At 38.3% G+C, this 288,358-nt stretch overlaps 7 protein-coding genes and 1 long non-coding RNA gene across 21 annotated transcripts in view; 6 read left to right on the top strand and 2 right to left on the bottom strand.

Moving 5' to 3' along the window:
* Nucleotides 1-140,405, bottom strand: part of TJP1 (tight junction protein 1) — a 166,848-nt gene extending 26,443 nt beyond the window's left edge. For 3 of the 7 annotated variants that reach the window (XM_075045429.1, XM_075045430.1, XM_075045428.1), the window contains exons 1-10: nucleotides 140,239-140,405; nucleotides 130,882-131,014; nucleotides 18,557-18,613; nucleotides 12,164-12,288; nucleotides 11,844-11,946; nucleotides 10,122-10,401; nucleotides 9,406-9,509; nucleotides 8,470-8,638; nucleotides 7,964-8,108; nucleotides 1,575-1,711 (exon numbers count right to left, since the gene is read on the bottom strand). In XM_075045429.1, coding sequence (XP_074901530.1) covers nucleotides 1,575-1,711; nucleotides 7,964-8,108; nucleotides 8,470-8,638; nucleotides 9,406-9,509; nucleotides 10,122-10,401; nucleotides 11,844-11,946; nucleotides 12,164-12,288; nucleotides 18,557-18,613; nucleotides 130,882-131,014; nucleotides 140,239-140,405 — 1,420 coding nt within the window. Of the gene's footprint in view, nucleotides 1-1,574; nucleotides 1,712-7,963; nucleotides 8,109-8,469; nucleotides 8,639-9,405; nucleotides 9,510-10,121; nucleotides 10,402-11,843; nucleotides 11,947-12,163; nucleotides 12,289-18,556; nucleotides 18,614-48,566; nucleotides 49,076-130,881; nucleotides 131,015-140,238 lie in introns of those variants that run through there. The other 4 variants (XM_075045434.1, XM_075045431.1, XM_075045433.1 and 1 more) reach the window with 2 other exon arrangements.
* A 3,408-nt stretch (nucleotides 140,406-143,813) lies between these two features.
* On the top strand, nucleotides 143,814-158,515 carry LOC142038524 (uncharacterized). The gene is made up of 3 exons (XR_012652588.1): nucleotides 143,814-143,864; nucleotides 145,967-146,072; nucleotides 158,396-158,515. It is a non-coding gene; the product is annotated as an uncharacterized LOC142038524 (long non-coding RNA).
* Nucleotides 158,516-179,369: 20,854 nt separating this feature from the next.
* TARS3 (threonyl-tRNA synthetase 3) lies at nucleotides 179,370-195,778 on the top strand. The gene is made up of 19 exons (XM_075045426.1): nucleotides 179,370-179,737; nucleotides 180,316-180,408; nucleotides 181,204-181,394; nucleotides 181,947-182,070; nucleotides 183,190-183,311; nucleotides 184,126-184,243; nucleotides 184,879-184,943; nucleotides 185,642-185,720; nucleotides 186,925-187,071; nucleotides 189,099-189,197; nucleotides 189,533-189,699; nucleotides 190,239-190,401; nucleotides 191,310-191,447; nucleotides 191,893-191,970; nucleotides 192,070-192,170; nucleotides 193,357-193,461; nucleotides 194,261-194,333; nucleotides 195,066-195,180; nucleotides 195,305-195,778. Exons 1-19 carry the CDS (start codon nucleotides 179,447-179,449, stop codon nucleotides 195,451-195,453), a joined length of 2,418 nt encoding a protein of 805 aa, XP_074901527.1. The 5' UTR covers nucleotides 179,370-179,446; the 3' UTR covers nucleotides 195,454-195,778.
* A 1,594-nt stretch (nucleotides 195,779-197,372) lies between these two features.
* Nucleotides 197,373-202,846, top strand: TM2D3 (TM2 domain containing 3). 2 transcript variants are annotated; one of them, XM_075045424.1, is made up of 6 exons: nucleotides 197,373-197,506; nucleotides 198,622-198,720; nucleotides 199,595-199,752; nucleotides 200,320-200,494; nucleotides 201,121-201,196; nucleotides 202,493-202,846. In XM_075045424.1, exons 1-6 carry the CDS (start codon nucleotides 197,419-197,421, stop codon nucleotides 202,656-202,658), a joined length of 762 nt encoding a protein of 253 aa, XP_074901525.1. In that variant the 5' UTR covers nucleotides 197,373-197,418; the 3' UTR covers nucleotides 202,659-202,846. The 2 variants fall into 2 exon arrangements, with proteins under 2 accessions (XP_074901525.1, XP_074901526.1); XM_075045425.1 differs by having other exon boundaries at nucleotides 197,377-197,506; nucleotides 198,625-198,720.
* A 923-nt stretch (nucleotides 202,847-203,769) lies between these two features.
* Nucleotides 203,770-213,082, top strand: MAPDA (N6-Methyl-AMP deaminase). Of its 2 annotated transcripts, none has more exons than XM_075045422.1 (10): nucleotides 203,770-203,873; nucleotides 205,152-205,282; nucleotides 205,815-205,875; nucleotides 206,658-206,745; nucleotides 207,327-207,408; nucleotides 208,186-208,312; nucleotides 209,021-209,101; nucleotides 210,066-210,204; nucleotides 210,705-210,805; nucleotides 212,155-213,082. In XM_075045422.1, exons 1-10 carry the CDS (start codon nucleotides 203,820-203,822, stop codon nucleotides 212,344-212,346), a joined length of 1,056 nt encoding a protein of 351 aa, XP_074901523.1. In that variant the 5' UTR covers nucleotides 203,770-203,819; the 3' UTR covers nucleotides 212,347-213,082. The 2 variants fall into 2 exon arrangements, with proteins under 2 accessions (XP_074901523.1, XP_074901524.1); XM_075045423.1 differs by lacking the exon at nucleotides 203,770-203,873 and adding an exon at nucleotides 204,448-204,470.
* Nucleotides 213,083-213,304: 222 nt separating this feature from the next.
* LOC142039135 (uncharacterized) lies at nucleotides 213,305-220,498 on the top strand. The gene is made up of 2 exons (XM_075045421.1): nucleotides 213,305-217,712; nucleotides 220,485-220,498. The coding sequence occupies exon 1, from the start codon at nucleotides 215,392-215,394 to the stop codon at nucleotides 217,297-217,299; it is 1,908 nt and encodes a 635-aa protein (XP_074901522.1). The 5' UTR covers nucleotides 213,305-215,391; the 3' UTR covers nucleotides 217,300-217,712; nucleotides 220,485-220,498.
* A 2,288-nt stretch (nucleotides 220,499-222,786) lies between these two features.
* On the bottom strand, nucleotides 222,787-233,764 carry LARP6 (La ribonucleoprotein 6, translational regulator). 3 transcript variants are annotated; one of them, XM_075045420.1, is made up of 3 exons: nucleotides 233,635-233,764; nucleotides 225,943-226,135; nucleotides 222,787-224,802 (listed from the first exon to the last, which is right to left on the bottom strand). In XM_075045420.1, exons 2-3 carry the CDS (start codon nucleotides 225,982-225,984, stop codon nucleotides 223,717-223,719), a joined length of 1,128 nt encoding a protein of 375 aa, XP_074901521.1. In that variant the 5' UTR covers nucleotides 225,985-226,135; nucleotides 233,635-233,764; the 3' UTR covers nucleotides 222,787-223,716. The 3 variants fall into 3 exon arrangements, with proteins under 3 accessions (XP_074901521.1, XP_074901519.1, XP_074901520.1); XM_075045418.1 differs by lacking the exon at nucleotides 233,635-233,764 and adding an exon at nucleotides 230,874-233,539; XM_075045419.1 differs by lacking the exon at nucleotides 233,635-233,764 and adding an exon at nucleotides 226,244-227,584.
* Nucleotides 233,765-233,807: 43 nt separating this feature from the next.
* LRRC49 (leucine rich repeat containing 49) lies at nucleotides 233,808-286,703 on the top strand. Of its 4 annotated transcripts, XM_075045414.1 has the most exons (17): nucleotides 233,808-233,946; nucleotides 234,824-234,886; nucleotides 235,447-235,534; nucleotides 236,246-236,443; nucleotides 237,997-238,096; nucleotides 239,123-239,326; nucleotides 240,931-240,997; nucleotides 250,747-250,890; nucleotides 254,928-254,989; nucleotides 261,497-261,644; nucleotides 269,213-269,296; nucleotides 274,156-274,307; nucleotides 277,165-277,402; nucleotides 278,511-278,696; nucleotides 282,618-282,727; nucleotides 283,402-283,552; nucleotides 285,575-286,703. In XM_075045414.1, exons 1-17 carry the CDS (start codon nucleotides 233,893-233,895, stop codon nucleotides 285,779-285,781), a joined length of 2,256 nt encoding a protein of 751 aa, XP_074901515.1. In that variant the 5' UTR covers nucleotides 233,808-233,892; the 3' UTR covers nucleotides 285,782-286,703. The 4 variants fall into 4 exon arrangements, with proteins under 4 accessions (XP_074901515.1, XP_074901516.1, XP_074901517.1 ...); XM_075045415.1 differs by lacking the exon at nucleotides 250,747-250,890 and having other exon boundaries at nucleotides 285,575-286,702; XM_075045416.1 differs by lacking the exons at nucleotides 250,747-250,890; nucleotides 254,928-254,989; nucleotides 261,497-261,644 and having other exon boundaries at nucleotides 285,575-286,701.
* The last annotated feature ends 1,655 nt before the right edge of the window (nucleotides 286,704-288,358 follow it).

Here is a 288,358-nt window from a genome sequence, read left to right as displayed (position 1 = left end):
ATACAGTAACATAGCACTTTCCTTTAAGTCTTTAATGACCCTTTCCTAGCCTAAGCCTCCGATGATTCCTCTGAACCAATACTCTGCTTCCACCCTCCTTTGACACAATAAACAGTGACAGTCATCTTGCCCTTAGTCTAAGCAGTAAACTGTCACACAATCCACCAACTACTTTTCTAACCACATTTTCATTACATTCTTTGAAAGACTGTCGTTTCCCTAGAGCTTTCTGTGATGCTGCTAAAGGATTATGCCCTTTATTGCACCTTTTTACCTCAAACTATGTATTATGGCAAGTTAATTTTATCTGCAGAAACAAATTATAAGTATTATCTTTATGTATTGGCCTACATCTCCTCCCACCCAAACTAATGGTTCCATGCTTCTTCCCATTCACCTAAGAACAGAACATTTTTTCTTCCCCAGTAACCAACAAAATCCCCACAGCACTTCCTACCTGCTTGCCAGTCCCTCAAACCAATTATTAGTACATTACTTTGGATTAAGAACCATCTCAAGGGTCTCCTATCCTGGCTGGCTTTGTATTATGCCAATTATTAATCTTCAGTATCTTACAGAAATACTGAATTCATCTTTCTAATCTCACTACTACATCCTTTCTCTATCTTGGCAAATATAAACATACTTCATTTGCATCTTTACGTAACACCACTGCAAAAGGTCACTTCCTATGGCAAACTTTCCAGTAATGGCTGCTGCATCAGAAAACCTACTGCTCTCATTTTCAAGATCTTTCGGAGTCTATCAACATCATAACTCTTCTCAGAGCTGCTGAATACTACATGCGGAAGCATCACTGCTCATCCATTAATTCTTCAAATTTTTTCAAGTTTGAATGTGCTTTTTCTTATTCTACCCAGCCTTTCAAGAACAGCTCCCTCTAAACTATCTGCACAGCTCCTCTTTCTCCACTTATAATTTCACTAAGGCACCTCATTCTGTAAACAAAAATCTTGTAAATCAGCATGCTCAGAACAGTGTCCTGCCACTGTATTATCTTACTTTTTTCTTTTTTACACCACCTGGCTTTTATCTGCTGCCATTTAGCTTATCCTTCCCTTTTTGTAAAAAAAGGAATGAGATTTTGTTTTGGTTTTATTAGTTGTACTGTACTTGTTAAAATGCCCTCTTGGTCCATGACTGTAGTTAGTAAGTGCTACAGTAACAAAGCATTTCAGTGTTTTCAGTTGTGTCTTGGAAACAGCAGTTCTAAACAGGTTTAACTACATCCTTCTTTAAATATAGTCTGCTACAGTAACCCATAAGACCCAGTCTACTGCTTAATTCTCAAGAAAGAGATGATGGATTTTAACCTTGCTCGAGAGATCAGGACAAAACTCTTGACAATCGTCACCTATAAATACAGCTCTAAACACTGTAGTTTGACCCCTATATAATGGGTAGACCCCACAATTTAGGTTTTCAGGACCAAAATTCTAAGATACAAATGGACTTATGGTTACAAAGACTGTCCGTATATGCAATAGCATAAAGTCTTTACTGGTCATGCATTCTCAACAACATGCATAATTAATACATTTTAATGTTTTTACCTGGGAGTGGTGGAGTTTGTTTTTCAGTTCTTTCGACTGCTACCTCTTCCATAGTTTTAGAAATATCATCTGTGTTCTTTACAGGTGTAGAGACAGCTCCTGGTTTAGTTACTCTCTCATCTTCTCTGCTTCGAAGACTATATTAGAAAAAAAAGATTCCACTGTGCATATAGAATTGTTTCTATGACCTCAGTCTACTAAGACTAAAGAATAAATCTTTTAATTCATGAAGTTCACACTTGGTGGATAAGGAATTACCAATTACTATTTAACAAGATTTTGTTCTTAAGACTATCACATTATTAATGATTTTTACCATTTCTAAATCTGAGCATTTTGTCCCTAACTTCACATTAATAAAGGACTTCTCTACATATGACTATTTAGAAGGAGGAATGACATAGTTAAACAGACTGCTCTGCTTCAAGCACCGAAGTCATACACATGTGCTATATATTAAAAGCTATAGAAGAAATTGAGAAGCAAAGGGAAGAAGGGGAAAAGAGCAGTTACGATGGTCTTTTTCTCACCCCTCCCTGTAGAAATCATGGCTCTTTAGACTTAACTCATAGGCTTTGCTGTGATCAAGCTAATTTATCTGCTCCTTTGTATGGCAGCTGCCCTGGAACACAAGTGCTGCCAGTGTGGCTCTTGGTAGGTCTTTGCAGAGCTAAAATGTAGAATGCAAACATGCCCCTGATTTCTCAGTCTTCACAGAGGATGAGGCCTTCAATCCACAGCTATTAGAGGAGTGCTTCTCTCACACTCAGTCATCCATGTATTTTAATAAAAAGACAACTTGCTGCTTCTTACGCATTTCCTATACATGCTTATAGTGTAAAACAAAGGCATATATGACAAGAAAAAATCCTCTCATGTTCTTTAAATGATGACAGCAACTAAAACTAAAAAGAACATAATTTCTATTCTTTCAGCTCAAAAGATCAGGTATTTTTGTATTGTTACATCGACATACAGCTACCAGCTGTGCCACAGCAGAACTGAACAGTACATATGCTGTATGTTGAAGTGTTAACTGTTACACTGCTATCTGTTGAACAGTAAATAATTTACTAGTGTAGGAACAGATGAACATTAATAATCAGCTGGAAAACAAAAGTAGATCAATATGCCAAAGAGACAGTCTTAATTCCAGAGCATATACATTCTTAAAAAAGTCATGAGATGCTCAAAAGTACCTATCTAGTTCCTGAGAGTTGGCAAATAAACAAAGATATAAAAAGTATTTGAGAGAAGACACACACAAACAAACCACAGCTTTTTATACGGTATTAAAGTTAATTGCCAAGGAGGGGAAAAAAGGTACTTCCTCAAAGATAACAACGGCTTGGTCAGTAGGTGCAAGCCCATCTCCTCTCATACAGGAAAAGGTTTTTCACTACCAACAGCTAGATGGTGCTACTAAGCAATAATGAGTATCACTTTCCACAGAGCACAAATGTATCCAAAAAAATCCATTATACAAAGACTGTTTATTTTAATCAGAACCGATACGCCAAGAGCTGGAAATATGACTTAGGAAAACAGATGCCAGCAAATCTACTCATCCAAGATGTGTGAGAAAGAAGAAATAGTAAACATCTAAATACAAGCAGAATGTGCTTTCCTGAAGCAAAGTGAAGTTTGAAACATCAGAAACAAAGCTTAGCTATTCAGCCAAGACACACTAAGACTTCTCAGTACTTTCTTCTGCCATTTATAAAACTGTGTCTGAAGGCAGCTAAAAAAACCAGAATACACAAAAATGCTGCAATCATTAGAACAATCCGGGAACACACAGGCACCCTTGCACTGTAAACAACCATCTTGTTTTAAGTAGTTAGTAAAAATAAGTACAGCAGCCTAATTTTAAAAATCCTTTTTTGTGCCTTTTTATTCAGATAAACCTCTTGGGGGGTGGTGGGGGTGGTGGCGGTGTGCTTCCAGAGTTGATTAAAATGATGCTAAAACCATTACATCTAGCAAAATGAAAAGTAAGCATTTATCCTTCTACTTCGTTCCTAAACTTGACCGACAAAAATTTTCTTACTTCTCTTTCAGATTTCCAGCATATTTTTATTTGTACATAAAATTAAGTGTATAAGCTGAAAGCTTATGTATTTTACTTCCAGCACTAGACTAAAATATGACTGGACTCCTCATTCCCCTGTAAATAGTTCCTGGCTCTTTAAAAACAGACACATACATTTAGCTGTTTAAATGCATGTTATGTGTCTTATAAACAAAAAAAGTCCTGCAGTAGTGTAAGCTACAACTAATATCCCTCCCCATCTAAAGATTTTTGGGTAAAGAGCAGTAGTTAAAGAGCTATTACAGTAAATTTCCCCAAGAACCATCTCTACCTGTTTCCAAGCATCTCCTAACACTCAACAGAAACATTATTCCAAAACAGTAGTATCTCTGTTTTGCTTTAAAAATAAGGCCAAAAATACTGCAATTACTACACAAGGACAAAGTTCATTTTACATTTCCTCTCCACATAGTCCAAACCCACTATAATTTTATGCTGCTTTTATACTCACATATATCAAAAAACAGAGCATAAATATGAAAGAAAACAGCTCTCAAGAACAGTAACTAAAATACAGACACTGAGAGCACAGCACAAAATAGTCAGGTAAATCTCTGAAGCAATATGCTTCCAGACTGGGCTAATGCTATGCATGTTGGCAAATACACCCTGCCAACTAAAATGTTTGCAAAAGGTCAGTTCTATTCTAGATAAGACAACAAAGTTTAAATGCGGAAAAAGCTGATAGAAAAACAACTGTGATAGAACAAAATGGAAAAAAATCAGAACAGCAGGAGAGTATAATTTTTCTTGATTTAGCTTAATTTGTCCAGTAAGCACCGAGTATTTCAAATTGCAAGATGATACAGGAAGCAACTTGATACTGTCACTGTTTCTAGGTGATGGAAACTTGTTAAAAAGTGACAGCTGTGCTTCCCAAGAGACAAAAGTGTTGTTGACTGTGTGCACCGTGACACCACTGTTTAACATCTGTGCTCTGTCAGGGCCCCCTCTACCCAACTTCCTCCCTGCCCCACCTCCCACCTTTTAAAGTGTACCTAGCAGAAGCATTTTTAAATAACCTTCACAAGATGCAGTCAGCTACACACTAGTGCCATCAACAGTGGCTATTACTTCAGCACAAAAAAAGATGGTCTGCAACACACACTTAGAATGTTTGTTTGCACAGAAAAAGTTTTGAAAAATATGAACATGTAGGCTCTTTCCAAATGTGTTTTTAGCATACCTCAAACTGTTCAGCATGAGAAGACAGTAAGAGCCAAGAAGCTCCTTCCTACGTACATTCAAAATAGCATTTGTTTTTGTCCTATATTCCAGTTTTTCAACTTGATTTGAAAACGGACAGAACAAATCTCTTGTGCAATATATAAATTGACAGCTGTATTACAGAAATCAACCTTATCCTTCCAGAAATAATGATGACCTCTACAGGGATTTCTTCAAGCTACCACATCTTTCTTGCTGATGCTGAAGCATTAAACATATCAGAAAACATTTTTTACTATTCTAGTACCCAGGTGAGGAAGGCAGCATAAGAGAAAATTCCCAAGTGGGAGTTCTTTCAATTGGTAAAGGGCAGCCCAGAGATGTAATCTGGCAGGCTTGCCAGTACCTGGCTGTAAACGCCACTTTTCAGGATGGGTCACACCAAAAGCTTATCTAGCTCAACGACTTGTTACTGCCAGCAGTAAGGCCAGATAGGTAAGAATGAGTATATATGATCCTTCCTCCCAAGTACTGCCCAACGTAGGGTGCAGAGACCCCTTTTGCTCATTCCAGCTTTTTAAGTACAGCTCTTAACAGATGATACAAAGTTGCCTTATGTTATCTTCATTCTATATTTAAGATGCATTCATCCTCTGCCTAAACAGTTGTTGTTCTGCACATCTTGAAAATTATATGCATCTTTTAAATCTATACTTAACCTTTAAAACATGATCTGCTCAGACAGCTCCTCATCAAAACCAGGACATATATATATATCTTATACACTTAGTACCTAATTCGATATCAGCTGGCTATAAAATTTCCAAGTCTCTAGCACTGTATCTGGAGATTTGTAAGATTAATTCTCTGTATTCTTTTCAAAACTGACTATGGATAATTTGCCATCCTCCACAAGTGAAAAAACGCATACAAGCGTAATGAGTCCTTTTTATTAGTAAATTAAGAAGAGCGTGTTCTAGAATCTGAGTTTTATAAAGACTGCTCAAGAGACATCTGTGAACTTCCTCTGGACTAAAGAAAACTACTTTGACAGACTGTTCAAATAGCAATTGTTATGGAAATTCTATATCCAGGAAAACTGCAAGCACAGTGGTGTACATACCAGTATGGAATACTGAAAGACAGACAACACTGAAGACCCTGCCAGAACTCAAAGCAATACAGAAGCAAGTCTGTTGGCAGATTTCTGTACTCTAGCGCACACCTAAGAGTGTCAAGTCTGTAGTTAAGCTTGTATGAAAGGACTAAGAGGATTCCCCTGGAATTTCTCTCCTCATTAACATACAAACACTTGGCAGAACAGAGTCTAAATAAAGACTCATTGTTTTCAATACATTTTTAATGTCCTCTTTAAGCTCAGTTTGAGGACTTTTTGCACCTTTTCTTCCTCAGCTTGTTGCTCTCAAGCGTTTTTTCTTCCCTGTCCACATTTTCCACCAACTTTTAAAAAATGAAGCAGTTGCAATTAATTTGATCTTACAGCAGACTTGAACAAATAACCTCTACAAAGAGAAGTTGATTTTAATATGTTTTTCTTCATGTGGCTCAGGGCCCAGATCTTCTGATCTTGAAAGGGACATATCCAACAGGAAGTCAATCCATGCCAAGGTAGCTCTTGTTCATGAAGTAGATAAAGCAGATGCATTCAGAGTTAAGATAACTTCAAAGTTCCTTCTCAGGAAGGATTTAATTCTTCTGACAGTGTAGTCCATAGGGAGGAAGTGACCATCGATCTAAACCACTGTAATAGGACAGGAAAGCACTAACACTAGGGTCAGTCAGTCATAGTTTCAGTTTTGATGGATTTTATTTTGTTGTTGTTCCTCCTTCCACAAGACCTTTTCACACTGCATTAGAAACGCATACCAAGAAATGAAGGTTTTAAATCTGACAGAGACCTCACAACCTTCACAATCAAATCCCTGCATCTGGGACCCTGCTTTTTTTCCCCAATAATATGGAGTTCCTACTTGAAAACAAACTTTGATGCCTTGTGGTCCCTCCAAACAATATATACATGGAAAAGAAGCAAAAATGTCTGTAATCCATAACCCGAACCAGATATACATGCAGGTAAGATCTACCTTGCAATTTTATTAGTCCTTAAAAGACTAAAAATCTTGAAGGTATAGTGTTATTTTCCCCTTGGGCAAATAAAATGTTATTAATAACCAATCAGGCATATCTTAGTTTTATGGAACAGCCAGCTGCAATTTGTTTTGCAGAATTTTCACAGCATCTGAAAAGCTTCAAATACAGGCTCTGAACTTGGAATTTGCAACAGATCAATTCTAACTTCTGTTCCATCATCTCTGAGCACTCAGCAGATAAACTTTTCTCTTTAAAATATTTAGTAGAATCTGAAATCCTACACTGTATTTCTATTTCAATAGATTAAAATGTCCAACAAACTGTGGAAATGCAAAACATGACAAATTTATATTATTCAAGGCTAAGGTTTCACATAGCAGAAGAAAAAAATCTAAACCATACAGTAGATCACTCCTCTGTGAATTCACATCAAAGTAGACTTACCTACTTCAGAATTATCATGAATGTCCCATTACCAAGTTGGAATATTAAATTTACATTCCAAAAGCTAAATCTGCTGTGCAATACACCTTACTTTGTAGGAATTAAATGTATTCAGAAACATAAGATAACATTTAAAGAAGGCTAGTGAGTAAAATGAAAAGCCTATGCCTAAATAAAGCAAGATTTCAACAAGTTTACCCAGGTCAGACATTCAATAGGAGCTGTGCTACTAGTCATCTCAAATATCCTTGCACCTAACTGCTTTCTAAAACCAAAATATAATTACATATGCTTCAATAACATATATCACTATCAAACTTACATTGTCATTCATACAACCATGCTCTAAGATTATGTTTAAAAAAGGGATAACACTGAAGTTAAACGTTCAATTTCTCCTGAAGTCTAAGAAAATTTGGATCACTATCAGCTGCATCTCTTGAGAGAAAGAATGCTGTATTACTACTACCATAGTTCTGCATCACATTTGTCACACTGTATAAATCCAAGCACTCCTACAACTTATACGTCACATTAAATAGTTGATTTAAAAATAATACAATGCTGCCATCACCTGCCGTTGCTGGGCTGCTGTGGAGAATGTCTGGAATGGTCTGAAGGCTCTGACCTCTGGTCAGGAGATCGTGAACGACTGCGGCGGGGCCTGTCATGTGATCGGTTGGAATGATCTGATGCCAGCGACTGAATTTCTGAAATGTCTGTTAAATAAAAGTTGTTTTTTCATGAAATGATTGTAATTAAAATGGTGGCATGACCTGCTCAAATGGAAATAAGCTTTTGCAGAGAATTTTTATGAAGATGTTAAATCCATGTTTATTATTTCAAAACAAGTAAACTTAATATTCCTGAAAGAACAATTACAAGAATAGGAACTATATCTTTTTCTCTCTTTTTTTGAACGTGTGGATTTCAATCACATTCAAACAAGAATTTACCCACATGACAATCGTACTCCTAACTCTTCTCCTCCCCACCCTCTCATCCCACTTTGGTATTCCACATCTTCATAACACAGGGAATTCTTCTCTCCCTTTGGAAGTCAAGTTTATTTATACTCACCATCTCTTTCTGAAGCATTAGCAGAATGAATACTGTCAGAAAGATCAGGGACATTCAACAGCGTAGCTCGTTCATCTCGCTGAACAACCATCTTCAGCTTGCCTTTTGACCTTTCTATTAGTGTTTTTGCATCTGCTAATGACATATTTTCTGTCACTGTGCCATTTATCTGGAACAAAGTGAAAAAGAGCAGATATAAACTTACTGAAAAAAAACAATGAATCTCCAATAAAGATAGTGGTTTTCTGTCTAGATGATATTTAGAAATAGCTAGAGATATTTATCAAATTACCACAATACAATGGAAGACTATTGGGCACATCCAAACTATAACATAATATAGAAATTTTTTTTTTAATCTTTCAAAGACAAAGCCTCTACCACTAATACAAAAATTTTAAAATATTAGTTATGTTTTTCGAACCAGCACTGCTGAGTAAGGAATGGTGTATTTTCTGCACCAAGACATTTACAGCAATATCTTGAAATAGAAATTGTTAGTATGAATTAAAAATCCCTGGGTTTATTGATCTCTACCAAAAAAAAACCAAACCAACAATCAAAACTTAAACTGAAGGAAAGTTCTAGTGTTGCTCAATACCACAATTCCACAACATTATACTGTATAACTAAGCACGTAGAGCCAAAGTCTCATAAATTCCCAAATATTTTCTATTACACATTTACAGTGGGCATTATTTGTCTGATTAAGGCCTGGTGAGTAATACCAAAAAAAACCAAAAAGGCTTTATAATTTTCCTTTCCTTAGAGAGGTTGATTTATACTTAAATTTATTGATCTTTGAAATTATTTAATAAAAAAATGATACATCATCTACTAAAAATAATTACGCTATTAAGAGATAGCTAATTCTAAGAACAGTTACATCAATGAGTTTTCCCTTTGAACAACCACCACCACCACCATTTACTATACCTTCAGTACAACATCTCCTTCCTGAATATTGCCATCTCTTGCTGCCAGGCTATCCTGGGATATTTCTTTCACAAATATGTGGCTTGCCAACCGTAGACCATACTCTTTATATAAATAGCAATAAAAGAAAAAAGAAAACTGATGAAGCTACAGTAAAAGAAAAAAAAAAAGAAAAGAAAAAAAGGAGGGAGGCATCTGAAGATTTACAACACTGCTTTACAATACATTTACACTGGAAACACAGAGAGGAGAGTGAACTTGGCACATGAAGGGCTGTAGTGGAATTACACTATGGATTTACCATTATATCAATCTCTTCCAATTTTGCCTGTAGTAATAGCTGTTGTTCAATACCTTAATTTAGATGCTACCTACAATTTTCCCTGTTTCAAACAAGACAGACACTGAAGACTCAACTAAAGTATATGGAAGGTATGCAGCCACTGACTACCAGATGTCAGGTGCGCAGTTGGTATTTGTTTACACTATACAATAATTCACCCTTATTTAAGCACGTGTATTTTGGAGTATGAAAAATACCACCAGAAATACAATAGCAGTTTTTAAGTTTTTAGCTAGCTACTGGTAAAATGGGGTAGGAAACTGTTAACAGCACTGTTCATACAGTCCATGAAGCCCTTAACACAACACTGACTGAAGCAGTCGACCTTTAAAAACTAGCAAAAGTCTTAGCAAGAAAGTTACATACTAGTTACCTTCATTCTTCCTCGATTTCACCAGTGTTACTTTGGTAGGTTTTGCAGGCTGACTGGAAGTAACCGACCTTCTGTCTGATCTCGGTGATAAACTTCTCTCTCTGCTAGCACTTCGATCTCTTACCCAGCTCTTCTCATGCCTTCTGTTGGCACTTGGACCACCACGGCTGCTTCTTGGATCACGTATCTCTTCATCATAGCTATCATCCTCATTTTCAGACACTGGTTCAGGTTCTGGTCGAGCCACTGGAATCTGAATTTTCTTCATCCTTCGGATAGTCTACAATCGAACACTAGATATCAGCCTCTGGCTGTGTAATGCTAATGGTATTACTAAATGTCAGAAGCCAAGCTAATCCCAAAAGTCAAAAGAAAACACACAGATGTATTAGTGAATGCTCTAAATTATTGCATCCTCATTATAAAATTCTATCCAACTAATACAGGAGACTCATCAATACATATTACTAGAAACCCATTTCTGAGGTGAGGGGTATGTTTGTTTTTACAGTTTTTAGTCCTTTTTTGCTTCTGCAAAAGTGGCAAAGGGATAACAACAGCCTCTGTGGCATAATGCAATATTCTGTCTTCACAGAGCTGCATATTTGAATGCCCTCTCTCTTTGCTTAAACTGACAAATCAGCTACTGGCACTGCTAAAAACTTTTTGCTAACATGTAATCTACTGTATGCTCAGTACGTTATTGACAGTAATTCTCCTCGACTATAAAGCTTCCCAATCTTCCAAAGCAATGTTTATGCAAGCCACAGAGGAAGGGGAACATTCCCACTGAAAGTTCAAAGTTGGTTTGCACTAAAGTAGTCAGCTGTTTCCAGAATAAGACCCAACTCTGTTTAGAGGTTTATTTGCTATGTTACAGAACTGAACCAAGTTAATACCATAAAGTTTTCCTTAATTGCTTTTCCCCATATAAATCTACACACTAAACACTTAAAATACTGAAAGCCCTGCACAGCTCGCCACATATTTTGTGTAAGCTTTAAAGAATTGCTGAATCTACAAATGCAAAACACAACACAATTTTTTGCAACTGTAGTAAAGCAGATGAGAACTCAAAATTGTCAGCACAAAAGCTTTTCTACAAGCCCTAAAAGTCTGTTTTCCTGAATTAAAAAATTGTTAAACATTGTGCATTTGTGGTCTGTTTTTTGTAACATAAAAAAAATCTCAAACTTCTACCAAAGGCCTGATTACTACCCTTTAGTGATGACCTGTTTTGTTTTGCAAAGTTCAAAAGCCAACCACTTTGAATAACCCTACAAAATTATAGGAATCAAGGTAATTATACTTTATTTTGCCAAACTGCTTGCTGAGCTTAAAAAGAACTATGTTAGTGCCTGAACAGTGGGTAAAGTCCTTTAGCATACACCAGCCTTTGAAAAGCTTGACAAAAATGCACTCAAAGCAAAGAAATATTAAACAAAGCTGAGAATTGAGCTTTTAGCAAACTGAGAACCGTACCATAAAGAAAAGGAGTCTGAAGTATCCAGTGCCACACTACCCAAACATCACCACTCACATTTAAAAAAAATTTTCAGCGACCCACATGATAAACATGTCACTATCATCACTTAAACCTGAAGCATCACACAGGTATTATTCAAGTACCTTGCATCATGCATGTATTTCATAGCAGACATTACACCACTTCACTTTTGCTCTATAACTACGAACTTAAGTTAGCTTAAAATCTTCACTTACAATTTTGGCATTCTTCCCACTTTTCCTCAGCTGCTGAACAGCAAACGCATGCTCGACATTATCCATTGAAACTCCATTAACCATTGCAACACGGTCATTTTCTCTAAATGAAAAGCATCACAATGCACAGTGTAAATACTTTAGGCCAAGGGGAAAATACTGGGGAATGAGTGTCCCTGAACAAACTACCAGTATTACAAACCTACTACACAAACAGTTACAGACAGCTATCTCGAGAGTAAAACAATTAAGAGGTTAAGCTTCCACTGACAAAAATGAATGCCCCCAAAATCAGAATTCAGGTATAGTTTGGCACTTACTGTAGCAGTCCTTCTGCTGGGCCTCCTTTCAGCACATCAGAAATAACTATAGATGTCTCACCACTCTGAAAGTGAGGATTATCTCTTCCTCCAGATATTGCAATACCAAATCCAAATCCAGGGGCCTATAATGTAACAAGAGAAATATTTTTACTCTCTAATATTTACATGGTCACAACTCACATTCCTGTGTCAAACACAAAAAGATCTTACAAGATGAATACAACTTTTTGTAAGAAAGAAGTATTATTGAACCGTGCAATGCTATGCAATCCAAGAAGAGGAAAGAGATTAAAAATAAATTAAAAAAAACACTTTTATTAGGCAGAGAGTTTCAGACTAACTACCCAATCTCTCCCAAGAGCAAAATATTAGAGTTCCCACTTGCATTTTTGTGTCCTGGGCCTCAGTCGGTCATCAGTAAGACCTCAACCTTCAGTAAGCACAACATACCACACCACTGTGTTGAGATACTGATTCAAACCCTTATCACTTCCTGCAGTACTTTCTTTGAGATTTCACATTATGGTATTTACCCAGCTTGACCTCACTTAGCTCAGGAACTGACAGGATCGTAGCACACAGTAGTATGACTGCAGGCTCAGTTCTTAGGAATAATACCAAGATCACTTGTACCATTAAATACATCAAAACCTTGTCAGCACTTGCAAATCATCTGCATCTTAACAAAAGTAATTTGCTTCAATCTTTTCCCTCTAGGGTGACCTGCCACTACAGCAAGGTCAATGCCTCTAAAAAGTTATTCCTCTTATTTTAAGATACAACAATGCTGCTTACATTTCTGCCTGGAAGCAGTGAGGGTGGGAAATAAACTTTCTAAATATAACTGATTTGCAAAACTATCTAGCTCTTCTATCATTGCCCAGAAAACATTGTCAGAAGGGTGTTACTGTCTAAATGCTTTATTTTGCCTAATAATTTACTTTGAAATTTTTGACTATGCAAAACACAGTCACTGGATGGAAAAGATCAGGTTTCAGTCAATTCCTCCTCTCCATTTCACACAGCATACGCTCCACACTGGCAGACTTATCCCTTTCTTTTTCAGACTTTTCGCCAAACATGACCCAGCTTTAGCAATGGGTTTCATAACCTTACAGTGACAGCAGAAGCAACATGGCAGTCTGCATCTGGCTGTAAGACATATGATGTTCAGCTTTTTGGACAGTAATTACTGCTCAAAAAACCTGTTTCCTATTTCCCCCCAAAACAGAGATCATAAAAAGATGGTCCAGATTTAGCCTGTAAGCAGTGAATAGGACCATGCAGTATTAAAAACAAAGATTTGGAGATTCACTCTTCAGAAATTGACTTCAACAGTTAACAAATACTGTTGCCAGGTATGAAGATAAGTTGGTCTAACACGTGTGGGGTAGTGGGGACAGGTACACCTTACCGCTTTTACATTCATTTTAATTCATTAAAAGGAAAACTGGACATCTTTTCAAGATATGTTCCAGCCAAAAATACATTTCAACCAGAAATCATAGCTGGGAATCAAGAATTACTAAGTGAAACCCTGTGCCACACAGGAGGACAGTCTAAAAGATCATAATGGCTACTTATGACCAGAGCTGAGGTTTTCTTTCCATTTTATTTTTCAAATAGTTGACAAAGAGAATACGTAATAGCCTGTGAAAATATGTAACAAAACCCCCCTTCAAAATAGTAATATTTCCCCCTTCTCATGCCACTGCTTCATCTTTCGGTTTTCCATTACTCTAACAAACAGAATTCAGTTTGCACTATATTTGGGTGGGGAAGGAAAGGGAGAAGGGAGATAACATAGACATTTATGTCAAACTTCATTTCAATGTTCTCTATCTTTCCTTACACCATAAAACAAAAAAATTCCCATAGCTCTCCACTCATGAAGAGAAACAGTCATCAGGCTAACGCCAGCAGAGATGCAGAAACTCACTGTAAACCTAATCTTGCTGCTTGCCTTTATTTTTTTTTAGAGTAGATTTGCAAACCAAATCACCAATATTAGGACGACTAGTTTCATACTTCAATGTTGTTCTTTTCAAGAAGCCCTGAAACAATGCAGTCTCACATGCAGACAGCAGTGAAACAAGACCAGAATAAAGGCTAATAACATAAATCAAAGTCTTAAGAAATACTCCAAATTAGAAAGTTCAAATCAAACCCTAAATCTTTTTGAAAATTTAAGAGCTCAAATAAGAAACCTTCCAGTAAACCTCAGCCTACTACTATTCATTTTATCCTGCTGCCTACCATCATCTTAAGAGATAAATGATAAACTGAATTACCCTCAGAAAACTGAACCTAGCTCCTAGGCATGTCTGGAAATACTAAGAAGTTGATCACTACAGGTTATACAAGATATAAACACATATCTTAAGTAAAACTGCATTTAAAAAAAAAAAGAAATCTGCCCCATCACAAATTCACCTGTCAGATGTTGTAGTGACAACAGAAGAACAAACAAACTGTACTATTTTGCTCTCCCACAGTAAGGCAGCATGGGAGAAGCAGGAAGGTACACACATACCTGATTTCTGTTCTTTGGGGGAAGGAGACACATCTAACACAGACACACACAACTTGAGCTCCAAGTATGAAAAAACACACAAAATATATGAAGTGCATGGTTCCTCCTTAAAGTCCTTCACACTTAAGTATATAAATCCAGAAGATCTCCCAATAAAAGATAAAACTGTCGCTACTTGATAAGCTTTAACTGAAGTTGAGACTAGCTCAATATCTTAAGAGCTAAGCAGCAGTCCAGGAAGTTGGAAAGATAGTAAAGAAAGGGAACAAAACATCTTGGTTAGAAGTTCAAGCCTCTCCTCCCCAAAAATAGCTTTTAATAAGTCTTTTGACAATAGTGCTGGAATTCACTAACTACTGTGTTAAATCACAGCACAGTCAGACTGCTTATATGCTCTGTTCCAGATTCTCTAAGCAGACAGATTAAAAAAAAAAAATCTCATGTTTGAACCATATCAAAGTGTCTGAACTGACACATGTATACTGCAACTACTGGGATTAAGCATACTCTGTCCCTAATTTGTAATGACATCTCTGGAAAGTAAAGGTCATCAGAAGAAACTCTTCAAAAGAAGTGAGCAAAGCTGCATTCTTCAACAAGAGCTTCCTGTGTAAAGCACTCCCTTCTCTTTTGTAAGGCTCATGTTCCGAAGTTTATATGCCATACTATCCCCTTTTTAAAGGGCCATTACAGGATCAAAACATGTTCAAAAACCAAAACATTTATCTTTTTAAGGCATGTAACAACACTTCTGAACTGCCATTAATTGGTTTATAAATCAGTAACTGCCCCCTGTAACAATACAGACATATTTTTTAAATGTTTAATACTCAGACACTGACATGTAAAAAAAACTAATCAGGAGACTATACAGATAGAATACCTTATATATAAGATACAAGAATATCTTATATATAGTACGTGCTAATGTGGCCTTTTTTTTTTTTCTTCAGAAAGAAATTGCATACAAATAATATCTACTTTCCTAAAATTTTATGATTACTACCAAAACTGCTTTGTTTTTACAGTGTTGGCTACCTTTATGGAGCCCAAGAAGAGTTAAAGGAATCCTACTCTGCCACACACAGGAGCAATGGAGTTATAGTAGAGAACAGCACAGACTTAAAACGAAGTAAAATTGTCAGTGGTGGAATTACCAACAGGACAAAAATGAGTCTCAAAACAGGAAGAAAAGTAGTCAATAATATTCTACATATCTTTGTTAACACACACACATGCCACCTACCAAACAACTTGCATTTCCTCACTATTTTTAAGGCTACTCATTAAAATAGATGTTAGTGGTCCTTACTCATTAACTAGTTTTGATCAAATACCATTAATAAAAACCAATTAAAATGGAAAAAGAAACCATGGTTACATAGTTTCTTTGGGGCACTTGGAGGGACAACAGATCTGCTTGCCATTAAGCAAGTACTTGTGAAGAGACAAGAATTGATCTAGACTGACACCAACTCTGGATTTCTCTGCCTCTCCCAGGGGGACTTACTAAGGTTTTAGACAAATTTGTTCTGGATCAGATTCTTCCAATGACTTGTCCAGCCTCATTTCTGAAGGCAAATACTGACAGAATGTACAATAAAAGTTAGGTTAATCAAGAGCTTCACAGGCATACCAATAAAGAGGAAGCCAGTAACACGAAGCCTGACTTGCATGTACCCCATAGAAATTCAGCACATGTCATTAATTCCATCATTCGCAGCCAGCTTACTGCCCTCAGCTAAGCCATTGAGAAAGCAAATTCAGTTCTTCAAAATGTTTTTTGTGTGGCTGACAGTAGATGGTCTCTAATAGTTTTGTAGCTCAGCCAAGTGAAGCAGATAAACCTCACACAGAAAATACTCCACAACCACTCAGAGTGGCATTTGGAGTCTATTCCAATTCTATTAACTTCTAGATATCTTTGAGGATAACTGAGATTTTGGATGCATTTCACTTACTCTGACTAAACTGAAGTAACCTCATTTACTTGATAAACTAACACCACAAGAACGTCACAAGTAAAAAGCAAAATCAAAAACCCCACAAGCAAATATGCAGTCGCTCTCCTAAATCCTCTTCTCAGTGCTAAGGATAAATTCTCAGTACCAGTTTGCTTAACGTTAGCATAAGAGTTTTGGTTTTGTTATCTGGCAGATTGAAAACATTGTTTGTTTTTAATTAGCTAAATTAATGCTATCAGAGTTATTAATAGTACATGCCATCACCCTTCAACATCCAAATGAGAGATACATACTCAGCTAACGAAACTGTTAAACCAGTACAGTTGGCAGAAGTTTGGCACATTAAAAAAAAATCATAATCAAAATTATAATCAAATCACACTTTCACTTCTATACTGCACAAGGACTTCTGACTATGCTGCAAGCACAACCAGAAGACATGATTTCTAGTTCCTACCTATTATTTCAAAATTTGTTCAAGTTAACATCATACTGCATTACTCCTTTGTGCACTGACTGAACTCCTCATTTTCAGGTTTCACTGCTACTGGAGCTACTGCTCCAATTAACCAGAAAAATAGCCCCTTCAAGTAAGCTAAACTATCAAGTCTACTAGCAAACCTTGTATTACTATAGCATTTTTTGGTTGCTTTTGAATATACGACAGTACTGATTTAATCAGTCATATGAAAAAACAAAAGTTTTAAGTTTACACAGGTTCCAGGGATGACTGGACAGCTTCAAGAAGAAAACATAAAGAGCAATTACATATAGAAATAATACTTCTTGCTCACGAACTCATTGACCTAAAAATTGTTGGAAGCTTGAAGAGCAGCCTAGTTTAAGTATCACTACACATTTTTGGTTTTACTTATACTTTTCTTTCAACATGTGGTTGGAGTTAGAGACAGGGCACTTTGCTAGACAGCCTTCTGCTCAAAGTGAGCATAACTGCTCTCTTCTTAAGAGAGCAGGTACTAAAACGGTTATTTTGAATCAACAACATTACACTCATTAGATTCAACAGATAATAGGTTTGTACAGATAATTAATATTTTATCTGACCAGCTGATCCATGCATACACATTTTTAGTCAAAGGTCCATTCATCTCATCAATGCTACTATTCTAAAATGCCTTGATTCTATGCTGAAGAATAGAAGGCAAATGATGTAGCTTGCTCCCTTGAGAAAACACTAGTGCATCTCCCTTTTGCTGGAATGAATATAGCTATTTGGGCCATGATTCCATGGTCGCTTTAAAGTTCAGCTGCTGCCAAAAATGGCATCCCACCTTGTTCTGACTCTCCCTAAGCAACTCATTCCTTATTGCCTCTTTTGTACAGCTTCACACCAGAAATCAATTTAAGAGTAACTCAAATAAGATAGGAGTCAAGCTAAATGTAAAAGTTGTCTTTCTGGTCACTGATTACTAGTATGCATTCCTCTGCATAAGGTGCACATTCTCATCACCCAAAAATCACTATTTTCGGCCACTAATTTCAGAAAGTGGCAAGCAAATACTGCACTTTTGAACACATTTATTTATACTTAACTACATTGTTTTATGCCCCTGCAAATCAAGTTTTAAAATATTTAAGTATAGTTACAGCACAATCATTAATGAACACTTAGACCTCTAACTACTTTCAGTTACATACAGAAGTAATCTAAAGCTTTGTTTCTTGCATGGTTATTTGTAGGTAGGCTTATCTCTGAAACCCAACAAACAAATAGAGCTACTATCAAATGGAGCTTTTACAACACTTCTAAATTTAAACAAAGGAATATGAGTTTCCTTTTCTTTTACTTCCTGACATCTGGCTTTTTCCTATTGTTTTCAAAAGCTACCAGTATCCTGGGTTAGGCACACACAACCAATTGTATTAACTTACCCTGTGAAGAGTCACTGTGTGTTGTTCCCATATAGCTGTTTCTTCCATTGTTGTGCTCTAAGGAGAAAAAACCCAAAGATTAGTACAGCTATTGACAGTGAAGTCTAAATGACTATACAAAACCACAACTAGAAACTTACACTCACAAGTAACATTAATATTCATATTGAATAGCTACAGAGAAGTAGGGCTGGCTCGTTTGTTACACATTTCCTGTCTTTATATGTCACATCTGAACTTCCTGAGCTCCTAGGGAAGGGGGTGTCAGGGGGATGAACAGGCAAAATAGATTTCTAATTGTTGTATATTTCAGAACTTGAAGTTACAAAGAAGTTTAAAGGCAAGGACTACAAGAAGCATTTGTGATGTAGGCTCTTCTTGGTTGCTCATCAAGTGTACGGTAAATGAAGCTGGCCCAAGGTCCACTTTCAGTTTTCCATTGTAATCAGTTGTATTTATATTCTAACTTATATACTTCATACTTCTGCAAACATTGTCCTTTTGCTTGTTCTAACCATATGCAGATTAGCACTAATTCATGAATGACCAGCTATAGATTACAGTACTTGTGCTACTGTATTATGCATACAGGTCACATTTAACCAACTCCACAGTTCACTGTAAGCTAATTTCTTTGGTGAACAGTAGCACTGCAGAAATAAACAAGGTCCTCTCTAAGGGAACTAGATTAAACAGTAACATTATGACAATATTTACATACCTGCATTTCTGCTTAGAAGAGCAGACACTTACACTACTTAATGTGCCGTGACAAGCAAACATTTGGAAGGGGGAAGATGGCATGAGGGAGGAAAAGTGAGCAGAGCAAACGGCTTGAAAACAGGCAGAAAGGCAGCTGGAAATACACAGCTAACAGTGTGAAGTCTCCTGCTATCCTGCTGCTGCTACATTTTCTACCTTTCCAGAGGGAGCGCCCAGTGTTTTGCTCCACACCCTCCCCTCTCATACGTAAGCAATCCACCAACTAAGGATAAGGAACAGAATCAGAACACAAAAATCTCTGCAATATGGGAGTGTTGGTTTGAAAGTCTACTTTACTCTTTGTTTCAGTTACAGTAACTCAGCCACTACAACAAAAAGTACCCCTAACTTTTAATCCAGTCCTGTATAATACAATACAGAAAAAGAGTAGGAGTGCTTACTCTCACAATCAATACCTCTGAAAACTTTGTCCAATTTCATAACAGAATTTGCAGCTAGGTTTAAAAAGTGAGTTCTCACAACCGCAAAAAGCCATGGGGTTTTTTTCCTCCATGTTTTGTGCTCTAATTTAAACGGTTAGGATATGCTGTGTTACTGCTCATTTCTCTTTCAGGGTTCACTTCTCCTGAAAGTGTTGGTGCAACTTGATTGGGATATATTTCATTCCAACAGCTTTTTTTCCTTCCATTCAGTACCAAATGTTACTCCTTTGCATTATAAATTGATTCAACTCTACCTCAGAATTGAACTATTTCTCTCCAGCTTTTTAAAAGCAGACCAAATATATATTAAACCAGTAACGATTTTCACACACAAAGCCATCTTTGAAACAGAACAGAACAGTTTGCTTGCTAAACAGTTAATGAATACTGATTTTCTTCCCTATTTCTGATGCTCTCATTCTGTCTTACTTTTGGCAGGAGTTTCTCAGGCAAAACATCTCGTCAACAAGTGAAGAATTATCTCTGCAAGCAAACTTCTAGAAGAAAAACCTCTAAGTAGCTCCTGTTCAGAAAAAGGTGCAACAGGAATCCAATAAAGGACTGCAAAAGTCTCAATTCACATTGTAATTGAAATAGGCTACCTCATTTCTATCTGCAATTATCAACAAAGTGGTTAACCTGACCAGCTCATTTACCACATTTGTCCTGGCAATGCCATGCAGGTACCACACTTCATCAGAAGTCAGAGGCACTTTAACACAGCAGTTTGAGCTACTTGGCTAACGAGGTACCAGATTGCAATGGCTCTGAGTTCTTAATGTCTTACTGTCAGAGCTCAGTACACAGGGCATGGTGCAAACACACCAACTGGTTCTGGATATGGGAAAGACTGATAAAATCCAGTTTAACCAGCTAAGCACTGTTCCCAGTGGATCTGGGAGAACTGGCAATCCCAGAGCTAAGCAATGACTAAGAAAAATGGAAATTACCTATGTAACATGCTTCTGAGAACTGATTCTGTAGCAGCTCAGTCTTTCCACTTCCTTTGCTTGTTCTTCTCCATTTTCTCACTCACACTATCTCCTCCACTCATGTATTGCTATCACCTCCCCTTGATTTTACTAATACATTCATTTCAAATTCACAAGACTTGGAAACATCAAATATCCATTACTTAGATAGCAAACCAAGTAATATGTTATTTTCATTCTTTCTGCGTGCCCAAACAGTCCGATCAAGAACAGTGAAAACGGTTCAAAGGCAGCCTGAGGTGAGTTGTTGGCATTGACGCAAACTGCTTATGTGAGTTAGTTTCTCATCTGTAAAGAATTGCATTCACTCACAAAAGACTGAGAATTTTGATGAAGACCTGTGAAGGTACTCACCCTGCTAAGCACTGACAACTGAGGCAGAAGTACTAGCTTGTGCTACCATCAGCTGAGCTCCCTGTTGTGACACTGCTCTCAGACCATACTCAAAGTGTTCTGTTTTTCATGCAGCATTTGAATTTCAGGAATCTTGTAAGGACTTAATTCCCAAGTCTCTAGAAATGGCAAACACTGCTTCTAATTAAGGGGTGGGATGGGGCAGGGGGGGAAGACAGCATAGGTCTGCATTAATGGTGCCAGCCCTTCTGACTGCTGGTCCCAAGCTTGGTACCCCAAATAATGTCATCCACCAGGGATTTAGGGGAAATCCAAGGTGACTCAGCAGGAACTGAGAAATACATAGAGCCTAACACCCCAGAAACTGAGATTATATGAAAATACAAAGATGCTACAGTCTAGGGTTAGAGTAACTTAATAGAGACCATTAAGTACCTTTGAAATGCAAGTGGACAACTGACAGCATTTGAACTTTGCAAACTCCAGATACTATGTCTATGTTACCTATGGTTCTCTACATGTATTAAGAATAAAAAGAACAGAAGAGACTTACGGTATCATGACTTCAGTGTTGGAAAAATGATTTGTTTTACGCTTATGCTTTATTAAAATGAAGAGTTTTCTTAAGCTCATCTTAAACACCCTTATGCAGACAACTAGTAGCATTCCCAGCTCTGTATATGTCAAGTGGATGTATTTGTGGGTTGGGTTTTTTAAATTATTATTTAAAGGATAAATTCATACATGAAGTTGCAATTCATCAACATGGAAGTAATGCAACTTATCATTTGCTCAGATTCTTGGAAGTATCAAATCTTGTTCAACTTTTTCATCTTTGAAATTGCCCTGAGATAGAAACATATTAAGGTAAACATCTTTCCAGAAAGCTCTCTTTGTTGGCTACAAGGGTCCTTCAAACAACAACAAACATTTTTTTGTTCCCCTTCGCAGCCTTTGAGAAGCAGAGAAGAAATGTGGTGAGGTTTTCATTTGTCTTTTTGAAAAACATGCCTTTTCTCATACAACTCCTACCTTCACACATGCATCTGGGCACATGTGCACATGCGTAACACTGAATTTCCCCAAGGATTAATTTTGTACTTATGCATCAAGGTTTCTCCTTCAAGCATTGTGAAGGGAAAAAAAAAAGCCTTTCTGGCTACCAGTTTGAGCAATGCGATCATGTTTGCAAATAGCATTGCTCCATTTACCTCTACTGCAGTTGGAAAAGCTGTTAGCAGCAGCAGCAGCACTGGAGCCACCCATGGGCTAGAGAAGACAGTTCAAGTTTGTGTTTGGAAAGATTCAAACAACAGCCACAGAAATTAGTATTTTGTACCTAAAATAACGCAAGGCTACTGAGGTAAAGTTTCTTGCAGGATAACACTTCTTTAGACTTCTATACCTAGAGGAAGAGCTCAGACTAAGGCCAAAGCTCCTATGTATTCTTGAAATCAAAGCCAGAATAGTTTCCCAATATTTCTTTGTAAGTCTAGGGGGACTTTAATAGAGGAATTATCTATCTTAACCTGAACTGCTTTTCATAAGAAGTGTGTCAAGAATGACAAGTTAGATTTTAAGCAATTATTTGCTGCACTATGATCAAATTTTGACACGAGGTCAAAGGAGTTTTAAATCACCTTATTTCTTAGTAAAATTCAACAGTAACTTCCTATAAATAAACAGTAAGTGTTAAATATCTACTGTTATAGATTTCCACACTTTCTCACTAAGCACAATGAGATGATTATATTTTCAGAGAAAATCATATTTAGGTATCAACCTTAGAACACACAGATTTTCCTCTGACCAACACAAGAGTAACCTACCATGGGAAGCAATAAAGCACTTCTACTATCTTTACAAACGTGGTTTTGTGGATCAGCATTGACAGCTGTCCTGCAGACAATAAATGAAGCAACTACTTCTGCCACCTCAGGGGGCATATTGTTTCTATTCTCTGCGAAACACAATAGAGAGGAAAGCTATCTGTGACAGATCCAAGTCCCTGCTCTGACCCTTTCAGCCACAGCAAGCAACTACAAGAAATTGAATGACCAAATCACACTCAACCATATAAAGAACACTATCTTTGCTTCAAGCTTGCAGCCTCACATTGTACATTTGTGTACACCTTACTTCCAAGAAAATGCTGATGTCTAAAAACATTCCTAATTGTCCTGATAAAATCGTAACAACCTTGAGAAATAGTTTTCTTATTCAAGACATGAAAAAAGAGAAAAGAAAGAATAATTGCTAAGGGGCTGTATCAAAAGACAGAAATAAATTTATATGTCGAGACAGTCTCTTCAGAAGGACACAGGAGACATTTATACACTTTATCTATCTTGCTGTATTTCTATTTGGCTTCTGAAATTAATTCTCAATATTTCTTGGGGAAGTCCACTTCAGCAGTAGGATGCTACTGAACTTTGAAGTTTTAAAGGTTAAATGCAGTATCAGTACATCTTGATTGCACTTGTGGGAACAAGAATTAAAAATGTTTATCATTAACAATTAGCATTCACAACTGCAGGAATTTCTGCAGGTTTGCTGGGTATCTATCTAGGGTGTGAAAAAAAATTAAAAAAATCCAAGTCAATACCCACAACAAACAGCTTCCTGACAAAGTTCAGAAAAGAAAACTGAATTTTCCTCAGCCAGCTCAGAGCAGGGAATGAAAAGGTCACTTCCTTACACAGTGCATCTTTCAGCATTCAGTTGGAGCAGTGTGTTGTTTCCAACACTGACCAGGAAGACTTCCTATAGACACTCACCGTTGTTCTTGCCTAGTTAAACTACAGCAACCTTAAATTCCAGCAGATTCCCTCCAATTGTCTTATCACAAAAGCCTTCAGTTGACAAAAAAAATCCAAACCAAAACAAAAAAACCAATTGATTTTTTTTAAACAGTTGTTCCACTGCAATCAGCACAATGAGGACAGAAGAGGACAGAATCCTATTATCAGACTGATTTTACCAACTGAAATGAGAGCTGTCTTACAGTCTTTATACAACATACGCAATGCACCACATCTACTCTACAGAGTACCTTGGAGATATTTGAGCTATTTCAAATACTGGAAGCCAACTACTAGAGCAAACGCAGCCAAAGAGGAGGGTATTCCGAGGCAGGATAAACACAGCAAACTGCACACTGCTAAAGCTGGCTGTTTGCACTCAGAACTGTGGTATCTCTGTACTAGACTGCAAGCAGCCTGTATCCTTGTTTGTCACTTCATCATCACTCTTTGCAAGAAGGAAAGACTGCTTCCCTGAATCTATTTTTGAGAAAAGACTCAAGAGATCAGAAAGAGCAGCTCAGGGACCACTGCAGAGACAAACAACATGCACCTGATGCTATTTGATTATCTCCTTTACAAAGTAATGCCAATGCTAAGTGGAGAAGAAAACACCCACTAGAGCATTCTCTTTTGCGATCTGTATAAAAATTCTTATTTATCACTGAAGCTGAGAAGCCACTTTAGTCTCACCTTCTGTCTGAATGTACATTCATGGAAGCGACATCGACCATTTATTTTGGAAACAGAAAGACTAACCTTATTCTTTCAAGCAGATGTGCTAAACACCTAGAAGTAAAGCAGTGCGCATCGCAGGTTTTTTTTCCCCTGCCTATTTCATATATTGCATGGGTCCCAAGCTCTAGTCAAGAGTTCCACTCCTCCCCAACACTTGTCTACATTCAACAGACCACCTCATGAAAAGCCTGTACCAAGACAGACACCATTATTAAAGCTGGTCTTCAGATGACAATGTACAATCCACGTGTTAAAAAAAAAAAAAAAAAGAAAAGACGACATACAGAATTTTCAACACTGCATGTTAAAAAAAATGAACTTGATTTTACTTATATCAATCTAGAAGTACAAAGTCTCTACTACAATAGTACTACCTACTGCCTGGACAACAGAAGTTATCTTTACATTATGAGTAGCAACCTTGAGAAGTAAAACTAGGACTAAACTTAATTTATATATATATTTTTAATAATAGCTAGGCTGTTTCACCGTTCTGCGCCATTCTCCCTATGCTTCCACAACGACATGCTGCTGCATGGGATACTATCTTACTAAATACAATTTCCACCTCTCCCTACTCTAAAATTCCTAAGATTACTTGCTGTATTTTGAACATGTAGATACTGCATATATCTAAAAATGTCACTTCTGCTAGTTTTCCTGATGAATTTTTGAGCAAGACATTTTTGCTCAGACATTTTTGCTCTGACTTCTGGCCACTATTCTCTCCAAACTAAAAAAAAAAAAAAAAAAAGCTCACTATTTAACTCGTCCCATGTAATACCCAACTTCTTCTTTAGCATGACTCACTTTTCCAGAATGGCCTCTCAAGTCCAAGCCTCATAAATCACCATTAGCTCTCCAGGGTCATAAAACCTTTTTGTTGTTGTTGCTGCTGCTCAATACAAAAAACTGTAGACACTCCTTCCAAAAAAGCCCTAAACAGTATGCAGAGATTTGGGAGTATATTGCATTTTAGTGAAATAATCAAATACTGGATTATAGATCCAGTTAAATCTGAGAATTTATATAAGTGTTTATGATACAGGCCTATTGAATACCATTATCCCTGAATGGCAGAAGGCTGACACTCAGGAACAAGAAGGCAAAACAAACCAGAATGTAAAATGCAAATGCAGATACATCTCAAATGATTATAGGTGAAGTTACTTCAGATGAAGACTACTGCTCAAACACCCTCCTAACAGTATCAGCCAGCAGCTAAGCAAAACTTACTAGCTTCATGATCTCTACTGCATGGGAAAACTGTGCTTTAGAACTTGGGATCCTTGTCTGTTTCACTTCTTTCCATTTTGCTTTCCAGCTGGCAGCAAAGTCATGTAGGATCACAAACTCCAAAGCACTGGCAAGGAGCACTTCACAGATCACGACTCCAGGCCAGTATGCTAGCAAAACTGAACCAAAATCACAACAGAACAGAAAGGCTAAAAACCAAAGTGGTAAGCCATGTTTCTCTCTCCCCCAAGTGATGTTGCCAAGGGGAAGCACAGATAACTTGCAGTTTGCTTTTGGTTTTATTTTAAATCATTTCTCTACCATGCAGACCTAGGTCAGTATTATTAGGACAAAGATAACAAAATTAGAGTATAGTTTTAATATGTAATTGAAAGTATTTATCTTCTCTTCATTTAAATATCAACTTTAGCTCAAATCTTTTTTTTTTTCCAAATCATTTCAAAACCAAGATCTTCAAGAAACTCACTGTGATACTTTAATTCTTTAAATCTCAGGAGGCAACTTGAAAAGCACTTTTAGCACAAGTACCTGCTTAAGCAGCGCACACTGCCCTCCTACTAGTTTCCATCTTCAAAAATACCCCTCTCCCTAAAATTACACTTGTGTAAGTGGTACGCTTATGTATGTGGTCATTTCTACCTGTTTGTTCATCTCAACTCCACCGACTGCAACTGCCAGTGGCACAGTTTGTAAGTCAGCCCTGTTAACATAAAAGCTCAAACTACAGCCTCACATCAAAGTAAAATAAGCTACATTGAAGTATACAAGTGAAGTTCATTAAGTGTACACAGCTGTGACCAGTTTCACAGCAACTGAGAACTTGGAATGCGAAATTCCAATCAGATACTACCTGCTTGGTTGGTTTGTTTTGAAACCACAGGGGTGGTCAAATGGTGGTGCAGGCCGCCCAGGAAGGCTGTGGAACCTCCGTCCTTGGAGGTGTTCAGGACTCAACTGGACAAGATCCTGGGCGACCTGCTGTAGCTGACCCTGCTTTAAGCATGGGACTGGACTAGATGATCTCCAGAGCACCCTTCTGACCTTGCTGTTCAGCAAGTATTCTGTAAACCAGATTTAGTGAGAACTGCTTTGAGCAGAGAGTTGGACTAGCTGATCTCTAGAGTCCCTTACAACTTTAATTACCCTGAGATTCTATGTAAGTCACATTTCCAACACATTCCTGAAACCAAATCCAATCATCCAACTGCAGACACAGCCTCCATCCCAGCTCTTATATGCAGCTCAGTGTTACTGCTTTATCACTCAGTTAAGAACATTAGTTGAAGTTCTTCTAGTTATGTTTTTTCCCCTTGGGGGAGGAGGTGAAGAGCACAGTATCAGTACCACAGAAAACAAAATCATACTGTATTAGTTTTATACAAGAAACCTAAATCAGGCTTACGTACCTGACCATTGTTTTTTAATTAAAAAATACAAAGCCAAAACGAACACAAGGATAAGATACGGCCACCAAAAAATTACCAACGTGAAGTTCGACATCAGAGTAGCAAGCAAAGTATTCAAGCACCTCACTTTAAGCCAGAATGCCTCTTACCTTGCTTCTAATCAAGAAAATCATAGCCTAGTTACCAAGCACTGCATCACATCAATTTTAGATATTTGTACTCTGAAGATCTCTCAAATGAGAGCCTCAGGATAGGCAACAGTATCCCACTAAGACAGGGCAGGGTTGTTTTTCCCATGATACTACTCAAAGCTTTCAAAATATCAATCAGACAATATACACATTTAAGAGCCTTGCACAACAGTTCAAGTTACAGACGCAAAATTACGGCCTTGCCATCTTCCAGCTTGACAATAAAACAACAGGACACACAGGTTAATTTCTCCTTAAAATGTTTGGGGTTTTTTTGTTTGTTTTGTTTCTGCTTTTTAAAGCCTACACAGCGACAACAAAACAATACATTTTATGGTTAATTTACCAAATTCTTCTGAAATTAAAGATTTGAAATGCAGGTACTCCCAACAAACACACACTGCCTTTTGCCTGGTACAAGCAGTTGACAACAACTTTTGTAGTTGCCAAATTCCACAGGGGTTTCTTCCTTGATATTTTCCTCCCTAAATCTCGGTGTGAAGAAATATATCACTTTGTGTAGTAAGATTTTTTTTTCTTCTTTTTAAAGGTACAAAATTTCTTCCTCTGAATCTCAGCCAGCCACTCTTAGAAAGAAATTTTGGGTTAAGTGTCCTTCACTACCCTGAACAACCACACACAGAGATGGCATCTCTCCCCACCCGATTTGGGTAACTGTCAGTTAAGAAGAGTCAATTTTAGTCACATGTCTGCTAGAGCATCTGCAGAACACATTACAACTCTAAGTTCACATTAACTTTACACATTCGAAAGTAAGTTAGAAGCCAAGGATGCAGAAATGCAGAAGTTTAAAGAGGAGGAGATGGTGAATAATGTTAAATATTACAGCTCTTTGAAAAAGAGTAACTTCTTTAGTTAGAAAGATGTTAGTGACTTTGGGATAAGGAGTCAACACTAACAAATAGTTTGGTTTAAGAAGTGCGTAACAGGGACCACAACTGGTTTGGTTTGGGTTTGTTTTTTTCTTTTTTTATTAAGTGCAGTGCTTGTAAGTTGAGAGAGGAAGGAAAAAAAAAAGAGTACAAGAAGTCAATGGGAGAGAAGGAATGAGAATTAGAGCAGCACTGCAATACCCTGCTGGTCAGAGGCAGACATGAGATTTAGATGAGAGGACAAGGTAACAAACACCACAGTAGTGATCAATGTTAATGCGTCTGAAAGGCTTATTCAGCTATCAGCAAGGAAAACATTCCTGAACTTTATCAGGCAAGTATGGGAAGTGGAAACCACATCATTTTTCCTCAGCAAAAAGGACTATCCCCATCGTATTAACAATGCCTAGTTTTGTATTACTTCACCATAAAATGCAGTACTCATTTACCTAGCTTTCCAAAACATGGACCTTGAATAAGGGAAGAGGCATCTGTTTAAGCAAGCACAATCTAGTAGGCTTTGACACTTTATTTCACAACAGTTGTCTCCCAGTCTCCCTATTTATATGCACAACATGAGTTTGCTCCAGGATTTTCTTCCTGAAAAACTTCTTTTCTAAAGCTAACACATTGGCTATTAACTAAGCGATGAAGAAAAAAAAAATTAGCATGCTACAATTGTCCTTAAATCTAACTACAAAACCAAGTAATATAGCACTGACAGAACTCAAACCCAGGTAATGTTATAAGACGTAGAATGAAAAAAACCAAACAAACTTATTAAGAAATATTAGTAAATACTACCAGTATTTAAATTCTGAACAATATAATGCAGGAGAAGAGAGGAGATGAATACTTTCCTTTTTTATAACAAGACGTTACATTGCATTCAGTAGCCTGCAGACCTACAGATGAACTCCACATCCCAAGGAGCATATTCCTACAGCTCATTTAACAGCTTCATTTTCATCAGTCCTTCACACTGTTTTGTTTAGTGTCTATGTAACAGAAATTGATTAAAATTATCCACTACTAATAAGAAAAACTGAAGTGATTGTGAAAGCTCAGTTTCAAGTGTGGTAGAAAGGGGTGAATGGGGTCTAAGAAAAAGGATGGGTTATTTCTGTAATTGCATGACCCAACTGAGCAGGTGTCCAACAGTGTTGCAGAGGCAAGGCTAAAGAAGCCAGAGGACTTCAAGCAAACTCTCCTGTCAGAATGAGCGTAATAGTTAAAACAGCACCTTCAGTCTGCTGCTTGGCAATACAAAGGGTTAAGGAGCAGCAAAAGCCTAAACTTAAGGCTACTCTCAACCTCAGGGCAGAGTATCTCCTTTATTTGCAAAACTACTCTGAATTGAATTAAGGAATCAGTCTGGCATAGGCGATTGCTTTCTTAAGGTGGAAAAGAAGCAGGCAAGAAGAGAAACTAACAAAAAAAATAGAAGTCTTTTCTGGTTGATTATTCATTGACTATGAATTTAGAAACATCACTCATCTAACAATATACATGCAGTCACTTTCAGAACCCTAGCTGCTTTAGTGGGTAACAAACAATTGCTTATTCACAGCCAGTTATAGAGTGGGATTTTTTTTTTTTTTTAAAGCTTAATCCTGGCTATACTGTTAGATATTTGAAAGATGTGGATGTTTCTTTTCAGAAGTCATAAGAAGATTCATTGTTACTAAAGTAAGACTTATAAACATGTTTTATGGAAAACACGCACATATTTTTCTACCTTCCAGTTTATTATCCCTTCCCTTTTTCTCAGTTATCTGATTCCTTCTGTTCAGGAGCCATGGCCACTAACAAGCACTAGAGAAAATAACAGCAGCTCCAGAAGAATCAGCAATAGAGGAAGAACCAGCAAGATGCATCCACACTTTTCTTTCCTTTTCCTTAAAAGGACATGCAGCAGCAACAGGGACACCCCTGCCACCCAAACCAAGCCAGAAACATCTTTTTCCTCCCATCATAACTCCTCACCTTCTTAAAAAGCATCAATGAAACCAACTCCACTGGGGAGCCAAGACTGGACAAGGCAATAAAAGCAGGCCTAAGATACCACCCAGCACCAACAGCCACCCTGATTACAATCCTCCTCTTTGATTTCCCACTGGTAGTAATCCCACCATAGCCTTTCACTATACCAGTGGTTCACAACTTTCTCCAATTTGCAGACCTCTTAAGAAAAGTTGGATGCAATTCACCATATATTAAGTTAAGAGCAGCAAGTCTTTTTTAAAACAGCGTGTTCTGTTTTTTTGGGTTTTGGATTTTCTCTTTTTTAGACTGCAGCCCTACTCCCGCTCCAAATAACTATGAATTCCCATAAATCCCAGGCTGAGGAATTACCACAGTCATTTCTCACTCACTGACTCAAGTGAAAACACCCAGTCTCTTTCCCTTCCCTTCCCTTCCAAAGCCAGGGGAGAAGATATTGGCTACCGTCACTAGAACAAAATCACAGAGTAATTATGAGACAAGAGGCTTTGCATAGGCTTCAAATTAAACTCTGTAGGTATTCAGATTTACATAACCATCATGCCTTTTCCCAGCCCACCCTACAGACATACAGCTAGGATTTTTTTTCCTTCCTGTTTGCACATCAAAGCAGGGGAAGGGACAAGGGAATTAACATGCTCAAGAGCATTAATTGTTCACCAGAACTTCCTAGCAGCATGTTGCCTTTATGCATACAAAGCAAAACTGCGAGCTTCAAAATCTATAAAATGCCCTCTTCTCACGACAAGCCATTTGGTAGACTTTCAATTATTTGGACCATTTTAAGTGAACTAAACCTGAATTTTATGTAAAACTCGGCATGCAAATTTAGAAAGCATTTTAAGTAATGACTTACCAAAAGTTACAATCTTTCAGATCAAATAGCTTTAAGGCCTTCCATCTCCAGTTTAAACTTCACCTTTTACTTCCCCAATTGAGCATTTAAGGTGATAAAAAAGCCAAAGTATAACTAAAAGCACAGTTCCAAAGGAAAAAAGCCACACCCAGAAAGCCAGAGGTTAACCTTAAAAACAGTCACAAAGCTACTTCTGTATTTACATCAGCAATCAAAAATAAACTCATTTAAGTAGAACAAAATGCCTCACCAGCAGCTTTAACCGCGACACTAACCTCTCTTCCCACAATTTCAAATGTATCAAGGATACAGGATTATACTCTTGACCAAAACTGCATCGTGTCCATTCATCACTACTCTGGAATGCACATTCCCAAACAGCAGAGAAAACTATGCAGGCAGAAATGATCAGGGCCATTTTAAAATATGCATTGTGCTTCTACCAGAACTGCATCTTCTAACTACCTGGAACTATGTTTAAAACCGGAGTCTTTGCAAGGGCAAACTTCTCCCTTTTTGAAAGTTGTTCCAATTGTACTTTAACTTAAAAACTGCAAGCATCAAAACTATCACCTGACACTCCAGTTTGCAAACTGAAATTTCACTCAAGCTTACACAACATTTACCTCACCCCTTTATTACTCCAGCACTCCTTGCGGTACAGAAGGTAGCTTCATTGAACTTCTACATTCCGAATATAATATATTCTAAGAAAATAACAAAAGGTTACAGACCAGGGGAAATAACTAGTGTAGAAGTTTAAGTCTTCCCCCATCTGTTACCTTGTCTCTTTAAGCTTCACATTCTAAAACAAGTTAAGGCTTTAACTGACAAAGGAGAACACATTCACTTGAAGAGTGCTGAAGTTCAAGAAGAAGCAGGGAAGAAAGCTAACAGACATCCCACTTCACTGCATTTTTCCCCTCTGTGTAAGTTTGTTTGCATTGCTGCATATCAGCTCCAATCCGTTCCACAAGAAAAAAGTAATCAACAGCAGAAGCGCTTCCACACTCTTGCCCTACTTGAGCCAGCTCCTTGACTCTAGAGAGGGAAGGTGTACATCAACACATAACGTCATTTAATTTCACAACTAAACTTAAGTTCTTTCAAGAGCAGAACTTCACACCGGTTTTGGTTTTTGTACCACACTCTTGCTTGCCCTTGGATGTTCCTCACCACCAGCAGCCCAAACATCAGGTGTGTTACTGATATCTGCAAGTCAAAGACCCAGAAGGTCCTTTTTGCAACAACACATGGTCTTTTCTGGGCCTTGGATAAACCAGCAACGTAGTCTTAGGATTGCTGCATGACCTTTAATATTTTTTTTTTTTTTTAAAGAGCTTTTTAAGTTGTTACAAGGCAATACAGAAAAAATGTACTTAAAAGCTCTTTTCCGACTCCACCTCTGCTTTACATCTTGCAACTACACAGCAAACTAAGGACATATTTTAGCTACCCAATCCTGACAAACACATCGTAAATTGAACGCATTAAGGTTCCATGAGCATGCACCTACCATCTCATGATACTGGTGCCATTTTTCCTTGACAGTCCACTGTCAGCTTAGGAGTCAGTGCTCCCAAGCCATACTTACTCTCAAAAGATCAAAGACAACACATGCATTATCATATCAATAGTGCAGATTATTGATGCATATACTTAATATACAATGGCACTGCAACACTTCACACAAGTGCCAAGTTTCTGCAGGGTTTAACTTCTTCCTCCAAACTGGAGCAAAGGCTGCTGCAAAGCATTAGGTACAGCACAGCTTAATATCATTATTTCAAATAATTGGAAGTCCTGCATACCTACATAGTACACATCATTGCATCAGTACAATTAAATACAAATGTTAGTATTATTTTGAAATAATTTTCAAAAGCAGTATTTTAGATCTACTTATGTTTTCTTTATTTTTGGCATACAATACAACCACATTTTCAAGATTGTTTTTTCCTACTGCTACTAGAGCTGGGTACACGTTTTTTCCAAGATGAAATCTGAGCTTCTCATGTAAGCAAGTGATAAGCATCGAAACACACACAATCGCAGTATCTGAAGTTTGCACTTGGAAGTCTGCCTAAACAAGGCTGATAGAATGGTACTGCTGACTGAATTACAAAGCATTTTTGCTTTTTAATGGTCTCACTTTGCATTTGTTCCATAACACATTTAAGGGCCTCTTCCCTCCCCCCCCCCAAATTAGTCAACTCCAGCACAAGTTAAAAGAACGTTTAGCATAAGCCATTTATATCAGTTCAAGAAAAAGCATCCAACATGACCAAAGTAGTGCTCATAATTAAATGAGCTTCAGCTACCTTCAAAGACTTGTTTTCAAAATTGGGAAGAGGAAGAACAAAGTTTGCATGCCCTAGAAGCACTCACCAGAAAAAAAAAAAAATTACTGAGGTATTAAAGAAAGCTACAAATACAACCCAGTAAACACAGGCAGCAGTTTGACACACATCAAGAATGTCTGACAAGGAAAATCTAGACATACCAGCACTGTAAGTTACACTGAAAGCTTTCTGTTGGCAAGTTGAACAGCAAGAGAATGTCATCGCATTTTTAGGAGGATTGTCATTAAACTACCGGCAGTCTCCCTATCTGTACAGGCCTGAAGAACTACCTTCATTCTCAGCTATGTATGAAGTATGAAGCTATCAGCTTAAGTACCTAATACAGAGACACAACACAAATTATTTTCTATAGCAGTTAGTTTGATACCTTTTATAAACACACAAACAAGAAGAGTTAATTATGTTCAAGTACGTTATTCTGATTTTGCAGAGATAAGACTCATGAAGTGAAGAATCCCAAACTAATCACTGCATAAAGACACGTCCTTAAAGTAATAGTGGACGTCATGGCTTCGACTCAACTTTGAAATCGGCATCAACTATGCAATAAGTAACACAAGCAGAGACACTACACCCTTAGAAGATAAGACTTATGAGAAGCTGATCATTCTCCCTAGGTAATTATCATTTCATAAAGAATAATCCTTGATTGCTAGCCAAGCTACGGTGAAGATGATGACAAGCACGTAGAGTATTTCAGAAGAGGAACTCTGAAAACAAGGACTAAAAATAAAAGTCTATACATAACTACTCAGACATGCTACCCATCAAACCCACCTCTTAGCAAGTATTTCCCATCTGTGCTTAATGGGCAGATGTCTTTTTCATTTACTCAGCACATTTTTTGAAATGAAAAAGCATGAATGACATTCTAGCTGTTTATCCAACCAGCTGGAGAAGAAACTGGATAAGCTCTTGGTTAACAGCTGAAATGCCTGTATAATTTTGGCCTATGACCTGTTTATCCTAGGTTACAGCTACAGTTCATTCAACTGTTGCCCTAAAAAACTATCAAGTTACATGTCTGCAAGAACTAGACGCTGGGGATGGTGGGGGGAGAAGGAAGCAACTGAATCACCTACAAACCTGCAAAATCAGCTAGCCTTTTTTTTTTTTTTTTTGAAAGGAACATCTTTCCTAAATGAGTAAAAAAACCTCAAGAGTTTAGCTTCAGTACATCAGACAAATCTGTTTGATGAGTCAGTTCAATGGAAACCACTATCAGAAGGCCATGGTTTGCAGAGAAACCATTTAATCCAGAGTATTCTTTGGAAAAAATCCTGAAGACTAAATAGGTGAGGATAAAAAACAGTGAAAAAGTTGGTCAGAAAGATGAGAAACGAAACAGTACTTCCAGCAAAGACAGTTATAGTTCAGTCTTTTTTCAATAAAACCAGAATTGAACAGCAAAAGAAAACTTACTGTAAAAAACAGTGCTTTCAAAGCTTGACTGATTGAATATTTGTACCTTCATAGTCATGCAAGTTCTAATAATTTATAAGAGAAAATTAAGTGCAGTGACACTATCTACTAAATTTGTACTTCTTATATCAATGTATTGATTTAGTTGCATCTTTTTCCGCTAATTTTTGTAGGTTCACCTTCAGAAGTCATTCCTTTTGAAATTTAATCCTCTAAAAGATACTGTAATGTTATCAACAGGTATAGTAATGCATCTTTTTTGCCTCACTGCGCCATTTCAGTTGATCCAGATTAACAAATGTTGAACTGAGCCATGGAAAATATTTTTCCTCTATGGAAGTGAAGCTGCAACTACAAAAAGATAATTTGAATATATACAAAGAACAAACTTTCTTGCCCTATCAATCACTACAAAGAGCGCAGACTTTTTTTACCCAGAAGAGTAGGAAAATACTCACTATGGAATTACACTGTTCAGTCAGTCGCCTGCCATAAATTCATTACTCATTCCATTCTCTTCACTGCATTGCTATAGCAGGAAAAAATATATTGCATCCTTTTACAACTTCAAATTTATATTTTGGTGCACTGTCACTGTATACTATTTGGCTACACAGCAAAAAGCAATTTTAAATACACCAGCCACTTATCCCTGAATAGGCACTACTGTTTCAAGAGATTTTAGGCACAGGCTGTGAGTATTTTGCAATTACTGGAAATGCAGTAAACACAGGTGAACACCCGTAGTCATACTCCCCCCAAACAAGGAGACAGTGATGCCATGCTGCACAGCAGAAACTCAGTCTTAGAATTATAGGGAACTTCATACATGATACACATACACAATATCAATCAAATGATACTACTTTGTTTTCTACCTCTCAGGAGAATAGAACAGAGACGCTTAATTTTTGATCCAAACACACTGAAATCAAACAGGCTTAGAATTTGAGGTACAAGTAATCAACACGTACCCCAGAGTCAAAGGTTAAATTGTGAATTGGTGAACTTTGCCCTTCATAGGTAATGGGCTATTATACTTCTTATTGCACAGGCTTACTTGGATTAGACGTCCACTTCCCACAAACATCCAGCGCCTTACTTTCAGTGAGAATATGGATTCTCTGTTAAGTGTCTTCGGAAAGCAAAACACAGTTTATCCTTGTAACATTCTAGTCAGGCTACTGGAATTAAAGATTTTATGCTTTCGGACTTACTTTTCCTCTTCCTATGACCCTTGCAAGTCAGGCACTACCTGATCTAACAACTATTAATAAAATTAAAGAGATTAAAAAAGTCAAGTCAGTTTAATTTTTATTAATGTTCTAGCCCTGCTTCTACTGAAGAAGGTACTGGCATTATAGTTCCCATGTATGATGCCCATTAAGCATCACATACTCAAAAGAAACATTTACTTACCAGCTTCTTCCTACTCTTTGCAACCAATTCAGGAAAAATCATTAGATCTCCAACTTCTATACGACATATGCTACATTTCAGGAAACTACTGTCCACTGTATTGGTCATCATCAATAAAAGACCATTGTTTCTTAATCCCTTCTCTCCCCTGCTTTGCCCAGCCACGCACACCCTTTCTCCCCCCCTAATCCACCCACTCTTTAAAGCCACCACATCAACTTTTCAAGGCTGCTTATTTGCAACAGCTCTGAATAAGCCACACAAACCAAATCTCTCGCACACTATTTCTGAAGTGAAAATTAACACAAATACAATTTAAATGGAGACAGGTCAACAATTGGGCCCAGATAAGAACTGTGTGTGTAGTCAGCAGGGGAGAAGTGTTGTTATAGAAAATGGGGGCTAAAAGCATGGAATGAGAGCCAGCTTTGTTCACAGTCAGTAGCCTAAGTGCCTATCAGTCAGCAAAAGCATTTTTAAAACAGCTGCATCAAAGCTTTCTGCAAGTTAGTCAGCATGTGACAGGCCAGCACATTACAACAGTGCCACAGCAATCTCTGCATAATAGGAGTGCTCAGAGTGACCTGAAAGGTCAGTGTTTTCAAGCATTCCAGTAATCTGTAAATTGCCTTGGCTTATCGCTTGGAAGCAACATAATTACATTGCTTGAAGAGCTAGGACAGTAAAGACAGATTTTAGGTATTATGTTTTGGTCAGCCACATACTAACCTCCACACTGTAAGTATATCCAGGAAATATGGACTAATGTACAAATAAAGGAACATTAAAACATGGAAAAATTTGCTTTTCTGATAGAGGGCAAACTATTTACTAAGTTTTGTAACACTATCTACAGTATTTTATCAAGTATAAATATCTTTGAGGGGTTTTTTTATTTCTCTAACAAGAGTTCCAAAATATTGTTTTCTATAAAACTAGTTTTAAATACATAAGTTTTTAAATACAGAAGGACTGAAACTACTGAGCAAATCAAAAGATCCTGTTGTGGAAGCTAAGAGGTAGAGCAAGCAAAATCTAGTTTCATACTAAGCATCCAGTTCCGTTTGAAAAACGGTACTTTCTGTAAGAGATAAGAGAATTTATTACTGCCAGCTACAAACATCCCAAGCAGTTTACTTGGAGCAAAGCAAGGCCAGTCACTGACTTTATTCCAAGAATTTTCTAGAAATAGAAAAGAAAAATTGGATCCCTCAGTCTATCTACCTCACAAGATTAAAAAAATAGTATTTAGTTGCCAACAGCCTCATCAGGATCGTAGCAAGATTCAAACTATTTCAACTCATTATTTGATTCATGTGCTTATCTCCTGTCATAGACCACAGCATGCAGCACAGCAACCTCATCACAAGGCTCATTGAACAGGTATCTGTATTTGCAGCTCTACATAGTTTACTTCACCCTGTCCTGTGTAGCCCTTTTGCTGCACAGAAGACGACTGTCTGCTTACTCTACAAATCTTTTTCTACTACTTCACTCTAGGTGACTTCAAGCATTCTTCATTCACACAGAAGGGAGTAAAACAAAGGACAAATACAAAACTGTAAAAATTCTCCATTTTAATTCAACCGTAGAGAAGAAGGGAAAAAGCCCATAAATTTCTCCGACTGCTTGCTTTTGTTTAAAGTGTTTTTATTATCAGTAACCAAAGGCATGTTTGATTTTTTTTTTTTAAGGGAGATAGTCAATGTAATCAGAAGTTCAGGCTAGCAAAATGCATGCTGCAGAAACATCACATTCAAGTTTAAAGACACCCCCCACCTGTTTGTATTTTAAACTAAGATGCTAGCACACTTTGAAGTACAGAACATAAATCTCACATTGTTGTCAACCAAACTAAGTTTACAGCCAAAAAGATAGTCCTAGCATTACAAATAATCCAACTGACTTAAAAGATATCGTCATAATGCTGGAAGGGGAAAAAAAAAAAGCGCAACACCACTGGTCATTCTGAAGGAGCAATGATCTCGGCAACTCTCTATCATTGGCTTCTTACTATTGTTTACACAACTTCCCAAAATAAAGAGGCATTTACCAATTGCAGATAAACCAACAAGTAAGAAAACCTTTTAAGTTAGCATTGGTTTATTTCAAATGAATCATCTCTGACTTTATACACCCTCAAAGGCAAAGAGTTATTCAAAACTAAAAATCCAAACATACGCTTAATGTATATTTCAACTTCCAACCCCCAAACTCCTCTTAACAGGCAGGACAGGCAGCTATGCAATCAGACAAAAATTATGAAATTTCATTTGCAACAACGCCATGCATTGATTACATAATCTTGTATTTCAGATAGAAAATGTAATGGGGAAAAACCCACTTGAAAAAGGACAGAATGGGTTCCTGGGAATAAATAGTGCACCAGCAGAGAAACTGCACTAACAGAGACATATTTCTGGGATCACTGACTCCCCTCTCCCAAGAGGAACTGCAGTTTGTGATTGGCTAGACAGCCACCTCCGAACTTTTATTTTCTTGGGCTGGGAACAGGGGGAACTGACATTAATTTTCAATCCTATCTGCAGCTCTTCTCAGCATGCAACAGCCCCCACCTCAGATCCTCCCCAATATCATGAGGGCAGAATCCCCAGGACATTTGAGAAAGCTGACAAATATGGACAAAGAAAAATCATATTCTTAACATTAAAAATACTGCCAGTGTTCACAGACCATTTGGGGGGGTGGGAGTGGTTGCACCTTTAGACTGCTGGGGTGGTATTCCCTCTCAGCTGGAAAAGCATACTGTGAAAGTAAGTAATTCTCAACTAGCCCCCTTCCTTAAATAGACCGTTTTAGCTGGAGAAGAGGAGAACTTTCCATAAGCCAGAACACGCAGTACAAGAATGGGTAAGCAGTAGGTGCATTTCAGCACATTTTCTTTACAGCTTCTCATTATTTCTCATCTAAGTTTGCATTCTTACAGGTTTTGAAATATATCCAGCTTGCTATGGAAGGTCTAATTATCTAGAATTCTGTATAGAATCCTAGAGTCCTTCAAACTGTCCTTTATTTGCTTTAGCATTTAGAAGAGCTTTTGTAATTTTCTTTTCCTCTCCCCACTGCCTTCAGCTCTCTTACGGAAAGCAGGAATAAGCAAATGAGCTCACGTGACAGCTACAAGAAACAATACTCCTGCAACTTGAGCAAAACATCCACATTTTTATTATGGCTCTTTCAGAGGTTCAGTCTGATACTATTATTTTTTTTTTTTTTAATGGTCATCTTTAAAAACAACGATACAGTTAGTCTTGATGAGACAATTCTGTGAGTAAGGCTTAGTCATACAACACAAGGTTTCACAATAATTATTTGGACAGTCCAGACACCTCAGCTTTTGTGCTAAGGTTTTTGTTTCTTTGCTGGGGAGGGCAGAGGCAAGAAAAAAAGAGGAAGAATAGGTAGTTGACTCAGGATTAAAGATTGTCTGCTTGCCTTTAGCTCCCTCTTTCCTTTCGTTCTCCTCTCCCTCAAACACCACCTAGTATTTTCCTCCTTGTTTTCTTTCTGCAGTTCTCTTCCTCCCATCATAGCTTTCACTTTTGGCTTAGCCAACAGAAGCTTGCACAAAAATCCAGGAAAGGTAGGCAAATACAATTACAACACAACCAAAGACAGATCTTTGGCCTCCCCCTGGTGAAAGTTCATTTGAGAAAGCAGATGCCAACCTTTCATTCAGAAGATGATGGAATTCAAACAACTCAAAGTACTGCACAGACCTAGCTATTCCAGCTTCTCCCTCTTAATTCTTAAAAGGCAATACTCTCTTGCAGTAGCTTGGAACATGTCTACTATTTATTAATTTCTGAATCCTCCTTGCTTGTAAAGACCAACTTCATCTGATGCACTCTTGGCAACTTGGCAGGAGAACACACTGATGCAGACATTTTCAGTTTCAGAGATGTCTAAGAAATACTGAGTGGCAAAGACAATATTCCGCCAAGGCACATAATATCAGAAGAACAGGAGGTGTGGGGCAACAACACACCCAACAACAACTTTGCAGTGATACAGCGCCTCTGCCATTGACATTTCATGGCCCACTTACCACCTTACAGATAAGCGATAGTTATTTTTCAGCCTAACCGGTACTACTGCACCTAGGTAATGTAAAATACAGGGGTCAGCAGCTGCAAGATGAATATAATAGACTAAATAATCAGAGTTGCATACTGACAGGGTATTCAAACAGTTTTACTGATAGATCCTCTAACTTGGAACTCAGCAGTTTCCTGGACAGCTCTAAGGAGCATTTACCATCTAACTACCAACAATAAACAAACTACAAAAAACTATGTGAGCAAGATTGGAAAAAATAAGCTGGCATACTACAGAGCGCTTCTACACCATTCTACCCAATTCAGATGAAACATGTTCTTGGTTCAAGCCATTAATACACTTTTTATAAACTTGTAGACCTTTCTTGTATTCCCTAGCTAAAGGCTCCCTGTTTTAGGAGCATTAATCCAGTCTACACTATCCATAGGGGGCAAAACCCAAACAAAATGCAAGTCCATTTAGTTCTCTCATATGAGATTACCCTCCAGGAATTTCCATTCCTACACAGCTGGGTTATTAACAGAGGACTTTATCCTGGATGCGGTGGCAAATCACTTTCCACAACTTAATTCCAATTTTGAAGGAAACACAAGTTCTTTTGTCAGAAAGCCATGCCTTCAAGATCTTAATACCCACTGGAAATATTATTTTAGGGAGTCCAGATTTACAGGAAAAGCCTGTACCTTTTCTACATAACACTATGCTGGAAAACTACTTCACGTGGAGGCATTTATGGGCAAAGGAGTATTTTTCCGAATAACATGTAGGAACAATGCTGGGTCACGTGAGATATTTAAACAAGCATCCTGTGCTGAGACGGTTAACATGATCTGGCCTTCACCCAGATTTAATTGTGGGGGAGCCAGTCATCTAAAATGAACATGAATTACACATTTATTATGAGTCTTGGAATTTGTTCAGATAAACAATACTTGGCGTGTTTAGCCCCAGGTACTATCCTGATCCTGTATTAGTTACAACTGACTAATTATTTGATACCGCATTGTCAAGTAGCACCTTTTAAAGTTACTTTTCCTAGACTTTTACAGTTACAGTAATTCCAATTGTTACTTTCTACTAGAAACAACGAATCTTCAGATGGCATAATTTAAGCCCATTATATTTTCAATGAAGCTGAAAGCAACTGTGTAAATACTTCCCTCTTGCCTTTTTTATTTATTAAGACTTGTAAATTTGGGGTTTTTTTAAAAATCATTTTATAGCAACGTGTGCCAGGTCAGTCCTTTCGCAAACTCATGTCACCACTGCTCATAATTTAAGTAATACAAAAACTGACATCATTGTTCAAATTCCACAATCTGTCCTGTTTCATTACGCTACTACTTCTAGTTATAATTTAACGTTATTATTTCCTTTTAATTAACTCTATTTAAAAAATTGAGCAGTGTCTCTTCAGCCACAAGTTACTTGTTCATGATTTTTTTATTATCCAACTTCATAATTAATATAACCAAGTCATTAATGCTGCAGCAATAGCGACACTGTTGTAGCAGTTGTGGTCTAAAGAAAGATAATCAACAAGATTTATAGGAAAGGGCAACGGTTGTTCTTCCAGCCACACCAACTCTTCTTAAAGAGCTAGGTCCAAAAGCTTGACCATATGCTCTGAAATGTATTAACAAGTCTAAAAGACACTATCTCTTTCTCTATGCATCTTGCTTATTCTATGTCCCATCTGGACACATCATAAGAAACAGTCACCAGCCTACAGTGTAAATAGCTTAAACAGGGCCATTTAATATTTGCAAGAAAAATTTAAGGCTGGACACATAAATGGGGGCCATCTGTCAAAACGACTGCTGACCCAATGGGGTAGAGGGGTAGACATTGTTACTGGACCCCATTCAAACTGGGTAAGAAACAGCCTGTACAATCCCAAAGGATCATGAGTTGAAAACTAATTACTGCCTGGTTTAGGAGGGGTGGGGGGAATATTTTGTAATGAAGTTTCTAAGAAAGAACTCAAATGTAAAAAGCAGTAGTGAGGAAGACAGAAGACAGCTCTTCAGTGCAGTACTTACTGGGAAAAGGCTTGGAACTACAAATCAAAGAAACTGCCTACTTTTGCTCAATTTCTATTTTTAGCATATCAGTACTTTGCATATGTGGGGGTGGGGAGACTAAAACAGTATCAAAGCAGTACCAAGTTCTGTTATTGCTTCCTCTGCTATGAAAAACTAACAAAACACCTTATGATGAGTTATGCAGACCAAAAAGCGTCATAGTCCGCTTGCCCACATCTCATAAGAACATGAACTTCTCCAACTCAACATTCCCTACTGCTATCGTCTTACTGAATTTAGGCTGCCCTCCCCCACCACAAAAGGGTAGAACATCTGTTTATAATGGATTAGGAAACGAGAATCCTATTAGAGATTACCAAATACCCTTGAGAAAATAAATACTATTTTAACATAAAGCCAATATTTAAATTTTGAGCACCTACAACATATTTGATTTTTCCAAGTGCCTAAATAAATCCTGATGTGCAAAGGCAGGAAACAACTCTAAAGAGCTACTGAAGATTCTACAGAGTTAGGAACAGCAAATGTGAGCAAAGTGTCCAGTCCTGCACACACTAGGGCAGTTCTCCAACCCTGCAGTAGCCCATCTACATAGCTCAAACAGTCCACAGGGCTTGTGGCTTAAGGAATTATCTAAGGATATACCACAGCAGGAAAATCTCATGGATAACCAAGCAGATACCATTGTCCTTGGACCTGTGGCCTCAGCTGCGCTTGTTACTCTGCAGGGTCCAAGGGACCCACGCTGGACCTTACAGCATTCAGATGAACATGTTCCTCCGTCTTCTCGGATCCTTCACTGAAGCACATCACAGCCCCTCAAAACAAGGGCAAGCCTACTATTTATGAGGTTAGAGCACATATTTAAATAATCTGTCCCTAAAATAGCATGATTGTAAGACAAGACAATGTTTTCATTTCAGGACTTTTTGGAGTCAGCATAAATACACTGCACAGAATCATGGAATTCATTTTAAGACTCCCCTACGGCTGTTTGCTTAATCAGTACATTCAGCGAAGAAGTCATTAGCAATGTATTTGCCTGAGAAAACACTGAGCATAGTTTCATATTAATTTTTGTTGCATTTATACTATGATAACCAGGAAAAATTGGGGGATATAAATGACCAATGTGTTCCTTAACCAGAGGGTAGTTTGCTGTACAGATTACGCAACTTCAGACATCCTATAAACTTAACAATAAGCATTTGCTTCAAACACTATCCCTTACCTCAAGTAGACACTTAGACTTTGACACAAAGTTAATAAAGCAAACATTGGGACTATTAATTTTGACACAGACACAAATACAGCTTTACTCTCCCCATGCTGCAACTGTAATCTGATTTCGATATACATAAGACATCACCTTTCCTCTAGTTACAGAGGATAGGAGAACAAAACAGAAGAAAGGATCCTATTTCATACTGCAAGCTTGTTGGCATGACCTGCAACAAAATGGGTGAACAGTTGGGTCCTTGGTCAGAACTTCACTGACTTTGATACAAAGTTTTTGGATGAGTGCTTTGACCTGCCACAGACAACTCTTCCGCATAGCATTTCAAGTAACGAAACCAAAGTATTTAGCACAATTCACAGCTTGAATAGTTCACTAGGTACAGGTCTGTTTTCAACTCAGTATCTTATGCTGAGGACTTTTTAATCAAGTATTTTCATGAGTCCTTATACTGTAAAGTTTTGACCACGACAGTACACTGTACTCTTCACTTCAAGCACCAATTCAAAATATGTTTTGATCCTTTTTTTTTAGGCAGAAGCCCAATATGTATTCTCATAGCTTTTAAGTAGTAGTACAACATGTACGTTAAAATACCTATGACATCCAATAACCCATTTCTAGATGGTTTCCTTGAAACAAAGATTAGCTAGCTGGTCACTGATAAGGTCTTCCTGATTTTCCACTCCATAAAGGTGGAACCAGCTCCCAGGCACCATCAGATTTCAAGTTCTGTTTACATTACAGTAATCTTTGTGCTGCATGTTGAATGAGAAGCAAACACCAGAATACACTTCATAATGACCTACAGAGTGTGGAGCTCATGGCTGTTCTCACATTACAATAAAATTCACACTGAAAAATACACCTGAACTATCATTTGATAGCTGAAGTTGCCTATAGTCGTAACTGGAACAGTCAAAGAATTTAAGAAAATTCAAATCCAAAATATAAGTTACATAGATATTTCTTTTTTGAAAACAAAACATTAAAATAAGTATTTCCTAGAGTCCAAATAAAACTTACAGGACACTATCAAAATTAAATGCAGTCATTTTACAGGATCTTTTTTTCTAAGTAGAAGGTAGGTTCTGATGTTAAACCAAATCTTCAGCTTATTTCCACACTTGGTGTTATTTCCCCATATGCATTTTCTATGTACTTATTTCTTCTTTGTTGTTATAGTTGAAGAATCTCACCAGCAACCTGAGAATTGATCGAACGTTACAGCATTCATACAGACTTAAAACGGAAAACCAAAATACTGTTCCAAACTTCGTGCTCTCATAGATTACAGCACATTAAAAAAAACACTGCAAAAGCTTGCGCATATATCCTCTACAGGAAACAAATACATTGTGTGTTTGTCTCGAAGTAGGATTTGGGGTAGAACGCTAACCCACATTTATGAAAACTATAGGTCAATCCCTCTAGCAGAGGAAACCAAAGAGTACTTGCAATCAGCAAGTCTTGAACTGTTAACGTGATCAAGTTCTCAACTTCTGATTGAAGTGGTAGATAATACAATACATGCCTGGAGCTAGGAAGACAGAACAACCAAAATCCAGTTAATTACAGGACTGAGGTGAAAGACTGGGAAATATTCTTTGTGCACGTATTTAAAACTAGAACAAAGTCTCAAGACCTCAGGTTCGGCATTCAAAAAGGCTGTAGGATTCAGGAAGTCCTGTCCCCACATTTACTACTTAAAAGCATTTGTATTTTTTTTAACCAATGTGGACTATATTTGAACTCAGCTTAAAGGTGGAAAGCCTTACAGCTCATTACCAATACCCTGACACACTCATTCCCACAGCATTGATTAGTATTGTTCAAAAAGACATCAGAAGAGATTAGGCCCCTTACGTTTTGTAATCACAGCCACCACTAGATTAGACCACAAGCAACATTTCATTTCTCTCACTGTTTCCTACTGCATACTACCAACAGCTACAGCAAGCATTTAAAACCTTAATAAAAACACATTCTTTTACAGTATAGCAGGGATAAAGTTAAGAAACTGAAACTCAAGGGCAGTGGAAGGTAGCATAAACAACGTTGATAATAGGGCATAACACAATCAATCACACCAGCCAAGATTCCCACATGTACAAATAAGAACTATTCAGCTAATCAAAAAATTTTTTTTTGTTCTCTTGTGGTCAAGTGTGCCAAGATAAATGTGGACACGGACACAAGGCCCACAAGGCTAAAAGGTACATTAAGTAACAATTAAGAGAAAACCATTCACAGAGGTTTTTTAAATGTATTACAACCGCAAAAATGAGAAACCAGATACCATGTCCGACGGGGTGATGAAGGAAACAAGATCTGAAACTTGAACACAGAAGTCCTCCAATATTCTAGTATTTCTAAAATATTTATAATCCCCCCACCTACAACTATTAAAACTATATGCACAGTAGCCTAGGAACTAATGGCTGAAGTAGAAGTAACGCTACCCATCTATTGAAAGCATTTCTGTTTTGACAAGGAAATTCGTATGAACTGTATGCATAAGATTCTAAAGACAATTCTGTGATCAAGATCAAAAAGGTAAGAAATAACTTTGATAAAAGACTATTACAGACTGTAAGAACTTACACTAAAGTTACAGGACTCAGTAATTTTTTTTTTTCCCTGAGAAAGAGATACGCTATTTCAAATACATGATTTCTATAAAATCTGAAAGTGTACCAGTGAAGAGTTAATCCCGAGGGAGACTATATTTTGCAACATTCTTAATTTAACATACCTTTCAGTATAATTAATTTGGGTGATATTGTATACATCCTCAAAGGGCCAATTTAATATGACCACGATCTGGAAGAAGTTTCAAATAACTCCTATGGTAACATACAACTTCCAATTTTACACCAGTCGGCACCCCAGTCTACAGTCAAAATAAATAAAGCTTCAGTATTTAAAAAAATAAAATTCCTTTTTAAGACAGTGCCTGCACTTGTGGAAGGCAGTATTTTTCCACAGCCTCACAAAATAGCTGTATTTTAGGAGAGTATTTTGAAATGTTAGTGGGAACCTTGCACCCTGATTTTATACAAGAGAAAATCTGCAAAATTTGAGCTGATGCAATTTCTCACAATTCCTCATGTGGCAGGATTCTAACACAACACTATTCTTTTTGGGAGCAAAGACAACATTTATCCTTCAGGACCTGTTTGTTGTTAATATAAATGCATCTGAACAGGGTGGGGAAAACATACGCTTTATCTGTCTCTGTAGCTGGGCAATATCACCTGTTTGAAATATCACCCAAAATAAATTACTTCCACAATCGTATGCATTTATTGTTGAAACACATGCACATAAGTTAAAATGTAATAAAAGATCTCTGAAAGCATACTTAGAAAGGGGCATGCAACTCAGTAGATGGACAATGGCATTTAAGTTTTTTAAATTGCACTCTGGAAACTCAAGTTGCCTCGAATATACCCTGAAAGTAAAATTAAGACTTCGGAGTCGATAAAATCACCACAGCTAACAACACCTAACAACTAGTAAGTTTACCAGTATGTCAGTATTTTAAGTACTGCGATAAGGTGTGTATTTTGCTTCAGCCTGCAGAATATCACTTCTGAGTAAGTACATACCAGCAAGTGACATCAGACCGAAACCACATAGTTTCACTCGCGAGCAAACACCACTAAGCCACGCTACAGCAACACCAGCTAACACACGATGGGAACTTGCCACGCTGATGCCAAGGCAGCTGCCTACTCAGGAGTCACAGCTAAAAATTAGTTGGAAATTTAAATTCGAACTAGTTTCAAAGCAAGCCTTTAATTTTGCACGAAGGAAAAATAACCTGTTGAGCGTTCCTAACTCCACCTCTTTCCCTGGGGGACGTTCAGCATTACTCACCGCCGCGGCAGTCCTAGGGGAGGTCAGAGTACACACCCCACAACGTGCACCTGCACCATAAACACCTACGGATCAGGTGGAGGACCGGCACAAGTTTCTGAGGGATTACTGCCGCCCCAAATCTGTTTACCGTATGTCAGCAACAATCATCCCCGACTGATTCAGCGGCTACAGAAAAATCCTGCAGTACTGGACCCTCCCGGTTAAACCTTTCCTAATTGCTACCCGACTCCTCAGCCTGGAACAAAAGGGCACGGCCTGCCCCAGCGCGCAGGCAGCGCCCGCCCAACCGCCTCTGCCCCGCAGCCGGCGAGAGCAAGCTCCGGCCGCCACCGGGGGCTTCTCCCGGGGGGGCCGGGTAGGGCCCGGCTCGTGGGAGCGCGCCCGGGGTCGGCGCGGAGGCGGACGCGGACCCGGACCCGTCCCGCCTCCGGGGCCCGGCGCCCGCGGCGCTCCCCGCCCGCCAGCCGGGTGGTGCCGCCGCACGTCCAACAGGTAGGCGGGCGGGCGGGGAGCGCCGCAGCGACCCCAGGCCGGGGCGGAGGGGGGCGGCGGGGTGGGCTGCGGGCCACCTGCGCGCTCGCTCGGCGCGGCCGGCAGGCGGGAGGCTCGCCGGGCGCCCAGGGAAGGCGGCTGGGAGGCCCCGGCCCGGCCCGGCCCGCCTCGCCCACCCCCCCTCAGGCCGAGCGGCCCCCGCGCTGCCTGCGCGCCCGGGGCGGGCGAGGGAAGCGGCGGGCGCCGGGACGCAGGCTCGCCGGCGCGGCAAGCGGCTGCAAGACGGCGCCGCCGCCGAAACCGCGCCGAGGGGACGGCGGGGATTAGAGCGGGGAGGGAGCGGCGCCGCCGCCCCGGGGCCGAGCCTTACCTTAGTGGAAGCCGCCGCGGCCCTGGCAGACATTTTGTTTCCTTCTCTCCCCCGGAGTCGGGCGAGCGCGTACGCGCCTGCAACTACTCAGGCCGGGGGAGAGAAACTCCCCGCCGCCGCCGCCCGCGCCTCACGCAGCTGCCCGAATAAACATCCCAGGGCGCGGGGGGGAGGAGGAAGAGGAGGGCGGCGGGGAAGGGGCGGGGACGGGGGGAGGAGGGAGGGAGGAAGAAAGAAAGAGGAAGGGGAGCGGAGGCTCAAGTTTGGTAAAAGTCCGGTCTCCCTCCGGCGGCCAGCGGCGCCTAGCACCGCGCCGCCGGGGGCCGGGACCGGCCGGGACCCGCCGAGCCCGCCCGCGGTGCCGCCGCCGGGGCGTGGAAGGCGGGAGCGGCCCCCCCTGCCCGCCGCCCGTCCGTCCCCTCAGCGGCCGCGCCGCGCGCCTCCCCTTCGCCCGGCCGCCGCGTGCCTTTCCCCCCGCGCAGCCACTGACATGTCTGACTGCCGGCACGGCCCATCCCGCCCGCAGGAGAGGGGGGAGTAGGGGGGAAGCCCCGCCCCGCCGCCACCCCCCCCCCAGCGCCGCCGGTCCCGGGCCCCGCGAACGGCGGCGGAGCGGCTGCGGCGGAGCGGCCGCCCCCCGCCCCGCCGCCCTCACCGCACGGCGCGGGGGCGTCCGCGGGCCTCGCCCGCCGCCGGGCTCCCCCGCGCGATGGTCGGGGCGGCGGGCACCGGCGGCGGGGGCCGAGCGGCAGCCGGCCCACCGCAGCCTATGGGAGCGCGGGGGCCGGTTTGAAACGCGGGGAGCGGAGCGGAGCGGGCCGGCGCCCGCCAACAGCCCGGCAGCGCCGAGCGGCGGGGCACCCGCTGGTGGGAGGCGGCCGGTGCCCTCGTCCGTCCCTTTGCAGGCGCCGGGGCGGCTCCGCCGGGAACGGCTGAGCAGGGCTTATCTTCCCGCTCTCCTCTGCGCTGGGCCCTGCCGACGCGGCGGGCGGGCGGACGGACGAATTCTCGCAGCCCTGTAACGGACGGCAGAACTGGGATGTCCATCAGTGAGGGCTCGAACCTGCTTTCGTGTTTGTCTATTGTTTGAAGCGGCGGGACATTAGTTTTCAAGTTCCTAATTGTACATTTTGTTCTTGAGATAAAAGCAATAAAGACACAAAGAGAAAACAACTCGGGAGATTTGATTTGGTTTAAGGTGGTGACTGCATAGCCTTAGCATTTCCTATAGCGCCATGAACTGCTGCCCGTGGCTTTGAAAAATAAACTCTTTCAAGTATTTTAGGCCAAGGGCTTTTAGTGGCTTCTACGAAGTAAGTGTTTATTTCGGCGCTAAGAGAAGCACTGCAAACCTTTTCTCTCCTTCCATTTAGGAAAAAGGCTTTTTAAAGATGTTATCTTACTTTTGGGAGGTGGGTGCCTAACCCGTGCAGGATGAGGCTCGCTCTGAAAATGGAGCTGGAGCTGTGACTCGAGCACGCTCTGGCTTTACCGCGACGGGACGGCTCACGCCACAGAAAGCCGAGCGCGTGCTCCCAAGTTTTGTAGGGCCAAGTCCTAAGTTAATCAAACCACTTCCAAAAGACTCGCCCACTGAAGTGCTTCAGTGAAAAGAGGGCACGCTCTGGGTGTTAGCCACACTGCTATGGTTTATTATGTTGATTACTTTACTCTTTAGATATTAGACTAGAGCAAAAGTTCCATGAATAATCAGATACATCAGCTTCCAGTGAAAGGACAGGAGGTGAGAAAAAATTCCAGACCAAAATTGGAGTATTTAGCACTCGCTTTGCAAACATTTCACGAGGCATAGATGACAGTAAAAGGCATGGTACTGGGGCCGTAACTTTCTGCAGTTGTGCTTTTTATGTGCTACCAGCTGCTTTTGTGCTCCACGCAATCTTCAGAAGTACTTAAATTCTCAAAAAGCGACAATAATTCAACGATCCAAATCAGTCCTCTACAAAGGAACGCCCTACCCAAAGCTCCCGTATGAGTTTTACATTTGTTCTCCTTTGAAAATAAACAAATTCATGTTCCAGGAAATAGCTGAAGCAAATTCCCAAGGCAGCAGTCCGAAATCGGGGGGGAAGAGCCAACTCCTCCACCATGGCGCGGAGAACGCGGCACTGCGGGGCAGAGTAAGCCCACGAGGACCTTCTCCCTCAGAGCAAACAGTGCCAGCCCTCTTCCTAGTACACGCCAGGGCAGCTTCAAAGCTCCAGTAACCTCTAGATTTAGTCAGCGCCATCCCTGACTTTCTGGCACCTGACTGCTCCCAGAGTACCCGAGTACCGTGGCTTGGCTCCCCTTTTCCCGCAGAGGCGCAGCGGCTGTGCTGAGTTTGGGAGGGGCTCATCCCCACGGGAGTTCTCCTGCGTTGCGGTACGGCCTTCTGCCAAAGCTCCTCTGCCGGCCCCTGCCATGAAAACATTTCTGCAGATTTTTTTATTTGTTAATTGCTAGACGTAACTAAGCCTTAGATATATTTTTCTAATCTATCTACACATGCAGAAGGCGGAATGTGACTTTTTTTAATGCCCGCATGCTTCATTGCCAGAGTCTACTGGTATTCACCAGAGAAGGCAGGAAGGAAAAGGCTGAGATCACAACAGGAAGGTGGGGGAAGATTTCAAGGTGTGGAGACGCACAAGAAGAAACTCCGGGGAGGGTGACCTGATAAAGAGTAGGGTAAAATAATCCCTCCCTTTCATCTGCCCCCCCTTGTATAAGAATAGTTCTGGGAAGGGTAGGCAATGCCTGCAGGCTGGGGGGGGGAGGATAGGCTGGGAACAAAGATGAAAGACCACAGAACAAGATGAAGCATATGGCAGGGGAATGAAAGAGGATGGCAGGGATGCAAACACAGAGAGGTGGAGATGGATCCCTAAAATAAGGGAGAAGGACCATGGGAAAGAAAAGTAGTTATTCGGGTTATTGGGAGAAAGATGGGGAACAAATAAAAAGGTTCAAGAAAAATACTAAGCAAAGAAAGTTCCAGCAAAGATGGACGTGCCATTTTTGTATCATCTTACACTGGATGAGAAAATGCCATCAATCCATACACTGAATTTGACAAGGAAGGAGACTATTTAACAAGGAAGGACTTCTATCTAGGGGTTTGAAACATCTGGCAGTGGATATAAAATGATCACAGATGATCTCTTGCCAGTCTGGGAGAGGACATACATAACTCTTGTAGCCCACAGAGACTAATGGGACTAGTTTGTTTCCTTCTTTCTTTCTTTCCTTCCTTCTCTCCATCTTTTTCCTTTTTTCCTGTTTTTTTCTTTGTTCCTTCCTTTCCTTCCCTCCTTCCCCACCTCCCTTCTCCTTCCTTCCAACAGTTATTTAAAACTCCATCTCTACTCTTGATATGAATTAGAAGAGCTAGAAATGCCATCTTATTCTATTAGCATTGGTAAAACGCACATATTTGTTGGTAGATACAAATTATTTTAATGAATGGTTTTGCTTGGTTTTAAACAAAGCAATAGCAGAAACCTGTTCCTGTCCTTTCAAATTCTTCCTTCGGGAGAACTTCTTCATCTCTTCATTAATAAATTGCTCACAAGCAAAGCTACCATCAACAGTACTGAGAATGCCAAATCAAATGTTGGTCAAATGTTGGCCGAATCAACTGAAAATAATTATATTAAGTGAAAGAAACCCTGAATGATACTTTTTTTTTTATTCTTAATAAAGTTTTAAAAAATTAATTTCTGAAATGAGTAAGTTATATTTTTTTTAAGACTGTCGGGATTCCAGTGTATTCATGTATTCCCTTCAAAAAGGCTTTAAGGAAACAGCAAATGTCTATGTATATACATACACATATTGATATATCGTGAGAGATATATACGTGTCAGTGTTTATGCATATATATGCCCTATATATATAGTACATTCAGTCAGATACAGATATATACCAAGCCCCATCTGTTAGCTGAAGGATCAGAATTTTAAATCATATTCCTCATACTGCCCTTTTAGGTCCTGAAAACAGGATGGCTTCCTCATGTTAAGAGAGAAAATTGTCTTAAAAGTCAACAGCTGAAGAAAAGCAAGTGCTTTACTCCTCCTGTAAATAAGTGCTACTGAGAGATGTCTAAAAGAATTATTATTCTATTTTCTTGGTAGGAAACCTATGGATAAAACTACTATTTAATCAGTATAGTTCAAACAATAACCCTAAATTGATTCAAAGGACACAGAAGGACAATCAGATGTGTGAATCCTTCTTTCTAACTGAAGGCACGTGTACCTATTACGCTGCAAGTACAGGAAGTCTATTCTCTACTTTGTGTTGACTTAACTTTTTAAGAAATGTTTTGACCACTTAAAGATGGGGAAGAAGGAAACTGCAGAACCACAGCCACTACTGAGACAACTTCCTGTGGGTTTTGTGGTGCGTGTGGCTCAGAAAGAGAACAATTCATGTAAGATCTTTCAGAGATATCAGATGGTTTTGCTGCCCTATGAGGTAGTCCTGGGATAGTTAGCTATAAATGTGCCTATATATTATCAACGATGTCAAGCAGTTTAGTCGATACTGTATGTTCTGTATTTGTAATGGCCACCTGATTTCAGCATTTCAGTAATGAAGAAAAAAGGGGAAGAGAAAATCAGAACTCACCATGTAAACCACAAGAGAAGAACGTCTCTGTTTCCACCTCAAGAAATAAGAAAGTGGTTTAAAGAAAGCTGTGGGAAATTCATGTCCTTAAAATTACACAGAATTTCAGTGTCTTGCTGAATCAAGTCCCTAGGGAAAAAATTAATGTAGTAATGATGTCTAGTAATGATACTTATCTTCCTCCCACTTCCACACAGTTAAAGCTTGCTTCCTGTACCTACTTCCTCCTTTAAAGGCTGTGTACCACTGTAGGTGCCTCTTCTACAAACACTGCAGATAATTGCTCAATGTTCAGTGAACAGAGTCTTCCAGGAACTGATTGCCTCTTACATATTGGAGCTGTTAGACAAAGACAAAATCCCAAACATCTGTACTTTATCTGTCATTAATAGGTTAAACCATACACCTCAAGTAGGCACCAGAGGCTGAATATGCCCTGAATGGGAATAAACCCAACCTGTTTTGCCAGTCAGCCTGTCTTAAACTCCTGCTGTTCTAAACTCATTGTTATTTCTTGTTTAACACCTTAAAGAAAAAAGTATTAGGTTTAACACAGTGCAAGGTTTTTCTGTTCAGTCAGAATATCACTTCAATTTTTAAGCAAACAGCAAGTGTACAAACAGAATTAAAAGTAGGTTGCAGTAGCAAAGCAAGATTATTTGCAGCCTTAAAATACTTAAAGAATTTATCACAATAGAGCTGAGGAGTAGTCTCTTTCGTTATTGTTTTGGGATAGCCTCATAAAAAAGACAACTCTTGTCTCCTTGGTTTGGACCAGGTCTTAGAGAATCACTGTTATCTGTATAATTCTGTGTAGTGACAAAATCTGAGACCACCGTTGAAGAAAATGTTATCCGTGAGTTTTAATCTTGGTTCACAACAGCAGAGCTAATTTATTACAGAAACATTATGTAAAACTATTCTACTTCCCATCTCGGACAGATGTTTTGTGGATGGGACTGTGTATTTAAATGCACTGCAGCTGATCAAGGCTGATTTTATTAAATGCTTCACTATAAGTAGCCACTGGATGTCCAAATGTCAGATATTCTGAATTGTTCTACTTTCTCCAGGTTTATTTGGTAGAGAGGGGACAGTAAAAATAATCAGACAGCTGTGGAACTTAAGCAGGTGTACATTCACTGCTAATGTGGTTCCAGTCTGATAAACAGTTACACCACAGACAAGCACCACACATGCTCCACTGATCTAGAATTCTTGTTTTTATTATTTTGCTTTCAGAGAGCATGACTAGCAGTTCATTCTTAAAAATGCTTGTCCAGACAACAAGCAACATGTACCAAAGATTAACTGCACAGGTAACTTTGATAAGTAAAAGTGAAGAATGAACACACATCAGGATAAAGATCTTCGTTACTTACAAACTGTAAGTGTTCTGGAAAGGCAGCCCAGGGACAGCTTAATAAAATTGATTGATTTAATTACCTTGCTGGCAAACAACTTTGCATTCAAAACCAGAAGTTCTCCAGGAACCCTTGCACAGTGACAAAACTGTTCTCTGAAACCCAAACAGAAATCCCCATGTATAAGGACAAATCAAGCTGGGAAGGAAAGGGGGTTGCAGAAGTGTGGTTTTCCAACCCAGATAATTTGGAAATGTGAGATCACTTCTCCAGTTTCTTAAGCATAAGTATCGCAGTTGCAATGAGTACCACAGGAAATTATCGTGACTTATTTTTGTTAATGAGGAGGGCATGCATATAGAACATGAAACTGTGTACTGAAAATCATTATATTCAAGACAAAAACACATACTGAAAATCGTTATACTGCTAACAAAGTTTATAGAGAATACTGCAAAAGCGTGAGCTCATTTGCTTCTTAATTCTTCATATAAGACAGACTTTCTTGCATAATTGCAAAAATGTAGAAACTTAAAATACTGGAATTTATAAACTGTAATCCATTTTTATTACCACTCAGCTTTTGACTTTTAGAATCTCAAGATTTATTTTTATCCTCTAGCCTTTCTTATTACAACTGGTACAAGACTCCATTTATTCTTTTAAAATTCATATGCACAAGTCCGTCAAGTCAAGGGACTAACAGTGTACTTAGAAGTAGGAAGACCAGATTACACCCAGTAATTCCAGTGTAATCTTTACCTTAGTTGGTAGCTCTGTCCTAGTAGCACCTGCTTTGTAAGAATGACTTGAGTAAGGTTTAGAGGAGGTAAGTAAGGGGATTAAGCTCCTGATGGTCACGCCCATAGGGTTATGAACCCTTTCCACCTTAGTATTTGCTTTTGTTTCTACCTCCAGATATTAAAAACAACTAAAAGAAAAGCACTTTAAAAAGATGGCTGTTTGTGTCAGTGGAAGAAACTCAAGTTATCTTATTTGTACACCCTGCAGCTTTCTGAACTATATATTATTAGATGATTATATTGCACAGTGGTGTCACCACTGGTCTGCGATGGTTTTTGGGGGGGGCTCCCTTTCAAAACCGTTAACATTCAAAAATATATTAAGCCTGAGACATGAATGTGTCAAATCTTGTTTTGCTACAAAATACTACAGTAGAACACAATTTTACGAGTTTTAACTCCATGTTTCAATAATTCAGCCTCCACCCTCAACAGATCTTACTTAAGACAAATTTATTGAGCATCACATACTTCCCATCTTAAAGTTAAGAGTGCTTTTCAGTCACTTTTATTCTGTAGCAACTAAGGAGACATCTGGTTATCCATGATATTACATATTCTATTCTAGCTGTGTCTGCAATCAATAGCAAAATTTAGCTCCCAGGGACAACATGCGGTTTTGCAGTATGCCCTGGTGGAGTATTTCATCTGTAACTGTTACAATGTAGTTAATACTAATCTTTTTAATTACATAAATAAAACCCATTACAAGTTTTTAAAATAAGTTTAAAAGTTTTCATTTTATGTAACAGTTTCACAATCACAATATACAAGAGAGGATAATAGAATAGGAAGTGCTTAATGTGGGAGGATATTGCATTATTTCCTGACTGTTGTTGTCAGGAAAGAAAAAACATGTCACAGGTTAGCTTTCGGGCTTTGGTATGTCACAGCACATGAAATCTGTGCACAATACACACTAACGTGATGGAAGCCCTACATTCCTCTAATGTTACTTGACCGCTCGTTTCTGCTCTTGCACCGTGCCACCACCTCCATAGCTGCATCAAGCTAACTCTGTATGGGGATAACTAAACTGAGAGTGGTTAAAAATTATCCTTGTAGCACAGAGGCAGGAATAAGAGGCCAAAGATGGGGACTTTTTAAGCTGGGTTTACTGGTGAAGATAACATGATTATGTATCTACGCTTACATGGCATTCACCTACACTTCAAGCACGTAGATCTCCTCAGTTGCAGATTTCCAAACTCGTGGACAAAAGGTAAAGTACAGAGGTAAGAGGTACAAAGGTAAGGCACCCATACCTCATCTGAACTAAGATTGCTTGCTTTACTCCTTGGATAATCACATTACATTTTTCAAGTGGTCCTGTAAGATATGCCACCATGCGTGTGCAAGAAATCCTTAGATGCACATTTTTTTAGTTTGGAGTTTTATATAGTATTGGCTGTATAGAGACTCAGTGAAGCCAGTTGTCACTGAATCGCTCAGAAGTCCTCAGGAAACATGCATGCTTTTTATACTTGGTCCCATTAACTGCAACCTGTAATACATTTTAGTTCAAGATTTACAGAGTAATATTGGATATGTTTAACACAGTAAACAAGAGGTTCAAAAACATGTGCAGTACTAAATGATAATTTTTTTATGAGTCATCACACTTCTTATACTGATACAGAGTCCAAACTTCACTTATTTCTCTCAGTCGATTAGATTCAGTCCAGCTCTCTAGGCATTTATACTGCAAACAGATCTGTAAACTGATTCATGATTGCCAAACCAGAAGTTCTTCAGAAACATTCACAGGTGACATCTGTCTCCAGGAAGGGGGGGGGGGCTTGATTCTGATCTTAGCTGAGTGCTGCTGATAACAACTGGTTGTGCATTTGCCTACTCAGAAAACATTAGCATTTGAGAAGATAAACGTACGTGACTAAGGATGTATCTTTACTTAAACTCCAACTTTAAGTCTGAGAAATATGCAGTCAGAAATTTTCCTGACTCTGCTGCATTACAAGAGAAACCTTCCTTGTTGTATAGGACCACATGCCACAACTTACATTATAGTGATGCCAAGAGGCTCTAATCAGAATGATGCTTTAATCTAGCTAAACATATACAGACAGGACAGAAAGATTCAAAGCAAAAATATTTACAGTGTAAAGCTAAGAGGGCAGACGCTGTATTTACCACACTTGGATGAGAGTTTCTCACATCTACATTTCTACATTTTCAGTAGCATAGGCTTCACAGAAAAGTGTGCATTATATCAATTTCATTAGCTAAATTTTTTCTTTACACACCTGTCAGTTTAATCCAGTGTGCAAGCTGAAAAACTGTAACTGCCATATCTTTTTTCAAATGTGTGAGATTTTAATACTTGTGAAAAGTGCTAAAACAAGAGCCTAGGGACTGAAATGGTTCTTGTTTTCAGACCAGGTAAAGCAAGGAGAAGCATTAAAGCAAGCTTCCCTGCGAAGACCAGTCAGTGTGGCTGTTTTCAGTCCCTTGATCCCTTTGCCTGAAAGCTTGTCCTTTATTTTCAATGCTATGCTTTGGTCTAATAAAAGATACAGCTTCTCCCCATAAATCTTGCTCCCTAACTAGCAAGTCTTTCTGAAAGCACTTTCAAAACTGGAGAAGTCAATTTTTTGCCAAGCATGAGAACTTTCGTGAGCCATATAACTCTTACTTCTTGTCTTGTTTTAAGATGAGTAAATATTATAATTGACAACAAGATGCTTGATACTGAAGCGATTTATACAGCTTCTTATGATAAATCTAACAAGTGTTTTGAAGAAGGTCTTCCACAGATACTTTATTTAGACTTATTTTCCCATACTTTCCAAAAGCTTCTCATTAGAAGGGGCAGCCCTCAAAACAGACTTTTTTTTTGTCTCCCGAAGACCCGACTGTAAATACAGAGGTTGAAATAAGCCCTATGACTATTGCTTGGCTATGTGTCATATTGACATTTCTCAGAACATCAAATACCTGCACTGCTGCTTTTTAGACATGCGCTGATTTCATATTACTTCTAAATGCTTCTATCATGGTAGCCATACTCTATTTTCACAACTGGGCATCTCTTTGTTTTCTGAATAATATATGCCAAGACCATGCAAAAAACAGAGCAAGCCTAGCCACTAAGTCACCACAGAAAGCATCCAAAAACATATTACTAGAAGAAACACCTTTTTTATACACTTTTCTTCCAGTACAGACTAGTTTTTTCTTTCCAGCCTACTTCTTTCCATTTCTGTAACTGTGTCAGGGCTCTGGCTGCACTAATAGGCCTTAATGGACCTGCCAAATTGATTATGAAGATAATTAATTGTTTCTCTTTAAAAGCCCTGTAATCTGGAGGCAGCAACAAGGGTTGACAGAGATTTACACAGCAGAGGGGAGAAGGGGAGGTGGAGGCCTTTTTCCCCATGAACACCAGAGTAGTTGCCGTAACTCACATGAACCCTCCTCTCTCTGTTCCCCAGCCAGAGCTGCATCATGAGCAGTTAACCCACTCATTATTCTTGGCACAGAAATACATTAGAGGGGTAATCACTGAACGCTTAGATCATTTGGGAAAATCAGTGAAATAATCTCTACCTACATAAGCATATTCAACAAGGATTACAAATCATGTACAATGTTTATTATATCTGCAAAGGCACAGGATAATATAGCAGTTGTTGCCCTCGTTATATTAAAAACAACAAATAAATTCTGAGCTTTGCAGAATCTTTGCTCATATATCTGCAGGGTCAGCTTTACCCATGCATGGTCATGAAAGGCCCAGAGACAAGGGTGTGAACAGCAATGCCTCCCTCCGGCAGCACAAGCCCCATCTTGTACAATCTGCTAGTGAGAGGCAGAAGAGCAATAAGGTGAATACGTCTTCAGAACATGCCATTGTGTTAGTACTTGATGATGCCACAATGCAAGTAATGAGATCTTATCAAAACGTGATTTAATGTCACGACTCAAGCTGGATGGTGAGCATGTGACCGTTGTTACTTGAATTACGAGTTTTGAAATTAAAATTTCATTATGTATCACATTTAATTTAAAAATTAGTATTTTGTGTCTAGGTGAACAGATTAGATTGTGTAACTGAAGGCTATCTACATCATAGCCTTTTTCATGCCACTGCAAAAATCATTCCAGTGGTCTCAAGGATAAGTTGACTGAGGTCTCCCAAACGTATGTGTTATATATGCAGATAAACAACTTCTTGGTTTTTAAAAACAATTATTTTCTGTCTTCCTGCTTGTCCTGAAAGGGCAAACACAGAGCTTACATGACCCTCCTCCAACTCCCCTTCCAAAAACCATGTCATGCCTCAACAGCAAGGATGGCCAGCGCTCCACCAGTACACTACTGCGTGGCAGTCGGGGACAGAGAAAGGAACTGCCCCAGTGAGGAGTACACCTGGGTACAATCTGCCCAGGTTGTACAATCAGTATGAATACAATCAGTATTCATATTATTCTTTAGACAGTATGAAAAACAGTATCCTACAGCCCCAGCATGTTCTCTGTTTTTAAAGAGGCGGTTCTTGTATTTGAAACCAAAATGAATTCAGCCAACATAAGCACTCCTTCATTAAAAGGCTTGTTGAATCTAAAGAAACAGAGATGCTTTAAAAAGTCACGCACCTGAAGTTGTTTGGGAGCAACTTCTTCGTTTATTCAGTGCGGGCAGTGAGCCGTGGGCTGCACACCCTTACACAAGCAGTCCCGCTGCTGCGCTGTCGGGGGGAGTCAGCTGAGAGACAGAGGGTGACGGTTCTGGTGTTCGCCCACCTTCTGCCTTGACCGGGGAAAAGGCAGCCTTCACCTCCGGCCAAGGACTCCGCCAACACCCTCCCAGCAGAGCCGGTCCCAGAGAGGACTCCGTGAGTCAGTGCGCTGCTTCTGGAGGCACCTTCACCACGCACCCGCTCTGACCTGCTCCACTCCCTTCGCCGTGCTCCATCTGCCCACCACAGCCCTCTTGCCCCGGGCAGGGCTTCTGCCGTGGAAACCTTCTCCAGGCTCCAGAGGAGCCCGACTTCCCTGCATTGCTAATATTTTTAGAAATGACCCTGTTGCTGCAATGCATTACGAGTGAAACAAATGCACCATTATATAACATTATTACAATTATATTGCCGTCTTTGCCTCGGAGAGACAGAAGCACGGCAGCTACTCAAGATTCTGCCACGTTAAGGGGCAGAAGACGGACCGCAGCCGGACACCGAGTGCATTGTATCTTGCATAAAAACAGAGGTGTAACAGAGCACTTGGACTGAGGATATCCCCTTATCCCATCAAAAAGTTATGCATATATAAATCTTGAATGACTTGCAGCATGAAAACAAATTGCTAGGCCGCCAGCTGAGATTTCAACTCGTTTTGAGCCTCTAATTACGCCCGAACAGCTCTTGAAAACACAGAAATCTGTTTCTGACTGCATAGCAAAGCATGGAATGGGCAAGACAAATATTGTAGTAACCTTCATAAGCAATCTGACAGTTACCGTGGAAACCCTCCTCTGCCCTTTCTCCTCTCTGGGGAAGTCGGTACTGATTATGAAAACATATTTAATGATACAATGCTCCAGAAATTGACCATTTTTTTTTTCTATTTTTAACATTTATTTCAATATTTTAAACAAATATTTAATTTGTGATGTTATCTTTCCATTTCCATTCTCTGCTATATGGAAGAAGTATTTAATAGACATACTTTGATGTAAGCACAGATTCTCAGACAGATAATTTTCTTCTGAACAAACTTGTTTCTGTAAATATAAATGCAATGCAAACGTAACTGGCACAGTCCTGTCTGTGGTAACAGCTGTGATTAAATCATACCTGCTTCTATTGTCAGGGATGTTTATTAACCTCCACTTTGCAACGAAAGGGCAAACAACTATGACTACACCCATATTTTAGCAGCGGCAGGATACAGATGTTAAATTCTGGACTGTATTAGCCTCACATCCCTCCAGCTCTGTAAATGGCCTCAAAGCCAGTCTTTTTCATTTTTCTTCTCTAGTTTTGCGGTTTCTTTATTAGGGATCATTTACTAGGCTCTTCATTTTTACTATGTTACATACCTGAAGAAAAAAAAGTGTAAAATACATAGCACGAAGCCTACTGCTTTTCAACATTCCTTTTCCAAGCATTTTCTGGGACCTCTTCAGAAGAAAGTACTCATTGTTGACAGAGAATTCTCTTGTATGACCTTAGTATTGTCACCTCTCCCTCACGGAGGAGGACCACTGAGACATAAACAGCACAAACACCTGGGTTTTACCACCCAGCTGCCACAGGCATGCTCGGTGGTGACCTTGGCTTAGTCACTTCACTTCTCTGTACATCAGTAAAACATCAATGGGGGCTATATGGCCAAATTAATAACTTGAAGCAGCTTTTTATGTGCTTTAGAAATTAACTGGTGGTACATAAGTACACAGTACTGCTGTAAAATTGTAATTGAAAAAGACAAAATTAAGCCAAATATTGGTAGCCATTCTTAAAAACTCATGCAATGTGCACATTCAGCCATTAATATTTTCATTTCATTTTTTCTCTCCTGACTATCTTACAAGTGCCTGTTACTTCAGCAAGGTAGCTTATTATAGCTTACTATGTACTGGCAAAGTATGGGAATTTGACAGATTGTTCTTAACAGAAAAGGCCACCTGTTGTCACTTTCTTCTACAGCATGACGTTTTTGCAGATGCAGACAGCCGGGGCTCTTTTGAAAGCTACATTACACTGCAAAGTGCAAACTTAATTTTAATTTCTTATCTTTTAATTTCTTCTGTCATCTCAATTTCCCCTTCAGCATTACAGCTGTGTAACCTCTACCCTTGGAGGTTTTCAAGATCAGACTGGCTACAGCCCTGAACAACCTGATCTGGCCTCAGACCTGACCCTGCTTTGAGAGGAGGTGGGAGCCCTCGTTAGGTCCCTTCTAACCCGAATTATTCCACAATCCTATGATTACTGCTTCTCCCTAGTGAAAATTAGAATTTCTCAGGGTTTTCACCTCTGTATTAGCTTGTTTTTACAATGGAATATTACTTTGATGTTCTGAACGTTTTCAACCTCCCTAACTAGCTTCCTGAAGTATTTTCCACCTCCAGAGGAGGTCACTTTTTCAAGCTTCTTAAGTAATAGCAGTGAGCTTTATTATACCTTTTCCCCCCCTTTCTACTGCCTGACAGGAGACATTACTGCCATTTAGCAAACAGTATGCTTTTACTTTTTTTGTTCCTTATTCCTTTCTCAGAGAGATACTATAAAAGTTATAAAAAGCAGGCCAGCTCTGCACGCACCTATATGAGAATTTCTCCTGTCTTTAAAAACTAATGTGAAAACAAAATAATTTACATACAAAACTTAGTAAAATGACTGCTGGAGTCAGGAACCAAAAGAGAAAAGCTAGAAAATTATCAACTACTACACAGTTGTTTTTACTTCCACCTTATCTATACTTAAATTTTTCAGCAAATTTCTGTTGTTATTTTATCTCCTTTAAGCAGCATTCAATAAGCAAACATAAATAATTTCAGTGTTTTTGCTTTTATGGATTAAGATCTGTAATGCTAGACCAAAATATCTTTTTTTTTTTTCCCCCCTTGCAAATATAAGCTGGTATAAATGGCTCCAGTGAGTAATTTTCCTTAAGGGCCACTACGTAAGTCTGGCATATTTTCTGACTATCCACATTACTGAAGGTTGCTTACAGCTTTGAGCAAAACTGTGAGAGTACTGCCGTCCTCATGATCAGGCATCCAAGGAGACAACTCTTTTTGATAAGTTACAGAAAAAAGGACTCTCTGTTTGCACGAACACTTGTACACTTCTCAGTTTCTTGCCAAAGCCTGTCCACACTTAAAGCTCCTGGTGGATTCCAGATATGCAAGCACAGCAATCCACCCATGATCAGTGAGTCACTGTTGCATGATTATCCCATGATTAAACCACTCTTGCTTCCTTTTGCTGTGGCCACTGCACATTGGAGCCTTTCCAAATAAGTCCACATCCTCCTGCTCAGAGATCTGTCGGTCTCTTCAGTACACCATGTTTGAGATTGTAGTAGCAAGGACGGTAGAACTGAGCACTACTGGAAGGCAATAAATCACGATGCCAAACTTAATAATTTCTATGATTATCTGTTCATCCTCTTACCCAGTTCATCCAGGACAATCAGCACCATTTTCCAGTTGTGACAAGCCACGTGGAGGAATCACTGTTAAGCCATTTTGGTGTCATGATAATGACTACAAAGAAGCCACTGCACATGTCAAAGATACAATGACTAGGGAATACAGGAGAATCAGCAAAAAGGTGATGCTAAAATGAGGGGCTGGAAGGTGGGAAATGGTTGTTTTGGGGACTGGAACATACCCAGATCTACTTTCATCTGTGTAAACTTAATCCACAGATCAAACTGAATTCAGTACAGTAATAAAAGTGGCAACAACAAAATACAGGCACAAGATGAGTTTTCTGGAAGAAGACTCAAACAACTGAAATAATCACATAAACAGTCTCTAAAACTCAGCCCCCTGTAGTGCTATGAAATAGCGGGCAGCAGAGAGGACTGACACGCACAGCAGTATTCCAGCTCTGCCTCGGAACCCCAGTTAACGGAGTCGGCCACAACTGTCTTTTGTTCCTTGTAAGATATCTGTGGCTCTTTGTTACATCCCACAAGATTTTTGTGCCTTAAAGACAAAAGCTCATCAGCCAGAGAGAGTTTTCCTCTACTGTTTTATGGAATGTTTCTGCTCTCTTTCATATGGTACCAAGAGGTATTTTCTCTGTGTATTGTGCACTGGTATCTACTATAACCTAGGCAGTGCAATAAGACGTCTGTTTCCTGAGAGTGTATTTTATTTTTTCTTTAGATGCTTGCAAAATGGTAGTGTCCTTAAAAGAACAACCCTATCATGCAGAGAACTGAAGGAAAACTCTAATTTAACTAAAGAGCCCTAAAGCTGCCTCAGTTCAGACTTGTTCCCAAGAGAACATTGCTGGGAGCCAACTACCGCCGCTTCCTTCTTTGCTTTCTGTTGCTGGCAAGACTGAATCTATTTTTTACTGACATGCCACTTATAATATGCTGTGAAATGCAGACAAAACGCAAAGAGAAATTGCAGGCTATCTTGATAAACATTTGACATCAGTTTCCAAAGCTTAGAAATAGTTTTGTGATGCTTTGAACTCAAGTAATGCAGGGATGATAATACAGCAGTCTAGCATTTTTGTGGTTTAGTTACACAGAAACATCAGGTGTGAGATGAACAGCTACCCTACAGGAAAGAGCCTGTTCTAGCATCTTTACATTCAGACTACTGTACATAGTGGCTCTTGATCAGCAGTTTGGCTGTGCTACTGACTTTCTGTGTAACTGCTCAGGTCACTTAATTTGCTCAGTTTGATCACCTATAAAGTAAAAATAAAATAGCTAAGTACCATTGTAAACCACTTCAAGATCTAGTGATGGATACATTATATAAATGCGATTTATTACAGTAAACATTTCTTTCCTACATTCACAATTTTCTTATCTGTCTCCAAACAGAATTTGAAATGTCTTGATAATACTTCATTGACATCCTTTACTTTGCAACTTTGATTTTAAACACGGCTGTCCTCCTTTGCTCAATCTACTTTCAGCCTTGTTCTCTCCAATGTTTCTCCTGATCCCCAGACAGGATTTGCTCTCTCATTTGTGCTGCTTCAGCAATCTCGAACTCTTGACTGCCTTTAACCTACTGAATCACTTCCTAACTTCACGTGATGCCTATAAACTTGCTCTTCACCTGAACCTGGAGATAAGCATTTCAATCACATTTCTCCACTCTAGCAAACTCACATGCTGGAATGAATTTTGCAAGATAGTAATTTTTGCTGCATTTCAAATCCAGCTTTTCTTTCACCATCTCTGTCATTTTCCTTTTGTCTTGCTAGGTAACTGCCTGCACTTACTTTGATAGAGTTTATACCCCTTTCTTTCTGTTTCTTTTTGTAAATAGTTTTGAGCAACAACAAAAATAATGTTATCTAAGGATGCAGGTACATTTATAAAATGTCACAAAACCACATTTTTGGCAATAATCCCAGAGCAAAACAAAGATATTTTGGGAAGGCCTCCATTTAAAAATAAATTCTATTCTATACCAGGGGTCCCTGTGCTTTTTCAGAGGAATGGGTTCTGTCATTCCTTACACACAGCTACTAGCACCTTACACACAGTAAGAACCTCATCAAAACCAGTTAAGAGTCACAGAGTTACAACACTGCCCTGTATCTACGTATCTTTCTTCATATTGCTCTGAGTGAGGCCTCCCGTCTGTTGCCAACATCCCTCTTCCCAGTTTGCAGTAGCACAGTAACCACAGTAATTACCTGAATGGAAAAAATTATCAGGATGCTATTTACTTCATTTTCAGTTGTCTTTTAAAGGAGTTAACAGCTGGACATAAAGGTAAGAGGCAGCAGCTGTTTTTTTCATGAAATGTAATAACAAGGAGAACATTACAGTAGCTCTGTGGAAGAATCAGTGGAGTTTGTTCACCAACTGCAGGAGTAGAATCAAAGAATTTCAAAGCTGTCCTTCCATTCCAGTCCTCTGCTGACCAGGTGACGCTGAATAACTAAAATTAAGTTTTTATCTGTCTGTATTTCTTTGGACAGATACTGCGCTTCATTTCTTCTGGAAGGTGCAGCCCAGGGGAAGGCAAAAATGTCTTTAAGTCATATCTGTATTGCCTGAATGCTGTCCACGCCTAGGGTTACGGCAGTTCCTTGTGTAAATTAGCAGAATGCTACAAGCATACTTCATCATGTCCTCAGTGGACCTCCTACAATGGGAGCTGGAGTGGGAAAAACACGGGCCTCCTAACATCAAGCATATCATGGGAATTCTCTCCTGGACTCGCAAGTCCTCCGAAATTCTCCATGTCACTGCAGCACACAGCAGGATGGGAGGAAACCAGACTCCCAGTTGAGGTAAGTGAAAAATAGAATCAACCCTTACCCCTCAATAAGACAATGTATTTCTTTGACTGACTGACTGTCAGAAGCAAGAAGGGCTACAAAAATTACACTCGTAACCTGAAAAATAAAACTCTCTGTAAGCTAAACCTGCACGGAGGCCAAGGCACTGGAAAAGTGCCGGAGGACCAGGCTGGCAACAGGGCACTGTATTGTGAATGCCAGGCTTCCACATCCTTCTGCATGTCTGCTGCTTGTGACAATGCTGTGGTCTTAGAAAAAATTCAGCTGCTGCCCAGTCCATTGTTCGGGACTGCTCTGTTATTTTGCTTAGAATAATACTAATTTTTTTAATGTTTCTACACCTGAAACAGCTCATACAAAATACTGATCTGGTACTGTACAGATACTTTCAGACATACACAGGAGACACTCTTAAAATCTATTTGTATCATCAGCCTCCATCATTTTATAGCCAAACAGTGCTGTTCTTCAGACTCAGTGCCATGTGGAATGAATGGATGCTGTATGTCGTATTACAGTGTTTCCAGATTTCCATTCTGCAGATGGTCATGGCATTTTTCGCGTGACTCCTACTGTTACACCAGAACCACATAAGTCATTTATAAGTAACTGATATGTCACAGCACCTTACAGCGCACTGTGCAGTATTCAAAGCTGAACAGACAATACAAAAGAAACATTAGTATGTCTCCTTGTTTTAATTTTATATAAAGCATATATGCATCCAGAAAAAACAGAAAAGTAGAACAAATATTGATGTGGTAGCTAGCACGTGAAAATGTCAGAACTTCCATTCAATATGACAATCTAAAATGCAACAGAATTACGAAGGACATGGCCACAGAAAATAAAAGGTTATTTTGTGGTGTGGTCCAGGCTCTGAAAATACTGTTAACCATTGATCTGACTTCACTTGTATGATTGGCAATTACTTTTGTTACTGGAGAAAGAGGAGTCTAGTTGATGAGAATGACCCTTCTGTCTTTGTTTTCCATTGTCTTTCTCCTTCCATTGGGCTAAATAGATATACACTTTATTTCTGTCTTTTCTTATGATAAGATGTAATAAAATAACTTTTTAAAAAATTAATAACAGGAGACATGGGTTGAAAAATACCTAGGAATACAAAGAAAATTGTATGGCTTCTGATGCTAAGAGAATATGGGGTGAAGAACCAGTCCTACCAGCTTTTAACCTCGAAGTATTCAACGTGTTATGCAGAATTCTCCACAACAAAAAATAACAAAACAGAAAAAAAAAGTTCCCACTGGTACCACAACTAAGCATTCAGGACACATGAATACCTGTTTTCTTTACATATTTTCTGTTTGCTTCCAAACATATTTCATTTCAATACAAAGCTTCATAATTAATTCTTTTTCTTTAGACTCCTAAGAAGGAAATTCAGGGGCTAATGTTTCAGGTGTCGGTATCCTAGGCATAAAAAGAGACAACTGCAGTGCCCCCTACTCTTTCCAGCTACAGCTGCTTGTGTAGCCTGGGTCAATCTCTGTAGCAGCAATAGCGTACTTCCATCTGAGAAGAAACTTATTAAAACATTTTTCTGAGCAACCATATCAAAACTGCTTCAGAGTGCAGGTGGAACAGACAGAACAACTACAACACAGAAACTGAATGCGAGTTTCCGACACCACTAAGACAGTAAGTGATCATCAAATTATAATTCAAATCCAAATTGGCAATATGTTCCCTTTAACAAGTCTGACACATCTCCACTGTGCCTTGGTACAAGAGCAACAGTCAGACATCAGAATATTTGATCTTGTTCTGGAAATGTGCTGGCATGCGAGTGCCAAACAATTCCAATTTGGCCAGAGCCTGGGCTCTGTGAACAAGGTGGGCAGTTTCAGAGTGGAACACAATCCCTGATGAGGCCAGTTCAAGGGAATCACTTAATAGTTGGAATGTCTTCGTTGCAACACAGCTTTCCTTTTGTGAAGCTAGTATCAAAGTATCAACAATTTTTTACTAATGTAAAAGAAGTGCTTGTTAACCAAATAAGGATCACTAAAAAGGGATAGATTTCTTGTCCTGCACATGAGCGATAAACTAAAAAGATTTGCTTTTACATTAGTCCAGTGATGCAGATCTTGCTTACAGAGCCCTGGGCATATAAAAATAAATTCACAGCTACAGTATAGGTTTAGTGTCAACACATCAGTGATCGTGGGGAAAGTGGATTTAAACTACCCATTTTGTCCCTGAAGTTTAGTCTCCAGCAGCATTCAGAAACAGATCAGCACAACTTAAATTAACTACATCGGTAAGAACCTTAACGGAGTTTCACAGGATCCGACAGAGTACAAACTCAAGAGAACAGACCTGAGCTGAAGTCTTGCTTTATCCTTTCCACCTCTGTGATGTAAACCTCAGCCAGAGCCTGGTGATGAAGGTAGCCGTGCCGCTTTTATGTCAATATGCTGGTTGGGGAATCTCTATGTAACTCGTTAAGCCAGTTCTGAGGTTGCAGTTGCCACCAAAGCACCCTGAATTAGCCAGTCCAATCGACTACAGCAACTGGATTATGCTGCTGAATATTACAAAAGGCTTTCCTTTTTTTTTTAATCCTGCTTATCAGTGAGGTCAATTAAGAATACAGCACTTCTGAACATTAATACAGGTAACAAAGTACAGATCTCTAGTAGCTCTGGCAGGTGGACTCGATGTCTTTAAAGAAAATTTGACATTGGTTTAAATGATGGAGACAGTTTGTAAAGAAACATGAAGAAGAGGGGAACATTCCTTTTTTATTATGTGAACTCCCACATGTGATGTCATGAAGAATTTGTGTGGGAACTTATTTACAAAACTGGGACTTACTGTCATTACACAGTGCTGAAGCAGAAAAAAAAAATTACCATGCTATAAGTCAAATGTCACAGCAGAATTTAATATGCTGGAATTCTTGGAAAGTGTTCTAATGCTTTCAGCTCAAATGGCGTACGCTGCTTTTTATAGCAAGGAATTTTAATTATTATTAGTTTCTGGCAATCCCCATAGTCTGCTGGCATTTTCTAACCCACAGAGATTAAAACCTGTAGAGAAACAGAAGGTGGTAGGAAAGGGAAGAATGCCTAATTGAAGTACTCAACATCTATTTATCCATGACTTACTAATGTAGATATGTGAGCAGCAGTTCAAGATCAAGACATTATTCCCATTTTCTCCCCAGATGTGCCATTATTAATCAAATGAATTCTCATAACAGCAAAAATAGGCCAGAAAGAAGTGGGGAAGTGACTGGATCACATAAAGAATGGCAGTGTAGTAGGCGGACTGAGGGAAGAGTAGCAAAACAGTTTGCCTAGAGAACAGAAAGAAATCCTGGAAAGGTGGTTGTTCCACCAAATCGTAGTACCAGGGGCCCATGGCACTTACATCTAAATTAGTCTTGGTGGATTTATGGGTAAACAAGATCCCGTTCTGCAGCGCTTTCAGTATGAAGACATGTTGACACTGCTGGGTTTCCAGTCTCTACCTCACTTCTTCCTCTTTTTACTTTTCTATCCATACGTTACCTCACAAGGCAAGTACAGCCTCAGTTCACCAGGTCTTGGGCTGTATTCACCGCAGCTGCCCCTCAGCTCTCTGCACTGACATGTCATTGTGGCTGCCACATAGCCATGAATGAAGAACATCGGGCTCAGACAATCCGGGGGCAATCCCACAGCTTCCTATTCCTCTGTCCTATGAGGCACGTCCTACACCCTTCCACCGAGATGCTGAATGGCATTTCACATCCTCCTGCCTACTGTTCAATCTTTTTCTCACGCTGCTCCAGACTTCAGCATGTACTTTCTGGCTTCAGACTGTTGACTAACTCTTTCTCAGCCACACTGAGGGTGTGACTCAGATTTGCTGCTAGTGGCAAGAACACACTCACATTTTGATGAATATCTGGAAGGAATACTTCAGACACTATAATTTTGACCATGGCAGCAAGGGAATTATTATAGCACCAACTAAGGCCAGCTTGTTCACTGTATGTATACAGCACTGAATTGTAGCAGAGGTGTGTATCAAAGGCATGAAGCAATGTTACCACAAGGCTCCATGCCTTCACCTGATGACTTGTTTGCTCTGAGCACAGAAGCCGGTTTCCCCAGTGATGCTCTTCACCAGAAGCCTTTTTTATTGGGGGAACAGAGGAAAGAGAATTTTGGGAAAGTTCCTGTGATGCGACAGTGACAGCAGCGTTTCTGTCCCAAGCAAACCCCGAGCAACAAATTGTCCCTCTGAACATTCAGGGAAAATATTCCGAAGACCTGTTCAGCACCAGATTGACAGGATGCCCTGTGCTCCCTTTCCTCACTCCAAACCACACTTCAAATATGAAAGAAAAAAAGGAGATGATGCTAGAAACTAATTAGCACTTCTTATTATATTTGTTATTGCTGATACAAGTTTTAGTATAAAGAGACAGCAATTTCCTGCTAGGTGGCTAAATTCACAGCTAGGAAGAATCCTGGTTCCCCTGCACTTTGGCATTTAATGAATTGTAGCAATGCAGTATTGTCTGTTAAGAAAAGGATTTGCTCAGTAGCCTTCTCCCCTTTACAGAGTACTCTCTGCACCTCCTCTGTTTCTACTTTTATGCTTTTCACAGTTTCCCTAAGAGGGAATACATTTGCATGAGAGAAATACCAACAGTTTCGCAGTATAGCAAATCCTTTAAGATTGGTAATATGTTACACACTATATGAATTGTATGCTATTCTGTTATATGCTGTATGAATAATAAGGCATGACACAACTTACAAAACTACTGTATTCAGAGATTTACATCTTATAAGTTTTATATAAAAGTAAAACTTTGATTTTTTTATGGAAGCTTCTTCAATGATTAACATTTATCAACGTCCAACAGTCAAAAGCTATCAGATGTCAGTGTTGTCCCTGTTAATCCTTCTCCCCTGGGAAATGTCTCAAGGATCTGTAGGCTGCTGTGCTAAGCTCCCCTTCGGCACACAGAATTCATCCAGATATCTGCAATGACAAAATTCCTACTAGATCATTTTTGTTCTTCTGTGAGGGACTAAACTCCTTGCCACTGAAGAGATCACTTTGTAGTTAGTAGTCAAACAAGCACTCATAACAACCTCTTATCAGTATTTCTCTAGGCCCTCCCCTACTTTCCCAAGTCTCCCTATAAACTTAATGCTTGAAATTTAGTTATACAACTGGAATTTTAGCTGACTGATTAGGTTAGATGATAAGGGAAACATTGGTCTTGCACATTGTTGTTTCTGCCACTTACTTTACTGTACTGCCATCACAGTACTTAAAATTTTCTTTGTAAAGGCTAAAGAATCTGCCTTCTGGACACAGAACAGCATCTCATTTACTCAGAAACAGTAAAATTGTCTCTTATGTGCTCTTTATCCTAGAAACAATCATGAAACCCAAGACGGTAACATATGGACTGTTATCAGGGCAATCACCTTGTCCTTCTCTAGCCTCGCTAGGCCAGGGCTATGTAGAACTCCACATCCATTTAAAGTTATTAAACTTTAATAATAAAGAAAACATGCCTGGATGTTCTCAGCTGTAAACTTTCTATTTGTCACCTGCTACTTCCAGGCAGATAAACTCACAGATGGGAGAGACTGCAGATCAGAAATTATAAACCTTGCAAGCACTGAGGTACAGAAATAGCATAGCAGAAATTCATTGTCTGCATTTCCCCCAGGCCTCAATAATGGCTAATTATTTTTTTTCTTTGCAGGCACTTCAACATCTGAAGGGCCACCCATTGTGCCCAGGAGCGCAAGCATAGTCGCTTTGCTGCAGAAAAAAGCAGAAGTGAGCAATCAGTCACATTAACTGAAGAAACGCAGAAGTGGGGTACCTAATTCAAAGAGCTACTACAAGTGTGGGAAGGACAGGAGCCGCGAGACTTCATATTCTTGAAACGATGGAAACTGAATACAGAATTTCTACAGATCACACGCAATGGGGAGCATCGCCAAGTCCCTGCGGGCACCAGTGACAGGCCAGCACCTGCACAGACACTGGGCATTCCCAGGGGCGGCTCGCTGGGCGACGTCCCCCGGGCGAGCATCTGCCAAGCCAGGCCCTGGCGTGGTAACTTTTACCAGCACAAGGGCATGTGCAGAGACAACGGCCCCCTCCTCCCCGAGGAATGCTGCCAGCCCCTGCCTGCTCCTCCCAGCTCCTCATCACCACCACCACCACCTCCGGCCATTCAGGACCGACATTGTTCCGTGTTCCCCCGGAGATGGAGAATGTGAGCAAGTGCAGAAGGCACATAAGCACCTGGCACGCGATCTGTACAAAACACTGCACCAAAATACTGCAAGAAAAGGCAGAAGGGCAAGAAAAATAAAAGGAGCAGACACTACTCCATTTAAGATGCCTGATTAAAAAAAAAAAAGAACTGACAGGTTGTGGGTTTCATTATATTTCAGTTTTAATTCCTTGTTGGCAGTAGCTAGTCTCATTTCATTGCCTTTAATTTCTCCTTGGGTCTATCTGCATGTTTAATACAGGTCTTCGTGCATGCTCAGGACTTGTTCACTTAATTGAGTGAAACTAGAAGCCACAGTTATGCCAAAAGGTTTTATTAGGATATTAAAGAATAATCAGCAATCTTTCCCCAACCTCTCCCCAGTTAGATTGCACAAAGATTTAGCTGATGTTTTATTTAAGGGCAGACATAATACACTGCCTATTGCAGTTCTTAAAATTAGTCAGACATGAGAACCTCTGCAAGTATAGGGCCTCCTCACTCAAGAAAATAAAGCAAAGCAGTTTGAAAACCTGTAACATCAGTACCACCGCTACAATGTACCCCAAGAAATTCCAGTCCACAAAGCTGTGCTTGTATTTACGACCTCTCCCGATGGGTCTACGTCACATACATGAAAAGCAGGAGAACGTAATACTCCTTGCCAACTGTGATCCTGTGCCAGTATTACACATTGGGGTATTTTTCACTTGTGTAAACTAGCTAAGAAATCCAGTTGTGTTCTCAGTCCATCCTAACTGCAATCCCTGTTTTCTAGGTATGTTGATACTATGCTCTATGATACATTTTTTAGTCACAGGTACACTACTTGCAACCCTGCTTCCAAATTATTGTGAAGGTAGAGCTCTCTCCTTCAGCCTTCTAAAAATGGACTTAACCCCCATTTAGCGGCTGAATAATTACTGGCTCCATGTTGTCTGGGGGCTGGCTTCAGGAGCAGGAAAAATTTGGCAGGATGCTCCACTGTCAGTTTTGGCTTTCCTCTTTGCACTTTCTCCCTTAAATCTACATATTCCTAATTGTTTTCCCTTTTCTTTTCCAATCCTTATTATACTTCATAGTCACCCGCTTCTTGCGTTATGCTCCCCTACTCTGAAATTCTCTTACCCAGTTAGCTTTAACTAATTTTAGGACTCAGCTTGCCTTGTGTTGCAGTCACTTAAGCAGAACAAAGAGCAAATTTAAGCAAGGAACTGAACTCTGAGGATGAGAAGCAGGATGGAGAAGGCCTGTGCTGATTTAGAAAAGGCAGTTTGGAAATCAGGAACAGAAAGCTCAGTTCGTATGTATCTAAATGACTTGAGCCTGGACTAGGGCATTTGATAATGGTGGCATCTTGCTCATGCTGCTCTGAACAGACTAACTGTGCAGTCCCTGTAGACCAAATCCCTGCTTTCAACAGAGCAAAGCAGCAAAGAGCTTCTAGCTTTAACAGTGGGCAAGACAATACACAAACCTCTCCACCACACTTTCCCTGATCAGCTCCCAACTTCACTGGAGGCTACCATTTTTAATTCCTTACACTTGAGTTAATTCCATGATTAAAAAGGGAAAACCAGGTGTCCTTGGCTATAGCTCAGCATTCCACCCGTACAAAAGTTCAAAAACAGTTGCAGAACAACGTTCAGACACAGACCAACAAAAAATTTCTAACATAGATTTACCAGACTGGAAATGTAGTTAAACCATGTGTGAACATTACTGCTCTCTATCAGACTTCAAGAACAGTTCACAGAGCCTAGAAATCATTTGTGTGTGGTCTTGTGTCCTGGTTTTGGCTAGGATAGAGTTAATGTTCTTAGTAGCTAGTACAGTGTGGTTTGGATTTAGCGTGAGAATAACCTTGTTGCTAAGTAGCACTTGTCCCAAGTGAAGGATTTTTCAGTTTCCCATGCTCTGCCAGCAAGCAGGTATACAAGAAGCTGGGAGGGAGCATAGCCAGGACAGCTGACCTAAACTAACCAGAGGGATATTCCACACCATAGAACATCATGCTCAGTATAAACTGGGGGAGTTGGCCAGGAGGGGCGGATCACTGCTCGGGCATCCGTCAGTAGGTGGTGAGCAATTGCACTGTGCATCACTTGTCTCTTCTTGGGTTTTATTTCTCTCTCTTTTTTTTTTGTTTATATTCCTTCTCATTACTATTATTATTATTATATTTATTATTGTCATTATTATATTTTATTTACTTTCATTATTAAACCATTCTTATGTCAACTCACGAGTTTTACTTCTTTTTTTCCATTCTCTCTCCCTTCCCACTGGGAGCGGGGAGGAGTGAGCGAGTGGCTGGGTGGTGCCTAGTTGCTGGCTGGGGTTAAACCGTGACATCTTGAAATTAAACACTGCCTTCAGTCACCTTCACCATGCAGAATTTTCCTCTGTTCACACACAGACACATTTCTCAAAGGATGCTTCTGGAGAAGTTTTTGCTCTAATATCTGATGTCATTTCGAATACAGTTCGCCTTTACGATGACCTTTTTTTTTTTACACTACACTTCAAAGACACCCACCTAGTTGGGATATATCGATGGTTTGTGTACATGCCTGGCGTGAACTCGTATCTGAAAGCAGTAAAACTTTATCATTCTGCTGAAATGTTTCCGACCTGTCCTCTGCCTGCCAAAATATAACCCTTGAATGCAGACTCCATATGACTTGCCCCTCAACTGTAGATCCTGTCAACTTGCATTATCCATGGTAACAATAATATTTAAGAAATACCCTCTAGCAAAAAGCTTACACTGTTTTTTTAGCTTGAGCAGAATAAATAGCAGATATCAACAGTACCACAAACATATCTTAATTCTGATAAACACCTCAAAGTAGAATATTGTTTTTATAATTCCTTAAACCTATTAATAGTTTACATCACATCCTTTACATTCATCTAAAAATCATATTTTTAATATTAAAATAATCTTGTGCTTAGTAGCAGCAAGTTGTAGGAAGAAAATTAATGGAAATAAAAAAGGTAAACAGTACTGAAGGGCTATTTCTTCTGTCATCAAAGTACAGTTAATATTTTTTTATTTCATCTTAAATAAATACATCTTAAAACTGTCACTGCCAACTTTCAATTTACTAAGGAAAATCTGCACACAAATCTCTATAACCGAAATTAAAAAGTGATTCATATGTTTTAATGACAAAGAGAACAAATTGCAACCTGGAAGGACACTGGAAATACACAATGTTAATTGATTATCACACCAAACTGATCTTTCCAGATGAAGTATAAGCAAGATCTGACAAATGTATCTCCTAACAGCCTCCAGTGAAATGATGACAACATGACTACATTGCTTCCTCTTACAAGCTCGTTTACAATATGCTTTGCTGATGATATTTAAACAATAGCAAGTGCCAAATGGGATTGGCAATGCTGATCATACTAATCAGTCATCTTGTTCAAAATAAGAAAGTGTCTGTTCATTATTTTTCTAGGTTTCCTAAGAAAACAAACTTGTTTTATCATCTTCTCTATCTGCTATCTCTGCCAGTAGACATGCTGAAGAATACCAAGGACAGGGTGGCTGTGAATAGTTAACAATTCAGAGGCTATCTTTATGGGGAAAGATATGGCAGTAAGAGGTGTAGGGCATCAGGCACCAACAGAAAATCACAGATCAGTATTTCTGCTGCTCAAGGAGAAGCTTTTTTTCAGCTGTCAAATTTTGGAGAATATTTTGTTTTTCTACACTCTTCTAGGGCCAATACTCCCCCCCCCCCCCCCCCCAATATATTTTTCAGCTCTTTTCCAAAACTGAGACAAATTGAAGTAAACACCTACACACAAATGCAAACAAAACTGAAGGAGCGAAGAATTGTCCTATTCAGGAACCCTACTACAGGTTTCACTTGTTTCTGCTGCAAAGGATATAATCCAGTTCTAATACTGAAAGAGATGTAGAATGAGAACTGATATTTTAACTGGCAGCAGAGGAAAATTACTTTATCTGCATACAGATAATGTGGAATCAATTTTGTACCATATAGCGTCAAATGACAGGCAAAGTTCCTCATCGAAAGTCTGACATCACTACCTTTAAAGTAAAATCCAGCTTCAGATGGGAGCACATGTACTTTGGAAAGTCAACATTAAGTTTACTTGTATGCTAGCCAAAATAGGTCCCCATACACAATCTGTTCTAACTAAAGCTAGAACTAATTTCTGCCTGACTATGTGCGTGGGTCCCTTGCTGGGCCAGGCAGCAAGAGCCATACGCTTGTGATCCACACCCTTAAATACCTCTCCAGAGCACCAGCCAGGAAAGTACAGCACACAGCCACTATAAACACTGTATTTCATATCATTTGGAAGCAGCACAAGCTCACTTGCCTCCCATATTCTTGCACGGGGCCATGAATTTCCTGGCATGCTCTAATATATAACATTCTCCACAGAGTGGTCCATGACATCCAAACAAACAAATTTTACTGCAAATAAGGAACAGTGGTATGAAACATATTCAATATATACACTAAAAATCCAGGAGGTATCATTTATAGGCATTCTTATGTTGTTACAGGCTCCAAAGATACATAAAATATCTTGCATTCATAGACTTGACATGAAAAAGGCAAGAACGTGGTATCTTGCCTGAAACTCTGCTAATGGCAACACATAGTTGCTCTAGTTTAAAAATATTCCTTCTAAGTACTCTTTTGAAAAACTATAAATAGTCTGAAAAAAAAAAGTGAATTTAATGTCTCTATTAATTGAATAAATAAGAGTAATTCAACATTAGGTGTGGTCTTAACGTTACAAATTTCAAAGACTATTAGGAAAAGAGAAGATTGAGGACAAAACCTTGCATGAAACATGCATACTTTTTTGTGATAGAGCTGAAGGAGTGAATATCCTCTTGCTAATAAATCATTACCACCAGCAGATGCAGACAGTGCATAAATCAGCACTGTTCAACTGTGAAGATTTCTGGATTATGTATCAGAGTTTTCAACAATTGGCCTACATAACTCAGCCAGTACACAGTTAAGGAAAAATCCTCTTGTCAGATAATTCAGTTGGACCTGTTCCTGCTGCTACTGAAGCCAATAGGAGTGTTGCCCTAGAATTCAGTAAGAGCAGGACAGGATCCAAAGTTGTGGTGTGATGAGTTTTACTGTTTATATTAGTGCTATAACTATCACTCTCCAACTAGAGATGATGCTATTGATGGTAATGAGACTTATCAACACCAATTCCATTTGCAGCTTGGCCTTAATCCGAGGTGTCTACAGCAGTGAAGTCAATTACATTCAGGCAAATTAAGGAATCAATTCACTAATCAGATTTTAACTTTTATTACCATCAAAAAGTTTCCATCAATGCAACTTTTGTTCTAATACGGTTGTAGAAATTTACTCTCTAAGGTAATCTTTTAAATATCATATATATAGATACACACATTCACGGAAATTCCTCTTGAAAATGTTCACTTCCTTCTGGTTCCAGCCTGCCACATAGATTCAGAAGAAAGCTGTTTCTAAATTAGCTCAAAATCATTACCATGACTCGATAGTGACACAGTGTATTAAACGGGTTTTGACAGGAGGTAATATTCTATCACCACTTTCCAGTTTCCCCTGGTAAACTTTACCAGTTTTCCCTGGTTTCCCATGCCAGTTCCCAGCAGACCGTCCTCTCTAACTAAAAGGACATACAGTTTCCAAAACAAAGCTATGTTTTTATGCCGCATAATAAACAAACTTTTAAACTGTATGCAAACAACATTTAGATAAACTGTCAATAAATTGTGGACTCAAACTCGCAGGGACTACATAAGTCACTGTTAAAAAGGATTTGCGTTCTAATTAGCAACTGGACTTGTGCATCTTGTCTCCAGCAGAGACCACGGCTGCTTGGAGCACAGGGTAGTGCTTCATGGATCTGGACAGACTGTTCCTCCCTTGATTAGACCAAGGAGTTTCTGCATATGACTGTGGGATGGATCTGACTCTTGAACTGCGGCCGAAATGCCACACCTTGACTCCCATACAAAACACTTTTTTTGGCTGACTTTAAGGAACGCCAGGACAGACATCTTTGTACGTTTTGATGTGTATAAATCTTAGCTTGCCACAGAATCTGGGCTTGCAATAATGAAACGCACACTCTGTTTTTGCCTTACACAGAAAGTGAAGAGTTATTTTTGATTGTGTTAGAAAATATTAAGCATAACAAAGTTAGGCATTTTATAGGACTCCTACTCACCTCCTCAGTACCACATGTATCTTTCTCTTTATTTCACTTCTTGGCAGACCATCCTCTCCAGCTAAGAGGACATACTGTGTCTAAAACAAAACTGTCTTTGTACACCACATAACAAACTCACTTCTGAATTCCTATGAAAATCATGGAGTTGACAGCTTAGGGTTTAAATGATGGATTTTTATAACGTTATGTAATTATTGCCACAAAATGAAACATTCATTCTGGGTAAAATTCACAGAAACATTAAATCAGTTAACATGTATCTATACACTGAAAGCCTTCAGGACACACATATATGTTAAAGATCATCATACTCTCTTCAGTTCCAACTCCACCCCTTTGGCATTAATTGAAAAGGAAGGTGAGATCTTTCTTAGTAAGTAAACTGGGGATTCCCTACTGATTGAGAAACACTGAGGTGGTGAAAAACTAACATATTTGGCTCCATGCCACCACACCGTGGCTTAGCAAATATGGAAAGCAGCAGCCACAGGAGGCAACACATGTTCTAGCACCACGTATGACTCTCCTGCACTACTGATGCACAAATAAGCATCTAGGTTGTAACTTTTACTCTCTATTTCTCTTGATTTCCATATTTTTCATGCTTTGTATTTAATTAGTGAATAAAAATTGTTCTGTGGTCATAACATCACTGTGTCTTGCTGATTATGCAGTCTCAAAACAGAACACATAAAAAGGCTTACAAATATACAAATAAAGTTCACTGCTTTCTAGAACTGTGTTTTAGCTGCTTTTCCTGCTAAAAACCCAGGAAATGTCGCTAAAACAAATGACTGATTAAGAAACAGCTAGTTCTTCTGCACAGTCACTTTCTGCAACAAATTAGAAACTTTCCCATAAGAGGATTTGTTCTCACATAGTTCTTAAGACACGTCCTTAACCTGTCCAAGAGCCCATTTTTGTTTATCTGTGTTTATTTACTCCGCTCCAGGAACAGAAGAGAGGTAAGCATTTTTCACAAAAATACCTGCCAAGGGGAACCATGGTCTGCTGATATCAAATATACATCAAACACTTCCTCAGCACTTCTTAACAGCTGATTTCATCTCCCCTTCCCCAAAAGGCCACTCTTTCCAAGGTTTTCTATGCACAGAGAACGTCTCATTCAAAGGACAGACACTCAATTTTTGTGTGTAATTTTGTTATTGAGTACTTCTCCTGGTTTCAGCTGGGACAGAGTTAATTTTCCTTCTAGTAGCTGGTATAATGTTACGTTTTGGATTTACTATGAGAAGTTGTTGCTAAGTAGTGCTTATACCAAAACAAGTACTTTTCAGCTTCTCATGCCCAGCCAGCAAGAAGGCTGGAAGGGCACAAAAAGTTGGGAGGGGACACAGCCAGGACAGCTGACCCAAAGTGGCCAAAGGGATATTCCATACTGTGTGATGTCATGCCCGGTATATAAACTGGGGGGAGTTGGGCTGGGGGGATCCCTGCTCGAGAACTAACTGAGCATCAGTTGGCAAGTGGTGAGCAACTGCATTGTGCATCACTTGTTTTGTATATTCTAATCATTTTATTATCATTATTGTCATTTTATTAATGTTGTTATTATAATGATTTTCTTCCTTTCTGTCCTATTAAACTGTTCTTATCTCAACCCATGAATTTTACTGGTTTTTTTCCGATTCTCTCCCCCATCCCACTGGGTGGGGGGGAAGTGAGCAAGCAGCTGCATGGTGCTTAGTTGCTGGCTGGGATTAAACCACGGCAGCACTAAATATGAAAAATGTTTGGAGGATTTCGATCCAAGACTCTAGGAGTGAGTTCAAACTAGCCTGTGACAGTATCTTCATGTACAGATGTTAAGTTACAGTTTTACCTTAGACTAAGTCTGTCTGATATCCAGCCATACCTGGTTTTTAGCATCTTCAATTTCCACTTGGTATCTCTAGGCTAAATAAATTTTTGATATCAGTATTGAAAGGAAGTCAGCATTACTTTTTACTATGAACCTCAGAAACTTCTGTGAGAGGCGCAGGCTGCTAATACAGTTACAAAGGTTCGCCCCGAAGAAGTTCTCCAGGGACTGCAGGTGAGTGACAGTTCTGTATACGATTATATAAGCTTCGAAAACTGAGTACAGCACTGCCTGCAAAACCTACCTTCTGATAAGGACCAGAGCTCTTCAACTCTCTTCAGTTCCACATTATTTTGCCTTTTATGTCCAATCACTAGCAAGAGACCATTTCTACAATAAATATTAATCACCATATAATGTTAATTTCATTTCCCTTAGTAATAATTTTACACTGATACAACTGTTTATATTTTCCAAGCACTTGAAAAACATTAATTATGATGTTAAATTACAGTGTTTGTGGAAATATATCAATTAAAGTCAGTGACAAAATGCTCTAAAGAAATTGAAAAGCACGTTAAATGGAAGAGTCTGAAACACATGAAGACAACAGTTCCTTGTATGCTGAAAATGTTCTATCCCTCTCTGACTGTTTAATTCCAAATGTCACGATTTAACAAAAAAGAAATGTGTGAGACTTGCAGTCACACTGCATAAAATAAGTTTACATAAGTTGGAACTTTCTCTTTAGTAATCAAGCACTTTCTTAATTCCATGGGGTTGGACTGAAATCTCACTGATTATTAGCATTTCCCATGAATATACTAAAATAGCTACATACGTATCTATATACTTGCACAGATGCCTGAAGGGTCACTGCAGATGTTACTTGAGCAGGCTTCAGAGGAATGCTACACAGGCCCATGTACAGGTTCAATGTTATTCTTGACTTCCAGCAGCCCCACAGTCCAATATGAAAGAATGCAAGCATTTAAAAAGATATTGCATAAAGTTACAATTCCTTAAATTCTCTTGTGATGCTACAAAGAAACCTGCTTAGTGTATGTGACTGATTAACTCATCAGTAACGTAAGATAACTGTAATGGGTGAGATGTAACTGTATAATAATGTGTCATGGTTTAAGCCCAGCCGGCAACAAAGCACCACGAGGCCGCTTGCTCATTCCTTCGCCCCCGCCCCCTCCCCTGTGGAATGGGGAAGAGAAAATACAAAGAAAAGCTCGTGGGTCAACACAAGGACTGGGAGGGATCACTCACCAGCTATGGTCACAGGCAAAAAATACTCAACTTGGGGAAAAAAAACCCAAAATCAATTTAATTTACTACCAATCAAATCAAAACAGGATACTGAGAAGTAAAACCAAATCTTAAAACACCTTCTCCCCACCCCTCCCTCCTTCCCAGGCTCAACTCCACTCCCAGTTTTCTCTACTTCCTCCCCCCGGTGGCACAGGGGGGACGGGGAATGAGGGTTTCAGTCAGTTCATCACACGTTGTCTCTGCTGCTCCTTCCTCCTCAGGGGCAGGACTCCTCACACTCTTCCCCTGCTCCAGCATGGGGTCCCTCCCACAGGAGACAGTCCTCCACGAACTTCTCCAATGTGGGTCCTTCCCACGGGCTGCAGTTCTTCATGAACTGCTCCAGCGTGGGTCCCTTCCACAGCATGCAGTCCTTCAGGCGCAGACTGCTCCAGTGTGGGCTTTCCCATGGAGTCACGGCCATCATTGGGGGCATCCACCTGCTCCAACGTGGGGTCCTCCATGAGCTGCAGGTGGAGATCTGCTCCACCATGGACCTCCATGGGCTGCAGGGGGACAGCCTGCCTCACCATGGTCCTCCCCATGGGCTGCAGGGGAATCTCTGCTCCGGTGCCTGGAGCACCTCCTCCCCCTCCTTCTCCGCTGACCTTGGGGTCTGCAGGGTTGTTTCTCTCACATTCCACTCCCCTCTCCACTGCAGGTTCCCCTTCTTAAATATGTTATCCCCAAGGCGTGACCACCATCACTGATGGGCTCAGTCTTGACCAGCAGTGGGTCCGACTTGGAGTCAGGGAAGCTTCCCTGCTACCAAAACTCCACCACACAAACCCAAACCATAATGTCAGAATATGGAAATATAATGTAACTGAAGTCTGGTTAACTTAAATGGGATAGCTAGGCATTAATTCTATTCAGAGACCATTTAATGTGAATTGCTGGAAGAACAAGCACGAAGCCACGTCAGGGCCCCCAGACAGGAGTATTTTGTACATATCCAAAAGACTACTATTAACTCGGAGGATCCTACAATCTGTCTTATTTTGCCAGCTGGAAAGCATAAATAAAAAGAGAAGCATAAAACTCCTTCAGTCGGAGAGAAATAGGGAGTGCCAGTTTTCAGAGGCTGCCTGGGGAACAGCTAAGAGAGAAGCTCTGCAGAGGAATCTGAAGAAGCTGGACATACCAGACTAACACCTAAGTGAAACGGCATTTTCCCTTCTACAGATTGATATCCAGATCCTCCTCCCTTTTGCTTTTCCTTATACAAATTAAAAAACAAGTCCATTTTGTCCCCATGCACACGTGTGTAAATTACTGCATAGAGCATGTAAAACACAACACATTTTACAATTACCATCTTATTCTGCCATCAAAGGGGAGGGCCATCACTGCAGTTACTCAAACAGACCTATCCCTCATGCGACACTTGGACCAATAAGCTATTTGCATTTATACTACTGAAACATCTAATAATGCAATAAGCATCAAGCTTGCCCCAAACAGCCTACCATCGAAATAGGAAGGAAAAGAAAAAAATTAGATAGAGATCAAACCATTGGGACAAGCTGCACAGAAGGTGACAAAATCAGAAATAAAAAATTGGGTCTTTTACTCTTAACGCCTTCACCTAGGTTATACTTCCTCACATTTAGATGATCTTCCTTTAAAGCCTGATACCATACAGCAAAGACAGAATTAGCTTTCAACAAAGCTATTCCATCTCAAACAGGGCCACTGCTTGGCTTGAAGCTATGCTACTCAATGGTCTTTAAATATGGAATGAGTTGCATGCCCTAACTAGAAATAGAAGCAGAAGAAATCTAATGAAAATGTGAAATATTCATCAGGGAAATGTAGAAAAGCTATCATAGCAGTTTCTTTAAATGGCTTTGTGAATTTTATTCTTAAAGATCAATGAAATTAGTTACTTAGTAAACTTACAACCGATATAAAAATAGCCAGTAGAGAAATCAGAAACCCACTTTTAAAAAGAATCATTTTACAAGGTTTTTTTCAGTACTAATGACTTCCAAGGCCTTAGAATTTCTTCTGCTTTCCTTCTCATTGGTGATCATTAGCACTAACTGCAGCAGCAGAATTGCCCCAGAATCATATTACTAGGAGCTGATATAGATCCTAAAGTTTGTCCAAAGGTGCTAGCAAGGCCTACACACAATGCATTAAAAATTCTTCAATTCAATGCATCACCTGTGGCAAGGTAAAAGGTAGCAATGTGCTAAGATGACAACTATATTGACACTCTACTATTTGGGAATTAATTCATTACAGTCCTGAAATCCTCATTTTTGCAGTTTCATGGATTTGGCTGTCAGAGCTCAGTGTTACTTTCACCTGGAGTAAGCAGGAAAAGAATAAGGATGTAGGTGAAACTGATGATGCAGAGGAATATCATCCTACTAACAAAAAAAGGTTGCTGCCTTTATTCTATGTAACACTGTTCAAAATCTTTGCTACAATATAGTATCAACCTTTATAGAAGAAAAAGAGGATGTATGATTTCTGAAGCATGGGATCATTGACTTTGCTAACAGGAAGATACACAAATTTAGTTCATGGTTTGGTATTTTTCAGTTTAAACAGCAAGAGGGGACATGCTTGAAAAGAATGGGAGCTAAACTACTGAAAAAGATGAACTCTCTGGTAAACTCAACTTAGTTACAGGGTCAGTTTAGGGGCATTCCCTGTAATTTCATCTTTCATTTCTCTCAGATAAACAAGGCTAATTACTTCTCTCCTTCGGGATAAATTGAGGGAATGATGGTACTTAATTTAAAGCTACTGTTTCATCTTAATAGTCCCTTGGTATGAAGAGACTTAAAAATTGTTATTATCTAGACTGTTAGTAAGCCAAAGGCTTCCTCAGACTTTTAACAGCAGCAATCATTGATTCTCTTGTCATAATTCAAAAGCCAAACCAGAGGTGACTAGTTTAAATTTAATACTCCCAGTGGAATAACCTCTTTCATCTATGCTATGATCTGAGTAGCTCTGCTATTACAAGCTACTCAAAGTAGTCTTTGTAAGTGAGAGTGCTTTATAAACGTCAGGTTTAACTGAATCCTGAACTGACACCATTTGTTTTTCTAGTTGTTGAGGTTTTTTCAAGCTCAATTGAAAGTACTATAAAGCATATTAAAAAAATACAAAATAACATTTTTATTTTCCTATGTATTTAAACATATATGTATAGCAAGAAAAACTTTATAGAAGATTGACAACAAAAGACTGTCATAGTATTGTATGAAAAATATGCAATACACTTTAAGTAAAGGAACAGTAAAAAGTTTGCATCTCTTTCCATGGTCTTCACATCCTTCCCTTATGTGAACACCTCCTCAATCTACCTATCAATCAGACCTCTTTAAACACTGAAACAGCAGCTCTCATCTCTGATTTGGCAAAAATGTCAGCCTCTCTTAAGGCTCCTGAAGTTTTCACATCAGCATTTTCATACCTTCTTCATTCTTGAAAAGAGCTCTCTCCAACAAAACTCTTAACTTTGTCTACAAAAACCATTAGACAGAAGGTGTGTTGAGAGCATTCCTCTCATACTGACCAATGCTGTCTCCTGGTTTCCCCGTGCTGCCCCTTCTATACCATCACCTGCCTCTCATCTTTTATTTAAGTTGTAGGATCTCTGAGCAGAAACCATCTTATTATTCTGCATTTGTGGAGTCCTGCACAGTAATAACACCTGTCTAAATAACAGCATGATCAAAATCCTACTGCCTCTTGCAGATATTTAGAATTAAAATACAGCCTCTCTTTCAATTCTCCTATATTTTTAGGGATTTCGTTGCAATATCTTATTGTATAAATACCATTATTCTAAACTGAAAATTAATTTAACTGCATGTGTTACAAATACAGCCAGGCTGCAGGAAACGATTCTCTCTTCTCTTTGCTCAGAAGTCTGGATGAATGATCTTACACAGCTGTAAGAGCTCCCCACCTTAACCTTGACCTTGGCTGGCGAGCCAGCTCACTGCAAAGTTAATTAGGTTACGTGCATATAAAGGACATCCTTTCCTAGGTGCACAGTAACAAGCTCAGCGAAATAAAGAAAACAACTCTCCTGCAAACACTCAGAAGTCAGATTCTACATGCTCAAAGATCAGGCAGGTCAAAGACAATTTCTTATGCACTTTCATTGGAAAGGATTATTTGCAAGCGATATTTCAGTTTATGATTTCATTTAAGTATTGCTCAAATAAGAGAATGCATAATCCCCTCAAACCAAGTAAACAAACCCCCAAAGTCTTGCTTAGCCTTTCCAAAACATACATTTTAGGCAACAAAATGAACAGAATATTTCAGCCCAAATGGATAGGTTTGGAAGTAATATAAACTTGAGTTCTAATTAATGCAGCTTTAACCAGGTCCACGATAACCTGCACACATTAACACTTTTATCTGCACCCAAGCAATACTAAAGGAGGTATATATTACCAATTTTTAAAAGCCATGAATTAAAGAATACTGTCTGAACTTTTTAGAAACTATGTCCCCGCAGTATTTTTCATAGACTTGTCAGAACTTATATAAGTAATTGAGTAAATACCTTAAAACCTGATTCTGAACTAAATTGTGTAGTTTGTGTGACTTAAAAAACTATTCACTCATTTTATTTGCATATATAATGAGGAACTTGAAGTCCCCTAACCAAATGCCAGATAATTTAAATATGTATTGAAAACATACTAAGGTTACACCAGTGCTTGCGTGTCTTTTCTATTTATAGTTAAGTATAAAAGAGTCATATGCACAATCTGAAAAAACAGCAATGTTGATAAATCCCTGGTTGTGTGTACCAGAAGAATAGCTCTTGGTCTGGTTTGGCATTTAAAGTCTGACTCCTTTTCACACGCCCCAAACCCCACACACATTCTACTGCTAATACTCAACACAATAGCACTAATACCATCTGATTAGAACATGCTTCAATAGCATAATTCTCCAAAGAGAATGAATATCCTATAAGTTAAATGATGACACTAGGTTATATGAAATTCTAATTAGCTCAGCAGAAAAGAAGAAAGGCTTTAGAGATATGAAACTGTCAAAGCAGAGCGTTCAAAAAATGGTACGATTTCCTCTTCGTTTTTTAATCTCATTTTCAAAATAGCTTCCTAAACTAGCATTTGCAAATACATCTGTTTCTGCACACAAAAAGGCTAATTCCATACTGAAACGCTTGCTCACCTGATGATGAAATGAATGCCTATCAGTCTCACAACCACCAGGACTTAGGTTCTAGTTTTTAGCCTTCTTACCATTTGGTCCTTGGAGGTTAAATCAGTGCCAATACTATTATACTACGTTTAAATGGCTTTTCAACAAAGACCAAAGCTATTTTTCACTCAGTGAAGTTATGTGAACCTTCAGAAGACATTAACTCGTGTTTGTTAATAAAAGCTTTGTCTAGGGCCTACTGTTTTGTAATAACGTCTTCTGTTTGCACCCTCTACCATTTTACAAAGTGCATTTCTTTCTTTTGAGCACACAACTCTCCTGATGTGTGCAATTTCCTGTTCATTGTAAGAAATTGCTTCCAAGTCTGAAAAATACTTTGGGTTTGATTGTGCCTGTAGATCCAGAGGCAGGACAACACTGGCTGAATGGAACAGTCCTCTGTTGTCTCCTTTGTCTCTCTCTCTCTCTCTCTCTCTCTCTCTCTCTAGTTCTGCAGCCTGGGCAGTAAACTGAGACTGGAGAAGATGGATGGAAGGGCTGTCTAACATGTACTTTGCAGCCCTGTGGAATTTACCTGGAAATTACAGTATCATTTATGACTGTACTACCTATTCAAACTAGCTTTACAACAGGTACTAGGAAAAGAATAAAACTCTCCTTTCACAAAGACCTGCTGGAGAAGTGAATTTATAGCTTTATTATGAAAGATGATGTGCATGTTGTAGATGACTGTATAATGGACATGAAAAGAAATGTTGTGCAGAAATGGAGTCTAAACACTCACTTGGACCCACTGGTCACCCACCTTCGGGAGATGAAGCTTTTGAACTGAATCTTGTGAATTGAACAGGCAATTCCCTGGCTGCACCTCTTTCTCCCTCTCAGCACAGTCGAGCTGCTAAAAAGCACAGCACTTGCAGAACAGAAGCTGGACTTACTTCATGTATTTTGCTCTTGCAACGAAGAGTTTTAAAAGCAGCAGAAATTTTTCAAAAAAATGGTAACCTGAAGCCACTTCTATTACAATTGTTCTCACAGAAACTGCCAGCAACAAATTAGAGGAAGTCAAGGCAAAAGAAGGGGCACGCAAGAATCTCTGGCCGCAACTGATTCTGCTACTTCTTTGTTTAATCATAATTCCAAGTGGCGGAAGTGGGTGCAGCAGGAAAAGCAAATAACAAGAAGCTGAATGATAGATTAAAGTCCTTTTTAATTTGGACTTAAAGATTGACCATACTACCATGGAAAATGCTGCTGCACTTCCCATTAATTTCGATGCAAATTTTCCAGGCATATGGTTAGGAAAATTATTATTTTTAGAATACAAAACAGGTATACCTACGGCAGCCTTGCCATTTTTTGTTGTGACAGAGTTCTGTTTTCCATCTGTCAGAGACAATAATTTTCTGTACAGTCACACCCCAAACTGAGGAGAAAGGAATGAAAAGGAACAGAAAGGAAAACGAAAAAAAGGGAAAGGGAAGAAAAATCACCTGCAATTACTATTACGTTTCTTCAGGTCCAGTGCTACAGCACAACTGCAAAATGACTAACAGGAAATAGACAATGAAACAGTACCTGTATGTTTAAAGAAGCTTTCAGATGTTTTTAAAATTAAAGTATCAAAGAAAAAACCATGCTCCTCTCTCCATTGTTATCTACACAGTCACTTGAGATACAACGTATCAAAAAGCATTTCTATGCTGAGTTTAGGGAAGTCAGGATGAGTTGGGTAATTCTGCAAAATGGATAAAGAACCAGCATCTTTCTGATGATGTCATTGGCAATGTAAAATTCATAACTCAGTCCACCTTCTCACCAGGCCTCAGTCAAAGTACGTTCATGTTGGTGTAAATCAAAAATGACTCCACTGATGCCAACAGAATTAAAGCAATCTAAAATCATCATGAGGTCTTCCATCGCTATATTCTTGTGTCATGAGTCAGCATACTGTCAAGACTGCATAATAAAAATCACAAATTAATTTGTACGCTCACCATTTAACTCTCAGAGAGAAAATGCTTCCATCTACTCTGGGTTGGAAGGCTTCATGTGAATTGTACCACTGGCTAGACCACACAGCAGGCCCAAGCTGAGTAGATGCTGCGCTCCTGTCCTCTAAAGTGCAGGAGCTTCATGGAGCACTGCTACAGAACAGGACTCTTCTGCCTGCTCAGCAGAAGGAAAGCACCGTCTAAAAATTAACTCTCCTCTCATTTGCATGTGACTCCCGTGAATATCATGAGTACACCAAGTGCAACCTCATTTTTAAATAGAGGTGCTACACTGTGTCTCTGCAGAATCCTGGACTAAAATCTCTAGAAAATAAAACACATTCTTTCAACATGAATGTACAGATTGATCAGCCTGACTGAATTTTGAGGAGCTATATGACTGAAATAGATCACTTTCCCTACACAAGGATGATGATGACAGCGAGGTTTAAATTTAGCCCTAGCAGAAGTTACCAATGGAATTGTATCAGCACTAATATGGGTGTAACCTGCTTTCAGTCAGAGCACAACTTCATTTTAAATGGATTGTTACCTAGTAATTGTGGAAATAAATCTCAGTGGAAAGCATATGAAAATCAAGCTACAATCGCCACATGCTTTCCCCCCAGTATTCATGTTCTTTACTTGCTGTCATTTATAAATCAACGTACAAAGGCAAACTAAGTTTAATTTGATCAATGATACTCCCTCTATAAGCTTTGCATTGGAAAGTACTGCATAGCAGTGAGAATCAGGGTGAGAACACTTTGAAAGAGAACAGTTGAAAAAGAGAGATTGTTGCTACCATAGAGAAAACTGTAGAAAAAGCCACACAGAGTAACAGTGAGTTCACACACTCCCAAAGCTGCTGATCAGTGAAACTGTCAAACCCAGCTTTTGTTCATGTAAACAGAGGAAGACTGTTCCTATAACAAACTTGCCCCAATGTGCCCTGCAGGGATTCATGTTGCAATTCTTTATCAATTCCTGTCAGGCATTATTCTGCCAGCTTGTAATCCTATAGTAGAAGTCTGCATAAAGAAATGTTCGGGAAAGAAAAAGTGCAACAGCTCATCTTTCTTCATGCCATACATGCCAAAGCACTGAGAAAGCATTTTGCAGATACATAGATGATAATATAATAGAATCTAAATTTTTTTTTTTTTTTTTTTAATTTGCTGACTGCAATATATACAAGAGTCTGGATTTGGAACCTTTCTGAAGGTGGTTTGAACAGCTTCTGGGTGACTTCTCAGTTACTGTGTGGCACTACAGCAATAACCAAAGAAGTTAGGAGCACTCTGGAGGAAACTTTGAGGGACAGTCAGTATGGTTTTGAACATAGACCGGGGCTCAAGATATGTAGGAGAGTTATACTTCTTGTTTTCCCAAGAAGCATGTTTGTTATTTAGGTACTAAGGATCAGCTTGCCATAGCAGATGCAACTATATACTAAAAAATGCACATTTATTCTCTCATGCATTTCAATTACTTGGAAAGTAAACACTCTTGCTTTCACATGCACATGTGCATCCACACAGCTTTGCATTTCTAAACACAGCCTGAGCCCACTCTGCTATGAGAAACACCATGTGGCCTGGGAGAAAGAGGATGAAAGAGAATTGTCAAAGTCAGTCCACCTCCAGAGAAAACTCTCTGCACCATTAACCTTACAGCAATGGCAGGTTATTTTTATATTAAGTTCATTGAAGGAATTAGAGTGAAAAGTATGCATTTCCTGTTCATACGTTTAGAACAGTTCAAGTCAGGATTTTTTTTCTCCTCTAAGGTCATTCAAGTACAGCATCTACCCAGAAAGGAATCTCAGCTCTGGCTGTCCTAATCAAACCTCTACCAGAAATTCCAAAAGACAGTTTGCAATGACAGCGCTTACAGTTATATATTCCATTGCATTATATAGACACGTTTACTTTGACAGAAGCAACGATCAAGATTTCTAACGCTATTCATCTTCAAACGCGTATCAAAACTTAAATCTCTAAAAACAAGTATTTTGCTTGTCTTTTAGTCTATTACAGTACATACAATGCAGAGATACAATTAGCGAGAATATCCAAACACTGGAAACAAACTTTGCGCTAGGCAAGTTGCAAGCTGTAAGTCTCCATATCCACCTTACATGTGTAGCAAGAGGTTGACATGTGAATCAATTAGTGTCTGGCAACTCCATTTAGTCCTACACATGTGCCATCATCTCATCCTGTAAATGTCATCTGCAAACTGTTTTTTCTCCCACCAGGCCCTGTGCAGAGAAATTACTACTAAGATTGCAGGAAACCTTGTACAGCATTTAACCTCAAGAGAATTTGGAGGAAGGGGCAAAGCAGTAATTTTATAGTACTTACACAGAAAATGGAAAGTGAGTGTAGCAACTGAGCATTTCTGAAAATGTTGGCCTATGGCAAAGCCACCACAGGCTTTAGATCTTCATGGTTCAGAAAGCCATATGTCTGTGAATGTGGGATTATGCCATGAAGAAAGAGGAGAAGGAGAGGACCCCATCTAAGTTTTCCACTACTTGTGGGCTGATACTTAAACTAACAATAAAAATATTTGTGCATGACAGACAAAAATGATGGATGGATTAATTATTTCCAAACATGTGAATTGATATTTGTTACCCAGAATGAAAACAAATAAAGGAGTCTAAAGCTTTTTTCACTTTGTTCAATGAACTGGAAGGGTTAGATCCATCTCTTCCTTTTACAACATTGAGTATTTGCTTGTTTTTATGTAAGTGGAAAGACAGTTATATTAAAATATCTTTCCCACCCAAGTTCAAGCCACAATATCTGAATGTTTGCCAATTTTTTTGGCATATCACTAGAAAATAGTACTGCGCTATTTTCCAGGATTGGTCTGCCACTCCTATGTACTTTTCTCTGTTCAAATATTTTCTCAGAACTTCTTTTGTTACAGTATCTTTACCTTTTTCAGAGTGGGGAAAGTTTATTCTGCAGACAACTAACTCAGGCTATGTTTAACTGCACAATTTATTTCCCAAGTATAAATGCTGCTGCTATTGTTTACAGTTGAAGACATAAATAATGCAAAAAAATGCTACTAAGTATGCACAAAGTTTGATCCCCTATGCCCAAAAGATTTTAAATTTTCATAAATCAAAGCAAATATATTTTTGCAATCAGAGCTGTTGGAAAAGTAGTGGTTTTTTTTCTTTTAAACTGCCCAGGATGAGCTTGCCTATCTGTTTGTATAAAAGGTCACCAGGTAGAAGGTGCCGGTATTATTAGAAATGCTCATAGTAATGATCTCCTAAGTCAGTTTTTCCCCCAAGTCAACATAGGATAGCGGACTAAGGTACTGTTTTCAATCAGATAAAGAATAAAATGTCTTGAAAATGCATGAAAAATGGTCATGAAAAAGCAGTGCATACATGTCTGTGTGTCCATGCATGCAATGTTAAGAGTGTCAGCAGCCCGGTCATTTTTAAAAAAATGAATAGCTATCCTATGCTTAACATTTTCCTGAAGTCGTAAGTGCTCTATACAGTTGTCCTGCACCATTAAACAGTGACAATGTTGCAGCCTAGAGGTAGCTTCTTTTCAGTGATGGGTGAAGCGATTTTTGTGGTTTTTTTCTTTGTATAATTCATAAGTTAGCATGACCAGAGTTTTGAATTGCAAAAGTAGGCCATCTGTCACCATGGGGAAGCAATGGGGGAGAATGCAGTGTGCTTCTGACAGCTGTGGGCTTGTGGTCACTAGAAAGGTGCCTACTTGATTTTCTCTCCACTTCAGCATTCCAGACATTTGGCTCTGTCATCTTCCAAATTTCTTCTACTGAATATAACCTTCTTCCTCATATCTAGCCATATTCTTTCCCAGCTTGGCCACTAGATCCTTCGAGTTACTGGGACCCACCTGAGCACATCAAGCCCCCTCCCAGCCATTTTTGTCTAGTACATAACACAGTATCTCAAGTTACACAACCACTGGGAGCTGGGTTAATCTACTTCTGTAAAAGGATGGATTCTGAATTTGCTGCTAACATAGGCAAAGACGGGCCGATCTGCAGTCTCACAACAGAAAACAAGTACAAAGACACGAAGGAAAGCATTGCATGGGGCAATTGGACACATCTGCCCAGGTGAAATGAAATAGAATTAGGCAGATTTATTTAAGTGAGTCCTTACCACAGGGATATCCTGCTACTTAGGTTAGTTCTCACTGAGATTTCTCAGTGCAATCAACAGAACTAGCAATGCAGATTTTATTAAGAACACAGATGTATCTTTTTAGTCTCTTTTGAAGTTTGTGTCTTATTACTGCAAACCACTTTCTGGCTCTGCAAATGCAGTAGGAAATCATGAATACATCTTCTTTTCTTCCTCTAGGACATTCATGTTCATGTTTGTTTACAGTTCGGAAGTACTGCTACATTCATCGGCGGTGGCACAATATTATACCACTGTGAGCCTCAACAGACTCCAGCCCAGGAAACAGTTGCTTCCTCAGCTGATGTGGCAGCTCCGTTTGTAACCACGGTCAATAACACGGACTACTAATCTGGTTTCTAGAACAATCCAGAATGTGGTTATGGTTTACTAGAGTCAGCTGCATAGGATTTGCTTCAGAATTTGCACAAAATTGCTGTGTCCTCTGGCACAGAAACACACCACAGAGCCTGCATTTCAAAGTGCCGCTGGAAATCACAGAGGGGCTCATTCACGGCGCTGGCAGAACCACAGCAGGACAAAAGGATGGGAAACGGGGCCACCCGTGACAGACCACTGACGTGCCGCACTGTGGATCCACCCTGGTTCTTACTAAGGCACAGCGGAGCAGGCAGCGGAACGCCCTGCAGAGATGGCCAGGCCACGAAGCAGGGGTCAGATATGAGGAGGGGCTTCTAGGTACTCCCCTCACCAATGGGCTGGACGTCTGTCATGAGGGCATTCATCAAACCTCACGCTGGCCTGAGTGTGAGGATTCGTTTCAGCTCGGGGATCTTGGGTATTGCAGTTTCCAAGACTCTGTATCCTTGGGCACCGCTTCACCCTTACTATTTAAATTGAGAGATATGTAATACTCCAGAAACAACTACGTATCAGGCAACTATCTCCTACACCAGCACTTCAAGTACATCACTTGAAAGTCCACTGAACTTCTATTTTTTTATATTCCACCTTTTTCTAGGAAGTGTTTTTGCTTATCATGATCTTTTTTTCATCAATAACAAAATAAACACCTTCATTCACTAGCAACAAATTTCTCCCATTGCTCCAACTCAACAGTGAAACAAACCTTAAGATGTCAGTGAGCTTCCCCCCCTGACATGCATAAACGAAGATATTTCTATTATTATATTCCACTAGCTACATAGTTTATTTGCTACTATTATCAATGCTTTTAATGTTATCATGTAAGATACTGTCTCCATTTCTGTAGGATTTTTGGCCCCTTAGAAGAACACTTGAGATAGGAACCAGAAATAGCTGGTATTAAAGAACACACAACAAAAACTGGAAAATTCTCTCAACACTGAGAAAATTAGCAGAGCATGTTAAGAAACTTCTTGATGATGCTTCTTATTTTCCAAAATAATTATATACCTCCCCCAGGGGAATCCTAATTGCTCTGCCTACACTAAACTAAAAGCCCTTTTACCTTAAATAGAACATGACTGAGGAAAGCACACTATCCCAGAGAGACACAGTATTTCCATGTACTCTTAATGCAGTTATTCACTAAGAGCGTCACCCAGCTTCTCAACCTGTGACATCTAATGATGTTCTCCCTCTCCTCAAAATATTCTAGGCTGAAAGTTCAAATACAAACATCCTATAATCTTGTTTACTGTAAAAGTAAAACAGTAGGAGATAAAAAAATGCTTTAATGTCACTTTTAGGAAAAGATTTCTGTTCCTTGCTTGAAATGCCTGCTTGCTGCTATGGTAACAAGGAATATTTCTAGAATATAACCAGACAGGGAATTCATGATACTCACATCATTCACGTGAGGGAGTTCAACTCACATATTTCAGTCCAGTATACTCAAAAAACCAGCAACCAAAGATAAGCTTGCCCTACACATCTTACCTATACATCTGCTTGGATTCTGAACATACAGGAATGCGGCTAACCCATGTAGATTGGTCCTGAGGAATTAAAATGCGTTTAGCTGTTACCAAAAGCTTACTGCAGGAACTCAAGGCACTTATTGTAGGTCGCACTGAAGATTCTCAATCAGTCTAAATCAATGCATATGTTTTGATGTAGGGAGACCCTCACCAGGATACACGAGCTGAGTAACTAGTCCTTCTGGTACCAAACTACCATGACAAAAACTGAACATTCAGGATAACTACAGAGTCCAGCTCATAAGCAACACCTTTCTGTATGTAACAGCCTGTTAAGTGTCTTCAGCAAAACACTGATTTCAGACATTATTGTAAGTCAATAATTAAAAATTATTGGATATGGTCATAATTTGCCTTAAGATGCAACATTTGGGTTTTTTTTAATAATATTGAAAACATGTATGTAGGAGATTTAATTAGCTTACCATACAGATTCATAGTTCACGTACTTTTATCTCATCAACTGCATCAATATTTAAACAATTTTATTTATATTCTAAACATCTCCAAGTTTAAAAATAGCTTTTCTGTTTTAGGGAAAAATATGAATGCACAAATGAAAAATTATTTTAACCTGAATGCTGAAGAAATATTCTTTTTCCCTATCAAGTACTGACTAGCTACATGTTTATCACCCACAGTAAACCAACAGACCAGAACAGTTCTTTCAGTCAATGAACCATAAAGTGAAAAGTCTAAATAGAACTTGCTGGTTTAGCCTGTAAGTCTGACCACAGAAAATGACATTTAAATAATCAGAGAATCGGAGGCTGTAAAAGACATCAAGAGATCATCCAGCCCAGTAGGGCTTGATTGACAGCCTGAAGGACAATTCATCCAGGCCAAAGTCCATTCCTTTTTCCCAAGAAGTCATCAGGAGCAAGCTGTGAATCATAGGAATTGTTATGGGGGTGCTGCCCTGTCTTTGCTGGGGTCCCACATCCCCTACCGCATCGCAGCAGATGATCTGGCAAGACTGCACAGTAAAAATCAGGTAAGGCCGTAGAACAAAATCCAGTCCTTATCTCATTGAAATGTTCTGTATGATTTAGCCCATTCTCTCCCAGCAAGTCAAGATAAATATAACAATCTCCTACAGGTGTTTTTCAGACTTGTTTGAAAAAAATCTCCAAAACACAGTCTGTGCGTGTGTACCTCAGCACAAATCACAGTTCATGACTTCGCTTAAATGTGATAGGAAGGGGACTGAAGACAAAATGATGGATTGATGGATTTTGCAATGACTTTTGTCTGTCACTTTTGCTGCAAACAAAGCACTTTATATCTCTGATCCTCGGGAACAATGGTTGCTGTTTATGTTTCAACAACTTTTTACCTATTTAAAAACTGATGTTTATTCTTTTCTTCCGTTTTCTAGGTTTAGCAAACTCCATTCGGCAAATTTTTCTAAACATACCGTACTTGCTGCTTTCTTCTGTACGCTAAGTTATCTGTTTTCTTCCTAAGGGCAGAGCCAAAAAGCGAATAAATTACTCCTGGCCTCAGAGAAGGTCTCGCTAATACATCTGATATTGACAATCCTATGAATGTATTTCAGAACAATGTTTGCTTTTTTTTTTTTGAAACAGCATCACAGTGTTGACACACTCGGTTTGCGGCCCTCCACAATTCCCCATTCATCCTTTGCATTATTGCTGCCAACCAGTTAGTCCTCGTTTTATGTTCTGCATCTGATTTCTTCTTCATTCGCTTTTGAATTTACTGAATTAGGTCTTACTGATCTCAGACCATTTCTTCAATTAATCAAGATCATTCCAAATTCCAACCTGCTCCTCAAAGGATTTAGAAGCAGTTTCAGGTTGTTATCATCCAGATGTTTCATAAGCATACTCTCTGCTCCCTCATAAAAAGTATGCATGAAAACTATCCTTGTAGGGATGGCAGAATGAACACCTGCTGAACCCTATCTGACAACAAACCACTGGCATCAGTATACTGAGCATGTTGCTTTGAACAGTTTTACAGGGGATTGCTATTTTTACCTCATTAGATTGCTAAACAGAATGTTATATGGAGTTGTGTTCAAAGCCTTGCTACAGTCAGATATACAACGCTACTTTCACTTTCTCTCATCTACCAGGCTACTTAACTACTGAAAAAGAGGAAGGAACTTGGCTTGATGTAATTTGTACACCACAAAGGTACATTCAATGTTTTTACCACCTTACTATCCTTGAGATTCTACAAACTGGTTGTCAAACAATTTGGTCTAGTATCTTGCTGATATTAGTGAAGCTCCTTTGTCTGCGATTCCTTAGCTCTTCTTTTTCTCCTGTTTAAAGACATATACTATATTATGTGCATCTCCAGACCACTGGGACCTCTCCCCCTCGTCCTCCATGGGTTTTCAAAGCTAACTGCTAATGCTTCAGAGATTGCTTCAGCTACTTCCATAAGTAGTCTAGGATAAATTCCATCAAGAACTGCCAACTTGAATATATCCAACTTATCTAAACATAGTTTAACTCATTCCCCTCCTGTTCTGAACTATGTTTCATCCTTTGCTAAAATCCTGCAGCCCTCTCTGCATGTTATCTGTGCTCGTGGTGATGACTAAAGCAAAATTAAAATCCATACAATAACTGAAACGTCTACCTTTTACCTTTTAAATATAAGTCTTAAAATAAATATTCAAGAATTCCAAGCAGAATGATTAACTCCCCTGTTTTCTCCCCAAGTATCTATGTTTATAACTTCCAAATACTGACAGGTATGGAGATTTCCATGGTTAAATAATCTCATTTACATGGTGATATATCATGTACTTAACATTAATACAGCATGTCTACCATTCAACACCATTTCTACAAATGAATCAAAAAAGAAACAGTATCCTGTCACTGTTTTTTAATTTTTTTAACTATGTACTATTTAATGAGTTTTAATTTGGGATATTATATACTGTACATTTATCTTGCTAAAGCACAGTGTAATAAAAGACAATACGTTTTCAACTATTTTGCCGAATCAGTGGATATAGTGATTCCCTTCCCCATTGTAGCACTTCTCTGTAGCAAGCAGCACACATGAACATCTTTCCTTTGGCAAGCTCTTATTTTTTCAAAAGAGAACTGCACTTTACAGGTGTTTATTCTGAATTGCTAAAGCAGTACTTTGGCAGATAAGGCATCTAATTTAGATTAAACATAAAAAATGCTAAGGGCAAATTTCAATTTGTACACACTTTGCCTGTTTTGGTCCCGATACATAATAGAGAAAAGTGTTTGTCTCAGAACATGATTTCTCATTTTAACCACATTTTTGTTGATATTTTGAGCAGCCATACATGCCCTTTGAAATGAATGCAGGAATTAATGCTTTTCAATCACGTTTACTGTTTGTCTGCGAACTACGTACAAGCATGAGGTCCCAGGGCCTAACTACGCTTAGAATTCTGAACAAATAAAAACCCTCTGGAATTGCTTTAGTGCTCCTACTAAATGTAATATGCCATTAACCTAAAAAAATATTTATGAACATTTCTTCCTTTCTGCACTTAATTCAACTTTTACTTGTCAAACTATAAAACCCATGGTAAAGCAAAAAAAAAAATCATATAAAGACTTGAGTTACTCAAGTGTTCCAAATTTTTCTTTCTACCTATTGAAAGAACCACTGAAGGTGTTTGCATACTGAGACGATAAATAATGGCTACAAGCCACGTGGAAGTTTATTGTGTTCCTTCCCCTCCTTTTGCAGATCCCCCTGGAACCAGCAAAAAGATAAAAATGGATAGAGAGAATGAAAGCCAATATGAAAAAAGTCCTATGCATTTATACAGGTTATGTGAATTTAAATAAAATCTATTGTGTATTTTTTTCATATATCTTGATTTCAAGGCAGATTGACAGAATGTATACACCTGAATCTGAACTTACCTCTAACTTGATTTGAGGAATGGAATGAACTGGCCAAAACTTCTCTAATGGAGAAACGTAACAATCTGCCTCTTCTCCAGAGTCAGCTGTGGTTTCTCTTTTGCTTTCTCTCTCTCTCTCTCTCTCTGAGTTTGCATGAATGACTTCTCAGCCAACTTTCTGCTGATTTCTAATGTCACAGGCAATGGAGTGATCACCTGGGAACTGTGGTCATGATGCAGTGTCAGCATTTTAGTGCAAGCCTCCGGTGTGCTGAGCCAGCAGGACCCAGCTGTCCCTTATCACTGCAATGTCTGTTTGCCTTCAGCTAACATGCTGTGCATCCAGATGTGTCAAAATGTCTCTCAAAGCAAATCCTGTACTTATACAAGGGAGAACTCTGGACAAGCATCTTTCAAGAGTATTTCATGTTTTATTTATCAAAATGTTGGTTTAGAAATCATTTACCATCATGCAGGACTCAGAAGTAGTAGTGGAAGGATGCATCCATCTATCTGCTGCCTCTCCACAAATGAAGTAGCCAAAATGAAAATGCCAAAATGTCATCAATACTCTCATTCTGTGGCAGATGGACTATTACTTACTGGCAGCATATATGCTGATGATCTGTAAGGACGTGGAGAGTTACAAAATTCTCTTTTTTTTCCTGCTGCTTCCAGCAGTGAAATTGCATTAGAACAAATCTGAAATATATTTAATAATTTCATGATATGACCTTCTCTGTTGAAATTTAAGTCTATATTACTGAATAATGAATGAGAAATCCTGAAAATACAAAGAGATTATGCATTCTCCAGAGATGTGTCTTTAAGAAGCTGAGATAGATGCTAGGCACAAGAAGAGTCAAAACATACGAAGATGGCATACGTGACAAATTCTGTATCAAATTTATGATTCCACACAACTTTATTGAAGAGACATTAAGCAAGGGAGAGTTCTAAAGGGAGAGGAGTTTTTTCTTCGGCAATTACAGTGCACTAAGTAAAAGATACGTGTCAAAACCAAATTTGCTTCACATTGTGTTTAATTTTGAAGCTTTCCTACCACTATTGGTATGCTGGGCAGTAATAAATGGAATGTGAAATGTGACCTGGAAATATCCCACATACTTCCAGCATATCCACCTTCTTTGTATTGTTAATGAAATCTTTTAAGCCACTCCGCATTTAAATAAGTTTTTCTGACTTTCAGTTCTTTAAAAATAGAACAAAGGTAAGGTACTCAATCAGCACTCTGAACATAACAAGCAAATATTATTTAAACTGTGTAATTTCTCACAAGCTCTGATCAAAATTACTTTCAAAAAAATCAGTTACTCTATCAGATACCAATTCAAAAACAGGAATGTTTTGTAGTGAGGATAAACTATATCCCCATCTACTGTACATTCACTGAAGCAGTTATTCTGCCATCTGGAGGATTTTTCTGATGTTCCAGGAAAGCTCAATCCAAACACTGTCTGTTTGGAACAGTGCTTTTTTTTATTATATGTTAATATATATTCCATAGGGCACATATAAATCATCAGGAATTAAATCTAGGGGGTGCATTTGGAAGGCCAGAGACATTCTATTTCAAGTTGCCTAAAAGAAACAGCTAGGAAAATCTGTTTTTGTGTATTGACCCTCTCAAAATAAAAGAGCAGGTTTACTCCTTCAACTTTTCTTTTTTTTTTTCCCCTTTTTTTCCTGAGGCAGTCTCATTTAGTGTACAGACCACTGGCCTAGAGATCCAGTGGCACCCTGGATGGATGCCATTCCTAGCTCTCTCGTTGCCCTCATGGACAACTATTTGCACGATTCCTCCCTTTGCTTTGTCCATCTTTTATATTTAACTGTGTAAGCTCTTCAGGGCAGGAACTGCCTCTCAATATATATACATAAAATTAAGAGCTCTTAGCACAATTAGACACTATCACCAGCTGAGGTCTCCCAATGCTACCACTGCAAATAACAGTAAACACCACTAAGTTAGAAATTGTTGGATGGCACTGTACCACTCAGTTTCAGCAGTGCATTTCCTTAACATAGACCTAATTTTCAGCCTCCAAAGACTTTACTATTGACACAACAAATTGGTTTCAGACAAACAGCAAGAGAGCTTGCTTTCTCAATTTCTGTATCTAACATAGGTTTTGGTGTAATTTTTCTTGAGCTACTGATACTTGGGCTGAAGGAGATTATATACGCACCATCTGTAGATATCTTCATTTAAGATAAAGATGACTGACTGGTAGGTAGTGAAGTCACTTTCAGAAAGTATGCTACAGTCTAGCTTGTAACTTTTTCATCCAGTGGCAAACCAACTGGCAAGGCTCCCAATGTTGCAACTGTTCAGCACATGAGCCACTATATGAACAGAGTGGTATCATTTCTTATTCTTCCTCAATTAAAACTATAGAATGATTCCACAAGAGGAACGATCAATTGAAAGATAAATCATAGGAAAAATGCTTTGAAAGAATGCTGCAGATACTAGCTAATTTTTCTTTCAGCTAACTGTAGTATGAGGTAGGACTGTTCTGACATGGGACTTTGAAATCTCCTCTGAAATAACTGTATAATGTAAAAAGTGGTTCCCAAAAATCAAATAAGGAGCACAAAAGCCCTGTCTCATACTTTTTACATTTAAAAGTAAGCATGCTGAAAGGCACATAATTTTCGGAAATGTTAAAAATGTTTACCTAACATATATAGCCTGCCATGTTTTATATGACAGGAACGTACATTATGCTTTCTACATAAGATTGGAAAGCATAATACTTCATGCTAGACTATCACTGTGGGAGTAGCAAAAACATCTCTAAAAACCTCTGTTGTTCTGTGTGAATACAGAACAGTGGGGAGGTGTCTGCAAACTGAAATAGGGCTTCAACTCAAGAGATTAAAATAATGAGAAAAAAAGCAGAGACACCAGTAAACATTTTGCTTGATCCCTTCTAACTTACAGACATATTTTGAGCAGACTGAAAGAAAATGACCATTATTAGCACAACATGTTTTTCCCACTGGCCTGCAGAATTTGACTGTATCGCCAGATCATTCTTACAGATACTGAACAAACTCTCTTCTAAGACTCCTCAAATTCTACCAAAACTTATGGAAGTTTAATTTGACCCTTGCATTTTCCTATCTTTGAAAACGATTTTAACACTAAAGATTCAAATATCTGGATCCACGATATCCACAGAATCTCAATGACAGCCAGAGGGAATTTGGCATAGGCCAGCAGGTGTGGTGGTATTAAACTATTTACAGCCAATTACAAGGAAAACCAAAATACAAAATTGGTAGTATTATGTGAAACTGCTAATCCTGGAAGCTGGTCTTAGGTGGCAGCTATATACATGGACAGGTCTTTAATATTTCAAAGATGTCAAGTAAGCCTCATTTATTTCTATGAAGGTGTCGAGAGATCACAACTGTTTTTAAATTAAGCTACAACATCACTTCTATAATTTGCTTTAAAATTTCAAACAAAATTAAAAATCTCGATCCGAATCTAAAGATTACAAAATCATTTTTGTAACTTCCTGCTATCGTTTCTCTTATACAAAGACCATAAAGAGACATGCTATAACTTAAAATTCAATTAAGAGTTTCCACTTCTGAAATCACTCTGAAATACAAGCTGCAAGACATTAATGGCATGCAGGATATTTACTCTGCTAGTGGAATCAACTTGTCTCTAAATGCTAAAGAAAACATGTACTATTATTCCCTGTGACTCCACCTTTCCCTGTGGGAATAATAAAAGGAAAGCAAAAAAAGTCACCTTTCTACTTTCGCTGGATTTGTTTACTTTTCCTTACTGGGATTTGTTTTGGCAGGCTGGTAACAACAATTTCCCTGTCCTAAGAGCCATTCCTGGTGGAGAAATTTTCTGACAAGCAGCTTTCTTGATATGGAAAGTCTTGCAAGTACATCACAGATTGAAACACAGCCCTGCCCAGGTCCTCTTACTCCTTAACAAAGCTTAGAGCGAAACAACTGCAGTACTAACAGAATGAGAATGCCAGGAATCTGTGGTATTTCTTGGTTTGCATAATGGTTCTACTTAAGGACAGCCTTCTATATAATTGTTTTTAAATAGCATTTCTATCATTTTTCTATATTTAAGATGGATAAAGGCTTGCTGCAAAGAAGTACTTTCTAGCTTGTTTTCAAGAGATACTTTGCACTGCTCAACTAATGTCAAATGTACAATAGAGAAAGAGCACCTTTTTCTCCTGTGCTTTATTTTAAGTTAGTCCTTGTCTTTTCTCCATGCAGTTATGATCAGGGCTGCTTTTTGAAAAGTGAGTCTTTCTGTTTTTCAGTCTGTTTAATCACTTCTCGGTGTTTCAGTGTTATTGCTGTGAGCATTATTTTATTACCTATCTAATTTTAGAGTCTGTTTCTCCACACTGTCTCATTTCAAAAAAGATTTTCTTAGCCCTTGATTATCTTCTTGCTTTTTAAAAAAAAAGTCTTTTTCCTCAATATGCCATGTACACATCTCATGCCTTGTACTTCCTGAATATTTCACTCAACCTCAAATTAAGAAGGAAATCTTTTAGCTGGTAAGATGTCATAGGACAAAAAATACCAGCCACACCATCAGCAAGATCTTTGCCTCATATGCTCAAATGACCTAGAAAAAAATCATGCATTACTTAGTTATCAACTGACAGATCCAACAGAAGCTACTTTTAAGGGTGGCATCTTGCCTTTTGGCAAGAAGTTTAATTTTTCAGTCCATGTACGTTAGCAATAAATATAAGAAGTGGGATGACTAAAAGTAGATCAAAAGTAGAAACAGAAGCAGAAAAGCTCACTAAGCACTAGTCTAACTGCTCCCACGAATGTAAAAGAATCTTTTCCACAGGGTATATTTCACTGCTGAAAATAAACAGTAACGGAGTATGATTACTTCCTTGACTAGCTTAACACACTTTATACCTCACCCCAAAGTCATCTAAATGAGGTGCATTTAAAAGCTATCTGTGCCTTGTTCCCTAGTGATTTTACACGGGAAAAAATACTGTAGTGGAAAAACACACTCAGACTCAGACACAAAATAAAATAACATAAACACACAACATTTTTGAAACTTTTAAAATTTCCATTTGGTGCTTCTATAGTTGCACTAATATGCAACACATGCATAAACTAAATTTTAGTTTCACTGTTTAGACCCATGTACCTTTTCTTGGAGAACAAATTCGGCTTATCTTTTAAATGTGACTGCAGTCAGATCTATTTGTTTAAAGTGGGCAGTATATGCCCTTAAACATGTCCATCACAAAATCCCTTATTCTACATAAAGTATAAATCGAGTATTACATCAGTCTGCTGCATCCACTTGTCCCCTCTTTTTTTTTAAAAAAAAGAAAATCTAAATGGAGTTGGCATATATCATGAAATGTTTACAGCCTTTGTGGGTCCCAATGGCATGTTTTGCCACCAGGGCTCATTCTGTCATATCTATAAACTTTATTTTTAGCCAATGGCAAGTTATCTTGGTTTAAAAGACCAGTCTTACTACCAGTACTTCACTTGTATGTTGGCAAGTTTAGATACTGTTGCTTAACAGACATTTCCCTGGTATACTAAGGAGACCACCAGTTCAACAACAGTACTGTAAGCAAGCTCATCCCTTTGCTGTAGCAAAGAAATACACTACTCATGTACATATTAACGGGGCTTGTTTCTCCATTTCCCATGACAGAGACAAACCTACCTTCTTGTGGTAAAGTTCACTGGCTTTTACTTCTACTCCATTTCGTATTAGGAACTATTCACTTACTGTGGTAGTCTAGCAGAACAAAGGAATCAAGTGCTAAATTAGGAGTATAAATCCCCTAATTTCTCTCAAGATTTACATTTCCATTCCCAAAAGGCAGATGAAACTTCCAACTCAGCAGTTAATACAGCAATAATTGATGAATGCTCTGTGTGTTGATTACTTCATAGATAGCAAAAAACCTGTGCAGGTGGTTAAACTTACTGGATCAATAGCAAATACAGTTATTTCAGATGAATGGATTGACTCCTTAGTGAACAATTGCTGTCATCAGTGCAGCAGTCGCATCTTAGCCAGAATTACTACACCAGAACACAGTGAATTGTGGTAGGAATGTCTCTGATGATCTTTTAAATCTATTTGGTAATGATTTGGGTGGGATGTCTGTAGAATGAACAAAGCTGTCCACTCCCTCGGTCATACACCAAGTTTGAAAAAGTACTATAACTGGAATTGATACTACACCACTTCAGAGACAGTGTACACAGAAGTATCAGCTACAGCTGTACATGTGAATTATTTTGCTGTACTGTTCTAAATTAATTAAACTACTTTCATATCCAGTTTAGTGTAGACACATTTAAATCAATTTCAGTAACACTGTAAGGAATTAGATTCATCCATTAATTCATTAAATTAAATTAAAACTATATAAGTGCAGTGGAAACAGTTTCAAGTGCACCCACAATAACAAAATCAATCATATTACATGAGTGCAAATTATTAATCTAATGAAACCTTCAGTGATTGCTATTGATTTGTTTACTAGTAAAATAAGTATTTCAAATTGGCATTTTCAGCCAATCCACATGACCTCTAGTTTCCACATATGCACACACACAAATAGATGCATGCACCCGTACACAACAATCTTTAGCCAAGTGCCTTGTTTTTTTCAGACCTAAAGAACGCACAGCTGCTTCTTACCAGTGTTACAGTTGGATCCCAACAGTAACAGGAGTCACAGCACAGGTTTGGAGTTGCTGCATAAATGGGACATGCTTCCTTTAAAATCTGGCATTTAAGAATTAGAATTATCAATAACGGGACATTAAGTGAACTTCTGAACTGTATTTGGCTAAATCTGTCCCTCTAGAAGAAAAAACAAACAGTAAGCAAAGTACAGAGTGCTATGTGCATATCCCAACAGCAACTGAATAGAAATTGTGTCTTTGCTTGTGATTTTTCGCAGGGTCTTTCTAAATTTCCAACGCCATGGGAGGCTTCAGGCCCTTGCACAAAATTTTTCCAACACATGATGTCAGACCTCTGTCTGACAACAGCCCAATGCAACCTTCTACATGTGATCTGCAGGCAATGAATCTGTGTAGCTTCTTTTCACACTGGACACTGAGCTCAGATCACTCGCATAGCAGAGACACACACAGAGTCAGTTTGTGCGGCCTTCCTCCCCTACGAAGAGACACCACAAAAGTTCAGCCACTCTCTGGGAATACTCTGTACGTGAAAGACAAATTTTGAACTGAAATTTATAGGTTCAGATTTTTTGTGTGTCTTAAACACAGATTTATTTTTTTCCAAAAAAAATGCCATGTCCTAAATTTAACTGTGTGCAGGGAAAAAAACCACCCTGTAGAAACAGAGGTTAGATAATAAAATATGAACAGGATGTTTCTTTGGGTAAAAAAGAAACCTGTAACTCTACAACAGAATAAAATTGTCATGATAACAGGTATCTGCTGATGATGCTGTTTATACTATACTGGCGTAAGTTAGAAAAGAGACCAGAATGAAGTTACCAATTGAAAACTACAAAATATAATTAAACCAACATTAAAGTGCTGATTCTAAAGACAGAGAAAAATAGTACCAGCTTGTTATTATAAAAATGAAAACAGCTTCTAAATATTTTGCAATTTTTTTTTAAATTCAGCTCCTACTCTATTATAATATTAATAGCAATATGACTACAGTAAAAAAGCTTGGCATCTAACAAGAGATTATTTAAGAACTGGATTTTAAACATGGAGCTCCCTTCTCCATCTTGTAAATTCTCAAACTTGTTTCTGTAGAAACACTATTCCTTTATTCAGTAGAGCAAAGATGGAGATCTGCCAAACTGTTATGCAAGATAATGAAGCAGTTTCTCAGAGGGTAAGAGATCACATGAAATCACATGCACTACAGAGGGATTAAAATTTAAGGAATGTCAAAAGTTTTACCTTCCATTAACTTCATAAATTACATGACATTTTTGTTTCAAGTAACTACTTTGCTCTCAAAGTTTTAAGAGTACATAATAAACTAAGGACTTGAGTTTTCAAAACCCTATCTATTTTTACCATTTTCCACACGGACCGTAAATTCAAATCCTAAGCTGGGAAAAAAAAAGAAAATTTTCTTTAACAATGATGACTGCTCAAACTGAAGTATATTTTTCACCTAATCTTTCTTCTTCTGCTACTGAGAATGATATAAAGTTAATATTTTAAGAAAAACCAGATTTCTGCAACTACATAGATCTCCATACTTCTTATGATATAGCAGTTTATGTCTGCAAGACAATCTCTTAGCCTCAATTCTGCTCTTAGCTCTGCATGTCATGATACTTTTCCCCATACAGAATTTTATATTTTAATTATCAATTTTATTAAGGACTTTGTGAGTAGAACCTGTCATATCGATATAATCATAGAACTGATACTTCACATACCACAATACATCCAATAATTCACAAGAGGACTGCATGCATAGATTTCACCATGTATCTACAAAAATATGAAAAGAGGTACTTTCAATAGTTGTCTCTACTCCAGCATTTCCTTACAAAGAGTTTAAAATTTATCTTCAGTATGAATCACCCTTTTACAATCTGTTTATGAGCTATGCTGATTGGTGTTCAGCAACTCAAGGAATTCAGTCCTGAAGGACCTAATAAGAGGTAGTTCTCATCAAAAGATTACAGTTTGATGATACAAAGTGAAGTAGACATAGTCTTCTCAGAAGATGTTTGGAGAAAAAAAAGAGTTTCAAAGCTGTCTATTTTTCCCTTTGGCACAATTAAACTAACTTTTAAGTTCGTGAACTTTTTATTTTCACTTTTAGACTATCTAGTACAAAAATATTAAAATTTAGCGGTTTTTGTAATAGGAAAATGCACACCTTGAGACTAAACACGATTTTAAAAAGGCACATTATATGTTCTATCATAAATTCTAAGCTTTTAAGCACTAGTTTTCCTATATTGTACTTCGTTAAATCAAACCACTACAGGAAAAAAAAAAATTATCCTGTAGGTATCCCTTTAAAGCTTTTCCCTGCATTGGAAAAGAGAGTTATTTTAAGGATTAATTATATGCATCGTAATTCAAGGCAGCCACTGTTCTTACATCTTGCAACATGACTGGCTAGTATACAGTTACAACATACAGTTTACAAACTAAACAGACAATGACTGGCTGTACAGTTTAGAAATCTTCCAGAGAGGTCTGATAGACTGTTCCTTACAGACCCTTACAGTCACCGATACTCAGCTTCTTGGCAAGAATTGCCTGCTGGCGCAGAAATAGGATGCTAGTCTGCTCAGTCATGTGTCCCCTTAGACATTGGTAATATTTTGTTATTTTGCCAGAATTCATTCATGCCTTTTGGATATGATACACCACAGCCACATACACGTGTAGGTGCCCTGGATCGACAACTGGTTATTACCTGAATGGTCTCCAGGTCAAAGTTTAAGCAAATACAGAGGAGAAACGTTGCAACGGGACATCTATATGTACAATGGATCAGTCTCTGGGTTTCCAGCTGAAGAACTACAGACCATTCTCAAGCAGGCAGAGCATTAGAGAGTATCTCTGTGGAGAATCGTGTGCTGGCAAGAGATGGACTGGATGACCTAACAGGACTTTTCCATCACTAGACTGTGATTCTCTGAACTTCATGCTTTTTGACAGTATTACAAGGTTCGACAGGCATTTCTCTTCAGAAGAGGGATTAAGGTCAGTAAGAATCAGCATCAACTAAAAAAGTGCACATGAGGCAATTGTGATGGCAGTAGGCAAAAAGACATTCACAGTCAGAAAAGTATTTGGTGCTTGTGTCTTCTGTACATGCTAAAAATCCATGATGTAATCAAAGCACTAAACAGAGGAACAAGGAATACGAGATTCATGTTTTCACATTGATTCTTCTGTTACAGTGGAAGAAGAAAGGTATAATATAATATAAAATAAAAACTGTAAAGGTCTAATACCTTACACATAGCAGAGAGACAAAAAATTAAATTCCAATTCAAAAAATTGGTTTGGAAACAAATTGCACAGGAAGTTAGTCACGTTAATCGGTATTCATCACTAAAAGCTCAATGCCTACTAAGAATTGAAGCTGAACTTCAGAAAGCAAGTTTTGTTGTAGAATCGAAGTGACACATGAAGAGATTTTCAGAAAAACGTGAAGCATCTATATTTCATACCTGTATGAATTCTTATGCAGGGACTATCACAGGGATATGCTTCTTGCCTTGTAATACCTACATACCATAGTGGAATAACAACCAACAACCACAAGACATAACAAACTTGAACAATCTATGGCAGAGGGACCAACATGAGGCTCTTGAGCTACATATAGTTCTGAAGCAGCTCGAGTCAGCTCTGATACATCACAGGGTCAGCAGTGTGGCTGTCCTGGAGAGCGGCTGCTTGGGAATCGGAATGCCGAGACAGCTGTGACAGTGAGTCACTAAAGGGCTTCTGAGATGCTTGGTCACCATCCAACCCAGCTGTACTCCCATCCTCCTATTTTTAAAGCTGCCCTTCCTTTCAATTCTCTAACCATACCAGGAAGGTACCCCTGCAGTGTCCATGGAGTGTTGTATAAAAATGAGTAACAAACCCAAATATTTCAACTTTAATGTTAACAATTTTGGTAATATGTATCAGTGTAGAAAGACTCCTTATGTAACTATTATATTCTCATCACCATATGATGTTACACATTCTGTCTTCTCTACAAAACATCACAGAGATCTTTACACTCCTAAACATCAAACAGAATTCAATGTGAAGAAAGAAAACACTTTGTTTTCTGAAACAGAAGATTCCAAAGACAATGTTATTTATCTGTAATGGTACCTCACATCTCAGTGAGCTACCTACATGCTTAACCCTGAGCACGCTTCTGTTCCAAACTGAATTATTATTGCACCTTCCACTCTTTATAAGAAAGAATTAGTCAAAGAAATTTCACCAGTCAGTTGCATAACTCTCAATCTAGAGGCAGCAGATTTGGCTCAAAAGCCAAAATGACTACATCTATTTGGTGAAATCACTAGTTTTTTCAGGAATCTTAGATTCTTTGGAGATAAAAGGCAAAGGTTAAAAAATTTCCAGAGAATATTCAGAAGTTTCTCTTAATTATTTGTCACAGAGATTACTCATCTTCTAGTTCCAGTTCCCTGGTTTTCTTTCACTAATGGTTTTAGACAATTCAACCTTGTTTAAAACATTCTCAGATCTACAGTTCAGAGTAAGAGACACAGTATAAATAATATTTTCAAAAGACAGTCTGCAGGTTTCTTCATGATTCATGCTATACAACATTCTGATGCATTCCAGCATACAAGGTGAACTTAAGCCTTGAAGTGATACTAAGAATAATGTACCTGGAACATAATTTAACATTTAAAGAAGATTTACTCATACAACTGACAAAATTCTTTGTCAGCAGATTTTGTAGCCTTCCTTAAAGAAGCACTAATGAAAGAATTAAAAGTTCAACACAGGAACCCAACAGAGGCCAAGATACAGAAATGAAGCCAGCTAGGGTGAGAAAAAACTTGATTCAAAAGGGTTTGAAAACAGTTTCTATACATATTTAAATATTCTGGTATGTGTGTGGGCTGGGCTTAAACCTCATGGGAAAAGTAATGAGATAAACCCCTTCCTGCTTGTTGGTAAACAGTAACTGCAAGTCAGCAGCTTTGTGTTTCTAAATTTGCTGGTCTTTCCCAGTCCTACTATTGGCTGCTTGTCACATTGCAAAAAGTTGGTGAAAGCAAAGCCAACTGGCCCAATTAAAACATGAATCTTTAAAAATGTAGGGTGTTTCAAGGATTTCCTGTAACCCAACCATTTAAAACAATAACTGACAATCTTCTTATTACTTTTATGATTGTATCAAAGATATATTCAGAATAAATAGAGGTTTCAAGCTAGATCTACTTGAAAGCACCAGCAAATCTGTGAACCTACTCAGGGTAAGAGAACCTCTACTGTGGCTATACGACATTTCTCCCACCAAACCAAATGGTAGTGCTCTGCACCTTAAATCCTGAGCTGTGCCTGCATATGTGACATACCCTAAGAAATCTGTGAAAATCTAGTTACCCGTACAGTTACCCTACAGTGTTCTCTTTTATAAATGCCTGAGAACACACCGCCACAAAAGCATGCTCCAAAGGACAAGGACGAAAAAGGAAGGATGCATAAAAGCTTAAATCTCTGCTCTCTAACCTCCATGCCAGATCTTTTCAACAGACACTTCTGTTCACATCTGTGAGGGAGGTATGATTACCAAGAATTCAAATTTTGTACTAGTGAGAGCAATACTCTGAACTTAAATTGTAACAATCCGCCTCTGAGGATTCCCTTCTGATTCTTGGACATCAGAAAGACTAATCCCATTTAGAGTATTAATGGATTTAAAGAAAAGCTATTAAAAGTGAAGCAAGATAGCGCTAATGAGGTCTGAACACTATATGGCAATAAAAAGACAAAAATAGCAAAGTAAGATTAGAAGTATGCATTAACAAAATTGAACGAAAGGATTTCCATTCAATTAATGCTTTTTTTTTTTCCATTTCATTCTGCATTTTTATTATTTGCAGTTTCCTTTCTGTTGAAGCAAGGAGGTAAGTAGCAGAGCAGCTGAACTAAAACCAATGTGATGGTGAAAGGTCTGGAACTTTGGTTGTGGATGCACCTATGTTTGTAAAGTGCATTCACAAGCTTACAGGTTTGCTGTGTACAAACAAACAAACAAAAATACTGCAATATATTGTTCCTTGGCATATTGAATGACTATACAACGGAATCCTTTAAAACATGAAAAAACTTGAAGCTAGGCAAGATAATTAAAACTTCTTGTAAATCCTGTGCTTTTCACAGAAGTATCTTCTTTGCTGAGGTAGCATAGGAATGTTTTAGATCTCTTGCTGAATACTCACCCTTAATGTGTGATGCACATTTTGGCCCAATATAAAATTATCGTATTGGGTCAAAACCTGGCTATAAAGTAAAGAATAAAAACAAATGGTTGATTTTCACTATGGCAATGAATTGCTCCATACTTGTGACTAGATCTCCTAGGAGCAATAATGAGTAGTAAATTAAAAATATATATGCGGATGACATAAAACAACTGACAAGTCAGAACCAAAAATGTCATGAGAAGTTTCAGAAATCCTAAACAATCAAGCTGAACAGGCAACATAAAGAAAAATATAACTTAATGCTCAAAAATATGAGTAACGCAAACTAAAAAAAAAATAAATAAAAAAATTACAAGAGTTCTAAATTAATTGTATCAAACCAAATACATTTTGTGACGATTGATTTAACTGTAGAAAGCTCAGCAGAAACATCTGATCATTATGCCAAAAAAAGGTAACACAATGTTAAGATACACAGGGAACTGAATGGAGAATAGCACTGAAAACACTGTAATTTCCTCAAGGAATCAATAATGGGTCTTCACCTGAATTCTACATTTGTGTGTCATTCCTTCTAAAAAGGGAACTGCAGGACCAGAGGAAAGATACAAGACTGCAAAGAAAAATCTCTTTTATGAAGAAAGATAAAAGATTGCAACTGGACAAACTGGTATGTTCTCACGATGGGTACAGAGATTAGATTTTTGTCTCAGATTACCAGAAAGAAGATTTAATAAATTAATATCTGAACTTTCTAAAACCAGTAAAAAAAAAAAAAACATAAAAAGAACAACATTTTTTTAAACTTGGTTAAACTACGGAACTCATTGCCAGAGGAACTTTTCAGGGCACAAACTTTGTCTCTTCTCTGTTTATGCAAAAGAGACGAGATATTTGCATCTCAAGAATACACAAACATTGTCAACAGTTTTGAAAAGGATATTAAAACTTTGGCTTAAGGCCTAAGCTAATTTCTTTTGAAATAAAAGCAACATGGAGTTATTCAGGGGAAAGATTTTTATACCTATGCTTACTTGAAACATCTCCAGCATCTGGTTCTCGCCATTCTCACAGACAGGAAGTTGTGCTAGTGTAACCAGTATGTTTGTTGTCATTTGCTACCCTCAACAATATTAAGACTATGTAAATAAGAGTATTTAATAGTATATAAAAGCAGAGATTATACCTTTCCCTAGGGGCAAAGTGGTCATTTGCTAATGGTCCCTTACATAGACATTGTAACCCCAAAAGCACAATGTAGCATTCTGTACAAATTCTTTCTACTGTTCTGTACTGCAACGTACTTTGTAGTAGAGCAGTTCTAACTTACAATATTATCACATTGCTCACTATCATTATAGCTTTCCCTTCCTTGCACGCTCCTCCATTTTCAATGAGAAGATCGCGACTGCATTGAAAATGGACAGAGAAAGCAGAGATTCAACCAGAGATGGACTGCTTCATGATGCAGTTCTGGTTGACTGATACTTTCAGTTTCTGGGGATGATGGAGAAGTATGTATTTGGAGATATGGACTGATAATTTTCCTGTCTTATTACAGAACATATATGAAAGTATGTGTATTCTATAAGAAACTACATGACCAATATGTGTGATTAGATAAAACAAGTTTATATATCAGTCCAGTGTATGAGAAAATTAATTAACATATTTAGCATGCAGAGAGATGGATTTCAGCCAGCACAAGACAGAAGGAAGGGGATTCAAGCACTGAACATGGTGTGAGACAGTGAGAATTGGCATTAGGAAAAAGCAGGTAGGAGGCTAATTAGCACAAGATTTGGAGAATGGGAGAAAATGCAGCAGTACAAGAGAAGAAAAACAAGTGACCCTTACTAAGAAAACTCCAGTAGGCTTCCCCATGAAAATATTCCTACTTTTTTAATAAAAATGCTTGACCACATACTAATAAATTCTATTCACTTCTCAGATGCTACTTCTTTTCTGTGAGTAGATTATTTGTGATACAATACATTTCTTATCATGCACACAGGCATTCATTTGTGGTAAAAGCATTCTTTTCAAAAACTTTTTTTATAGGGTTCAGCATTAAGCTGTATTTGTGAGGTCTGTATACATTATTTAATGTTAAATTGCCTCACACAGGCAGGTAAGTCTGCAAAGTTACAGGTGGTATCAGATAAGATATAGTTTGTCTCATCAGTTCTTCTAGCTGCTTTTCCGGCTTAAAACTTCATTTCTTCCTTGCATTCAAACTGACATAGTAATACCACTGACATCACATTTAAATTTATCCTACACACAGTTGTGAAAAGATGGCCAGCCTAATTTACACACTTCATTCTAGTTGTCAAAGCTGCACAGTGAAGGAATTGTCAAAAGTTCTTAAGTTTCTCTTGTCACTAAAAGTGTAACGAGATTAGTCTGGAAATGTGGAATGGTTAAAAAAAAAAAAGGAAGGAAAAAAGAAGCAAGAAAGTGCAGTCTAGTGTATAAACCACTATGCACCACTACTGTAGTATCACAGGGTATGGCCCAACCAACTGCCTTCAGTGAGAGGTTGTGAAAGCACAACAGATGTGATACACTCTGCAACCTACTTGACATGATCCCTCACGGACTGATACGGATGGCCCTTAGCAGGACAGTGAACTTGGGATGGCTCTCCAAAAGCAGTTATAGGATTTTCTTACATGCTTTTTGAAGAAAAAATACTCAAACATCCAAAAAGGTCGAAAAGCAAAGTCAAGAAGGCTTAATTACAACATAATATTATTTACTTGCTTTGCAAGTTCATTAGTTTGATTAATTGTATAAACTGAAAATCATAACTAAGCAAAGTGTGAATGAGCAAGTTGCAGAAGCTGTCCCTATAGGTCATGAAGGAATTGTTTACTGAAAATTAATCAGCACATTTACAGAGTAAACAAAAAATATGGTTCAAAAAGGAGAAAACTGTGCATTGTGTTTAAAGTCTTTACCTTCATGCCAAGAGATTGGCTCAGGACAGATCACCTGTACTTGAAACGACTGCAGCTGTATTACTTCTGGTACTGCTCTGCCAATATTCAATCAGCTTTACCTCTAAATAAATTTCAGTGGCTAGTTTTTGGAGAAAAGCTACACAACTCTGAGAAGCAGTCTACAGGAGTTTAACACTATCTTACCTTTGATAGCCTTTCAACGCTACTCTTAAGCTCTTGAACTATCTGAACCATCTGAGCTCTGATATTCCAAAAAAAAAAAAAAAAAAAAAAAGACCCCAAAAAAACAACCCTGGAGTTTTTATTTGACATAATCTGGTTTCATAAATTATCGCTGACATTAAGACAATATTACTGTATAATGTTTTAATATCTTCTTTAAAGATTAATTTACCTTATAGTCAAACGCATTTTAATTAGTTTAATCGAAGAGTAGAAAGCAGGTTTAGATGGTTGTCCATCCTTTGAGTGTCAGAATAATTTCTCTAAAACCTTTGTCAATCCTTTAATTTCTGTAATTTACTCTAATTTAATAAAAATGCAGTTTACTGGGGTTCAGGTACTTGGACCCTGCCAAGCTTTGCAGCTGATTCACCCTCATAGCAAACACTTAAAATCTTGCACATATTTAGTTATTTCTGCTGACTCGTCCTAGCAGCTAGATTAGATGATTCTTCTTCACTCAAAACAAGGCTGAAATCCTCAATTTCTTCCAGCCCCTTTATGTTCCATGAAGGGCCCACAGTAGTGCAAAGAGGGTCTATCAGAGGCTTGCAACAGGCTCTTCCCAGCACCAGCGCCGAGGGTGACAGCTGTAGGGCTGTGCACCCACCACCCTCTCCCAGGGGTCCTGCTATGGAGGGGGCAGAAGAAAGCTGATGATGTGGGAACACAGCTCTGCAGAGCGCTGTCCCTAAAGGCAGGACAAGGGCAGGTGACTGCAACTTTGAGACCACATGCAGGTTGACTCCAGCTGTGATAGAGATAGTACAGTCTGGCTTGGTCAAGCAGCTGCTGTCAGTATGCCTTACTTCCCACTGCTTCTGCCCCTTCTCCTCAAAGCTGCACACCCTCTTTTTGGCTTATTCTCCTCCATCCCCTTGTCTGCCCAGGCTTAGACTCCAAATTCCCCTCCCTCTTCTATAGGAGGCACAGTCCCTGCCAACTCCTTACTTTTGGCCCTGCTCCCAGGCTTTCTGCCCCTGATTAAAGGATAGAAAACCTCCAAAAGGAGATCACACTTTCTTTACATAATCTATTTAATAATACTTTTCAAGTAATTCAAAGTTAACTCTCACTCCTGAAAAGATCTCAAAAGGACTCTAACAATTTAAAAGACTAAAATCTGTGTTGAATTATTGAATAGAAAGGATGACAAAACCCACTATTGTGGGCTTCCACAAATATACCCAAAATACCACAAATGCTGCCAAATTCATTCAGTCAAAACTGTTGAGTCATAACTGACTTAAAAGGCATAGGGTTTGAGTTTCTTTCACATTTTTTCAGGTCTGACAATTTTTTTGTCCTTTCTTATTTGAGCTTTTGGTATATGCTACAACCAAGTTCTAAAGCTGTTCCCACAGATATGAGGGAGGGGATCAATGAAAATCTTCCCCAGGAAGAACTTAAAAACCCCACACCACATACATCAAACAGGTTGGACTAAAGCTAAATGTAAATGGCAACACCATACCACAGTGCAGCCCAACTATGCACCCTACTGGTCGTTTTTCCACAACGACTATGAAAATGCATTGTGTTAACACAGAGGAAGCTTTTGTTAGTTTTTACATTCCATTCCAGCTGGTTAAAAGCCCCTTCAATTAGGTATACATCCCTGCATTCATCTTATCATTTTTATATATGCTATAAGGCAAAGATTATTTTCCCTTCTCAGTACAATTAAAAATAATCTAATTAATCTGCAGGAAAGGTGGCATACACACAGGAATCTTGACTAGACTGGACACTCTGGAATTTTTGTACTTCTTCAGGCTTCTGCTCCTAAGTAGCAAGGTAATTACTGCCCACTTATGACTTTAGCCTACAGGACAGTTTACGTAGCACATTTCTCTCAATGCTAGGTAAACTTTGGTAGAATTCCAACATATATGTTAGTATTTTTCTCTGTATTCCTTAGCACCTCCTCACCTTAGCACCTCTTCAATCAGAAAGGCCCCAGAAACTTTTCTGGTACAAGAATGATTTTCCCCTCTTATTAATGTTGAGCATCTCCAGAGGTAATCTTTAGATGCAGTCATCTTTCGTTAGGTGGCACCCTAAAGCACCAGCAAGATCAGTCTCATTCACTAGTCTGGAAGCATAAAAGCTATCAATTAATGGGTCTCATTGTTCTCTTGGTCATCTTGTTCCTCATCAGCAAGGAACTGTCTGAGAACACTTCTTTGCACTCCAGAAAACAGGAACAGTTGCATTAAAGAGGTGGCGACTTCTTTTCTCAGACATTCTGCTGAAATTTGTTTGCTTTCTCTGCACCATTACAAGTGAACACAGTATTTGTCTGAGACAGGATTTCCGCAATAATCTTAAAATAGAATGCTCTCTCCTCTAATATCACATTATGAACCATAAACAAAATGCTGACAACTAATATTCTCAGAATTTTTCTTTTTTTCAGAAAGCAAGTATTTTTTAAAAGAGCTATTATTTTCATTCCTCTTCCTCTCAAATGTACTTTACTTCACTCAAAGTGTTTCCTCAATGATATTTCTACTAAGAACATACGGCCTTTAAACAAACATTGCAGATGATGTCCTTTGGGTGAAAACACACTGGCTGAGTTTCCTCCCATGTGTTCCCCTACAGCACATTTGTTTTGTTCAATCCCACATTTATCCTGCTCATTCTGGTCTGCCAACAATCCCTCATTTCAATGAACTCCATTCTAATATCCTTACACATGGTTTTCCCCATTGATGAGATACTGAGCATCTCCTTCCACTTTGAATTAAGAGTAGCCACAGAAGAGGCAGTACAAGCATCCACGTTTTAACGCCAGAGTAACTACAGGCCCTGACAAAAAGTGTTTTCAGGACAAATCCAGCTCAATTTGCTGAATATTTAATTTTTTAGGATGTTTGCATGAAAGTGAAGAGGTAGAAGAGCAAACAAAGATTTACATGCAGTGCCTTGCTTCAGATAATAGGGGAACCCAAACTATCACTATGGTGATAAGCCATCTGTACCTTATTAATTTTAATTGATATATCTGCACTAGTGTTTTTTTAACATATTTGATGCTTAGAGAATTGAATCTTCTTCTATGTTTGTAGAACATCTGGTACAGTGGGACTGTGATGCTAACAAGGTGCTTTAAGTACTACCATAATAGAAAGAACCACAAAAGCTGAAGATGAAAACAAGAAACAGAAAACAAACTGTGTAAATGTTAATGTAAAACCCACTGCAATCCCCGATTGAGGAAAATGATTAAGGCACAAAATACAACTGCAGATCTTCAGCTAGTCTTTTTGGAAGTCATAAAGTATGATCTAGTCAAGGATATCTAATGCCTCATCCCAAACCTGCACAGTATGTTAGTCCCATCAATTTACTGAAGATCCTTTTCAAAGGTATGGTCTGAAAAGAACACAATCTCCCTATTGAAAATCCCAGATTATCAACAGAATCTGGAAGTTTATAAGAAAGATTTCTGCTGGCAGGGAGCTACTTATAATGCTTTGCTGATAACTTACACTTGCAATTGCTGCCCATACCAGTGTATCTTCACAAGACAGTATGTATCAGCAGAAGATGTATAACACTGCAAATTGTGCTTTACCACTTTTGTGAGCACTCCACAGAGTGCAGGCACCATTCTAAGTACTATCTTAAATGGAAAAGTTTGCAGTGGTAGAAGAAAAAATGAAGCTCCTGTCAGGAAGTTTTAGTTGTTTGGGATTGAGTCCAACAAATCCTCCTGACTCATCCATTATCTTCCTGGTTTTGCACCTGTTCTAAAAAACTGTCTGTTTTCCATCCCAAATTGTATTTCTTTGTGCACCCATCTTAAAGCCCCAAGATTCCCTCACAAAATGCACAGCAGCAGATCTGAATCCATGAAACAGATACTTCAGAGGAGATTAATAATGCAAATATGAGATTACATAGTACAGACCGCAAAACTTTTGGATTGATGCATCACATTTCTGGGCATGTGTCTGAACTCATTCTAGTTTGCCTGTGAACATACAAAAGAATCGCTACGAAGTGGAGAAATGAAGGCAGGTCATCTCTGGGTGCTTGCATCCCTGGATTGCTATTGCTTTGTCAGTACTTGATTCAGTAGTAATCATCCAGGCATCCAAACCTATTTTGTTATACTGCCCAAAACTTGCCAGTGAACATAGAGAAAATACTGCATATGCTTTACTGGAAAAATCTTGACTAAGGTGGTGCAAGATGAAAAAGCTTGATTTAGGCCATACCTACACTACCTTCTAGATAGAGAAAGAAAAGCCATGTATTTCTCTGGTTATGCAAACACTGGTAGATAATGAAGTCAGTTGAACTTGGTTAATTTTGTCAATCAAGTTTCGCAGGGATCACATGTTTAAGAATAAAAGAATATAGACTGCATATCCAGTCATAAATTGTGAAAAGCTTTCATGGAGCTGTTGAGGAATTGTTCATTCAGGAGCTCACATCTCTATCTTATTAGAGTAAATGAACCATGATTTCACAAAGCAGTGTTTTACTGTCCACATGTAAAAAATATGCCTTAAAAAGTGCAGCTGAAGTGCTGCCTGGGCACTTCAGGCAGCATCCAACTTTGACATACATGAATTCACAATTGTCATATTATACATTCATCAGAGACAGGCCAAAGAATAAGACACAGTGGCTTCCTAAGAAGGGGAGAAAATTAACTGTATTTGTAGTTAGGTTATGTTGTATGATCTCCATGTTACATTGGAGTATGTGACTTTATCATTTTCCCTTTATCTGAAGAACTGCAGGAAACCTCACTGAAAAGCATCTCTCTCAGAACTGAGTATTGTCTATTCCTAACTTACCTTCAGAGCAAGTGCAGAAAGCACTCTGGTTTCTGAACATTTGGGCAGCTCCAAGAGTTTATCTTCTCCTTCCTCCTTTTTTGTCATTAACAACCTTTCAGTCCCCTTCCCCTGGGCTGCAACACAGCAAACAGCTGGAGGAAGTCAGTAGATATCAAAAGTTAAATGTCAAATCTTCATAAAAATACACTTATTATTTGCTTCCTATTCATGCAGTGGCATTCACCACAGTGAGAACAGGATATGTACTTTTCAAATTCTCTAGCTCTGAGGGGTGCTAGATAAGTATAACGATAGTGCAGCCAAGATTGCTAAATTTATTACAGGAGCCTGCGATCCCAATAGTATATTGCTAATAACAGTGCCAAATATCCGAAGGCAGCTGCTCTTTAGAGGTTATCCAGTCCTGTAAGCTCCCTCACAGAATACTGCAGAGCAATAAGCAAAGGCATATTATACCAGTGGGAGAAGCAAGCTGCTCTTCTTAGATATAGACGGGCAAAAAACATCCAATATTTCTTTGAAAAATCAAGGAAAACTATGCCAGAGGACAAAAAGGACATCTGTGCCAAAAGAAACCAGAATCTCTGCAAACCCAAAGTGTCTTTGGTACTGCAAGAATGATGAGCCAGCCCACGCTAACTGTCCTATGCCATTAATGCATTCTAACTCTCTTTTTCAGTCTAAGTGCAGCTTATAAACAATTTGTTTTCCATTCACAGCCCCAGACTTCAAAATAGAAAATTTATTCAGACTAAAAAAAACCCAACATTCTCCTCGAATTTTGCTACGACATTTTTGCAAATTCATGCAATCTGAATTCCAAGGTGCTTACAATCAATCTTTTTTATTTTAGTCTGCATTTAGGTTGAAGACTTAGGTGTTGGATAGAATGTACTTTGTTTTCAACTTTCAATGCATAGAATTATATTTCCATTATTTTAACAACGTATTCTTTCTTTTTAATACTTCTCCAGCGACTGCAGCAAAACCTTGTGCTACAGCCCATATTTCAAAATCTTTTTTTGACTGCTGAGAGTATCCTGTCAATTCTTCTACATTAGTACTGGCGCATCGTCTTAAAATAAACCATCTGCTAAAGGCAAATTCCTTTGTTCCCTGTCTGGGCACACTCCTCAGCTGTTCAGACAACAAAGATGGGGAAAGGGCTAGATGGAGAATTATTTGGAATGGTGAAGAATGTTTAAAAAAAGCAGTATTTTACTTGAGTGATAAGTGACACATTCCTGAGCACCCACCGGGACTTCTAGAGAGCAAAGAAAAAAGCTGGTAAAAGCAGACCTTAACAGGGTGACGGTGACATTCTACAACTGTTGTTAAAGGACTGCCTGTTTAGGGTCAGGCCCTGCTCTTGGAGATGCTTGCTACTGGCAGAGGCAGTATAATTTGACAGGCAGAGTTTAGTCAACTTTATGTAGAAAACATGCTGACAAAAAGTGACCTTAACCATTAAAATTTTGTATATTAAATGCAAAGTGCATGCATGTGTATATATATATAAATACATGTACATTTATATTTTTATATAATTTATATAGACAGATATGCACAACAGCATCTGGATAGTGGCAGATAACCTTGAGCATGGCTGAGTTTAAAAAGAGGTATTCTGCAGCTGTTTAGGAACTCACACTATCTTCTCATCTCTCTGTGTAACTGAAAAGACCTTCTTCAAAGTGTAAAGAAAGAAATAAAACCCAGTGCTGTGAAATACCCTCTTTGAGACTGTTCTGGTAGTAATTCTGAGTGGAGCATCTAAGTCACAGTTATGGAATACTTCGGTTAATATTTCTTCTATCTTACCTTAAGAAAAAAAAAAAAAATTCAAAGACCTTCTAATGAGGCCAAATGCATTTCAAGATCTTGCCCAGATTGCCTCTCAGCTTCTCACTTAGTATTTCACTAAGTGCATCTTCCGGCTTATCAAAACAAGACTGAGTATGACTGCAACATTTGCAGACATTCTGTCCACATTGTTTACAAATAAGTCTGTACCTGTTCCTCTGGAAAACTCCAAAAGTACCTCCATACCAAGCTGGCCTGTCTGACTGAAATGCTGCTTGGTGAGAATACCAACAGATGGGCACTTTAAGAGAATCCCGCTTAGTGAAAGGCTCCTTGCTTAAAAACTCTTGAAAACCTGAAGACCTTTATTATAACTATGGTTTTATAACTCTGATTTTTCACATAGATCAATTCCCATATTTCAGGAAGAAAATATTCTTCTGTTCACTTCAGTGCACAGACAAGTTCTAAGTGTGTGGGAAATACTAATATTCCCATCCTTAACCAGAAGGGTTCCTGCAGCACTGCCAGGCACAGACCAAGGCATATTGTTTCTGAGACAGTAACAGAAACTAAGTGCCTGAAGGTCATGGGAAACATTTCCATTTTTTTGATGGAAAAAGTAGCAAGAAAATTTTCTGCCCCCACCTAACACTGCATTCTGAGGCTGACTGTACTTGCATTATAGGATCATTATTATTTCCATGAAATTATTATAATTTTGCAGACTGGCCAATGGTGCCCATATTTAGACATGTATTTCATGACAGAAAATTCCAAGCCATTTTTGTGAACGGAGACAACACATACTTTTTTTTAATAATAAAAACCAAATTTTAAAGACCATTAGAATTCATCACTCACAAAGTCTACTCTCCAAGAGGAAACAGTTCTGGTAAGGCCAAAATAATTGGCAAAATAAAAGAAAAAAAAACACAAGAAAAAAAAAACAAACAAAACCAACAACCAAATAAAAATATTAAAACAGACGCGCTACTAGAATTCTAAGCATATACATTCTAGTCATATATTTGAAAAGCCATTGATACTGACACTCCTGTTATTTGCTATTTTTAAGCACAAGGCTGAGAGCCTGCAACAGAAATTGTTGCAGTCTTTGTTTCCTCATATATAACCAGTCTGCTTCTCTGAGCACAACAGTGGAGAAAGGTCAAACAAATAAAATCTATCAATAACAGGAAAATAGATTGAGCAATATACTCTTAACTTCTACTCGAGAAATAAATCAGTGCAGAATTTCTGGAATGAAAGATAAATGCACTTAGACTAAAAAACAGTTCAGATTCACATAAAATTCTTTTGGACAGAAACAATTATTTACTACATAAATATGTAACACCTAGCAAAATGTTAATGTATCTAACCTAGATCAAGAAACACTGATTTTCAGAAAAAAAAATTAGATTAGCATTTACCTAAAGAAGCTTATACTTATATGAATGTTATTCTTTTCCCTGAGTCATCCCATCAAATTACTTTAATACGACATTGATCATCATGTGGACGGATGCATACAGAATCCAGTTGAGAAATCAAGACATTCAAAGGAGCTCACAAAGGTACCTCAAAAACAGAGATGGTGGTCATTCTCAATCACCTCTCTGCTTCCCTGGATTCCTGGGCTAGTTGAAGGACAAACAATTGGACCTTCATCCTGCTTGGGGCTTCAATTCACTGGAAGGTAACGGCATGTGCACGGTAATATTGAGGCTGAATACATTACAGTAGCATCCTATACAACCACACAAAAGGGATCTGATACTATATAAAGACAAACTACACAATGGCCTACATATCTTTCGACGTTTTCTTAAGAAACAAGAGACCCGAGAAGTCACAATCATATGCAAAGTATCATGGTGTTGAAGTAATCAACCAGGTATTACTCTAACAAATGCAAAGAGTATTTCAGTATAGCTCCATCTGCCATAATGCCATTCTGAGAAGAAATAAAAATAACCTAAAAAAATGTACTCACTCAGAAATACATTTCTGATTAAAATGAAGCGTCAATCCAGTTCCTAGTATAATGACTATTATGGAAGTTAATATCCTTGGTGGATTTAAACTGGAGTGCTGAATTTATTCAAAAACATAAATCAGCCTGAATCAATTCAGAAACACAAATCAAGACTAATCACAATTTAAAATTTATCAAATGAAATTACTTGTTCATTTATGGTTAACATCCTTAGGTTAATCTTAAGACTGCATAAGCTTCACCTAGTACTATGCCTGAGACTTAATAATTTGCCTCAACATTTAGAATAGTTCTTACATAAAACTTCAGGTTTGTTTTTAAATAAAAAGCAAATAAAAGGCAAGATGACAGAATAAACAATGCTGAAAATACACACCTCTTTCCCAGTGGAGTTGTAATCTTGGATCAAAAGCCAGTAGGGTTTTTTTTTTCCATTAGTATTATATTTCAAAAGTTGTTCCAATTATTTTTTTTTTAATTTTTCTCTCTGTTTAAAAACATTAACTCTATGTTAAAACCAGTCATATGTATTTTTCTACATTGTTTTCCATGTACTCAACCAATGAAATACAAGACAGATGTAAAGTACTTTCATTTAATTAACTGTAAAATGTGTTAATTGGTTAAGTAAAAACTTTTTTTTAATCATTTAAACTATCTTTGGTAAAACAAACTGGCTTTGCTGTGTATAAGGTCAGTGCTGTGTTCACATATCCTTCAATAGATGAAATTATTGTTATAATAAATGAGTCACAGTACAACAACAATATTGTGAAGCAAGCCTAAGCTACTATAGAGGATTTAATTCTTGGAAACAGCTGCATAACAACCACACTTCTCTGAACAGTAACAAATTAAGGGCATCCACAAGACTCCAGCTGTGCTAATGAATTCTTCCTTCCACATCTACAGATATGACCAAAATACCTGCAGGACTTTTTAAGGCATGTCAGTGTCCTTATGTCTCCATCCTAAGAAATAACTCTGATACGTATCATTTGTGTTATTATTCATTTACCATTTTACTAGTTGTAGAGACACACATTAAAATTAAAATACTCAGCAGGAAAAATCAAGACAAATTAAAGTATAAAACCAGAACAATTTTATTGGGGGTGGGGGTGTCAAACTAGAGAATATCTACCACCTCAGAGGCCACTTATAAGATGATTTAAAGGGAAGATGAGTTTGGGTTAGATTAAATAAAATAGAAACTTCAATAAAACCATGCTCTTCAGTACAGACTAGATTGCCTTGCTCAGCAATATGCTCTACAAACTAGTTAAGCAGTACAGTACAGTATCCTGTTTTGATCACTAGATTTTTTCACAGGGGCGAGCGGGGCTAATCACAGTAACAATTACCAAATGTACTGGTAAGGACATTTCAAACAACAAATTGATTCTGCAGCCTGCCATATACTTTAAAAATCTACCAAAGAGACCGGGGAAGTGAAATAAGGATATCATCACAAACATCCTTTCATTAAAGTTAATCACTAAAGCTTCTAAACAGCCTTGCAACTTCATTACAAATTATTAAGCAGGTGAAACGCCTAGTAACAACAACTGCAGCAAAATAATGTACAGACACTCACTCACAGCTGCTCTCAGAGCACTCTGGTGCACATGCACCTCCTTGCGCATAGAGCATGCTGGGCACACACATATCCCCACAGAGAGCATGCGAGGTCAATCATTCCATCCTGCTAATGAGAGCGGGCAAGCACAGAGAAATACAGAGTTTCTACATCTCCTCTGCAAGGAAGCATACAAGATACCATAACCCTAAAATGCCATAATACTTACTACAATGTACTGAAAATTAACCTTATAGGTGAACATGTGCATTCCCTATATATAAAAGGCAATCATGCATTAGCTAATTCTCACTTTCTGATTATCTCTTCCTTTGTTGTCTCTTCCATTTTGTCATGCATTCCACAGTGCTTTATTCACTGTCCTTTGTACTTAATTGTCTCTCTTTTCTCCTCTTGTGGGTAATCTCTGACTCTACTGTGTTACTTTTTTATTTTGCACGCTGACATCCACTGACCTCTAAACCAGTAGTACACAGCCATTCTAGCCAAATTCACTTCATTGTCAGTACAGGATGAGAAAAGACAAAACCACACATCTGAAAGAGGTAAGACTAGAGAAGAATGGAAAAGGGCAGGGGGGAGGGAAGACTCAGCATTTCTATAACATTTTGCAAAATTATTCCTTGGAATTCCACCCCGATGCAAGTGGAAGTACATTGGAGATTATCTGCCTTGCTATGACTGTAGGTTAACTGAAAACTTGCTGTGTGCATGTTTATTGACAGCAGGCTAGAACCAGCTGCCTTCAGAAAATATGCAGAACTGGACTTGTTCATATTGTAAATGACTGCAGTGCTCTGATTTCTGAGGAGAGCTCCTTCTTCCACAAGGGCTGATTTCAGCAGGAAAGCATTATGTCCATATCCCTTTAAACAAAGGACAGATTTCAAGATGCTGATTTTAGTATTGTCTCAAGTCCAATCAAAGAGTTACAATACTAAAAATGAAAAAGAAGATACCTTAGACATTCCACCACCCCCAAAGTTCATAAGACAAGCTCCTTATAAATGCTTTCAGTCTCCCTTGCTATCATTCCCACAAAACATCATCACTGTCTCGCAGGGAAAGAAGGGAACAATTTCTCTGCATCTATGCATTGTAGGGGTGGTCAATGTTTGCAATGCTATGAGCCACATACAAAATCTGTCACGTGGTCAGAAACCACAAGATCCATTCATACACCTCAGACCTGTCATACAGACTCCCAAGGTAGTTTACACACAAATGAGGACAACTTCCCAGCAGCCCCCCAGTGCTCTATCACATAGGGCAGACCCAAAATGCAGCTGCATCCCAATGCGACCTTCAGAAGCCCTAGCATTGGTGCAGCACTTGAACAGCTTGAGAGCCATATGCAGCTAAGAATCATAGGTTAGTCACATCTTACCTATTGTTATAAATAGAATGTAAGGTCCTTGAGAGTAAACATTTTGTGTTTGCACAATGCCTAGTACAACAAAATCACTGTCGACGAATTGGACTCAGACGTGCTATTGTTATACAGATAGCTTGTGCAAAGCCCAAGTTTGTTTCAGTGTAATAAAAATTAAAATACGGATGTAATGAACATTAGTACAACAAGCTAATTCTACAAGTTAATATGTATTCCACATCTTTCTCTGAGCTGATAATCCTATTCTTTCTCTCTTCTCCCAAGTTTACTGCAACATGGAGTAGGAGTTCTGCAACATTTCTGGGTTGCGGATAACCATTTAGCAATATTCAACAAAAAATACAGGTTTGTTTTTCTTTTTTTATACATACCACTAAAGCTGAGTATTTCAAGGGCTAATATCTGGGGAAGCGTAGCATGATGATGCTCCTTAAACAAGAACTGAAGGGCAATAAAACAGGTTTTACTTAGTTTGTGGGAACAGGTCCTAATCTAAGTGGTAGCACTAATACATGGAGAGGATAAAGAAAAAGGATGAAAGAGGTGAAGACAGATACACATTTTAAGGGAGCTGCTGTACTATCAGCCTGTGGCTTAACATTATTTCACCGCTTTATCGTCTCGCTTGCTGTCTTACCAAAATGGTAACGAGAGGCATCACTATTAAAAACCCCAGTATCATCCACTTAAGACAGCAGAGGTATCACTAAGAAATAAAATCCAGATTTTTGTCAGCAATCCTGCAGAGTCCCACCAGGAGAACTTATACCTCCTAAAAGGATGTTAAGGATACTACAGCGTGAGCCAGCTATGGGATGGTAACACAGGTATGCAACACACCAACCAAGAGTCATGCGCTGTGACAGTCTCTCACAAATAACCTGAGGCTTGCAATAAATCATTGCCACAGCAGGCCATCCAATAATGAGGTTTTATAGGCAAAGACTTCTCTAGCATTCTTCAGTATATCATCCATATTAAGAGCCACAGTTATAACTAAAAGCCATTAATATCACAAACTTCAGGTTTTATTAACTGTGGTAAAAAAAACTTGGCAGCATCACATCTCAGACAATCCTCTGAAGGCTCCCATGGTAGTCCTGCCAAGTCACTCTTACACCTCTACTGTAATTTTACATATGCAATACGTTCTTCACTGATTGTCCCTCCCTTGCAAAGAATAACCCTGATTTTTAATGAGCTTCCCAGCGTAATGTGGTTCCTGCAACTTATTCCCTGCCATAGCTGAAGCCACAGTAAAGCACTCTAAATACAGTATTTTTGTGTATTGAATTTTTATATGGCCATATTCCATGGAAATCCAGAACTTTCCCACAGGGGACACATTTCTTCACACTTGGAGAAAAGAAAGCATAACTTATTTTTTATGTCTTTCTGCTGTTAGGATTTGTCCTCAGTAAGAATTTGCTTAGTGATAGGGAACAAAAGATTTACAAAAAAGATCAGCTGGGGATGCACATAGGCATTACTTATTTTAAACTGAAATCCAGTAACACTCAGAATTATTAATGGATCTCAATCTCATTACACAATGAAGAAAACCAACAGTTCACTGGATGCTCAAATTACTTTGTCAGTATACAAGTTATCCACATATTTAAATATAAAACTTGTCATCTCTGTTGTACCTAAAATGGATATACTACAGCATAAAACAGCTGTAAAGAAAAAGTTTTAAAAAGCTCTTTCCCCTCATTGTGTAAAAGAATTTCTCACTTCTACTACATCCTTTATTTTCAATTTTATTCTATGTCAGTACCTGAGCCTTCTTACTAGAAAAAGATGTTTAACATGAAAAACATTTAGTTCTGGGAGCACTCTGGAAAGATTTAGACATACTAATTTCCTCAATTATTTCTTTAGAAGTATTTTTAATCACAATTTTAAAACAATAAAAGTACCATTATACAGTATCAAGAAATATCTCAGTGTGATTCTAAATTATGTAGCAGCAAGAAAATCCATATTTATAACTCTGATTTGTGTGCTTAGCTATTTAAACTCATCCTTTAACATGAGACCTCAGAAAAGTGAGCTTCCTTTCCTCATCCTAATTATCAATACTTATATATTAATGTATGAATTTATATACATGTACATACTCTACACATTTGTATACTACAGATAGAGACATGCCCCATTATTATGTCTCAAATCGCTTTGCAAAGGTTCTATGGCATGCAAGATATTCTTTTTACCGCTGGCTATAATCTTTTTCTTTGAAGGCCCCAAGAGCAGAGATAGATTTAGATTAAACGCCTTAATAGGACCACACAGATGAACACCCATATAGCATAAGCTAAAATTATTGTTCGGTAATCTCGTTCCCTAAGGGAATTTTTAACCTTCAGTAAGGTAATGATTACACTGGTATCACCGCTGTGACAACCGTTTGCATAGACACACCAAAACTAGCTTTAAATTAGGCAGTGCAAGTTACTGACAGCACAGAACTGAGCACAGGCTCACTGCACACGTGTCTCCCCAGCTGCGAGACCTAGCTTTGCAGTACCCGCAATGCTAGAAGTATCTGGACACCACACAATACACTAAGTCACAAATCCTTGCTACTAATTTCATTAATTCCTTAAACAGCAAACAACAAGTTCTTTGTCCCAAAGACAGCACTACAAAACTTCGTAATTAGAAACAAAACAGCCCTGAGAAAAAAAATACCAATTATGCTATCGGCATCATCTGTAAAAAAAAAATTAAAAAAAAAAAATCCACACCAAATGATGCAACACACTCAAACCATTTTTTTGCTTTAGATAAAAATGTTTTCTCAAACTGCATCTGAACAATTTAGTTATATTGTTTATATTACCATGTAATGCCAGACAGTATCTCCACATCACTACTGATTTGTACATTTTAAAGACAGCACATATTTCCTATCTACCTCTTTCATCCTCATATAATATCCTCATAATCAGTTTATAATTTAACATATTCTTTGACATTATTTTAGTATTTCAAAACTACATTATATTAATTTATCAGAATATAATTTGTTTTGGCCAAATTCCCCCCAGATAGTTGAGAGGTGTAGCTTTCAATGGTTTTTCAGTAAAGAGTTTTTGAAAACATACTGTGTTTAGGACTAATTCTAATATTTTGTAAACAGTATAAATAGCAGGAAACCCCCATGTCCCATACTCTTTCATATTAACAATGTCTTTTCTTCCATTATTTGAATGTAAACAACTCCTCCTGAGTTAAAAGTTGTGTAAAAAACTATTCCAGTTTTCTCTCTGTTGAGCAAAATCTCTAAAGCATCACCTACACAAATTCTTTGAAACCATGATCACACTGAATTTTCTGAAACCGTAAGACAAACAAATCTACACCTTAACCAAAGAGAAGAAAATAAGTGTATACCAGTACTGCTTAACCGTAGTTATCATCTGTGATACTAGCTTTTAAGTGCTATAAGCACATGCATCTTTTAAGAACATGTATTCCTTTTTCTAGTAATCTATTATAGCTACATACAACGAAAATAAATTTAAAGTTTTGTAAAAAATAATCTATTCTACTTTAAATGCAACTTTGAAAATCTAAATATAAAAAGAGAATTTGAAAACATATTTCATTTTTCACATTTACTCCACTTCCAGTTAATTTCTTCATCTTACACAAGCAGCAATATTAAAATCTGACATCAAAATTTATATCTAATGGTTGCTGAAGAACAAAAACACAGTTACGCATCGCTTATTATACAAGCAACATCACTGTTCTTAACATTTGGCAGTGTAGAACTGCAATTACAACATCATTAAGTATAATACCTTTTCTAATTCTGACAAAGAGATAAACCCAATGCAAGAAGGACAACTGCTTTATTAGCAGGATTCTCATAACCTCATATAGGGTAAATGTAAAAGATATGGTACTTACAGTGAATTCACAGAAATCAATGCTATCAAGACTTTTGCTTCTGTGTATTCTCCCTTTTATTCTTCTTAAAGAGGGCTTTCCCTGACTTACACTACAGGTAGCACCATTGGAATTTTCAGAAGATGGAGTTACCCTGTCAGACAAAAAGAGCCAATTATCAGACAAAGAAATGTATGTTTTTATTGAATACATTTGCTTAAAGTAAAATATTTACAAAGGGAGAAACATCGTCATGCTATACAAAGAAGTAAAGCCATTCCAAGCTTTAGTTTTCAATCAATAACTGCCAAAGACCACAAAATTATGTAGATATCTAGCTCTCATGAAGTCCACCACTGCTTGCAGACTTAGTCAAAAACATATCACGGTCATCATTTTTGTACAAAAGTAAGAAGTATCAGAAAAAAAGACAGATTACAGAAAAATGTATTTAAGTTCTGAAAAATTAAAAGGACTATTTTTCTTTATTAATTCAATGAAAAACTGAGTCCTGTGATACGTCAGTTAAATCAGTATAGCCTGGCAGTATTTGGCTTTTGATCTTTTCCAGTTTGAGTGCTAATGGTACTTCAGCTATTCCAGCAATGAATAACGATGAACAATAATGAAATGAATAGGATCTCTTAAAGTTAAGGAACTATGCTTTATAAGGTCTTTCATCACATTGTAGTCTACAAGGGAAGTCCATAACTAAAGTATTTTGAGCAAGCAATCCATATTTCAAGGAGCTTGTTGGAAGTTGCCAATGAATAGAAGTGGGGTTAACAATTAACCAAATGTATTAAGGTTTGTGAGGTCAGTATTTTAAATGCAAAATAGTCTCTAGTCAGTCTGACAACACATTAGAAAAAGGAAAACTGCATTCCAGCAAATATGGTCACCAAGAATCACCTAAAAACGTAAAATTTTTAATGTGCGGATTTACACTGGTTTCATGTAATTTCTCAACTGCAGCCATAAGACTTCAAAAACTAGCTTAAATTAGAAATAGTATGTATCTTTTTTGTGTTTCCCAAGACTTTGGACAGCAGTTCAGTGTTTTTCTCCATAATTATTAAGAATCCCCTCACAAAAAATATTTAAGTACGTGGTTTAGGTTCTTTTACTTCCAATTAATGGCTTTGGTACACACATAAATGTTTTTACAAAAAAGAATGAAAGGTGGAGAAAGGTGGAGATGTCTTATACATGTATATCACCAGAAAAGGACATTGCACGGACTGAGCCACATTAACACTTGAAATACAAAATACAACCACCACAGGCTGAATGCACTTATTTGATTAGTGAGACTCCTAGGTCTACACAGCTTCATGGTGAGGATAAAAGGTCCAAATGCATGTTCATAGAAGGCTAGGGAGAAGAAAAAATTGCAATAACCAAACTTGAAAATGAAAACAGATCTTTTTAAATCTCATATTTGATTTATAAAGATAAAGGTGGGGTTCTTCTGCATTACTTCGATTACCAAACCAATGTTTTGTTTTCAGATGCCTGAGGTTTTGGGAGTTTTACACATACACATGCAGGAACAGCTTGTTGTAAGTTCTCTGGATAATATAGTAATTTGTTTTAGAGGGGTTTTTTTTCCCCCTTGGGTTAATTTACTGCCAACTTTTAACTGCAAAGATAAATAAAAATTTCTAACTGAAAACATAACTATAATATTCAGGCATTTTAATTACATTATGAACTTCCTGCTGAAACTGCACCAGAACTTTTGGTATAATTATATATGGATTAAATTCTGAGAAACATGCCTGGCTACTACAGTAACATATTTGTTCACAGAACAGAAACTGCAAAAATGCCACAGATTCCCTGCTAAAACATCTTAAAGAACTACCAGGACAAATTTCCAAAGACAGGCAATTGCTCAGTCTCAACTCTTGTTCCAGACAGTGACATTTAAGGTGATAGTACATTTCTATTGTATGAATGTATCTTCTGTTACCAAGCTCTCCAAACATTTCTGATAAAGTTAATCCAAATGTACGTAACTGTATGTATTCTGAGTCCATGTCAAATGCAGATGTTGGAACTCAGAGAAATCCATTGTTTCAGTACAGTTAGAGGTCTGTATTTATTCTCTCTCCAAAAAAATCTTTGAGGGCTGCCTATTTAATTACTTATCACTTGGGTCAATAAATCTTCAAATGCACCTCCAGTAAATTAAATGCTTGGAACATTAGACTTCTTCCTTATACTTAACAGAAATTTTTTTAAACAGCTGTAAGCTGCATTGGGCTTTTTTTTTTCCATTCTGAAAAATGTTTCAGACCACTTATTCTAGGGCCTTACCTAGAAATGCTCATTTCTTTAAGCTGCAAGTCTTTTCATGTTTTCTGACACTGATAAGCCTTTATAAAACAATAAAATAAAATAAGAAAAACCTTATGTGAAAGAAAAAAAGAGTAAAAATAAGGGGCTAATCAAAGTTATGTAGTTTTAACAAAGAACTAAACTAATGGTATGTTTTAAAGGCCTTTCCACTTGGGAGCTCCACTCTTCAAAGTCACTTGAAAAAATAAACTTGCTGCTTCTGGAATCCACCCACCAATTCATTCTGCTGGAGAACAAATTATGGCCATTACTTGTTAGCTTCTGAGATTCAGAAAAATGCTTTTAAAATCACATTTAGCTTTCAAAATATAATTTTATCAGAAGAAATATCACAATTGAAAGATTCCCTTCGATCCTTTATAAAATCATTAAATTATAGGTGTCTTGACGAGAAAATAAAGTATTATTTGACCAATCAAAGAAAAATCCAATCAATATCATTACTGGTAATCTGGAAGCTTTGCACTGTATTGTGCACCAAAGGAAGGATATGAAGCAAGATATCCGTATTTACAGAATCACGGGGGTTTGACTTTACGGTTGGTGAACAAACTTTGGGACAAGTGCAAATAAAATTAAATATCAGTTTCTCCAGTGCCTCTGCTACTCCTACAGTTTTAGCAAGGTGAAGCAATAACAGACCTGAGACAGACTTGGATCTATTTCACCCCATCTTCTCAGAACACTGGATGCAGCAATGAAACTCTCAAGAATCCATTTCCAGTAACACTCATGCAGTACTGCAACAGGAACTCTTTCAAGTACTAGAAATTTCCACAAGGAATACAACTCAAAATTTAAGACTATAGAGTTGCAAGATAAACACGAGTGTCAGCTTCAGTGAGTCCAAATTCATGAGACAAGGACCAAAGTGTTTGACTTGAAACTAATTTATTCAAAAATCTGAAAAACAGCTTTTTTAGAATCCTTCTCACTTTTGAATCTTGCTTTGTGTTCTCAAAGTGCTCATTGTAGCCAGAGAAACAGAGTTTATTCTTTTTAAATTAATGCTGAAACTATAATGCAATATTCTATGGTTCTGGCATCTGAACCTTAAATTTAAAAAAAATAACTACAAATGAAATTTACTACATCTGATTATCTCCTCCTTTCATCTTTTATTTGTATTGCTTAATTAATAGAAAATTAATAAGTGAATTGCTAAGTCACTGGCTGTAGTACATGCGTCAGGGGTGCAGAGGAATTATTACAGGTTAAAGCAGAAAGATTTCTAAGATCCCTTTCAAAAATGTCTGCAGCTCATCAACTACTTCAAGGCAAGTACTCTTGAATCAAAGCTTAAGAATGATACATTCAAGGCAGTCTAGAGCTTTACAAAGTAGAATACAGGATCAAGATCTTTGAAGGGAGTGAACAATTCTGGATGCCTTGTTTGAAATGTGCTGTTTCTGTTCAAAGAATGTGTTTAATATTCTGGAAACATAACACCTTTCTAATGGAGCTCATCACAGGAATCCTAAATTAAGGCACCCCTATTCATTAACTTCTGGAAATTTTAGTCAAGCAAAACTGAATCATTTTGTAAATCCCACCTGGAGCCCGAGGCCCTTATTTATTATCCACAATTCTTACAAGAGTTTCATTGACCTTGACTGGTTCCTGATCATATATCACATTACATAACCATGACTCTAAATTATTTCTCCATTTTGTAAAATAAGCAAAACCCTTAAACTTTCAGTATCTGTATTACACTGATGAACATGCTAGCCTAACAAAAGACTATGCAACAGTGACTTCAAGGTGCAGCATCTCATCAAGGGCTAACAACTTAATACACATCATAACGTAATTAGATGGAATGCATATAAATTAACAGGTTTTATTAAAAAAAAAGTATTTATATTCTACCTGCACATAATTACTATTTGTAACAACCTTCGATATTACCTAACATGTTTTTTGTAGTTAAATTTTGTCTGAAAGGACTAAACTAGTGTCATGGTATTTTCTAGACAGACCAGTTAGACTGAACATCTTTTAAGAACTTAAAAAATTATCTTCTTGCTTAGTGATTAGAGTTCTGAACAATTTTATAAGAGATAACATCAAAATATTTAAAAAACAAGTCTTGAAATGACACATTTTCTGTATTTGTTTTCTGAGTGTAGTATTAATGCTAGAGTTAATGCAGAGAGGACAAGTTTTCGACAACTATATAGCTTCAACAAGACTTATAACGGTGACATAATTATTACACTTTTCATACACTGCAAGTTGTCGGCCTATCTTTTAAAAAAAAAGCATGTAGGTACTTCTAGCAAATTATTATTATAAATGGTTTCACAACACGTAAGTCAAACTTCTTAGAAACTTCTACTACTAGTTACACAGATCTCAGTTGACAGATGTATAAAATTTCCACAATTATATGTCCTCCCATTAGAAGACAGGCTTCCTCAATACTACAGAAAGTAAGGACATTAGCTGGACTCGGCTGCATGTGATCAGTATGTCTTCTGGCTCAAGCACAAGGATGGAAAAGCTGAAACTTACTCCCACTGATCAGACTGGAAGCCATAACAGTTATAGATGCTCAATATTAATATTTGTTTGGAAAAAAAAAAGGAAAGAAAAAGGCAAATTTGAAACAACTAGTAACACTGAGCAGTCAGCTACTATTCTAAAATCTTGTGCACCTCTGCAAACATCTTCAGTTCTAAGCACAGTATGCTGCCTTCATCAGGGGAAAAAAACCCAAAAAACTATTAATTTGCAACACAAGTAATCCTTACAATGGGCTAAACTGAAATTTTTATCCCCATTTCAAACAAATATTAACAGGAACCAGTAATCAAAAATAGCACATATCCATTCTGGTGATCTGTATTTTTCCACATAGTTCTGTAGAGACACCCAAGAGGCTCAATCTTTGATGCTTTCTTTCTCCTATACTAAAGTGACATTTTCTATTATTTGCTTATTCTAAACATGACTGTACTTAGAACATAAACAAACAGCAGCACTTTTCTCCCCAGGGATGGTCCTAACGATAAAACAGGCATCCTTCAATATAAGCCTGGACTTCTACATCCAAGCCCCAGCCTGAATACAAAGACTCTGAGTCAACAAAGCTTTTAGATCGGTGCTTAATTCTAGACATGCTGGTTACTCCTCACTGATTTCAAGCAAGTTTACTCCTATGCTTGAAAATAAATGTGCCTGTGCAGTATCTTACAAGAAGCAGCTATCATTTAACATCCAGGCTTCTGTATCACACATTCACTTAACAATAGCACCAAAAAGGGGAATTGAATCCTGCCAAAATTCAAATTCTGTATTACACTGCATCTACATTCTTTTCTGTAACCTAGATTGTCTCATTCAACTACCAATCACTCTTAAAAGATCCAGGAAATGTAAATACGGAATAGCCCCAGCCATTTCCATATTCTCCAAAATGAAAACGTATCACTAACTGAGCTTTTTGTCTTATTTCATGACTCCGCACTCCCTTGCACCAAAGGGAGCAGAGAGGTAGTAAGCCAAAGCAGAGGAAGCCTTTCAAAGTAGAGGCAAATGCTCTAAGAAACAGAAGGGAATATTAGTGAGAAGAGTTATTAGAGTTGCTAGGATATCCTGTTGGTTTTTTGTTTGGTTGGTTGTTTTTTTGCCTGCTCCTTATCCTTGGAGCACAGAAACATAATATTCAGTGTGACAAGAAATTATAGTCTACTCAGGTAGTTCCCCTTAATAATGTGATTTAGCATTTCCCTATCGTAAAAGCATCCCCATTTCACATATTGGAATTTCAGTAAATATTTATGTTATTTTACTGTTTTAAGGTGCTCCCAAGTCAGTAGTTAGTTTTTCTTGAACACCTTAGCAAATGTTAGTCCCTGCTGCACTCTACCTATACTAGCAGCATTATGTTGGTGGGTTTTGTATCCCAATACTGTCCCCCCCCGCAAGATGATTAAAAACATCCTACTCATCTCATTTAGGTTCCTACATACTAGATTACAATGCCACACAAACACAGGAAAGGGTCTGAATCAGCAGTCTGGGACTCCAGCAACTTCTTCCATCACTGAGTCCAAAACTCTACTGCCCCAAGTAAACCTCATCATAAAATGATAAACCTCCACATTAAACACAAGCAAGTTTCTGACTCCACCACTTCCCACTGCAAGCTTGTGGCATAGCTTACTTCTGTTTGTTCAGTTGTCTGTTTTATTCTCACCTAATTTATAATAATTTATTCTTAACCCATCATGAGACATTGGTGACTGTCTTTTTTGTTTTCATTTGCAGCTCTGCTTTCATACATCACAGAATAGGACTTACATTTTGGGGAGGAAGCAGGAGAAAATTGGAGTGACAGATGCTCTATAAAGAAATAAAACATTGCTGGTACCTTTTTCATTTTCTTCCAGTAGGATTCAGGTGGATTATCTCTACCAACAAAAGATGAGTATTTTAACCCTTTTTTATTAAATTATTTCTTCACTTCCACTTACAATATGTATTAACACATCGAAGAGTTTATGAATCTGATCAGTTAGACAGAATAAGTTTTTAAAAATAAGTAAATAAAGAGAGATGAAAAAGCATCCTCTGATTATAGACTGACTTGATTTATACATTTTTCTTTAGTATTTTTGAGACTTCCAGTGATACAGTACTGGAATACACTTTTGGTTTACATGTTGGAAATACACACTAATATTGCATTGATTTTAGTAACAGCAACATAGTCTTCTAATATTCAGATTTTCTTAATGCATTATTTGATACAGTCTATGCACAAGTAAGAAAAAAATTAACATGACAAAGTATCCTTAAGCATTTCTCTAAATGCATCAGAAAATACTATTTAATCCATAAGCATAAATTCTATCCATACAGATAATGCCTAATGCTATTAAAGTTCTCAAAGGAAATGTGACTACATAATATCATGTCGCCTATTAATAAGAAAATCCCAGAGACATGCTTTCAAATACTCAAGTAATTCCTACAGCTCTCCGAAATTTTTAAAAAAATTAAAAAAAAAAAAAAATTACTTTGTTTTTCCTTAACAATCTTGGTCAACTAAGTCTTCAAACAGCATTGCATTGCAGCAACATGATGTCAAGTTACAAATGTTATGAAATGCAATGCTTATAGTACGTATTAGCAGGGATCCACTATATTGTTTTGCTATACCTCAAAAAGCACAGAATATCACCATGAAACTAGGCTATATAGAGCTGATCTAACTCCAACTGAAGACGTAAGGTAGGAGTTGAATTGGGTCCTTTCAGACTTAATTTTAAAGTACGCAAATATAGACAGCTTCACTCTAACATGCCAGCAAAGAAAACATTTCCAAGGAGACACAGGAAACATGAAATAGAACAATTGTTATCATTATAGTACCCATAATTACACTTCTTTTAAGAAGTAACACACCAATACATACACGGCTGCACACAGACAGGAGTGGTATTTGGGGAAAATAAAATAGATATGGTACACTTTATGTGACTTACATAATCAAAATCATACCACTGAATACACTATAAAAACCTTTGATTAAATGTAATAAAACTTATCTGTATGACAACATATTTTTGTCTAAGACTATATTTGATTTTGTGCATTACAGTTCAAATGAATAGATTTGCCAAATTGTGTTCTTATCTGCAAGGACTAGCAAGATTTGGAATTACTGACGGAAAGCTTACTAGTTCCACATTATGTTTCTTCAAGTGATGCATTTCCTTGAGGCTACCTACACTAGCTGACAACGTGGGGGGGAAAAAAAGGTAAAAAACCACATTCTACAATTCATGTAAGGCCCATTTTTATTACAACTGCCAACATGAAAATATTTCTATTTGTGAACTACCTATTCTTAAATAAAATAATCTATCCTGTCTTCTATGGCACTTTACTTTCCTTCACTAGGAACATGTAAGCACAGTGAAAGAAAGCCGTGTAACCATTAGCACCTAGATATCACTCTTGGTCTTTTATAGATAAAAGATTCTCAGTGTACAAATTTGTTCTTGATGTTTTCCTCCCAGAAAATCTGACTTCACAAGTTCAGATTTTCTCCTTATAATTTGTCCTGATGATGACACACATCTCACTGCTTCAGTCAAGCTAACAGTGGGCTCTTAAAAGTCCACGACTGAGTGCGTATTGCAGTGCCATATGCTTGTCGGTGCCCTACTCACCCACATTACACCATTATACTTTAATACATTTTTTATAACATATTGTCGATTCATCCAGAAAAATCAGTTCAGCACACAATCGCCAACCACAAGAACAGTGGAAAGGAGTCAGGGGAAAAGCAGGCTCTAAATGAAAATGATCATATATGAACGGTACTACCTCTGTCGCTCTCTAACCTATTAGACTCGCATCTCCCTTTCCCCAGTTTTTAAACACACCTGTCAGCAGAAGCAGGGGCTGGGAAATCCAGACCCCGACTTTGGGCACAGCCCGGGGCAGGGAGGAGAATGCGCTACCGTCGGAGGCAACACTTCGGCAGCCCCTGCTTGAGATGCTCCCGCGCCCCTCAGCTGAAGCTGCCATTGCCGTGCTCTGACAAGCGTCCGACAGTGGGTCTCCCTGAAAGCGTACGATCGCACGCGTGAGTCATTACGAGCGGGAACCCTGTTTCCAGCCGCGCAAAGCGCCGAGCCGGGTGTCCTCCGGCGGGCCCGAGGGCGGGCGAGCCGAGGCGAGGCGAGGCGCGGCGCGGACAGCTCCTCCGGCACCGCCGCCGCCGCCGCCGCCTCCCGGCGTTTTCCACACGACCGGCGGTGAATTCGCCGGGAACTTTCTGCCCCGGAGATGCGCGCCGGGAGCCGCAGGCCCGCTCTCGCTCGGCGCCCCGACCGGGTCTCGGCACGGCGCCCCACAGGCGGCCGTCGTGCCTTGGGGAACCCCCCGCCCGCCCGTCCCGCCGCGGCCCGCGCTCGGCCAGGCGCAGCGCCCCCCGCCCTGCCCGGCCCGGCCCGGCCCGCAGTGCCGCCGGCCCCGTTTGTGCCTACTCACCACAGCTTCCTCTTTAAGGGCATCAGACTGCCCCTGTTGGAGGCGGTCACCCCTATGGCCATCTGCAAGACAGTCAGGTATTTCTGATACTTCATTTTGCCGTCGCCCCCCCTGTCCCTGCCTCGTCCCCGCCGCCGCCACCGACAGAGTCTCTCCAGCCGCTGCATGCAATCATCAAATTTTTATTTCCAGGCATCTGCCGTCCCTGCGTCGCGCTTCTTCCCCTCCTCCTCCTCCTCCTCCTGCCGCGCTCCCTCTCTCTCTGCCCCCCCGGCTCACGCTCTCCTCCTCCTCCTGCCGCACTCCCTCTATCTCTGCCCCCAGCTGACGCTCTCCTCCTCCACCTCCCGCCGCGCTCCCGCTATCCCTGCTCCAGCTGACGCTCTCCTCCGCCTCCCGCCGCGCTCTGCCCTCCCCCGGGCCCACGCTCCTCTCCTCCTCCTCCTCCTCCTCTCCTCCCGCTGTCGCACTCCCTTTCTCTCAGCCCCCCGCACCTCGCGCTCTTCCCCCCGGACTCGCAGCCGCGCCTCCACCTTGCTGCGGGGCTCCCCCTCCTCCGCGCCCTGCCGCGCTCCCCGCACCTGCCCCTGACCAGGCCGCTCGCCCCCCGCTCTGCTTCCTCCTCACCTGGGCAGTCTCCCGGCGGCCGCCTCCTCCCCTCGCTAGGCCCTCGGCCTCTCCCCCCCCCCCCCCCCGCTCCCTCAGCCCCACAGGCCGGGCCGCCGGCGGGCCCGCTCCTACCCTTCCCCCCTGGGCAAGCGGGCCTTCCCCGCCATCTCTGCCCCCTCCCGGCTACCGGGGCGCGCCCGCCCCGCTCCTCTCCTCTCCTCTCCCCTCCCCAATTACCTGGGGTATCCCGCCCCCGCCCATGTGGCGCAGCTGCTGCTCTACCCTCCCGCCATCAGAGGGGCGCCATGCCGCAGCCCGGCTGCCGCGCGGCCGTGCCCTCTCCCCGGCGCCTCGCTCGCCTCGCCTCTAATCCCATTAGCGCCTAGAATAACCCCATGTTATTTTAGTCACCTCTTCCCCCCCCCCCGGCTAACAATGTCGGCTGTGGGTTAGTGGTAACCACGCTACGGAGGCAAACGCCTCACCACCTGCTGGGGCGGCCCTGCGGAGGCGGTGAGGGCGAAGGTGAGCAGGAGGGTCAGCAGCAGGGTGGGGGTGAGGCGAGGCGAGGCGAGGGTGAGTTGAGGGTGAAGCTGAAAGTAACGGTGAGGTGAGGTGCGGAGGCGGGCGGGCCGGCGGGACAGCGCAGCAGCAGCAGCCGCGCTTCCCGCCAAGGTTCCCTCAGGAAAGGCGGCGTGTGAGGCGGCTGGAGGGCAGCTCCCGCCGCGGCACGCCCCCCTGCACCACCCCGGGCACGGGCATGGGGAGGCTCCTCTGAAAAGCCTGGTGAGGCCACAGAGGAGACGTCCCATCTCCCCTCCCCCTCTTTTCTATTTATTTCCATCTGAGGAAAGCAGCCGAAGCGTGCTTGAGAATCAGATGGTGTCTAAGTCAAACTAAAAGTATTAAATGTTTTTAGAGGGGTGCCCACCTTCAGGATACTTTAGCGAAACTAGCCGAGCATGTAACTGTAGCGGCCTGAGGTGTGACACAATTATCATTACAACTTTAATTGTTTTGTGCCTTCCTCCTCAAGCTCCGCACTAAGAGCGGCAGAAGACCATGGCGTTTGACAAGTGCTTTTGGAATTAATTCTAAAACACGGTGCAATATGATCAGAGACCCTCCTCAGCGCAAACATCCCTGAAGTGAAGGGTAGCACTTAGCTGACACGTTAATCAATAGTGGTGGGAAATACTTTGGCTAGAGATACCCTGTTTAAGTATGTAGATACTTTGCAGAATGCAGATATGAACAAATCCATGCTGAAGTGACAACTTTTCATTAAGGTGCTGTGATGTAAATAGTATGAATTGCAATACTTACCCCGAGTTGAGGTCCTAAGGTGACACTGTCAGCTAGGAAAAATACTGTGAACAGCATTGTCACTTTATGGCTCAAAGATGAGCATTTCAGTCATTATTTTTCTTCTTTTGTTGTGTGTAATATATACCTCCAGACTGTAGTAGGCTACGTTCTACCTAGGCCTCTTCATTACGCAGGAAGCAGAGAAGATAAATATATTACTTGTAAGCACAGCAGATTTTCATTAGAAACAGAATAGTTGTATTACTGTAGTTAATGAGACGGATGGCTTTGCATTTTCAGCCAAGAAATCTGAGAAGTATACAAATGTCCTGAAATTCTGTGATACAAACAATTAAAAAAATCAAATGGCAACTCGATGCCCAGTATGAACCTGTACGTCTACAGCTTTCAAGATACTGTTAATGGGTTCTTTGCCTTCAGAGAGAGCAAGCGTTAAAAGCGATGATGGATGGCTAACTTGAAATGATTAGGAAGGTCAAGGAGGAGGAATTAATTTTTGTACTTGAACAGTGCTAGTAGTACACTAACTGGAAAGTCTGTATCTTCGGTAGACCATCAATTCAGTTTGAAAACCTGTAGAGATCTTTCTTTGCCTTAAAAACAAAAACTGTAAAACCAACACATTGCTTTATCCTTCTGTGTATATAGTCATCATTAGCTGACTGAAAAAACACTTGTTGCCCACACAAGTTATAAGAGAGTAAGTGTGGGCTGGCTTTTATTCTCACTATCATTAGAATGCTAGCTACATTGTAATTGAAATATTCATTTACACTTGTGCAATCCTACTAAGAAAATCATTTACACCTTGAAATGGTAGGGGATGCTGACTAAAAGAATTATGAGACTATATTAATTCGAATGTCACATTTCAATTTGAATGTTACACCTGTCAGAAAAATATGTGTTATTCTTATCTCGTATAGAAATTCTTGAAAGAAAAATCTAGTCTTAGTCTGGTTGTAGTGGTAGAAATTTCATCGATAAGACAATCTAAGGATACAAGGGAAGCAAAGTTTATTTGAAAGCTGATAAACCTGGAAGAAGCAGGTAAGCTTTCACAGTTCTTTGCGTTGTGAAAGGACTTTGTATTAGAGAGTCCCAAAACGTAGCTCTTAATTTTTACATTGGCAGGTTTAGGACATAAATTTATTTTAAGTATCTATATACAAAAGAGTCAAGAAATGTGCCAACAATACCTTGCATAAAGACTTACAATGAGGGCTGGCTGTATATTCAAATCCTTATTCAACTTCTTTAAAAGTCTGTAATGTGATTTCTATTCTTAATTCAATAGGAATTCCTAAATCTATTTAAATTTGCAAAATAATTAGTTATTCCAGATTTAGCTCTACAGTTTTCAATGATTGTGCTCTATCAATCTGGTACTAACAAATTAACTTGTTTTATACGTTTTACATATCATCTTCCTTCTTGGTGTGCATTACAGAGACAAAAAATGGATATTAATGAAGAAATTTTATCCTCTAATTTTAATTGGCATTATTTCTGTTTCTCTCTTACCTGTTCCTTCTTAGTATTGCTCCATTCTATATTGCCTTTCAGAATATCATACTTTAAGCGCCTATGTTTTATATAGCTGAAATACTAAAAAGATCCTGTCTTTCTTGCCTTTTAGATGAGCAGCCTATTTTTAACAGGAGTCAATCAGCAGCTTCCAGATTAGGGTAAGCATCTGGACATCCCACTGTTAGCTCTGAGGCCTGTGTGGACCCATTAGCTGAGCTACATCCAAAATTTATATGGTAGATATCCTTTCAAGAGAGGCAGTCTGATCATATTTGCTCTTCTCAATGCAAACTCATTCTGTCTGACAAGATACACTCTCTTCCACTACAGAAAGCTGAAAACTGCTTGCATTTTTTTGAACGTAGCGTGCATCTTAAAAACAATTTAATTCCTGTTAGATTACTTCAGGTAATATAGTTGTTTCATAGTTTTTTCAGTACAAAATCAGGCAGAACCATACTAATTTCTTAATTATTTTTTTTGCTGAGGTAACTTAACTGCAGACTTTACCTCAGAACAAGCCCTATAATCTATCTGTTGCTTGCAGTCCCTGATGGCCTTGCCACTTCTGAAGCCTGTCCCCAGAATGACCTTCCAATGCACTTCTTGGCTCAGAATAACAGACCGCTCTTTCAGACAGTTACAATATTACGTATGACTTATGCACTTGAATGGATATGTGGTTGGCACAAACTCTGCTCATGATAGTATGTTTATACTAGGACAGTGATATATCTAGAAGATGGGTGGATGGACTGACACTGAGAAGGCAGAGTTTAATGCCAGCGTGTGTGATCTAATCTTGGCCCATGCCTTGGTGTTTTTAGGTGGAGAGTAGGCTGTTGTCAGCAGTGGGGACTGACTGGCTGCAACTTAGAGGATGCGACTGAGGGAGTCATACATTGGGAGCTAAGAATAAGGGAGTGTAATTGTGTCGTAAAACTATTTTCATCCTAAGTTGTGCCTCATTTTTTTTAGTCTTAATATTGTTAGAATATATATGAAATTTCAGGTAATGCGAAGCAAGATTTTACAGCATTATCTATTTAATCTGATTTTAGATTTGATTTCAGTTAGCCTGTCAGTAGAACAGGGTTGTGGAACCTTATCTTGCTTTCCTTTATCACTAGCCCATCACACCTCCCTGTAGTGCCAGTTGTCACTAGGTGCATCCTTTTCAAACTTTCACCTGTGTGACTCAGTCTTGACTGAGCTCAGAGAAGGAGGAGAAATTTAGATCTGACTCAAAAGACTCTTTGGAGACATTACAGAAATGCACTTTTAAAAGTCTTGGCTATGCTTAAGTTACTTCAGATAATGTAGTTTTTCTGCAGTAATGTGAGGAAAAAGAAACCACACCTCTAAGTGGCATAGCTGTGCTGGTGAACAAGCAAAAATACTCTTTTTTGCTGATGTAGCTTATTTTGTTCAGCAAATCTGTATAAGCTAAACTGTCTGGCAAAAAGAAGAAAATAATCTTACCAGAATAAATGGCATCTTTATTAAGACTGTAATGGCCACATCAGCAACTTTTGAGGGTGGATTAGGCCTTAATGACACATTTTGAGCCTTCGATTATGTTCATTTTTAGGTTGTCAAAATTGTATCAGAACTAAAGCAAACATTAAATAAACTTGTTGCTGTTTTGATGGCATATTAAATAGCATCTTTTATTTGCATTTTAGAATAGTCTTAATTTTGGCTTTACTCTGCATATAACAGAGACTTTTTGTAACATTACATTGTCCATTCCATAGAGTTCTCAATGCTGTGCTACTGTGTGTGCTGAAGAATTAACATTTAGTTTATTCTTAGGATATACCTGTTCCCCTTGCTGGCTTTTACTCCAGTGACTGACAAAATCATCTTGATACACATGTCATATTCTGTGCTTCTGTGGTATTTAAGATGATTTGAGAACTTTTTATTACACAGTTCAGTTGGTAAAGTGGCAACATTCCAGAGATTGATACAACACTGACACTAAAACATGACATTAGATGACTGATCTCCATCTCTACTCCAATTTAATCTAAATCCTCCTGTTTACTAAAGAGAGTTTTTTTTCTGCAGTAGTTGTTAGTAATGTTTTATTCTGTTAATTTGTACAGTTAGTCAATTATAATCATAATATTAATAAAGATTTATGTTAACTAAAAGCATTAATGCAGATCCTGCAGGCAAGAAAGCTACTGAAACAGACTTTCTTGTCATTTCAGTGTCATGTGTAAGCTTCATACATCTCCCATTTTCTTTCCAGAAAGAAAACGAAAGGTATCACACCTGTCAAAGGCAAAAGAGTTCCTTAGAATCTGCAAGTATGTCAGATGCAGTGACTCCAAGGGATCTTTTCTCCCTCCTCAAAAGTAAGAAAAATGTGTGTGTTTTTTATGTGTTTCCTATCTATGCATTTACAATACATAATTCTGTGACTTTTTCTGATCTACTAGGGCTTTTCTATACTGACATTAATGTATTTATTGTATATAATGCAAAGCCTTTTTCTGGTCTGTTACTGTTTCTTCCATAAACTCCACGTTATGTGAAGATCTATAAAGATACATACAGTACTATCATAAAAAACAGACAAAAACACTCGGAGGAATTTTCCTACCACACTTTACTGCACAATTGACCATCTACAAAAGGGGAATTTCTTCGAAGTGTCTTCATGACAGGCTAGGTTGACTGGTGGCAGAAAACTATGGGTCTAAGTGGGTATGGTAATAAACTGAGAGTCATTTAGAACTAACTTGCATTTTCTGAAACAGTTTATCCTGGTCATTCATTTGAGCTGCCAAAATAAAGAGAAGTAAATGATTTTACTTTGGAAGGAGAGAATGTTCAGCCTGTTTCCTCAGAAGAAGAAGAAGATCTTCACAGAATAAATAACCTTTATTTGACAATGGATTATTCAAGAAGAAAGGGTTTGCTAGATTAAGCAATTGAAATATTTACAAGGAACTTGCAAGCAAGTATCCCTGTTTCACTACAGTCAGGGCTATTTAGTAATGACTTCTTGTACAAATAGTTTTAGTGCTGTTCTACCAGGTCTGATGTGGAGCTGCTTTATACTATTACTATAAAATTTTAGGTTACTGCAGAAATAATACTATTAAAGTGAGGAATTCAGTCTAGAACAAAGTGGACTTGTACTGCCACTATTCAGTACTTTCACATTTACCCATTTCTTGCAAACTTGTAATTCTAAGATTTTACTCTTAAAAAAAACAAAAAACAAAAAACACCTTAAGTCAAAATTATCCAAATATCACATTATGCCTGACAAGCATTACCCTCTCACAGGATAAAATAAGCTTAATGTAGAAAAAAAATAAGCATATGCATGAATTCCATGACTGCTCTCTGATATGGCTTATTCATGTAGAAAACTACTGGAGGGAAGAAATCACCAAGCATACAATTTCAATGTGAGATGCAAAAGAAAAAGAAGCATAAGTAACATCACTTCCCAGAAAAGATTCTAAGAAATAGATTGTCATCTGCAACACATCACAATCTCAGTACACAAAGATCTAATTAATTAGTCTTGCTAACTGCATATTGCTAGAATTGTGAGAGTATGTAACTCTGAGGTGAGGTGTGACCAGACCTTGCTATCATTCTGGGATGCAGAGTTGCTAATAGCTTTCATTTTCAGATGTGATGCCTGATGGGGAAGCCTCCAAGCACACAATATTTAAAAGAGAAGAGAAGATTATGAAAAGCAGGGGATAACCATGGTTCCCTGAAGCAAGGGTGTAGAATTCCAAAAAACAAAAATTTAGAATATAGGAGACTGAGGAAAAAAATATGTATATCTGAACTGTTGTGGTAGATGTGTTAGAACCACTGTGAAAAATTGGGAATGAGGACCAATTCATAAAACTGTACTCAATTGTCTAGAAAAATTACTTCCTTACATTTCCTTTCTTTTTTTTTTTTTTTTTTTCAGTTGACTAGTGAGTTCTGTACATGGTAGCTGTATGCATCAGGATAAATAGATCAAAATGAGAGAGAGTATTACTAAAATTTAAGGAGCTTCTCCTGCCAAAAATTGCACACATGCCTAATTTTATAAATTAGTAGTAATTCAGACCCTTATTTAGCTTCATTAACATCTTTGATTAAAGGCTGATAGGAATGTTTCCACATCCATGAGATACAAAGTCCTGAAGGCTAGCTGAATGTTTCATGAATGTGTTGAAATTGTTCAGAATCCTAGTTGAAGACTGCTTTATATGTCTAATTGTATATTTGCACACTTGCTACAAATATGAAAACCATTTTTCACTTTCAGGAAGAAAACTGTTCTCGTTACAATGTATATGACTGTTAATGCTATACTATTTTAATCAGATTACCAGTACCATGAAAATTAATGTAATAGGATTTACTGTAATTAAAGGCAAGTATACAGTAATCTACTGTGAAAAGAACACAAAAATGTTAGTGGAGCTCATTACAGGGATATTGTTTATGCTAATTATTCAAATTTTTTAAAATCACACTAAGCCTGATTTTAATCAGATTTGGGGGGGGGGGGGGGTGTTGACAAAACATTAATCAAACAATTCAACCCAGAAGGGTTAGTAATAGTCAAGTATTACTCTTGTCTGGGGCAGAGAGAAGTGGAACGAAATGCAAACAGAAGAAAACTAAAGGACTACAAGCTACTCATTTCATTGTCCTGTCTGAATAATAAAAGATAAAAAGAAAACAAAGAATATAAATGATGAAATAGTGATAAACAAGCCTTTTGCAACGTGGATGAAGGAATCAAATATGAATTTATGGGTTTAAGCCTATAAATGGTCTCTATATATCAATATTAATATATACCAAAAGTTCCTGTAATTCCAGCATAGGGAAACCTACATGAAATTTTGGTGCAGATTGCAGATCTGTTTCCCAAGTGATTATACTGTTATTATATACCTGTCTCTTGTAACATCCTGATGGATCATAAAACTTAAGATACACACAGTAAACCTAGCAGATAGGAATTAAAAAATGAAAAGCTAACCAAAAATGATAGCTGAACCTAATAACAAAAGCTTTGATGCTGTAGGGAACTATTTTTGTGAGTATCTGGGACTACACCTGGTGAAAGAATCAGCTTGAACACAACAGGTTGAAGGATTGTTTCCTATGATGTCACTTTTGCTTTCATCAGTAATTAGCACATGCCATACCCTAGTGACATGGTATCCTATCCTACTGGAGACATTTGGTTAGATTCAAAATACGGTAGTGGGTTACAGTTTGCAACTACAAAATTTTCAAAAATCCAATATGACTATTTTCAAGAGCAAAAGCTATTCATACTGTTAAGAATCTGCAAGATCCAGTCTTTTAGTCACTGAATTTTTAAAGAAAACAGCAGGGGTAGCATTTGTAACATTCCAGGGAGATAAAGCCCTCCCATCAAGTGTGTATGTCGGGGCGGGGGAGCAGATATATATGAATATACATATATATAATGTGAGAGATGTAAAAATCAGCTTAAAGGAACTCCTGAACCAAAGTTTAAAAAACATTTCAATTTCTGAGAGTCTAACTTCAGACAATACATTATATGTTTGACTGGTTATCCCAAATTCTTGTTCAACTTTGAAAATATTGGTCCAAATTAATATAAAATATTTTTCATAAAACAATGTGATTAAAATTTTAAGTATGTCATTAAAATAATCAACAGCTGGATGACATTCTTTCAGGAATATGGAAATTAAGCATATAAAACATTTTTTCTCCTTAGTTTCCTTCAAGACCATCTAATACAAAATGAAGAACAGATCTGTTCATTCCAGGTACAGGTATTCTTGAATATCAAACATGGATTTTTTTACTTCATTGACTACATAAGGGATTTCCAGTCTTCTATCTTCTTTTACTCACTGGTGTCAAGAATTTTCCAGACTCCAGTAAGTTATTTATAAATGATAAAAATTCATGTGCAGATCAACAATCTTGCTACAAACCAGATTTTTATAACAAATAAGCAATTTTCTGTCCTCTGCTTCAGAGAAGACACAATCAATTCTAGCTTCTCTTATACACTGCAGTTATTGCTACTTTTGGCATAGATGATCTGGCTCCAAATTTGCTGTGAGTAGACCAATTTTTTTTAATTGCCCCAGTATAAAAATAAAACTGCCTTTATGGCATTCCTGATATTACACTATCAAATTGCATAAGGCCTTACATCCTGGAGAAAACAGATGAATAGCAAAAGGGAAGAAGGGGAGAAATAAACAAATTACTGTTCTTCCCTTAACACAGAGCACAAAGTTTGGGGGTTGTGTTGTGGGATGTGGTGTGTTTTGGTTGGTTGGTTTTAAGCTAAAGAATAAGGTAAAGTAAATAATGCACTGCTAAGATTTTGTCTGGTAAGGTAAATAGATTTAAATCACCGTTTGCTGTTATGGCAGTTTATATAACATTTTCCTGATCAGTTCAGCTTCTCTTTGTTGTTTTTAGACATTAAAATAATAGAAGGGTGTACAATACTGTTGTACAAGATTTTATTCGTCTAACTTAAAATCGGTCATCACATTAGTACTCTCTAATACTGAAATATTTCTACTTCCTAACATGTTCCAAAAATGAATCAGCAAAAGATATGAAATGAAGTTATATTTTAATACACTCCCTGTCCTTGCCCCTTATTTGCCTCTTATTATTTAACATTTTTGCTTGGAGCATCCAAAGAAAATACAAGTCCCTGTTAGGGTCAGGTGTACTCTGCTGGCATAGAGTAACAAGGCCACACTGAAGTCATCATTTTATACCATGTGAGGGTCTGGTAGCATAGTTTAGTCCATGCATTTTGGTGAGTGTTGGAAGCAATTTTTCTAATGAGTGTTTTCCTGGAGCTGACCTGGATAGTATCTGTCCTGAGATCTGTCATGCTGTTATCTGCACTGCTACAATGCCAGCATACACCATGTTAACAGTAACAGTATAATTACTCTTCTCGGAATAACCCACAACCTTTTTTTCTCATTACACACTAGCAGGTTTGAGAACTCACTTGCTCTCTTGCCAGCCAAGCAATTTACCTACCATCTGCATGTGAAGAGCACCCAAGCAGTTATGAAACTGTCTGGTTCTTACTCAGCACTGTGATTTTTGGGAGCTATTTATTGGCTCTCCAATCTTTGGAGCAGCAAGAGAGGATGCAACAAAAATGAAAATAAAGCTCTAGTTTTTATTATTTTAGTTTTAGTTAAAGAACCCTACTTTTTGATTCTGTGAAAATTGCTCAATAATGTACAAAGGACAAATTTTGAAGATTAACTAAAAGAGCCATAAATAGAGATCTCTCCTGGCACCCTAAACATCTCTGCAAATCTGTTCATTTTATTGCAGTAGTGCAAACTCTTCCTCGGAACCATCTGCACCGCTACTGAGATTTGAAAACCAGAACACACAAAAAAGACCATTGCTTAATGGATAATGAGCAAGGGTGCTCTTAAACCCACTGCATTTATCTTCAAGCCAACTGTCCAAGCAGCTAGAGCACATATTCATTGATCTCACTCCCTAGTGAAAGATACAAATTCTACAGAAGCTCAGAGCATTTCTCTGAAGAAAATTACCTGATTTCTCACACAAATCTAGTGTGATATTCCTCCTCCAAAACTTTGCCTGGACCTTAGTGACAAACAAATAGAATGAATAAAGCAGTGACCAGACACCAGAAGAAATAAATAGCAGTGAATATTCAAATGGAAATAATTAAATAAAGCTTCATATCTGCTCATGTAGCCAAAAGTGATGATGTTCCACTTATTGTGAGTGACCTCATGGTGTCTGAAGATACCCTTTTGCAGCACTGACAGTTTGAATGTGTACCAGAGTACACTGACACTAAAAGAAAATGCACAGACCCTTGTAGAAGACAGAATACATAGTGTTTGTAGGAACAAAGCAAAAATACCAACACTTGCAAGTAGTCACTGCAAAACACATTCAGTCTGGTGATCTGTGCACATCATTGTGACAGCAGCAATAAATCACAAGCTCTGCAACTGTTTAGAGGGAGGTTTCCTCTGAACCTGAAGCCAAAGATTAAGGTGGGTCACATTGTATTGGATTCACTCCTTTCAATAGATAAGTTTCTGGTTATCTTATTATGCAAAGAATATACATACCATCTGTCTTGGTCATTTATGGAATGTTATTACTGTGGTAGCTACACTGTGAATGGAACAGAAATAGGCTTTGCTCTTGCCTTCCTGTATTTTCATGTGAACACATCTTCAAGTGAACTATGTTATTTTTAAATCATATCTTGTACTGCAACTTCTGAAAGCATCTGTCTTAGCATTGTGCTGCATCTTTTATCTGATCCCATGTTGTACTAAATACCTTCAGTTTCCACTGACTTTTGTAAATTTTGACCATGTAGTGCTATTCTACCAGAATAAAACTTTCAACTGACTTACACAACTTTGATCCCAGCAATTCCCAATGGTTGGAAAGCACACTAAAAAAAATATCCAGCGTAGCAGCAGGATAGAGTTGTCCAGTAGCAAGGAAGAAAAGTTCTGTATAAGCACCCTGATTCTATTCTGGCTGCAAGGAATTTTATTCTTCTGATGGATTTAAAATCAGGATAGTACCAATGTCATTTCTCAGTTACTTTTCATCCTACTTGATGCAGACATCTCACATCTCCTGACAAATCTGATGCTCCAGAAGCTCAGCTTCTCTCTGGTGAATTATATTACAAATACAACCAAATTCAAGGTCATAGCTAAGAATCTGAGTGAATACAATTAAATTAAATATAATGCATAGAATCTCATTCCTGTTTTTGTCATCTTCAAATTTATACAAGCCTCTCTGAAGGAGTATAATGCTGAATAACACCAACTTTGAGACTGAAGAATTTTGGGGGAGTTGGCTACAAGAGTTATCTGACCCTTGATAAAATCTTAAGATTTAATTCGCATTTTCTTTGCCATAGGTCTTTTACAGTATGAAGAATGTCAGTTTGAGAGACACTGCTTTTCTCTTTACAAATGCATAGTCATAGTACTGTACAAATAACGTTTACCTGTTAACACACCTAACATACACCAGTGACAAACATTTCTGCTCTGATATATAACATTATTTTAAAATTATTCCACTTCTTCTAACCTACAGTACATACTCTTATCACCTTTTGTCTCAGTCTGTGTTTCTCTGAATCTCATTAGCATGCTTTATTCTAGCAACCAGCTGTTTGCCCTGTGAACTCAATTGGTCTTCACTAGATGGAAGAAAAAGAAAGTACTTTCTGCTATTTTTTATCAAGACACCTCGAACACACGTTCTTGTTCTTCACATATTCTCTGGCTAACGTTAAATAGAAAGAGGCTAGTAAGGAAATGACCCATGTAAAAGCCCTGTAGATTTTATCTTAGCTGCTTCTATAGGCCTAATGTTGAAACATCTTGAGACATTTTCAGAGAGTTTGTTGCTAGCTTTTGATGTGCTTCCTTTTTTGATGCTTCCCCCTCCAATATCATAAGCTAAATTTTTCTTTGCAGTCTGTTGGAAGTGTTCTAGAAACAACAAAATTAATCTTCTGTCACCTACACAGAGTGACAATGCTATCTTCCATTTGTTTAGCAGCAGCGCTGAACTTACTCATAAATTGTGCTGTGCATTTGACATACAGCCAACCACCAGAAGAAGCAAACTCACCTCTCCCCAGATATTATTCCTTCATTCTATAACTTCATTGTATTTACCAGACACTGCTAGTTACTGTGGTACATATAATTATTTTTAACCCAGAGAAAAGAGGAGTTCCATCACCTGGCTTGCACATGCCAATTTTCCATAATCTTATGAATAATTAATGGAAACACACATAATTGAGCTCTGTTTGTATGAATAAGGTTTACAGGTGGTTTATAAAGATACTGTTCCTTTTATCACATTTGTTTGTAGAAGGAATACACATCCTCCTACCTATGTTTCAGTAATAACTATTGGTAAAGTTATAAGGAATTCACATAAAGAATAGGAGAATGATATTAAAGGAATGAACAAACCCAAGAAATCAGACAATTTCAAAACTGAATTTAAATTATCCTCTTGTGCCTGCCTGCTGCATACTGCCTTTATTTTTCTATGTCTCTACTAATAATGATGGCATATTTGCTTGTCTAAAGTAGAGGAAGCCAATGGGCAAAAGCCATATGTTGAATATGTTTCAAAATGCCGCAGAGTGGGATAGATGCATATATAATCCAATTTTCCTTTATCGGATAACCATCATGTGTCTGTATGCTGTGTGTAGCAACAGATATCATAAATATATAACATTCTCAGTTCCGTAACTGAGGAACACATCAAGCAAAAACCAACTGAGCCTAGTTCTGAAAGAGCTGCCTATATTTCTACATAGCTGAATAGACAGAGGTTATTTGCAGGCAGTATTTACCATTACTTTGGGGGAGGGTTGGAGGAACGCAAGGGAAAGATCTAGCCATGTTTAAATATCCTATAGGATTTCTTATGTCTTCCATGGGTTGATTAAAATCATGTGTTCCTGCTTGTTCCTTATCCTTTATCCCTTACAGAAGGAGCACGCAGCAATAATTTGCAGCAAGATTTTTATGTAAGTGTCCCCCTTACATGGGTTTTATGCAGCAGGGAAACATATGGTTCTGAAAGAGCATTAATACCCAGGTACAGCTGGTCTTTGAAGATTTTAAGTGATCCAGATAAAAAGAATGATCAAATGCCTCCCAAGGGAGACTGTGGCTGTTCCGACACTGTTCTTTGTCACAAGTGTAACACTTATTAGGGAGATGTCTATGGAGACCTAAGAATAGAATAGGATTGTATTGACAAAAGAAAAATAGACATATAAGCAAATAAGACAAAAATAAAACCCTCAACCTGGCCAGCAATAGAGAACTTAATCACAGTCTACCAGGCTGGCAGCAAAGAAAAGCAAGCAAACTGATTAATTCATCTATTGTTATTAGTTAATGCAACAACCTAACGTTTCTCCATGACAGCAATGTCTCTGTGCCAGGTTTTTATTATCCTGCGGCACTGGCACTCTTAAAAATTCTTATTACTCAGAGAGTTTATATTGATTTAAAACAGAGTTTTATTTGCTGGATATAAAGAGAGCTATCACAAAAAATTTAGTTTCAGACCTTAGGTGAGAATCAACCCTATTTTCTGTTTAAAAGACTCATTGGATTTAAGGACAAGTCACTTATAAAGAAGGAGAGATCTAAGCACCAGATTTATTTGAGGACCAGGTCCCAAATAATGTTGCTCAATCTTTGTTTTTATCACAGAGAAATATCACATAGCTCCAACCATACTTAATCAGGCTTCATTACTGCAAACTCCAGAGTCCCAAACAGAAGTGCCAGAAGCTGAGACTAGACGCTGTCACTAACTGCTCTTGTGTGGGGTGGAATTCCCCAAGGTGTATGTTCCCAGGAGAGAGTAGATTGCCAAAGGGATAGGGAATAAACTTGAAATGAGAATGTGAAATTCAGAACAGAAAGTTCACAAGAGAAGGTTTAGGAAACCTGGAAAATTTATGAAACTCCTATAGTTTCATGACTGCAAGAGGTAGATTAAAGGAGCAGGAGAAAGTCAGGAGGAAAGATGGAAGAGAACTGTATAACTCAGAGCTCTGAGAAGAGGAGCCTTTCAAAGTCTCTCTGAGATTGGTAGCAAATCCAAAGCTTACTGTTAATACAAACAAGAAAGCTAAACCACAGAATCAGAAGCCATGGGCCAAGTCTGGATAAATGGAAGTTTTATTTGGCAGAACTACTCAAGGTAAAAATCCCATTTCAGAAATAATCCACTATGCCATCTATAGTTACAACAGCAATGAAAATGAAATTGCTAATACAAAATAAACATATAAACCCATCATTTTCTCTGAATTCTGCAGAAAGAATGTATGCAGCTAAGGTGAAAAATCTTGTCCTAGGGCTGCCACTGGATAACATGTCCCTAACTAGAAGGATTAGAACTACCATGACATCAGAAATCCTAAGCTAATTTGGAAGTAGAACAGCTGAAGAAAGGCTGTTCAACAGAAGTTGGAATTAGAGCGAGAGGTTAAATTGCTTCAGATTCTTTATATCTGTGCTGATATTGGTGCCAGATGTGAAAGTCTGGGTGAGATAACAATGTTTCCAAGCCACCAAATCTTTCATAAGCCAGGAAGTTTAGGAGGCAAGATCACAGATACTGTATCTAGGGGTATAATAAGAAAAAGTTCCTTTTATTCTTCTCATGTAATATAATTGCAAGAAAAAAAATCATATGGAGGGAGGTACAGCTTTTTTTTTTTAATGAAGAGGCAAAAGATATTAAGCACAAGTCAAAAGTTTCAATATGGTAGTTATTTAAAGTAACTAAAAGTTGCATCACAGATTTTTAACAAAATATATCCAAGGACTAAATAACAGAAATATACTTGACTAAGTAATTTCTCAAACCAAAACCAATAAGCTATGGTAAGCCTTAAGTAGGTCCAAGTTGTAGTCTTGTTCTATAATATCTACATGAGTATTTTATAATGTTACAGGTTATTAAGCATGTTGATGTATAAAAATATGCAGAAAAGTTGGCTGCTCATAGATCATACAGCACAAAGAGATACTAGCTACATAACAAATTAGTAACAGCTGGATGATTTGGAACCAGAAGGCCTAACATGCCAGTACAGGGCAAATTTCACTGAGTTTACGAAACAAGACTACTTTACCTAGGGCAATAAAACAATGCCTCTAGATTGGATTTTGCAGAACCTGGGGCTCCCTTGTGAAACTGCATGATAACTTAGGCATGACAAAGACGCCACAGGATCAGGGAGCCCAGCAGAGAAATTCTGCTGCCTGGAAAGATTGTGGCTCGAGAAATCCTGATAGCTTGAAGAGTTGAAATGAATAAAGGAATTAAGCTTGAGGTTACAAAATTAAAAATGGAAGTCTATGCTTCTATGCTTTAGTATGTCTTTATGAATATTTTGATTTCTTTAAGAAATAAACCTGTATTCTATCATCATTTATCTTTAGAAAGGTTTCATTGTATGAAGTGCTTAAGATTTTCTGCATTTAAATTCTCTTTTAGCAGAGGGGTGGGGTTTTTTTCAGTGGGAAGACTCTTTAATGTCATATTTCAAAAGAAATCTTCTTGCTGTCTTTTGCTCTTTCCATTTGACAGCCATCATTGCTGAGTAATGCCCAGGGTCATACTTTTGAAAAGCAAATTCTTCCTTTGCAGCATTGCTGCAGGACCTATGGCAGAGCATATATCCAGAGGACTAGGCACTTATCCTTTTATAAGTTATAGGTTGAATTCTAAGGGATCTGTCTGGCTCAAGAGTTAGATGCAGATCAGTAAAGAAATATGAAAGGGAAAATCAGCAACTGTAGAAATCTTTTTAGGAATATATGCACATACATTCACACGTATATACGATTTTGGAGTATTAAGCAAGAAATGCATTAAATGTGAGGTAATTTGTTCCACCAGAAAACGTGCAGCAAGCTATTAGTCCAGGTCATTACTTCCTTGGACAAAACTCTGGACTGAGCCAAAATCTTCGCCAGAGAGTGCAGAGAGCTTCAACTGATGTCAAAATAGTTGACCCAAGGTATCAAAGATAAATTTAGTCTGGATAAAAAGTCCTGAAATAATGCCTAGATAGCAGTTATTTTCCTAAGAGAATTTATTACCAGAGCAATACTTACTTGGAAAAAAAAATCTTCTCACATCTCTTGGCAGAACATCAGATAATTTAGTAAAATACAATAATTTTTTCCTGCAACAAATTTCCACCCTTAAGAACTCTTAGTACAAAAAGTCACTAGCATTCAACTCATATTTAGTGACAAAATTGGACCAATGTCTCTAATGGGACACTTAGCACAAACATGGCATTGCAGAATGATTGTCCAGTTCATTCATTGCTAAATCCTGCTTCCACAAAATTAATAAATTCTATTAACTGCAAGGAAAGCAGAAGTGGGCCTTTAATCATGTGATGTTTCAAGAGATAATCCTTGTTAAAGAGTAGGTTTGTTACCACTGAAGGTGACAGATTAACAAATCCTGACTTTGATGTTTACTATTTTTTCAGTCATACAGCAGGTCTTTACAAGGACCTTAAAATTTTCCCTATTTATAATTTGATTTCTACTCCCTAGTGTTCTTCCAGCATTTTAGTTCAACTGGTTTTATGGTTGTCCAACATAAAATATGACTAGGTGGTATATGACATGTTACCTCTGCAGTGTATGAACATATTTTGATTTCTTCAGCACTGAGTCAGCATTCTGATGAGTTAGCATTTATATTCCCGACAGCTGTTTATTCCTCTCAATGTAATTTCAGAGATAAATGTCCAGAAGGGATTTGCTGCCCCAGATCTATCAGAAAACATATTTAAGATATTCTGTGGTATTTAAATCATAAAAAAATTATTATTCAGTAATGCTAGGACAAAAAGTGTTTAATTTTTAACATTAAATAACTAATTTAAACCTTACTGTATTATTTTTAAATATAATGTGAAAAAGTCAAAGTATTTTTATTTTCTATGCAAAATCACATCAATGGTTTCTAGGGAAGTTATGAATTTAAGAAACATACTGAAACTTCCAATCAGTATTTTTATTTTGTTTCTTTTATTTAGAGTTGAGACAGTAGCCTTGAGAAGAAAATAAGAGATAGGAACCAGTGTACATGAAGGACCAAACTATTCCTGGAAAAGCTGCTTGATTGTGTCTTACTGAAGCATGGGACTAGTTGGCACAGTGGAACATAAATTTTGATAGAAGGCAGAACCAGTAGGTGAGGATTCACGGCATGCTGACATTCTTCAGGTAATGCTGTAGGTTATTTTGGTAAATACGGTGTAGGCTATGGTCATCCATATGCCATCATTTTTTACCTACTTTTTTGTTTTTAGTCTTCTCATAAAGAGTGCAGATGCAGAGTCGCATAGATTTTATTTTCCTCCACCAGCCCTATAGACTTTATAGGGTGCACTGCCTGTGTTACCACAGCTGCCTTACCCTTGGATGTTAGTAAGAGTAAACTCTTTCTAGAAGACATTTCTTCTAAACACTCTTCTGTTAGACATGGGTTTATAATATGGCAGGGAAATTAAAGTTACTGTTAGTAAGATTATAGAAGTGTGTGTTATCCATGTAAAAATAAAATCCAGTTCTGAATCCCATTAAATTAATGATTTTGATCATGTCTGGTGGCAATGAATTCTACAGATCACTTATGATTTTCATAAAAGAATTAAAAATAATACATAATTGCTCTGTTCTCTATTCTTTCAAACTCCATTTTTTCTTGTCTCAGGACAAGAAGTAAAAAGGGATTCTTGATATAATTTTTCTAAAAGTTCAATTCATATCCTCTATTACTTACCTTTTGCCTTTTCCTACTCTCTAGTCTAAATCAAAGGGTCCCTTTTTTCAAACTCAAGACAGAAAGATATCTTTGCTTATTAGAGTAATAATATATATGGCCTAGTAATTTTAATTTTATTCTTACTGATTTTTTTATTCCTTCCTTTTCAGGATAGAGAAAAAACAATGATGAATAGTATTAGAGAGGAGGGTTTTCCAGTAGGTTCTTTCTGCACCCTAATATTTTGGCTGCTACCAATCATCAGTTCTTACTGAGCTTTCTATATTACTGGCAAGTGCTTTTTTTTTTTCCTCCCGTGGTAACTATAAATTTAGAAATAAAGATAATAGGCCAAATTAACTTGCAGGCAATTCCATTCATCACAGTTATAACTGTGTCCATAAATGAACAGACAAACCAGTGAATAAAACCATCATGGTTACTACTCCAGTAAAGTAAGACTTATAAAATACAAGCAGTACTTTTGATGATAAACTCTTTAATAAAACACCAAAACTTGAATGTTATTACCCTAGGACTTTTTTCCCAAATGCTTACTTACGTTAATAAATGAGGTTAAACAGGAGGTGAAAATCTTCATCCATATTTACCATTAAAACTTAATCTATGGGGCAGACTTCATTGTGAAAAGACACTGTCTTGAATCTAAGCATTCAAGCTAATTTATATGGCTGTGACATATGCACCATAAAGAAAAATGTTTAAGTAGAAGATAATAATCTCTTTGATCTATTCATGAAAATTTATTTGGGCCATTTCTGTACAAGTGTTGCATTGCCAATGTAGACTAATGTATAGCTTTCTCAGAAATCATTAAATTAATCTTGAAATTGGACAGTGGTTACAAATTATTCAATCCCTTTTAAAATAAATTCATAATCCTGTCTCTGCATTTGTCAGTTTTCTTCTGGCTTTGTAAAACATCCTGAAGATTGCAGTGCCTGGACTGTAATTTTGTGTACGTGTGTTCAACATTCCACTTAGATTTAAAAATGTAGTGAAGAATCGGCATCAGGGTCAATATATTTGTATAAAAGGTATTCTAAGTTTAATGCTTTGCTTTATTCCCAGATTTGTGGATAGTTCAATTTCTTATTTATAGCTCAGTCTTAAAAGATGTGAAAAAAAAGTAATTTGATTGATTGAAATGCTGCTTTAAGTGATTGTGTATATAGCACTCTGCCTCTTGAGAATTCATTAGCTTGCACAGTAAACACCTACATATACTTTCACTGCAAGAACTCTAGAAACTTTGTGCTGAGATTCATATGACTATTCATGCAATATCCAACACAAAAGTTTCCAAAACACTGGACAATATATGTTGTGAATGATACCAAAAGCAACAACAATGATTTATTTTTTTTCTCGCATAAACTGAGTATCTGTTTCTTGGTAATATTGTTACTAGTGTTATTTGTATGACTTCAGTGCCTGGAGTTCCCAGGTGAGACTGATAAATGTGTATTCTGACCTAGAAGTGTTTACAATCTAAGTATGTCTTTATGGAAGCATTGCTATGACAGAAAGGTCTAAATGATGTTATTACATATAGTTTAATACTTTTTCTTCCTCAGTGCGCAAGCAGAGCATATGCCAACAGCACTCTTAGAAGAAATATTTTTATGGCAATTTTATGATTCAGTGTTGTTGGGGTGGACCTGTAGCAAAGAATATGTAAATTTTCAGAGAGGTAATCTAAGTACAGCCAAGCCTTAAGACAGAATGCTTCTGTGAGAAGTTTTTACTAAGATGCAGTCATTTTGTTATGATCTCTTACTCAAGGACTGGTTTAAATGTAAATTAAGTTATGGCAAGAATATATGCATATTCCAAGTGACTGATCAGCACAGTATCAGTGGGTATGCATACTACTAAGTCCACCTCCTCTCACACATACCCATTCTCAAAACTGACACTTCCATTTTATTAATCTTTACCAAAAAAACCTCACTTTCGTAAGAGGAAACCATTATAGAAAGGAAGAGTCATCTTAAGACAAGACTATTGGGTGGCTGGCTGGCTGGCTGGACAGGCAGCTGTTCCCCTTGTCTGTATCTGGACTACTATAACAATGCAAAGTGTACCTGGGAAGCATACATAATGCAAAAAGGTTTTCTGGATAGTGAAGAGATGGCTTAATATGCATATAGTAGCCTCATCATAGCTCCCAGAGTATGGTATTTAGCTGGATTACTGGTGTACCTTGACTTTCTGATGCAAAGAACAACCTTTTGGGCATTCCTCGCCATGAACAGTCAAAAATAAGTTAGAGTAGTCTGAGGCTGCACTAATTAACTGTAGAAGCCAGAAATTAGGGAAATTCAAAGATCAGAAAAAATCTTTTCAAGGTTGAAAGCTACCTTCATCCTTTTTCTGTTTTGTTGCAAGCAGAATCCAGGGAGAATAGATAACTGGGTTCTGGATATTTTGAGACATGGGATATTGTGTCAGGAAGCATGCATAATGCATTGCTATGGTAATGGTTACCACAGTTGGTATCTTTTATGGAAAAAAAATTAAATTCTGTACAAGTGTAGTTAGCTTACATAAGCAACTGCTACTTTAGTCAGAAGTGCCTTTTAGTTATCTATATTAGAACTTGACGTATTTTACATCTTGTGTAGCAAAGGTAGCAGTTTACAGAAGTGACAATTTATATAGATGAAAATGCAGGTTATTACCCTGAGCTGAGCAGGCTACTAAAGAAACAGTCTTGTCTTTATTATGATGTACTATACTTACAAAACAATTAACTACAGTATCTGATAACTGCTAATGTGCCACCAGTTGCAAGAAATTCCAGTAACAGACTGGAAAGTACTTTTAATGGTATTACTAAAATGGAAATCTCCAAAATTACTTGGGAAAGGCACTTGTTCTGACATCTTTATTTACTTTTGTCTTCTCATTCTTCATTTCTCTTTTATACTTCTTTCTACTGCTGACTATAGCCATGGCTTACTTGTTCCAGGTTCCAAACTGAGAGGAGCAGCTTCTTGTCAAATAAGCCAATGCTACTGGATGAATTGACCTTGACATGACTGCTGTGATGCCAAAAGCCACAAGCTAACTGGTAACAATTGTTAGGTATGTCAACGCTAATTTTTATTGTTGCTGCATATCATAAAAATATCAGGTGGTAAAGCAGCACAACAGCGCAGTCCCTTGGTTCATCAAAATCTAATCCTCTTGAACGTCAGTAAACATTGGGGATCAGACATCATGTGAATAAAACCTTTTCATATGCATATTACCTACTGTATTAGCTCCCAATTTACAAAACATGTTTGTACTAAAAATACATGCAAAATTAGGGATGGCACCCTCACAGCAGTAATACTGGCAATGACATGGGCATGCCAAGTAGCAGATGTTTAGAGGAAGCCAGTCAAGGTTTTGTCTCAGTAATTGCTGGCAAGAAACGGCTGTTCCTGCTTTTCTTGATCCTTGATTACATTGGCTCAATACATCCTCTCTTGCAGAATACCTTTTATGAGGAGGTGCATAATCCCTGAGAATTTTCTCTTATAGATTCTTCCCACATAAATTTCACCAGGAGAGCAGGATTTGTTTTCTATTTCCAATGCCACTCCGAATCATTCAGATGTGGAGAAAAACATGACCATTCATGAAGGAGCTCTGTATTTCCATACCGAGCACGTCCTTAGAAGCTCTTTTGAGGACTAACTACTTCTCTAAATAATCCTTGGAAGTAGGAGAATGTGAGGTACAATAAGTGAGAGCACCAGGCTCCGCTTTTTCCTTTCTAGTGCTGTTTTATAGAAATGCCTATCCTCCCAACTTCTTTTCCCAGACAAAACATAGGAGTTTGGGAGGGGGAAGGAAGAAGAGTAGTATCATTTAAGCCTGTGAACCTACTTTCAGAACAAAGGGAATGAATTTGCACATTAAAAATTCCTCTGTACAGAATATGGGGTACAATCAATCCTGCTTTTTAAGAACACTGCATGGCATTGGCAGCACAGAGGTTTGACTGGCATGCTGCTTTACATTTCTACACAAGAGCTCTTACATTGGTAGTGTAAAGATGATTACAGATAAGAATTTACAATTATGTTTGAAGACTGTCATGTCTGGATTTCAGTGAGGATATTTCCTGTTCATAGTTCAAGGCATCTCATTAGACATGGGTATATTTCAGATTCCCTACACATTTGTTTAAATATTAAAAAGTTAATGAATCACAGCAACATGACAATCCTGCCTGATACAGCATGGACTGACTGTATTTACTAGGATTTAAAAGTGTGGTTTCTGTAAAGTGCTAGCTGGTGCATACTTGATACCTGTTCTAAGAGTACAGTGGCCCTCATTTCTGTCTTTGGATGGAGCCTCTGGTTACTCTGAACTGCCTGCTCAGTTGTTGGTTGATTTAATTAATCTTACAAATTACTCACCAACAAAAAATGAATGAACAGTGGCATATATAAGGACCTTCTAATTTGGAGGACCTCCTTGTCAATGTCCTACTGCCATCGGCAGCCTGGCCTGGCTTTTCACCACACCAAGAAGAGGGGGAAGCTTGACAGGGGGGATCCAACTCACTGTAGGGCCATTTTCTGTTTCCTTATCCTGTTATGTCACTGAACAAAGCACAACTAGGCAGGACCTAGCAGCTCCTTGGACACCTTTTAGAAGCTGTAGGTGCTGTCATGTTCAGTGTACTCTACTTCAGCCTAGTTTCCCATACTTGCATATCTGACCCTTTAATTCTCACTCTCTCCTTTTTTCATTTTTTATTTCCTTCCATAAGCTGTTTCTTTTCCAGAATAAAGAGTTCCAGCCTGCACAATTATTTTCCGTATGGAAACCATTCTGTCCCATGTGTTTGATCACCATTGCCTTTCTCTGAATCATTTTCAGATCTAATGTAACATGTTCAAGATGCAAGCACCAGAACAGCACACAGTATTCCAGGTGTGAGCAAACCGTGGCATTTTATAGACTGGCATAATTATATTCCTGCTTTGTTCTTTTTTCCTTTCCTAACAATTCCAAACATTTACATTTTTGGACTGCTGCCACACACTGAGTTGATGTTTTTATGAAACTGTCTATCTGTCACAATCGCAAACTTTCACTTCTGAGTGGTAACAGGCAGCTCAGAGCTCATCAGTTTATTCTTAAAGCCAAGAATACTTTGGCCCACGTACATAATTTCACATTTATCTACACTGAATTTCCTCTGCCATTTTGTTACCCAGTCACTTAGTCAACTTAGTCTTAAGGCCCATCTACAGTTCTATGTATTCAGCCCTCACGCTTCCTACCTTGAGTAGATGTGTATCCTCAGCAAGCTTCTCCACCTCACTGCTAAGACCTTTTTCCAATCAATTTTTGAGTTTGTTAAGAAGAATCAATCCCCTGCAGAATTCCCCTGATGACTTCTCTCTGTATTGTCACTGTGCTCACATGGTTGAAGGTTTGGGAGGGACATGATTATGGTGCTGGGGAATGTGGTATTCAGCACGGGTCTATAGGGTGTTACAGAGCTGCGTGGTCCCCAATCTCAGAATTCATGCATAAGAATCGTTTGCCGTACTCTACTATGCTCTGTCTCTTGCAATGGGATCCTGCATACTAGCTAGAGCTAATCAACCTGATCTGTGACTTCTGGTTCATCTGTGCCTGACACACTGGTCAGGAAGTGAGGGGATTATTTGACATTTCCCAGCAGTGGAGGACTGTGCGTTTTCTGCCAAGATTCTGCACTCACTGAAGTTCTCTTGAAAGTGATTTTTTCTATATGCAGTCCAGCCCTATGGCCTTTGTGTGTCATGTGATTTGACCCCCATGTTACATATCCCCCTTCATGTGGTCAGATACATGGAGTGTCACATGTAAGAAAGAATAAACTTCATAAGTCTAACTTCTAGGAGGAGGTAGGACGCTAATAGTCTTTGCCAAAGGAATGCATCAGGACATAGAAAAAGTATTTTAGAGCAAAAGAAGTTGAACAGTACGCAGCCTCATGACCCAATAAGATAGGACCCAATACAGCAGTTTAATGAGGAAACTGTATAAAAGAGGAGTAGAAAGTCTATGGAAATATGATTTGGTTTGATATATGCATGCAAAAAAAGGAACCATATATAATCTGTTGGAAGTGAGCGAGTATACCAGCAGTAGTTAGTAAAACAGATAAAACCTGAACTTTTAAATGGCTATTGTTTTGTATTTGGTTTGGACTTCGTGGGCTTGATTTACCACTCCAGTGCACTGAATTTTGTTGTTTGCCTACAGAAAGTGGGTATGAATGTTTCCAAGCCAGCAAGGAATCATCTCCAAATGCCTGAAGTGTGAACATTATCATATCTCCAGTTTTGGGCATGTACACTTCACTGGGTTGTTTGGATGCCATTTGTTCCTGTCTCGGGAGCACAGAGTCCAAAAGAGTATTGTGTTTACAACAGGCAATGAAGGAAAGACAGTATTTTGTCACTATGCCTTTGAAACATCATAGTTACATTTGTATTGGTTGATAAGGAACATAGACTCACTAAGTGTTATTAATGAATCAGGAAATGCTTCTAAACCTCTTATATGCATCCTCTATATTTGTGTGTGTATCGTGTCCAGGAAAACTGAGCAAGCAAATCATCACTACTAAATGTTATGATATTGTTACAATTCTAAATAATCATTCACAGCAATAATTTCAAATAGGTAGCCGAGGAATTTTTTAACAACTGTGATGTAGTACCATCTAGTGGCCAAATTGAACAGGACTTTATCAGAGGCTGGTACCTTAAGTTTTCAGTATTAACTACCACATGATGCGTACTTGCTGCTTGATTTTATTATTATTATTATTATGGTGCAGAAAACATCCTTCTACTATATGTAACTTACTGGATAACCTTGCAAATCTAAATATAACAAGGCTACTTATTGCCTGGCTTGTGCTCCCAGCTTCTTCTCAGGAAGCTTTTTGAATCCTGTGATTTTGATTAAGGTGGACAGAAGACACTTTAAAAAATGTCTTTGCAGTTTTAAATCCAGCATTACTTTTTTGAGATTTTTTTGTTAATAACTATTTCACTGAGTATTCATTGCGAAGAAAAGTAAGTTCTCCCTCTAAAGCAAAAAGTTTAAGGGAGTTCTGAGCTATTACTTTACAGATGGTATGGAAAATGAGAAAAGGCCAATTTACTACATTCATTCAATAAGCCTGATATTGTAAGACCTTCTCAATCATCTTGTCTTGGTGTGAATTTACTTTTTGTAATTCAGTTTTTTTAATTGTTAGAAAACAAAATGCTGTAGTTACTTAGCCAGACCATAAGCTTTTCAGCCTAACATACAGTATAGATAATCTAATGATTATATGATGAAATAGTAAGAAGTTAAATAGAAACTTATATTTATAAGCATCAGATTGCCATCTTACAGAAAAACACAAGTAATTCTTTTGTGACTGCTAGACTACAGTGCCTTGTCAGGTAATTGGGTCTTTGTCCTCAACAGTGCTGAGATTAAGGCATGAATATAATTTTTTTGATTCTGCTCCCTGTGCCCTTACCAAGTTTCTGAAGGAACACTAAACACATGCCAAAATGCCATAAACATTCTAATTCCTAAATTAATAATGATGTTTAGGGGTGTCAGACGCCAATATATGGCTGTCCAAATAAATTGTAAAAATCTGGTGCTGTGGCTTAGCTCTGCACTTCTTCCCGAGTAAATGCTGTTTCCATGATTTGTACATATTATTTTTTGCTATCTAAAGCAAAGCAGTGACTGTCTCCTTTCCCACAGGGCTTATAATTAGCAGTGAAGTTTTGCCACACTTAAGCTATTTTTCCCAGTGCAAAATTTTGATTTTCAAATGTTGAAAACCGATTTATTTAAGAGCTTTAAAATAACAGTTCCAATAGATTTGGAAAGGTACATTCTACAATAGAACTGAACCATTCCAAAATTTTAAACATAAGTGGGAGATCCATAAAGCAGACTTCAAATACAAATTAATTACATGCACTATAAAGCATGTATACACACAAACGTAATCTATTTACATGAAAACGGAAGAGCTGCTAGCAAAAATCTCTTGCTGCTCACAGTGTGAAAATAAATGGCTTGTGTTGTAACAACTGCAAAAATAGTATCTGATTTTCACAGTTTGGATATTACTTATTCTGATAATTTATTTGACAGACATTGTGACACAATCTTTTCTTAATACATGGGAAACTAACACATATATGTACTAGTTCTCAATCAATAGGAGAATAAAAACTGTTGTTGGAGAAGGAAACAGAAAGCCTGAGGAAAATAATTAACTATTTTCTTTTATGTCATCTGCATGACTTTCATAGGGCCAGCATCAAATGTCCAGTGATGCTTGAGAGAGATAGGAAAGTAGCAAAAAAAAAAAAAAAAAGTGTTGAAAGCAGTACTAATTAATTTGAGGTCATATTCAGGCAAGTACTGACCCAACCTATAATTCCATCCACTTGTCTAATAGAGATTGTCCTTTTTGGAGAAGGTATTCTGGGAAAGAAGATACAGAGAGAGCATAAAGAGAACCAGGGACAATGTTTTCTGATCCAAAACCAGACCAAGAACATATCCTTAACATTGATTTGCAGAAGTCATGCGATATAGTACTTCTATCTGGCATCTTTGTGAGGGTGTTTGTGGATAAGCTGCTTGCCCTGTGAAATCCTAGACCAAATGACAATATGCAAACTCCAAACTTACTCAGTTTCACTTGTGTTAAAGATCACATTTTTAGTGTATTCATCAGAAATGTTGGAGCTGTCTCAAGAGGGGAAATTGTGAAAGTAGAGCAGAGTATGTGAAAGTAGAGCAGAGTATCCTTATTAGGGCTCTCACCTGTAAATGAAAAATTGAGTGTGAATCCACACACCTTTTGCATCTTTAATTTTGTTTTCTGTTTGCCCAAGGTGCTTTACTGACTGATCTATGTAATGGCTATACTTGGTTGACTCTTAACTAACAGGATCATCTTAGTATTTAAAACTGAGGTGATTTTGCTCTTCCCAGACATGTAAAGTAACCACATATATATTCTAACATATCTATTCTGCAGTGATAAAGACTCTGATAACTTGTATAAACATAAATATAAAAACATAGCTTTACAATTGCTATGTAATTGTGTAATATCTATTATTATCTGTATTATCAAAGTACTGTAGCTCACCGTGATGCTCCCACTAACATTGTCCTGGAATTTTGTCATTTACTTCAGAGACAGGAAGTTCTTGTCTTGAGAGTGTCTATGTGTCTGACATTTTTCTATCATTGGAAAAAATACTCTACAAATGATTGAGAATATTTACAAATATTGGGAAAAAGGCACTGAAGCTATTTTCCATTTTCTCTTTATGCTCCTCTCTTCTTTCTAACGACTGCTACATATTTCTAGTTGTCTTTATGCACCCTGTGGCTGTGCCCTGTTGTATTTATGGATGGTACTTTCTGTCTCTGATTGGTTGCCTTGTTGATAGGACCCCTGCAACTGTGGTTTGTAATGTGTGAATTTATGCAAGATACATGCGGGTGGCATATTTGCTTTGCTTCCAGCTATATTGTTTTCTTCAAAAGAGGGGCTGTCATTTTCACAAATTGTTACAAGCACTTGAGACTCTCTTCTCCACAAATACCGTGTTGATTGTGTAAGATTTTCTTTCTGGTGTTGGATACAAGTGTGGCACTTAAAAAAAAACTAGCATAAGCCAGTTACCTATTATATTTTTTTTCTTGGATGGAGGAAATGAGTGTCAGCATACAACAGAAGGTGTGGAAAGATTGGCACTTTTTTAACCTCGTGTCAAGGTCTGGTTTTTTTCCAGGACACTGGTGTTGAAGTAGATTTTGTGCTACTGCACACTAGTTTGTCTTCTCATTGAGTTCTCTGTTCCCAACAGAGGTGACTATTCCCTTCTTGCTGTGTGACTTCTGGGGCTACATCAACTTCCACACTTAACACTGATACACTGCAGAGAGAGTATAGCCCCATCATCTTTTTTTCTTCTTCCAGGGTGTATGCAGGACTAATACACCATATGCTTTCTTATCAGGTGGAACGTATATAACAATCTTACAGTTGAGGCTACCTGAGCCTGCAAATACTGATACTGTCATGTTTTATCATACCTGGTTGATTTCTTTAGAGCTATCAAGTATTTCCAGCACAGACTGCCTTTAGGAAAGCTTTCATATTTGTCTACTACTTCCCTAAAGTGGTTCTTTAGCTGCAGGCACTTCTTAATTGGTTTGGTTTTGTAAGTGAATTGTCTTGTGATGTTACAGGACCAGTGCTACAGTATTAATCTATTTAAAGCCAAATGGCACATATTCAGATTACAAACGATTGCAAGTCTCCTGGAACTCCTGTGAATGTATATGGAGAAAGGAGTTCTGACTAGGATTTCATTAGTTGTGGGTATAGATCAGCCCATACTGTACAATTTGGGCCCATATTGTATCAAGTGTCTTCATATTGTATTACCATTTCATGTTTCACTGTTACTGAAGATGAACTTAACCTCTTATGACCACAATTTTTTCAATCACGTCACAGTCATTAAGTTTTACTACACTTCTACAAGCTAGTGTAATCCAGTCCATAGCTGAAACTTAACAGAACTAACCTAGACATGCAAAGGTATTAAGGCTTCATAATTTACTGTTTATATGCTACTGACACATCAAAACAGAAGTACAGCTTTTAACTACTTTTCAAGCATTTTTCTCAGAATCTAAGTTTTTATCTTAGCTGGACATATGTAAATCACCTACAGTATTTCTTAACAGCTAATGAGCTATTGAGAGCTCTAGTCCATTCTCAACTAGATTGTTATTGAATTAAGCAAAGCATGATTCCAAACACACAACTGCAGATGCCTGAACTGAATACTATCTACATAAAATGCAGCATTATAGGACTTTCTGAAGTTTTGTTTGTGTCCTCTTTTTACATTCAAATCTCTGAAGCAGGGACTTCAAACCCAGTATCCCAGCATGTATCAAGTTACATGCTGTTCTTACACAGGTCTTTCTCAGTTTTATTCCTCTTAAAAGAAATAAAAATAACAGAAACTGGGATACCAACTTAGGTTGTCTCTCATATTCGAAGAAAGTTTGAGTAAAATGTTCTTCTATGTATGTACTTAGTCCTTGAACACTGAAAACTAGCAGTGTCATCAATGCATTACATCACTACTGAATGCCTGTAGTAAAGACCAGAGGTGACCCCCAGCACTCATCAGCATCAAAAGATGTTCATTATATAAAATAGAATCATAGTTTACAAATGCCAAGTAAAATGAGATGCAAATCAAAAACTTCTTTAAAGCATCAGTGGTGCACTTCACTTACATGGAAACTAAGTGACAGGAAATACTGTGATCATTAAAGACATCATGACACTGATAATTTTAACCTGTATTTGTTGAATGATTGATTCAGTTGTTCCTCAGCAGAAGGGCTTCCTTCTTGGTCACTCATCTGACAGGTTTCATGCAGCTCCATCTCTGATACAGCCCTCAGTTTTGTTTGCTCTGATAACGCTGGGAAACGTCTATGCATACGGTCTGGATAACAATAAAGAAATTTCTTTCATAGCTGATACATAGTTCAAAATAACACCTACAGTTTGATGTAATTTTGTCTGTGATGTTGCATTTGGGTAAGTGGCTGTTTTAGGTAAACATAATTAATTTTGACCTTTTGTAGATAAAGTTGTTTCCATATTCATATGTCCAATAGACTTGAGAGGTACAGATCAGACATTTTATAGGAATTTTGTAAGTAAACCTGAAATTCTTGCTCCATATAAACTCCTGCCTGGCCAATGAAGAATTGATTTCCTACTATATCATATGGGCAAGTAACAACCAAATGTTTCTCCCCATGAAGTCACTAGAGCTTTGCTTTATACTATAATGAGAATTTTAGAAGAGTAGAAGAATTGAGTCACTAGCGTCTTGCAGAATAAATACTGCTTATAACATTCCTTAAATTACTGTGGGTGTAATTCTTTGAAATAATGAGACAAAAGAGTTCAAAGTGGTCTTAAATCAACTATGTGCAAGTGACAGTACATCATTTGCTCGCCACATTTCACTAGCAGAGTTTACAGTTTTTGCAGTGAACTACATGAGTCCAGAGACTGAGTGACCTCTTGGAACCATGCCACATTTCCAGCACCTGTCAAATGGTTCTTTCTGTAGGGCATGAAGACAATGGAAACACATTAAAATGCCCATATCTGCCAACATGGGCAGGTCCAGAAAACAGAAATTGGCCCCTGCTGTACATGCAGCTGATCAATGACAGGGATTGATCTATTCTGTGTGTTCAGTCAGCCTGCCATAAAGAGTCTCTTTAACAAGTACAGTGGACAGGATGGCACACAACTGCTATGGTAGCTGGGGTGTTGAAGCCACATAGCACAGGCATAGCAACTTCTCATGGGGCATCTAGACAGTATTCCTTCCATTTTGATTCCTTTGTCCTATCAATCAGCTTTTATAGGGTAGAGAAGAAAAATATTTTAATGGAAATAATAAACAATGCTCTTTTTCATCATACCTTTCTGTGTACCTTGTAACAGGGTTCATCAAAATCAATCTATAAAAATCCACAATGCTTGAAAATCCATAATGCATAATCCATTTAATTGAATCTGCAACATATGCGTGCGTGAATTTACACAGATTATGTGCATGAATTAATGTGAATATATAGCATGTGTTTTTCTTTGCCTGCTATCCAGTAGATTATTATTAGCAATAACAGATTCTAAAACTAGCTTTGCACATTTGATGTATGCTACTGGGGGAGGGGAAGGAGAAAAGAGTGTAATAGTGGCTGAGCTAAGGCAGCCCGAGGCATTTTGCTGCCTACACAAGGCACAGACAGACAGAATGGATTGGGGACGCTGTTCCAACAGTATCCTTTACTCTTTTGGAAATGTGCAGCATTGGCTTTCTCCTTTTTTCTCTGTATCTACTATGATGTTGTCAGGGAGACAGAGTCCTTGACTTGCACCCAACTGCCGAGGCCATCACCCTTGATAACAGTACTCCCCCCCAAACCTTGTACCCGCTGGAAGATTTAAATCTGTTCTGTGACAGGCCCCTGGATGAAATGTTTAGGTGGCATAGAATAAAAATCTCCCCGCGCTGTCTCTGCAGTTAACTCAGAGGACGCCAAAACTTCATTCCAAAATGTGTATTCCAGAAGACATGGCTTTATAATGTATTTATAATCCATTGTATTTCTATTTGTATGCTTTTTTAAAAAAATGATAGCGTAAAGAGGCCTTAAGTGGCCTTTTCATAATGTGGTTGTCCGTGAAGTACATTCTACACGTATTAAAATCCACAATGACATTTGTGAACCTCCTTCGATTTTCTTGTAACTGCCATAAAACTGCGCTGTAAATTGATCTTGAAAAGATACACTAAATGGGCATCTGTTCATAAGTAAATTATGGTAAAATATCTGTTGCCTTCACGAGTAATTGGATCTCTAACTGTCAATTTTAAAAGTAATCAGGTTTTCAAGAGAGGACACAGACTACAGCTTTTTTAAAGGTGAAAATGGTTTTAGATTTTATTTTTTCTTATTAAAATTCTTACAGTACTCAGACTTACTCGGTTTTATTTATAAATAGTTGTAATACTAAGGGTGTTTAAACCTATAACTGAACGGATTGGTAAAAGACATGACTATTTTAATTAAATTCTAAAATGACATTGTATATATAACCTTTGAGCACAACCCTGCCATCATTGCTGAGAAAACTCTAGCTGACTTGAAAAACTCAAATTTGGAATATAACAGACACAAAAAATAAAAACAGGCCACTAGGATATAATTGTAAACACTCTGCACATTTTTTTTCCCATTATCTTTGCTAATACCTAGTAAAACATTGTTTCTCAAGTGGGTATGAATAGTAACAAAATTTTTATTAACTTCAGTTGTATTGTAATGCAATATTTCTCATGCAGTTGTTTACAGATAGGCATAGTAATTAATGTGACTTACAGGAAAATTGTGAAAGGGATCCATTACTCAGGCAGTATGCCTACAGAACTTCTCAATCTATTTTTAAATATTTCAGAAATGGGAAGGAAAGTAAAAGATCAGTGTTACATTTCTGAGCTAAGCATTATTCGTAATACTTAGGAATCCTTTTCCCTATCCTGACTCTTATTCATTAGTAGCAGCAATGTTAATATACAGTATTTTGCTACCGGTTTAAATGTTCAAAGTATAACAATGACATGTATTTGTTTAATAAATGTTCCTTCCCATTATTTTCTCTTTTATAACAAAGAACCATCAATACAGCAAATACTCTCTCTTGTTTAGTGCAAGAGAGAAAGTAAACACTAATTATAGCAAATAACTATTAGTGTCAAAGGATTCCAAGACATTACCAATATACACTTAAGCATTTCAGAGCAGACAGTGACCTTACCTTCATAGCCAAGGAGAAAGCATGTCAGCAAGTTAGGACAGACCTCCTCCAAAATGGAACAAAAAGCAGAGAAAGCACTTGGGCCTTTTAAGGAGAGTTTATCTAAAAAATATTCAGTTCTCTTCTTGTAGCTCTCCTGGGACCAAATGTCTTTGTATTCCTCCAAGGAAAAGACTCTCTTGTAAACCAAATATGACAGCACTTTGTTCACATCCAGCTCTTCCAGTATTTTCTCTCTCTGATTGCTTGGGATTTCAGAAAGCCACTTACTCCTGTTTGGATTTTCTCTTTTGGTAGATTTTGCACAGTTATAAAACCAAGATTTGGCTGTTCTTCCAAACATTTTGATATTTAAATAGAAAACAGAAAATTCTATTCCTGCATTTATTGTGCAGTATTCAGTATGCAAAGTAAACATAATGTGGATGGATAGAATGCAAATACATACTGCTGTCTGTAATTATTGTAATTCTAATGGAATAAAGAAGGCCTACATACAAATTATAAAGAAATCTAGCTCAATGCCTGCAGCTCCTAAGAGGATTACATTACACTAATTAGCCCTTTACAACCGTTAACAGCTTCTGAACCGTAATGATGAGACTGAGAATTGCTTAGTTACTGTTACTTTTTAATTCTGTAACTGATCTTCAAAGATATCCCTTTGCAAAAAATAATTCATTCAAGAAGACAGCTGATCAAACTGAAATAATCTGTACAAGTTGGTACAGGACATAAAATAAAGTGTCTTCTGTACACTTTAATTTTGTATTCCTCAGAGGCCATACCCAAACCACAGTATAAATGCCCTCTACTTCTTATTCTTTCATAAAATATTAGCTTTACAATGCAGTGGAATTATACATTTAGAAAGCATGTTTCTATAAATATTTTGTAATCCTGTATGCAAAAGGTAAAAAAAAAAAAGGTTACAGAATAAGACCTTTTTTGTGAAGGTAAATACGTTACTGTTAAGAATAACAGCATTTCTGCATGTTTAGATCTTTAAGTTGTGTCCAAGCAAAATAGAACACCATATAGCATCCATTTCGTGAACCAGGTTTAACAGTGGAGATTAGTGCAATCCTAGTGGAGGTGTTCTGCCACTGATAATCATTCACTGAGGATCACACATTACATAACCTCCCTTACGCAAATGCTGCTTAATACGTGGACTTTTTGGTCTTGTTTTCATAGTTCCTGTCAACATAAATTCCCTGTGTAGAAAAGCTATGAGTACTTCCTGCTTCTTCCTCCTCCTCTTTCTTAATCTATTTTTTCTATTTCCATTACTTCCAACTGATAATGCATCCATGGCCTCACTCATGTGGCCTTATCTGCAGTTTTCTTAAGGGTACTTTACCTATTGTGCAGCAAACAAAATTATTTTGCCAAGCTTTTAGGAAAACAAGTTTTACAGTATTTTCAGTCCTTATGATCTTAAGATGCAACCACTGTATCCTCCTGTCAGGCTTCTTCTGTTTCTGAAATTTCAAGTATTCATCAGTCAGCATTAAAGTTGACCACTGACCATATAATAATTTAGGAATTTTATTGTGTATATCACCATCCAAACAATTAACTAGCCAGGCTTCACCGAATTGTTTGGAAGTATTGCCTGTCACCTTGTGGTTGGTTGCAGATACAACAAGCCTTGTACTTGATGCATTATCTGGAGCAAGGACAAGTGGAATTATCTGTTATTTTAAGCCATATTAATGGTCGCAGTTTAAAATGTTACGGCTTAATGACCACAGCAGTGAGATTCTCGGGCTTCTTCTGTAATCATCTACTCAGATAGACCTACTTATGCATTGCATGGCATCACATCACACACCACATGAAAGATGACCCACTTGGGGAAAGATAGGTGGTAAGGTGGTAAAAGGCATCTACTATCCTATTAGTCAGGTAGTACAGCTAAACAAGGGTAATACACAGTAGGCAGAGAAAGCAGCCAACCGATATGAAAGGCCTGGCACATCTTCTAAAAGTAAGGGCTCCTTTATAAGCCTAATTCTTAAGATGCGCTTTGGTTTTTGAACCTCCTTAGGGGTGGTACAAATACTACACTACTACCACCCCCATTCTTTCCGTATTCTCAATGAAACCTCATGCATTTTTTTTTCTCTCCAAGTTGTTTCTCTCTCAGAAGTTCTACTAATACTAATTCCACAATATCTCAGCAGGTAAAAGATCCTGATGAAGCCTGGTGCTCCACATATGTTAGACAGTATTTTACAAATCAGCCTTCTCAGCCAGTATAAATTCTGATGGTAAGTTTTTCCATTACTTCAATAAATGCTAGAGCAAGCCCAAAGTTACAGGGTTTGGGTTCATAGGACAGTGCCCAAAGATGAGATACAGAGGATGTAACCTGAATGCATTTCTCAGAGTTTAACCTCAAAACTAAATCTGTGTTTATTTTATTGTGCTGATAACACTGATTGTCATCAGTATCCTAAATGGAGTAATAAATTCTGCACAGTAGTGAATTTAGAAGTTAAAAAAACAGGTAACCTGTCAGATTAATAATGAAATGCATTTTTAAAGGAAGCTATAGAGTATGTCTTATTTTTACACATCCATGGCAGATCTGCCCATGACAGTCCATTCTTGAAGAAGAGTGACCTTGCTATAGTAAGTGATAGACATAGGTGTTGGCAACTTGCATCTCTTCAGAAAAGGAAGGAAGAATGGCAAGTTGAATCTCTTCAGAAAAAGAACAAAGAATTTGTGCAAATGAAAAATGTACATAAGTATCAGTTTTCTGGGGGATATTCTCAATATACCTTAAATAACAAAATTAGTTTTTTTTAAAAAACCAACATTAAAATGTTTAGCTGGGGCAGAATGACTAGAAGAATTAACTACAAAGCTGTTAGAAAATTCTGGGCATTCATGGGAGAGAATACAGTACTCTGCAATGAAAATGCAAAGAAAAGTTGGTATAATATGAACTGGTTAATAAAGACAGTGAATTGTACTACACACAGAAGTCATCCAGGGTAGTGGGAGACATGAACGACAGCTTGAAATTTGTGAGTATACAGTGTAGGAGTGTCTTTGGGCTCCATGCACTGAATAATTTACAGTACTTTTTCTAAAGGAGTACAAAGTTTTGACCCAGAAATGTCCTCATTATTTTTGTTGGTAAAAGAATATATCCTTTTAATCTCAAGTATGTTTTTTATAAAATCTTAAAACCGTAAGGAAAAATGGGTGATATCATAGGAAATGTATAAAATTGTGGACAAATAAAAAACTCGACTCTCCACCTTCTCACATACCATGTAGTTATTTCCAGTTGTGTAACCTGGAAAATAAAATGCTAAAATTCTGATTTGGTAATTGCCAGAATTCTAATAAAAATCCACACCTTGAAAAATCTGAGTATTGGGTAAAGGCAAAAATTTTGAAAGTGCATGTTGAGAAACCGAATACAGAGAAGCGGTTGTAAAGTACAATCAAGGGAGAAAAGTAGAGAAATTGAAGATGACAAAGAAGTATTTGAGACAAAATATACATGGAAATACACAGTGGAAGTAAAGGATTTGTGATGGAGAACTGTTGTTTTCCCAGGGTTCAGGAACTGAGGGATTTAACTGCAAGGACCTGTAAATGATACAATGCAGACTGTTTGACTGTGCAGTAGAAGTTGTACAATCTGTCCAAGCTCTGAGTCCTAACTACCTAGCAACTCAAACCTCTTCAACCTTGGTGCCAAGTTCTGCAATTTGTGCAAAGATGCTGTTTAGTTCAGACAGCCTAATTGCATAAGAATTGGTGTCGAACAGGAAGCATCCACTAGAAATTAAGCTCTGGCAGTGTTTATTTGACATTGTAATCAAATAAGGATGCAGTCCGACCCACACTTTTTGACATTGGCATTGTTTCATAATGAGAATGGTGAAGAAGGATGCCGCACAGACTGTCAGGGCCCTGGGAGCACTAACTGGCCTTAATGACCCAGACGGACCTCGCCTGGGGCCTCCACGCACACCCCTGTCCATGGGCCCAGGGGTTCCATTTAGGCTCAGCCGTGGACCATCAGGCCCTGCCTGAGCTCCGTGAGAGATGTGCTTGTCACTGGTTTCTGTTGCTCTGGACTGTGACCTGTGGGCTGTCATCCTGGTTTGAGTTTGCCACGTCACCGTGGACCTGCCTGGTAACTGCTGTGTCTGGCCCCAGTTACCATCACGGGACCTGACCTGTGGATTGCTTTTCTGGCTTGACCTCGGAGCTGCCTCATCGCCATGAAGTTTTCTGGCAGTCTGGACTCCTGCTCGGTCCTGACTGCCATCCCCAGGCCTGCCTGCCTTGTTCGAGTATCGGGAGACTGGGCTCTGGCTGGCCAGCCCCTGTCCTGCCAGCCCTGTCCTGTAGGATGCAGCTGGCCCTTGTGGCTCCCTGACATGCACAATTGTCTGGCTCAACACCAGGATGTTAAAACTACTTCTTTTAAAGTGTGTCCAGTGGGTCTTAGAGAAGGGCAAGAAAAATGCCCTCTTTGAAACAGTGTTCATGTAATCCTATCACCCTGTGGGAAGCTATGGAAAAAGGTGAACCTGACTACGTGGACCCGCAGAGGTGGAGGTGTAAGTGATCAGCTTGTACCAGGAGTTGCAGAAGTGGCAGGGAAGGATGGCTTGAGCTGGAGGGAGAACTCGCAGGGGTGGCAGGGCACATGCAGTATGAACTATTGCTTATGCGACAGTATTTTGGGTTTCAGCTTCTCTGCTCAGCTTGCTTTTGCCACTTTTTATTCATCTTTCCCACGTTCCTCTCTTGTCTGCAGACCTCAGCTCCCATTGTAATGCCTGGATCCAAGCTGTTTTTTGGAGAAAGCGTGTCTGTAGGCAACTCTCACAGGTTGATGTGTTTAACGGATGGTGATCAGAAAGGACAATAAACCAGCCATAGTTGAGCGTTAGGGCTGACCAGACCTTAGAGCTGGGCCTCAGCACTGTGCGGGGTGGACCACCTGAAGTCTGTGCTAATGAACAGGCCGTGGGGCTGCATTCAAGTGGGTGCCATCCATATTTTCCGTATGCTGACAATGTCTCTGTCTTTCCGAGGCACCTGGTAATTATCATTCTCTTTTATTTGAATAATCCTTTGAAAGGACCAAGACATTGGTGGTGTTACATGTAGGTCCTTTGAAAGCATGTATGTACTTAATTGTTTAAGTGTTGCTTTTCTGTCTTTTTAATAACAAGGAGCTCCACGGATGCCGAATTGGATACTTGGGAACATAAAGCAAACCTGATGTGTTTTTTCCCCTCCCTATTACAAGCTACTTGTGCCTGTCACGCTCCCCACAAAATGGCAGGACCAGGATTTTGAGGATTAGCGATGCGATTCTTCCCTGCTGCCCCAGTTTATTCAGCTTCTTGTTTGCGAGGGTTACAGAGGAGACGTTTTCAAAGAACATGTCTAGGTAAATTGAAGCGGGACTCGGACACAAGCTGTGGATATTGACACTGCCCGATGGCTCACCGGCCTTGCAAGAAGACGGGCGGGCACGTTTTACTACCACCACAGCAGGGAGGGCTACCGGCAGGCATTTACCCAATTAGAAGAACGAATAATGACACCAGTAACTCTGCTGCCAGGCGCCCGAAGTCCCACCGTGCCTGGGCGGGGTCAGCGCCGCGGCGAGCGGCCCGAGCGCCTCCGCCGCAGAGGGCAGGAGCGGACCCGGCGTCGGCCGCGGGGCGGGCCCCTGGGGCGCCACCGGGGAGGCGGAGCGGGGCGGCGGCGTCGTCCCGCCGCAGCAGGACGGAGGCGGCCCGCTGCCGCCGGAGGAAGATGGCGGCCGCGGCCGCCGAGGTGGCGGCGCTGCGCCTGTCGCGGCAGGAGCAGGAGCTGCGCTGGCTGACGGCGGAGGTCGGCCGCCTGAAGGAGCAGGAGCCGCCGCGCAGCCCCGGCAGCTGCAGCCCCGAGCTGCAGCGGCTGAGGGCCGAGAACGAGAAGCTGCGCTACCGCCTCCTGCATCTGCGCCGCAGCCTGGCGGCCGAGCTGGGCAGGGCAGCGGCGGCCGAGCCCCCGGCCGGCGGCGAGGCAGCGCCCGGGGCGGGGACGCCCCCGCGGCCCTCCTCGGTGCGTGAGGGGGAGGGCGGCGGGGCCGGCAGGGCCGGGCGCGGCGCCCGCATCGCTCTGGGCTGGGACGGGCCTCGCAGGGGAGGGGGAGGACTGACGGGGGCGAAGCGGCCGGCCCCCGCCGGCGGGGGTCTCGGGGGTGGGAGCCTGGCTCCGTCTCTGTCCGCACTCCTGGCGTGCCCGGAGCGCTGAGCAGTGCTTCTCCCGGGAGGCCCTGCCTTTTCGCAAAGGTGGAGTAAGTTTCTCGGACCACCGAAAGTTGTCCTTGCTGCGCACGGGGCCCTCTTAATCTCCCAGGGTCTCGCTGGGGAGATTTTGCCGGTGGTGGTCGCAGTAGTAAAATCGGGGAAATTGCGTTGAGAAGATTTTGCTTGGTGAGCATTTCTGCTGTGTCCGCTGAAAGGACGCGGTTTGGATGTGTCATGAGAAGTCTTTCCTCTGTACTAAGGGCAGACCTTATTCGAGTCTAATTGCCTTTTTAGCACAATATTGCACTCGTTTGGTTTGGTTTGTTTCAATGATTGCTGGGAAAGATCTTAAAGGCATAGGGGTATACTTCATATTATCACTGTTTTCAGGAAGTCTCCAGTGCAAGTCCAGTTGTTGCAGTGAATCAAAATAAAGAGGAAAAGACAAAAGAAAATGAAGCCGTGAACCGACAACGGAATGATGTAAGTGGTTATTTTATACCACATAATAGTAGAAGAAGGAGTATCGTTTGACTAGGTTCAGAGAAGGTGCTGAAATCTGAAGTACTTTGCTGTATTTTGAAATCCCAGGTTTTGGTAAGAAGGCTTGCTATAGCAGGCATATAGAAAAAATTCTTATCTAAGAGCTTCATCCTGCATGTAATTAGTAGGGTTACTTACACCTTCTTAGGTATCTACTTTTTGAGGTAACAAAAGGATTTGGGCTGTTGGGAAATAAGGGTCAGCATACCGTGGTTCCTAAAGAGAGTGATGGTTCATGAACAGTTAAACAGCGTGCATGATGTCTGAAGGAGGATGTTGGCAGCATTAGCCGTAGTTCAATAGATCTTAATAATTCACCTTATGCTAAACTAAAAGAAACTTCCCGTGAACTATCTTATTTGAATTTAATGCTTTGAATGGACTAGCAGAAGTGAGGGCTTGTTGGAGTGATCCAAACTTCTCTAGGATGTCAGCCAAATACAAAATCTGGGGCAGGAATATAGGCTGCTTTCTGAGGTCAAACTCATAAAGCCATTTAGGTCCAGATTGATGGAGGTGCATTGGAAAATTGGAAAGCCACTATAAAATAGTCAGCAAGTTTTATGGGACTATTCTGTTTATAATTATTTACAAATGCTTTACTGCTATTAGTATAAATTGTAGTACAGTGAAATCTGGTCTCAGTTGGAACCTCTAGGGATGCATGAATGCTGTGAATCCTTTTCTGTTTCTCTCACAAATATGTGTGTGTGTGATCTAATTTATTTGTTACAGCTACAGTATGAGCCAAGCTTCATAGAAGACAGACTGAAGCTTTATGAAGCACTTAAAAAAGAACATGACGCTTTGCTAGCTTACAGAGCGGCCAACCAGAGCAAACCTATCAAAATTATTCTGACAGATGGAAAGATGACTGAAGGGGAATCTTGGAAAACCACGCCATATCAATTAGCTGTAGGAATTAGGTAACCTGCAGATTTAAGGAGTCGTACTTTTGTAGTGATAAATCTGTTACTATCATTTGTCTCTTACCTTGTTGCATAAAATATGTATGTCAATGTCAGTGGATGATGACTCTCTTAAGTTGGTTTATTTGGAAAGTATTGAAACTTCAGCTTAACGCAGTAGAAACAGCTGGGTGAAGTTACTGTTCTGAGCGATGCTTGAGGTTCTGTGCTGGGATCATAATGCTTGCTTTCAATTAAAAAAATGTAACGCTGAGACTGCTAGGAATTAATAGAGACATCTGAAATTTTGTGAGTTACCACCTAACAGGAGAAACTGTTGTTAGAAGCAGTCTTTCCTCCAGACCCCCAGTACTGAAAACCATTGAATGAAACCTTAAGGGTCTATACCTTAAAAGTAGAAAAGTGTTTAAGACGACCACAGAAACAAAAATTAAAGGTCTTTAGGTGCTACGAGATGTTGATGGGGTCTCACGGGGTTTAGAAACCTAAGCACTTTTGCAAATCTGAACCTAACTATTTTGGTCTCTTGTCATCGTTTGTGTTTTTTAGTCAAGTGTTGGCTTCAAATGCAGTCATAGCCAAAGTGAATGGTGAATTGTGGGACCTGGATCGTCCACTGGAGGGAGATTGTACTCTGGAGCTGCTTATGTTTGATAATGAAGAAGCAAAAGCTGTGAGTAAACACTCGCTGGTTTCTGCTTGAAACTGGTGAAGCGAAATTGATTGCAGCATTATGCTTTTAAAATCTTGAATTAAAGAAAAAAAAAAATCCCCCAAACTATTCAAGTGTTGTATTTGTCATGATTTGTCAAAGAAGATTAGATACTAAGTACCTGTGAACTATAAGTGAATAAAATCTTAGTGTTGTTTTCTTCCCTTCACTTTTACATCAACAGGTTATTTCTCAAATGAGATTGTACAGAAGGTCTTGATTTGTATGCTAACTTGAAATAGTTTGATGTCTTTGAAGACGTGTTCTATGGTTTGATTCAGTGCATTTGAAGATCAGCCACTGAAAGCATCAGTGAGGCTGTCTTACAGTTTTCTAAAAATTGTCCGGTATCAGATTTGAGTCATAAACAAAATCTACACCTCCTTGTACCAGCATTGTTTATTAGAAACTTGAGTAGGCATATCTTACTCAATTAAACTATGAATATACTTAGTGACACACCCAAGATTTATTTTTTTTTAATGGCATTCAGTCTTAAGCCTATGTTTATCTTTATGCACTAGAATTAGACTTCATTTTGTCTAAGAGACGTTTCAGGAGCCTGTAAAGGCTTTATCTTGTAGCAGTGGCTATGAAGTGGTCTGAGTTAACAGGGACTTAGAGCATCAGACTGGTATTGATCTACTGGGTTGTTGACTCCCCTCTTCTGACGTTTCAGGTAAAGCGGTTTACAGTACTATTAATAAATATTCTGTATGTGAACAATGGTAACTTAATTGGCTACATTGCTTTAGAAGCAGTTAGTATTGCATAGACTTTTCACTGACTGGCAACTAACTTATAAATGAACAAGGTACAATAAGTACTAAGGTGACACAATTGTGCAGAGGTATAATCATCTTTCAGACTGAAATATAATGGGGCTTTATTGCTACATCTGCCTTAATGTTAATCATTTAGCATACTTCAAAATGAGAAAATTGTTATACTGCTCAGAGAATTTAAACAACATTGATTCTAGCATATTTCCCATCTGCAGATATACCTCTGTTTTGTTTTTTCTTTGTAGTTGCACAATGCCAATGACTCCATGACTTGCTCACCTGACTTTATTTGCAGGTTTATTGGCATTCAAGTGCTCATATTCTTGGAGAGGCCATGGAAGGTTATTTTGGGGGCTGCTTATGCTATGGACCACCAATTGAGAATGGATTTTATTATGACATGTATATTGAAGATAGGTAAAATTTCAGTGTCTAAGAACTTTAATGCTCTGTGTTGAAGCGCAGTACTAGAATTATTTTTGTTTGGTCATGTTTCTGCATGTTGAAAGTAAAATTGTGTATCTAGTATGGGTTAAAACTGACAGGTTAGTCTTCTATGTATACATATATATTGAGTGTGTGTGTTTATTTAAATTCAAGAGCTGTGTTCAGACACCTGCTCTATTAAGACTTGCAGCTGTTAAATGTTCTGTGAAAAAAGTAGACTGTTTGGGTAAAACTTTCTGAAGTTCCTGGGAGATACAGGAGACAGTTTCCTTGAAGAATCATGGGAATTAGGTTTCAAAGTGCCATAGTCGCTTGTAGAAATGGCACGTATGCATGTAACTCATATAGGTGTTTACTACTTTTCTAATCCTTGTGCACAGCTTTACGATTCTGTTTTTTCCTTGTTTATCTTTCTGTAGTCAGGGAGAATACCAAATCTGCATTGGCTGATAAACTAGCTCTTGCAGCTGGGTTGAGCCTTTTTTTTCTCTTCTTTCTTCTGAAATCATTTATACTTTGAGCTACAGATCTTCCAGACATTTAAGCATGTCAAAGACTGTTCTGGGAGTGATTGCAGTGGGTTTGTCCAGGGTGATACCATTTGTGTTTCTGAGTTTAGCATCTGAAAGTGCAGCTGATAGAAGAAACTAAGAAAATACTGTGACAAATCACAATGACACATCCCATGTTTTTCAAATTAGACTACTAGAAAGTGGTCACTTAAAAAAATGGGAATATCAAAATAATTAATTTATATTACTTTTGCCTGTGTCTTTCTGTTTAGAGGTGTATCTAGTACTGAATTCCCACTACTAGAGAACCGCTGTAAAAATATCATAAAAGAGAAGCAGGCTTTTGAAAGGCTGGAAGTCAAAAAGGAGATCCTGTTAGACATGTTTAAGGTAAATCTTTGAAGTAGCTGTGATTCTGGCACAATGATCTTTTAAAATGTAACTATTATAAAATACTGCATCTAACTGACTCATCAGAAAAGCACCTGTCTAGTGAAACAAAGAAAGAATAGCATCTTTTTCCCCCTCTCCATATCCCTCTCAAGTGTTCAGGAGGTTTTCAGGCAATAATAAAAACAATTTCTTATTACACTAAAACACCTTAAGCTCAGTGAGATGACCAAGAAATTAGTACACAAAAGGCATACATTCATTCTGGCTCACTTGCAGAGACAAGTCAAAAAAGGCTTTGTCCTGTAGTCCTGTCTTCTATACAGTGAATATTACCAGTCTCGCTGCACTGTGTTTTAATTGCCGTTCAGAAGTGCTTCGTGGTGTTCAGGTGGTAATCGCTATGCTTAACACATCCTCAGGGAGATTGAGATATTTTTGTCTCTTTCCCCTTTTGTTTTATAACCCTTCTGAAAGGATGTTGAACTTTTGCATAGGTTTGTGTGATCATGCCATTTTTTAAAAGTTGTGAGTGTCTTTTACTGATGCACTTGCATTATTAATACATAATTTTAAAATAGAATTTTATTAGTCATTTTGTTGATGTTTCTGACTTTTCATGTTTCCCCACACAGTACAACAAGTTTAAATGTCGTATCCTTAATGAGAAGGTGAACACACCAACTACCACAATATACAGGTAAAGAAAATTAAGTTAAAAGGTATGAAGAAGTATTTCTGTAGTTCATTTAAATTGAGAGGAGAAGAAGGAAATATTCTTTTTCTTCTAACTTTTGAATACTTGCGTGATTGGGACTTTAAGTTTGCAATTAATATTGCTACTTATGTGAAATCGGATCTTTCTCTGCTGGGACAAATTAGATCTCAGTTTGTGGACAATGGCAAATCCACTTTTCACTCATTCACTCTGGTTTCAGTAAAGAGATTAAAATAAGTTACCACCCATGACACTGAATTGCTGGATAATGGGTAAAGCTAACTCGTAGCTTAGTGTGTGGTGAGGAACCAGTTCGTTCAATTGTCAGGGATTAAACTAGTTAGTTGGAAAATGGCAAAAACTTTTTTTTTTTTTTTTAATTTGTTTGGTGTGCATAGTTTGAAATTTCCTAGGCAACTTCAACAAAGTTTACATCTGGAACTATATGAATTGCTGAGTATGTTATGATGCTCTTGATAATGGATCAAGTGTGCTGAGTATTTACTGAGTGAATACTCTGCTTCAGGTAGAAGGCACAATTACATTTAAGATGCACTGAATTTGCTGAGTGTTGCGTTTATGTACTTCTTAGTGTGTTTGTACATGTCAGGCATTAATTAGTGACTGTACTTAAAAATGTTGGAGTGTTTTGAAATAAACCCTTTTTTTTTGGTGTATAGATGTGGTCCGCTGATTGATCTCTGTAGGGGTCCACATGTGAGACACACTGGAAAAATTAAGGCCCTTAAAATATTTAAGGTAAGTTTAAATTAACTGTGCATTAAAACTTAACTAAACTGTGGGTCAGCTGATTTATTTATGTATTTATTTCTCCTGAAGTGATTATGCTAGGGTTCTTTGTGTTGTTTTCTTTTCTTACTCTGAAAATAGTCCTTCATTTATCTCCCAGCTCCCATTGTACAAGTAGAACTACAGCCTTCCATCATTCATCTGCTTTCAAGGTTTACTGATTCTCGACCATCACAATAGTATATCAGTGAAAGTTAACAGCATCTTTTTTGTCAGAGTATTAGTGCAGTGACATGCACGCTTAGACTATAATGAGGAGCACTGCAAAAATACTCGAGTGACTAGATTAGCTGTGGAACCAATTATACCATGCAAAGTAAAGTGCAGTGCCTAAGCTAATGTGGCAGTAGTGTGCTAGCATTTCCAACCAGCACTGCACTTTGTAATACAAATGTCTTAGTTTGTGTCTGCACTAGCTGTCATATCTGTGCATGATGTGTTCTGCAGTAAAAGAACATCTAAGATACTCATTGGGTCAGAACTAGTATTTTGCCCTTGTAAGATGTTATCTTTCAGGTACAGGAGGTAAAGCAGACCCTGCCACATCTGCAAGTGCTGCTGTTTAAAAATGGTGTTGTTTACGGGAAAGCCAGAGACAGTGCTTGCAGATGTCTCTGGTTATGATGTAGTTTATGTTACTTGCAGATGCTAATTTTGGTAACCTTATTAGACTGACCTCGCTGGAATATTCATCATGGTTGCTTTTGCTGGCTTCCTAACTGAAGTTTATGGAACAATGAGTTCTGGGGATTAAGTGGTAGATTGTCAAAACAGCTAGGATTTAACTGTGAGAGTGAGTTAGCTTCGTTTTGTCTTTTGTGTTTCCGTACTGCATTATGTTTTGAACATAAACAAGTGCTGCTTTTTTAGAAGATACAATATGAGATAATAAAACATGCCATGGTGTGAGTTAAAACAAGGTACCTAAGTAGAATAAAAGCTTGGCTTGACCAGTCACTTCTGTTTGTCTTCTGTATTTGTATGCTGAATAAAAGGCAGTGCCAGTATCTTTGTATTATAAACAAATGCTGGATGACTACATATAATTCTTTTCTCAAGGAAAAAAATCATAACATTTGAATGCATTAGTGTTTATTCCTCCTTTCCCTGAGATTATATAATATTATCTTTAAGTATGGATTTTGTGCATCAGAGTTCCTCTACGTATTGGGAAGGAAAATCTGACATGGAAACTCTGCAGAGAATATATGGAATATCCTTTCCTGATAACAAAACGATGAAGGAGTGGGAAAAATTCCAGGAAGAAGCCAGAAACCGGGACCATAGGAAAATTGGAAAGGTACACTATTTCACTGTCTACTTCTCTTTTATGCTTCTGTAATAGAATTAATTCTCTTTCATAGTTTGGGGGTTTTTTTTCCATTTTTTGACAGTTTGAATGAGAGCCAGTTCTATAAACTTCTTGGTGTCAGTTGTATTTTAAAATTCTAATTCTACAAACTCAACTTGTCACTTGCATACAAATGTTAAACTAATGTTGGGATGAAGTAATGGGGTAGTCCCTCGGTTTAGGAAAGTATATCTTAAACCTTTTAATGTAGAGTCCTTTCAGATCCTACTAATATTTTTCATAGAAGAGAGAAATTACTGAAAATTGTACAAATAATATTGTTTGGTCATTCTTCATTATAGGCATAAATAAGGTAATACTTAAGTGCATGTATGTGCAGTACTTGCCTGTTGTGAATATTCCTCTACTAGATTTAAATGAACAGATGTAATCTTGAATTGAGTGTAAATTGGAAGACATTAGATTGACACAGATGAGGATTGTGACCTAGCATTGGTCTTGTTGGCATGCAGTCTCCTAATTGTTGTCACCTTTGCTATAGTTTTGTGGAGAAGGTGTAGTTATGGAGAGGGTATTTGAGAGAAGATAAGAAGCTTTGTGGGTGTTTAAAGGCACAATGAGCAGTACAGGTGAAAGCAGGGAGACATTTATTTGAAAAACTTATGTGTAAATGAAGGTCAGCATCATTGGCCAAGAGGATGCAGGCATGAACCTCTCACTACTTACTGGCAGACATGGAAGAAGAGACTGTGAAAGACCTTCATAAGCAAAGATGAACAACTTGAAGGTAACTCAGAAGAGGAAGAGCCAATGAGGAATTTACAGAAAACAGTGGCAAAGGGAAGAAGTAGAAAAATTATCTTTACAGAATTGTTCATGCTTACTTCTAACTCATTAAGACTTGAATATATGTATAGTATTTGTTCAATGATTTCTTCTATGACTTTTCAAAAACAAATAATCTAGTATCAATCAACTTATCTAGTGTCTAGGTATCTAATATCTATGATAGCGAAGAGGCTAAGGTTCTCCACAGATGTATCAGAGCCACTGTTGCGGTTTAACCCCAGCCAGGAGCTAAGCACCAACGCAGCAGCTCACTTACTCCCCGCCTCCACCCAGTGGGATGTGGGGAGAGAATCGGGGAAAAAAGACTCATGGGTTGAGATAAGAACACTTGAATAGAACAGAAAAGAAGAAACTAATAATGATAATACTAACGAAATGACAATAGTAATAAAAGGATTGGAATATACAAGTGATGCACAATGCAATTGCTCACCACCCATCGACTGATGCCCAGTTAGTCCCTGAGCAGTGATCCCCCTATCCCCACTCCCCCCAGTTTATATACTGGGCATGATGTCACACAGTATGCAATACCCCATTGGCCAGTTTGGGTCAGCTGTCCTGGCTGTGTCCCCTCCCAGCTGCTTGTGACCCCTCCAGGCTTCCTGCTGGCTGGGCCTGAGAAGCTGAAAAATCCTTGACTTAGTCTAAATATCACTTAGCAACAACTGAAAACATCAGTGTGTTATCAACATTCTTCTCATACTGAACCCAAAACATAACACTATACCAGCTACTAGGAAGACAATTAACTCTATCCCAGCTGAAACCAGGACAGCCACAGTGCTGAGCTTCTGTTTTTGAGACAAAATTCTGATAAAGAATGACTGGCTTACAAGCTTCAGCCATTAACCCTCAGACGTGATGGGTATATGCTTAATTGCTTTGGTTACTGAAGGTAAGATTGGTTAAGGCTTCAGGATTTTGAGGAAATGTGTATTTACATAGTCACAGAGTCAAATGGAGTTCTAGTGTTACTACAAACTTCTAAGAGTAAGAACTACAGATAAATTAACTGTTGTGGCTGAGAACTTGTAGACTTCTAGAAATCATCTTGTTGCTGTAACATTGCATTTTTTGTGAACAGAGTCCCAACGTGTGAAGTAGTCATGTTCTGCAGTTCCATCTGAAGTGGTGTTACAGCATTCTGTTTTTAATTTATCTAGGAGCAAGAACTCTTCTTCTTTCATGATTTGAGTCCTGGAAGCTGCTTTTTCCTCCCCAGAGGTGCCTTTATTTATAACACACTTGTGGATTTCATACGAGTGAGTATATACTAATGTACCTCCTAACAAGCTTAATATCAGTTGTTGATCTTGGTTGATAGGCCACTCATAGCACAGAGCTATGCACAGAAAGAGAAGCATCTATGTATGTAAACATATAACTGATTTTCACTATGATTATACAGATCTAACCTTTTTGAAAATAGGGCAGAGTAAAACATTGAGCTGTGCTTTTTCTACTTGTGCAAAACCTACATGTGCAGTAGTCCTTTAGTCTCTGAGTAAATTGCCATTGTAAGAGCACAGTTAAAAAGAATCGGGCTTTTGCTTGTCAAAAGCTCTATCACCTTTTAAAGGTTGAATTTGTTTTATAGGAAGAATATCACAGGCGTAATTTTACTGAAGTTCTATCTCCAAACATCTTCAACAGTAAACTGTGGGAAGTTTCAGGACACTGGCAGCATTACAGCGAAAATATGTTCTCTTTTGAAATCGAGAAGGAAACTTTTGCCCTTAAACCGATGAATTGTCCAGGACATTGGTTTGTACTCTCAACTGAAAAACTTCTTATTTTACTATATTTATCCTTTGTGGGGTTGAGGGGAAATAAATGGAGTAGTAATATATATTATCATGTATGTTTACAATAGACTACTAAGCCACTAGTGTGTCCAGAGAGCTCCTCTGATTGTGTCCCAAAGCAGACCAAATACAATTCTTGGAGGAGGATTTTCCAGTAAGTCTGCACTAAGTGAGCTAGGTACAGACTAATACTAGTCTGTACCACTAGTAAATACAAGTAATGTTGGATAGAGATGGGCATCAGATGTGGTGTACCAAAAGAAGGTACAGATGAACCAGTCTTGATTGTTACTCTCAGTGGTTTTTCTAGGTGGTCTTTAGCAATACATTCTGAGTGCTGTACTTTTCTGTTTGCCTGCCTTTTAGGATGCAGACAACGCGAATGAATAAATACTTAAAAATGTGATTACTGTCTGTACTGATCTTGGTTTAGTTTCTGTGTTGTCTTAAATCTTCTATAAGCAGGATAAAAGGAAGGTTCTTTCATGTTCCTTCTAGCTTGATGTTTGCCCATCGTCCACGATCCTGGAGGGAAATGCCTCTTAGACTTGCAGATTTTGGGGTTCTTCACCGAAATGAACTATCTGGGACTTTAAGTGGTTTGACTCGTGTAAGGCGCTTCCAACAAGATGATGCTCACATCTTTTGCACAATGGAACAGGTGAAAAAAACCAAACCCCAAAAACCAACAACAACCCTCCCTCCACCAGTCAAACAACAAAAAAAAAGAACTCCTTTCCTTCCCAGTGCAAACCAACATAAAACAAGAAAATAATCCCCAAAGTATTTCAGCTCTAGCTTCTTCTATTGTGTTGCTTGGTAGCATAATGCCGCTGTTGATGGGGTTTTTGGTAGGTTTAGGTACTTCCTTCTTAGTCATCTGGTATTCCGTATTTCTTAACCTTCTGCAATATTGCTGAAGTTAATAGCCTGTTGAGCTTAGCTTCTCTGTTACAAGTTTCTCAAACAGCAGTGCCATAAATTGTGTTATTTATTTTTCTCTGCAAAATTAAAAAATGCTTATGTCAAAAGAAGAAAACAACATTATTTGAGGGACGTTATTGAATGTGAATTACGTAATAAGATTTTGTGTATAGAATTTCTCCCTTTAGAAAGATACATTGGGTAACTAAACCCCAAAAGGTAAAGTCTTTTGCACCTCCCATCTCACCCTGCAAAGAAAAAACCTGTTGACTGCATTTTGTTTTCCATAGTAGTGCTGAATAAATACTTCGTCAGTAATGCCATAGATTTTAGTGGAGCTATGTGAATAAATTGATGTACTCTTGTCAAGTCTGACTCATGCAATTTCGCTCCAGAAGCCCAGGCTTAACAAGAATATTATTTTTGTTGCCATGCTTTGAAGCCACAACACCGGAGTTCTCTCTTCACCCATTACCTACATTTGGGTTTGTGGGATATAATTTTCATGTGATTTTTAGTGGTGTTTTTTGTTTTGGTTTGGTTTTTTATTCAATGGACTCGTATTCTGGTTATGAGGAATTCAGTAAATCCAATTATATTTTTATGTAAGTAAATTTTAACTAATATATTTTGTTTATGCTTAAGATTGAAGAAGAAATTAAGAGCTGTCTTGATTTCTTGAAGTCAGTGTATGCTGTCTTTGGTTTTACCTTTCAACTACATCTTTCTACAAGACCAGAAAATTACCTAGGAGAGTTAGAGATCTGGGATCATGCAGAAAAGGTAAGTCATTTAAAAGCAAACAAACCAACCCATTAATATTTTTATTTGCAGGGGTGGATATTTAACCAAGTTCTTTCATGTTGAATAGGGAAATTAGTGAAATAGCTTAAATCAGGTGCTAAATATTGTCCTTAGTGGAAATGCTCGTTGAAAAACTTCATGTTAAATGTGAAGTGTCTGTATAAAATGAGAACTTTCTGATTCTTATTTAGCCCTTTATCTTGAACTGATTTGATTTTTATTAATTTTTTTTCTGATTAATCACAACATTTGTACAAGGAACTACTCATTTCAAGATTATTTATCATAAATGACTAAATGCTTAAACAATAGGAGTCATGCTGCCTGTTGACTCCCTTTGTATTTCAAAGGCAAATGCTTTGACTTGCAGTAATGAAAGGCACTGCTATACTTTTTTGAATTATTCTCTCATTTTTTTGTTTAGCAACTTCAAAACAGCTTGAATAACTTTGGAGAGCAATGGAATTTGAATCCAGGAGATGGAGCATTTTATGGTCCTAAGGTTGGTGAATCAGCATTTTAATACAGCTTTGGGATGGACAAGAATAAAGACACAATGCAGGCAAACTGTATTTAGTAACTCTGTTATTTTGCTTCACAGATTGATATTAAAATCAAAGATGCTATTGGCAGGTACCATCAGTGTGCTACTATCCAACTTGACTTCCAACTACCCATTCGATTTAATCTTACTTATGTTGGGTGAGTGGTTAAGCTAAATATCTTCCTCTTTTAAATGAAATAATTAAAGAAAAAAAAAAAAAAGATTACTTTCCTTATCTGTAATTCCCATTAAACTGATTTGTATTAATGCTCTGTTGCTCACCTAACAAGTGATTAGCCTGTATATCAGTAGCCTGGTTAGGAGGGGAAACATCCCCAGTGAGTAGAGGACTGAGTCACGAACTTGGAAGATATTTCCTCAATGTAATGATAGCTCACTTTAATTGTAAATGCTACTGATTGGAGGAAAATTTCATTATCTGTCTTGTCTGCCAGTTCAGAAGACAACTGATCATATATAATGCTAAAGAAAACTCAGCTGAGTCAGTTTTCACTTTCAGCCTAGTCACTGTGTCTCCTTTGAAGACATTGCATACAAACTCAAACATGTCTTAGGGAGCTAGGAGGTTTGTAATAAGTACTTCATTCTTTTTATCAGATGAAGTTAGTTAACTTTGAGCATAAACCAAATGTGAACAGTTTTTAATGAAAATCTCACTTTGGCTTCCAGCTAGGAAGAGGGATATTTATCCACTGAGTGAATTAATCTTGGTAATCTTAGTACCATGTTGACTTGAACACACGTTTTCTGGGTTGTTTTTCTTGCTATGTTTGCTTTTGCATGTTAGGAAGAGTTTGACAGGGAAGGTAGAATAAGAATCTTTGTTATTTTTTGGTCTTGCTGCATGTTCTACACTAGATGTCATAGCTCTTTGGTAGGTGATAACACTGTTACGAACAGCGGCTGGCTTTTTTTTAGTCTTAAGGAAAGAAATGGCCAGTAAGGGCAGGTAAGATCCTGTGCAACAAAACAAAAGGAAGACATAACAGAAAATAAAGAGCGAGGAAGAACATAAAATATTAAAATGCACAGAAGTGGAGCTGCATCAGTCGAGTGTCTTCTCAAACTTAGGAGTTTGTGCCTATGCCATTAGCTACAGGCATGATTATTTTAAGTCTCTATGATTATTCAGTATTCCTTTAAAAGCCCAGGGGACTTAAATAAAGTATATTTTTAATAAAAACAGTAGATTTTGCCTAAGTATAGATAACTGCATTTTGTCTTTCCATGAAAAGTAGAATCAAAAATATTAGTAGGATTATCTGTGTGTGAGCCAAGAGATTTTTTTAATTTTTTTTTTAAACTTGACTTACTCTTTTTCAGTAAGGATGGCGATGACAAGAAAAGGCCGGTGATTATTCACAGAGCTATTTTGGGATCTGTGGAGAGAATGATAGCTATTTTAGCAGAAAATTATGGAGGAAAATGGTATGTGGCACAAATGCAGTTCTAAGAAATGTTTAACAACGTAGAAAATACAGATCCTCCCTAATGTCCTATATATTATAATGCAAAATTTCCCTAGAATTTTCTCAAAATTAGTAGGTAAGATTACAAGCAAAGAAGTCTAATTTTATGGTCTGAGATGTATGATATACTTTTATTAATAGTTTATTATTAGAAATGCAGTTTCATGATTGCAGGAAAAATTATACAATAAAGCAGAAATAAGAATTATAATTGAATATATATGTATGCTGCATTATTCTTGTTCCTTTTTTCTTAAAAATCATGTTTTTATACTGGCAAGATGTTAGACATACCTAAAGCAATTATTTACACAGACATGAATTAGTCCTAATATGTGAAATATTTTTTAACTTGTAAGATGTATTGTTCGATCTTGAATAAGCTCTGAAGATATTTCTTCATTAATGAATTTAAAGTATTAAGGAAGACTTAATTCTTACTTTCAGCCACTTATCTGTCTGACTGTCCACGTTTCACTATAAAGTTATTAATAAAAGTGGAAATTATGTGGAAAAAATAGAATTCTGTCTAAAATTGTGAAGTCAGCTAGGAAGTGAACAGAATATGTCATTTCACTGGAATCAATCTATTTGCCATTTTCTGTGACCTTGAAAAGAGAAAGATAACATACTATCTAACAACCTTAGCTAACAAATAATTTTATGAGGTAAAGAAATTATTGTGGAACGTGACTATGGATATGAATGCAAGTGTAAAATGCACATTTATTGCATATTTTTCTTGTTCTGCTTGCCAGGCCATTCTGGCTGTCTCCACGGCAGGTCATGGTTGTGCCTGTGGGACCTACTTCTGAAGAGTATGCCCAGCAGGTGAGAGTAGGGCCTTCCTTTTTATAGTAGCAAGCAATTTCAATAGCTCCTGAACTACTTGTCCTAGAACAAAGAATGAATGCTTTAATAATTTTGGAGATGTATTTGGGGGGAGAGGTAAATTTTTCCATATAGTCTAAAATTTGTATAAGCCTGAGAAAGGGATATGTAACTTTAAGTGTTTTGAGTTGTGTTATTATGTACAGACTTCAGTAATTATTAAGGGAAGAAACGTTCTGGGTGACAAACCTTGTATACTAACTAATGTTTCATTACAGAACTATCTGCTTAAAGTAGGGGCAGAGCCGGTTTCTTCCATTTCCCAGGATGTATACTCCTGACTGCGTTACATGTGACCATGGTTGGTTTTTACCCCTCTCCCCTGCTTTTCTTTGAATGCAAGCATAAGTGGTTTAGTTCCTTCTCCTCTTTCTCCTTCCTCAGACTGAGGAAACATTTTTGACATTCAGCAGTGTAGCTATCTGAGGAGATCAGCAAATACTTGATATGGATGTTACCTCGTATTGTCTTCCAGCTGGAGTCCTGCTAAGCCCTCAAGTGTGTGTGCGGTTTTCTTTCAAATAACTTCATTGACTTCTGTACGATTCAGGAGAGCAAAATTATGCACATACATGAATTAATTATTGGAAGAGATCAGGGATTACAGCATGTACCAATTTATGTTGTAGAATATATACTGTAATATTAAGTGAAAGTGTTTTGGTTTTTTAGGTTTGCAGCGAATTTTTTGAAGCAGGATTTATGTCAGATGTGGATCTAGATCAAAGTTGCACATTAAACAAGAAAATCAGAAATGCACAGCTGGCCCAGTATAACTTTATCTTAGGTAATTGCAGCATCTTACGTTTCTGAGTATCATTTAAGTTTTAATTTTGGGCATAGAGTTTGTCTAGACTCTCATTTTGTAATGTAGGTAGGCAGTTTAACTTTGTTTGTGATATGTCTTGCAGTGGTTGGAGAAAAGGAGAAAGCAAATAATGCTGTCAACGTGCGAACAAGAGACAACAAAGTTCATGGAGAGATTTCAGTATCTTCTGCTATTGAGAAACTCCAGAAATTCAAGAGTTCACATACGCCAAATGCAGAAGAAGAATTCTGATGTTGCTGTTAAGGAAAAAAAAAAAAAAAATTATTAGCTGCCCATGTGAAATCGTGTTTCTTTCCTCCTGTGCAGCAGTAATGCCCATCTGAGAGAATTTTCAGTTAATGGATACACAAAATAAGCAAATGTAGCAATGTTGATGCTCCAGGAATAGAATGAGAGGACAGATGCAACTGCCAACTCCTTTAGCAATCCCATGGGATTCCAATCTGCGCGAGTTGCAGAATGCGTATTTAAAAAGTCCTACACTTCTGCTAAAATATGTGGGTTTTGCTGTGGAAGTAAATCAGGGCTGCATGAAGTCAAGAACGGGAGGCTGGGAAGCATACTGGTTGCTGCTGCAGTTGCTGAGCTACCTCAAGTCACGTAGCAGTTGCATAACTGACGTGACCTGGAATCCAAGGCTTGGCAGTTGGTAGGTGCATCAGGAGCACTTTGGCTTAGTTTTTTTGTAACTCCTGATTATATAATCTTTTTTCTTTGGGGAGGTGGGGGAATAGCTTGATTCTCTCTGAATTTGTGTTCACAGGCTACAAATACATTGGTGTCTTTGTTGGAAATCTCAGTGAAACGAGGCACTGTTTGAATTGGTGTGGTAATTGGTTGCTGTAAAGGTGATTGCCAAGAATGAAGTTGAATTACCACACCTGTGTGTGGAAAATGCTTTATTTTTTCCCTGTGTTTGCTGTTGATTTGGCTTTTTTCTAAAACAAACAAACCTTAGAAAAAACTTCCTGTGTGTGATTTACTGCTGTATTGGTGTGGGATACTGAGAATGCTGAAAAGGTGCAGATGACAATTTTCATTTTAGAAGATGGCATGTGGGAATTTAAATTGGCCATATTTATGTGACTTGTTTATGCTTATACATTATTTTAAAGTTACTGTTGGCAGGCAATTGAATTGAATTTTTTTGAGAAATGAATTTTTACCACAATCTTTTTTTTCACTTCTACATGCTGTTTTTTAGTTACAAAGCTTAGTGTTAAATGTGTTACTCAGTTACCTAAGCTACGCAACTGTAGTTGTTGTGATTTAAATATCACTGAGATGAAGCAGAAAATACTATTTAGTGCATAAACGTTATACAAATACAAAGCTAGTGTTCTTCTTCTGCCTGACACTTGTACAGACTTGTGTTCAATAGGCCTATTTTTGGTTTTGCATTAGCTTGGTTTTTACCAACTGATTATCCCCTGCTTTTGAAAGAAAAAAAAAATATGGAAGGAACAAGTGTTGGGAAAGCTTTCTGTTCTACTTTACAGAATTAACATGGGGTGTGGAGGGTGATTTTTATATATATTTATTAATAATAATATATTTTTATATATAAGATACCATATTCTTATGGACTACAGCCTTCACAATACAGGCGTGATGTATTCAGACTGCAGAATGAAAACTTTCAGAGTGTTTTTTTTTACGGTGAATTTCGAGGTTTTGCAGATTTAAGACTAACTTCTTAGCATGCATGTATCTCTGCTGTCGCCATTTAAGTTTTCCGATGAGCTGCAGCAAGGAGAGAGGTCACTGAAGGGTGTAAGTTAATAGAAATACTAAAAGTTAGCATTTTCTGCAGGGAGAAAGGCGTAGAGAGAACAGGCAGGCAGAGGACAGAGAGAGGGAGGCGAGGCCTAGGAGGGGTAGCCTGAAGGACGCGCTGCTGAGTGACAGCTCAAAACATCACCGAGGTCGGTAGAAGCAGCAGCTGCGTTCTGTGGCCTCAGGGCCCGAGGGGAAGCCCTGGGAGGTGGCGGGAAGGGCGAGAGGCAGTACCGGGCTGCCCCCCCACCCCCCGCTGCTCGGCGGTCGCCGCCGTCCCGCGGTCCGTCCCTCCTGCGGGCAGCGGAGGGGCCGGCCCCGCCCCGCCCCGCCCCGCCCCGCCCCGGGCTGCGGCTCAGCCGGCGGCCCCGCCCCCCTCAAGGCCGGCAGCGGCGGAGCCGGCAGGCGGCGGCTGGCAAGATGGCGGCGCTGGCGGGACTGCGCGCCCTGCGGCGGCTCTGCGGCTTCGCGCTCTTCCTCTCACAGCTCTACGTCCTCTCCGGCCGCGGTGAGCGCGGCCCGCCGCCGCTCTGCCCGGGCTCCCCGAGGCCCAGACCGGGGCGGGGGGTTGGGGGGCAGGGGAGGGTGCTGCCGCCTGCCCGCGGGCGGCTCGGCTGGGCTGGGCTGGGCCGGGCCGGGCCGGGCGCTGCCAGCCCGCGGCCCGGCGGCGCCTCAGCCCCTCGCCGGCAGGTGAGGGCTGTTCTCCACGGTGTCCTCAGCCGGGCCGAACGCGGCCCTGGCGGGTCCGGCTTCTGAGCGGCCGAGCGCGGCAGGTGACCGTGACCTCGGTTTGCTGCAGATGCGTAGTCCTTTCCCTGAGGGGGGGCGGGAGCCAGGTGCCTGGGGCATGGCTGCTTGTAACTGTGCGCTGCAGGGCTGGCGCTTCGTGCTGGGGTGCCGGGTGCGAGGGCGAAGGACGGGCTAGGCCCCGCTCACCGGCTCGCCTGCCGCTCTGGGCTTACATGGAGTCCTTTGTGCGTACTCCTCGTCGCAGAATTTTGCGTGATCCAAAGCGTAACGGGCGAGGAGGTACCGGGGCTTCTCGGCACCGACGGGGTAGGCAGGTGTGCCAGACCTGGGTTTGCGCTTCCACCCGGGCATGGCCCACTCGTGCTGTGGGTGTGGGGTGTGCTGCCTCGTGGGCTCGGGCACAGGCAGATCTACCCGTCTCTGAGCGGCCCACGGTCCTCGGAATTGCGGCGGTCGCGCAGAGACAAACGTGAAGGGCACGCACAAATGCAGCCGTGGTTGCCAGCCAGTTTTTCTATTCCAGCTTTCTATCAAAGAAGTAGCAGCCTTGCTTGATGGAGTGGTGTTGTTTGGTAGCAAATACTGTGTAACACCTGCTTTATGAGCAGTGGTTTTTATTTTGCAAGAATCAAAAAATAAGACTGAACTGAAATAAACATGGTTTCTCGTGTAAAAGGAACAATTCGGTGCTAATGCTCATTTTAATGTTCAAGCATTCTGCTATTTATAGAACAGGAAAATAGATTTTTATACCTTTTAATTCTCATTACATTTCCCACTTGTAATTTCCTATCAGTGTGCTGAAATCAAACTGTTTCTGAAGATGAATTTTATTCTAGAAGTATCACTTTCTCCATTTTTGTTTTCTTGCAGCAGGATCTTTGATGACCACAAAGCATTCACAGCCACAGTCTACACTGGCAAAAAGTCTAACTTCAACAAGTACAAATACTCCTTATTTTAAAGCAGCAGGTACAATATTACACTGTTTCTTCTGTTTTTCTTCTATGAGCCTTTTTCCTCAATGTCTCGAGTTTTGTAGTAAAGTTCTTGAATTATACATCTCAGAAGCCTGTACGTGCTTTTACAGTGGTAAAAGACATTATAGTATAACACATTATGAATTACTCTTCAACGACCTTAACAATTAGTTTGGATTATATAATTAGAAAATTGGTCCATATAAGATCTTACAAGTAGAAAACAACCAGTTAAACTGCCATTGTGGTTCATGTGTTTTATACCCTCCCAGGATGGTGGAAATTCTTGAAAGACTCCAGCATTCTGCAGGAACTTGTTACTGTTCCCTATTGAACATAAATACAGTTTTTGAAGCTCACTAGGGGGTGCATCAGGACCGGCTGACACACTGTTCTTGCTAGTAATTTAAGAGGTGATAATGAACACATACAAACAGCAAATGGCTGAGCTAGCTGTAAACTTAATTAGACCTGAACTAAAAATAGGTTACATGTGTCAACCTGCTTCTGTACCTAAACTGATTACTTCTGCTGACAAACACTGGCTGAGGCAGCACTAAATCCGTACTAAGCTCTGTTCTCGTGTTGTACTGAATTGTGTTGCTGGGCTGTCCTGTACAGAACTTCCGTGAGATCTTGCAGGCTACCCTGCTATGTGGTGTAGCTCGCTTGGCTAATGCAGTGGTTCCCACAACACAAACTTGTACTGCTGTTCCCTGGATAATAAGGAAAGCCCTTTATGCAGTGTCAGTGCATATGTGTGAGTGTGTGTATATGTATAAAAAAAAAGTGTGTATATATACTTCAGCTTATATAGCTTTTTTAATTCACTTTCTTAATTTTTATTCACATATTTCACCTTTCAGAAAGTACAGAAATTCCATCTTACGTGACTAAATGTCCTAGCAACGGGCTTTGCAGTAGATTGCCACCAGACTGCATGACATGTAACACAAACTATTCCTGTATATATGGGAAGCCAGCCACTTTTGATTGCAAAGTCAAGCCACATGTTCATTGTGTTGTAAGTAACCTGTTACTTTTAAACCCAGATTTAAGTCATTTAATTAAACTGTGGCATCTTGTCATAAAATACAGAAAAATTGATTTCCAGGTTCTTACGTAGGCAGGTTTGCAGATCTGTGATACATTTAATCCAATTCAACTGTAGGCTGTTGCTGAAGAGGCAGACCTACCCTTCTCTGTTTTGCCTTTCTTGCGTTGGATCTTTTTGTTACACAGCCGTGCAATTGGGTTAAATCAATTTGTTGACCAATCAAAACTGACGCATTTTGAGAGTGGGGAGGCTGAATATCTGTCAGAGGTACAAATGGATCTTACAGGTGAGACCAAATGAGTCGTCCTTTTGGCAGTAGCCTTAGATTGGAGGAAGCAGTAACGTTAACCTGTGCTTTAATAGCTCTTTGTCAGTTTTCTAATGTTGATTTTTCTATTTTACTTGACTACATAGAGGTAGCAAAGAGGGTAATTGTTATTTTGCCCAAAACGTCTACCTGTGAGATGTAATTTGATGCTGCACGCTGTGCATTTCTTTGATTAGTAGTGAAGTGATAATGCTGTCCTTCTGTAGGATCAGAATAACCAGGAGCAGGAGAACTTCACAATTAACATGACGTGCCAGTTTTGCTGGCAGCTTGCAACAACGGATTATGTGTGTACCAATTCTACAAACTGCATGACGGTTTCTTGTCCGCGACAACGATATAATGCCACTTGTACAGTACGGGATCATATTCATTGTCTAGGTAAGGTGGGCTAAAACACATGCTGTGAAGAGGCTTTTTTTCTAAAGAATTCTTAACATTTTTTGTAATGGGTAAATACAATGATACAAAGTGATATTTTGTAATGGGTAAATACAAAACACTGTCCACTGCAGTAACAGCCTCCACCTTGATTAATCTATTGAATTTTTTTATAGTTACATGTTAATTTTTAAACAGAATAGTGACATCTAACTGTAGACATTGGCTTTTAATACTGTTGTATACCTTCACGTGAGAGAAAGTAGTTTTGTTTTATTTTTGTCAATTTGTACGAATTAAATTAATTTCGACACCACTAACAGAATCAATGTCAAATGTCTCAGTAGGGTAATTAAAAAAATGCATGCTGGTTTCACCCAACTAGTTTAATTTTCGCCCTGTTTGTTCAGTGACCTCGCATGTTTTCTGATGTAGGACAAAGATTGATGGAACAAGGGACTGTAGTGTATATATGAGCTTTTGTGTTGACAGTGTTTGTTTCAGATAGTGTCAACCCTTTTAGACTCTTGTTAGGAAAACAGACTATTTTCTTGCTTGTCATTTTCTTACTCGCTATGTGGTCCTTGTTTTGTTACATCAAGGTTTGAATGTTTTCTAATGTTTAGGTAATCGTGTCTTTCCTAAGATGCTCTATTGCAACTGGACTGGAGGTTATAAGTGGTCTACTGCCTTGGCGCTAAGGTACACAAGAACTGTTAGATAATGTCGAGCTAAAATAGATAATGCTATTAGAAATAGATTAATTGTCTATAAAATCTTCAGTTTGTGTGTTTTTCTGCTTGGTATTTTTTAATGGTGTACTGGCTAACTAATATTTCATGTAGTCTAGCTTAGAATTCGGAGTCATAGGATGCCTGAAGATTTCATATGCTGTGATACTAGCTGTCTTCCATAAACAGAGCTTGAGAGAAAACATTTACCCTATTTCTGCATTGAATGTACTTTCTTCACAGTAGAGGCCAGTCATACTTAGGCTTCACAAAGCGATCCATTTTTTGATTAGAGAGGACATGTTGGGCTTTTATTCTGTATGGTATCAAATGAGGTACCAATGCTCAAAAAAAAAAAAACCCTGCAGATTTATGGGTTTTTTCTCCGAGTTTTGTATATGTTTTAAAAAATTAGGGCTGAAAATTGTCCAAATTACTTCTCGGCATCTGAAATGAATGCAGCTCTTTCTGAATTTGATAGAAGTCACTGAGCTGCCTATAGTTGATATACATTTGTTACGGCTTCCTTCCCAGCTGCAACAGCTAGAAATGCCTTAAGATGAAATTTCTTGCATTTTAAATTATTAGGGAAGAGACAAGTGTAGCAGTATTGAAAGAAACTGTTTAGATTACTTTTGGAATATTAAGGCATTAGAGCACCACAATAGCGATTTGAGAGTAACGGTTCTTTTGGTCGTAAGACCTTCTTCATTGAATTTTAGTATTTCAGAAGTGGTTAATATGATAAATTAGGTAGTGAGACTCTATTCCTGGACCAAAGATACAATAAGACTCTGATTAAGAAAGCGATCTAACGTACTTCCTTTTATAGCAAGAGTTGTTCTCTCTGCCGCCAGCTGGAGAAACTTACTGTTGCCTGACTACTGCATGGGGATGAATTTAGCATTTCGGTCTGTTTCTATAGCTTGTTTGTTGGTTTGGGGGTTTTTTTTAGCTTCTGCTAGCTTAGAAAAGCTGAGACACATTTATAAATTTGAGAGTTTGGGGTTTTATCACTTGTCACGAATGAAAAACTCTCAAGTCTCTGGATAGTATTAATTAGCAAAGAAATAGTGCTATTTCATCAAAAGCTTTCTCATTTAAAAACCCATTCCACTCTTCTTGTACAAAAAATGTGTAGTTTCCCAAATGAGGTAGAGCAAAACTGTCATCGACTTGTAGGTATGTCAGAAAGAAGTGTGTATGGATACCCAAACTGAGTTCCTCTAAAAAAAAATAACAACGAATCATGTTTTTATTCTTACAGCATCACTCTTGGTGGATTTGGTGCCGATCGTTTCTATTTGGGCCAGTGGCGGGAAGGTCTGGGAAAACTCTTCAGCTTTGGTGGACTTGGAATATGGACACTAATTGATGTGCTGCTAATAGGTGTTGGCTATGTGGGACCTGCAGATGGTTCTCTTTATATTTAAATGTGGGTGCAACACGTTTCAGAGAGGAGTAATTGCTTGGAAGGGGCTCTAAATAAAAGAATGTAGAGATTTGAGCCTTTAAGGTAGAATGAAGAACAACTGTTCTTTCTATGTGCATATGTTTTAATGTACAGTATCTGTACTTAGTTCGCCTTTAACTAAGGTAAAATAAAAGAGTGGATCACTGAGTAAGTTGAAATTCATTTTCTTTCTTCTATGGACATGCTATTTTTCTATGAAAGAAGTTGAATGGCTAACCCGACTCTGCAGTGTGCTTGAACTTGGATGTTTGTCAAGTATCAAGAGAGATGCGAACTGACTTGAATATTGAGTTGTTTACTTCAATTTTGTATGCTTGAATTTAACTTTAAAGCTAACTTCCTGAAATATGTCAGCAATGTTTTGGGTTTGGGGTTTTTTCTTTGTTTGTTTGTCTTTGTGGTAGGATAATTTATTTGCCTGAATTACTCTAGCCGTATGTGGATCACCATGTTTTATGATGTTAATTACATTCATCTCTTGCTCTGGGATACAGCAAGAGCTAACATTTGCTTAGTGACTTGTTGACTTAAAATTGTGGGGGTTTTAGAATTAGATTGCAGTAACACTAAAAGCTAAACATAAAATAATTGAAATAGATTTTAGGATTGTTCCAGCATGCCTGTATTCCGGTGGGGTTTGACCCGCGTTATCTGCGAAAGGTACGATTCCTATTCTTGCGCTAGCACGCTCGCCGAGCTGATTTTAAAAAAAGGCTTGGCACCATCGCGGAGGCGTTTGTCCCCTCACGACTTCGTACCGCGCCGCTGTGGCAAACGCGGTGCCGTTACGGAGGACGTGCTTCCTTAGTTCCCGCGGGTACCCGAAGGAGCCCGCCTGCCTCTCGGCCGGGCGACCTCCAACCGTCGCTTGCCTAGCGCGAAGGTGCGGTAGAGCCGAACCCCCTGTCCCTTGAATAAACTTGAAGCTTGTGTGGAATTCAGTACCGACGGTGGTGTTTGCGACCTCGCCTTCGCTCCCGCTGCCCCGCTCTGGCCCTGCCCGGCCGGTTGAGGGGGGGGAGAGGCGGAGCGCAACCGGCGGGCCGGGCCGAGGCGGGGCCGGGGCCGCCGTCGCCGTGACCCCGGCCGCGGCCCGCCCTCCGCCGGCACGGGCGCCGTCATGGCGGCGGAGCCGGAGCCGGCGCTCAGCTTCTACCGGCGGCTGCCCAAAGTGGTGAGCGGCGGGGGCGGCCGGGACCCTGCCCGTCCCGTCCTTCGGGCGGCGGCCCCGGGCGGGGTGCGGGGACCCGAGGGGCCGGGGCGCTGGAGCTGGCGGCTGCTGGGCTCTCGGAGCTCTGCGGGGCGAAGGCGGGCTTTTCCTGAGGGGCTTTATCCCTCCCGCGGGCAGGCGCGGTGGGCGGCTGCCTTTGCCTGTCCGGGTTGCTCGCGGCTCTTGGCGTTTCATCTTCCAGTTACATCAGCTGAGCGGGATCTTGATTTCCTTCGTTTGTCCTGTTTTTCCCCGAGGCTAGCCCGAGACGTCTGTCTCGGATAACGCTTCCCCCCCCCCCCCCCACGTCCCGAAGGGTGTGCCTTACTTTTAGGCTATATCTGTGCTGTCGCTGGGTACGTGTCACGGCGGTCTTATCGGTGTTCCCGTCCGGGACGTGCAAAACAGCAGATGGCACGTACTCCAACCGAGAGCTTAGGCCATAAATGCACAGGTGCACCGTCAAAACCAACGCGAATTACACCGTCCCTGCTTGTCTTCTCGTGCTCCGTTTCAGTAGGATGTTTTTCAGGGTTTATGCTTAATGTCTAGCAGAAGTCGGTGAGGCATCTCGCTTGTAAGACTGTGAAAAACTTCACGCGGTAGTAGCAGTAGCAGTATGTATCGGGCTTGATTTCCAGAGGTGGTAAGCAGCCATAGCTCCGGGTGTTTAGTTGGAGTCACACACCTCCACAGCTTAAGAGAATCTGACCTCTTTTCCTCTGCTAGTCAATTTAATACTTCCAGATAGGAATATGAAATGTAATACTTCACAAAATTAAAATAACTGATCTTGAAGGAGTTACAATTTCAACACGTTTTCCAATCAAAGGCTTGAGGAAATACTTCTCTGATTTTTCTTTTCCCAGTGAGAAGGGGTGCGTTCCAGGGGGACGAGGGGGTAGATAACAAAGCCGATGCTTTGCAGATACATTTTGAATTAGTTGGGAGGGCACTAGGGACCCCTTCCATACGACAGAAGCCAAGAGATCATAAGAAGGAGCAAAGGTGAAGTGAGGAATGGAGCTGAGGATCATAGGTTTGGACCCCAAAGTCCCAGTTGAACCCGTGCATGCAAAAGCATGAGGCAACAATTACTAGCCAAACACAGAGATAACTGTTACTTTTATTTTCAAACTCAGAGTGAAACAATACTGTAGGACACAAGAACAGCAATGCAAACAGATACAGAAGCCATCCTTTTCACCACACACAAATCCGTAGGATATTTTTTTTCTCTAGGAACTTCATGCTCATTTGAACGGCTGTATCAGTTCTGCCACTATGAAGAAACTTATGGCCCAGAAGCCATACCTTCAGATCCAGAATGGCATGACCATGATTGACAAAGGAAAGAAAAGAACCTTAGATGAGTAAGTATACACCTGTATGTGTGTGATGAACATTTGCTGCATGTCTTTTTAATTAAGTTTAAAGCAGAGGAATGTATGGCCTTATACACTGACTGCAGAAAATACATATTCAAGTTTTAGTTACAGTACAACCTGTTAGATATTTTGCTACTTGTATCTGTAGAGTAACTTAGATGTTTGCAGCCTAAATGGAAATCTCATGTTGATTAATTCCCTTTTTTAACGGATTGAAAATTTTCCCTTGTAGCATACGTTCTTCAGAGAAATTTGACTCATGTAGTTTCCTTTTTTTGGAAACCTCATGTTTTCTTCGTGCTTCAGAAAACATTGTGGTAATAATAATTTTTGTTGCAAATGCATTGTTAGCATCTAAAATCAGAAATCGCCATTCAGGTGGTCTTTCTATTTTAAGCAACAAGCTGGTTAATTGAGCATAGCGAGTACATATTTTCAAAGTGTAGATTATTTTTTTTTGAATACTCATTTTACTGTTCAACATTTGTCCAGTTAATTTTTTAACTTTTTATTTTAGATGTTTTCAGATGTTTCAGATCATCTATCAGATTACCACTAGGACTGAAGATATTTTACTGGTAAGTTAATTAAAAGTTCACTTAAAACAAGCAAGCAATACACACAGTCAAAATTAGTTGGATTAACAGCATTGATTTCCAAGTAACAATACCAACAATGGTTCCCATCAGTTGGAGGTCAGAATTATTATTGTAAAACACATTAATGTAGAACCACAGGATTTTCTATAAATTCTACATTTAATTTTTGTGAAAGTGAGGAGCTTCCAATATGGCGGTCATTATGACCACTCAGATGCTTGGACCAATAATGTCTTAAAAGATGCAATGTCTGTTCCTTGTTACCAAAGCTTTGATTTACCGTACTCTCCTGTTTCTTTTTTGGTTCCTTACGTACCAAAACTACAGAACTAGAATTGTCCTTTGTTCACCTGGGATTACAAAACTGTCAAGGAGACCTGTTGTGGGATCAAAATAGGGAGCAGAAAGTGGTGTAGTGTCCTTTTCTTTCCTCCGGTAAAGGGGCTTTTAGGCAGCCTGTTAAACTTACAGAAAGGTACAGTAGCTGTGGGAGGGGTTATAACTGTACCACTTGAGGGGTATTCTTGTTCAGACAAGGAAATTCTCATTTGTCCTAGCTCTCTTTAGTATCACTGAGGGAACCGAAGGTGCCCTCTGTGGGGTAGTATTTCCAGAAATGGAGACCACTAAAAACACATAGGGCCTGAAAATTTTGCAAGTGTTCCACGCCCCAAAATAACTGGGTCTTCTAGTTGTAAAGGAAAATATAAGTAATTAAAAGCATTACTTTCATGTTGTTGAATACACTGTTTCTTAATCAGATAACTAAAGATGTAATTAAAGAATTTGCTGATGATGGTGTCAAGTATCTGGAATTGAGGAGCACTCCTAGAGAAGAAAAGTCCACAGGTACAGTCTGTTCCGGTTTTTGATTTGTAAGTCTGATGTGCTATAAAACTTAGTTAAGACTATGTTAATAACAAGTAAAGTCAAATTTAGTTGGTTCAATAAAAATATACTTCAAATATAAAAGCAAAGATTTAACCACATAAAAGCATGTTACTTTACTATTAGATTTTTGAGGACAAAAATGTGTTGGTTATAATTCTACCCAAGAATTTGGGTTATTCGCTTTAGTATGACATCTGAGTCTGCTAATATTTGTAAGAGCTGATATATTTTCTTTTTGTTACTTCGTTATTTTCTTTTAGATGTTGTTTAATAGAAACATGTAAAAGAAGTCCTGTTGCTACTCTGTTGTTCACACTAAGTTACTTTCTTTCTTCCAGATGCTTAGGAGGAGGCTTAATTCAAATGTATGCTTCAAAGTAAAGCTATATTTATAAACAGAATTAGAACTATATAGATTAGCAGACTATGGACTAAAATCAAAGCTGCAAAATGAAACTTAGGAGGCTAGAGAGCTGGGTCTGCAACATAACAAAATTAATTCAAATATTCTTATTCCAAATGTGTACGTGTATTTGTAGGTATGACCAAAAGGATGTATGTTGAAACTGTACTTGAGGGTATAAAGCAGTGTAAAGAAGAAGGCTTGGATATAGATGTAAGGTAAATAAAGCACATGGAGTACCACTGTTTCAGGGTTTTGTGTAGTCCGATGCTCGGTTGTGGTTTGCAGAGAAGTTTACAACCCGTCAGTGTAGGAAAGAAAATAATGCTTTAACTAGACTACATGGCATGGAAACAGGTAATGCATATGGAAACCTGAATTTTTATCTTCCTTTTTGCTGATAGAGAATGAAACTGGGTAAAGCTTTTCAGCTCTAAAACTGTCAATTCTCTGCAACATTTTCAGGAAAAGCAGTGTTTTTGATGGAAGTTGCATTAAAGACTCCTTTTTCACAGCCTAGAGTCATTGCAAAGATACTGCTTGATTAGCTCTACAAGCAACCTGCTGTAAAGGAGAGGTAGTCCTCACCAGCAGAAAAGTTTCAGAAGGAGTCAGCGGTTGCTTGCAGGCAGTCTGCTTGCCTGTCTTTTATACTCTCGGTAACCCCTTGTTAGATTTCTTCGTGGAAGCCGAAGAATTCTTATTCTTCACGTGTGCACCACGGAAAGGTTGCTCGCCTGATAGTGCAGGCAGCAAATGAGCAGTGTACTGTTCCCTGCCCTCCCGCTCACCATGGCTATTGCATTTCACAGGCTAATGTATTTATCTAATTTGTGTCCCTCTGCACTTTGGTACATTCATTCCTTGAACAGTTTCCTATACAAATACTCTTTATATTCAGCCATGAAGGATGTGAAGTGCCATTTTTGTTGGTATCAGATTTGTTGGTCTCCCAATATTACAGATCATACTTAATATGTACTTTTCTGTTCTAGATTGTTAATAGCAATAAATAGACGAGGTGGCCCGGCAGTTGCAAAGCAGACTGTTAAACTTGCTGAAGAGTTCCTTCTCTCCACTGATGGGGTTGTAGTAGGACTTGACCTCAGTGGTGATCCCACCGTAAGTTTTTGTTCTGTTTCGGTCTGTTCTTGAAGATAAATATATAATGTTGTGTAACAGCAAGTGGTTCTAATCATACTGTGTTCTTACAAGTTTTTGTCCAGTGTTTGTTGCTAGTTTGAATGGATTATATGTCATCTTGATACCAGGTTAATCCCTGCTGCCGTAAGGGACAGATACTCTAACAAAGAGTTGATAGATTAATATATATGACACTGAAAAAAGAACCGCTGAAAAGTAGTGTTTATCTGGGAAGTGTCTGTTACTAAATTGTCCCAGGCAGATTGACTGGGTTGAGGCAAGTAAAATAATACTGCAAGCTGACACCAGTTTAAATTTTGTTTAGACGCACCAAATGTTTATTGCATATTAAGAAGCAAAAATGTTTGAGGATAGCTGTCAATTTGAAGTGAAATAGCTCTAGGTGATAGTTGTAGAAAGGATATCAAAATCAGGACAATTGGCTTGTCAGTGTTGGGCATCATCATCTGCACTGCTGACGTTTGACCAATTTGTCTAAATTATGCCCATATAGCAGAACATAATGTGACTTGCTGCATTCAAAACTGAGGTAATGGGAAAAGAAAAATAATTCAATGTAACTGTATTTGAATTAAGTATTTTGGTATTGCTAGACTTCCTAATTACTGTAATAGGAGGAGTTTTGTGAAACAAACTGTAGCATGGTAATGTGTTTCTGTCTTCAAGGCAGGACATGGTCAAGATTTTTTGGAACCGCTCTCGGAAGCAAAAAAAGCAGGTCTAAGGCTGGCACTGCATCTTTCAGAGGTAAAAATTTTCTTTATTTTGGTCCTTCTCTCTAATTCCCATTATATAAAACCCTTGATGAAACTAAAATTAATTTCTGTACGTTTTGAACTTCTCAGGCCAAAGTAGTAATTGTTTGGGGCATTTTGACAGGAGAGAAGAAAACAAGGAGAGATCTTCAACAATCTGTTCTGTATCAAAACTGCCAAATTATTTCTTACTGTACTGTATCTGTTGGGGGTTAGGTGTGAGAGATCCACTCTTTCCCTCCTGGTATTTTATCGGAAGTCATTTATAGTAAAATTCACACATTTTCATGAGTAGTTTTGTTAGCTCTGTTTGTATCAGTAGAGAGAGTTGAGCTTCTCCATACAATCTGTTGAAATGGTGGCTGAAATTTACTCTAAGTCTGATAAATACTGAAACCGTTTCTTCAGGAAATTAAGCATGATTTATGATGTCACAGGCCTATTTATACTTGTTTCTATTTTATTAAGGAGGCTTTTGCAGGATATTCCTGCATGCTTCTCTGAAAATTTATTTCTTAATGTTTCAGTGGTCTTTTGTTTTTGTTTGTTTTTTGTTTGGTTGGTTTTGCCTCTTGCAGTTTAAGTTCTTCATGTGCCATTTTTTTAATCCCTGTGTAAAACTGGCATTAAAGGTCATCTGGACGGTGTAGTTTTGAAACTGAAGCACACAAAGCTGATTTGAGGCCTCCAACTGAAAGTACTTCAGAACTGCAAATAGTGATCATCTGTTTTTATATACCAGTTTAGGATTATGGCTTCTTCAGTTTGGAATGCCAAGTTAAGAGTTACTTTCATGCACTACTTCTTTCTTTACGGGGTAATAGTGCAGATAGTTAGTATCCCTAACACTTTCTTTTGGATAAGATATGCTGTGAAAATAGAACTTGAAGTCGTTGTAATTATTTAATGTGCTATTTTATGCTGCCTTGACAGAATGTAAAATATATCCTCTCTAGATTCCAAATCAAGAAGAGGAGACCAAAATTCTCCTGGGCCTGCCTCCTGACAGAATTGGACATGGAACATTTCTCAACTCTGCAACAGCAGGTTCAGAAGAGTTAGTGCCACTTGTTCGACAGAATCATATACCTATCGGTAAGAAAAAAAGCTAAGAAAATTACTTGGTGATCTCTAGATTTCAGAATATCATACCTACTGCTGATCTAGTAACTCTGATTTGATTTGACCAGAGGTGCCTTAGAAAAACGTGGCAGCGTACGCAAGAGGATTGCCTATAGAGGTGCAGTGGTAACGCTTTTGTGGTTTTGACATATTTGTGGCAGCAGACAACAATTGATGTCTCAGATGAAAACAAAACTAAATCATAACTCTTAGTTACTGTGCCAGGCTGTGTGGTGTTTCTGTGTCTGGTTTGCAAGCTCCCTAAATTTTATACCTAGCCAGTAGTTAAGAAGAAATTGATTACCTAACTTTCTTCAGAAGATACTGCCAAATATTTGAAGCATAGAAAATCAAGGAAACATCAATAACTAATTTTAATTTTCATTCAGGAACAGAAATAAGTCAATTAGTGTGTCAAAAAACATGTCTTTTGTTTTGATACATGTCCTTGTTTCTTCTTTTTTTCCCCTTAGAACTTTGCATGACATCAAACATCAAAACTCAGACAGTGCCTTCCTGTGACAAACACCATTTTGGATACTGGTACAACATGGGCCACCCTACAGTGCTTTGTGTAAGTTTTATGACTTTAACCACGTACTTAGGCAAAGAGCCAAACTAGTGTGAAATTGGAGAAGTATGTCTCCTTTTATGGATCAGAGCAGACTTACTAACAATTTCTGACCTTGCATCACATCATCTGCCTATAGGAAATCATAATGTTCTGTTTGAGAAATGCTTGTAATACAAATGGGAGTTTTTAGTATTTTTCTTGGCTTTATAGTAAAGCAAGACCTTTTTTTCTGTGTAGATAAGATCATCAGTTATGCTGTGATGAACTTCTTAACTGTCTGCATACTGACAGGTTTCTCTTAAACATATTGGTCCAATGTTTGCATTTAAGCTTGTGCTTACCTGGGTTTTTATCATGTTGGGTGAGAGTTCTTGAGTTTTCTTGACAGCTAATTAAGGTCCTTAAATGTTGAGGTGCCAAGTACTTTGCTGGCATTGGCAGGATTTTACTATCATCCTGTTGGTTTAACCCCTGTAATTTGGAGCATTGTCCAAGTGTGTGTATATCTATTAGAGCATTGTGCTTATTATTCTAATAAGCCTCAATCTTTATTGTATAAAATATTTATTATTGAGTTTGAACTCTGTTGTATCTGGTGAAAAATAATTAATGATTAGAGTTTATTTGTGAGATGTTCAATTGTGAAAAGCCTAGATAAGCAACAAAGTCACGTAAGGAAGCAGTTTACCCATAAAGGCCTATAAAAGCAAGAGTAGTAGGAGGAGATACTACAGTGTCTCAAGTTTAACAGGATATAGTTAGCATTCTTCTCTGTGGGGACTCAAGGACTCCGAGATGCAGATGGGTAATCTCATTAAACCTTAAATAATCCTAACTTGCTCCTTTTAGATGAATAATCTTTAGGTGGCTCTTGATCACATGTTTTTGATGCTAGCCTAGTGTTTCAGTCAGTATCAAGAAATTGTTCTAGGTGACCCTAAGTGCGGAAGGCAAGACACTTGAAGATGTAGGAATACAGAGTATGCTCTAGTTCCCAGTCCTGAGGAAAGGGAAAAGAGGCATAAGGAGACGTACACGTCCTGACATAGCTTGCATGTATGCATCATTTGACAGCCATCTTTCTAGCAATTTTAATAGGAAATCCTATTTACTTGATAGATTGTGCCATCACCTCAAGAAATTTTCTTGTATGTTTGAATAATTTATTGAGTGAAAATAGGGCAAATAAAGTAATTACCAAATAAGTAATTACCAACAGATGAAAGAACCATGGAATAAAATGTGAAACAGCAAGATAAAACTGGTTTGTAATGTGTAGAAAACCCCCTTTTTGAGGTAGAGGAACTAATTAAAACTTATTTTTTTCTTTTCTTTCAATGTAACTCCAGACAGATGATAAAGGCGTCTTTGCAACAGATCTATCGCAAGAATACGAGCTGGTTGCAAAAACATTTAATCTGACTCGATCGCAGATGTGGGATCTTTCCTATGAATCAATCAACTATATCTTTGCTTCAAGTGTAGTAAAATCAAAGCTAAGGGAACAGTGGTGTAAACTGAAGCCAACTCTCTTTGGTTAAACTGTTGTTTTTAATGGCTTGGGTGTATTAGCTTAGTTAAGCAACATTTTTTACTGAAGTCCCTGGCTTTTTTCAGACTTCAGGTTTATAAATCCAGCCCATAAACTGTGCCTGTGCAAAATGAAGATAACAGGAATGCATCCTTTGTTAGTGGGGACAGAAGTAAATGTTCTTTTGTAGTTGGGAAGGGCTCTCAACCAGTGACTGAAATTCCAAATGTGTCATCATGTCGTTTCTCTCCAGTTGATAGGACATTTTTAAAAAATACTTAGTTGAAATACCTTACCATACTACAAACATTTGAGAGTCAGAGGAAAATAAAGGCACAACTGTTAGGGTTTAAAATGTCTCTGTTGGCAACATGACACCAAGCAGTTTGTATGTATGGTGTGTATATTTGGTTTTTATATTGTTTTTAAACAGAAGTTTTGAGCAATTGATGGAATGTGAAGACAGAAACAAGCTCAGGGAGAACGAAATGTTTGTCCCAAAGGAATTAAACATTGCATCTGTTTTTACTGGCGTACACGTATGACTGAAGCCTGCTGTGGACTGTGTAGCACATGTGGTGGTGCCTGTTGATGCACTCGGCAGCGGTAGTATTTAGCCGAAGCTGAGAATCTGGAATGGCTTAGCAAACTGTGAGCTACCTGGGGGAAATGGTCTAATTCTTAAAATGCTTTTTATAATTGCTCTTTGTTTCTTCTAAAAAAGCAATAAAAATAGCTTCAACCTCTGTGTTTTTGAAACCACTGCCTTGCGTGTGCGTGTGTGTGCATGTGCGTGTCTGCATTTCAGAGCTACAGCAGAGAAGCGTGTATAACCTGCTGCGGGATCTGGCGAGCGAGTCCCCGGGGCAGATGTGCCATCTGCGGGCTTCTGTTCTGACAGCGGAGGGTGCTCCGTGGTTCAGGGAGTGACAGGGTTCACTCTGCCTCTCTCTGCGCACGTGTATTTTGATGGTGAGATATCAAAATACATATGAACATACACATGCAACAGTATCTAATACTAGATATTGGTAGCTAGTGTAGGAAGTATCCAGAGAGAAGGTTATTTTGTACCTAGGACATTTTTACGTTGATTATATTAAACAAGCAGACATTCTGGGCTCTGCAAGGAATACTGAATATAAATAGAATGATACAAAAGTTGTTCATGACTTCTGTTTTGGTCTTTTTTAATAAAATCAGCATAAAGTAGTTGTTCTTGCTCCAAAGTTGCAATAAGAAACGAAAAAAAAAAGGGGAGGAAAAAAAAAGGCGGGGCATGGGAGGATAGTAAAGCAGTTGCTGTGTCTGTGTGGCTACCCGAGGTTTCCACAGAATGTTTTCCAAGCAGAAGGCAGTCCTTTTCGAGTTGGGGGAAAATTACGTGAAGCAGAGCTGTAGTTTTTTATATTCCTATCTGACCTCAGAATAAGACCTCATGCTGACTTTTTATTTATAAACAGTACTTCAAATTCCAAATAGTTTCACTGATCACGTTGTTATCCTTTGTTGTTTGATCAAGTTGCATTATCACTTGCTGTTTGATCAAGTCTGTATTTTCTCTCTACAAAAATAATTACTATGGTAAATGTGTTCTTTTTCTTTCTTACAGAAAAGCTCTCTAAAGACAGGTTGAGCAGCTTTCTGGAATGTTATAGTTACATATATCTTAGTCTCAGGATAAGTGGGCCTACAGTCAAGTGAGATGGCATTCTCTTGTAAAATAACTTTTATAATATTCTTACAGGTTATGGCCTTCCAATAACTCTTCAGTAACACAGTATTTGGTTTATTAGCGAAGAAAAACTGTCAACTACCAGTTTATTTACTAAGGGGTCATCCTCAGTGTTCATTTTATCTAAGTGTAACACTTTCTAAAGCAAAGTAAGACTCATAATTAGTGTCTGATGAGATTTTTAGTTTCAGACTGTGTTATACAGAAGTAAGTTTGATTTTTAAGGTTTACATGTTGAATGTGAGATGTAGGTGTGTTCATTCAGAGAGCATAGCCCTGGTAAATGCTGCTATTTTCAACCTCCTTTTTTTTCTGCAAGCATACAGCATCTTGGAGATTTTTAACATTACGGACTGTTACATACAGTTCTCAGTATTTCCATTTAATTGAATTCCATGTGTCTTCAAAATACTGCCTTGCATCAGCTGTAGTACTGCCCCCAAACAGTTTGGTACATGATGACACATGGATGCTACATAGTTTTGCAATTTAAAAAAAAAAACAACAAACAACCCACAACTTCCCAGATTATTAATGAAACCACAGTGTTCTGGATACATAGTGAAATGTTCTGCTGTTAGATGTAATCTAGAGTAATGGACTCACTCTTCTGAAAAATGTGTACTGACCCTGTCACTTAGACACTTGCAGATGTGCTGCCGATTCAAAAAAAACATTGCTTTGCGTTTAACAGTATTTATAGTGTCTCAGCTGGTAATGGAAGTCAGGACGTAACTTGGAGGATTCCGTTTGTGTGAAGTAAAAGAACCAGGAATTTATTTGGATGGCTAAAGAGTGATACAGAGTGTCGGGGAATGCAGCGGGTCTGCAGAATGCCTGACGATGCGTGAGCAGTGTGACCTTGAGCAGCTTGTAGTGTATCCTTGAGAGTCTGGAAAGTCCCGAGAAGAGCTGTGCAGACAAGACAATGATAAGAGGAACCGTCCTGACGACTCACCAATCATGAACTGTTAGTTACTAACTAAACCAATCACATATGAACACATACTTTGAAGAAGGTAATGAAAAGGTTTGTTAGAACAATAAAGTAGCCATTTTGTACAATCTGATGCTTGTCGTGTCCACCTGTACTGCGACAAATGGTGACCCCGATGCGTTCGGGCGAAGTGATCGTTTAAAGGCGATAAATCTGGCACTACAGAGGAGTATAGTGGCGGCGGCAGAGCTGTGGAGGAGTATACTGGTGGTGGGAAGAGCTGCGGAGACAGAGCCTGGTGAAGCCGAGAGCAGAGGGAGTCTGCTTGGTCCGGACCTGAACCTGACCTAAAAAGGTGAGCCACCTGGGACAAAACTGTTAGAATGGGGCAGCAATTAACAAAAGAAGAGGAGACGATTTTGTCTACCTGGAAAGCCCTATTAAAAAGAAAAGGGGTTAAAACCACAGAACAAAGCCTGGAAAAGATTTTGATATGGAGTAAGATGCAAGGCTTTGAAGCCACAACAGCTACTGCATTCAATGTGAGTGCATGGCAAGCAGTAGGATGGAAAATATTCGATGAGATCTCTAAAGGACAGAAAGAGGCATGTGAGTTGGCGACCATATGGCGTCTATTAAGCGAGACCCTGAAGGAATGGAAAGCAGAATGTGAGGTGAATGATGAGCAAAAGAAAGATGAGAAGCCAGAAAATGTTAGGAAGGGGAAAGATTGTGGCCAAGGAACAAATGAAGCCGATGCCGCAGCATCAGCGGTAGCAGGCAGGAAACCCCTCACGGGCAAAAGCAGATCACGCCCTCATCCACCTCCTCCTCCTCCGCCATTAAATATTTTACGGGGCGATGAGGGGCCCTCCCCACCTAGTGGTGCAGCAGCGGAAGGGGTGACCCCATCAGCCCCCCCCGAGGAGGAAAACACGGCGAATCCGGCGAATAACATGGAGCTGGAAAGTGAGAGCGAAAATGAAAATGAGGGAGAAGAAGCTCTAACTGCTGCTATGCGAATTCTGCATCTTGCAGATAAAACCATAATGAAAAAAGCCCAGCCATGGAGTCTCCCTCCACCCACAATAACTGTAGTCCCAAGATCCCCTGATCGATTTTGGGAGGGAGTTAGGAGATATGCTGCCGAAGCTGGCAACTGGGATCTAGTTGAACGCCTCAGCGCGTGCTTTCCAACACCAGCATGTCCAAAGCCTGTAGACATAGCAGCAGAGGCTCCTGACAGATTTCCTGTTTTCAAAGCTGCTGCAGGCACAAACCAGCACGGTGAGCACAATCCAATTGGCTGGAAAGTGGTGCAGGATTTGCAGAATAAAGCACAAAAATTTGGAATCAATTCTCCTGAGGTGATGCAACTTATTCGAATAATCAGCACAGATCTGCTGTGCCCATATGACATTACGCATCTCGCCCGAGTGCTGTTTCAGCCCGTGCAGTTGCAAGTGTTTCAATCTACTTGGAGGCAGATGGCACGCGCAGCAGCGCAGAATAATTTACGACTGCCACAGGGTGACCCGAGGTTAGGCCTTGGAGAGGATGCTTTGCTTGGTGAAGGGCCGTATAGTAACCCTCAGCTGCAGGCTACGTGGCCTCCGATTGTTCTCGAACAGGCACAGCATATAGGGATTACGGCATTAAAGCGAACCATGGAAATGGCAGCTCCGAAGCAAAAATACATTGCTATCCGCCAAGGCCCCAGAGAACCCTTTTTACAGTTTGTAGAAAAAATATCTGCCGCACTGGAAAAACAGGTAGAAGATGAGGTGTTAAGACAAATGCTGTGCAAACAATTAGCAAAAGATAATGCTAATGAGGACTGTCAAAAGATAATACAGGCTTTACCAGGAGATCCTTCTCTTCCCGACATGGTGGCTGCATGTTCTGAGGTTGGGACAGTGGAACACACGGTGGCCGCCCTAGCCAATGCTATGAGAAATTCAGGGAAATGCTTTGGGTGTGGCAGAGAAGGGCACATCAAGGTAACTTGTCCACACAAAACATCACCAGGTAAACAACTGGTGAACAACAACCCACCGGAGATTAATTGCAAGAAATGCGGAAAACCAGGACATTTTGCAAAACAATGTCGTTCCAAATTTCATGCTAATGGGCAGCCGCTACAGGGAAACCACAAAAAGAGCACAAGAGGGCGCGGGAGGAGAACAAATCCCCTCCCGGCAGCCGGCCAACTCCCCTCCGCAAACAGTTATCTGCCGCAACAGCTGGCTCAGCAGGGCTGGATGTGTCCACCGCCGACACAGTCACTGTAGTCACAAAAGACATCGTCAAGGTCCCTCTTGATGCAAGGGGTCCTATAGGACGAGGACTGAGTGCATTGCTACTGGGAAGATCAAGTAGCACGTTAAATGGGCTAATTGTGCATGTAGGAGTTATTGATGCCGATTTTACAGGTCAAATTTGCGCGCTGGTTTCAACCCCCTACCCACTCGTAACAGTCCCAAAAGGTACTCGCATTGCTCAACTTATTCTTTTTTTGAGTTGTATTTCAAAAGCAGAACAGCGACTGCGATGCGATGGAGGCTTCGGCTCTACGGGACCCCCTCAAGTCTGCTGGTCTCAGACTGTTTCATCATCCCGATCACATATGACGTGCACGCTGTCGACTCGCGGACGATCGCCAACCACAGTAAGGCTTGCGGAGCTCCTGAACACCGGAGCCGAGGTGACTATTATTGCCGATTGTCTGTGGCCGTCCACCTGGCCAACAGAGGACGCTGGTATGGGGGTAGTGGGGCTGGGAGGATCTGCGCGAGCAAGGACGGCAGCCACAGCAGTTGTGACTACCAATCCTGAGGGCCAACAGGCAGTCATTAAACCATATGTGACAGCAGCTCCCCTCAATTTATGGGGGAGGGATTGCTTGTCGCAATGGGGGGTGAGAATTACCACGGATTTTTAACGGGGGCCACTGTGCTGCAGGGTGTTAGACAACCCACGCTTGTTTCAACTTGGTTAACAAATAACCCTGTGTGAGTGGATCAGTGGCCCCTACCAATTGAAAAATTAAAGGCCCTGCAAGAATTGGTGGCAGAACAACTAGCTGCCGGACACACTGAACCCTCTCAGAGCCCATTACTCCAGTGTTTGTGATAAAAAAGAAATCAGGAAAACGGCGATTTTTGCATGACCTGCGGCAAGTCAGTGCTGTCATGGCCATGAAGGGGGCTCTGCAACCAGGCATGCCTTCACCTGCCATGATCCCTCAAGACTGGGAAATCATCATCATGGACCTTAAGGACTGTTTTTTTACGATACCGTTAGCTTCCCAAGACAAAGAAAAATTTGCGTTTTCTGTGCCTTCTATCAATCATGCAGAACCGGCAAAAAGATATCAATGGAGAGTTCTGCCGCAGGGCATGAAAAATTCGCCAACAATTTGTCAATGGTTTGTAGCACAAGCTCTGTCACCTGTAAGGGAAAAATTCCCTACTAGTTATTGTTATCATTATATGAATGACATTCTGTTAGCATCAGACAACAAGGAGCAGTTGAATGATATGAAAAATTTGGCCAGGAATTTGTTACAACAATATGGATTAGTTATTGCCCCTGAAAAGGTGCAAAAAATAGAACCCTGGAAATATTTGGGAATGACAATTACAAGCAAGCAGGTTGTGCCCCAACCTGTGAAACTCAACCTTGAGGTTAAGACACTCAATGATGTACAGAAACTGATGGGATCCTTGAACTGGATAAGGCCCTATCTTGGACTGACCAATTCGCAGTTGCAACCTTTATTGGAATCATTAAAAAATTCCAATGATCCAACAAACCCCAGAATATTAAATAAGGAAGCGTTAAATGTAATTCACATGGTGGAACAATATATATACAAGAAATTTGTTTCTTGAAGAGATCTGTCTCAATTGGTACAATTCTTTCTTTGTATTAATTGACAAAACTGTGCCATTTGGTGCTTTGGTGCAGTGGAATTCTGAGTGGGATGACCCATGACATATTTTAGAATGGATGTTTTTATTTCCGGCCACGAAAAACTGCTCCTGGAGTGTTTGAACTTATTGCTGATGTAATCATAAAAGCCAGAAAATGATGTTTAGAACTAACAGGACGTGATCCAGCTATGATTGTTTTACCTGTTCAAAATTGGTACTTTGAATGGTGTCTGGCGAACAATTCCGAGCTGCAAGCGGCTATGGCGGGTTTTCAAGGGCAGATATCATATAATCTACCGTCACATCCGCTACTGAAGTTTGCTCGAGAAATACCATTTGGTCAGAAAAATTTAAGCCAGCCAGAACCTGTGAAAGGCCCCACTGTCTTTACAGATGGTTCAGGAAAAACAGGTAAAGCAGCAGTAGTATGGTATGAAAACAACAACTGGAACAACAAAGTAGTATATCAAAATGGTTCTCCACAAGTGGTAGAGCTGCGTGCAATGGCTGTTGTTTTTTCTATTTTTTCTACTTCTGTAAATATTATAACTGACTCAGTGTATGTAGCTAATTTAGTTTCTCGACTAGACAAAAGTGGTTTTGACCATGTCAGACAATCAATTACTATTTGACATGCTTTTAGAACTCTGGAAAAGTATTCAACTACGAACAGAACCTTATTTTATCATGCACATCCAGAGTCATATCACTTTACCAGGATTTTATATGGAAGGTAATGCCAGAGTGGATGCTCTTGTTTCTGCTATGACTCTGAGTACTGTTCCTAACACGAAGCAACAAGCTGTATTATCACATCAATTTTTTCATCAAGGTTTTCGAGCTTTATGACGGCAGTTTGGTTTGTCCCATACTGAAGCTCGCTCTATTGTAGCTGCCTGCCCTGATTGCCAAGGAACTCACACTCCAGTGTATTTTGGTACTAAACCCAGAGGTATGCAGGCTTTACAGATTTGGCAAACTGATGTTACTCATATAAATTAATTTGGCTGACAGAAATATGTTCATGTTTCTATTGATACTTATTCTCATGCTTTGGTAGCAACAGCACATAATGGAGAAACCGGAAAAGATGTGATTCAACATTTACAGGCAGCTTTCTCTATGCTTGGGGTGCCACGCCAAATTAAAACAGACAATGGCCCAGCATATGCTTCACAGAAAGTTCAAACATTTTTTAATCTGTGGGGTGTTACTCGTGTTACAGGAATTCCTCATTCCCCAACTGGACAAGCAATTGTTGAGCGTGCACATGGCACGCTGAAGCAGCAGCTTCAAAAACAAAAAGGGGGAATGATTGGGGAGCCACCACAGTCATGTTTAGATTAAGCAGTTTATGTTCTTAACTTTCTCCATTATTGGGATAATTCTTCTCTACCTCCTCTTTTTCAACATTTCTCTTTTTTCAACACAGAATTTACAAAAAGGCATCAAAGTACATGTTAAAAACTTAATTACTGGTCAGTGGAGTGGACCATGTGAGCTATTAACCTGGGGAAGGGGTTATGCTTGTGTTTCCACAGATGCCGGTCCTCGCTGGGTTCCTACTTGGTGTGTTCGGCCTGTATTGAAACCTGCCTCAGGGTGAAGGATGGGCGGTCTCACAACCTAAACAAAATGTTTGGGTCACTTTAGCAAACATGACACACCAGGACACCTTGTGTCTCGCCACCGCAACCCCTGAAAATCCATTCTCTACCTGCTTGGTAGGACTACCTGTGGACACCTGGCTGAACCCACTGCAGATCCCGAATCTCTGTAATTCTCCAAAAAGTTGTACAAAAAACTGGGATCATGTGTATGCACATCTTTCACCAGTCACCCAGGAATCCCAAGAGTTAGAATTATTAGGATCTGTAATGATGGATGCTTGTGTGTTTTTTAATTACTCTTATAGCAATACTGCTCGCTGAGGCCAAAATGTTAATGCAACTAGTATTCTCTATCGCAATGCAACTGCATGGTGTAATTATACCGCACCTAATGCTTCACGATCTTCTGTTGTTCCTTTTGCGCTACCTCCTGGTGTGTTTTTAATCTGTGGAGATCATGCCTGGGGAGGCATTCCATCCAAACTGAATGGAGGCCCGTGTAGCCTCGGACGCCTCATATTATTAACACCAAATATGTTAACGATTCTGAACATGACTCGAAAACATAGACGAGTCCAAAGGTCTGTTCATCGGTTTAGCAGTTCCTGTCAAGATGACATTGAATTCTGGAATCGAGGCCAGATTTTAGCAGCCTCCATATTGGCACCAGGAGTTGGCATTGCAAATGCCTTAAGAACTTTAAATAAGTTAGGATGTTGGCTTAGTAAGCAATCTAAGGCTACCTCTTTAGCTTTAAGTGGCCTTCTAACTGATGTTGGTAGTGTTAGACATGCTACGCTACAAAATAGAGCTGCAACTGATTTCTTGCTTTTAGCACAAGGACACAGTTGTGATGAGTTTGAAGGGATGTGTTCTATGAATCTATCCGATCACTCAGAATCCATTTTCAGTAGTATTCAACAATTGAAGAAGGGAGTCAGGAAGCTGACAGAAAGCGATGAATTAGATTGGCTGACAAAGATGTTCGAGGGTTGGGGATTGTCTGGATGGTTGATATCTCTGCTCAACACTGGGGGGGGTAGTTATCCTGGTTGTGATAACTGTGCTCCTAATGTTGCCCTGTCTTTTCAGCCTTCTGCAAAGAGTCCTGCAGAGGGCAGCCGGGACAGTATTTTTAGCACAAATACAAAAAGGGGGAATTGTCAGGGGATGCAACGAGTCTACGGAATGCCTGACAGTTCGAGAACAGCGCGACCTTGAGCAGCTTGTAGTGTATCCTTCAGAGTCTGGAAAGATCTGAGAAGACCAGTACAAAAACAAGATAGTGATAAGAAGAACCGTCCCAACGAACTCACCAATCATGAATTGTTAGTTACTAACCAAACCAATCATATACTAACACATACTCTAAAGAAGGGGATAAAAAGGTGTGTTAGAACAATAAAGTAGCCATTTTGCATGATCTATTACTTGTCGTGTCTGTCTCTACCACGACAGTTAGTTACTAACTAAACCAATCATATATGAACACATACTTTGAAGAAGGTAATAAAAAGGTTTGTTAGAACAACAAAGTAGCCATTTTGCACAATCTGATGCTTGTCGTGTCCGTCTCTACTGCGACAACAGAGAACCGGGGGATTTCTGTACATTGGTTTCTAACTGTGTGTTACTGCAGTTACTTACACTGCCGAAGTGTTATGCTTAGAGTGGAAATGAAAGTTGGAAAGGATGTGGAGAAGTTTGGGAATGAAGAATCGTCTGATTAGAACGTTGTTGCGCACCGTTCCCAAGCTGTACATTAGAAGCTGAAACCTTACCTTCTTACTGTCGCAGGGCTATTTTTCAGGACTACAACTTTTTGTAAGTAAAACTGCAGAGGCTCTTCTTTGGCTTCAGGTAGGATTACAGTTAATTTTAAGTGCTTCTTCCTGACCCTGCTTGTTAAATTCAGAGTTACCAGTGAGATAACCATTGTTTAATTTATAATACTGTATAAAAATGACTGTGACATACAGCCGGAGTGAAGCATCACCACTGAAGTAACCATCAGTAATGGGGCAGAGGACCTTGGTTTGGTTTTTTTTTCCCCTGAATGTAGTGGAAATTTCAAGTAACTATTTCTAGAATTTCAGATGGTATAAGATGAGGTTTAAATATCTATTCAGGTGCAGCTCAACTTATTTTAAAAGTAAACAAAATAGATCTAGACAGAGTTAATATTGTCATTTATTTCCATCTGATTATTTGAGATAAGACTTACAGAACAGTCTTCAATGCTCAGAGTCTTTATTCACATCACATGAAGATACACACTTTGGTCCAACTGAACAATATTTCCTTTGGAGATGTATGCAAGCAGACAGCAACTGCTCACTGTAGTGTAAGTTTCTCAGCTCCTTTTGATACAAACACAGGAAGTCCTCAAAACCTTTATTCCTTATGATTATGCTGGTAACATAGCACAGCTTATTATAATACAACTGCTAAACTGTAAGTATTGCCACACTGCTCTTCAGGATCATAGCTTTGCAAATAATGCAGTTACATGGATGATTTATATGCCTGTTTCAATATTTAGGCATTTCAAACTAATACATTAAAAAATTAACGATGCAGATAAGGGCACTGCATTAGATAAGTGCATAAGATGATGAAGAGACTGGAGCATCTCTCGTGTGAGAGGCCTGTAGAGCTGGGGCTGTTCAGACCGGAGAAGAGACACCTCAGGGGGCGGATCTCATCAGTGGTCTTAAATACCTGATGGGAAGGCATAAAGAAGATGGAGCTAGACTCTTCTGGGCAATACCCAGTCACAGGAAAAGGGGCACAAACTGAAACACAGGAAATTCCACCTGAATGTAAGGGAACACTTTTTTACTGTGTGGATGGTTGAACATGGGAACACGTTGCCCAGACAGGCTAGGGAGTCTCTATCCTCGCAGATATTCAAAACCCTACGTGACCTGCTGTAGTGGATGCTGCTTAAGCAAAGGAGGTGGACTGGACAATCTCCAGAGATGCCTTCCAACGTCAACTGTTCTGTGATTTTGTGGAGTGAATATACAAATATACAAATGATAAAGTCTCTATATGAATAAAAAATCTTTTAAAATTAAATACTGAATTAACTCAGTCACTCAAGTGACAATTTCTCACCAGGCTTGAGCAAAAGCAGTTGACTGACTTGTGAGATTTGTTTTTAAAGAATGATTGATTCATTCTTCATAGCCTTCCTTCTTTCACATCCATTGTGGAATCCTTTAGTGCCATCAGGACCTTTAGGCAGCCGCAGCACCCCTACAGGTAGACCATCTGCATTTTGTATTTTCCGAACCAACATGGGGCTACTGCCGGGACTCTTCTCTTGTGTTACGGTTTGAGATTTTCTTCTCTGTACCCAGGGGCTACCATAAGGAGTGATACTGCTATCTGAGGAATAATCTGTACATTTCTGTGGAATTTCAGGGCTACTGCTTGGGTTAAGCCTGCTGTCTTCAGCCAGCGGAGACTTTTTGGTTACTTTTCTCAGTGAACATGGACTATTCCAAGGACTTGATCTGGGTGACACATTAGGACTCAAATGGTTGTTTGGGTGGATGATGGGGCTCAAATTACTCTTAGTATTTGTTGCAGTACTTTTGCGTCCTGACAACGGTGATGTAGGATTACTGTCTGGGTCAGAAGAGCTATTTGCTGAAGATTCGTCACCAACAAACTGAAGTTCCTCAACTCTCTTATTAAGGGATCTAGCCTTCTTAAGACTCTTGCTGGTATCTTCATCTCGGTTCTTGTCTTTGGGAACTTTTTTCTTTGGAGGTTTCATGCCTATTAGGACAACTTTCATGCTGGTCTCTTTCTTTTCAGTACACATGAAGTCATGAGCACGCACGGCAGCATCTACTTCTTCAAATTCTATAATAGCACATTCCTGAGTTGCCAGCTGGGTGTACCGATTGCTGACCCTCCTGATATCAGGTGGTAGATCCCTACCAGGCTTGAGAATACGAACTGATGAAATTACACCAAAAGTTACAAAGGTTTTGAGGAGATGCTCCATTATCCTTTCTTGCATGCATCCGTTTTCTTGTTGTTTGTGAAGAGCCTGCAGCTCAGAAATCATGTGGATATCATACACCAGTAACATCCTGGTAGGGAGGTTTTCACTTGGAAACACTGGAACTGGAGTATTTCTTCTAACCTTTCTGTTATCGTCATTGAGCTCAAGAGTGTCTGAGTACTTCAGTGCATAGGCTGTGGTCCTCCAGTCACGGGTAAGGTGTTTCACCTTGAAGACAGACACGGGTTAAGCAGCACAACTAATCAAACCCACTCAAACTAATTACAGAAAGTGTAAGGCAGATGCAGGCTCCAGTCTACAAAGAGAAACCTGGATTTAAGTTTCATGTATCAGACTTGAGTGAAGAAGTAAACAGTTTTCCTGCTATAATGGGCATCAGTGAGTTCCTGTAAAGCTCATGGCGTGTTGAATCTACAGAAGATAGGAACTGACGCTACACCTCAAAATGAAAATCATTACTTTATCTTAAAGCCTGCTCAAGTGATGTTCAGTCATTCCATATCTAGGTCTGAATCATGACAAAATGCATGTTCTGTGGGTTTTATTTTGTTAAATTTGCCAAACAAGTAGTTTTGCCAAGTTTAGGACTTCCTTCATTTTACTGAACTGATTTTTCTTCCCTCAAAAATCTCACCTTAAAAAACCCTGAAACTTCTCCATTTCCAAAGAGTGTTTTTAAGAGTTTATCTGTTATCAGTATAATCTGTTTGAAGTGGTCTGAAGAAACTGGGAGTGCCTTAACTTCTAGACCGACTAGCTCTGCAAAACTGTCAGATTTAGAATCTTGACAAAGTGTTTCTAACGTAATTTAAGAAATCAGTTACATACACATATGTACATAGGAGTTCCTAATGTAAAAAAAAAAAAAAAAAAAAAAAAGAATAAAACCCACCTCACCTTTAAGTTACTTCAGTTACCAGATACTTTTTACTAGTCTTAATTTTTGGATCTCTGTACATTTGCAAAGGTCAGATTCACCATCCCTTCACAGAGACAGGAAAGTAACTTTACATAGCTACTCATGAGTAGCTGATCTAGAAATGACTTTTAATCCAACGTCCCATTTACTACACCTTACTGTCTCCCAGAATGGTAATTTAAAAGCTTAGTTGCTTAAAAGCTTATGATTTCCCTAGCCAATCATGAACAAGTTCCGGAAGTGAAGTTCTGGATGAGAACACACCTAACCATCACATCAAAACTTAATCGAACCCTGAGAGAGGCTGATAAAGAAGAAGACTGTAAAACAACCTCTATAAAATAAGTTATTTCCATCTTATCTCTCCTAATGTTTTTAGATTCACCAGGCTTACACAAGGTGCTTCAAGTCTTAAAAAGGTAACTTACCTTCTTAAAAGAAGTGAGGAGTTTAACACTGACATAGCCCATCTTATTTCTTCTCACATGCTTTAGAAGGAAGGCATCTTTCTCAAGGTTCTCATCTGAGAAGTAATATTCAATCTGTGCTATTAACTTCTGGATCAGGTCATTTTCTGGTGGTTTCCAGTTCTGATCAGAGTCATCATCATTTTCCCCACCACTAGAAAACAGTTAAATCATTTTATTAACACATCTTCATCTTATATTAGTGGATTCAAATACTCTTTCAAAATGAAAAGGCATAACCATAATGCTGATTCCAACTTACTTTATACGTAGGCACTGAACAGGTATCACCCTAGCCATCTGAGGCAGGAGGCCAGCTCAGAGGATGAAGCTTTCCAGTCAGCATAAGAAGTCAAGTTCCTGAGCTCATTCCAAAAGCTGATCTCAGTGTAGAGCAATGAGACATATACACTAGCATCTTGAAAACACTCTGTCAACTCAAATCCTACACCAAAACATGAAATGCAGGTGCACAGGCACTTGGTGCTGTACAAAGTTCCTCCAGTGACAGTATTTTGGGTTTCAGTATGAAGCTATTAAACAATGGCTTGACATTTATGTGCTTCATGAGTAGTGTCACATACCAGCGAATGAATATTCCAACTCGATGCAACCATGATTTCTCAAGCCTCGTCACTGCATGAATGCAGGAGCCAGTATCCAGGGAGCAAGAAAGACCGACAGGAGGACTACTGCACTTTTTACAGGTCACTTCCAGAGTGACAGAGTAACTTAACCAGCAGTTTACCAAGGGGCTTAAACTGTATGGACGTTTCAGATTAAGGACTTTGGTGCAGTAACAGCTCATGTACCTCAGGAACAGCTGTATGGCACTCATATGCAGGTTGTTAAGAAGTCATTCTCATTTCCTCTCTTCCCCCTCCCATCATGTTGTCTAGGTATCTGTGCAAAAAGAAGCACTACTGGGCATCCTATCCCCCCAAAAAGATATTGCAACCACGGATTTGAGATTAACTTCTTGCCACATACAGCTACAGCAACACGTTTGTTGCTGAAATACAAACGACCATTGAAATTGTTATCTAGCATTGAGGCAAGTAGTTCACCCACAGACTACAGCCATAGAAGTTGCTATACGAACTGTAACACACAAATCTGTCGTAAGCCAGAGTCACTTTTTTTAAAGCTGTCAGCAGCCCAGTTTTGCTGTAGGACCATCATGAAAGTTTCTGTTAAAAAAAAATAATCATCCACTAAGCTCCCTAGACCCTATAAATCATGTATTACTTTGGTGTCCTATGTGCATCAGCAACAAAAAAGGAGAAGCCACACATTTTCTCAAAATGGTCCTAAATGGCTTTTTGTAGAGCTTGTGGAATCATTAAACAAAGGAGCAGGCATCACACTAGAGTCCTCCAAGGGCAATCTGGCAGGAAAGATGCAGGCTAATGAACCACCTTGTCTTGTGGCAGTTTTGTCCTGGAGACAAACTGGAGACTGTTACCTTAATGCTGACTGACGTGCCACCCATGCCTGGGCGCAGGCAGAAGCACCGCCTAGGCAGGTGCTTGCTGTACATCTGAAGATATTGTTCAGGTCAGTGGGCTCTGCACAGGGAATGTGCTCCCAGCTGTGACAAGTTACGGCAGTTCTCTGGGACCTGGCTTTCTGAAGCTAACGATTTATTCACTTAGTATGGTTCCTCTGATGATAGGGCAACACATCAGATATACATGGATACTCACTCACACAATCCTGGAAGTGTCCTTGTTAAAATCTCCCTAGCCACTTAATGGGCTACAGTTCAAAGGAACGAGAAGAGCAAGAGAGCAAGAAAAAGAATTTAAGTTATTTGACAATGCCAGAAGTGGAGGACAGTAAGTGAAGTTATGAATAAGATAGTAAAAAACATTCAATGGCCAGCTGTGGGTGCTGGTTTGAGAAGGAAGACAAAACAAGGTTAAGTGTTTATTTTTCATTCGTGATTTTCCCTTACTCCACTACTTCTCATTTTTCATTCACTACCGATTCAGAACTAGTGTGGGCACAAGAAACTTAGAACATTTCAGCATTTTTACATATCCACACTCTGCTAAGAAAAGCTTACTTTCAATTCAGGATGGAGCTTACAGGTTTTTTAGAGGATTTATTAGTACAGACATTTGCAGGTATTTGGAAGGTTTGGATGGAAAGAAAATGGAGCATCATGCTTCGGGGAAAAAAAAAAAAAGAACTGCATGTTTGCAAAGATCAGTACCATCCTTACTTACAGTGTTAACACACTGAATAAGAGTGAGACAGGTCTCATTTCACCTCTCTAAATTAAATATTGGTCACAGTCTGAATTATACACCTTTTCTCTATTTGGCAGACAGTTCAGCTTTTACAAAATCTTTAGGGCTTTTACAACAGCCTTCATTAAGTACTGTAGGGAAATTCCACCTACAGCAAATGCAGAAATTTGTAACTAGCTCTATATTAATTCATAGTAATGATCAACTGGTAGTATCTCTAGGGTATCAAGTCTGCTACAAAGGTAGCTGATAAATCAATGGCAGTCAACATTGACAAACAAAAAAGCCTAATAGTTATTCACAACTTTCATTTACCTATTTATTTATTCAGAGCTTTGTGACGGATATGCTTGTCAAAACACGACAGACTGAAAACCTACCTTTTAACATGGTGACTCATCTGGCTACTAGTCACACAAGAAAGTAAACACATATCTGCACAGAGAATAGACTTTGGGTTTTAAACATCAAAACTCACAAACAGTACATTAAATTGTCTGGATAGAGTCTAACCTTTTGACAAGTTTTTGCTGAGTCTCAAATATTAATAAGCACTATGTGACAATCTAATCTACAGCATTAAGTTGATGTTCCAACAGTACAATCTCCCAAAGGCAGTGCAAGTCTGCCAACAAAAACTAGTGGATACAATACTGGGTGCCTACTAATGGGACATGTGGCTGCAGCAATCATTAAATTTCAACTTCTATTGTGACACATTATGTTTTAGACCGACAACATCATAAAGATATTCACCTTTCAAGCTCAGATTCTTCCTGTGTCTGTCTGCATCCAAAATAAACTTAAGTTCAGCAAGAACAGCTTTACTTTATGTGCAGGAGAACTACCTGTTTGTTATAAACAGTCTGAAGGTTTTTCTGAAGCACCTGGCAGCTAAATGGCTGAGGACTGAGTATCATAAATACTCAGAGATCTCCCGAAGAACTGTGGTGTCTTGACCATGAGGAAATGGTTTTCATTTCTTAAGTTATAAAACCTAGAAACTGAGGAAAAAAATCTAAATTGTCTGCTAGCTTAGCTGGAGAGCTAAATGGCTCATTCCCAGCAGTTTTAGACCATCACTTAAAATTTTTCAAATGTTTGGGTAAATAACTTCCTACCAGATGTTTCATTCCCAAAAGTAAACCTGTAGCTAAGGTTACATGTAAATGGCAAAAGCATGTGTGAACTCCACTCACCTACTTCTGATGCAGAGCCTTTATAGTTCTCTCCAGGGCAATACCTCTGGCCTTTCCTGGATCAGGAAGAGGCCATTTACAAAAAGGCAACCTCCACAAGAACTGAATATACATCAGCACTGTCAGCAAACATTTCTGAAGACAGCACCTACTGCAGACGATTAAATTAGCAACATTTAAGAGTTAGCTATTATGTGTTACAAAGTTTGAAAAAATAAGCACCCATTTTTCCAGTCTAGGCCAGGGCTAGAAGCTCTTACACAAGCAACATTGTCAAAGAAAACAAATGTAAAAAATACTCAGTAATTGGAATGCAACACTATAGACTGCTGTACACATTTGATTTATAAAAATACAACAGTTGCATATGATTGTGGAAAGACCAAGTAGACTCAGTTTAAACATTTTACTTGTGTCTAGCTATGCTCGCCTCCTGTTTCTGTAGAGCATAGCTGACAACTTTGGCAGCTGGAGAAAATTCCCCCTCTCCAACTACCCCTCTGTAATTTAAAATAATACACTGCAGTTCATTCTGAGTCAGTGCTAGGATATGAAGTTAGAGAATCTGTTAGAAACAATAGATCTTCTAACAGAATACTGTGTTTCATGCTACTGTACCTAAATCTTTATGTGACTCAATTTATTACTGCATCCGCAGCTTTAATACAAAACATAAGATGGACTACAACTAATGAGCTTTGTCTCTGCAGTTTTCTGGCACAAAAATCCTGGATGTTTCTTTTACAAGTAAAAGATTCTGGTAGGCTTCAAAGTAACTTAATTCCTGCAATTTATCATTAAATACAGACAACACTATTGGCATTATCAAGCAGTGAAGCGTAGAGTAGATTATAAAGTGGTAGTTCCTTCTGCATTTAAGCTGGTCTTGATTTCATGTCTGGCCAACTTGTTTCCAAAGCCCTAGAACGGGTCTGCTTGTCCGCCTCTTAATTCTACTAAAGAAAATCTCTATGCTTCTATGCAATAAAAACCAAACGGGAAAAAAAAACCCAAAAAACACCAAACCCTTTCTGTAAAAGGCAGTGAAATGGAAACCTCGGGGGCACCACAGCCCGGCGCTTCTCGCTGCGGGGAAGCCACGTCCCGCTCCGCACCTACGGCGGGGCTGCGGCGCCCATCCCCGGCCCCGGCCCCCCCGGCCCCGGCCCCGGCCCCGCCACCTCCCTCGGACACACACACACGCAGCCCGGGTGGGCGGCTGTCCCGCGGATGCCGGCCGTCCCCGCGGGAGGGTTTCCCGCGTCCCCCAGCCCTCCCCGCCGGCGTTGCATCAGCCGCGGCCGCACCGTTACGTGGGTGTCCGCGGCGGCCTCGCTCCGCACAGCCGGGCCCGCAGGGGGAGGAGGCCGCCGGCCGCGGCCCCTTCCCTGCCGCCGCCGCCGCCGCGGCCCGGCCCGCGGCCCGGCGGGGGGCTCACCTGGAGCGCCCGCACCGCCCCGAGTCCTCCTCGCTGCAGCTGCCGCCGCCCCGCGCCGCCGGGCACGGCGCGCCGCCGCCCTCCTCCTCCTCCTCCTCCGCCTCCTCCTCCCGTGCCTCCTCCGCGGCCGCCTGCACGGCCACTCGGATCTGCACGGGGCCGCCGGCCCCAGCCCCAGGCTCCGCCGCCTCGGAGCCCCCCGGGGTGTCCGGCTGCCGCTGGGCCATGGCGCTGGGCGGCAGAGCGCGCCGTGCCGCCGCCGCCGCAGCAGCGATGCCCCCGGCTGCGGCCGCCGCCGCCCGCCTCCCTCCGCTTCGCTTCGCCTCCGCTCCCCTCCCGCTGAGGCGGCGGCGCGGAGCCAGCGGCGCTGGGGCGGCGCAACCAGCTGCGCTGCCCCGGGAGCGCCGCGGCGGGGGCAGCCGCGGGGTCCGTCCCTCCTCCGGCGATGCTGCGCCCAGCGCGGGGGGGGGCCCGGCTGCAGGCCGGTTAAAGTTTCTTGCCGTCGACGACTGAATTGGGACTGCTCTTCTTTCAAAACAACTGGCTCCTCACCGAAGAGCAACGCCCCGGCTTCTCATCTCCTTGTGCAGCCTTGGGGCTGCGCTGCTGCGTCCTGGCTAGAGCGTTGCGTTTTAAGAAATTCGAAAAGGTTACGCTGGGCTAAGTGTGGTTTTCAATGCCGAGGATGAGGTTTTGAAATAAGAAAACCGAGTGAACAAGGACATGATTGGATACGTGTTAGTTCTGTAGAGCACTCTATAATTCTGCATGGTACTTAAACAGAATCAAAACATGCCCCCATAAGAACTTACTAAAATAGAGGCCCCTTTTCTGAAACACTTCCGCGTTGATTTATTTTGAACTTAAGACTATTGCACTGTACTTCAGTGGACTGTTTCAGCTATTAACATGAAATAAACATTCATGTTTTCAGGATTAGAATTTAAAGCATTTCAATTCACCATGTAAATACGCATTCTTCAGTCAGGGAAGATCTTTCTTTCAACACTAGCTGAACCCAAACTGCTAGATGCAGGTTGGATCTTGAAGTCACCGCTTCGTTTGTGGCATCCTTGGTTTTGTCTGTACAATTCATCTGAACTGTACTCCACTCTACTGCCTCAATGTTTTCTTCTTAAAAATCTGGATGGACAAAAAGTGAAACTGCGCTCAGGGGCCAGTTCTTCTCACCACTGTGACAAACAGTCCTCATGAGTCAGATTTGCTGGCTTGAACACATAATGGGACTACCACTCTGCCTCAGCAGGTTTGGCTCATTTTTTAACACGGCTTAAGCAACAAAATATTTTGTTTATGAAGTATGCTTACATGCATCACTAACCAAATCTCTAGTTCTCTGCTAATGGACAGAATTTTGTAATAGGCCTTGGGTATGTCATCACTTTGCTATTGATTTCAGCAGGAGCAGAAATACAAACACAAAATACACATCCTAGGAGAGAGTACGTACAGAGATTGTTGGTCTGATTTTGTATTTGAGTGCGTGAGAATCCCGGGGTAGGAACAAGGTTAGGACCAGTATGAGCAAAGAACTATTTTGTGCTACAGCTAACCTAAATGATGTTTGAGACATTTCAGTTTATCTGATGACTCCTTCTGTCGAGGTTAAGAGAACTTGATTTTATAGGGAAGGACACTAGATCTGTTTTTTTGCTTTATCAGTGGTCGCTGCACAGAATTGGCCTTTGGCCTTGTCAATGTTTAGCTCATTTCTTTGAGGAGTCCTACTATCATCATCTAGTCTGCTACAAAGATATCGTTAATGTTGAGAGAACTAGCGTAGATGAAGATTGATGTTGTTTCAAACACCCTGTTGATTAGATTTCCATCGAAATTACCAGGCTAATTTTTTTTTCTTTAATATAGCAATGTTCTATAATGCTTAACTACCAGCAGAGATTAAGCAGTATTTGTAACTGTGGGAGAACTTAAAACTAAATGAATAATGTAGACAAGTCCCTTAGAGGGAAACCCATACCTCAGCTGATCTTCTGATACCCAGTTAGGATTATGATCCCGTGAACTTCAACCATGCAAAACCTCTGACAGATTTCTTATGGCACATTCCTTGTTGGCACAGTATTGTCTACCTATCATTAAAAAACCACACCCATATTTTATATTTCTCACGAAGTCAGTCATGATTCCGTTACGCTTCTATCAGCCTTTCAGCAAACGGTAACTAAAACAACAGTACAGAAAGCTAAACCTGGGATGTGGACGGGGAAGACACCGCGAGGCAATACACAGCCCTTCCGCAACACAGCCAGCCACGCCGTTGCTCTTCTAGCCGCTGAGGGAGTTCTCGATGTGTGTGTTTAAAATCATCCGCTGCCCGTCTGTGGGGCTTCTGGGCCCCACGCACTGCTTGGGGTTAGCAGGTACTGACCCGCCAGCAGCAAGAGGTGACGCCAGACCGGACAACAGACGGGACTCCCAGCACGCCGCAGCGGCACTCATGCTCTCCCAGTCAGATTTTCACATTTTGTGACAAGTATGTGCCTAACAAGGCAACTTCTGGAGGCAGAACGGGAACCTGGAAGGTACGTCCAGCTTCTTGCCTTTTCACGGGTTTTCATACACAGTCGCTTTAGAGTTAGCATTTAGAATTCATAAAAATACAACCGTACTAGCGTCTTTTTACTACTGGGGGGGGGGGGGCAGACGGGCGGACCGCCGCGCACTTGCGAGGCCCCCTCCCGCGCCGCGCCGCCCCGACCCCTACCCCTCGGCCCCCTACCTGAGGCCGCTTCGCCGGGCACCGTCGCTCCCGAAGCAGGCAGGGGTGGGAGAGCGGAACGGCCGCCCGGCGCGACGACACCTCACGGCTTCCCGCCACTCGGCGCAGCCTCAGCCAGCAGGCGGAGCAAGGGCGCGGCTTGCCGGCAGCGGGCCGGAAGCGGCGGTCGCCCCGGTAACGGCGGAGAGATTTCCGACAGAGGCGGCGGCCGGCGCGGAGGTGTGAGGTGCGGTGAGGCGCTGAGGGAAGCGGGTTTCCATGATGCCCAGCAAGTGCCGGCCCGGCAGGGGCCCTCGGGCAGCGCCCGGCCCGGTAGGTGCTGCCGGGGTGGTGTGGGGCGGGGGTGGGAGCCGCCCTTTCTCTTCAGCCGTCCGTGCGTGGGGCGTGGGGACACGACCGGCGGTATTCCTCCGCTACGCGGCCGCGCTCCTCCGCGCTGTGCCGCTCCCGGGCCGGGGAGGCCGGCTGAGCCCCCGCCGCTCCTCGGAAGGGCGGGCACGGGGCGGGGCGGCGGCGGCGCCTCTGAGGGCGCGGTTCTGCGAGGCCGTGTGTCACCGGCCGGGCGAGCGGCTGCCCCGGGGCCTCGGTGCTTCGCAGCTGGCGGAGTCCGCTGCCGGCAGCCCTTGCCGCTTCGAGGGGGGCGGCAGGGGAGGTAAGCGCGGGTGAGGGGAGGGAGGTCGGTCGGTCGGTCTTCTCTGCGCCGTGACCGGCGTGAGGGAGCTTCCCCTGCGTTGTTGGTACGCCTCCTGTTATTTGCTGGGAAGTGGGTATAGAAGCCATTTGGTTAAATATTGCTGCTAAACGTTTTGGTTATTTAGCAGGTAGGTGCTACGTTTCGTCATGTAGAGCCAACTAAAAGAGCCAGCGTATTTTGTCTTTAAAAAAAAAAAAATCTTATATTTAAATGTAAACATTTGTTTTCTTCATCACGAGGATAACATCCCCACGAAAGCCATGCTTTCAGTGTATTTTTAAAACGGTGGGGTTTTTTAAACTAAAAAATTTGTAGTGTTACTTAGTGCTGTGACGTATTCTTCATAATGGTTTTGCAGAATAATGCCTTTCTTGGCAGAGTTTGCTGTTGAAAATACCTTCACTGTTTAAAAAAAAAAAGTTACACTCAACTTTTCATGTTGACGCGTGTTTTTAAAAAATGTGAAATTCCATTTCTTTTTCTTTCAATTTGCAGGTTAATAATTGTGGTCTTCAGCTGGTTATCCAGACCTCATCAATAACAGATAAAAGCAAACCAGTAATTATTACCTTTTCTTTAATAGTTATATTAATTAATGCAGTTCTATGGTACAGGCAAATTTGTATGCTTGTGGATAGGAACTGCCTTTTCAGTAGCAATATTTTGACTTTTAATATAATATCTTTTGTATCTGATAGTCTTTTGGTAATTTATTTCATCCTATTAAAGATACATGAAGTAAAAAGAAGGGGATGTACTATAGCCTGCCATAAACTTTTATATATATGATTTCTTATGCTTCCATCTGTACCTCTCTTCCTCCTGTAATTGCAGTACTCCTTATAAGGTGGGGTTTTTTTTCCTTTATTTAGTCAACTGTAGATGAATGGTCTGGTAGCTTCCCTATTTTCATTTTGGTTTCCAGCACTGAAACTTGTCAGTTGTAGTATCTTAATAGGATGAATATTTTTTTTATTGTAGCAATTATTTGATTTTTTTTTTTTAAAGCATTTGCAGTTTCCTGAGAACTATCATTGTTACTAAGGTTATGTTTGTCTGTGTAAAGATGTTATTTGCATTTGGAAACTTTAACATTTGTCTTAAATATTGTATTACAGTTTGAATTCAGGATAAATAAAGAACAGTCATCTTTCCACAATAGACTTCTGCAGCATGATCTGGAAAAAAACTATTCAGGAAGGCAAGGTGATATTCGATAGGGTTTGGTTTGTTTGGTTTTTGTATCTCTTTATTAAGTGAACAGTAAAGAAAGACTGTATTACGATTAGAATATGCAAGAGTGACAGCTTTTCCTAATTGGCTACAGTAATTCAGTATAATTACTGCTGCATCATGTCCTGAACCTGCAATCCTTCTACTGCCTAGTGCAGATGTTTATTTTCATCACTTTTTGCCCCTCATTCTGTCCATGGAATAGCATCTTTTCTTCTACCTACAAAGCCACTGTCTATCAAGTGCCCTACTATATACTTTCCCTCAGAAGCCACACAAATCTCTACTGTAACATTTTCTTGGATGTTTAACATTTTAATGTATCTAGACAAAATTAGTTTCTAATTCAGAACACTGATATGAAGAGATAGTTTTCCTATTGTGCTTGTGTGCTTTTGGCTTTGAAAAGCAAGACATTTGGTGATATCACTGCTAACTGTGGTGAAGCCTGGAAGAGCCTGGAAACACAGCACTTCTTGTCACGCTGCTGCTGCTTGCCTGTCATAAAAGCAGTGATTGGGTAGGATAGGAGATCAGTTTAATTATTATGGCAATTCTTTATTCATTCTGGTAAAAAATAAAGACCAACAGCTGTTCAGAATGGGTTGATTTTTAGGGATACTATAAAAAAACTTATTATGGAGTAAATGTAAGTCTGCAGTTTGATTTTTGTTCCCCGCACAGGAGACCAAAGAGTATTAAGTCCATTGGTGCGTAATAAGCAGATATATCTTCCAGTACCATCCAGTCTGACAGAACTTTCTGGTTTGGAATTGAAGCAGAATACAGGTTCTTTATCAGGATTTGGTGAGACTTCTATTCACACACCAACAAAATCCAGATCCCGACAAAGCAGCCACAGTATTAGTTCACATGCTTCAGGTAACAGTGAAAAATTCTCAGTAGGCTTTTTGTTTGTTTGTTTTGTTTAACTGGGTGTCTTACTGAAAAGTTATGACCTGTAAGATATGCTGCTTCTGGCTGTCAGAATGTATGACTGAATAGCGAGTGTTGCCTACTGTTCCCTTTGGGTGTTAAGAGAGGTTAGTAGATCATTGCCAGAAAACCACTAGAAATATTTTCCAAAATATAATATAAGCATTTAAATACAGGCTTTTTATAAACCTTTCTTTTACAAAAGGGGAGTAATAGGGATCTTTCACACATGTCTTTAGGAGGATGACATTAGAAGAAAAAAGTCACTGGACTGCCATCATGACATGTTTCAGACTGATTTTTTAAGTCTCTGGTCTTATGTTTATTGGTTTAAAAACCTGAGACAACTAATTTAAGACTTTTGCAACAATGTTAATTGATTATTTTTGTTTTCTATTTTTTTTTTTTCCTTCACAGTTCCTCTTCCCCCCCCCCCCCCCACTTTGAAGGATACATAGAAAATGCTGGTTGTTAGACTGGTTTGTTAGAGTAGCTAGTGATAAAATGTTAGAGTAGCACTGAAAAGATTCCAAATTAAACAACAAATCATTTAACTTATATAGGTATGTCTTCTAATGGCATATTGTAGACAACAATGAACTCTCTGTAGTAGTAAAACAATTAATTATCTTTGTTTATTGAATAATTTATGTTTTCCCCATTAACATATTTGATTTATTTGAAGGGAGGGGAAAGGGGGGGAGGGACAAACACATGGAAGTTGAGCCTGTATTCCTGTGGTAGTTTGCATGCACAATGATCTGTGTTTGACCAATATTTTTCAATGGATCATTTTCCAAATAAGCCAAAGCTCGCAGAGCACATTTGTTGATTTATTTTGCACGTATTTTTTAGTCATCCTCCCTCTTCCCCCTTATATTATCAAAGTAGATAAAGATGAATAGCTTTGTAAATATGTTTTAAAAGGCTGCCTGTTTCTTTCTTGATAATGATGTGAAATATAATGCCAATGTTTACTAGGTATTGCATGTACTTACCTTTAAAATAATTTGCATTTGTTTGTGGCTCAGTGGGACTGTTTCAATGTTTTGGTGCTTTAGTTTCTAGTTCTATCGACATCTACTTGATCTGTGTCTTTAAAATCATCTTAAGTTAGATAATATCTTCTTTAAGTTCGATTTCTGAAACTGTGAATCAATTATACAACCTTACCTTAAAACATCATTGGGTAATTCTAATTAAAAAAAAAAAAGGGCACCTACAAAATATTGGTTTACAACAAAATGTTGATAAAAATCTCTCAGAAACGAGACAAATGGATGTGCTTTGAAAAGAGGATGTAGAGGGATGTAGCTGTAAACAAAAAATGGCAGGAAAGAAAACTGATAACTCGAAGTGCTGAATGGAGGCAAAAAGCCCTTTCATGTACTGTGTCTTTTCTTCTAATAAGAAAGAAAATTCTGTTTTTATTATCTGTAGTTAATTAAATGATTTTACAAAGAAGTAGCTCATATATTCTCTGTATGATTGTCTGATAGATAACACAAATTTTGGGAGCAGTTCATCAATAACATTTCCTGTATTGCAACGTACTGCTGAAGAAAAAATACTGAATTCTGATAGACTTACCCTGGAAAGGTGAGAAGGTTATGGAGCACACACACCACAGCTTGTGACTCTTGTGTCGATCATCTGAAGTGATGAATATCCTGGTAAAGCCTGTGGTCAATGGTATGAGTGGTGGGTTTGGTTTTGTTGGTTTTTGTGTGTGTGTGTGTTTTTGAGAGAAGAACTGGTTCCCATAGGGAAGTTCTGTATGTGTGTCCTTACAATGAATATAGCCATACAGCAGTCATCTAAAGCAGTTAGGGCTTTTCATTGTAAACTGAGGAGCTATCTTAAGAGTCGAATGCAAGGTCATGCACATAATCTAGAGAAAGAGACTGTGTCTCTTATTAGTTCTAATCTGATACATTAACTGTAGAATGGTCTGTCTCTCTTTTTGTTTTTGTCCTTAACCAGGACCCAAAAAAAAGTTTTATCTAGAGACATTTAATTGTAACTTTTTTTTTTTTTTTTTTTTTTGGTGGGGTTAAGGTTCATGTAGTCTAAAAAATTTTGTCAGGTCAGTAGGACTCTTTCTGGAATAATCCTAAACTAAGAATAACCATTTTCAGCATAATTTCCTATATTTTTTACTTTTCGTATTAACACTTATTTCATGTATTTATATTTCAAATGTAAAGTTCTATAAACCAAAGAAAAATTGCATAGACATAGAACGCTTTGAATTCTGATCTAAACAGGCTGCTTATGTGGTATCTGGTGGAAAAAAATAAAGAATTGGCAGGCTGTGTCTGTTGAAATTTAAATGTGGTCACAACACGAAACTTCTGTGTAGTTTCCATGTAACAAGCAAATCTCTGATTAAGAGGGCAGGCTTTCAGAGAATTCTGGAAGCACTTCTGCTTTATTTTCATGCTAATTTTTTAATATTAAGGACTTATTGCCTTATTTGCAGAGTTTAATTAGCAAACCTAATTATCTTGGTATTACTTTAATCAAGATATGTACTTTCCTTAGTTTAGTCAGAGTGGGCAAGTAGAAGGTGGATTACCAATTTGTTACTTACGTGTGTGTTGTTTTGTTTCTTTTTCCTTCCAGGCAGAAACTGACAGTGTGCCCAGTTATCGATGGGGAAGATCATCTTCGCCTTTTGAATTTCCAACATAACTGTATAACCCGAATCCAAAATATTTCTAATCTGCAGCATCTTGTTTTCTTAGATTTATATGATAATCAAATAGAGGAAATAAGTGGGGTTTCAACTCTGAGATCGCTAAGAGTCCTTTTGTTGGGAAAGAACAGGTAAAAATAATAAAACTAACTTCGAGCACCCTACTTCATGGTGTAGCAACTGTGATCTATCATTGTTTCTGTTACTTACAGAGTTTTCAGATTGTGATGTTGGGGACCACCAGTGAGCTGGTCCCTAACACTACCTAAGTGTTCGGGATTCCACTGAGGAAGCACGTAGTTTTTGCTCGTAATGTTCTTCAGAAACTTCCGTTCTTATGTAAATTTTAGCAACAGTTCTTAAATATTTTACATGTTTCCATCTAATCTTCTGTTCTGATTGACTATTGAATACATGTTCTTAGATTTGTGTGACAGCTGGAATCTCTTTTCATATCACATGAAGTATTCATTGCGTCTTTATAACCTACAAAAAGTATTTCTGCCTGAGGTATTTAGCTGGGAAGAAATCAGACAGATTAGAATCATGGATTTTATTGCGTATTCATTGATTCTAATCTGTTGGGAGATATAACTTGCTACTTGTATTACTCTCTAAAAATACAGTTCAAATCCTGTAGCCTTTAATTCTAATAATTTAATAGAAGTATCTGTGGAATTGCTCATACATCTAAGGATTGTGCTCTGGTGGTTTTTTTTTTTTTTTTTTTCCTTGTTTTCTTTATATTCAGTAAAGGAAGAACTGGTAAACTTCTGTTATGTGCAGATTACAAAGAATGTATCTCCTAATTTAGCCTGTATTCAAAATTGACAACTTTCAATAGTGCAGTATGTTACTAGAGCTTATAGCTTTTATAGTAAAAATCTCACCTGTAGAAATTAATTTTGTTTATAACAAAATATTGGGGCATGGGAATGATAAATTTAAGCTGCTTTAAGGAATTATTTTCCAAATTGTAACTACATTGAGTGCTGTATAGTTTGTCTACATAGAAGTATGGTTTGGAGGTAGTTAATGATTACAAGTTAGATGCAGTTGCTAGCAACTTGTTTTCAGCTTGATCTACATGTGATCTCTGATTATTCTTGAAGCAAATGCGTAATGCACGTGATGTTTAATGTCACCAGCCAGTAGATGATGCTGTTGAGTATATAATCTAGGTTTGGAATCTGAGAAAATAGGACAGGACAGAAAGGTTTTAAGACAGTTAAGTTGTACAGGGGGAGAAGAAATACTGGCACATCTAGAGAGCGATACTGTCTAGAAAGGGCCAGTGGCTTTCAGGTTTTTTTTTTATTCTGTGTTCTAACAAACTCTCAAAAGCCTCTGGCACTATAGTCTTTCTTTAAACTGGTTTGGAATTAGCTGTTTGCCAATAATAACTTTTTTTTATTATTATTATTATTATTTAGGTATCTGGATAGGTTGGTTCTTGACTTTGTTTTCTAGTGGTGCAAGTATTCCCTCCTTTTTCCTCTTCCTAGAAGAGCCACATGCATACTGCTGCATTATTGACAGTCAGAAAGGAAAGTGATAGTCTGAGGCATACTCATTCATTTCTTCTTTTTTTTTTTAACCTGGTTCAGAACTTTGTTATTCTTATGTTACTCTTTGTGGGCAGGAACAAATTCCTAAGTTTTGTATTAGCTGGAAAATGAAAGATACCTTTTATCTAATATGGAAAATAATTTATGTCATAATTGAAATCTTGCAGAATAAAGAAGATCTCAAATCTGGAGAACCTAAAAAACCTTGATGTTTTAGATCTTCATGGAAATCAGGTACAGTACAATAACTTGAATCTTTACGTTCTTGTGTAGACATCATGCATTTCCTGTGTCTTTTACCGAACTATTGCTTTTTGAAAATTTGGCAGCAAATTTTGCAGCTTTTTGAATCTTGGTATCAAGTCTCTTGTACTTCCAGCATTGTACTTCTGAAAAGTTACAGTGATTAAAATGCTGAGTCAACTGAGTATAATAGCATACCTCCAGAATAGTGATCTAGCATAAGTAGTTGTGGTATCGTTCAAGTAACACAGTCTTAGAAGTCATGGAAGAATTTAAGATCCCATCGATTGTTGTGTTGTTTCTCCTTACAAAACAAGATCCCTTACATATCTGTAGAAGAGTTAAATTTGTACAGAAAAAGCAGAACGGGTACAAGCTCTTGATTTATTAATGCTTCTGAGTGGATTTAAGTCGCTGAAAGTCTATTCAGTTTCCCCAATTTGAGACAAAGCAGTCATTTCTGTTTCAAGTGGTGCATAAAATTTTAGCTCTAATACATGTAAGAGGAAGATACTTGTTCAATGGCTATGTCAGAAGCAGCATGGAATATTAAGGGCAAGCCGGATATATTATTCTTTTGTAAAATAAATTTAAAACATGTATGATACAAAATGTTCCATAATTGAGCTTTTTAAAACAACATATGGTAATTGTGACTTCGTAAGAGCAATGTGTGAATTTTCTGGATTCCTGTTCTGACAGTTTTGATGCCTTGCTGATTCCTGTATGTGTGTATTCTTTATTATACAATTGCTTGACAGTGGGGAATAGGAATGCTTTTTTTTAAAAAAAAAAAAAAAAAAAAAAAGAAAAAGGCAAGGTAACACTATAATGAGTTATTGTTAAATTTGATGTGATAAGTTTGTGGCTTCTTTGAATAACATTAGTCCAGTAGTATGCATGTTGTATAGTGGCAGAGGCAGTATACAGATAATGACATTGACCTTGGACTATGTCTGGAGATGGCTCTTTGTGTAGTTATAATCCTTTTCTTATTGTTTTTGTAAGGTTGGGGGGAGTGGTATTTTTTTGCTAAAATTACTTGCAGACTAGACATGTAGCTGTGCCAGTCAGCACAAGTGGAGGAATTACTAATGGAAATGAAACATAGGTCATGCACAACTCTTAAAAATGATCATGAAGTAAATCTGATTTTTTTCTTTTTTTGATTTTTTTTTTCTTCCCCTCCAAGTGTCTGTACAACTCCCTTTACATTAATTAAAACTTTATTAGAAGATTTGGGCATAATGCCCAACTGGCTGCTGCTAGATCAGCTTTGTAATAATAGGCCTCCTTTGGTCCAGAGAACATAACAATTATCCTGTATCAGGAGTTAAGTATTAAATCTCTGGAGCATAATAAATGTTTTTGTTTTTCAGAAAGTTTTAATCAGAAATGTACATGTGAAGGGCACAAATGTCAGGAAATGGAACAAATTGGTTTCTGCTTTTTTTTTTTTGGTAGGTTTAATGTATTTTTCATGGAAACACCAAATAAAGACTGTGAACTTCTATTAATAAATTATCTTTCTGTTCCTTTCCAGTTTAAAGATAGGCGATTTTTCATATTAACATTCTTTTTTTCCTGTCTTTGAGGAATTAAAATTTTAAAACACCAGTCTGCCATACATATTATTAGTTATTTTTGAAGGTAGAAAGGAAGAAATGAAGAAGGGAAGAAATGCTGAGTTTGAGACATATCAGTTTAGTGTACTAGTGTCTTGTTTTGAAGTCTGGGGGTTTATTTTCTTGTTTGCTTATTTAATCGTGAATGGGGGGGCTCTCTCTTTTAACTTTATTTAGATTTATGCAGCCTTTATTTAGGGCAGCCTTCTAGTCTATCTTAAATGATATTTCTTCCACATCGTAAATTTCCCAAGAACAGACTTCAGCCACAGAATTGGTTTTGAGAACTTCAAAATATGTGTTCCAATGTTCCAGAACATAGCAATTTAACCAGCAGATCTGTAGAATTAAAAATGAAGTGTTGTTATATAGTTCAGAATGGTGGATTCTGATCATTGTTCTGTAGATATAATGTCCTTTCTCTAACATATACATGATTTTTTTTTAATTTGGTACAGATCAGTTAGAATCAAGAATACAGAAACAGAATACCCTGCTTGTCAGTTGTAATGAAAAATAGTAGAAAATAGGATTTGCTTTATCTTGATAAGCTCTTGATACATCGGTTTCCTTAGACTGCTTGTGGCGCTATCCTGCACCCAGTTCTCACAGGAAAGTCAAAGCTGCAATAAATCTAGTTAGTTGTACTATTTGGAACCAGCGATGGGCAGGAATTTTCCTTTATCAGGATAGTTCTTATTTCAAATAAAAGGTGTAATGGCACTTTTGTGGTGTGCATCACTTACGTCGTCTTTTCTTACAACTATGAAAAAATGTAATTCACTTCTGGTGTGCAAAAGTGTCATTGACTGCCAGTGTAATATGAATATCTGTATGTATTGTGTGAATATGAGATTTCCTTTGGATATCATTTTCCATTGCTTACTTCAGTAACTGTGAAACACACTGTATAGGTTACATAATGTTATAATCTTTTCAGTCATACTCTATTTCTTACACTTACAGATATTTTTATGGTACTTTTGTTTTCATTTTACATTCAAAGTTGTGTTTCTTACAGATGTGAGAAATTAAATAATGCTGTGTATATGGGAAACAGATATTCTTCATCCAGCACAAAACTTTAAGGCTATTGCCTAGAAAAGACAGCTGTCTGTGGTATCATCTATATCTTGTTGTCAGGAATATTTTCAGGATTTTCTTAATGTGATATTCCTGGGCCACAATGCAAAATTCATACTGTTAAAGGCACTACTCAGACTTGCACACTTGGTTTTGCATTTATTTTTTTATAGTATTAATTTTAAAAGGTGTTTTTGTGTTTTTGAAGAAAATGTCTGTAATTGTAATTACAATGACAGATTTTTATAATAAGTTACTAGAAGGAGTTTTGATACCAAACTCTCCAGGAAGAAATAATAGATTCTTTCAAGAAAGCTATTGATATGCTAAGACTTGGATGCAAGTTTTGCTTGAATGCTGTCTGCTCAATGAGCAAATTGTTGTGTAGACTGTAATTGACCTAAAACAGGGATGACACATAAAGGAGAATTGTCAGATGCTATGAAAGAAGACAGCCTCACTCAATCCCTGGGAAAGTGATGGAACAAATAGTCCTGGAAACCATTTCCAAACATATTGCAGTAAGAAGACAACCAGGAGTAGTCACCGTGAATTCATGTAGGAAATGGCTTTTTACAACAAAGTGACAAGTGCAGTGGATGGGTAGAGCGCAGTGGATGTTTTTTATCCTGAATTTAGGAAGTTACTTGACACTATCTCCCATTACATCTTTATAGAGTAACTTAATTTAATTTGGACTAGATAGATGGACAGTGAGGTGAAATGACAACTGGCTGGACTGCCAGGCTCAAAGGGTTGTGATCAGTGACACAAAGTCTAGCTAGAGGCCAGTCACTATCATTGTACCCTAGAGGTTGATACTAGGTCAATACTTCTTAACACCTTCACTGATAACCTGCATCATTAACAATGCAGGAAATTGGAAGGAGGGCGTCATACATGAGATGGTTGTGCTGCCATTCAGTGGGACCTTGACAGGCTGGAGAAATGGGCTGAGAGAAATCTCATGAAGTTCAAGAAGGGGAAATGGAAAGTCTTGCACTTAGGGATGAATAACCCCCTGTACCAGTATGGGCTGGGTGCTCACCAGCTGAAAAGCAGCTTTGTAGTAAAGGACACGGAGGCTCTGGTGGACAACAGGCTGGCCATATGCCAGCAGTGTGCCCATATGGCAAAGAAAGCCAACAGCATCCTGGACTGCATTCGGAAGAGTGTTGCCAGCAGGTTGTGGGAGGTGATCCTTTGGGCTCCCCGGTGCAAAACAGACACAAACTAAAGGGGGTGAGTCCAGTGAAGAGGCACAAAGGTGATGAAGGGACTGGAGCATCTCTGATACGAGGAGAGGCTGAGAGCTGAGATTTGCTGTGCCTGGAGAAGAGAGGCCTCAGGGAGTTCTTATTGATGTATGTAAATAGCTAATGAGAGAGTCTAAATAAGATGGAGCCAGACTTATCTTAGTGGTGTCCAGCAAAAGGACAAGAATCATTGAGCATAAAATGAAATACAGGAAACTTGTTCAAACTTAAGAAAAGTGTTATTGTCAGGGTGGCCGAACACTGGAGCAGGTTGCCGAGATAGGTGGTGAAATCTCCATCCCCAGCGGCGGTCTAAGCCTTACTGGCTATGCTTCTGGGCAGCGTGCTGTAGCTGACCCTGCTTTGTGCAGGGGGTTGGAAGGGATGATCTCCAAAGGTCCCTTCTGACCTCAGCTGATGATCTGTTTCTGTGGCTAGGGTTACTTCAGATTAAATTCATCATCTTTTCTTTTCCTATTTTCCCTTTTTAGTGGTAGGGGAAATAGAAGAAAATAGTGGAGAAGAATAATTCACTCGGATACTAGTAAAGTGACAATTCTTTATTGCAAAAATGTCCCCTGTAAAGCCATGAAAAACCTCTGTTGGGCAAATGTGGCAGTTCATTGAGCTGTAGTGCACTGATCAATGTCCTATTACAGTACTCATTGAAAGGCACTTTGTATTTGGGGTTAAGATAGGAGTGTTTCTGTGGTTTTCATGTTTGTAAGTCCCACACATTTGATGAAATTACGCATCAATTCTGTTCTTTAGAGCTCTTTCCATGCAGTTTGCACTGATTGTGTCTATTCATCAATACTGTTACTGCTTGAGAGTAAGTTTGATGTGGCTTTACAGAGTCACCCTCTGTGGTTCATATTTATACATGTATTAGAACAGTAATCTATTTTACAGCTTTTTGTATTCTTTGTATTAATATATATAGCAGCTCTGTTTTGACTGGGGGTTTTGCCTTTTGAAGTTGCCACCCCTTAGTTAATAGAAGATGAGGACACATAATTTTTTGTGGTAAAGACAGTTATATTAAGGGGAGAATATCTGGTGAGCAGCCTTCATCAGTGTAGAGGATTAGCTGAATATTTGCCTCTTGCATACAGTTTACTTGAGACATGAGTTAACTTGCATTCAATGATTCTGGTATCACCAGCTTTCTTCTGTAGTCAGACAGACAATTCCAGAAAGTGGTTTAACATGTTTGTTAGACTCCAGTAGATGAGGAGAGTCATCTAAGTAAAATGCTACTATTTAAATGATATTGCCTGGCAACAATAATATTATTACTACAGTATACTATGGAATATAAATTGTTGCAGTAGTATTACTACTTCTGAGTTATGATACAGAACAGAGCTTTTCCATAGTCTTTGTTTTTATGGTTTGGCTACTCCGATGTCATTAAATAAACCCCATAAAATTCAATGTAGCAAGTTATAGCAAAATCCAGTAAATCCTCTTGATGCTTTTTGGCAAGTAATTTTAACAGATTGACTCTTCAGTGACTGTGATATTACACAGTTCTTCCAGAGGACATTGAAGGTGCTCACATACCTGGCAAGAAAAAAATATTATTCTTTTAACTACCATTTTTTCCCCTTTATGGTTTGTATGTTATAGGGCACATTTAGAATAAAATAGTAAAATAACTTATGTGTAATATCCATTACATAATATCTGACTAAATAGGTTTCATTCTTACTTCAGTAGTTTAACTTACTATAGGAATATTCTAAGGTGCTTGCAATAATTTAAATTTTTTTTGGTGTTCAAAGCTATTGTTAATAATGCACAGTATCTCTTATATGTTACCTGTGATCCCAGATGATCATTGAACAATTAAATCTTGTATGAGTTATATTAAAGGTATTTGAAATGCATTAGATTAACAAAAAATGTTAACTTTTTCATTATACACAGTAGTTCTATATAAGGTAAGAAGTCTCAGCACTCTCAATAGATGCAGAATATAAATACTTAAATGGGATATGGCCAGAATATGAATATTTTTAATCCTATCTTTCAAAAATAGTGCTACAGCCTAGCTAGAAATTATTTATTTTTAATATTTATGGAGTAGTGGCAGCTAAGAGGAAAGCTAGATTCCTGTTTCAGTCTTACATCTATGGGATGTAAATCAATCCCATAGATGGAATGCAGATTGTGAAATGTCTAAGACTGGAATGTTTCCAAGAGGTTGGAGGTGAGGAAAAACAGAAGGAGGAAAATTTAATTTTTGTTCACTTTTGGGAAAGTATTTTGATTTATTTGGGTGCTGGGTTTTTTGGATAATATGGTTTGGTCTGAACTTTGAGACTTCTCCCGCCCAGGTGAGAAAAGTACTGGGAATTTCATGTGCTTTAAAACGTTGAGGTATAGTATTCCACAATGCTTAATGATAAACCTTTTTATGATTTCTTTTTTTTACAAATCAAGCCTTTTAAATGCATTACTAATTAAAGAAAATCCCTTCATAGAATAAATATCCAAAAGAAGGTTAAAAAAAAAAATCAATTTAATGGCTAATGAAATACTGCACTCAATGCCTATGCTTTACAAAAAGGGCAAAATGTGAATTCCCCTGTCATATTATTACTCTTTGACTGTTTTCCCACATGATTTAGTAAGGCTCTTGATTTTAATACTGCCCAGTAAAAGTTCGTAAGAAAATACAGCATCTTAATAACAATTAATTAAATTTTTATGTAGAGACTCTGTTTCTATGGTTATTAACACAGTAACGTTGACATACAATATACATCATTCGGAGACCCTGCACATGATCGTGGCTGGCATATTTAATGCACTACAACTTACATTTAATTTTGAACTTAACATTTGATTTCTAAATAGTGTTCTTCCAAGCACTCTGAATAGTCTATGGAGAGAAGTCTGATTGTTAGTTTGACCTTTGCTGTCAAGGTAAATACTATAAGTGGTATATGTTCCATGTAAATGTCTTTAAAACCTTTTTACTTTAGGTAGGGTTAAAATGGGCTTTAGTCTGTCTTCCAGTGAACTAATGCGTTAAAGTTGAGTCAGGTTGAACTCAAATTTCAGTCTAACTTTATTTAAAATGAAATTTATTCTATAATGCTTAAATTTTAAAAAGACATTGGAGTTTTTTGTGTTGTGTTTAATTCTGGGAATAATTTTCCTTGCCAAAAGTTCAAGTATATAAGCTCAGGCCTGAACTTCTTTTCAATGATCTCAGAAATGTGTGTTAAAAGATGTAACTTTTGTGCAGTTTAATTATTGATGAGTGATTATGTGGTGCATAACAATCGTTTCTGAAATAAATATTTTATCGCTGAGTATTCAGACATAGAAGCAAACGAGAATAGAATAGTGTTCTTGTTCAATGTTTACAAGTGAAGTCTTTGACGTATTTGAGAAAGCAACTAAAAAATGGTTAATAATCCTTCTTTATAATTAATAGAGAAGTCATAGATATTTCTTTTTAGAAAATATTATTTGAATCCTCTAAAAAGATGTGATAATGACTTGTATCTAATTTGCACCTAATAGTATGTACTAAAAGCTGGTGTATCTTTATGTGTGCATGCATAATTGAAACAGAGAAAATCCAGTAGAGTTAACCTTAAAACTTAGTAAAGTGATAAAGAGTATCTCTATACACTGCTGATGAAATAATTACCTTTGCGATAGCAGTAAAATGCTAGGATTAATATTCTACATTGTGGCATGCTGTATTTTTAGCTAAGCAGACATCTGCAGAGGTCTGTGCTCTCCGTGCTAACCATCTGCTCTTGGCTTTGCTTTCACAAGTCTTTCTGTCTAAATATATTGTTCTAAATGGTGTTATTTTCTGTTCCTTTTGCTGTAATGCTGTTGTATCCTGATAATTTTTATTTTCTGCATATTAATAGACATAAATGGATGATGCATAATAGTTTAATTAGCAGTTGAATCAAAAGTTAGTTTAAGATGTTACTTAATCTTTGTTTTGCTATCTCCTTTTGTATGCTTTTGAATGGACAACTTGCTGAAATACTTTTTACAGCAGGTTATTCAAGTCGTATGTCATAGAATTACAGAAACATACATGCATGTACATATGTGTACATACATGTGTGTATCTATATGAAAATTACCAACAACATTATGTGTTCTCAAACTTAAACAATAGCTACCTTGCCTCTTCTCCCATTCCAGGAGCTGCTAGACACTTTCTGGAAACTGGCACGGTCAGACTTGTACTGGTCTAAAGCCTCAGAAAGTTCATTGTCACTGGGAAGGTGTATGACACCAGTCACTATCTTGCTTGTCTGCATCTAAGTGTTGTTGGCAGCTTTGAGGAGGAATAGCGTGCCTGAATACAGGGTGTTGAAGGGAGCTCACAGTGGTCCAGCAGATGATCATTCTAATTGAAAGGGAATTCATTATACTTCTTAGGAGCTTTGTGCACTGTATCCACATGTTGTGGAAGGCTGAAGTGTTTTCCATGGGAAAACCTGCTGCCTTCTTTCTGCTATATAGCATGGGTTTCAGTAAGAGTATGATAGGAATATCCCCCTGTGCAGTGGCAATACTTCGTCTTCTCCATGATGTGTTGATGTATGCAAGTCCTGTGTAAATGTCTGGATAGATGCAGGAGAACAGATCCCAGACCACTATGAGAAATAAGTATCTGGATAGAGATTCTTGAGTGGATCACTCTGACAAATGCAAACAGCAGCAAATGAACCCAGATTGTGTCAACAGAGCAATAATTAATGCCTTTGTAAAACATGGTTGCATTTCCAGAAGTCAAAAATAAAAATAAGGGGCAGTAGCTATTATTACTCTTTTGATGATTTTTTTTTTTTTGGTCAATATCACCTGAATCTTTAAAATAGGGTATTAAGTATAAAAACAAACCTTGGGCAGCTGCCTCTTTACTGTAGTTTCGTCGCTTTGTTTGATCCCTCCATTTTCTAATCACAGGAAGCCACGAGTTGCCGAAGAAGTGCTGGGAACTGTCAAGCAAACGTGCTGTGTATCCAAACTAAGGATGCTGCTGCTTTCTTTTCTAACTTTTGAGTATGTCTTTCTGATTCTAGCAATTACCTGCTTGTAAAACTTCCTTACAAGTTCCAATTTCAGAATAATTGCTTTCTTCTCCAGAGGGCTGTAACTGCTCCTTGCCCCTGACTCACAGCAGGTTCCTGTCCTCATGACGTGCTGCAGAGTCCGTCTGTGGAGCTCCTGTAGACAGAGTTGAGTGTGCTGCTACTGGCATTTTGAGAGGCATGAAGGGAAATTGGTGCAGAGTTCTGTGATGGCAGGGAGATACGATGCCGCATGTTCTTGTAGCGTAGGTACCAGGAGATTTGGATGTGTGTTTGAGTGCCTTTGCAGACAAATTAAAGATCAATTGTACACAAAATTTCCCCATTTTGACATACAGTGATATCATCAGTGTTGTCTTAGTTTTATGGTATCTTAGAGGTTGCTGCTACAGAACAGCATGGCTAAAGTAACCTAATTTCTGATGGTAAGGAAGGAAGTGTTGACTGATTTTATTGCAGTATGACTAGTAAGGTACTAGTAAAGTGAATACTAGTACTTGATCTCTATCAGACTGTAGCTTGTTTTCAGCCATTTATGACATGATTATCATGGTTTAGAAAAACACACAAGAAGCACACTATTGTATTCAGTTGATCATGTATACTTTTTTAAAAAAGTATGTGCCACATATATCTATTGTCTATCTATATAAAACACAGTATGAGTGTTAATAATTATACATCTTTCACAGATTACTAAAATAGAAAACATCAGTCATTTGAGTGAACTGAGAGTGTTAAACCTTGCCAGAAACCTACTAACCATTGTAGAAAACCTTAATGGACTGGATTCGCTCACAGAGCTCAACCTTCGTCATAATCAAGTCTCTGCTATAGTAAGGAACTAAACTCTTGTCTTTTCTCTTTTCCTTTTCTTTTTTTCCTTTGTTTTTAACAAAATGCACTATTACTGTAACTTGTTTAAAACATATAGGCATTTCAAATTTGTGATATCTTGTGTTTTCACGTACTGTGTTGCTTATGTTGTTCTGCTGCAATACTTAGTTTTACAACATAAAGGTGAAACAAGCAGCGATTTTATATTTGGTGTTATTTTGTTTAAATGCGATCACTTGTAGTGATTCAAATTCTTGATAGCTCGTGATGGTTCTCGGGGCGGGAGGATACTCTGAGGAAGCTTTGTGGTTCTAACATACAAATTTAGATAGTTTTCTTCCATACAAGTTTGTTTCCTAGAAACAAACCCTCTCAATTTTTGTAGCTCAGCTAAACAGTCTCAGACCATCTTAAAATTTCATCTCCTTATGAATATTTCTAGGGCAAATGCAGAGAAAATAAGTGTTGATCTTAAAGGCAGAATTTCCCAGTTGGAGCTTTAACCTAGCATTGTAAGTCTTCATGTTCTAAAAAATAAAGCTTTTCACTTTGCAATTTGAGTTGTAGTTCAGGTATGGCAAGTAGATTATTTGAACAAGCGCTTTTTAAAATAATACAAGAAGTCTACTTAAATAGCTATATTTTTCTGTCTCATAATTTCTTTAGTTCTTGGTCTCCTATTGCTGTGCCAAGCCATTCCTTTCTTGAATTCTGCTATTTGCCATACATGAATTGTTTTTACACTTCAAAAATAAATTTCTGCTCATTGCTGATTCTGTTACTGTACCTTCCCCCTACATCAGTTATGTTACCTAGGATTCTCTTCCCTTGTTTGTAGCTGCTGCCTTTTCACTCCTCAGGTGTAGCTTGTACTTTCTACTTGCTTCCTGTTGTCACAAATGGAGAGTTAGCATGAAATTTATATTAGTGAGTTACAGGCTTGGTCTCTGTGCTGTATCTCAATGTTTTAGTCTTTTATGGCCAGAGACAGTGTTTCAGAAGACAATGTTCTGTTCAGGGAAGTACTTTATTTTGTCTAATTGTTTATTGGGTTTTTTGTGTTTTTTTTTTTAACCCTGGTTAAGTTCTAATGGACTGGTTTTGGGGCGTGGGGTGGGTGTTTATTTTGTTGTTAATTGGATTGTGATTTTCGCAAGTATGACACTAACTCTCCTTCCTCTAGAGAAGGACTCTTAAGTCATATGAAGTCAAGTCTTGGACATGTCATACTGTCTGAAACCTAAAGTAAATATATGTCTCTTTCCTAAAATAAAATCTTTTTCTTTTTGAATGATAGGTGTTGTCTTTATCTGTGTATGCAACAGTTTATATGTATTTCTTTACTTAAATTTGTTTCAATTTTTTTGAAAAAATGAAAGCTGCGTTACTTTAGTATGGAAATTCAGAATCTGCTGCAATATGAAATTACTGTAAATCCAGAAACATAGAAATAATTTATCATTTTATGGAAAGACTATCCAAGATATTGTTACATTGTTGCTGGAGTACTTGAGTAGTTGAGGGAGGGGGTTTAGATTTCTTTCCTTTAAGTTGAGGTTTAGGTTTTCTTATGGTTGACTGGGGGGTGGGTGTCATTTTAATCATGATATAGTTATGATGTAGCACTTAACTGTGAAATTTTCAATCTAAGTTCATTAAAATAATTTGGTTTATGTGTTTTAGGTTTTGGACTGTGTTTTAGGTAGTTACTATGACAACACTATCATTATAAATAAAGCTTTTAAAACTTGATTATTCCTTTAAATGAAAGAATCTAACCGATTAAAAAAAAAATTGCCATCCCAAAATAATGAAATAAAATCAATATAATTTAAATAACTTTGTCTTTCAGTACACTTTTTGTGAACCTTCCTTATTTTTCAACTCCTCTGCTCCCCCTCCACACCTGCTGTAAGTGTATTATTCTTGTGTAGGAAAGATGATACTCTCATTTGTCAAAATGAGGTTCCATACTGAACTCCATACCCATTGCAGTTAACTGTATTGAGTAATCCAAGTTATCCAACTAGATTATAGTTTGAGCAATGAAACATACAATCGTCTCTTACAATCCACTGGCCTTAGATTAGTAATTTTGGGACCATTTTTTGCCTTTAAGGTATTCATTAGAGACTGGAAATCCTTGTATCTTGAGAGTAGTTATTTTTGTAAGAATAAACTGTAGTTCGTCCAAAGGTGTAGGATTTAGAAGGGCAGTCCTGAGGCTTGGTTTATAGCAGAAATGTATCTTACAGGATTGAAAGTGCCTTCAAGAAGTCTGACTATTCTAAAGAATAGCAAGCAGACAGAAAAAATTATTACAGAGTGTCTCGTATGGCATTAAAAGCACAAATCTATGCATACACTGAATTATGGAATGTCTGTTTGCTTTCCATCCAGTTGTGAAATAAGGTCCGCTGTTAGGAAGATGAAGTATATTTTTATTTGAAAGGTGGACCTGCTTGATTGCTTTGAGGTATTAAAAGCTTAGAATCCTGGAGTTTGTCATCTGCAGCTTGATCGTAGACTTGAAGGAAGACTGCTCAAGGTGTTCACTATCTTTTCACAAAAGAACTCCTGTCCTGTTTGTCCACTGCCCTATATGACTTTGTATCAAAACTGAATTAGCTGGACACTTTAGTTGTTTTTAATCCTACTTAAGGTGTTTGCTGTCATGCCTGTGAGACTTAAACATACTTTACAGGACAGCAGCATACCGTGCCAGTTATGGAAATTTGTCTTCAGGGCAGATTACTTTGTATTCTCCAATGCAAAACTCTTTAATTAGTTGAAATCATCGCTGCTTAAGAATTACTGTGTACAACCCTATAATGCCTGTCTTCATGTGTATATCTGCCTGTATCATGTGACCCACCTCTTTAAGCATCAACGCTAAGTAGCCTTAGGGACAGAGCGGGGTCCAGGTAGAATTCTATTCTGAACTCAATCTTTCCATGGTCTGATCTGGGAGGATTCAGAACCAGGAGTTTTGCAACTCAGACCTGAGCTAATAAGCCCTGCTTTATTGTATGCAGTGCTTGCTAGCTCACATGAAGTGTTTCAGTAATAGCAGCTACATGGTTTGTGTAGAGCTGCCTTGTGTTCACCTGTTTGGTTAGAATGAACTATTTCTGTTTCTGGAATGCTATGTAGACATGCCACAAATCAGATGGAGAGAGGGAGGGCAGTGGATTTTATTTTTTTTTTTATTATTATTTTTTTTTTTGGTGGCTAAAATCCAGGTAGTGAGCCCTGTGGCACTTTCCTGTGCTGTAACAGGTTTGAGTCCACTGCTTGCAAGTTGGAGTATGCTCCTTAGTAGGATAAGGAGATGCAGACTTTTAACTGAGCGGTTAGGTGTGCAGTCTGAATGGTATAAGAATTACTGCAGACTCTGCTGACTGGCCATTATAGATTTATATTTCATAAATGAAATTTGATCTTACTTGATATGTTTCATCTTACTAATATTTGAGCTTTTGCTATTTAGAGTTTTTTTGCAAAGGTCTTCAGTGGCATATATTACGTCGACAATTACTTGTTCTGGAAACTCATGCTTCCTTACAAATTTTAATTGTAAAGGTGACAGAGTCCTTCAGATTATTCTCTGGCAGAAGAGTCACTGCTGTTTGGTAATGCCAATTGCACTGCTGTATTGTACTTCAAAAAACCTTATTTTAGCACGGTCACAAAATAAACTTTTTTTTTATAGTGTGTTTATCCTGCAGCTTAAATGCTGAGACAGCACCTTGGCTTATTTCCCAAAAGCCTGTTCAGAAACCAGCAGCAGCCTTATCCTCTTTTCTTTAACATCATTTGCTTTGCAAGTGATGCAGCTTGTTCTGCAGAGTGGATATCTGCACTGAAACACTCCCTTGCAGTCTGCACTAGGGAGAAGTGGAGCTGCATGTTCAACAGAAATCAATGTTGCAGCAAGGTTATAGCGTATAGAAATGAAAGTATTTCATCAGGCAAAGTAGAGAGGTTCAAAAGCTACTTTCAGCTACTGAATTTATGCCTCTATCTTTCCTTCTAGAAAGATGTGGATACTTTGCCCCATCTCCAACGTCTCTTCCTCAGCTTCAACAATATATCTAGGTAAGGGACATAGCAGTTTGCTTCCTATCAGTAATTTGAAGTATCCTATTGGAGCTGTATTTTGTTAAATTTTAAATTAAAAGACTATGAGTGCAGATATTTTTTTTTCCCCTAACTTATCAGGTGGTATAATCAAGCCATTGTGTATTTTCTACTTTAAACATAAAAATTCTTGAAACCCTTTGCATTTAAATGTAGTTGTACTATGAGTATTCTACCAAGAAACTTACATTTTTAGTTTAAAAATTATTGTACTGTTTACAATGATGATCAAAATTTAAAAATAGTTTTGTAAATATCTTGTTTTACTGTTAAACTAGATATCTGTTAAAGCAACATTACACAAGGTACCTATTATATTTAACATACCATCACTCTATTTATGGAGTTACACAAACTGCTGAATCAGGTTCTGCTTATGATGATTAGATTATTTCATGCTTGCATTTTACTTGTCCATATATTAATAAAGTCTGAAAGGTATATTCATGGTTATTTCTTTTTCAAACTATGTGGCAGAAGCAGAATAGCTCAACTTTCAAAGCAGGGCTTCTATAGTTTCAAGTAAATAAGTGCATTTTGTTATAAATAGATAGAAATGTTTGTCTTCTATGCTTTTTCATATTTGTGCATTTTTAGAGTCTGCACTTATACTAGTGCCAATATGTAAAAAAAAAAAGTGCCTGCATTATCTTCAGTTTGGTATGTCTTTTTTTTTTTTTTTTTTTTTTTTATTATCCCTTAATCATCACCAGCGTCCTTTGCTTAGAATCAAATAATTTAACGTGGCATAGGGGAAAGATGCTTCATGTTCTAATTACAGGAAATGCTGTGCTGTTCTTGTGGCATCTGCTTTCTCTGTAAAATGTTGTACTAAGTATGAGCTTTTATTGTAATAGCTGCTTGAACATTTTAATTTGACCTGCATTATGTATTTTGCAGACAGCTCCAGCCTGCTTGTCTGTGTTCCTTAGGGTCTTAAAGTACCAATGCAGTAGATCTCTGTAAATACTTATGGGTATTAAGCATTCAAAAAAAAATGAGATATGAACTGCAGGAAACTTTAATATGCCCTTCCCTTAATTAATCTGCTAGAGGGGGGCTTAGCATTTTGCCTTTCTTGAATAATTTCCAGAATTGAAACATGTCTTTTGTTTCTGTTTTTCTAAAAAATGTCTTGGCTTGGCAAGAACAATGAGGGGACTGCAGTAGCTGGCTCCCTTGCCATCAGGGAACATCACTGCAGTCAGTGTAATTTCTGTATCTTTTTATATACTTGGTATATTTTGTGTAGCTTTCTGATTCCTTTCTCATGTTGTTTTATGCAAATTCATGTTATTTTTACAGTGTTCAAACAAGGAAAAATGTTTCAGTTTTTCTGTGAGGTTGTTAAAGTAGATTTCTCAAACTATGTAATCAGTAGTTTGCTTCTTGGTACTTTATCATGATTGTTGTCGTTTATTCATTGGGACTTCAGTTGAACTATTGATAGATCTAGTCTTAGTTTTCATGTAAGCTATAAATACTTATGTAGAACATTCATGCAAATATATAATTTGGTTTTAATTTGTAGTTGGAATAAGTATAAAAATAAAATTGTAATGTCAAATGAAAGATATTGCTCTTCTGTAAATTCTGTATACATATGTGGGTAGGTAGTTGGATGGATCAGTTTAACTCTTTGTTTACCAGATATTATTTTAAAACAAACAAATGAAAAATTTCTTTTGATGATCACATTTACCTTGGATTTTTGCAGTAATAACCCTTTATTGTATACGGTAGTTTTGAAGGCTAAAAACCCCCCATTAATTCCTGATCTTGAGTTATGTAGTAGATATGTCTTCTAACAGGAAAATGATCAAATATGAAAGTATACTCTTGGCTTGATACTGTTTGTACTAACTGAAGTTATATGCAACCATAATACTAGTGAATTGCTGTGCTAAATCTGAACATTCCTACAACCGTTTTAAATGATTTTGTGTGTTTTTGAGTCACTTACTTGGGTTGACTGTGTGCTATATGGTAATTTTAAAAAATATTTTTCTTGGAAACAGCTGTGTCTATACAACTGACTTTTAGGCAATCAAATTGATGCACAGGTATTCTAATTCATTTATCCATAGGTCTATAGAGAAAACTGCAAATGGAAACAAACAACGAAGTATATTGCCAAAACCTGGATTTATTTATGTTACAGGTTCATTAAAATATTCTATTAAAATATTATTTTAATAGAAATAGCATTTCTGAGGCAGTGCTCCCATGGAAAGTTTTGCCACTTCCTATTTTTGTATGTCAGCAAAAATCCTTGAGTCTGAAATTGATACATACTGACATATATGTATTAATATTTCAGTAAAAGTTTGGGAATGCCTTTTAAAAATTGTCACTATTTAAGGCATGAGAATCTGTCATAGGTTTAATCACTGACGTTCTTTTTCCCTCAAGCTTCAGAGGAGGCCTCAGAATGCTGCTGCTTCTCTGCAGAGCTTTTAATAAAAAAGGATGTATTGGCAAGATAATGTAAGCTAAAATCGAACACTGTAGAAGTTGATGCTGATCAGAAACAAAAGTCCTACTTCTGGCTTCAGCCCCCCCAAAATTTAAGTTACAAACTGAAGGCATTGATGCCTGATGGCTGAAGGTTATATATATATATATATATATATATATATATATATATATATATATATATATATATATATATAGCTAGTTATAAAGAAGGGGGAGAAATCCCATTTTTAATTTGTCATGTGGTACTGGGAAGAGATTACAGAAACTTTTTCCTCAGGAAAGATATGCCACTGAGATTTAGAAGTAGGGTTACTGCTCATATTTCACAATGTGAAACCAGGTAAGACCATTTTTTAATCTTGGAAACAAAATACGTATTTTCACTGTTACACTGTTGTCCAGGTCAGCACTGTGTTGTGCTTTTTCATTTAGTAAGGCATGTTGTCTAGCCATACGGAGAAAGTTGGATACAAGCTCCAAGGACGTGTACCTGTTTTTCTTCATCTGGTTGCTGGATTGAAAACCTGAGAGAAGGACTGTTCTTAGCCTAATAAAAACAAGAAAATACCTTTTTTTCGTAGCAGAATGAAAATGTATAAATACTTTTTTAAATACTTGAACAAAAGCAGTACAAGGGGAATGAAAGGTTGACTGTGGTAGCATCTGTTTTCAACAGTAATTTAGTGGTTAGAAACCTGGGAAAACCCAAGTTTTCTTCTTTGGCTGCATGTTTTCTGAATATGCAGTTCCCTCTCGGGTGTTCTGTCAGACTGTAGTGAGTATGTTGCCTTCCTTATCTTCTCCAGAGCTTTTCCGCTTTATGGAACATGCTTTAAAAAAGTCATTGATGCAATGTCTTTTGATGTCATTGATGTCTTCCTAAGCAAGTAGGCTGTAACAGAGGATAAATGTTCTTGTGTCCTATTCCTGCCTACTAAATGTGTAAACGTGAATGTGTATCGCTGGTGGAGGTTGAGCTTACAGCATTCCAGAATACTCTGCTGCTTAGTAGTTGCCATGTTCTTGTGTGAGGCAGGAGACAGGGGTTTGCGTTCCCTCTGGTAGAGGGGAGAATTGAATGCAGGAATCTGAGCATGCACACAAGATGTAAAACTGATCTATTCTGAAAAGATTTCCAGAAAACATTGTTCTGTGTTGCTGAAGCTACCATTTTAGCAAAGATAAGTTCATCTAGGAAGAAGGAAGGACAGGGAAGGAGAGGTGTTTGCCATAGTTTGCCGGGACTCCTGCAGGAAAAGGTCTTTTGGAAAGAGAAGCAGACATTCCATTCAAGAAGATTGCCTGAGGCAGTCTGAAACAGCATCATCCACAGCTGCTTTATATTTCATGAGCAGGTTAAAGACTCCTTTGTGGTGAACAGAGGCTAGAGAGCATTGAGTTGGGGCCTCTGATTCCCGTAGGGTGGTCACCACTTGGCTCTGTCACAGCAGTCTGCGTGCCGGGAAGCAGACAGAGGCTTGCTTGTAAAGTATGCAGTCTGTTTGGTGAGAGTATTACATTAAAGCTTTGCTTGGCTTAGGATTGGGATACCAGTGTGACAAGTACAGTACATTAAGTTTTCTACACTGAATTTCTAAAGCTCTGGTTTTAATACATGTATACAAAGATGTGAAAACATAGCTATTTTGCACTACTGTTTTGCTCTAAAATTGATCTGCTAATAGGGCAGCTACAAGCAGGATAAAGCAAGCACATCTGTTTTAGTTCCAGAATAAATGTTCTGGTATGCTGAAGCACTGAGAATTTCAAAGCACAGCAGTATGTGTAAGTGGAAGGTCTTGAAAATACTAGCAAACTTTCAACTTTTCTGTCATTTCCTGAAGAGATTGGTTTTATTAAAAATCTGTAAATCATATGTAATGGCAGAAGTACTGTTTGGTTAAATGTTTAGTGGGAAGTGCTTCAAGTAAATATATTTCATTCTTTTAATGAATATATTTACAGTATTTGAAACTAAGTTTGAAGACCAGAAAATTTTCATATTTGTCAAGCAAAATCTATTCTAGCCCAATAGAATTTCAGTTATATTTTCTTATTTTAACATGTTTACAAGTTTGCTTTACTAACTTCTGTGTCATTTGGGAAGATTATCTTTTATCTTCAGGACATATTCAGTATGTATTTTAAGTAATATGTCAGCCTGATCTTCCAAAAATGTGGTTACACAAGCCGTATTATGGAAGGGAAACAGGATCACAAAAAGAAGCAGAAAATGATAATCAAATTTGTCATCTTAACCACGTGTACAAAACACTCAATTCTTCAGATATACTAAGCACCTTCACTGCCTTCATTGGAATCTGTACCTAGTTGATTTTCTCCATCAGTTCTTATGTTGTTTTAATACACTAAGCAGAAAGGTAGTAGTATCTTCCACTTCGCTCTGTCATTCTGCTGCATCCGTTGGGTATATCGTGTAGAAGTTACTTGCATGCTGTATTAATTGCACTGGGTTTTTTGAGATTTGTATTGGGTGATTTCTTTCTTTACTCCTACCAGCTTATGTTGGTATCCAGGCCTTTATTCTGCTGGTTGAGACTGTTTGCTATTTGGTGATACTATCTTTATATTTTATCTGTATTTCTTGTTGTTGCAGAAATTGTTTTACCTAATACCTAGAATCTTTCAGGGATATCTGATTTTAAAATCTGACATCCTGGTAGATCAGAAGCCCTTTGCAGCTGAATGTTAGTCCTCAGCAGATTATTGTATGCGTTCTTGAAAGTTGAGTGATACCAATGATAAAGGTAGTTGCCAGTTTATTAAATGACAGTCTTAAATATGAACATCTGTACTGCATATGATTTCTGATCCCTAAGTTCAGGGCCTACTTACGGTTTGGTATCCTTCCAAGTATTAGTGGAGGAAGACTTTTCCTGCCACCAAGACTGAGAACAACTATAATCAGTTGATACAATCAGCAAGATTTTCAGAATATTAAACAAAGGCAGTAATTCCATTTTATCCACTTCAGAAATGGTCTCTTATTTCAGAATGTCATTAAGTATTTGTTTATCTAGTAAAGTGATTTTCTTTATATTTTTGTGATCAATGATTTTTTTTTTTAATTTTCAGATTTTTTTTTTAACTTCATTCTCAAAAGTAACAAGTCCATTTATTTCATGCTTTCCACTTGAACTTACTTCATAACACAGGCTCAACTTTTGGAGGCCAAAGTACATAAAGATGGGTGAACGGTTGCACATTTATACAGTTTAATCAATTCCTTAAAAGGGGAGTTATATTTACTTTATAACTGTTCAGCTTTTTTGAAATGAAGTTAAGCAGTTCTCTGTTTAAAATACTAGTTATCTGAGTCAGCTGCTTTCTTTTCACATTCCATCTTCAATGAAAGGAACATGATACAGGCTGTGCATGTCTAGATACATTTTACACAGGCCAGTTATTTTTGTCAGGAAACCAAATCAGATGTTGTCTAAAAAGCCAACTTTTTAGTGTTTGTAGGCTGAACTCAGAACAACAGATACATCTGTTTTGAAGAAAATATGATGCTTTTGTAATTGTTTTTCTTCCAATATTTAATGATGTCACAAACACCCAGGATCATTCTGAGGTATTTGTGGTTGGCTTTTTTTCTTGTATTTTTCCATGGTTTTCATGCTGGCTTTGATGGCAAATACACCTTGTATTATTTTTTTTGAATATGAGTTGGTATGTATCCTATTTTAAGGGGTTTTTAGGTGAAACTATATTCCCATTGTTACAAGTTCTCCTTATTCTGCATCTCTTGTTTTTACCTGTATGTGAAGAGATTAAAAAAATTTAACAGCAGGAGCTGTTGGTATTTCAAAATACTTCTAATTTGATTTATCATACACAATATCGATGGGTGGGTTTTTTCCAGTACAGGTAAATATTAATGTTCTATCCTTAAGAAATAAAATCTTCCATCTCAAAATTATTCCTACTCTATGACATTAAAACTTTAAACTTTTTTGGTTACAGTTTTGAGGATATTCTGTGCCTTGCTGATTCCTCATCTTTGTCAGATATCACCCTTGATGGCAATCCGATAGCTCAGGAGACATGGTACAAACACACTGTTCTCCATCATATGATGCAGCTCCGACAGCTAGATATGAAGAGAATCACAGTAAGAAATTTCTGTTTTCGTCAAACTTACTAGGTACTTAAATTCAGAAGTAAAATGCAGGGGTTTCTGTGTATATATGTGTATTAAGAATACCACCATTTTTTCTTAATTTAGTATGGAATTGAATGGTATTATAGACATAGCAATATTTAAAGCTAACCTTTTTTCTTTTGTTCAGTATTATATAAGGGTATGCTTTTTTACTTCATTTTAACATGTTTATTTTTAAATGCTTAAAACTCTTCATTAGTAAGTACGGTGTGATCAATTGCCATGTGACATGAGAGAATCTGCAAAGCTTTTGGTTAAGGCTTTCTAAACACAGTCTTTGCTGGTTTGCTGTATAGCTGAAAAGGAACAGCACAGTTCTTCCAAAGGAATAGTTTGTTTACCCTAAAACTGGTGCTATTGGTAATTTCTTTCATTTAAAAAGCTTGTTGGTTTCTTTAGTCTGCCTCCCTAAGGAAACCTGGTGATCACACTGTTTCTGGTTTTGTCTGTATTTCTCCCTTCCTTACCTAACCTACTCTCCCCATTCATTTCTGTTTCTGCTGCTCAAGTTCAAGTAACCCTGATAAGGAAGAGAAGACTTGCAGAAAATACACTGTAAGGTAGAGGATGAAGGGCAATCACTGGGGGTATTACCATTAAGTCAACTATTTTATCTCTTAATATAGGAATAGTCATGCTAATTCTGCTGTGTCTACTTAAGTGACATGTAAGTGTAACTTTCTTACAAGAGTAATGCAGCCAAGCAAGATAAGGAATATAATATGCTTTACAAGCAAGAGTGTTGCAGTGTTACCTTTTTTTGACCAGGTGCTGATACATATACCTTATTTTAAATGCTCATTTACTTTGTACAAAGGCTGTACTGCATTATAAATTGCACCTGTTGTTTTACCATCTATCCTGTTGTCCTGTAGCCAATCCACTGTGAGTATAAAATAGAGCCAATTATGATGTAAAATATAACATGTATGTGGAAAACATTTTAATTTAAAAAATAAAGTGCTTTGGGACATGAGTTACTTCCAGCATCGAAAATACTAAATACTTGTTTGTTTGCAGGTATTCTATGGGTTGGGTTGTTTTTTATTTTTGTGAATTTATACTGACTTAATTGAATACTTGCTAATTGCTTTGCTTTTAAAAAGATTGTTTTCTCAGTATTATTTCAGAAACTTGAGTCACATAAAGAAAACATCTCTCCCTTTTCCCTCCCCCTCCCCCAGCCCCTTCTCAAGAGGTGAAGGGATCCTGGTAGAACTCTCAGTGATGGCAAAAACTGTAGGAAGAGCTCAAACTCCTTTTGAGGCTCTATGGGATCTGTATAGGTAAAAAGCTATTAGAAATGCACAGCCATGGGAAAAACTTAATCTGGGTTCACACCTTGTTAAACATCAGAGAATCAACCACAAGACAAAAAGCCATAGAAAACCAGGCTTCACCAGTTGTGCTGCTCATAAATCTATTTGTAAAAAGAATGTGTTTTGCGTTCTTTTTATTTGCCCTCTGGTTTTTAAGCCTTGAACTTTAACATATTCTCCATGTAGAAGGTGCTATATGTTTTCTTCAGTAAAATCTGTTACCCAGATAGTCATACGACTTAAACAGGGATTTTAAGAAAAATAACAAGTATCATGAGATTTGTGATAAAATTAGAGAGTTGGCAATGCCAAATCCAGCTATTCTGCCTGGTAATGCAACATGCTGTTGCCATTGGATGTAAGGGTAAATGTAACTTGGGGGGGGGAATGGAAGTACAATATTGGGTGTGTGCTTTTTCTCGCTCAATTAATATACCTAAACCCTAATTACATTTATAGGATCTTTTCTTCATCAGTCTGAAGAGTGTCCAGACCATTTTGAACTTAAGTGTTGCTTTGTCTTGTAAAGAACTGAGAGTTGGACCAGGATGTTGGTTCTTTCTGACTAGGAATTCTTCCCTAACCTGTTTAGCAGCTCTTCTCCTCAAGAACTGAGTTTTACACAATTGTTACATCTGCTTTTAACTTTTCTTTTACTTGCTGGCTTCACTGAGACAAGAAAATTATTTCAAGAAAGAATAAAATCTGAAGGATATTTTCACAAGTTTGTAAGAGACTTTGAAGCTTTATTCATGTTGGTTTTCAAGAAGACATATGCTCTTTGGTGCTAGGCCTTTTCTGTGGGATTCTCTGGAGAAAGGGAACCTCAGAGCAAAAGTCTGTTGGTAACTGCCTCTGCTTTAGGGAATTATTCAGAAACATATAGCTGCCATGAAAGTCAAATACCCTGCACTTCAAATAAAACTTTTTTTGCATTGTAATTGTTCTAATATTTCTTAATATTAGGGCAGATTGGCCTTTATTCAAGGGATTGTATCATGTTATGACAACTTTTAAACCCTGACCCATGGGGAAGTTGGTATTTTCTTAGGCCATCTCATTCCTAAGCCATTTCTGAATGTAAGTTTTAAGCTCTTAAACCACTGTGGCATGGACCCAGTGGTGGTGAAATAGTGGAGGTTAGTCACCTGTAATGAGTTTCACTGTAAGACTGTAAACACTTATTCATTGTCCACGCTAGAAGATGATTTTTCAGCTGAAAAACCCATCCGCTTTGCACTGTGTATCTAAAACATAAACTCAGTGGAGATCTTTTATTTCTCTTAACTTTCATAGATCAATCTAGAGGCTTAAAGAGTGGGGAGGGGGCTGAATTACAGTGGCTGGACAGATTACTGTGTGTCTGTCACCTGTATTAACCATCAGTAACTGTAACAGTTATACTTTTACCTCACAACTAAGGTGGACAAATGTGACTTGATTTATGGCTCAATGAAATATTCCTATGTGAAATTGAAGTGTATTACAGTCAAAGCAGGCTCAGGTTGCATATGTAGTCATTTACATTGTTTGGTTAACATAGTAAAATGGTTGGTTTTTTGGGCATTGAAACTTTCTGAATGTGTGTTGTAGTTTGAACTTTTTCAAAAGTGGACCTATCCAGTGGCACTTACAGTTTAGCTGTGACTTATCACTTTTTTCCTCCAGTCTTTCGTAACAGTAAGCAGATACTGTCTGCAGACATGTAATAAAATATTAAAATATGAATGAAATGTGTACATATTCCTTACTGAGAAATTAGTTAACCAGGAACACCTGCTATCCATCTCTTTAAATACACTTTCTCAACAGAATTTGCTAAGAGTATATATATTTAAATATGTGTGTATATATAGTAATAGTTTATATATATTTTTTTTTAATGTATTGTGGTTCCCAAATTGAAAGACAAGCTGCATATTTTTAACAGTAAAACTTTTGCTGCTTTTCACTGAGGTTTAATAGGTTTTGGATGCTGAGAGCTGTGTTTTGTTTTGATTATTTGCTTAGATATTATCTCTGCTGATCAGGGAGTAGGTTCTACTGCTTTATCCAGAATAGAATTCATTGTTGATTCCATCACTACTGTGAAGTATTCTGGGTTTTTTAGGGATGAATCCCTAATTTTTTTTTTCTTTCCACTTGAAGATAAGATACTTTGGGAACTTCTGGAGTCATTCTTATGCATCATAATCCTCTCTCTTAAATCAGGTCTTGTGAAAATATACTAGATTAATACTAAAAGTAAAAAAGGGAGGTATATCTCGTTGTCAAGTATTACTTAAAGAACAAATCATCAAAAACTTTGTGCTTGCTATTTTGTATGGCTATATTTTTACTAGAAACATCCTTACATTCTTACTTCATTCTTGTGTAAAGTCAGCCTCTGTGGTATACATAATGAAAAGTAGCCTGCTTTCTGCAAGTATAAGTGAGCTGAATTTTGTGTATTTTAAGCGTACTATGTTGAGTCTCTTATGACTTGAAAGCTTAAATGTATATTCCAGGCCATTCTTTGTATTCTTCTTTTTTTTTTTTTCGTTACCTGAAGTAGTTTATATCAAGTATACTATAGCTGTTTCTAATCTTTAGTAAAATTATTTGAATAATCTTAAAGTAGATGTGCTATGGAAATGAAATGCTGCATTCCTTGTGTGCTAACTTAGTATCTTTTTCTCCTGTGACTTAAATGGTATCATTTGTTGAAAAAGTACTTGTTTGACTAATAGTAAAGCAGTAGTGAGGAATAATATGTGCATTCCCCTGAGGTCTCTTTAGGATCCTTCTCAGGTCTTGCTGGATGTTACCTCTTAAAGGACTGATGACATAGATTTTGGCCGAACCTATCATTATGTGCTCATGTAGCAGCAGGGGGAGCTATCAGCATGCCAAAGCTACACATACAGTTCTGTTACAGCTCTAATGGAAAGTTTTTATAAGGGTGGTAATAGCTTTAATGTGCCTTATTCTTCTTGTGTTCTGTTGCTACTTTTGCTTCACACTGAGAATGTAAACCTGCAGCCTCAAAATCTCATTGCAGAAAGTGAGATTTATGCTTCTTTAGGAAGTATATTCCTCTCTCTCTCTCATGGCTTCTTTGCCATTTAGTAAGTTTTTAAACTAATAAATGGAGGAGTTTTCAATATACAAGAGGACATCCAAGTTCTTTTGTAGTGATCTAGCACTTCAACCTTCTGGAAAAGCATCCTCCTCCTTGCCCAGCAAAGTTTGGTTTTAAGATGAAACAAAGTGATGGACAATAGCAGTAGAATAATGAGGGGAAACAAAGAATAAGGGAGATAGAAAGAATTTCAAAAGAGCTGGAGCTAAAAGAGAAGAAGGGGTAATAGTAAAAATAAATTGTGGCAAAGTTATTAAGGCCTTTGTTTTATAACTTTATGGGTTTTCTGGGGTTTTGGGGGGGGGTGTATTTCAAGATTGATTGCATGTGTTGTGTAAGATTAATCAAGAAATGTATACGGATTTGATTTCCATAAAAAGTAAATTTGGCCTTTGATCTTTATTCAGGTATTTTCTCTGTCATTCTGCCTTTATGAATACTGAGTAAAACAAGGATATATTTTCTGTTTAGGCTGAGCAATTTCTTTTGTAAGAGAAATAGTATTTTTTAAATGTCTGTAATTAGGATAAACTCTTGATTAAAAAAAAAAAAGTCTTATTCAGTTAATAAGACTTTTTTTAGAATGTAATTTGCATTAGTTCATTTCATTCTTTGTGTTGAGATGGTGTTGGCAGGGGAAGTACTGGACTGATTTGAATGAGGGCAGTAGACCCTCATGTATGGAAGACAGTGTCATGAAGTACACATTTGAACTGGATTAAGGGAAGGCTTTGAGAAGGAAGATAGAGTAAGAAGAGACATTTGTGGAAGCTGAGAGAAAACTCAGGGAACTTTGTGGATGTTTGTGTTAAAGCTTGAAAAAAAATTTAAGTTGTTTTGAAAGGAATAAAATTAACGAAGGCTAATTTCATATAGATTAGTGTCATTTTGTTCTCTAATTCTCCCCTTTCCCAGTGCGAAAGACAACAATACCTCAGTTTGGAGTTGAGTCTGATGACTGGCCAGCTGTTTTCTGCCAAATAGAATGGATAATTTCTGCTTCCTCTCCCTTGGTGGGAAAACTAGGTTACATTTCTTTCTACATATCAATTTTATATAATCAAGCTTCTAGGGAACAAAAAAAAAATAAAATTGATACTTCTAAACATACTTTAAGTTATTTAATATGTTCTATGTGTTGAAAAGTCATTAGAGAAGACTAAGACACCAAAATTGTAAAAAGCTTGTTTCTTTAGGAAGCCAAGTTAAAAATCATAAATGCAAGGTCAAATGAAGAGATTTAATCAGAAAATAAAAAAAATCCAAAACAAATCTAACCCACTTTCTGTAGAAGGATATCACTAATGTAGTTTGCTAGTATTTGTACTTTATTTTGACTTCATGTTTTTTAAAGTAAACACAAACTTAGTATGCTGTGACACGTAATTGGGATAAGCAGCTGTCATAAGAATAATGTTTGTATTTCTTAACATTTTGAATTGTATCTTGAGGAACAGTACGTTTTTGTTTTGCATTATTAATTCTAGATTCATATTTGTGGCATATTACCTGTATAGGGTTTATTTCATGATTTTCACAGCCTCACCCTGAACCTTCCCATTCAGGTATTGGGTTTTATTGTGTGGCATTTTGTTGTATTGGGATCTAGAAGGCTGCCTGTATCTGTGTGTGGCTTTATTTAATTATTTATTGTTGATCTTCCTTTAATGTGGACTAGTGACCTTTTTAGGTCTCTTCTAACCTGGATAATTCTGTAATTCTATGATACCAGTCCCTTGATAATACCCTGGTTAGGAAAAACTGAAAAGCCCAATAGCTGAGGGGGCTGCCAACAAAACATGGATGTCAAAATCCATGGGTTTCAGGGGGGCTGTACACAGATAAGAGTAAGTTTGCTACGTGAACCTAACTACTTATGCTTTGGAAATTATTTTCTTAAAAATGTAATAGCGATGCGAAGTGTGAAGTTCCTGTTGTATTTTACTTTCCAGTCAGCATTCACCCATGTGCTTAGGGGTTCTTGCAATGCTCTAAACATAGCATGTTTTATTTATATAGAAATTTTCACATAGGAATATGTCTTCATGGTTGATGATGTTTTCTGTTCATTTTTGTTTGTTAATATTCTTAACACATAACTTTATGGAAAGTGAAAGTGAACAGGTTAGGACAGGAGCTTTCTATTTCGAGGGAAATCAAAACACTTTCTGTATGTTCTGGGAAGATACTTTAATAGAAACACCCAAATGGCATGTGAAGTAAATCAAGATAAGTTAAAGTATGACTCCCAAATATTTGTGTTGGAAGGACTCTACACTTTTTACTTCATAGTGAACATTTCTTTTGTTACTTGGAAAATATATGTTCTAAAAATACTGTGCTGTGAGAATGTTTAGACTTCTGTAAACAGGGAGCATTCAACCTAATATGGGTGTACTGCAGTATTAAATGATGTACCAGGAAAATTAAGCATCTTCACTTACATGACTTTCATTATTTAGGAATCAGTGGCTTTCTTCTTGAAACTTCTTCTTGAATAGGTAATAATATTGATGAGAAACAATGTTAATGTACTATAGTTAACTTTGAAAATATTCTTTTCTTCTCAAGTTCTGTTGCTGATTGAGAAAAGTAAGCCCCTGGAAACAGTTTAGAATTATAAAAATCAGTCTTAGAGTATGATTTGAGCATAAATAGAATTAAGCTCATTCACTCTGTCTTTTCTTACAAAAAAATTACTAATTACAAAACCCACTACAAAGATAGGAATATATAATGCACAGTTATATTTTTAAATGTTCTTTTTCACTGTCGTACTCACCATATGCTTTATACTTTTTCAAAGACCTTTACAAATACTAGTTTTAAATAGCTTTATCTTCAGTATTTGTATCTGAGTAGGTATCTATTTCTTCTGTATTTCTCGATTTATTTATAATGACCAATTTTATGGGTTTTAATAATATTTAGAAACATTAAAATGTTTAAAATCCTAAAATTGTATTAAAATTTACATTTCAAATACTACCACAAAAATATATTAATAATTTATCAGTAATACTTCTCCGAACCTGATTAATTTCTCCTTTTATGAAGTTGTTTCTTTTTTCATCCAGGAAGAAGAAAGACGTATGGCATCTGTTGCAGCAAGGAAAGAGGAAGAAAGGAAGCGTGAAAGCCATAAACAGACCTTGCTTAAGGTATTTTCTATGGCTGTTCTAAACCTACTGTAAACCAGTTTACAGCAATAATCTATATCCTAATATTTTTTGCTGTAGTTCTTGCATATCCCCATATACCTTTATCTCTTTAAACTTTTTTTTATAGCTTAAACAGTGCACTCCACAATTGAAACTCTCTTCAGTGAACTATGCAAGTTATACTGAATACATGAGTGTGATATATGTAAAAGGAGGGCAAACTTCATTTTCATGAGTCAGAGATAAAGTAAATCCAGAGTAAAGTAAAGGACTTTTCAGTGATTTAAAATTCTTTGAACTTGGTCTCCCCCATTTCAGGTGAGTGCTCTCACTGCTGCCATGCAGGGTGTTCTGAAGTAGTTTTTCCTTAATTCTTTCCTGTTGAAGTTGTTCCTTTTTGTGGAAAGAGTTGAGCAGTCATCAGCGCAGGAGCTGGACTCCAGCTGTCTTCTTTTTCAGAAGAACGTTTATCTACCAGACCACCTGGCCTGGTTAATGCTTATATACATGAGATGGAATAGCTCTAACAGGGGAGACTGAGGTGCACTCCAGAATACTCTTATGGAGCTGGTGAGTAAATGACCTATGTTGCTAATAGGAGACCAAAGTTCAAGGATCAAAGAGTGTCTGCATTCCATTTGTTGTGTGAATATTGCCATTTGTCTCCAAATCATTTTTCTTTGGAGAAAAAAGTGCCTAAAACTCTTTGTCATCTAGTAATGGTTATACAAAAAGCTCTTTCAGTTTGGCAGTCAAACAAACAATCAAACAATTTTCATGTATCCATAATGTTAAGTTGCCTAGGTAAAATATTTCATGAAGGGGATTAGATTGAAAGTAGTTGCAGGAGGCTGTAAGAAGTGTAGCAAATGTATACAGCTCTGAAAAATAGACACGAACAGAATGTTAACAGTATATTAAAAGGTGTTCTAAGTATATAAGAAAAAACAAACCCAAGAACCTAAGTATATGAAGGGGTGGGGGAAGAATTCCATGTCTAGTGCCTAAGAATATATTTTGATTTTCTGTATATTTGTATCCATGTATATTTTGATTTTCTGTTTAAAAACAACAACAACAATATATCAAAGAAGTCTTAGGTACAGTTTTTGGGTTTGTTTTGTCGTTGTTGTTGGTTTTTTTGTTTTGTTTTGTGGGTTTTTGTTTTTGTTTTTTTTTATTATTTTTTTATTATTATTTATTAGTGTTGTAGTTTGGCTTCCCGCCCCCCCCCCCCCCCCCCCCCCCGGTAACATACTGATGTGTTTAAAGTCTCTTCAGGTTTGAAGTTTTGGTGTCAGTTCTTAGTAACATAAAGAAATGGGAGTTAGTAAATAATATTCACATATGGTGTTATTTTATGCCGTTGAAAAGCTAACTGTGTCTTTGGACTGGAAAAAAAGTAGGTGCTTATTTGTAGTTCATGTTCTTAACCATTGATGTGATGTTTCCTTGGAGCAGAGGGATTGCTTGTCTTGATGGCCGAGATTTCTCAGTGCATTTAGCTAATGGAAATTTCCCTTAGAAGGAAAAAATACATGTTTAATGTATAATGCCCTTATTACTTAGACTTCAACATTAAACTGTAGCTTTTGTAATTTAATCAAGGTGTCTTTATTACCTTCAAGTAGCTGAGTGGCATGAGAGCCAAATACCAATATCTTTTGCATGATTCAGTGATTTTGTATATCTTTCCTTTGTAAATATTTTCTGTGTTACGATTATGGTTTCTTTTTCCCTGTTCCACACATTTGAATTGAAAGGAACATATCTGCTCATAGATACAATGTCCAGTGAAAAAAGTTGCGAACTGCAGGGTTTTCTTCATAGTTAAATCTGAAGAAAATATTTAGAGAATTATGTTCTGCAATTTTTGTTGCTGTCACTTTCCTCCAAAATTTCTTAAACTATACACAGTGTAAATGAAATTATAAGCACTCATTCAGTAGCAAACAGTTGCTGTTTTCCTGTATTCCTGCATAAAAGAAGTTAATTTCAGCAATGACATCTCTTGTTTTTCCCTTGCTGATACTTGTCTACCCTAGCAGCAGAGTTTCTTCATCTCTCTTTTTCCAGACTATTTTTTTATTGCTTAAAACTCACTCCTCTGAGAAAGTTTGAGAATAGAGGCTGAACTTACTATTTACTGGAACAAGAAGTAGTTATCGGTAGCAGAATCTTCATACTTCTAAAATCTGCTTTTTGTAAAATGAATTCTTGGAAGTTTCCAAAGCTCTATAGGAATCCAGCAGCCCACAGCTGAGGGCTAACAAAGCAGTAGAGCTGTACAGTAGTTGAGGTTATGAGGAGACCTTCACCCTGCAGAACAAACAGAATTTTGTAAATGTGATTGGAAGAAAATGCTGACTATTTCAACTTCCCCTACTTTCTGTGACATGGAGCCCAGTCATCACTGAAGTCTGTAAATGTTGGGCGCTTAGTGTTGTCTAACGAGATTAACACCATAACACTCTGGGCCAATTGAATGTGAAATAGAGTTTTGAGCTCTTTAAAATGGAAAAACTTTCAGAAGAGGAAAACTTTTAAAGTAGTTTCCATGTACTTTCAGTGTCCATTATAGACAATTATGGACATAATTTTTATCAACATTTAAAGTCTAGTAGATCTATCTTCATTATCAGTCAATGAGACAGATCATGGTGTTTAATAGCTGCAGCATGAGGGATTTGCTTGTAGGTATTAAATGTTTTACAGTGAAACATTTATATGCAGTTGTTCTTTATTCTTAAGGTAATACCTAGGTTCCACAAATTAGCAGTGACAGATGAAGAAATACTTGCTTTTTTTGTTGATCAACTATTTTCTGTCGTTCAAAGAAATATTCATTTCTAGTGCTTAACACTTCACATCTCCAACACCGAGTACTGTGAGGAACATTCTTAGTGAACTATGTTGCAGTGATGTCTGTAACTCCCCCATGGTGAAAGGAATTATGTAAAAACATGATGGTAACAGTTATGTGTTACTTCTATAGATTAAACCTAGGAGCATAGCGAGTATAGGTCAAACTTAATGTATCAAGAGTGTTAATTGCAAATTGTAAAATTAGGTTTACCCTGGTCCCCTGCCTTTCTCCATAGGCATATGAAATAAACTAGCTTTTTTTCCCCCTTATTCGAAAAAAGGGGCTATAATAAAAGTTGGTGTTTTGTGTTGATTTTTTTGTCCCCAGCCATAGAGTCTGTCTTAAAACAGAAATGTAAATGTTCAATTTCAAAACAAATAAAGCCTTTCTAGCCTTCAGGATTTTTGGTACAGCCTTCTAAATCCTAATCAATATTGTGTTGTTTTCTTGTAACTGAATCAGCCCAACAAAATATTCTAAAGGATAGAGGAACTAATGTAATGATATTTAAAGTTATGATATTAGACAGGGTTTTAACACTGGTAAGAAATTGATAAAGGTGGTTAGCTTATGCTCTAAGGAGATAATTTTTGATGGGGATTTACCTTGCCTGAGATCCTTTTGGACCCAATTTGAGGTGATTGCAACTTGAAACTAAGAAGTAATTGCTGTTTCAATTCAAAATTTCATAGTATTGAAGTAGAATATTCATTAATACATCCAAAGAGTATGCAGCCTTTACCCTTCCCCTGTTTATGGGTAAAATTAGTGACAAATACAGAGGCTGCCTATGAACTGCTTTTTATACTATATGGGGCAAATTTGGGTTTGCTTTCCCCCCCGTCCATTCCAAAATATCAGGATGTTTGTCTGTATTCAAATTCCAATAGTGATGTTCTGAAGTATATGAGAGAAATTAAAGGATTCTTAGAATATCATGGTTTCGTTTTCTCCATGTTTTGTGGATGTAAATTTATTTAATGCAAAGCTCCTCTATAATACTTCTCAGAAATTTTAAGTCACTGTTTGAGTTTCATTGAGGGTAGTCTTGACAGTGAGATGGCTGACTTCCAGAGAATGAGATCTGGTTCAGAAAAACCAAATTAAGTGAAACTAACAATGAATTTACCCTTTGATATTATTTATGTTGCGCAGTTTTCATTCGATGAAGAGTTCAGTTGCCAGGCCATGAGCTCTTACGAAGCACCTTGTTGTTTAACCTTTTACAGTATGTTAAATTAGATGTATTAAACCATATATCTCTATATGATACAATAGAATAATAACCTCCATATACAATTGTAGGTAACTGACACAATTTGCACGACTATACAAGAACAAGTACTTAATAGACTTCTGAAATAGTGGTTCATTGACAAGACCTGTCTAGAATAAAAAAACTACTTAAACTATTACAAAATATTTGAACTTAGATCTGTTGTAGTCCTTGTGTCTATCACAAAGGTGATTTCATTTTCTGTTTTTATGAAATGGACTTTTTACGTTTTTCAGAAGATAACTTTTTTCCCCCATGCAGACTATGTTGCAATTACTACTAAGACTTAACAGCAATTGTGTAACTGTTTTAGCTTAAGTGCTAGGGTCACTCTAGCAGCATGGAGGAAGGTCCAAGCAGTCTACCCTGTTTTGTGGGAGAAGTATTACAAGCAGCTCCAGCCTGTCAAAATGAGACTTCTGTGGTTATCTAAACAAATAATTTAACTTTATTCTTTCACAAGTTGTGGATGTATTATGTTACTTTTCTTGTTTCTATTACTGCAAATTTTGTGAAATCATTCGTTTGCTGGCAGTTATGCAAAATAGCACTAGAGTGGTGCACTGATTTTAATGCATAACCACCAACCAGTACTATCACTTCTTCAATTTAAAACGCTTAAAATGTTTTGATTAAACAGCACATTTCTTTCAGAATAAACAATTGTGTTGATACTGCACTGTTATAACTTATTATGACTTTTATATCTTGTTTCAGGAAAAGAAACGGTTAACTATTTGTAATATTGCCCGTCAGTGGGAGATACAGCAGAATCGAATAGCTCTTGTGGCTTCTTTAAACCAAGATAAAGATAACGAGCCCTGTCAGATCAATGGCAGTGCTGCATATGTATTTCCTGAAGAAAGCAGGTATTTTATTGGGAAACACTTCTTGTTCATGTCTTATATTCCAGGTTACTACTTCTCACTTCTGACATCTCACTGTATTTCATTATCAAAAGTAATATATCCAAATTAATCCTGAAAAGATGTTTTACTTTGTGATTAAACCTGTTGGCCATTAGTAATAAGTAATATATATTAAATAAGTAATATAACAGCAACTTATTGACTGTCTAAGCTAAATTATGATGTGATTTTGCTAAATAAGAGAGGTCTTCATATCTGTAAGAAATGTTAAGTATGAATTCTTGAGCCTTCTTAAGGCTGTTCATTTCCTTGACAGCTTAGATTGTTGCCTTCAGTTGAAATGAATAAAATGAGGATGTATGAGCATTACAAATGTTTGTAACCTCTTTGTGTATCAAGACCTTTCATAAACTGAGTGTTGATTTAATGTTCTTAGTTTGAACAGTAGCATCTCTTATTGGACACCTTTCATACCCATGCTATTTTAACAATAGCAGTTCTTTGACTTAGGAAAAATTATTTTAGGAATAAAACAAAGATAACTTTTGCATTTTTGGTTTAAAATATAACTATATTATTTTTGTGGTGCACTTTGTGGCTTGCTTATTTACATCTAAAAGGTGGCCATCTGGCATTCTATATAATTTAAAAACCAAATGCAGAATTTAATGAGCAAGATGTGCCTTAGATTGGCTAAAACCAGACTAGCACACTTTCAACCTGGCTACCTCAGGCAAAAGGCTGAAAAAATAGGCTGCATGAATTCAGTAGCAAGTACAGCTTCTTGCTGTGCCCAATCAACACTGGAAATATCAGGTACAGGCAAGAAGTCTTTGCCTCTCACAAACAGAACCCATTGGAGTTTCAGTCTAGTATTGGCTAGACCTGGTTTTTATATGCAGTAGAGTGCTGCATCTTTTGAAACATTTTTTTTCTTAGTATTTTTAAATTGCTATAATCCTTTTCCTTCTTGTGCTTCCAAAGCTTTCCCCTGAACATATGTTTAGCCACTGCTTTCTTGCCTTTGTGGCTTCTTCACAATTTAATTGAGTGTTAGTAATCATCCCCTGTGACCAAGTCAATGTAACTATGGTAGCTTGAGCATCATCCTGTAAATGAACAGATTCTCATTGCTTGAGAAATCATGCTTTTAAGTAACATTAAGACTTTTTCCATGGAGTTGTAGGAAAGATCTTGGTGTATTTCTATCTCTGCTTATGCTGGATACAGTGACTAAAGTTGGTTTATTCCTTGTAGTTTCCTGACCACAAATGTTAGGATTTTTTTGTCAAATCTACAGTAGTAAAACATAACGCATAAAATCTGTTTCCATGTTCTTGTGAAAAGTATATGTAGTTTAAGATTTGTAGAATATGTTGTAGAAATCAAAGTGGTTAGTTTAATGAAATATCAAATTTCAGCCTCCCCGAGATGTTAACAAAATAAACCATGTGCTTTATTTGCATATATTATAGTTGTCTTATGCAGATTACAGTGCATTTAGTTTTCTGAACTGGAGACATAGAGTTGGAATTTTTCTTTTTTATGACTGGTTAGAGAAATGAAAGTGTGATAGTGATCTTTATCATGAATTTATATTGGCTTAAATGGATTAATGAAGATGTGGCCCTGTGCTTTCAAATTAAGAAGCTGTAGATAACACTGCCTTTTTTTTGCCTTGAAGCCGTGTTGTTCTTTAATCCCCTCTAAGTTAAAATTGACATTGATCTACTACTGTGTTGTATAATGGTGAAGAATTTCAGAAGATATTTTCAAGATGAGTGACTAAGCAATAAAATGGCAGGTGAAATTCAGCATAATTAGTAAGTACAGCTTCACATATGAATTGATGAACTCTCAACATTTCCAGCCAAGAGTGAAAGCTTAGAGTTGGTTGATTTTGTCAAGAAAACATCAGTCAAGTGGTCACTAGTAGTCAAAAAAACAAACTAGATTAAAAATACTAGGAAGGTAGTAAAGAATAAAATAGTAACAATCATTACACAACTTTCTAAACCTGTGATTTGTGCTCATCTTGAATTCTCTGTGCACTACAGGTCCAGTCAGCTGAGTGTATCATGTTGGAAGTTAAGATGCAGAGAGATGAGAGTTGAGAATACCTGGATTTATTGCTTTATTTTAAAATCGCTCTTGTGACTTGGAAAGATCCCATTATTTTAAAGAAACACTTATTCATCCCTATTAGTTATGGCTTATTATCCTTGTTTAATCCTCAAGATTATTCTCATCTCTAAGCAGAATAATGAATCCTGATATCCTGATCCGATAATGGGACATATGGGTTTGAGGAAGGAGTAGTACTCTTGTTCAAGAACAAAAATAACTGTTCAGTATTGTGAATAGCATTATCCTGGATTGGTTTTAGCAACTGTCTGTTCTTAAAGTGATGACTCATGTCATAACTTTTACATTTCATGTAGAAAACAGAATGTGAAGGTGACTTTGCTTTAATAATAGACTGTTTGAAATTGTTTTTACATATCTAAAGCAACATGAAATATATTACCATTCTGAGTTAAAATTTTTAAGCAGATTATTAAATGAATGATTTCTTTCTTTATTTAATATTTTCCCCCTGCCCCTATCCAGCTCAAATACACCCAAAGCCTTTCTGCCAAAGAAGTAGAACATTTGCAGTGTTACTTGGCGGAAAGAGAATTTTCTAGCCCTTAATGTTTTTGAACAAGATTAGTTACTGCAAAGGAATGAATGCTGAGAAATGCAATCATATTTGACAGTTGGGTTTTGATAAATGAAGGGACTGTCATTTAATAGAATGATGTTACTACCTCAAAATAATCTCATTTATATCACTGCATTTTTATTTCCTCCACAGGTCTCTTGATACAATATTGAGCAGTGCAGTACAAGGCTTGTCTGTTCTTGAGTCTCATTTAGTGGAAGTGGAAGGAGACACTCTTTGCTTGTATGGTGCTGGAGCGCTGGAGTGCCTGGATCGAAACTGGAGTGTTCAAACAGCTGGAATTATTGTCACAGTCTCCTTTATGTTCATAGAATTTGATGAAATTGTTCAAGCATTAACAAAATTGAAGATAAAATTTCCTAATTCTGTGGTAAGAATGCCTCAGATTTCAGCTATGTGAACAGCTATGGAATATGTATTCTCTAATAGAACCTTAATTTGGTATAGTTACCCTTGAGTGCTTTCATATAAATAGGTAGGTTTGTGAATTACATATTTGCTTGGTGTTACCCTATAATGCCAACTTTAACTTGAAACTTCCTAAAAATCAAGACTTAAATTTACATACTTACACAGGATGGTGTTTTCTTTTCAGACTGGTTATTATTTCTCTTAATTCCTTTGACCTAGCTGATTACTTTTAAGTTGGAAAATTGATGTGTAAATACAGTATTGCTCTTCTGTAATACTGTTATGGATTCATGGTATCAGGGGACCTTCATTTGTGTTGTGAGTTCAAAGATCAAATAGTTGATAGGATAAAAAGAGAGAGGTAAAATTCAAAGGGAATAGCTAGCTAAATCAGTATAGCCTTTGGAATTCCTCAGTTCTTGATGAAGCAAAACAACATAAGTGAGATGTCCCTTTAGTACTACTTTTTTTTCTATTTTTTTTTCTTGGACATTTAAATCAGTTGTTTTGAAGCAAATAGTAAAATAGTGATAACATATATAAAGCAACTTGTTGCTCAGATGATATGCCTCTTGAGCTTCCTGATTCTTATTAATGTTTTGAGTATAACAGAAATTAATGGTTTAATTGAGTTCATGGGGAACTTAAGACAAATTGATCTATCTCAATGAAGCAATTGTTCTGTTGTTGGGGGAGAATTTCTTAGGGGGGGTAGCAGAATCTCAACTAAATTTTTATCTTCACCATCAATTTTTCCTCCTTCCCCTTCCCTCAGTAATGCTACCGTGTAGCCAAATACATCATGCTCATAGGAGCACTAGTGTAGGGCATGGTTCAAAGAGTGAGCAGGATATGACTGAATGCCAGCCTACCATGGGCAAAAAAAGCAGAATATTTAAAAACATATATTGTACTTATTTTTATGTGTGGATGTTGCAGTTGCTTTACTTGCAGAATTAAACATTGTTCAAGTAGTATCACTGCTTTTTGAAACATTGAAAATATTAGTGTCCACTCTTTATTGTTTCCTTATTGAATTTATTGTGGTTTGACTTTTTTTTTTTAAGCACCTGAAGTTTAAGGAGACAAATCTCGTGATGCTGCAGCAATTCAATGCATTAGCCCAGATGCATCGCATTGAACAGTTGACAGTTGATCCTCAGGGAAATCCGGTTGTCAACTTTTCTTTGTGGAAATACTATGTTCTGTTTAGACTGAATCATTTTAATCTACAGAAGATAAATGGAGTAAAGGTAGGGTAGTGTTGCTTCCTTCCTATTGTTGGTCTTACAAGATAAATTAGCATTATTTTTAAAAAAAGCAGATGAACTGCTAATAAAGTGAGCAGAACCCTGTTAATGTCCTTTCAGTATTGGGGGCTGGGAATTTTAAGACAACTTCACCATGTATTTCTTGTGTTGTGCATTTGTTACGTCTACCTGTACTGTGTTATAATTAACAATGGTGATAAGATTCTTAGTTGCCATAAAAATGTTGTATTGTCTCAGATGTTTGCAATTGCAAATGACAGTCCATATCTATATCTGAGTGGTTGGGATTTACCTGAAGGGAATTTTTTTTATTATTTCTGCATGTGTTTCTAAAAAAAAAAAAAAAAAAAAAAAAATTCCCACAAACACCCCCCCAAAAAAACTTAAAAAAAAAAAATTAAACTGCACAATTTTTTGATTTTTAAGAAGCACTTCATTATGTTCAAAATGATCACAGTGCTGACACTGAATATTTGTGCAAAAATGTGCATTTGACAGACTACTTAGTAGTTTACAGTATGTGATTATTTCTTCCAGTGTTACACAATATAGCTAAAATCATATTTTCTTCTTTAAGCCTATCACAGGAAAAAGTCTGTCAAATAGATTTTTATTTTTTTTCTTCCTCCTGCTTGCTATGTACAAGATTGTTAGTGTGGTCTTTTTTGTTGGGTGTGTATTTTATGTTTAAATAAATAGAAAGTTAAGACACTAATATTGCTATTCTTTGTACTTTGTATTCCCCTTTACATCAGTTGAAAGTAAATTTATTCAAGCATATAAAATGTTTATTTTATACTTGGGCTTTGATCATAAAGGGAGTGAGAATAGTTATGATGCAACAGTCTTTTAATGTGTATTCAATTTAAATGCTAAATAAGTTGAAGTGGTGTTGTGGAAGTTAATTAGAGCAAAAATAATACATAGCTTTAGTGTGTAGATCTGGTATTTTAATTTGGTCATCATCATCATATGTTTTGGATTAGATACTTGTTATCTGATACAGCCATAGCATGAATGTTGTGGTTTACTTGGTTTTAGTTCTGTAAAACATGCATTAGTTGCATGGAAGAGCAGGAGTTGGGTTAAAGAGCTTACCTGAATTAACTATCAGGGAAAGGATGAGAAAAGATGAAGGCAAATATGACTCTCTCCAACAGCACAGTATCTTGAAAAGAAAAAAAAAAAAAGGTGGTAGTAATCCCACAAGAACTTTTAAAATAACTTTGAATTTACAAAAAATGCCCATCAAAGTTGATTTAAAAAAACTCACAATTATTTAAGCAGACTTTTTGCTACTATCTCAAAGTCATCAAATTCAGTCTTTGAAGAGAAACTTTGAATTTAATAGTGCTTGGGGATGGGTTTAGTAAATGGATTTACATGTAGCACAGCATGCTTTTTATGTATGACATATATCAAATCTTAAATACATATGACTGAAGAACATTTTTGTCCTCAACAAACTTTTTCAGCCAGACCACACTATATGAAGATGTGCATACAGAAATTTTTTCCTAGTGTCATTAATCATTTGAAAAGTGCCACAGCCAAGCAGAAGAAAGAGATGAGCTCTGATTGCTGTTTTTCATTAGTCTACGGCAGAAGTCATGGTATCCAGCTTTGCAGATGTATATTACCTTTTCTTTTAAAATCCATAAAAGAAAATCCTGTTTCAATGTGAAGAATACAAACCCCTGAAGTGTGGTCTCAGACCTTAGATCAGCCCTAAATAATAGTTTGATGATGGAAAGGGAAATGTGCATATTCTGCTATTCTGATTACCATTTGTGTGCAATGTTTGTGAAGACTACTTTGTTGCCAGCTCTAGGGTACATATAATTGGGGAGTAAAAGCAATATATACTAACTGAATTAACTAAATAAATTGCATAACTCTAACACTTTTAAACTTAAAAGCTTCATTATACATATTTTTTTTTAATTTTCTCCCCAGCTTCTCTCTTCCATTCCACTTGTGTTCCAGGCTAGAAGCTGAGTCTTAGTCTCCCCCTAACAATGATTTTGTTCCCTTGTCAAACAGCTACATTTACTAACTGTGAAGAAGCAAATTCTTTTCATTGAGATACACTACTTGAAGTTTTTCCCAGTGATACTGATCTCAGATTAAGAGTTGTCAAGGTCTGAAGTTACTAAACTCTACAAAATGCTTTATACCAAGTGGTATGGCATACAATATAACAGATGCATCACATTTACTGAATTGGTGCCTGTTTTCTGTACTTGCCAAGTAGCAGGCATAATAGACTTAAACTTATGTGATGTTACAGTTATAATCTTTTTGTGATTAATGGAGCAAACAAGGTACTGGAGTAAGATAGAGAACACGAGTTTCTGTGAACTAGAGAGTGTATTCAGCATTGCTGGCTCTGTTGACCTGGTCCTTATGCTTCTCTTAACATAAATAAATAAATTAAAATCACTTATTTTTCCAGCAGACACTTCTGCCTGCATTGGTCTTTGTTTCCCTAGCTGCCTTCTGTGCTCTTTGTTTTAGACCTTGCTTCTGTTAACAGATTATTCAGCGAGGTCATCTACTCTTAGGCTACTAAATAAAAATTTTTAAGTGAAAATGAGCAAATCTAAACACTGAAAATGGAATTGACTTTACATTTCTAATTTCCTGATCTATGTTTTTGCTGGTGAATTTCTCCCAGCATTATGCTGTTGCAGTGTAATTTAGGCAAAGGTAGATTGTATAGTCTATAAACATTAAACAAGAATATAGTAAAATTACATTAATTTGGATCAAAATTCCATTTTACTCGCACGTTTGAATAATACAGAACACAAAAATTGTCTGGAAGTACTTAGTAACTATTGTGAGTATCAAAGTTTATTTAATAAAGGATTGCTTTCCAAAAATATGTTATAAGATGAACGGAAATTAAATTTGATCTAGAAGTTAAGTAGTCACTGAGTGAGTTTCATTGTCCTGTGTTATCCAGGTCAGATTTAGATGATCATAAAGATTTCTTCTGCACTCACTGGAAAGCCAGGAGTCTGGAAACCGTGCCAACAAACTTCTGGCAGTTGAAGTCAGTTCATAGTTTGGCCATCAGGGCAGGAGAAACACAGGCCATGGTCTCCAGAGGTTACAAGCCAAGACAAACAAAAAACAACAATCACTACCAAAAAATAAACCCCTTCCACCTTCTTTATACAAAATTGAAATGTGTAACATTAATTTTGAAAACTTTTCAACTATTGAAAATTAAAGAGATATCTGTAACTTAGTGTTGACAACAACTGTATGGATGATATTTAGAGAAGTATAATGGAGGAACACTTATGGGGGGGGGGGGGGAGGGAGAAAAATACAGAGAAAATAGTCTTTCTTTTTTTTTTTTCTTCCCCCTTTTTTTTCCTCTCTAAAGCCTCTGTTTCTATTAAGCCTTCTCTATGATGCTGCCAAAACAAGAGAGACGATAACTTCTCTTTTCACATGTGGGTGCCCAGAATCTTTTCATTTCTCCAGCATAACTTGATCAAAAATTTTCCAGTAGACCTTTGTAAGTGCATGCAGTATGGAGCAGAATTAACATGTCTGGCCTTCAGATACTCAATGTAAGAAATTATTATAATATTCTTTTCATGAAGACTGTCGTGAAGCACAGGGTAGCATGCGTATACATTGAAGTTTCCAGAATTACAGGAAATAAAACAAGCAGCAGTACCTCATTTGGTTTCTTTTAAAGTACGCTTAAGGTGCCAGTAAAAGCAAATCTATGTTTTGAAGATATGCCTGGAGCAGATCTGTATGCAGTGTTCTGTATAACAAATTTCAGTTAATTCTCAATGTACATATATAATGAAATATCAATGTGCTAGTTCTGAAACTTAACTTTTCTTTTTTCTTTTCATTTTCCCCCTTCCTTCACAGGTTACTGGAAACGATATTGTAATGGCAGAAAGGCTTTTTGGCATTCTGGCATATGTAGCATCTTCTGAGCTGCCACATTATCGCATGCTTTCATTAATTGGAGAATCTAGGTAAAATAGAATGAACGGAACTGGAATTTGTCCAGAATGTATCGTTTAATTCTGTTGCACACTGTCATGGTAAATTCTTTCTAGGTGAAAAGATAAAAATTTCACAAAAAACATCTTACAGAAGGTAAGTTCTCTGCTTATTGCAGAAATATTAGCATCTCCTGATTCACGTAGCCAGAGATTTTCACAGAAGTATGAAGTCTGCTGACTAAGATTAAAAGGCATATCCACACAAATGTACTGCTTGTTTAATTCTCCAATTGTACTGGTATTGGTGAAGATTTATGGACTCTCACAATGAAGACTGTCTATTTTTAGTGGGTGTTTTATAGTGGGTGACTATAACAGTCAACAGATTTAAGAGTTGGTGCTGTAAGAAAAAAGGTGCACAAAATATTTTTAGTCTTCTGTGATATGTAGTTAATAAGTTTAAGCTGCAGGACTTCCTATTTAGGAGATGCTATGTGATATGTGTCAAAAAGTCAGTTGTATAGAAGCAAATTAACAGAGGGTTGTATGTATTTTGAGTAACTTGAGCATGCAATAAACTTGAAAGTTCATATAGTATCTGTTCAAAGGGAGAAAAGAAAAAAAATTCACAATCACTAGAAACATCTGCACTTTAAAAAAGTTTCCAATAATTAAAACTGTAAATCTCTATCATCTTTTCACAGGAGGAAGCAATTCCATTATCTGCTGGAGGGAAAGGGAAAGAAATCTGGGATTGGGAGTGAGGAAAGTAGTGATAACAGAAGTGGAGGGGAAAGCACAACTCGAGCAACATTGAATTACATGACAAAGGACTTTCATATGGAAAAGCTTGAGGTACGTATATCAATACGAAATACTTTCATCCTCTATTATATAACCTTAGGCTACTACTCATGGAATTTGTCTATATATCAAGTTTCAGTTGTGCTATTGAGAATGGTGGTCTTAAAATATCACTGCTTACCATATATACACATATGATCAAACATTTCATCTGTCTGATCTTTGCCAGAATACTGGATAATTGTCAGTTTCTGTCTTTAGTGAAGTGGTTCCTGAACAGTGCCACAGTCTCAGAAATATATTCTCACCTACAAGCCTTATGTTCATAACAAAAGGTACCTGCATTAGTAAAATATAAGAAGTGTGCACAGTTTTTTACAAAGAAAAATGTCTATTGCACCTTAGGATTTTCTAATGGAGTTGGAAAGTCAGAAAGTATATCCCAAAATGAATTGGTGAAGAACTCCTTCAGGCAAGATTTGAGATAGCACAGGCTGGAGTAATAAAGAGCTGTTTCGTAGCCTTTAAATGAGCTACAGGAAAATAAATATATAGGAAATGTATTAGGTTTAATTATTAATAAAATTGCAAGCTGGCTTGTTTCAGACAAGTGCATCAGTCACGCTTGTTTTAGTTTGCATTTCTGATCTGCTAACTCTTTTGCTTGGGCAGAGGAAAATTGTTCCCAGGGAGAATATGCTTCTTTCAGCCACAATCTCCTTTCTGAGCAGTATGCACCCTGCTTCCCACATTTGTCCCGCTACTTGCTTTTTGAATTCAGTTATTGCATTGAGGTTTTGTTATCTCAGATCCATAGCATAAAAAAGAGACAGTGACTGCATGTGTGGAGAGATGAAATTAAAAAAACTTTTTCGTTTCAAAAGCTGTGATAGTAGCTCTTAAAACTTTGAATGGCATAGAGTAAGACAGTGAAGCGTTCCTCTTGTCCTTTACCATGGAACAAGCACTTTAATAAAATAAGCTTGGCATTTGTACAGTCCACTAAATACATACATTGTTTTCTCTTCCCAGTGCAGAAATTTACACCTTGTCCTTTGTAACAGCATTATGTATGTGACAGCAGATATTACAGGATGTCACAAAAGAAGAGTAAGATAGGCAAAAAAGACTGATGCCAGTTGCCCATCAGCAGTAAACTAACATTATAAATGTGATTGAATAAGTTTATCACTGAAGATGACAGTCTGAGTCACTGATTGATAATTTGGTTTTTTTAGATGAAACAGCTGGAAAGTATTTTCTTTGCTTTATCACTCATTTAAGAAAACTTCTGTTTTGATGGCCTGAAGCATGACCTAACATTTTTAACAGTGCCACAAATCAAACTAGTTAGATATTTAGCACTAATATAACTTACTGTTCAAAGTTTATTATGGCATTTTATAGAAACAGGGATTAATATGGCTTGAGTGACTAAAATGTGGAGCTAGTAGTTGCACAAAGTGCAATATTTTTTATTATTTTTTAGAGGTTCAGGTTCCTTCAGTATCTAATGTAGTACATGTTAGGAACCATGCAGTTGTCAGAGTCCATCAGGTAACCTGTGGAAGGGCTGCATACTGGCATATTTTCCTGTGACAATATGCTTAGTTCTTGTTAGGGCAGGTAGATGAACATGTACCTTCCAAGATGTACTTTCCAACTATTCTGCTATAATCATGAAAAGCTGGGAAGGGAGAGAAAGAAGGAAAGTAGTCTGGTGCCTAATAATTTCTGTAAATTTTCACTGCTATGCCAGAAGACAACAAAAATCATAATGCTGTTAAAAGATATTTACCTGACTATTTAAAAGTAGATTTCAGATAAATTAATGAATGACTATAATATGAATATTATGAATACAGTAAGATTCTGTGGCCGCACTCATAAAAGCTTGACTTATACCTTGGGCCATGCAACTTAAAACCAACAGGAGGAAGTGTGCAATGGCCTCTTTGCCTGCTAATCGCTATGTTCTTTAATTCATTAAATTTTTGTGGTTGTTTTTTGTTTGCTCTTATTTAACCTTTTCTTCCTTTGTCTTATACAATGTGTAATGGTTCTCCTATGCAGGAAATCAAGGAGAGAAAAACATTTTGCCAGACATATGTCGAGAACTTGGTGAAAGAAGCAGCTGACATCAATATGAAAAATGAGTCTTTGCAGAAGCTCTGGCCTCAAATGTTCATTGAGCTTGTCAGAGATGCAGTGATAGAAATACGCAATAAAAATTCCTACATGAAACTCTGCTTACAGCGTATCACTGATCAAAAACAGTAGAGTCAAGGCTTGTTGTCTTGCAAGATTTTGGTTTCAGTAGTCTATGATGTTTTACAGACTTGAAACAATAGGATATTTAAAATTACCATCACTATGGCATACTTCACTCACCCCACTCCACGCACACACACCCCTCAAAGGAATGCCTTTAAATCTTAATTTACTCTTGATAGTTTTGAAATAAAGGTTTACTTGGATACTGCTTTAACAATGCTTCCTTGGCTAAAGTGATGACATAGAATAGAAGTAACTTGGTGATTGTCATGTTTTATTAAGTTCTTGTTTGTTTTTTTCTGCTACCCTTGCTTCTGTAGTGCTACAGCATTGATTTTTAAGGAACAAATTTACACTCTGCTTGCCTTATTTTTTATTGAATGCTTTTTAATTGTCACGTTTTTGACTGTTTGCTGCTGTTTAAAAAAAAAATCAAGATTAGTAGCTGATTTTTTAATGAGCAAAAGCAAATAAATTATTTTTACACCCTGAACTTGATGAAGACTTATTATTATTATTGTTCAACTTGTGAGGTTATAGAACACTTTTTCACACCCAGTGCCATCACAGTGCTCAGTATATCAGCATTTAATGAGCCTAATTCTCAACTGAACAAATGGCCCAAACTTGGCTTCAAGTGGTTTTCATTAATTTAATTTGTATTAGTTTGTGTGAATTATTATAGGTAAAATATGAATTCGAGGTATATTCACTTAAGCTTTATTTTTGTTCTGTTAAAATATGTTAATAATACAATTTTTTTTGTTTCTTGATTACTGAATTACTAATTTTTGACGTTTGTCAAGGTCAAATGAGCTAAAATGCATGCAGTACATTTGGTAAGGAAACTGATGACTACTGTTCAGTTGTAATTAATTTCTGTGACTGTGTGAAAATTTCATATTTGTTATCAATAAAAATAAATTCTTCACTTTTGCCCTTCACAGATACTGTAAATAAGTACTGAGTGCAAAGAAAAGACTTCTGCCTAATGCCACATGAAGAGATGAGACACAACTTGCCCCCCAAAATCAACTGTGAATGGGTAGAAAAAAATCACATTCCATAGTACAATAAATTCCACTGTAAACACCTTACCAGCTTCTGCCCAGAAATTGAATTTAGGAACTGTTAGCGAGCCCAGGTGATTCCCAGGGCTAGTGTTTATATGCAGGAAGAAGGTCGTGCGATTTAAACTTATTATTGTAGTTCCATTTTATCTTAACTAAAAAAATCCAGAACCTTTGTGCATTCTTTTACTCAACTCAAATTGATCTTCTTTTACTTAAGCACATTTATAAAAAAGAAATATTCGTAACCAAAGAAAACTTCCTGCAAGGGTTTCTACTTTACCTGTACAAGGCTTTCTGGCAAAGTAGAGATGCAAATACATGTTTTTAAATTTCTGTGCCCTGAAAATAGCCTTGAATGAGTAGCAGGAGTCAGGTGGTCATAGGCATTTTGGAATATACAGTGTACTTGCATTCAGGTCAAGCTGGTGCATCTAAATTGTCAGAATCCACTTCCAGAGCACAGGTTAACAATAGCATGTGTACTGTTAAATGTAATTTTCAATTCAGTTTTTGTTTTATGTGATCTTCTAAAGCATACTTGCAGGTAGTTGCTTTTCAGTCTTTACAGGATTTAATGGACGTTAAGTCACTTAAATTCTAAGGAAATGTTAAACGTCCTGAAGAAACTGCTGCAGCAGTCGGTAGAATTTAATAGAAACAATCATCCCTCCAGGATTTTTGAACTGCTTCATGGAATTTATAGTAAGATTAGTGTGTTTGATAGGATTTTTTTTCTTTCCATTGGAAAACTGCGCTGTCAAGTTTTATGGTTCATTTTATTGAGGGAACAAATTAAGACCACACAAAATGTGAGAAAAGGAGAGTTTACCTTACAGAAATAATATAGAAATGATCATGCAAAAGTTTTTTGGATCCATCAGCTCCTTTACATCATTTGGGGGGGGGGGGGGGGGGGGGAAGTGGAGCAATTCCAGCTTCTGCATGGGGACAGAAACCTCAGCAGCTGTGTGAAAGCACAGAACTCTCCTGATGATGTAGCTGGAGCAGATGGGCCCCTTTTGAATCGGATTCAGCAACAATAAAAGATGGAAAAAAAATGTTTTAGGAGGGGTGGATTGGTCTAGAGGAACAGGAAGTTCTCCATGGGAAAATCCAGAGAAAGCCAGACTTTGTCACTGAGGCTTTAGAAGCATAATCCTGATTAGAGGCTTTAAGGTAGGGTCTTGAAAAAAGTAAGTGAAATGAATCAGAGGGTGTTGACTGTGAGTTGTAGAAACATCTCCCTAAAATGCTTTGTATTCCCAGTGGTCTGTGAATGCTGCTAGTTTGGACTTTTTTCACTAATAGCAGCTGTTTCATAACAGGATTGCTAAATGGCTGAAGCGAGGGTAGCTAGGCAGCTATTTTAAATGAAAAGATTCATGTTGAGCTGCATATGGTTTTTTTCACATAGAACCAGTAGGAAGAAAAAAAACTTATATTTTTACTAATTCTCTTTAGGAAATACATGAATGATGGACTAAAGTGATGTTAGACCTAAGAGTATGTA

Source organism: Buteo buteo, chromosome 13 (assembly GCF_964188355.1).
Source record: "Buteo buteo chromosome 13, bButBut1.hap1.1, whole genome shotgun sequence".
In the NCBI taxonomy this organism is placed as follows: domain Eukaryota; kingdom Metazoa; phylum Chordata; class Aves; order Accipitriformes; family Accipitridae; genus Buteo; species Buteo buteo.
This window is presented reverse-complemented; position numbering and strand designations above follow the sequence as displayed.

Coding starts and splice junctions, on each gene's coding strand:
- TM2D3 (XM_075045424.1), top strand. CDS start 197,419: ATGGCGGCGCTGGCGGGACTGCGCGCCCTGCGGCGGCTCTGCGGCTTC. Junction 198,721..199,594: donor TCCTTATTTTAAAGCAGCAG/GTACAATATTAC, acceptor TTCACCTTTCAG/AAAGTACAGAAATTCCATCT. Junction 201,197..202,492: donor TCTACTGCCTTGGCGCTAAG/GTACACAAGAAC, acceptor TTATTCTTACAG/CATCACTCTTGGTGGATTTG.
- MAPDA (XM_075045422.1), top strand. CDS start 203,820: ATGGCGGCGGAGCCGGAGCCGGCGCTCAGCTTCTACCGGCGGCTGCCC. Junction 205,283..205,814: donor AAGAAAAGAACCTTAGATGA/GTAAGTATACAC, acceptor TTTTTATTTTAG/ATGTTTTCAGATGTTTCAGA. Junction 206,746..207,326: donor TAGAGAAGAAAAGTCCACAG/GTACAGTCTGTT, acceptor GTGTATTTGTAG/GTATGACCAAAAGGATGTAT.
- LARP6 (XM_075045418.1), bottom strand. CDS start 231,100: ATGGCCCAGCGGCAGCCGGACACCCCGGGGGGCTCCGAGGCGGCGGAG. Junction 226,136..230,873: donor GGGCGGTGCGGGCGCTCCAG/GTGAGCCCCCCG, acceptor ACTGTTTTCTAG/TGGTGGGGAAAATGATGATG. Junction 224,803..225,942: donor TCCTCACTTCTTTTAAGAAG/GTAAGTTACCTT, acceptor TCTGTCTTCAAG/GTGAAACACCTTACCCGTGA.
- TARS3 (XM_075045426.1), top strand. CDS start 179,447: ATGGCGGCCGCGGCCGCCGAGGTGGCGGCGCTGCGCCTGTCGCGGCAG. Junction 187,072..189,098: donor ACCATAGGAAAATTGGAAAG/GTACACTATTTC, acceptor TAATTTATCTAG/GAGCAAGAACTCTTCTTCTT. Junction 191,448..191,892: donor TCTGGGATCATGCAGAAAAG/GTAAGTCATTTA, acceptor TTTTTTGTTTAG/CAACTTCAAAACAGCTTGAA.
- LOC142039135 (XM_075045421.1), top strand. CDS start 215,392: ATGGGGCAGCAATTAACAAAAGAAGAGGAGACGATTTTGTCTACCTGG.
- LRRC49 (XM_075045414.1), top strand. CDS start 233,893: ATGATGCCCAGCAAGTGCCGGCCCGGCAGGGGCCCTCGGGCAGCGCCC. Junction 233,947..234,823: donor CTCGGGCAGCGCCCGGCCCG/GTAGGTGCTGCC, acceptor TTCAATTTGCAG/GTTAATAATTGTGGTCTTCA. Junction 282,728..283,401: donor TCATTAATTGGAGAATCTAG/GTAAAATAGAAT, acceptor ATCTTTTCACAG/GAGGAAGCAATTCCATTATC.